Below are 243,793 nucleotides of genomic sequence, written 5' to 3'. Positions count from 1 at the left end.
GGAGCTTTTGGCTTCCATTAATCATTCTTTTGCATAGGGGAACAATGGCAATCCATTAATTGACATTCTATTAAAATGGCCAGAGAAAACACTTACCTTATGTGAACACTTCAGCTGCATACCAAAAAGGAGGAGTTCTCTAGAAACCAGCAGACCTGTGCTTTGGGTAGTGTGAGTTTTGGGGGGTTTGTAGCCAAAATATCCTAACCCAAGACAGGTGATCCCCAGGTGAAAGTGTTAATGTGAGTATTTAAAGAGCACCCCCTTTGAAGGTGCACTTAAACTATTGTCTGCAGGGGGATCTACTCACAGGTGCTTCACAGATGGTTTGGATCACTGCAATCATACCAGTTCCTCCTTCATTTCAGAAACGTGTTTGCATAAAGAGAATGTCCCAGAGGAAGAACTGCAGTTAGAATTTAGTAAGGAAAAAGGTATCAATCAGTCTCCGTAGCACCTTTTGATAACCCCAAGCCAGGACAGAGAATCAGGTCCACAGTTTCCTTGCAATTTATGCACATTATTTATCTTTATCCTAATGGTTCAGATTCCTTTCTTGAATCACTCCTTGAAACAGTGTTTTGCAATTCCAGTGTTCCATGCTCATCTTTGACTTCTACTATCTACTGCATTGCCCTCTGCCCTGTATTTCCTGAAAGACATAGAGCCAACATACTTATTCTGCATAAGTACACATTCTAGTCTGTTGCTGACAGAAAAGTCTTTCAATGAAGTATTGCAAGTTAAGAAGCCAATATATATTTTAAAAGAGAAAAGATTTTAAAAGATTCTTAGTGTCTAAATACTATTAAATTACATAATAAGAGAAACAGCTGGAGGAAAGGACAGGAAGTGGTGAAAAGATTTGCTAAAATCTTACCATGCTTTTGTTACTCACTAGCACATTAGATATGTTTATAAATTACATATGTCTGACTCGGGTCAGTACTTCCTATTGCTGAATATAAATTTAAACATCTAAGACTAGGCACAAATGGACTGCCATCCTCACTGTGTGTTTATTGCTTTATTGTGTAAACAGAAAGATTTCATAGCACTATTAAAAGTGATATGAAATGTGGTTATCGATTTTTTAGCAGAAATAAAGTGTGAGTATGAGATTGTTTTAATGAAACAGAACTATTCCAACTCTACCTGTACCTTAGCTGATGAGCTTAGCTGATGTTGTATAAGGGTCTAGACATTAATCAGGCTCATTGTTTATATAAGCTGGGAGTAGTTGCTCTGGATCAGATGGAAGATCCATCTGTCTGAGTGCACTGCCTTCAAGATGGGGTGACTGTAGGTGTCTGGGAACAATTGCAAGGAAAGCAGCAAGGATCTAGCAGTGCTTTCCCAGAATAATGTCCTAGTAATCACCATGCTCCCTGACTCAACTGTACTATTTCTGAATTTAAATTTGTCCTTAAGAGATTTCCCCCACACACAATTTTTTATAAACAAAAATCATTGGCCTCTTGTAGCAATACATTTGTTTGCTCTGTGGAGACCCTTTCTTCCACAATGTCCCTTTAGTTCTCTGTTATGAGAGAGAGGGAAATATCATTCCTCCTCTCTTTCCTCATGCATTTGTGATGTACAGATCTTAGGTAATGCTGAGGAAGGTCACAGGTGCTTCACACAAGGGCAGCTGCTGTTGCAACGTGGTTGTACAAAGCCTGCTGTAGTTGATTAGAACATATGGACTGGCAGTGCTGCTATGTTTAACTCTGGGAAAATTGCCCTAATGCAGCAAAATCTCTTAGAGAGGCTACATCCTTCTTTTTGCATAGTTCAGAATTAATGTTGGCATTGTCTGCACACACAGATCCTCACATCAGTCTAGCGAGTCCTAGTCAGGTATCAACCCCCCCCCCCCCAAAAAAAAAAACCAATGGTGCAAACAGAGACCTAAATAGTTTATCCCCTCCTGAGGCCACCATACTTTGTCAAAGTGGTCCCAGCCTACCAGCTGGAAACTGTTGATTACCAGGACTGATAAGGTAGAAATTGGCATTTTCTTTACCACAGTCTACAAAACAGAAAGTTTCATGCTATATGCCTACAAGATTTATTTGACATTTTCATCTATAAATACACGAGGTTTTCACCAGTAAAAGCAAAGGAATTTTCTCAGTGGTCATTGCCACTGCTTACATTTTGAACAAAAGAACATGTAGTATTGCATGTGAATAAGCAAACCTGTTCCTTCTCTAAGACCAAGCTCTCTTACTTGTTAAACAATGGCTTGCAGAGGACAACAAGGTAGCTGAAGGCCACACTGAATGCTACACTCTGGAAAGCTTGGGACACTGTAGAACTTAATTAGTTTTTTGAAGGCACCTTTTTTGAACATCATCATGTCTTCAGGCAGCCTGGAAAGAACTCTGGCATTTGCACGAGACTCCTTGTCAGCAGCTGCTGCTTTGGGGTTACATTGCTCAAGATTACCAGTCATTGGCACACTGGTGCAGCTAAGGGAACGTGCTGTCTTTTTCTTGCCTTGAACAGATAAATAACTGAATAAAAAAGAGGTTAACTTATGTTTGGTAACGTCTTGGACATCTTCTGGAAAACAGCTATCCAGAGGATGCCCTTGACCTTTCACCTGCTGACTAATCACACGTGTACTGGGACTCACTGATGACTTCTTGGGCTGGACTACTGTTTTTCTGGAAGGTGTTTTGTATTTCCCTCCATCTAAATAAAGCTGAGGAACATTACTAATGGCATCAGAACTAGGCTGAACTACTGTAGTGGGGATTCCTGTCCCATCACCAGAATTGATGCAGTGCAACCCATAATTCTGGCTAATGATTTGGGCTGCAGTGTGTTGAATGATGCTCCAGTCCTGCAGAATATCTTCCCTGGTTGTGAACTGAGAGGTTACGGTAAAGCGAATGATGAACTTGTCGTGGATGGTTGCTGGAATGAGGAAGAGCCTGCCAGAACTGCTTAGTTCTTTCAGGAGTTTTTCTGTCAGCCAGTTGGGACCCTGTTTTAAATATGAATAATAAAAAAACCACTATAGTTAGAATTCCCAGTGACATCCAAACATATCTAAGAATTCCAATCACAAATTCTTACACGGAAATTTATTCACAGTTTTTAATGTCTGGGGAGAGATAAGCTGTGGTCAGTTCATTCCAAAGAGACATGCAAAAGGACCAGTCTTTACCTTTAGGCGAAATACAACCAGTCCAAGATGCCTCTTGGCAGGAATTTCAAAGAGTGGATCACTTTTAACCAAGGATTCAAAGAATTTGGCTGTTTCAGTACCCTATAATTAATAGGAAAAAAAAAAGTTATATGTTGGTTTGTAACAAACCTACTGTAAGGCACTAAACTGGGTAGTTAAAAAGAATTCCTTTCCTTCCTAAAACACATTCCAATGCATGAATAAGAGCAAACAGAAAAATTACATCAAAGCTAAGAATTTTAAAGTCTGTCTCTATTTGCCCAAACCCTTGACAATGAACATGAGTAACTGGCATATACAGAGGGATTTTCTAGAGGGAGGTTTGAAAACAGAATCTGCCTTTTCATATTAGAGTCCTTTTGTGGCAACCATTGATCCACAAAGTGACCCCTTGTATTTACACTCCATCAGAGACATAAGCCTGTACATTTTCATAGTGATGGGTTCAGCTATTCATCACAGCCTGCCTCCCAGATAGGTGCCATTTGGCCTCAAAGAAAGCTTCTCCAGATTATTGCTCAGTGAACTGCAGAAGGCAGTGACTTACCAAGCCCCTTTCCATTGCCCAGTGCTGTCAACAAGGGGGACCAGAAATGTCTTGTCTACACAGCCAGTCTTTACAGATTATTTCAGGGTAAAACCAGCACACATTCAGTGTTCACATGCAAGCTTTGCGTGTGAGAGGATTTCTGTTACCCATCTCTGTGTCTCTGAGTTTACTAACCTCACCTACCAAGAACTGAACATAACACATTGGTAATTCACATACGTGTCGGACATGAGCTTGAAGCTTTTTGACCCCAAACGAACGAAGCACAAACCACAGCTTCAAAGAACGAAATCGACGACTCAGTGGAATTTGCCAGTGCTGTGAAAACACAACAGTGCCTCAGTGAGTGCAGAAACAACAGAAAGGAGAGTTCCCCTTCCACTGCTACATCTCTTGCTTCAAACTCAGGTCAGAAACCTCTGTTGAGAGGAATAGTGTTGTCTTACTGAAAATCTGCTAAGCCTAGGAAACAGCCATCAAAGAAACACTGTGTCCACATATTTTTCAATTATTTGCAAGAACAAGATTTTGGCCATTCCCCTTAATCTATGGCCTATCTATGCTTAGAATTTTAAATTAATTACCAGCTAATAACAACAACTTAGCATTTAAGAGCATGATCAATTTAAGATGTGGCCATTTACATTCTAGGACTCAGTGTTCACTTCAGCTCCTGTAATTTGCATATTTAAGTGCCATTCTGAACATTTTCCCAAATCAGCTATAAGCAGCAAGAGCTGATCCAGGGGTAGACAGTTCCAGACAAAGTAACATCTACTGCAAGGAAAAGGATGAGAAAACGTGTAAAGGAGTATTTCAGGGGAGCTGCACAATCACGTGTAGAATCCAATTTAACCACAAGAGGGACTCGGTACCCCTTTTTGGATCCCTCCTTCCACTCTCGTGAAAAGCACTATTGATTTCAAGAAAACAATTATCTTTTCAGGACTAGGGTGAGATCATAGCAGAAATAATTGGCAGTGAATATTCCTTTGTATTACTGTACTGAAACCTGCTGTAAGATGTATCTGAAGTGAAATGCCTCTTGGCTCTCCAATGAATACCTTAATCGAAAGAAAAAATGTAATTCATTCTCCTGCTGTTTCAGAGCATGCTGTTTCCATTGCTTACTCCTTTCTCTCTTTTATTACATACCAGAGAGACAAGAAATCCAGCCAAAATGGCATCAGTAGGAATTACTTCAGCAACACAAGGTACAGAAATGACCCTTTGCATTAGAAAGGCAAGGCTGGATCTCCATCTGTGTAAAAATCTTAAGTACTTCAATCTGAAAGCAATTTTATAATTAATCTTCACAACCAGGACTCACAGCAAAGTTTGACTATTTTCTCTGCATTAGGATGTCAGTATAATTTGGTTTATGTACCAAGACCAGCTATAAGATAAGCATACTCCGGAATGTGAGAGGAATTTCACACTCTGTTTGAACATTTTATAGGCAATAGAAAGTATCATCTTAAATAATAACTTACCATGAAGTCAATTGCAGCTCCTGAATTGGCATGTCTGAGGTAGACAGGGTTAACACTGAAGGTTTGATGTAACTTGTATTTATCTTTAACCCTATCAATTGTAGAAGGAACTAGAGTTAGCAAAATAAATGCAGAGAAAAACTTTGCAATTTGCATGCTATCCTTTTGGTGTTGTTTGTTCTTTGACTATACTCACCAAAATCCAGTGCAGTCAAAATGGACCATCATCCACTTCGAAGGATTAAAAGTAAAGGAATCTGCATATTCAATTCCATCCAAGAACAATCGAAATTCAGGACATACAAATGCTGTTCCTGCATATGCAGCATCGATATGAAGCCAGAGTCCCTCAGCATCACCTGTTGGAATTGAGATTGTTGTTATGGAAGGGACATAAGGAACCAAAGTGCATGCTTCAACTCTCCTCTCTGCAAACCAGGTGCAGTGTTCTGAAGGAGGCAGACAAGCAGTTGACAACCTAGTTTGATTCTAAAGGTGTGGATCCATAATGCCAAAATACAGGATAATGCTGAAACCAGGTGGACTGTGTAACAAAAGTCACTGTTCCATATTTCATGCAAGTGAATCTTTTTAACATTTGATTTCTCTCACCTGCCCTTTCACTAAGTGAAGTTCCCCAGTACCTCTCAGCTGCACAAAGCCAAAATAAAGACATAGTGGCAAGCAACATAGGACCCAGAAACAGAAGCCACAATCTGACCCATAAGAGAAAGCTCCTCAGGACTTCAGCAGCTACTGGTCAGAATTTATGCTGGAATAGAATTTGCAACCATGTCAAATTTCACTGTGAAACTGGTTGATCCAAAGGATGTCCTACCAGAATCTACCTTCAAAACTACTTTGCTAGATTAAATATTAATGTATCCATCCTACAACAGCACCACACATTCTGTATTTCCTGAATAACCACATGAAAGATTTATCAGTTGGCAAATTTCATCCATCTCAAATAGAATGTATTTTAGCATCCTAATCTAAATCTTACAGACATCACTGCAAAGTCTTTTACTGACTTCAGTGGTCCCTGAAACACGTCTGAAAAACTCAGCTCCCCTTTGTTTTGGCATGAAAAAGTCTCACACTGTCTTTTAGACACATTCACAGTTTAAAATCAGGAAAAAAAAGACACTTACAAACTGGACCCAGTTCTGAGAGATTGTCAAAAGCACAGACACCAGTTGTTCCCAAAGTTGCACAAACCTAAAAAAAAAACCCACCTGTTATAATGGATTTGTTTTCTTTTAATACATGGATGCAGCACTTTAAAAGTGGGCAGTTTATTGCAGACAGGCAAAACATTAAAATTTTTTATTTAATACAATAGAAATTCTTGTATCCATTTGAACCTTCACCTAATGTATTTTAACACAACGAGAAATTTTTCATATGTAATTTCATGTTGACATTAAGAATATAACACTATGTCAATACCCCCAACCAGAAAGTTGAACATACAAAGACTGGCACTAGGCCTTTCTTTCTGTCTTCTGCAATGGCTTTCTTCAAAGTTTCACCTCTGAGGGAAAAGTTCTCATCCACAGGCAGAAATTTTATCTTCACCAGAGAAATCAAGCCAGCCTTTTCTACAGAGGAATGTGCCTTTAAAATAAGAAAAACAGTAAGAACACAAGCTCTGAGGCTGAACAGCTCTGGCAATTTATGGCTTTATGAAAGACAGTGGTGGCAAGAAATACAGGGATAACGACCTTATTGTAATCCATATTAATACAACTCTGAAAGCATCTTTTTTGTGAGTAACTGTAAGAAACACTACACTGTAATTCCAAAGAATGCTTCATTTATTTGTGTACTGGTTTCTAAAATATAATAATAGGCATCCTCATCTTGTGTTTGGAGGGCCATTTATCAAAACTCAGCTCTTAAAGGAGCCTCTAGAAATGAATCAACCTCAGTTTATTCCTTCCTCCCTGCCATAAGAAGGTAAATCCCCTGAAGTGTGTTTACTTCTGGATAGAGCAAAACACCTGCAAGAGAAAGTCCCTTTAGTTATACTAAGAGAGAATCAGCATGAGTGTCTCTCTTATGGCAGTTTTCCCAAGGGAATGTAATTGTTCAGCTCAGGAGGCCAAGGACAGAACAGGTTTGCTGGCAGAGGCCAACAGTGGAGCCCACAACCAGGAGCAGCATTTAGGTAACAATACCTTGAGCATGCCTGTTTCTGAGGGGATAGAGGCTGGGAAGAAACACGAGCTGAAGCAGCATGAGATCAACACCTAGTTCCTGGAGTAAGGCTTTGTGAAAAACAGGAAGGAAGTGCAGAAATCAGTCATGTGAAACAAACCCTTGAGGACTGCCAAGACCCTAAAAACCTCGCCTCGCACTGATTTAGTTTCCCCATTTGCAGAAAGCAGCAGTAGAGGATCTGGTTCATGCTTGTAAGGCATTCCTGTGTTTTCCTCTTTGTACAGAAATGCAACTTCACATGGCATAGGCTGAGTGAGACAACAGAAGCAATTTGTTTTCCTTGTAATCAATCATAAGAACCTACTTGATCAGATGCATAAGCAATGAGGCGAGAATTGAGCGAGGACTCATCAGTGTCTGGCTCGGAAACCTTCATCTCCAGAATTTTGTTCTTCCTTGCTGCCAGCAGTGCAACCAAGGTTGATTCGCTCACAGTGCTCTGCAAAGACATTGCTCATTTACTGCAGCTGCTACTTCATTGCTGTTTTGCCAGGGATCTGCTGAAATCAGTGAAGTGCCCAGCTGCCCACTGGCTCTTTTATTCCTACTCCTGCTTTTCTCTGATGCAGCAGAGAGTCATTACCTGATGAGCAGCTCTCTGGGCCAGCAACACAAAACAAAGCCTTTTAACTGCTGTATATTTTAATGTGCAGCACCGAGTTCTGCAGAGTAAATAAATCACATTTTCCTTTTGTTCTACAGATCATTTCCCATAAAATTACAAACATGAGCAAAGCCCCTTATAACAAAGATGCAGCACTGATTCCAGGGAACTATTGCTTAGGCCTTCCAGAAGGCAGTAAAGGTTCAGGCCTTGATCTTGCACCTCTCAGAGACAAAAGCAGACAAGAGAAAAAGGAAAAGTAATTTCTTGTGTGGCTAAGGACTATGGCAGAAAGACATTGACAAGAATTCCTTCTCTAATTATCTAAGAATCACTTTAGTGCAAAATCTGGTGATGTCAAAGAGATTGGAGAAATGAAATCTGACTTTCATTTTTCCTTACAAAGACCACAAGAATACCTGCTGTTTGTTCATAACACAGCACCAAAGCAATAGCAGTTTCTATTCTATAATCTTCTACATTTAATACTAAAATTTGGGAAAATAATGCCAAATTGGGATTCAGACCCATACAGAAATTTTTGTTGGTTTTTCCTCTAGCAAAACTATCACCCAGAGAGAAATTCACTTGAAAACAAAACGCTGATGAGGCCATCTCTAATCTCCCCTACCTGTAATACTCCTCCACCCACACTGTCAGGATGGTGGTGCAGGAATTTATCTGGAAGGCCCAGCATTTTAGCCAACCAATCCATCACATTCATTTCCAGTTCTGTACAGGCTGGGCTGGAGGCCTAGAAAAAATTTAAAAAGGAGAATTAGGCTGTATTTCTCCCTGGGGGCTGATCCCTCATCCAGCTGAGAGCTCAGAGAGGCAATGAGCTCATCTGATACAGCTACGTGGAGACCACAACCATCAATCTCTTACAGGTTAGTGAGCTTCTTTCCTACACAGAGGCACACGTCTAAAAATCTGGGCAACTTTGCCACTGGGGAAAACACTGGCTTCAGAAACTACTGCAATGTGCAGAATCATAACCAAGTAGTGCTGTGTAGCTGCTGCAGGAGGATACAAAATATGCATATATTCTGGGCCAGGCCACCAAACAACTACTTTCAGAAGAGGAAAAATAGGAAATGGGTTCTCTCCAAGCAGCAGGAGAACTGGAATGGAGCCCAATCCAGCCCTGCAGTCATGGATGGTGGCTGCTCTACTGCCTACACTGCTTGTGTAACAGTCTTGGCACTGAGACTAGATGACAAGGAACAATGCTCACAGTGGGATATGCAAAGAATTCGAAACCAGACATTTCTAGTATATTTTCTTCGTTCACCTCTTACTACTAGGTAATGTTTGTACTTACATATTCTTTTGGGGTTTTTTTTTAAGTGACAATTTTCATTTATGCAAACAACATACAATTGATTAAAACAAACAATTGTATTTACTCAGAGAACAAGAAAGAATGACTATGACCTGCTCTAGCATATTACACATAGGAGAGAAATGTCTGAAAAAGCCCCAAAAAATTTACCCATGTGAATCCCAAGCAGTTAATTGCATCAGCCAACATATCTCCAAGGAGTGAAGGCCAGGAAGTTAGAGCTGGGAAGTAGGCATGCATGTGTGGACTTTGCCAGTGGACTACCTAGAACAGAATTATGTAGAAATCTGAAAATGTCACAAAACTCTGCATGAGATGTAGTGGTTAGTATCTGTTTGAAGTGAGGGAAAAGGATTACAGCAACGTAATACGTGCAACTATACATCAGCTAGCAGAAAACTGCCGAGATAATATCAACAGGAGAGCAGCACTAGCAGATGATAACATTGTGTCATTAATAGATAAATTGCAAATAACAGCAAAAGCATTTATCTGAATTAGACAGGCAAAGATTCTGAACAGGAAAGAATGTTGTGCCATGTTTGAAAGACCAAAGTCAGAAAGATTTATCAAAATATTTATCTTTATAAAGGGAATCCTTGCAACAAAGTTGCTCATTTTGTCAAACAACAGCTTGCCTTTAGATACACACAGCAGTTTACAACTATATAAACCCTTCTATACACCTGGAGGCGCTTGTGTGTGGGACACCAACATAAATCCATGGACTCTGATTGCCTCTCCTACCAGATGAAGTTTCTGCAAACATCTATTTAAAAATTTGAGAACACACTTTGAAAAAGCTTCTTACACAAAACATGTAATTTAGTAATATGAACTCCCTTAGCAGAATCTGCAGTATTTATGTACAAGAAGAAGTAGATCTTTACATTCAGAGTACAGGAAAAATCATGAAGTTGGGCAAGAGTTGTTTCACCTTGCTGTGCCCGAGTTTCCACACCTCTGAAATTGAGATTATACAGTTCAGCAGGTAGAGACATTGTGAAGTTAATGATTTTCTGACACTGGTGTATTTGTTTTCCTATAAGAAAATATGAGTTATATACAAAGTACTTTAAAAATACATTCACAATCTAACCCCTATAGTTAGGAACACAACTGTAGACATAACATCTACAAGATTTATTCTATATTTTTGGGTACTTTACTTATTTAGAAGAATGCTCTGCAGAACCTGTGCATTCCCAGGATTAAGTGTTCACCCCAGGTAGTAATGGCTTTGTCCTGTCATGATTATACTTTATTTCTTACCCCTGGCATAATAATCTTCTCTATATCTCCAAAGATGTTGTCCCAGCTGTCTGGGTCCATTGGGGCAGAATCTGGCAGCTGGGCTCTCATGTAACCTGGCTGGACGTCAGGAGTCACCCGTCTCTCTCTCACATTGCTCAGGTACTGGCAAATGTAATCCACCATCTCTTTCCCTGCAAGAGGCAAACCAGTGTTTTCAGTTTTAGTTACAGAAAAACTAACTAGCAGTACCAGCACTCCACAGAGTCAGTCCTTAGCATTGGACAGGGACTGCATTAGCACTGGAATATTGCTCCCAGCTCCTCCCTGCTACACCCTACTTGTCCCACCTAATAATGTAGGGACGGTTACTAAAACAGGCTCACAGGGCTTTTTTCAGTGTCATCACTGAATAGTTCAAATGCACCTTTAAAACACAATCATGGTAAAAGTACAGTTTGTTTGGTTACTGAAAGGTTAGATTTTCTTGGCTACAAATTAACTGAAACTGCATCTCACAGGAATTAAATTTTCATAATGTCCTACACTTCCTTGTCATTATGGCACACCCCCTTTTGCATCTTCTGAAATCAGCTGCATAGCTCCACACCTTTTCTCCACTTTTTGAGGCAATCTCCTCCAGCCCTAGAACCAAAACTGGCTCTCCATCTGCAGAACTGTCCAAGTATCACTGCAGTCTCAGGGTGTCAGCCAGGGAAGAGCCACTGTGCATAACCCCTTAGCACAAGTTTTTTCAGAATTACAGCTTTGCCACAGCATCTTAGATGTAAGACCAAAAAGGCTAAGTTACTCACAGACTCTAAATCCATTAATTTAAACTCAACTCTGGGACACATTTTTGCCTCAGCTGATCCAAGTCTCAAGGACAAGTGCACAAATAAAGAGTGTATAGCCCATCCTAATTTTGGGTACCACTTGCAGCCCTCCAACAGCTGATCTCCAGAAGCAAATGTTACCTATTTGCAAGAGCCAAGGATCACTCACCTCTCTGTCTGTACTCCTCAGGCTCCATACTGCTTCTTCAGAAATGCACCTCTTCAAACCTGGGCCACAACCTTTTGGGAGCTGTGGTCAGTTTGGTCTGCTGCCCTGCCAGCTGCTTCCCCCTTTATAGGTCCCTTTATCTCTCAGACTCGCGCATTCTGGAAAAGGTTTAACAAGCAGGTTATTGGTGAGTGTTTATCTAACTCCTCCCAGCTGAGGGTTTTACAATCTCCCATGTTCTCATCTGTGCTCTTTTGATGTGTAAGATAGTGTATCACTAAGAGGAGGTGCCTCTGCACTTTCCCATTTTTAATCAATCTTTCAGAAGTCTCCCAGTAATCCATGCCATGAATATAAGGCACATTAATATGAGACCTGTGGGAGAGAAAAAGCTCAAGAGCTTTCAAAACCAAATAAAAGCTAGCAGATGTTACGCCAGCACACCCAGCTACTGTGCTAGCAGTAGCCATTAAAACAAGGTACCAGCACAGAACAAGTTTGACACAGAAGACAGGGACTTTTCCTAAGAATTCTTTTGAGAACTCCTTTTTCCCCAAGAAAAGAGTATACCTACATCCCCACAAGTCTTCAGTCCGTATGCTGTCAGTCCCATGCTGCTAGAAGGAAAGGCTTTACAGTTATTGCCAGTTCCAGAATTACAATACGAAGCAGCAATGATCCTCTTTGTGGATTTCCTGCCCCTCAGATCAGAGCAGGTTACACTAAGCAGGGTGACGTTCCTCCATGGATATCACCCTAGACCACTGAGCTGGGAAAATGCATCTTTTCCCCTCACTGTGCTTGCTTTTTTCTCCCATATGATATGCATAAGCAATGGGATTTAGTCTTGTGCCTCCAGAATTCCTCCAAGTCCTCCACCTGAGTTGCTCTCAGTTTGAAAGAACAGCCTTATAGATTGCCTCTTGTTCCAGTTTTAGGACCTGAAAACACATCCTGACCTCTCTCTGGCAGCACAATCTTTGACACTACTCAATATTGAATTATCATCTTCACTTGCTCTACACTGCACCAGGCAGCCCTGGGAAAAAAAAGAGGTAGGACTTGTGGACTAAGCACCAGAAAGAGAAATTATTTCCCATACAATAATTCTTGCCTATTTTTGCCATGCCCTAGGCTCCTGCTTAGGGCTGGCCCTGCTGCAGACAGGATGCCAGGCTAGGCAGCCCCTCTGATAACCTGACAGCAGTTTTGCTGTTCTCACACAGCAGAGAACTGGATGCCAGAGCAGCTTTGATTCTCTGCCCCATGTGCTCTAATGCAGCACAGATACTTCCATAGTTCTAGAATGTTTTTATGTTGTTCTCACAGCACACTGTCTACAGAACACTGTGAAACCTTTCCTAGTTTCTGCTGCAATTAGATACTTGAGAAGGAAGTGTTTTATAGATATGAGAAAGATGCTCTGACACACACATCAAATTAAGGTATTGAAATAAAAAAACCCAAATTGATAAAAAGGCATTGAGAGAAGTGCAAAAACTACTATATGCATATTCATCTGTTTTATCTCATAGTGCTCTAGAAACATTAGGAAAAAAGCAACAAGCTGCCCACACACTTAATAGGAATTTAGGAACATCTCTTGGCTGTGCTGTAAGTGATCCCATAAAGGGGAACAAGATAAGAAGGGACATGCATCGAGCACAGGACCAACTCAAGAAGAGCCCAAAAGTTTCTCAAAAACTGTGCTTTTAGCTCATTACAAGTGATTAATATGCTAATATATATGGACATCTGTTCAAAGAAACAGATGGTAGCTAATTACATAAATGTTTTTAATTTGGAACAGCAAATAAGGAACACTATTTTTAACAATGTTTTCAGAGCTCAACTATACAATAAATATTTCATGTAACATATACCCTACACTTTAGCTCAAAGGTGACAGTTCCATTGGGTTGGTCTCTTGTTCTGTGCAGAGGAGAACAAACAGCAGGTCCTGTTCAGAACTAAAATAAAATAGGTGATAATGGATTACAGATAAATATTGCTGGTGATAAATAAGGTTTTCTTATAGTTATGCTGCACTCAGAAGGCTTTTGTTATGGACAAGGAGGAATGGAGTATTTGCTCACAGGAAACAGAACGAATGGAAAAGGCTCATTTCATTGTTTGCTACCAACATCTGCCGTCACAACCGTGGGAAACTCTCCACTTGGATGTGAACGTTACCACTATCACCACTCAGACTAACAGCACCACTCTTATCATTATTAAGAAATCACAGAGATTACACTGTTGTTAAGTTTGTGGGATGTGAGGACACAAACATTATTTTGATCACAGAATAATTAACTGGAGCAATGCTGAAGCAGCACATTTCCCTTGACTAACTGGTTCCTCAATCTGCTAGTGACATAATGGGTAGTTCCTGAAAAAATCCCTAAAATAGAGCAATTTCCAGTTAACCACTGCACAAGGTTTGCTTCAAGTCCTAGTTCCAGCATGATGATATCCTTGAAAACAATTCTTCTAAAACCCACCACCACAGAATTTTCATTTTTATCTTTTGATTATTTTTAGACCGAATTTGCCAATCAAAATCAAATTTGCCAAATATATAACAATACAAAGATACTTAGAATTTTTCCTAACTGCCAGGTATAAACCCAAGTCAAATTTTGACCTGTCTGACAAAGTTTTGTACAGTACAATGCAATTCTTTCCCCATTCCTCCCTCCTACCATTTAAGGCCATTCTATGCCCAAAACTGTTTCTTCATGTTTTTCCAGATGCCTAACACAGAACAGCTTTGACCTTCTCATTCACACACACAAACCAACTGAATTGATTCTACACTATACATATGTGGAAAAGATATTTAATTGTAAAATAGAAAAAGTAGGCCAGAGTACAGTTTTAAGGGTAATTCTTCCGTGTACAGTATAGATAAACCAGACTTTTTGCTTAAGTTTATATAAACAATTCCATAAAAGCAGTGAACATGGAACAACAAAGCAAAGCACAAAGAGTTTTATCTTACAAAAAACAGATCTGCACAGTAATTCAAAATTTAATGTAACACAGCACTGAACAATCTTAAGGCAGCTCAGTCTAAGCACAGGACTAGAAGCCAGGAACTCCTGAGATCCATTCCCAGGTGACCACAGGTTCACGTGGTGTTAAGCCAGTCAGTAACACTCCCTTGTGTTGCACTTATACCAGTTACAGAATTGAGACAATAACACTCACTTACCTGCCTCAGGCAGTGCAGTAAGGGTTCTTTAAAAGATTTTACAATGCTCTGAAGATGTAACGTGCCATATAAATTTTAAGCATAATAGATCACTGCACAGACACACACAAACACAGTATCACAGTGAGAACAATGATGCTGGGCAGGAAGAGCATCGCTACAACATAAAAAAATTACTTGTCCAATTGCGTAATTAAAATGCAGAAGTCCGTTGATAAAAAAGTATCACTGAAGTAATTTCAAGGCTATTGGGGAAGAGAGATCAACAGGGATATTCTAAAATAGCTACTGTTTGTGTTCCAGTGGAGACGTTCTTTTCCATTCATTACCGAACTTTACAATGTTCGTACAGAAAAATTGTAAGACACACAAAGTGAAGTTTCAACGCCTCCACTACCAAATTTTGCCTCTTAATATGTAAATTAAGATACTTTTTTTGTTGTTCTTAATTAAAAATTACATTCTTCCAAGAAATATACCATCCACAATAAAACTGGCTGCTAGCTTACTTCAAATGACCTATAGGCTAAACATTTTTCTCATAATTTTTCTCATCTTTGCTGAAAAATACCTATGCAAGATGTATGTGTAGAAATTATAAAAACATGCAGCATATGTACAAACTGAAAAGTTTAAAAAATATTAGCTTCATATACATGTAAATCTACTTGGATATATCTGAAATTAAATATAAAAATTTCACCACCTAAAATAAAAAAAAAAAAACCAAAAATGGTTTTCAGAGAATCTGAGATAACTACTTAAAGCTGTACAAAGATTTCCACCTGGAAATGTCTTATTCAGACTAGTTGAGTTGTTATCGTGTAGAAATAACTGTTAATTAATTTTGTCACATAATCAAATTCCATATTGTCAGCTTAAATCAACATCACCCTTAAAACTGTTCTGTTTTTCAGAAGTTAGATTCATACTAAAATCAAAAATTTCACAAAAACATTGGCTTTTCATGTTTCTGGATCCCTTCAAAAAGATTTATCAACTCATTTTGAAACTGTAAAAAAACCAACTATTTACAGTATTTAATTTTAAATACTTTTCACAATTTCTAAATTCAGAGTTTTTATGTTACAAGAAATTAATCAGAGCTCACGGCTTAAGTCCAGTTATCAACTTGTAGCATCTTCTCTATCATGAAATCCCATGGCTGTACCTATATAGTGTACAGTTCAAGATTGTACTGCAGGTTTTTGAAAGTAACAGGCTTTGCAGTGTGTTCATTTTTTATTAAACAGCTTCTTTATTAGTCTGGAGGCGGTTCATTGCCTCTAACTTCTGCCGATAGGCCTCTGCTTCTTGTTCCTTCTTTAGAAGCTGCTGACGGTATTTTTGTGCTTCTCTGTTTGCCTCATCCAGCTGTTTCTGAAGAGTTTCTCTTTCCTATTAGAAACAGAACCAGCAATACTTTGTCAAATAAGTATCAAATACAAGTTAAAATGGCAAATACTTTTCCTTTACATGCAGTTCAAGTGTTAGGGTATTGTGTAGAAACTGTTCAGTTCTTACTCGGGCAAACCTGTATGAATGCTGCTGTGCAAATTAGACCCCCATTATCACAGCAGCCAACTCCCCACATAGGGCTTGAAGTGTGGAGACAGTAAATCCCAGTCTATTGAGCTGCAAAGGTACCACACAAAAAAGAGCTAAATAAAGATATCACCAAAAAAGAGCTAAATAAAAAAAGTGGAAGCATGGTGATTAAATACTAACAGAATCTATTAACATTTCTCCAGTGATTCAATTCCTGTTGTAACTTTTAAAAACTGGAATCTAATCTAACAGACTTGTCCCTTGCTGTTGTATTTCTAATCAAACAGTAAAAATGACAAACTGTTACCTATCAGCCATCTGCACTGGAGAGTGTCAGCTGCCCACTGACCAAAGCATAGAGCTGACTATTTCTAAACAGTGATTGATACTCTGCAATCCAGAGGTCTAATTACATCCCCAAACACACCATATCTTTATGAATTAACAGGCAATTAGCCAGATAAGCTTTTTTTCCTTTTAGAAGGAGCAAGTAAAGAAATCCTTAAGTAACTGCAGAAATCCTGCATACAAGTATGTTGAGGATGGATAAAAAATGGTTTCCAAGGAAAATAATATGGGGAATGCCACTTCCTCTGAAGCTGCCTTAGGAACTATGGAGAACGTATTTCCATCTCCAGTGATGTAGGTACTGTCATTTTGTCTGATGTTGCTCTGAGCCCAATTGAAAAAGCAATTTGCTTGGGAAATAGTTGTGATCAAATACTCAATCAAATACCATTTCATCAAAGTGCATCATACTTTTATGAGTAAGGTAATATTGGATTTAAAATCATTCTTTCCACTGTAATTAGTACATAGGAACAGGAAGGAAGGTTGCCAGAAAAACAAGCCATCCCCCAGAAAAACAAAGCTTATCAAAAAACTGAGGTCCAGTGAAAACAAGTTGTCTTTTTACCATATTCCCATCCCAGCAGTTCAGTATCACATTCCCATTTAATACCTCTAACAGTTGTTAAAAGTTTCAGCCCCCCACACTCCCATAACAACATCCCTATTCTTCACCTCTGATGCATTCACATATTTTCATGGTCAGAAAAATACAAAATACTCTGCCCTCCCTTCTACTTGCTACTGTTCTCAGTACTTGTCACAGTCACATTTAGCAGTCACATCTCAGCTGAATGTGCTGAAATACAATGACAGAGGTGGTCAAATCATTGCTAACAGCAGCACCTGTACAGCAAAAACAACAGGTGAAGGAGATGTTATTAACACATTATAAGGAGACTAGCTAGAACACAGAACAAACTCCAGTAAGTGCAATTTGATTTTCCAAGGGGCTTTAAGAGCTGAAGACAGCAAGCTAGGGTTTGCTTCATTCAAAACATATGCTAATAAAATGAGAGCTCATCTGATTTTGCTTACTTATTTGAAAAGGAAGTTCAGCTTCCATCCCTGAAAATTTGGATTCTTGCTTTTAAGGCAACTTTATGAATGGTCAGCCCACATAGCAACTAGCCTGACAGATGCCAAATGAACAGCAGAGCCTACACCTCAGAGGATCTGAAACACACCAGTGATCCTCCAGCACTAGCCCAGCCAAAAAGTCCTATTTCCAAAAGTTCTCTCTGCAGTATGAGGGGAACAACAGCTTATGTAAAACAGCCTCATGAATTAGAGTGCTGGTGAACAGAGCTACAAGACAGTTCCCAGGGAATTAGTCAAAACAGCTGATCCTTCCACATGTGGAAAGCAGCCTTTCCTTTTTGAGGGCTGGGATATACTGAGCTGGGCATTATGCATCCCATGAATTAGTCTCATAAAAGCCATCAAAAACCTAATACTGGCAAGAAGCAAAGCTGCTCTATCTACTGGCCTGCAGAGAAATAAGAACCTCTGGTAGTTCACTGGCCAGAAGTCCTGTGCTGCACTACAAACAGCACAGGGCTATCACTGCTATGGAATGTGTGCAAAGATTTGGGGATGGAATCACTGCTGTGGAGTGTGTGCACACCACAAACATCTGGGGACGGAATCACTGCTGTGGAGTGGGGGCACGCTGCAAACATTTGGAGGTGGGGAGGTTCTCGGACCACATCTGAAGAATATTCCCCACGGAAGAGAGAACTAGAGCTGTGTACCCAAAAGCAGTACAGCACATTAAGCAAAAAAGGAAAAAACCCAAGTCTCCATGGCATGGCCAGAAGGTAAAACCAGTATCGACTAGACAGACTACCAATTCAAAGCCTGTAGATTAGGCCAGCAGCTAACAGGTGCAGTTTTTAGACTGTCACAGTCCCAACAAACAGAATGAGTTAAGGAACTGAAGCCAACTATTCTGTGTGACTAGGCAATGGAAAGAACCCAATGCTTCTGGAGGTGCAACACGTATCTACTGTGAACTCAATGGTCAAAATTCATTTCCTAACTTTGACATCTAGAATAGAGAGGACTCTATCTGATCTAGCAATTTCATCAAACCCAGAAAGTGTTCTTGGGACATTGGTTAGAACACAACCAGAAGCATTCTAAAGATCTGGAGTCCTTTTGTATCACCTCCCCAGGTAAAATTCAAATTAGAGGATTCTCAGTGCTCTAAAGAAATCTTCCATTTTGCCAGGGAATTTTTACATTACATTTAAGTTTTCTTAACAGTCTAACCACTGACAGTAAGAACACCTGTAACTAAAATAACCAACCACTCTTTTAAACAATACAAAGACTCAGGATATGAATCCATGAATATAATTAGTTTACAATTATTTTTTTTTTTTAAGTCTAATGAAATGATTGTCCTGGTTCTAATGCGTATCACCTTTCAAACATGCAACATGGAAAAAACAGTCAAATAAAGAATGAAAATAAAAATCACTACATGTTAATGAATTATGCATGAAAATGAAAAACAGAGTATCTGTGTGACAGGGTTTTTCTGCTGCCATGCCATGATTAAAATATCAAACTGCTTACGAAAACTGCTGTCACTCTTCAAAATGAGCTGAAATGTTTGAACTTAACATACCCAGAATAGAAAATTTAAAAACACCCCTTCAGCTTTAGTTGTTCCACAATACTTTCACAGAAAAGTTCGTCACCTCACCCGGATGGGAGGATTTTCAACTTAGAAAAACTTTCAAACTACAGTTAACTGTTCACACATTATGCATTTAAAACAGCTGAAAAAAGCATTCAGCCTTGAATCAACTCTTTGTAATAAAATAAAGGAATGAGTTAGCATGAAGCAGAGAAAACAAACAATAAAGGTTTTCTGTATTTCCATATTCTAAAATATTTTAAAAATATTTTAATGAGGGGAGGGGTCCCACTCTCTCCAATTTCAAATTATCTACCACTGTCTGTGATGAAGAAATTTGAAGTGAACCAACTTTATGTGCACTTCTTTAATGCCACTGCAACTGAAGTAAGGTAGCACCATACCCCTGTGAACCACAACAAGGCCCTAAAGTCAGCTGGCCTTCACACAGAGGCAGAGGTCTGCATGTGCATTTCCAGTTGTACAGGCAGGGACAAGAAACTCATCAAAACTTCCACTTGAAAGTAACAGATCAAGTAACTCATCCAAACCAACTTCTTTCGATATTTGAGAAATACGTTTAACATAGATAAATGAAACTGGTAATCCCCTTAAAAGAATTATTGGTATTGTTATATCAATTATCTGTAATTAGGAGCAGGTCAATTTATCCCTTAACCAATCTGGATTTTTTAAAAATTCATTTAACGGAATTACTAAAATACTTAAGGAAATGTAATTTCCTTTATGAATAATTCAGGCAGATTTTTAAAAGTGTGAACAAAAGAAATGCTTTTATTGTAACAGTCATACATTTTTAAAAATGCAGCAAGAAAATTTCAACTGTCAGGATAATCTGTAATGACCACAAAGCTGCAAAGGCTAAAAGTATTGGATGCAACAACTTAGGGACACAGAAAGTAAATGATGAGAGGTGGCAATTACTGTTATTAGACATGGATAACATATAGCACATACTGTACAACAAAAAGCATTCAATTACGCACAATTTCATAATATGAACAGAAGTTGGAGAATACAACCTTTGATAAATGAAATATCATGGAGTTGACAAAATGAGAACTTACAGTCTAGTCAAAGCAGACAGCAATTTTCATAAACTTTTGACCAAAACTGGTCAGCACAATTGAAGTAACAGGAAAAGGAATGAGATGGTTGACCTTTTGTGGCTAGCATAAAAAAAGCTACAATTTTGAACTGAACAGCTACATCTATCTGTCTTATGAAAAGGAAAGAGTTCTGAACATTTTCATGTCTTTTGCAGTATAGTTTTATAAAAACCAGATGGTGCAAAGTTGTGTAATAACAAACCACTTTGGAATTAAAAAAAAAGGCAGGGGACACCACACAGATAAAAATTAACAAATGCAGAATCTCACTGTTTCAAGCTTTCCATTAGCAGTTATCTAGATACCATGAATGGAAAGGAAACATTGCTAAAAATGATCTCACAATCAGGACAGGCACATGGCTGTAACAGAAAGTTGAGGGTACAGTGCTCTCATTCACTCCTAGCGGAAAGAGTCAAGCCACTCGATAACGTATCAGCACCCAGTTTTGAAAACCAGCTAGTGATCTTCAAGGAAAAACAAAAAAAATATGTTCTCATATATTTAAACAAGTGTCACTTTTACGTGCATGACCACAGGATCAAGCAAAGAGCCCTCCTATTTTCTTTTTACAACAACTTTGTAAAAGATGAATTTCACTTACAGGAGAGACTGAACAAGTTAAATGTTTCACACACTTCATTCTGTGGTAACACAGAAATTAACCTCCTGAACAACACAAAAACCACAACCAGATACTCAGTCCTGAACACTGTTTAACACAGATCATGTAATATACTCCTTACTTCTATTTCTGCAGACTCCACACGATTTTCAACAATCTCAATGCACTGTCTCTTCACTGGCGGTTCTTCACTTATCACAGTTTCTTCAGCAATGTCTGTTGCTGGAACTGTTAACACTGAAAATATATTTGTACACATAAATACATTTACTTCAAACAGTATTTGCACTATGTAAAACTACTATTATTTAAATAATTTTATTAACAGCAAAAAAATGCAGATACTTTTGCTTACGAAAACACATCTATATAATAAAGTGCACTATAAGTTCAGTGAACATCTACTAAAAACTTTAGTTGTTTGTATGCTGCTAAAGAATTTTAAAATTCGTTGTTATCAAGGTCTACAGTAACTAGCTCTGGAGTATCACTGCCATTTTTCACAGAGTAAACAGACATGGCAGAGAATTGCAGCAGAATTACCAGTCTGTCAACTCTAACTTCTGTAGCAAACCATCTATATAACATTTCTTAAAGACATACTAAATACAAATCTTGCTTTTGTTTTGATTAATACGCCTCAAGTAATTAAAAAATCCAGTAGTTATTAGCCATGAATAAGAAAAGCAGGGTTCTCAGTAAATTCATATTCTAATTCCTCACGCAGCCATCTGACAAATAAACGTGACTGTCACTTCAGTTACTATCTACACCCACTCACTCATAATGATAACTAGGTGTACTAGTTCAGGCAGACTGGGAACCAAATAATTTGCCTCCTGTGTACAACTCTTCAAGCTTCACACTGGAGTCTTCATGAAGAAACCAGAGAAGGAATCATTTTTATCTAAATAGCGGCGGAGCATCTTTAAAAGAAACCACCCAAAGCATACACATCACAAAATAGGATTTATCACACTAGCAACTTCTACGAAGTACATATGGCCCAAAAAACACCTGGTTCTGTCAGTGCTGCTCTAAAAGTTCAGGCATGTAAGACCTGACATTTATTCTGTGAAGAACATACTCCATGGGACTTGCACAGATTGCTTCATGCATTAGATTTCCAAACCCAAGCCTCACCTTCCCATAGTACTTCCAGCAAGGCAACAGTGTAAGAATTAGAAGGTGACTTTTGTTTTCCTTCATCTTCTAGTTTTTGTAACAAGTTTGCAAAACTCAAACTTACTGAAGGCAAAGCAAGTAGTTTTCACTTTTCTCTTAAATGTGCCATTTCTCCTCCATACAGTTGAGTAACTCTTCCATTCTCTCTCCTAAAGCAGAGGCTCAGCTGACATGTGTTAACACACTGAACTGCACAAGCTCCTGTCTGAGCCTTCTCTAGCATAAGAATTCATAGATGTACATGGAATTGTCCAAGCTATTTGCACCTAACGAGTCATTATTATTACTGCAACTGGAACAGTTTGTCAGGCTGGAATCATACAAGTGGGCACTCACCTTGCTGCCCATCTGGCATGGTCACAATGATGGGTTGCCCTATCCCACTGGTTGGAATGGAATGCAGGTTACCCAGCTGAATGCCATCCGTAACTATAGTAATAACCTGCTGACCTCCAGAACTGACCACTTGCTGAATGGCCCCATCCACAGATTCTGCAGTCACAACTTCTTCTGTGGCCACAACTATCAACAGATTAATAAAGAAATTAAGTTCATTTATAAATGAAGCTTTTATGATTTCAAATACATTTTGGTACAGCTGAGAAAAAATTTCTTCCATGACTTTCAAAACTTGAGCCCCCCAATAAATACTTTACTATATATTATATTTTAAATAGTCTTTCATCAGGCCAACATAAAGCACTCATATTTTGAAATATGGATGCAACACCATCCTTGCTCAATATAATAATATTGATATACACCACTCAAAATTGACACTTTGGGTTCGGTGTCAACAGCAATTAATTCAGCAAGAACAGGAGTTGCTTTTAAGAACACAAATAACTTTTACATTGTACACAAGCTGGACTAAATTACACTGACTGCAGAATAAAACAAAAATTAAACTTGAAATACTACCTTGAAACTACTTCTCAACCAATACCTTGCCAGCTGTACCTCAGGACCCAGGCAGATTTCTCTACTTAACATGGTCTTCAAGATGGTAACAGACTAAAGGACCCCTAGAGAATCTTAAAAATTTTGTCTGTACTACATGGGTACTTCAAACACAACTTTATTTCTTATACAAAGTATGAAACAAGACTAAATGGAAAGTTCTGCAGAGCTGACATTTTTACACCTTCGAAGAAGAAAGATAAAGCTTAAGAAGTAAAATAAACATTGTATGTATATAATTTTATAGGTAAAAGTGAAAATTCCACATTAATTATCCATTTAAAATTCTTGATTCAATAGTCAGTATAAAGCTGTGAACTCTCACAGTCCTGTATTGCTTCTACAAATGAAGGCAAGATAAGGAAAGCCTGCACTCAGAACTACAACGCATACCCCAGCTTGCAGTATCTACTGCAAATGGGGTCTTGTGCTACCACCCTTACTTTTTCAAAACAACAAGATGTGGAGACAAAGAGCACAAGATCATTGGTAGCACAATCAAAAAAATTCAACAACACTAGCTCTGTATTTTATTTTCAATTTGTCAGGGTAAAAGCAAACCCTTTGATTTGAATAACAGATATTAGAGTGCTCTCTATCTACAGAGATGAAATTAAAATCCTATAGATTGTGTTGTGATGTTCAAGATGAGAGAAGGTAGACAAAACTCTGAAGCTTTCATCTTTTAAGTTAATTACAATATAACATACACAGAAAAATCACTCTGTAGTTGAGATAATGACTGCAGACATTGTCTTCTGAAGATCTTTATGTTTAGATTAGTGTCCTATAACACTGCTTAAATATTCAGAGAGTGTTTATTCAGGAAACCAAAACAGCAACTCCCACATGAATAAATGGTGTTGTATTGAAGTTGATTTGGCTTCCAAGTACAGGCTCAGCAACAAGAAAGGGCACTGTCATAAAAAAGTCCAAATTGCAGGTGCCAACACTAGGTGCTGTGGCAAACAGCTCTGATCTTTCAGTGTCAAATTCAGTTTTGGGGTTTAGTTCTGGAAGGAAACATTGCTAGAACTTAATCAAACCTTGAAAGAAAAGAGGAGATTTTGTCTAAAAAGAAGCTACTCTATACAAAAGAAAAATAGCCCCATAAATATGGTCATTATTCCTTCCTTGTTCTCCTTCTGTACCTATACCCATAGAATCATTATTTTCCACACTACTTCATGTGCTGAAGGAAACTTGAAGTTACATCCTTTTAATTCATTTAATGAGTTTAAATGACTTGGCTTTCTAACCTGGTGTTTCCGAAGAATTAGACAATGGAGCTGATGCTTCTGCTAAAGCTGCCAACGTAGCTAATACTGATGTGGATGAATTTCCAAACTGTACAGCAGACACTCCTGTTTCATCTAGAAGGATGGAAAAAAAATTAGCTGATAAATTTAAAACCAGCAAAGTCCCTTTTTCTATTTTTATTGCACTGAAACTTTTAACACACACTTCATTTTCAGCAGCATTCTGCTGAGCCAAAGTGCTATTCTGACGTGATGTTTGTTAAGCAAATAGAACTTCTGGTAATTTATCCCTGTGAAGATTGTCGTTTTAGGTATGTACGTATTTACAACACACAAAAAACACTGATGAGGAATATGGTAACTATTCTTACCACTGTTTTTCCTCAAACCTTTTCACTAAATGGTGAAAATCAATTAAAGTACAAAATCCCAGTAGCTATCCTATAGGCATCTAAATACCTGTTCCATTGGATGTATTTGCAGAAGATACCAGACCTGTTAGGTTCACCACCCCTCCAGGTCCGATGATGAACTGCGGTGTTGCTGCGTGTATCGTCACAGTGTCCGGACTCTCGGGATTCGTATTGATTTGGTTCTGCATTGCAATCTGGGAGACAAAGGGAACAACATCATTCCCACTGCAGCTATAAAGAAGTTGGTGACCTTGTGTAAGAGCTAGAATTATTGCACACTGCACACAAACAGGGAGGGTCTCCCCCATTATACTCATGCAACACACATACATCATGTCCTATCTCCAAGTTCATAAACTATTTTTTTTGGTTGAAATCTAAAGACAGAAACTCTCTTGGAGTGAAAGAGTTTAACAACAAACCACTACTTCTCCCTACCATTTACTGAAAACAAAGAAGACAAGGCCCTTTTGCAGAGATGCAAGCTCACAGATCTAAAACAGATCTAAAACTGCTGGGGCAGATACATGTCATGAAAAGCTGCTCTGACAGCTTAGCAACTGCCATTAAATGTACGTGGCAGTCTTTTTGTCTTTCTATGAATTACTATTAACTTCTACTTACTATACCCTTTCTGCAATCAGGAGGGGGCTAAAGGAACAGATCCAAAGTTCAGACATTTAAAGACATAGGCAGGCAACAGATTTATACAGTGGCATAAAGATATTTTTCATTTGCTTTGCATTCCTTTCTCAATAAGACTTAACACTTAATATGCCTTTAACAGCACTATTGAACGATCAGCACACATTTCCACAGAATTATCTATTATAATCCCAATTACAGTCACTTCTCCAACAATTGAATCCTAGCTTTTCTAATCCTGGAAAAACTGGCATCTCTTCAGTTTGAACTCCAACTGTTAGGAAATTAACATCCATATATGAAGCTAACTGAACACTAACGTATAGTCAACATACAGTATCAGAGTAGGAAGTTAATTTTTCACACCTCTGTTGTGAAGAGTCCACCTACCTCTGTGCATTACATAAGTCAAATTTAAGAAAATAAAGGACACTTATCCTTAACTTTGTAGGTGGTGAAAATGTTCTTTGGCCAAGTTATGTTTACTAACATTAATCTCATTTCCATGTAATGAACTAGGCTGCAGTATTTCATTATCAATATATGGTGTCACAGCTGCTATATTAAAAGCTTAGTTTATGACGTATCATCAAGTACTTTGCTGTAAGTTCCCTTAATATGAGGAATTAAAGTTACCTGCAGTATTTCTGCAATGTCTTCATTTCCATTGTCTACTGCAATATCTAATGCCGTTTTGCAAAATTTACTCTGCGCATGAACATCTGCTCCATATTTTATCAAGAGTTCTACAACTTCTTGGTGGTGATGTTCAGTCGCCCAGTGAAGTGCAGTCATTTTGAGCATGTCCTTCGCATTGACATCAGCACCATGCTACAAACAAGATCATTGCATAAACTATGTCATCAGAAATATCTGAATTAAATAATGCTGGTCACAGAATGAAGCCCAAAATTGTCTTTCTCCATCGGGAATGGCCTGTTATCTTACATTTACTCATTTATTAAAAGTAATCCAATCTAACTACCAAATACTTTATTTACCTCAAAAGGATTAAAGATTCCCTAAAACACATCTTGCTTCTAAAATCTGTTACTAAACACAGTATCAAATTAGGGAGTATTCTTATTTTGAAACAGCAGTAAATAATTCACCTGAAATCATGATGATTTTAATGCTAAAATAAATTACAGTTCAATTGGAAAACAAAGCTCCCAATGCACTCAGTTTAACTATTCATGTAACTACAATGTTGGTTTCATGACTAAAAGCAAATTGCAAATATCTCATCATAAACCATTGCAATAACCTCAGTTCAGACTTGTTTCAGCAGTTCTTACCTTAAGTAAGACTTCTACTATGCTGGCATGGCCTTCTGATGCTGCCATATGTAACGGAGTTCGGTCCACTTTGGTTCTGGCATCCCGACTTACACCTGCTCGCAGCAACACTTCCGTGGTGGAGTAGTGTCCATACTGTGCTGCTAGATGAAGTGGAGATGTTCCCAACTGGAATGGAACACAAAACATGCAGTTCTAACAGATGTCAGTATGAAGCATTTCTTCTTACTCTGAAGCTACCAAATCCAGGTGTCAAGCCACCACTTCAAAACCATTTTCCCTTGCAAGGGAAAGAAGCTGTTGGGGCTTTTACAGAATATGAATGGGGGAGGGAAGTTTGTCATTGCTTTCTTTTTACTGTGTTTTTTCTGTCTTTTTGAAGTGTAACATTTCAAGGGGCCTAACCCCACTTTTAGCGTTGGTCAACAGGAACCTTTGGAAGTCAATTAAGTCCAATCTCCTGCTCAAAACAGAGTTAATTTGAAAGTTTGGTCACTAAGCAGATTAAGGCTCTTAAGAGCTTGTAAATGCCCTAGGAATTTTGGGTACCTGACCTCTCTCTACAACCTATTCAAAAATCAGCACCTCCAAAAAACAACTCAGTACCCCTGTATCAGGGAACTCTCAGCTGCACATATTAGATAGCTACGACTGTTTTCATAATTCAAACTTCCTACTATACTAAGTGCATAAACACAGTAACTAGGAGGATGATTGCTGCTTTTTCCCACTAACCAAAGTTCATCTTAAAAGTCACCAGAATGAGTTCATTCACAGTCTGTTACTAAAATCAGTAGGAGGTCATATGAAGAAACAATTTTAATTTTGAATCAAACATTAGATGATGTGACTGCAGAATTCCAAGAACTGTAATATAAATGCTTAATTGTAATAATACTATTTCTTTCTTTGGGTGAAAAAAGCAAGACAATTTACTTTCCCCACTGCAAAAGTTTTTTTTTTACCCAGTCTGTGGTAAAAGGCGCTCCATTTGCCATCAAAATGCGAACTTCATCATCTTGACCTGCTCGTGCAGCTTCTAAAAGTTTCTTTCCCAAATCTACTAGTGACATCTAGTGAAGGACATAAACGAATATAAAGACAAAATAATAACATTAATACTATTTTAAGTACATACATGTTGACTTACTATTATTATTATTATTATTGTTTCCAAACTACTCTGAAAAGTTCAAAAACTGGAGTTGGCATTTTAGCCATGAGAACAAGCTTTATTGATTACAATAAGCACTTTGATTTTAGAATTACTTTTGCCAGCCAAACAGAACTTATACCAGGGCAAAGATTTCAGTATTACAATACTGTAACCACAGCAGCTGAAAAGTTAAAACGAAATTTTAACTGAACTGGATGTACATTGCTTATAGCAGAAGGTGGTTTAAAAGCTCTCACCTGATACTGCAACCTTTGTCCAGCTTTTAAATGGTACTACATCATGGCTGCTGTCATACATCCCAAGGCATTACATCCACGTACGCAAAATGCCTACATGTACTTAGGAGGTACCACTACGTAAATGCCCTGAGATAGATATGAACAACACCTTTCTAACATCTTGTCCATCACTATTTTTGTTCAACCTGTACTGTAATTTCTGTATCCCCAGATGCAAAACTACACAATAAGCAAATTATTGTACTACATACAACAGATACATGAAATAGAATCTTTGCCTGAAAACAAATATTACTACCTGCTTTAACTGTCTACAGTTACTAAAAACATGTTAAGTGCAAAGTTTTGAGACATGACAGATACTAGCTGAAAAACCTTCACATTGTGATTGGATAATGTCCCTTTTACACCACAGTTCCATATAGCACTTACAATAATACACGTACACAATTCACACCTATCTGTTTCTGCTGCATCAAAGATTTCCTAGAAACACAACTTTTTAAACTCACCCCATTTCATACTTGCTATTAAATTTGTTTGGTAAAAAAAGTTACAACAAAACCATAACTTTCGCTACTAACCAAAAGATACTACTAACACTCTAGTATACCCATAGCTACATTTTCCAGTAAAAGGATGCTAAAAATGGAATTGCTTTCATCAGTTTAGTTTCCAGTCACAAATAAATTTAAGCCTGTATTACTAATAACAGCAGTTGTGAGGCCATGCAGCCAATGTCCTACACAAAGTAGAGAGTATATCAGTTCAGGAAAGAAATCCCATTAAACATACAAACCTATCACAAAAACAATATATTTAGACATTTCTGTGTCCCTGGCTCAACTGGCACATTGCCCAATAAACTAAAAACTATTGACTTTGGAAGAAACTAGAAAGGAGACCAAAATACTGCAAATGCAGTACTTGGCACGTATCAGTAGGGCCATGAACTAGAGCAATTACCTCTTTGTCTACAGAACTGACTGCAGGCAGCAACATCCCTGCCACCAAAATACTCCATGTATGTCCATTCTTCTAGTACACATGGAAATACTGATTTGTCTCCAGCTAGAAAAGGGAAGAGAAGCAGGAAGGTGGCAGGACAGGACAAATACTGACAATGGGAAAAGGAAGGAAAAAAGGAGCACAGTCAGACGCAGAGGAAGGGACAACTGCTGTCTCTCTTCCATAAAGAAAAGGAGCAAAAGAGAAAATCTAGGAAAGACCCTAAGGAATGGAACAAGAGAAAATCTGTCATACCTGTTAAAGAGAGACACTAGAAGTAACAACATAAAACATAAGATGAGACGGCATTTGGCAAGTGCAGCAGCGAAATGAAGGAATAGAGCACTCCCTTTAAACGGCTTTTTTTCCCCAGTGGGGATTGCAAGTTAAGGAGGAAAAGTACGCACACGGACACACATCTTTTTTCTGGTGGTCTAATACCACCACATCAAGGCCCTCAGAAGCAAAGGAAAGCTGGAATTTAATTCAAAATACTGCAGTTATAAACTAGCTCAGAAAGACAACGATCCATTTTCTTTATTTTTGTTTCAAACAGCAGTAGAGCAAAGGAACTAATAAAACCTTATTTTGTACTTGCAGAATAATTAAGGTTGAAGGGGACCTCTCAATGTCACCTAGTTCAATATCCCAGTCAGAGCTGGCCCAGGGCTCAGTCCTGTTGAGTTTTGAATGTCTCTCTATGGATGAACATCCCATCATTTCTTCAGCCTCATTCCAGTGTCCAACCACCCTCATGGAAGAGCTGCCTTTGGTGTATACCCATCTTCCTCCACTAACCAAAAAGACACTCATGATAACAAGCTCGTACTTGGTGTCTGCTAAAAAGGTGAATTAAAATAGTCTGTACCTTTAACCTATTCAGAACCCACTGACCACATCTATATATATATATATGCACACACTACTGAAATGAGCTGCAAGTTGTTATGAAAACCCTATGCAGCAAAAGTAAAGCCACGCTCCCCCAAAAAAATCAATTATGGTGACCTCAAAATACCAGTCTCACTCCCAGGAGGTGTTAGGGACAAACTTTAGATCAACACATTTTCAGAGCCTCCTTGAACTATTACTGTAAAGCACAGTCAGTGAAAGCACACCACTTCTCAATGCAAAACTGAACAGTTTTATACTACACTTGATAAAAAATGTTCTAATCAAGGAAAAAAATAACCTTTCATTACCGCATACTCCTTACATTAACCAACATTCTCTCAGCTGATATAAAGTGTCTGTAGTTTAAACAAGCACTAAGCCTCACACGAGTTGATATATGCCTCATAATGCAGAATTTTAACTTCAGTTAAAAGAGAAATGAATTAAGTTTCAGTTCTCATGGGGCACTTGGAAGCATGCTTGGGCCATCTAGTGGAAAAATGAAAAAAAACCAGCAAATTTACACTGTTCAACTAAAATAATAAAAATCCCATTATATGTCACTAATGCACTACCAGCAGCAAATGAAGAGGCCTTTCCAACAAAACTCATGCACGTTTAGTCACTTGTAACCAATGAATACCAGCACTCACAAAATTTCTCAAGAGTAGTCAACCCAAAGCTGAATCCCATCTGGCAGCCTATTCCAAGGACCAGTACTGTAAGAAACCCCTGAGTAACAAATACCATGCCCAACTTCCCCTCTACTCATCCACAGCACTGGGACACAGCAAGAAGGGTCTGCAGTGTCACAATCTCCCATCCCAGAAAACCTTTTCAGCTGCTCTCTTGAGATGACTCAGTAACACTACAATAGTGCAGTGATACTATCACAAGCAAGGTTCTCTATATGTAATACAATAATACATTCAAAAGTGAAACGAGATTGCTATTTCAAAGAGCACTCTGCTGCTACTCCACAGTGCTAAAATCAACTCTGCTGAACTGTGTTAGAGGGTTCTCTTCACTAACTGTGTCATTTCCATCAAGCTCTGCTAACATGACAGCTGTGTAACACTTCACATGAGGACTTTTTTGGAGAATAAAAACATCATTGGCTCTGAAATAAAGACTTGAGACTGTTGGAGTTATTCTTATGGCAATGTGATAATGTTTCAGACTTCTAAGAGCTCCTACACAATTGTGTGACTCTAGAGGGTTTCATCTACAACTGAGTAAATAGGGAAAAGCTTCTGCTGGATTTAGACTTCTCCTGACCTTCCACATTACTGCAATGTATTCCGCACAGTATCATTAGCCAGATGCCACAATTAACTGGTAATTCAAAATAACATCAAATTATTATTGCTATTTTACTTCTGTTCAAAAGAAAATCATACTACTTTTTTGCATCCATCTTAGATTTAGGTTTGTATACACTCTATAAAACTTTGAAGATCATAGTGTTACCAGAAGGGTATAGAATAGCACTCAACAGGCATTTAGGTGGAACTGTGTGTGAAACAGGCTCCATGGGAAGCAAGTGGAGCTAAAAACCCTGCAACTTGGGATGCCTGGGCTACCACACCACAGTCTACAGACAACAGAGCAGCAGAGTCTGCAGTCCAAACTAAAATTAGGTTTGGCTTAAAACGTTGCAGCATCTCTCAGACTGGTGTCCTGCCCCTAGGACCCTGCCCTGCTCCTCTTCTATCACTGCAGGGCTGAGCAGCAGTCGGTCAAGATCAACAGACACAAAACAGCTGTTGCAGAACATCTGCCAACATGGAGATCTCCCAGCCCAGTGTTTGTCCCAAGGCGCACCCCTCAGAGGGACATCCTTACGCTGGAGGAGCATGGACAGCAGCAGTGCAACTTACCCAAGGTAACCAAATCAATGTACGCCCTAGCTCTGATAAGGATCTGCAATCACAAAGCTCCATTAAAGGCTCATTGAACACTTTTCCCTACTCAAGTGACAGATGGCAGAATTGTACTTAGAAGATAGCTGAAGACCCATCATCTCTCACATCCACTACATCTGGAAAAAGAATGTCCTTTCAGAACGTCTTTTTCTTTCCACTGTTTAAGAAAAAACCAATTTAACCTGCTTCGCCAGACCTGACCTTCAGAAATGCTGCCACTCTTTCAACACCTCACAGAATTGTTAGAAATTCAAAATACCATTTCTAGCTAACTTTATGTGCCTGTTCATACCAAGGCCAACAATATTTTAAAGTACAGCATAGAGTAGTTAGCATCTCTTAAACACTTTGGTATCGTTTTATTGTACCTATCAATTAGCAGAGATTATAGCAACTTACATGGGAGAAACTCAGAAAGTTCCTGTCTGGTTTCCTACATCAATCAAACACCTTTTGACAATGACTTCACATGTGATACTTTGAATCTTAATATAAATATCACAGGCTTAGACTATCCACGTTTCTACTGTAAGAGTGAAAATTACACTAATATGTTAATTGCAGTCAGCTTTAATTCCAGTGCTTTCAGCTTTCCTCTGTGACTGTTGTATTTGTAATTAAATTCTCTCTTGTTTGTTTGAACAGCAACATGACCTTCACGTCAGACATGCATCAGATGAAAAATACCTGATCTGAGAAAAGCAAACATTGTTGAATAGCTTGGTGGCAAAGACAGCCAGGAGTGTTATTAATGCAGGTCTGTCCTCCTATTAGGTTCACACATTAATTTAAATAAGCACCAATCAACAATGAACTCAATTAAATAACAGAGAGTGTAGAAAAGCCTTTTCTTAAAAAGGAGAGCACAGATTTGGCCATTATCTGTAACACCTAAAGAGTGTTATTATGCAACAAGGGTGAACCACTGGCAGCGAGATTTGGACTGGCACTACCAACAAGCTACACAGTTTTCACAAATAAATTTGGCACTAGTAACCAAAAAGGGTAATTTATAGCAGCTGTGACTGACACGGAGAATCCAAGGGCTTGTGATGTAGCCTTTGAACTGTACCACAGCCTTAGGAGGCTGCCTCTGGTTAGTTAAACTTGAAAATACCATCAAATAAAAATCATCTGCCTCCTACCTACAGCATCCATTTTATCATAAGGAATCTTCCTCGACAGTTTCTGTCTGGCACATAGGCCTAAAAAAAAAAATCCAACTGAGAAACAAAGTGTTTTCAGCAAAGAAAGTGGGTCACAAACAAGAGTCTCTATCTAGTGTATGCTTATCTGCCACATATACTCTTAACCTTACTCACATGGCACACATGTTCTCTAACAAATATTTGTGTGCCTACAAATCTCAGCTAACTGCATAGTCTTACTAATAGTTCAGAAGTAACGAATAACTTAAAACAAAATAGGCCGAAGAACTACAGGATGTGCATTCAGAACTGAGGACATTTAACTCTACTATGAAGCATTTGCCGTTAAATCAAAGCTACCTTAGACAGCAGGTTAAACGAAAATACACAAATGCCTTAAGAGCTACCACAGACGACTTCCTACAGGGGATTTCACCAACACGCCACCAGTGTCCCACCAACGGAAACTACTTTGACTACTTGGGGAAAACAGAAAAAAAAAAAAAAACAACCGACAATGCGCACTAACACATCGTATCTCACTTTTATGCTCCCATCATACGCTTTATTGAAACTCCAAAGCAAGAGTTACAGACTCCGGGTGAGGGGCACTGCGGAGGGGAAACCGCTCCCTTCCCGCCCGAGCCGCCTCTCCCCAGGGCACCTTTGGCGCCAAGCTCGCGCACGCAGCCCCGCCGCCTCAGGGGCCCGGGCCGCGGCCCCCCTGGCACCCCCCCGGCCCACGCGGGGCCCGGGACCGTCCCCACGCGGCCCACCCCGCGCTGCCCGTCGGAGAAAGCCGCGGAACGAGCCGAGCCCCGCTCTGCCCCACAGCTCCCGGGTCCCTCGCCGGGCGCGTCGCGCTCGCCCGCGCCCCGCGGGCCGCCCAGGCCGCCGCTGCGGCCCTGCGCGCTGCCCGCGCCCCCCGCGCGGCGGGGTCCCCGGAAGGCCGGCCGGCCGCCCGCTCTCCCCGACAGGAAATCCTGGCTGGGCTGGGCGCTGCGGAGGGAGCCGCGGCGCCGGGTTCCGGGGGAAGTGGAATTATTTTTTACCAGCGAAGAGATCAACTTCCACATCCGGTAACAGGGCCCTATACAAAGGCGCAGACTGACCTGGAAAAGCTTGGCCGGCCGGGGGGGGGGAGTGAGGGAGAGACGGGGCGCGGGGACGGGCCCTTACCGTGCTGCCGGCCCGGCCGCCGCCGCCGCCGCACCGACCCGGGGCTCCGCAGGCCGAGAGCCCCACACGAGAGTCCGCGCCGCGCCCGGCGGAGGGACACGGCGGGCGGAGGGGAGTGGCGCGGCTCCGCGCGGCTCTGCCCCGCCGCGGGCGCGCGGGCGGGCGCGAGGCGGCGCGGGGCGCCCCGGGCGGGCCCGGAGGGGCGCCCGGCACTTACCATGGGCGCGGGAATTACCTTATTAACACAGACATCGAGGGAAAAGGGGCGCGCGGAGGGATACGGCCTCGCCGCCGCACAGCGCGCATGCGCGCCGCCGCGGGGAAAGGCGGGGAAGCGCGGGCTGGAGGGGCCCCGCCATGTTCCGTCCCGCTGCCCGTCCGCCGGGGGCAGGGCAGGCCCCGCGCTCTCGGCGGGCCCGGGGTGGCCTCCGTAGAGGCAGCTTATGGAATAAGAGCAGGGGTCGCTATCCCGGGTTACTCTGTGCCACAGGGTGGCGGGGCTTGCGTTTCCCGCCTCTTGGTTGCTGGGGCTCTGCTTGTGCTCCCAGGTGAGGATGCACTGTCTGAGCATGGACTTCGCTGCCTTGCCTGCCCGAGGCAGGGCTTTAGAGATAATCACGGCATCAGTTCGGTTGGAAAAGACCTCAGAGATCATAAGAGTCCAACCTGTGACCCAACACCACCGTGTCAACTTAGACCATGGCTTGGAGTGCCAGGTCCAGCCTTTCCTTCAACACCCCCAGGGACGGTGACAGCGCGTTCCAATGTCTAATCACCTTTTCTGTGAAGAAATTCTTAATGTCTAACCTAAGCCTTCCTGGCATAAGTCAAATGTATGTTCTCTTGTCCTTGCAATGGTTACCTGGGAGAAGGGGCCAACTCCCTCCCACCTGGCCACAACCTCGTCCCAGGGAGTTGTGAGGAGTGATCAAGTCACCCCTGAGCCTCCTCCAGGCTGAACACCCGCAGCTCCCTCAGCCACTCCTCAGAGGACTTGTGTTACAGGTCCCTCGCAGCTTCATTGCCCTTCTCTGGACCTGCTCCAGCCCCAAAATGTCCTTCTTGAATTAGGGGTCTGAGAACTAGGCTCAGTACTCAAGGTGTGGATCCACCAGTTGCAAATACAGGGGAAGCTACATTTTGGGATTATAGAGATCGAATTTGATGGGATGACAGCTCCAAAATAGTCTTCAGTCCTTGCTGCTCTTTCAGAGGGCTCTGGCCTTCAGTCCCAGGCTGGTACTGAACTTGACAGCCCAGGCCCTGGAACATTTTTCTCCCAGTTTTGTTTCAACAATGCAAAATGTTTGTGCTCACATTTCTCCCCATAGCTGTTCCAGGTCAAAAATCTCCTACCACTGTGAAGCATGGGTTTCATAATCATCATCCTTCAAGAAAACATACCAATGACAAAATTCCAGTCTGTTATTTTGGAGATTATAATATGCGCTAGATAATCAGAGGAATACCTGTAAGAACATTGTTTACAGAGCCATTCTTACTTGCCTTTGACCTACCTAATGCAGTTTTGTACAAAATACAAATAATGATATTCCACGGAGTAACCAGAAGGCGGCACGAGAGAACAAATCCAAACACCTCGGGGCTGCCACTTGTCACCCAGGGCACAGAAACCTTAAATCCAACCTTCATCACATTTCTCTTTCGTTGTTGGCAAGTGTATGTGTCTCTCAACAAGGATTTAGCTGGTTGTGTTATGGCTTTTCAATTACGCAGTAGCAGTAGACACAAAATGTTACAATGTCCTCACAGGCGTGTGGCAATAAACAGGAACACTTGGTGGTGTTAGCAGTGCTACAGAAAAGCCAAACTTTCCATATTAATGATAATCTTTCATAGAGGTGAAGAATGCAGTCTGCACTTAGTCCATTAGCACTGTATATCAGTTTTCATTATTATGAAATAATATACCTCATTATAGCCATATATATCATATATAGCCATTATTGTGTATTTTTTTTACAGGATTCACCAAAAGTACATGTAAGAGAGACATTGGATGGCTGATGTAGGCAAGTCAGTACACATTTCACATCTGTAAATTACCTGGTTTCTACTTCTATATTTTACCCCGCTTTAGCAGATGTACTCTTTTTTTTAGCTAAATAATCTAATACATTCTATTAAAAAGCACACCAATTCCTACTGTTTAAAAGTATTTTATTTATTTACTTATTTAATACTGCTACACAAGAACATATGTGCTGATAGGAAAATGTGTTCTAACCCGAGGCAACCACAGCATGTTATAACATAATCAACATAAAACATATTAGCATGTTTTAACAAGCTCTGGAGTGGGGTAAAGCTGATTGCACAGGCAGCTCCTCCCCGACACCTTTCTATATATGGCTGGGGTTTGCCCATACAAATAAGACCAAAGGTTGTATCACACAATTTTTTCATATAAGAGAAACAATAAAAGGGATTCTCTGAGTCCAGTTTGGAGAGCGGTGAGTATGAGCATCAACATCAATTTGTACACATCCCAGGCTCTGACTTCAGTGGACTTACCCCTTCCGTCTTGTCATTACTTTCTGGCATCGTCCACCCTGGCTAAAATACATGGAGCAGGTCTGAAAAAGGCACTTACAAGAGTGTGGTGTTACTAATATTCAGTTCAGCTTAAAGTTGTTGGAATCTGTTGACTTACTTTGGTATTAATCTCTCTGCACAATATAGAAGACGCAGCACTGTTCTCATTTCTCCCAGAACTTTTCACATGATCACTCACACACACTGCAGATTAGAGATGGAGGAATTGTTTGAGCCTTTCATGTGCCCAATACCACCCAACGGTACTGTACCACTAGGTGCTGTGATACAGTTCAGCTTCCTGGACAAGGAATCAGAACTATTTTGGAAGGCTACATGGAGATGGGCATCTTGATGTTTTCTAAACCTCCCTGTTTTCTACAGTGGCTGACGAAAACTGCTCCAGCTCACAAGACATTTCTATTGGCAAAATTGAGCACCGGGTTGAAATGTTGTAATTGAATCCCCTCACCCTCTGACACAGTTAGGGGACAGGCCAGGACTGTGGCAGCACAGAGCACCTCTCCTCCATTTGTGTAAGAGCTCTATGGCAGGACCGGTCTCTCCCCTTCTCCCAGCAGGATTACACCAGCATGTCCACACGTACCTGCTATCCCTGGGGAAACGAGGCTTGTAGTAACACCACAAGGTGCACATAAACAGTGTCATCAACAAAACACTTGGAGTGTCCCCTGCCAATCCACTTTTCTCTAGACAAAAAGTAGGATATTTTTAGAAGGAGAGGTGTCTCGCCTTCCCACACCAGATTGCACAGCGCAGCAGTGAGCCAGTTTAAGACCCCATACAAACGCTGGATGCCCTACACAACGCGACAGACCCCAGAGCCCGCTCTTAGTGGCCTGGCCTCGGTAACAAATCTCCCGGTCCCGAGACGAGGAGCCAGGCCCGGCGGGGCAGCAGCCCACGGAGGCCGGCAGCGCACGGCAGGGAACCTCGCGCTCCCCGGAGCGCTCTCCAGGGCTGGCGGGTGGTGTTGGGCCGAGGTGACCCGCCTCTCCCTCCCCTCACACCGCCCCAAGAGCCGTCCCAGCTCCGAGGCAGCTCCACGGCGGGTGTGGGTCTGCGCCCCCCGCCCGACCCAACGCGACCGCGCCGCACAGAGCTCGCAGGACAACGACAGAGCCAGAGCCAGAGCCAGAGCCAGAGCCAGAGCCAGAGCCAGAGCCAGAGCCAGAGCTTCCCCTGCGCCCCCGGGGCCCGAGCTGGCCCCGCGGCACGGATAGGGCCGTGACAGTCCCCGCCCCCGCGGGGAGCGGAGGCCCGGTAGGAGGGAGGGAAGCAGGGAGGGAGGGACGCCGCCGAGTTCCGCCCTAGCAGCCATGGCCGCGTAGCGTCTCCTCGGCAGCCGCGCTCGGACATGGGCCTGCCCTGGGCCGGCGGGCGGAGGCAGCGAGTCCCCGCGGCGGTGAGTGCGCGGCCGGGGCGGCTCTGGGCCGGCGGGGAGCGAGGCCTGCGGGGCAGGGGGTCTCCGGCAGTGGCGGGAGGGGCGGGCGCCCTTGCAGGGATCCCCGGGCCCAGCCCCGCCGTGCCGGGGGAGCGGCCCTCGAGGGGCTGCGGAGGACGGGGGAGCCGGTCTGGGCCGCGCAGGGAGAATCGGGCCTGGCCCGGCGGAGAGCCGGCGGTGTGACCTTGGGCGGCCCGCAGTCCCCCAGCCTTAGCTCGGCCAGGGTGAGGAGCGAGCGGGGCCGGGGGAGCCGCCGCCGAACCCGAGAGCGGCCGGAGAAAGATGGCAGGGAAGCGGCGCTTCCCAGAGTGCCGCACTCCTGCGGCCGGAGAGCTGCGGTGTCATGGAGACTGCCACAGCCCGGCCGGGCCGCCGCAGCGGTATTGACCGCCCGCTTAGAAACTTGAAGGAGTTTTCTGCCTCTCTGTCACCTCCCCGGCTTCTTATCACCTCTGCTGTTTGCCTACGCCTTGCAAATGTTCATTTATCTAAATAAGAAGTAGAACTCTTTGTATTTTTACATAGATAGAATAACTTTCAAACTTCCTACAGAAAATCCTGTGTATTTCTTTTTAAGAAACTTTATAGTGTCTTTCTTTCCCTTCAGTATCAGTTAAACTGTTGGATGGTTGTCTGCCAAAGGGTTTTCTCACTGTGTGGAGAGAGTCATTGCCAGGCTTGGCGGTGCAGGGTGGTGCAGGTTGCAGCAGGGTACGTGGCCGGAGAGAGACCCGTGATGTGTTACTGCCCTGGTGACTGGTGACAACCAGAAGAATGGTGAAAGTTTGGCTGCTCTCTGTGAGCGTAATGGGCTTGTTATGAGATGCCCCAATGCGTATAATCATCCTATGCACATTAGGTTACAGGACCAAGGCCTGTAGTATTAACAGTACTGGAGCCTGGAAGAGAGCTGGAGGACTCACAGAACTAAATATGCTGATTGATTGTGTAGTTCAGGTATCTTAAAATTCTCAGTCTCTACACTCACACTGATAATAAAACCAACTCTTGTGTACTAAGTGCAGACAGTAGAACTTAATTCTGAGAATACTGGTTAATTTAATGCTCATGAGAAATCCATTTCTCATTTTCTTAAGTGCTAGAGACAAAAATAAATGAATAATCTTTATTACATACCTGAATTGGTGATGCCCAGTACTTATGTCAGTATTTCACAATGTGTTAGTGTGTGCACTGCTTGGAATGTAACTGCTTCTGTGCATTGTTCTTGCTGTGGTCATTCCACTTAAAGCTTACTCATATCCTTAGTAAAACTGGCATGATAATTAGATGTTGAAAAACCTGTTACCAACAGGTATGTTTCCCTGTCAGGGTAAAGTTATCCATTCTAAGTGTGTCAAATGCCCATAAACATACAAGCATGACTTCACTTACATTTTTGGGATATTGGCCTGGTTTTCAGCACTCATAGGTATGAAAAAGGAGCCTGAGATAATACTTCAGCTGGGGGTAGAAAAAGTTCCAGATTTTGAGTTTGATCTTAATTTTTAAGAAAAAAGTTGACGAACCTGAAATAGGTTGTTTCTCATTCCTCATAGGGTTGATTAATAGTAGGTTTAGCTGTTACAACTTCTTCAGTCCCTTGTATTCGTGGTTTTATGATCCGGTTTTTATGTTGGCTAGTTCCAAACTGTATTTGTGCAACTTACTTTGCTGGATTCCTCCACTGAGACTAGGCCAGTTAGGAATCGAATATCTGCAGAAAATTGTGTTCAGATGGTAATATTTATTTATGAAGGATCTGATTTGGATTCTGAAATCACAGTCTTCCCAAAGCTTGCTCAAAGATGAAGGAAATAAACCATATTCATTTAAGGAGAAATTGAGGTAAAGCACGTCTTAAAATTTAGTAGAAGCTTAAGAAGTTTTAAGGGTCCTTATGAGCTAAGACTGAGCAGTCAACTGGCAGTCAACAATGGTCAGTCTGTAGTAACTAAAATCCAGTTAGGGGATTTTTGATGCATAAACCTGAAAGTGTTAGTTACAGATCCAAAGTTAAGATTCTGTGTAGAAGAATGAGTTAGAAACTGCAGCTGAAATCTCATGTCAACTTGTGACATATGCAGGGTGTATTTCGATTGTGTGGTTGAGAATTTGATTTTTTAAAAAATCTAGAAAATGTTATTCCTTATCCATTCTTGCTCATTTCACTGCAGCATATTGTATGAATTGTGGTGCTGTGGGAAGTCAAAGAGTAATACTTCATTCATCAGATACTTCAGTTAGAAGCTCATGTTTTTAAAAAAAGGTACAGAAATTTCTTTTAATCAGAAAACAGAAGTTCAGCAGTGAATTTGTGTGGCAGTTTAAAGACCTGCAGTTACAACTTAGTGACCGTAGGAAAACGTGGAAAGAATTTTTGTTTCAGGCCAAAGCTCAGAGCTGGCTTTTATTCTCTAGTTCTGCATTTGTATGGATGATGTTCCAGAAGATCTGCCCTTTTCAAGGTGTGTCAGCAACACTTGAGAAGTTACTGACATCATTAAATGGTTCATCTTCCACATAATCTTGGGGCTTTTTTTGCTCATATGCACACAGCCCTCTAATGCTGTGTGCATATCTTACTCACATTACGTATTTAGTTACAGTATTCTGTCAGAACACAACCAAATGCTGCCACTTAAGATTAAGAAAATACTGGTTACATAACAAACATTGAAGATATATTTGGAAAGGACTTAAAGCTTCAAAGGAAAGTCTATTTACAGTTCCACAGAGAAAAAAAAAAAGACAGGTAAAGACATGCTCTGAAGGTAGAATGAGACAAGCAATACTAAAATCTTAATAAGAGTGAAGCCTTTCTTTATGAGGTTGCAAAAAGTATGTCTTTGTTTTAGGCTAAAAGGCTTTTGTACTGGAAAGGTCTTCTTTGGGGCAGGGCGGTGTCTGTGTTTTGTTTCTACTGAATGCAGTTCTGATGAATTATCTGCCTTATTTTCAGCACCTAAGTATCTCTCTGAAAGTTAAAACTGAATATATGACACATTATATAGGAAAGACAGTGTTGTAAGATGAGTGGGGTATGGGATATGTTTTTAATTTTATGTATTAAAGATAGTATTTGAGAACTTTATTATTTACTTTATAGAATTATCTGGAAATGCATCTCCTAAAGGGATTTTTAACAAACTTTTCCGTTTTAAAAAGCTGATACCTAATTGGAAATTAGCAAGTACAGCATCTGTGTTCAAGCAGTAAGTTATTTTGCTAGATAATTGTTTAGTCTGACCTTGGCATACCAGACCTTAAACCAAAGGTTTGTGTTAACTTAGTATCTTTGTTTGATAACCAGTTCCTAGACCAACAACAGTTAAATTAATAGTAACTCTGTGCAGTAATAACTTCAAGGAGTACAACAGCTCTGAGCCTTGGGAAGGGATTCCATTCCCACTTTCGCTTCTCATTCTTGACTGCACATGCCAACTGCTGCCCTTGCACAAGCTGTGTAGCCTTTCTGCCTCTTCAGCAGCCTGAATTGGCTCAGTAAGAGGTTGGAGAAGTACCAGACCAGCATGAGAAAGGGGGAAGGAAATTGGGACCACCTCATTTGGTGTGGCAGTCAGCTACAGATGGATTTGGTTGGGTGAAACTGGTTTTTTTGGTCACACTTGTCATGCTGATCATCACCTTGAGAGTGAAAGGGAAATGCTCTACCTTCATCTTGTCAAAAGCCATGTGGTTTTTCTCTGCTAGGAAATAACCTTTTCCTTCGAAGGAGTCCCCCTTAATTTCTTCAGTATTGCTCACGTCTGAATGTCCCACCACTTGCTTATGAGGGAGCTCAGTTCCTCCCCTGCCACCCCCAAGGCTAAAATAGCTTACTGTGCACTAGATACGAAGAGCTTTTGTTAGGCTGTCTGCAGGAGACTTCACGGACTTCCCTATCTCAGATAACATGATGTAATAATCCCTTGTGACCAAACTCTGCTCAACTATTTCATGGCTACCTGCAGAGCACTTTCAAATGAAAGCACAAAGTCAATGCCACCAAGGAGTTGAAGACCTGTCCAAGAAATTTCAAGTTGACTTTAAATGGTAGCAGCCTTCCTGTTCTCAGCTTATCTCTTAGCAAGACATTAGAAGTAAATTTTCCAAGGGGTAGTGCGTATTTGCAGAGTACAGACAAGTCAGCTAATTTTTGATAGTATGCTTGTTGGCATTTCAGTAGAATAAATTTGCTGGATATGATGATTTGAGCATTCTTGAGTCAGCTTTTTTTTTCTTTATTCTTCTGTTAGCAACATATTGCTGGATGTTCTTGGTAAATTACCTAAAGTGATTTTAAATAATTCTGTCACTTTGGGAGGATTAATTTATACTGTTAATTGTTCAGACACTCTGTTTGCCAGCTCACATAAGGTGAGATAAGTTAGGTAATAAACCCACACAGGCAGCTATAACTACTGTATTAAAAGTAACTGGAATATAATTAGGCTTTTCCTACCCTTTTTTCCTCTTCCAGGAAAATATTGATAGAGACTTCTAAGAAGTTGTAACATCCCAGAAGGGACATAAGTAACAACATTAACATGCCTGCTGTGGCATCTGTACCTAAGGAGCTATATCTCTCTACTTCCTTGAAAGATCTCAACAAGAAGACAGAAGTAAAACCTGAAAAGACAAGTACAAAAAGGTATATATATGTTATAATTGATTTTGAATTAATGTTTAAAATATTAGTGGTTCCAGAACAAACTTGTTGTGGATCTAAATTTCCTCCATTATTTCTGCAAGATATAAAGTCTTCGACAGTCCTAGGTATGGATCTCAACTGTCACACTGGATATGCTTACTGCCTTCAGAAGGTCACTTGGCATACTGCCAAAACATGACTTAGAGCACAGTGCCCATGAAAATCCACATACTTTGAGGAAAGGCTACATAAATGCAAATCCGTAAAAATGATAAAGCCTTTAGCAAGTGTCTGAATGCTTTGCCTCTAGTATTTTTAGACAATCAATCATTCAATTTTTTCTTACTATGAATTACTTTTTCCTAGAAAAAAGAAGTTATTCTTAGAAGGGAACAGTACCTTTTTCCATATCTCACGATGGTATTTAATCATGGATGATTTTAAATAAGGCTGGTAAACAAACTAGCAAGGATAAACATTATGTGGAGGAACATGATTGCAATTCATATTTAATGAAAGCTTTACATTAAGGTGGTAAAATCAAATGCTTAATATATGGGTGAAGTCTGTAAAGACTTAAGATGGCATCTTGTAATGAAAAGGTGTTTGAGGACAAGTCAACAATCATGTGCTTTACTCCTCTTGGTTTCAGTTATGTGCAGAGTGCCCTTAAGATTTTCAAGGCAGCAGAGGAAAGCAGATTGGACGGAGATGAAGAAAAAGCTTACATCCTGTATATGAAATATGCAGCTGTCTATAACCTTATTAGAAAGAGACCTGATTTTAAGCAGCAACAGGTATAAAAGCTTTCTGACTAATCTCTTCTGCATTGGTCAAAGTATGAGAAGTAGAGAGAATTACACTAATACACATTCAGAGGATCACACTGGTATTAGGTGAACTGTCTCACGGTGCTATTTTTTCTTTCCTTTTTTTTGACAAGTCTGGTGTTAACTGTATTTTCAATTTTCTTTTAATGTATGAACTATATAAATTGTCAGATCTGTGAATATTTTTTCATGGAAAAGTATTCCCATAATTTTTCCCAGTCAGACTGTTTTGGTGAAGTTGCCTTGCCTAGTCTTTATTTATTAGTCCTATAAAACAATTTTACTTACAAACTCATGTTTGAAAGGAAAATACTTTGATTCAAACCAGTTCCTTTTGTTGGCATTAATATCATTATAATACCAACTCTCCATACATTAGTGACTCTTGACATGCATAGAAGTAGGCACTGTTAAACTATATATCTATGTGATGTGATGCTTGTCATTTTAGGATTATTTTCATTCAATTCTGGGACCTACAAATTTAAAAAAAGCTCTTGATGAAGCTGAAATTCTGTCAGACAGCCTTAAACTCAGGTATGTAATACAGTTGATGGCTAAGACATTGTTCCTTATACCTGGAGCCTGTACCTGTGCCAAGTGCAGGTGTTCATGCCATTTAGTAGTAAGCAGCTGCACTTGAGTAAACCATAGGTACCTGAAACTCTTAAAAGCTTAAATTTGTTCCCAGGAGTCTTTTACTGGAGATAATTTTCATTGCCACACACGCCAATAACTTGTCTCTTTATATATTGTGTGCTAATTCCTGGTAACTTTGGTTTATTGACAGTGTCTCCTAGTTTTGTTTATTGACTAATAAAAAGAAACCACAAGGTCTGAAGAGCAATTTCCTCCTCAACCTTTTAATCATAAGGTCATCTGAACCCAAATATATTAATGAATGTTCCTAATAATCAGATATGTTAAAAAGTCCTCCTAGTCTGGATGTAGTTTACACTAAGAAATGCCAGGTTTTGATTCTTTAGCCACACCTTTTCTCTGCCACTTGCATCCATGTATATGGAATGCACAGTTCTGCCACTGTGTAAATGAGCAGATGCTAATGGGCTTTTGGGTACCTGATTGACAGCTGTCAAGTTATGTCTTTGTGCCACAAGCCACGAAATTGTGTTGGTCAGAAGTTGTAAGGTAGGGTCTATCTTTAGGTGATATTTGGCACAGTACTTTTTACTTCCAGCCTTCTCTTCTTCTTGCATCCTTAATGACTCTTTCTCACTCTTTAACTCTCTCTGCAGCTGGGCACATTTCCCTTCACAAGTGTCATGTCCCACCCCACCCCTCCCAAGTATTCTTGTGAAAGCATATTTTATGCCCTCCAAAGTGCCAAATCTATAAAGTCAGTTTAGGTGAACCATGAGTGTAGTTACATGTGTGTAAAGAGGGACTTCACAAAGACGTCTCAGGATACTGTGTATGAAACAATCTTCAGATTTTCTTTCTTTAGGTGAGTCTTACAATTCAACAGAGCTACAAATTCACTCTAAGAGTAAACATTGATAGAATCAGAGAAACCCAAAACGTAGAGACTTGTTTAAATGGCTTATGTCTTTTTATGAAAGGAACAGAGTTTTGAAGTTGACACAGTAACTTTTAACTACTCTGGCAAAATGTGTACATATTCAAAGGTAATAGAAATGAAACATGACTCCTGTGTAACTACAGAAGTAGTTTCAAGGAAATTATCTGTATAATTTCTTCCCCAGGCAGTAGGTCAGCAAATAGTTTGAATGTTAATTGTTAACTAAAAGTGGAGCTGCTGAAACACCACTTGTATAGGGGCAAGAATACCTACATGAATGACCTGCTATGTGTTTCAGAAGTATAAATGAGAAATTGATGGGTAAATATTTCATATTGACCAAATCAAACTAAAATCTGAAATATGCTTTAGTGTCATTAATGCCAAGTGGGAACAAAATGCTCATTTCTAACTTACAACACCTTTGCCAAATCAAGAAGCCTGTTTAAAAAATAAAATTATAGGCATGCTGCCTCCTCCCTCTTAGTAGGCAATTAATGCAGTAGACTTGGAGGTGGAATTTGATTTAATGATCTAGTTTATTAACACAGTACTTTTGAACTGAAATGCAGCTGTATTGTCATTGGTATTTTAACCCTCATTACGCAACATCTGGTTAAACTGAGCACTTACTAACACAGCCCAGTCATCCAAATTGTTAGGTCAAACATTCTTTTTTTGTTTTATGGTACTTGTAACCCTTAAACTTCCCAGCTGTATTAAACAGAAGTGAATACTATACACACCTCCAGTGGGTGATCTAAAAAGAGTAGTCTGGAGATGACTGGCTTACAGTACCGTGATTGTCCTTCCAGTGGCAGAAGGCTGGGAGGGTAATTTTCAAGTCTGAGGCTTTATGAAAAGGACAGCTGTATGCAAAACCTCAGTCCCCCAAAACTCCTGAGTGTTCACAGTCCTTGCATTGGCTTCCCAGTAGGCCCAGTGTTTGAAACAAGCACCAGGCACACAGGTGAGCACATAATGGATTTATGGAGTCAACTTACATTCTGAAGGGGACTACTGTATAAATAGTTCTGATCCAACTTCTCAGAAAAAAGTAAATTTAGGTCACTGAGCTAACTTACTCCTCACTGGCTCCACTTCAAAACAAAGTAAAGTACCTGGGATGACTGCTGTAATATATTGGAGCTTACCTGTAAGTAACCAGTACCTACCCTATTCTTTGGAAAATGAAAAGCATTTAGAGATACCATAGCTAAGCATGACCTCAGGTTTAGAGAAAAAAATTAGCTTTACAATCAGTGGCTATGAAATAGGATTCAAACCAGGATTTAACAGTAAGAAAACCAACCCAAAAGTGGGAGAAATAAGACCATATAGTTAGGAAGCAAAACAGAGTTTGTTGGAATACAAAAACTGACAATACTTTTAACTTTCTAAATACGTCCTTTAAAATTTCTGCCTGAAGACTTAATGACTTTGATATTAGTAATCTAAGGTTAAGCAAAAACACAATATTGAAAAAAAGGCACTTTTTTTCCCCAACAGATATGAGGAAGCTGAAGTTCGGAAAAAACTTGAAGAGAGGGACAGACAAGAGCTGCAGAAAAAGCAAGAACCAAAAGATGATGGAAAGAGCTCAGCCAAAAACTCCTCAGAAAGTGCTGTGGATTCCAAAGGAAAAAGCCAAAGGGTAAGTGAAGATGCTTACAAACTCTCTAATTCAGTCTAAATGTGTAGTTTCAATCTAGAATTTGGTCTCCTCTAGTAGCTATTTCCAGTTCAGAATCAAGGTGGGGTTTTTTTGAATTAACTTACACTCTCTGTACCCCTTCTTTGACATTTCTTTGGAATATGTGAAGTCCTACCAGCCTCCAAGTGTTGTATAAGATAGACTGAACTTTATGGTAAAGTCAAATTCTGTTTTATGCTAGAATTATCATGTGCAAGAAACCCAAGGTAATGGTGATAAACTGATATTAAGAATAACATGTCTCCATTTTAGGAGAAGGTTGAGTTTTAGCAGTTGTGTGGAAACGCTTATTTCTCTACAAATACTTCAAGAATTTCTTCTTGTAGATGATGGTGTCCTAGGCTGTATTACTTTTTAAACTATTTTATGTCTAGGCAGGTGTACTAGTTTGAGAACAAACCAGTGGGAGGCACCAAGTCAGAATAACAATTTATTGGGGAAATTAAAGAAAAGGGGAAAAGAAAAAAAGAGAACAGTGGTTCAAACTGACAGAGTCAAGATAGAACCTGACTCCCTGTTGTAGCAGTCTGGTCGAATGTTGGCTGCAGTCCTCTGAAGCAGTGATCCTGTAGAAAAGGGGTCTGCTCTTCCTCAGGAGGTCCAGTGGTGGCTGTGTAGCTCCTGTCCTCTGGAAATCCAGTGGAAGGGTTGTCTCTGGTGTTCGATGGGATGCTTGGTTCCTCCCTCTGGGTGGAGCATCTCACAATGGGGTAATGAGTCATGAGGCCAAGTGTTGATTAGGCTCACTAACAGAAGATAGTCTGGAGGGGGTTATCTCTGAGTCATGCGGCAGGACAATGATGGGCCATTAACAGAAAGATAGTCTGGGGGGAGGAGGCAAGGAAACACTGCCCCACCTGATTTCAACAGCTCCTGAGGGTGGTAATAGAATACACTGCAACCCAGGACAGCAGGGCAGCAGCCTTGGTACTCTTCGAGTACATTTGTCAACACATCTTTAGCAGCAGCTCCCTTGTGCTGTGTTTCTTCCTGTGGGTTAACTGTCTGACCAGTTTCCTTCAGGCTCAGTGAGAGTCATTGTTGGCCAGCTTGGTTCTGAGTATTCCATATGAAACTTTTTTTTTTTCGCCTTATAACACAGATTAATGGTGAGACGAAGCATTCACTGGAAAGAAAGGATCAGTCTGATAGCCTGAGTGGTAAGAGATGAAATGCTCACACACATGTGAAAAAGGTTTCTGTATGCCCGTGCACTAATCACCTCACAGCTGCACTTCTTCTCAGGAGTTATTTCACTGTTAAAATAGTTTGAAATTCTAGTATCCTGCATTTCAGTTATAACAAATTAATCATTAATTAATTAAACTCTGTATTAAAGCCTTCATTACTTCTCATAAACTTAGAAGGCTGTAGTTAGTTTTTCAGCTGTTCAGTAACTAAAGTTGAACTAGCCCTGAAGTGGTCAGGTTAGAAAATAAAAACAGCTCTACAGCTCATATGCAAGGCTGAAGTATGACAGCTTACTCAATTAGATACGAAATTTTTCCTCTCCCCTCACAACCTTTTGCTTTTTGTTCTTGTAGTAAGTATGTGAAAATGTTCTTTAGAGTTCTTAAGAGGAACATCTGCAGCATGTAGTTCACAAATGCTTGCCTATATAGCTTTATTTAAATGAGACCACAATAAGTTAAACTTGTTTATCACTGAAATATTCAGTATTGTCTAATTTAACAGATCAGGTGCTGATCACTACAGCAGTGGGAGGAAAAGGTTGACACTGTTTATTCTGTAATGTCTCACCTCCATGACTTTGTGGGACTTCTTAGTTCTGTTTCATCTCTTTGCAGTCTTGATTGCACCAGTCAGATACCATAGCCATTCATAGCTATCTTCATTTATAATGTAGCTTCTTACCTGTAATTGCTTCTCTCTTTCAAGGAGCAGTCACACCTGAGAAACTGTTTGCAATGATGTCAGACAAAAATACTGAATTGCTTATAATGGATGCTCGAAGATTGAAGGATTATCAGGAATCCTGTATTCCAAAATCCATCAGCGTCCCAGAAGAAGCTATCCATCCTGGGTATGAAATGATGTTAAATGATACTGAAATATTTAATTTTCTAAAAAATTACATGCTTTTAAAGCTTGTACACCTAGTGTCAGAATCCCTGCTGTGTACCAGTGAGTGAGAGGTATCTGCACAGCTCTGTTCTTGCATGTACTGACTTCAAGACAATGCATATTTATTTTATCCAAGCACATAAACATCTATGGATTACATATTGTTGGACAAAATGTTACTTGTACATGAATCCTTAAATGCATGTTAATACATTTCAGAGATACCGCTAATCTGATTGAAGCTAGACTCCCAGAGGATTCTAGAGATCCATGGAAGAGGAGAGGACAGTTTCATTATGTTATACTGCTAGACTGGTTTAGTACTGCTGAAGACTTAAAGCTGGGAACAACTCTTCAGAGCCTGAAAGATGCACTTTTTAAGGTTGGCAATTTCGTATTTTAATTCATCAATTAATTCATCTTAGTAAATAAGGTCTTGAAGCACCTGTATTTACAAAGTATATGGAGGCCTTAATGGCTGGTTGAATTTTCAAAGCCTGCTTGTTTTGATAGCAGAAGTGTAGTTTGAAGTTTCACATTGTACTCTAGTAAAGTACCATTTATTAAATAGGTAAACAGCAGAATGATTCAACTCACCTCCTCAACAACCAGCTCATCAACTTAGAGTTCTTTGCTGACAAAGTTATTTGGGAAAGTACTTTTGAGTACCCTTTCCCAGAAACACTCACCCTCTGTCCTGTACTAGCAAAAGTAATTCCTTATCCCTCAGAGCTGACTGGCCACCTGCTCAGGCAGGCAAAGAAGGGCAGCTGCTTTGTAGTCCTATCAGCCAGGTCCTTCCTACAATGGAGGGGCTTCACTGAAGGAGGCTCCAGAAATATTTTGAGCATGGTTAACTTTTCTGCATGATTGAATATAACTTCTAGATAAACATTAATTTAAATTTGAGTTTCATCAGTGCAGGAAGCTTATAGACTCCACAGTGAGCAAATGTCCAACATTTTCAAGTCAGTCTCAGTATGGCTGTGTTGTCCCTCCTCTCTAATAGAGGTGGTTCTTGTGAAGGACTGCAAATCTTTGTTACCTTGGCATTCAGGACTGGGGTTTAGAGATAGCTCAGGCAGTTCTCCCTGTTTATTGCTTTACCAAATATTTTCTAAACCCTGTGTCTTGTTCATGTACTCATACTGAGGACATCAGGAGGAGGGCAGTCTGAAGCCTGAACTCTCAAGGGGTTTCAAAAAGTTAATATTGTGCTTTCTAAATCCCTAATTCCTCAGCAAACATACCAGATAAGAAACTGAAGCAAATATTGTAATAAAAATACTTTTCTGCATGGAGGATTGTTATATGAAGTAGCAGTAAGTGGTTCTTTCTGTACTGGAAATATTCACACCCTGTTGCAGGCAGAGCCAGGAACCCAACTGTGCTGGGCATTCTCCAAACACCAAGAGGATCCATATTTTTGCAACCTCTTTAATTCTTGTTTAAAAATCTCAAAAACAATCTCTCAATTTAATGACTACGCACAGAAATTTCAACAACACTTATTAAGCTGTAAAAGTTTCCTTTCTATTTTTAAAAATCAATTAACTTTAAACTTTTTTTTTCCATACAGTGGGAAAGTAAAACCATACTGCAGAATGAGCCTTTAATTCTAGAGGGAGGTTATGAAAACTGGCTCCTTTGTTTTCCCCAGTATACAACAAATGCTAGAGTAACTCCACCCCAACATGGCAGGACTGAAGCAGTGACTGTTTCTTGTAAGTATAAAGGATGACACCCCACCAAGCATTTGTAGTTACTGGATGAGTCCTTAATTCATTCAGGTGTTTTTAGGAAAGTCTTGCTCTGGCTAAAAACTAAATTTTGGGTTGGAATGTGGACGTATATTTTGCTTTTGTAGTTTTGTTTTGAGAACTCTCTTACAGTTCCCTCCCATTCTCTCCCTCCTGCAGTGGATTTTACATACCCATCTCTGGAAGAGCCAGCTCCTGTGCCACCTGTTGTTGCTGTAAAGCCATGTCCAACAGAAACAATTGAAAATGAAGAAATGGGAGATAATTTGGAAGAGAGATTAAAATCACTTAATAAACCAAACATACAGGATGCTGCTGTTCCCAAATCTGACAGTTCATTTGTAGTTAATCCAGTGTCGAGCACAAGAAGTATCCCTGAGGTAAGCTTTTTTTACCTGTTCCTTTTTTTCAGTTAGTATATGGTTAATCTGTTAGAGACCCACCACACCCAGAACTCCAAATCCACAAGCAAACATACTCGATACATTTGTTTAAGCCTTGTACACAAGTATATTAGTACAGAGACTATTGGTGGTCTGTGAAGTTGTGGTAACTGATCTACAGAATTCTATGAAACTAAATACACTTAACAGAATAGCAGAACTTCTCATTAATGTTTCTGCATGAGCACATGAGAAATTTAAGAACAGCAATTGATCATTAATTCAGAAAGTTTATAAGCAAGGTTTCTAGTTAAAGCACATGGGATGAAATACAGAGAGGACAGTTAAGCCATGGCTCATCTTGGTTATTCCACAGGTCTGATTTCCAGTCACTGTATCTTCCTTCAAGTAATTAAATATTTAGGTGCTTTGTCACTCTTGGCCCAGTAGTGAAAGTATAGGAATTTGTTTCTTCCTTTTATGTGAATAAAACTTTGTAAAGACACCTTTGTAGAGTTCTTACACTAAAATAATACTTTCCCTAGGAGACAAGTCTAAAAGCTCTCCACTTTTACTCTTCTAGATACAGCTTTTAATATAGATTTCATTCAAGAAACCCTTAAAGACCTTATTTCTGTTTGTCCCTGAATCAGATGAGCTTTTATTTCTTCAGACCATTCACTTCAGTATCAAAAACAACTTACTGTCCTAGATCTGAACATAAGCCATTCTTAAATACCCCTTCCCATCAAGCAGATCTGCCTTAAGCATGTGCTTTGTCACATGATTGAGAGAGCCAAGCCCAAATTAGGCTGCGTGATTGCCCTAAGATGTTCATCTTTGAAAGTTCGGAAATGAAAGGTTGTGGTAATCAGTGCATAATGCTGTCCTTACAGTTCTCCAGGGCTTGTTTATTAGTTCACATCTGGAATGAGTACCTAATTTTACTAATGAGCAGATTCAATGAAATTGAAACATCACTCTCTCTGGCAGAAGTCAACTGCGTATCATCTTTATTCTCTTATAAACCTCACTTAGGAAGAGCTTAGCTAAGGGAGCAGCAGTAGCTGTGGCAAATTGTTGTTCTACACTCTGTGTTCTGCCCCTGTGTTACAGGTGGATCGTACTAAAAAGCCTGCACTAAAAATCCTTGATGATAACAGAGCAAAGCCTCCAAGTACAATCAGTGACAGCCAGTCTGGTGAGAATGGAAGAATAGTTCCAGACCGCTCCACAAAGCCCGGGCGTGATGCAAGGAGTGCTCTGACAGAAGAAGAAAAAAGCCGGGTCCATGCGGAAACTGCTGCTTTGTTGGAGAAAAACAGGAGGGAAAAGGAACTGCGGGAGAGGCAACAACAGGAACAGAAAGAGAGGCTCAAGAGAGAAAAAGAGGAACAAGAACGAAAAGAAAAAGAAAAACAAGAACAAAAAGCAAAAGAAGAGCAGAAGGAAAAGGAACACAAAGAAAAGCTACAGCAATCCAAAGAGGACAGAGAGCAGAAGGAGAGGGATGAACAAATAAAAAGAGAACAGGAGGAAAAAGAACAAGAAAGAGCACACAGAGAAGCAGTAGAAGCAAAAAAGCAGAATAAAAATGAACCAGAAAACATTGGTGCAAAAAGGATTGAGTTTGACAAAATATCCATGGAAGAAAGAGAAAAGGGAACTCGAACACCAGAAACACAGAAACGGGCACTGGGTGATGCATCTCAGACCTTTGTGACTGTTCCAGGCAAGGTTAGTAAAAAAGAAAATAATTGTCAAATGTGAAGTAGTTATGCACTTAAATCATCCTGAATAGTCTAGATTTAATCTGGAAATTTGAAATACATAATTGGATGTTTATTTAGACCGTTTTTTACATAAAAGTAGAGGAGAGAGTTAAAACCAAGACACAAATAGATTTTTTTTTTTTTTTTTTCCAAGACAAGCTTGTTTCTTTCTTGTAGGTGGGCAGCATGAAATCCCCACAGGATAATAAAACTTCCCACTCACATGGAGCTAGAAGGGATGATGGTTCATAGACTGCAACCCTCTGTTTCAAAAATAGAAGCCTGGTGGTATTTTATCTCTTGTACCAGCTCGGTGCTGTGTGTGATGTTAGGGACACAATGGTGTCACAAGGGACCCTTTAGTGCCCCCAGCTGTAGCAAAGCTGACAGAACAGGATTTTGTAGCCTGGCACAGGAAGCAGAGCAACACCCTCATCTAGGATTTTTGCTGAAAATGGTCCAGTTCCAGATCTTGGGGGGAAGGGAGGAGTGTCACAGTTCTTTCTTTCCTCATTCTTGAAAAAAATTGCGAAATTTCTCAATGTACAAATCATCTGATCATAAAACAGGAGCTACTTGTGAAGCTGAGTTAACAACGGAACAGATGTCTTTAAAAGCACTTCTCAAGAACACACATTAGGATATTTTTCTCTGCTTTTCTAATTGCAGTTGTTATTTGATCAAATTCTGATGCCTGTTTAATCTAAATGCAAAAGAAAGCCAAAATAAATCTTCCTGTGCAAACTTAGCACAGTCATTCATGAGCTTTAGAGTGACAGAGCAACTTCAAATAATCCCAAAATGATGGCCTGTGATCAAATTCATGTTGGCTTCACTGTTTGCCTTTTCCATGGAGAGGTTTGACCAGTCAGGAGTAAAAGGCAAAAAAAGCCTGAAATTTAACAACAAATTGTAAACCCCACAACTTTTAGGGTGGAAAATAGTGTAGGTGAAACTTCAGCACTTTATTTCTGAACAAATTGCAATACAACATTCAGTTTCAAAAACTATTCCAGTGAATTGCCTATAGTATATAGAAAGAATAAAAACTTTTACCTGCTTTAACCACTTTGTTGTGGTACATGCATTTAACAACCAAAAAAGAAAGTATAACTCTGCTTTTTCAGCATTCTTTACTGACATGCCAGATGGAAATTGAAGCCTTCTCTCAAAATCTTTTGCAGCAAACGGGGGTTAAAGGACAACCAGACAGTGGAGCTCAAAAGCCAGGACCCCTTAGAGAGGATTCTGAACAAGATACTGAAACACTTAAAGTAAATACAAATGTATTGTATGTAGCCAAAATAATCAAGCACAGATGCTTTATGATTATTATGTTAAATTCCACCTCATTGCAATTTTTAAAGTCATCATCTTAAGAAAAGACTATGCCATGTTTACAGTGTTCATTTGCTTTTTTTGCATTTGTCATATTCATATGAAAAAATACTTGAACCTTTCATTAGAAGTCTTGATGTGATTCTGGTGGCAATAACCAGCATTCTCCATGCATTTGTCATCTCATGCCTACACCTTCAAGTGTTACTTTGAGAGGGGAAAAAAGCTCAGCCATATGTGTTTAACAGAAGCACATACTCCTATTATTTCCTGATTCTCCAGGGAAAAAAAAGTTTTGAGACTTTAATGAGACTGAATGGTTGGTTTGTTTTTTGGTTTTTTTCTGGAATGTGTCAACAAATGGGTTTTATTTAGATTGAGTGACAGAAAATACTAAATTACCATTACAATACATTGTATTTCTGTCTGTAATCAAGGATTTATTGTACTGTTTGCACTGGATCATCTAACTCCATAGAGAAGTCACAGGCAGCTTGTTGCTCTGCATAGGTAACTGTACATACCTTACTTTTCTCTTTGTTTATTAGTCCCAGCGGGAGCCATTAATGAGAGCACGAAGTGAGGAAATGGGAAGGATAGTCCCAGGGCTGCCTGCAGGTTGGGTAAAGGTAACTCCTCTTCTGATATGAAAATCAAATTGTCTTTTGTAGTTTTGTCCTGCATTTGTCCTGTGTCTTATTTCTAAGTTAGATCTTGTTTCATTATTTTTTTACTCCCCTTTAACTTTCACACAGTTACTTTCTGAATTTTAATATTATTTGTAATGAAACTAGGACAGTTCATCTGCTGTTCCTGGTATTAAGTAGCTGCTGTTTAATAGGCATTTCGGTGAAAGTGCTCCCTTCTACTAAATTTAATCCATTGAACATTGAGGCCAGTCACAACTGTTAACATCCCAATGTCTGAAAAACTCACTTGCTGTTCTCATAGTAATTTATAAATAGGTAAGTTAATGGATTTTCACCTGGGTTTGAAGCTATTTGGGTTTTTTTCCCCAAGTTCCTGGATGATATCACTGGAACCTATCGTTACTATCACTCGCCAACGAACACTGTTCAGATGTACCCACCAGAAATGGCTCCTTCGTCCACTCCTCCATCAACCCCTCCAACTCGGAAAGCCAAGCCAAAGGTGACTGTTGAACGGGAGAGAGAACACTCCAAGCTGAAGCGCTCCTACTCTTCCCCAGATATAACCCAAGCCATTCAGGAGGAAGAGAAGAAAAGAATTCCTGTCACTCCTGCAGTCAATCGTGACAATAAGTATGTTTGATAAGTTAGATCACAACTTGGGCAGTATGACAGCGCATAGGACTTTGTGTTTAACCATCTGAAATTCATTAATATTTCCTAAATGGGTTTGAAAGGATGCAAGAGTACTAGACTGAAATTTCATTGCTGAAAGTTCAATGTATAGAGCAGTTATCTTTGAGAAATCAATATAATAGTTATGTATTAGCAGGAATTTCAGAGGTCACAGTCTATTAATTGGATGACAGTTGCTTTAAGTTCTGTTATTGTATTAACATACTAAATGACTATCTTCTGACAGTGTGAAAAGCCAAGTTTTCAGATTTTAAACTGTATTCCTCATCTGTGAATTAAAGAAATAAAGGAAAAAAAAAAAACCCCATGAATCTCACAAGTGATGGTGCCTAAAACTCAGCCTCATCATAGACCAGTGTATATGGATTTCTCACTATTGCATTGGCTGGTTTTGAATACCCTAAATGATGGTATTTGGTGCCAGGATGGTCTCATCCCTGTGGGTGGTGGGGTGAGGTGGGGTGTCTGTTGGTTTATATGCACAACCTTGTCAAGTCTGAGACTCCTAAAAAATAATTTCTTGCTTATAGACCTGCCTGTTACACTAAAGCAGAAATTTCCAGACTCTCTGCATCGCAGATTCGGAATCTTAATCCTGTGTTTGGGGGATCAGGACCAGCTCTGACAGGACTTCGTAATCTAGGGAACACTTGCTACATGAATTCCATATTACAGTGTCTGTGCAATGCACCTCACCTGGCTGAGTATTTCAACAGGAACTTGTATCAAGCTGATATTAACAGGTAACAATCTCTCATCTGCCTTTATACTTGCCAATGCAAGAAGATCACTTAGTGGAGTGTTTGTTTTTTTAAGTAGGAGACAAATAGTAACTTTTAGGTGTCTTTACATTTTCAAAATTTATGTGGTCTACTAAATAGGTTTTACTGGACAATGATAGTTAAATTATGGTCACCACATTCATAAATACATGTGTACTAGAGTCTCCTAAAACCAAAATGAATATTCAAGCAGTTTACAAAACATGCTGAAAACAACTGTACCTTCCATCTTGAATATGGAATCAAACTGCAGTGCTGACATAGATGAAAATGTAACTCAGTCTAACAGCCAGTTTTCCTTAGTCTAAAGAAACTATTTTAGAATTGGGATCATGCCTTAAATTAAAAACATTTATATTAAAAACCAGTTACTTGAATGGCTCCAATTTTATTTTGTCTTTTATTATATAGGTCAAATTTCCTGGGGCATAAAGGTGAAGTGGCTGAAGAGTTTGGTGTAATAATGAAAGCTTTATGGGCAGGACAGTATAAATATATCAGTCCAAAAGACTTCAAAATTACAATTGGGAAGATTAATGACCAATTTGCAGGATATAGCCAACAGGACTCCCAGGAACTGCTTCTCTTTCTAATGGATGGCTTGCATGAAGACCTAAATAAAGTAAGCAATACACTTAAAACAAATTATATATGTCAGATGATCAAGAGAAATAAATTTTTAAAATGCCTTCTTATACCATAAGAAGATAACGTTATTGCAACCGTGTCTAGAAAGAAGTATGAGTATTCAGAATTAAGGTAGGAATTCAGTATGAAACAGTGTAAGGTACTGGAGGGAGTCACAGAAGAAGCCTCACTAGATAAGAACTGGATGGCTACACTGACATGTTTAAATACTCTTGCAAATATTCAATCTTACTCTTGCCTATAGATGAGACTTCTTATTTATATATATATGTTAATATATTGCTATGGTATTTAAATTTCTGCTATCCAGGCTGACAACAGGAAAAGATACAAGGAAGAAAATAATGATCATCTTGACGACTCAAGTGCAGCAGAAATAGCCTGGCACAAACACAAACAGCTCAACGAGTCCATTATTGTGGCACTCTTCCAAGGCCAGTTCAAATCCACCGTGCAGTGTCTGACGTGCCACAAGAGGTCCCGAACCTTCGAGGCTTTCATGTATCTGTCATTACCACTTGCCTCCTCCAGCAAATGTACTCTGCAGGTATGGGCAACTAGAGAGAAACAGCTCCTGGAGGGAAAACATTCCTCTGGCACTCCATTCTGATGCTGCTTCTGCTCACCCTCTGGTTGGAGGGGTTGGTCAATGTTCCGCTTAATTTACACTAACCCAAAACATGAACAGATCTGAATCTGCATTATATTTTAATTCTTCTAAAGAAATAGGTCATCCCTTAAAAGTTTTAAATTAGAAGCAGGATGGAGATACCATACCTGCAATAGCAGCATGTATATTACTTGTTTTGGTAGGTCACAATGTAAGTATTCTGTGGTTTTAAAATACTGTCTGTATATTTTGAAGGACTCTGATTAATATCTGCAGAAAAATTTGCTTCCACACATAGATTTAAGTCACTTTTCCTCATTTTTGTGAAATGTAGGATGCAGGTTAACTGATGCAGGTTAATAACCAAACAGAAAACAAACATTTTTGCTATACTTCCATAAACGCCTGCCATTCACAATCTCTGCATTTTGTTTTAGGAATGCCTTAGATTGTTCTCCAAAGAAGAAAAGCTCACTGATAACAACAGATTTTACTGTAGCCATTGCAAAACTCGAAGGGATTCTTCAAAAAAAATAGAAATTTGGAAATTACCACCTGTTCTTCTTGTGCACTTGAAACGGTAAGGAAATGGTGATTGGTGAATATTACTTAGGATGAAATGATCAGGCTTTGATGGAGCTGGATTGTTCCAGGGCCGTAGCTGACCATTTTTACTTGGAGAAAGTTACTGATACATTACCAGTTGTAATGTTGCAAGAGTTTTATTTTCATCTGATGCTTCTTTTATAAGGCTATAGTTCCCAAGGCACTTTTACAAGTGACCTCTTGTTATTTGTGCTAGGAGACACAGGGGCAAGCATTAACAAACTAGGGACTTTAGTTGAGATCACATCCTGGTCAAAACCAGGGAAAACACACATGCTTAATACTCTTAAATAGCTTGTGAACAACCCGTAACTTTTAATGATGCTTTTTAATTCTCTAGATTTTCCTATGATGGAAGATGGAAACAAAAGCTTCAAACTTCTGTAGATTTTCCATTGGAAACTCTTGACCTGTCACAGTATGTTATTGGTCCAAAGACTTCCTTGAAGAGATACAATCTGTTCTCAGTATCGGTGAGTAACCACGTCACATTTCAAAATGCAGCTGCACTTTATGCTAGGACTCAGGCTAGCCTGTGTGAGTCAGGTTTCCAGGCTGCATTCTAGTTGCAGACTAAGTTGTGTTGTAGAAAGAAGGATTGGTATCACGTTCTAGATTATTTCCCAACCAGGGAAGAAATGGCAGCTCTCGAGGCCACTAATTCTTGCCTTACGTCCACAGAATCATTACGGTGGGCTGGACGGGGGGCACTACACAGCCTACTGCAAAAATGCTTCAAAACAGCGCTGGTTTAAGTTTGATGACCATGAAGTGTCTGAGATCTCAGCATCCTCGGTGAAGTCCTCAGCTGCTTACATTCTCTTTTATACTTCCTATGAACAGCGAGCAGTGGATATGGCCACGTAAAGGAATGCGGGTTAAGGAAACTGGTTTTCTTTCTTCAGGAGCAAAGTAGGCCTGGGAATGCATATAAATATGCAAAACTACAGCAGACATAGTCACTTGGAGGTGTGGGAGGGCTGCAGCAGGGTGTCTGCCAGCAGGGCTCGCTGGGGCCCGTAGCAGTGCTTAACAATCAGAGACTGATGGGTAACGCTTGTGGTCATACTGCCATCTGTGAAACCATTTACAAGCATACTTGCATTACTGTTTATTTAAAAAAGAACTATATTTTTAGTCTGCTCCAAAATTAAATTCTAGCTTAGTCATCTGAAATCTATTAACAAGTAGTTTAAAGTGTCTTAAAATCCCAAGGCATATCTTGGTTTATTTTTTTCTTTCACTGTTAATGGCCTTTTCACATTTCTAACCTTAAGCTTGATTCTACTGTGAATACTCTAGAACGATGTAAACAGTTAGGAATGTAAGTGTACATATTGATTGCATACTTGCACATCAGAATTATGTATATAATAAAATGTTGTCCTTTTTGTGAGAATCTCTAAAACTCAGAGGATTGCGTTTATTTGCCAGCTCTAAGTAATTGCAACACTACTTAACAAAAAAGCAGAGCTGTATTATTTTTTCTGTTAGCTTTTGTCAATATTTGTGCACTTCAGAGTTATTCTAAACAAACAAGATTTTCCTTTTTAATTTTTTAATATAAATTTTCATGTACACATGCATTAAAAACCTTAATGAAGAAATTATTTAAAAATATATCCTGTTAAATGTATGTTTGGGTTTGGTTTTTCATTCTCAGCTTGTTATGTAATGATCAGGACTGTACATAATAACAGTCTGAATCATATTCACAGAGTTTCAAGTTTCTCCAGATGAAAAAAAAAATATATACTATTTTGCACAGAGCTGATTAGTTTAAAAATTTCTTCTAGTTGCATCTTAACGTTATTTCCCTGCTCTGGATTTGGGTTAGTTTTCTGTTTCTGATTAGTCTGGCATTCAAAAGTCTTACATCTTACATTCTGAGCTTTACCTATCTGTGTCTGTCTTGCTGATGGAATGAAGACCAATATTGATTGCTTTCCAGAAGCTTACAAGCTGCAAACAAGTATGAAGTGCTAGAGGAACAAAAATGACAGCAGTAGAACAATGCCTTTTTCTTTCTTATATATTAATGGTCACTCCATCCTCTGCTCTCTCCTGAAACACAGTTTGGTCTGGTTGTGTGCTTTCACTTTGGTATCCTTCTGTTAGTTCCTGAAAGGCAGCTTAGAACAACCTACTATACTTAACCAGCAGAAAAACAACAACTTCCACGTGAGTGCATCTGTATGCTCAACATGTGTGTTCCTTTGAGAGCTGCAAGGGGGTTGTCATGGAAAACAACCCTCGGCCCTTGTGCACATGGAGCAGACACCCATTCCTTCATGGCTTAGAGGCTGTAGCTGTCCTTTCTAGGAATCACTTCCTGAAAGACCACAACAGCTGATCAGTAGTGCACATGCTCTAGTTTATTGATGAACCAGGAGTTGGTTAATGCTGCTGGTGAATTCTAGTTGCTGCCCTACTCAGTGTTGGTTTTCAAGGACTAACAGAGTCTCAATAGCCTTGGGAGGTGTAGAAGAGGAGGTAAGCTGTGTCAGCCTGCACTGCAGAGTCTGGGATCTTGGTGACATGTGCATCATCAAAGCTGTACCAGTGTTTGGTGACTGAGTGCTTGCAGAAGGCCGTGTAGTGGCCATAATCCAGATCTCCAGCATGGTTCTGCAACAAACAACACAGTCTGTTAAAACCAGAGTCCTGTTCTGTCTCCTTACAGGCAAAGCTAGGAACTGGCAATCGTTTTATGTATGCACTTGGAAAAGATGGGAGAGAGGGTTCTAGCCCCTTTTGGCTTACAGCAGGGGATGTTAATTCAAATAAATTCTTTCAAACAGAGTAAATGGATGATGATTTTGCTTATTTATTTTGCAATTACATTTGCAACCCAACTATTAGCCCCGATACAGGTCACTATAAGAGGGCCCCACTTGTTGTGAGCCATGTCCTCATTTAAAAACAGGATTCATGCAGGATCAGCCTGTGAATTTATTCTGAGGAGGCATTACGTGCCAGGAGTGCATTCTTTTAAAATTGGGATGTTGGGGAAGAAGGGGAAATTACTTCTCTCTCCTTTAGTTACATACTGGTACTGGACTATGTCCATGGCAGGTAAAAAAAGGCATACAACAAAACACACATTAAAATACAAATCATACATGAAGTCCAAACCAACACAGGCTTCATCTGCTCTATGAGGCAGGGCATTCCCAATAAAAGCAGGAAAGGCAAAGCTTACCACTACAGCACACAAGCTGTACTCTGCTTTGTTGCAAGACACTGTGGAGTAGGGAGAGAGATCCAGATCCCTGAACGGGTAGCAGACAGTGGTTGAGAGTTTCCTTCTGTGCTTGTCCTGCCAGGCAAACCTGAAATGAAATTTTGAACGATTTTAAATGATTCTCAACTTCTGTTTTCATTGTGGTGGTTGCTTAACTGACTTTCCTAGGAGGAGGGAAAACCAACAACTGACTACCCAGCATTTGAAAGAAAGATCTCTATTAATGTTGTGTATTTCAGTAAACTGACAGGAAATGCACTAAACCCACATGAGATGTCCAGCAAGAAAAGCAAAGCTCTTGCTTCCTGATCCTTCAGTCAAAGCCTGAAGTCAAATCTTTGCATCACTCTCTCTCTGTCCTTAATATTTTGGACTAGACTGCAGTGCCATTGACAGCTCTTCTCTCATGCCAGACTCCATCCCTCTTCCCTCTGTAACTTTGAGTACATCACTGCACTTTTAAACATTTACAGTGTGGCCAAGAGCTGCAGCTGGGGACCATATGTCCTTTGAGAATGTTGAGAAAAGCAGATGCTGAATGGAAAATTAAATAATAACTTCAGATAACATAGTTCTGGGAAGCCAAATCACCCCAGAGTAGTTTTCTTTACAGGTGGAAAGTTAAGAAAAAAATTCTTTAGAATAAATTCAGCATCTGGCTATGTGTGGCTAGTGAAGTCTGCTAACCCAGGTGCTCCTTTGCAGATGCACCACTCTGTTTAAGCCTAATTTAGTAAAGGAATAAAACCAGAGTGTCTCAACTGCAGTAATGGCAAGCAAAACGTCACTCCTGCTCTTGGAACCCAAGCCACAAGTTCTCCCACTCGCCACAGGAGCTGATTCACAGGGATCATACAGGGACTGTATGAGCCACTGCACTGGGCTGTACTCAGTCACTGCTTGGTGGAGTTTTTCTTCCCTCTGGAGAGCAGATCCCAAGTATAGGGAGAAATTTGGTGGGCTGGTGTACACAGTAAGGCAGAACACTGTGCATGAGAATTCAGGAATGCAGCTTGCATGTTTGACAGCTGTATTTCTGTAAATGCCCATTTAGCTTTCAGGTATCTAAAGTACTAAACCCACTTATTTGCAGTGATTTGTTTCAGGCAAACACAAGTGACTGTCCTTCATGTCTCACATTACCCAGGAACTGACTATATCCTACCCCACTTAGACTATACCTCTTTAGGTGAAAAATAATGATCTGTGGTGCCTTGGTTATGGAGGCCTTTACTGTTGCATCTTGGTTGCCTCCACACCAGTAGCAGTGGATCTGGTTGTTCCGAGTCAGTGTGTCTGGCTGAAAAAAGCATTCCAGGCAGTCCTGTCAAAGGAGGAAAAAAACCCCACTTGATCAAACACATCTCCCTCCACCCCTGTAGGTGCTAAGCAAAGAGATGAATTTGCTGTAGGGAGAGGTCTCTTCAGAGCTCTCATTACAAATACATTTGCAAGACAAAGCAGCCAAGATTGGCTTCCTTTCTCCTCCCAAGGGGGGAAATACTTGGATAAATGAAAGAAACCCTCATGGCTGCTATTAAATGATACTAACATCCTTCATCCCTTGGCAACTTGTGAGCATTGCTCCTGTAACCTTACCAGCCTCCATGGTTCTGAGGGCAGTAAAGAAACCCCACTTCCCTAAGGACCAGATCCAAGACTGTGCATCAGTGCCCAGGAGACCAAAGTAACTAAACCCCTTTCCAATAACACCTATTAGTCTAAGCCACTACTCCCACATGGAGCAGAAACCAGCAGGAATGCATTGGCTGTTGTACCTGCAGAGAGCACACTGTGGTGGAAGGGATGGGCAGGGAGAGGACGGTGAAGCTCTCGGGTCTGTCAGCGAGGGCTTTGCATTTCAGACACCTGATACCGTAACTGAGCTGTCCCTCAAATAACTTTGTTATAATAGATGTGCCACTGCCACTCCCTGTGCTTGCTCCTGCATCAGAGCTGTGTCTTCCTTGGCTTGGCTATACAGAAGAAAAAAAAATTAACAAAATGTAGATAAGCAACTGTTTGAGAAGTGCTTTCACTGGGTTCTAATAGTTGCTGCCCACTGTCTGGGTAGGTTAGGAGTTAGTCTTTCCACAGAACTTGGCTCTAAAATGCTGTTACTTTACTTGATGTTTCATACATGCAGAGTATAATTGATTCCTTTTCTGAGAGAAATGCAACAAAATACAACAATTCAGACATTTGACAGCATTAATTGCTTGAAAAGCTCTTCATCAGGGGCTCTGGAGGGGAGAAGGACATGGGGGTATGGCAGACATGAAGTTTTCAGGCAGAGGAGAAAGTGGAACAACATTAAGTGTGGAAGGAGCAAGGAGAGGGAGAGGTTAGGACAGTGAAGCTACACACAGCATTGTCATTTAGGTTGGGGCTGCAATTTGATGGAGCATTAGACAAGAAGCAAATTAATAATTGTGTGTACATGGGTATGAAACAAAGGTAGAAAAGGACAGTTCTTAGCGGCCCCATCATGGAGTTTAGAAGAGGATGATAGGCAATTATTACATGGATGCAAATTATGAGATGCAGAGGAAACAGCTGCAGTTCCCAAAACACCACAGCTGGGCTCTTACCTCCTTGAAAGCCTCGTGGAGGTCATCCAGCACACAGATGAGAAACTCCTGCGCATCGTGCTGAGTCCTCCTGCTAAAAGCTGGGTACCGCTTCCCAAAGACAGAATGAAAAGCCTCAGGGGAAACATAGTCAAACTCTCCAAGCCACATATCGGATATCAAACAGCCAAAGGCAGTTGCAGACTCCCCAGTCTCCCTTGGAAAAAAGGGGAGAGTTTCAGGTGAAGTATGAAAAAATAGTGTCAAATAGGAGCACAACACAGAAACTTAGAAAACAGATGCAGGCACAGTGCAGCTCTGACAGCTGTCACTTGGCTTGAGGGACTCTGCAGATCCCAGAAAGTTGTAGGAATCATCATCAAGACAGCACTAATGGGTATTATCATCAAAATGGCAAAAAAATATCATGCTGAAGGACCCAGCAAGGAAACAAGCTGGGCTCTCAAAGGAGAAGGAAAGCAGCTGGTGGCCAATCTGACTGGAACTGCCTGGAGGGAGCTGACAGGTGCCTGCCTTGGACATCCCCATGGCAACACGTATCCTTTGGAAGGAAAATAGTGCCAAGCAGAAAAATCTCAGAGCTGTGAACAAACCAACTCACTCATGCAGGGCTGTGTTCCACCGTCCCGAGAGGAAATACTGCACGAGGGGGGTCAGGCTGCAGAGGCACTGCAGCACCGCGTTCATGTAGCACGTGTTCTCCAGGTTCTGCAGCCCCGTGAGCCCCGGGTGCTGGCTGCTCATATCCTCCAGCTGTTCCTTGGGGGAATACTTCCATCTCCATGCCATCCTTGCACCTACTACGAGAAAAATCTGCAACAGCGGAAATCTAAAATGCTACGGTTTCTTCTTTAAGAATTACATTCACATTTGTTTTTACCAGATCAATAGTGGTGAAAACTCTTCATCTTCTGCACTAAGCTCTTTCCCATATGGTGAGATACATCATTAAGAGGTATTATTTAAACACCTGAGTGTTTAGAGTTATTCCTAAAATTCCATTTACTCCATACATAATTACTCAAAAACTACAGTCACCTGTGAATAGCCATCCTTAAGCATTTTGCCCTAAAGGGTGCATATTACATTGTATTTCATTTCCTCGGGGCACAGTACTTACCTATTTTCTAAAGCCATAGGTTGCAGTTCAGATGCTACTATAAACAGGTTGCTCCTTAGATTTTTGCTATAAAATGCTACTTAATTCATGTTAAGAAAATTTCAGTAGGTTTGTTTTCTGGCTGCACCAGTCTGTCCTGGACCAAACTGTCCCCATCCCCAATCAGGCGGTCAAGAGGGTGAACACAGACCCTACACCACCCATATGTGCTCACTGATGTTGCTGGTCTCTTTTAGAGGTTGCTGTTCTTCTCTGAGGCAGGACAGAGAACTCTAAACCTGCAGCAACCTGTGTAGAGCAAAGATGAGCAGTGTTCCATCCTGTGTTCCATCCTGGCCCCTTGGCTGCTCCTGCCCCAGTCCCCTTGTGATGTCACTTGGTTACGTTGGGCAGGGGAACACACCTGGCTGGACCTGCCTCCATCTCCTTCCATGTGCCAGCCAGAACAGAAAACCTGGGGAAGAGAGGGCCACCCACCCATTCCACTGAGCAGAGAGCTTCAGCCCAACACACCTTTATCCATGTTTGCTCACACTTGTATTAGGATTTATTATTGCCATGCTCTGCTGGGAGGACAGGGATGACCGAGGGTGTTGACCATAAAAGGATGGAGCTACCTCAAACCATCATACTGAATTCGTTTCTTGGTGTTCTGAAGATTTTCCTGGGGGGGAAAAAAAAGGCATGGCAGACAAGTGGCTTTTAATTAGGTACATTAGTGGAGTTATCTCTGAATCCCATATGCCACTGAAGAGCAGCAGTTTTTCCCCTACTTAACAGGTAACTTAGGAAGTATCCACAGAAGAGGCCCATGAAATGATTTAAAAAACCCCCTAATCTTACTTGTTAAACTTCAAGCAAAGGATGTCTCCAGCACTCCTGGGACAGCTGTTGCTGCTATTAATCTCCCAAACTGGTTATCTGCAAACTGAGACACAAAAGCAACACCCTCCCCCCTGCCCCTACTCAAAATCTGCTCTAGTTTTGTAAATGGAACTGGATATGTTCATTCCCACTTTTTCCAGAACCTGAATCAAGACTTTGACTCACTATTTTAATGTAACACTCTACACAAATCCACATCAGTGCTACCAACTGCAAGCTCTGGGGCTGAGAATGAACTTCCCATTACTCTCACCACAAAGTGGATTACTTGCAAGGAATACTGTTAATTGTGAAAAGAAAGATTAAATCACCAGAACATTTTTCAGAGGCATTGTTGCATGTTAAAAAAATCCTATTTTTTTCCCAACTGGTCTTTTAGGAACATTCAATATGAACTGTTACTACCAAGTTTCCAGCTGTAGTCTTTTCCCCTCTCTAAATTCCCGCAGTGTTAAGAGTTATGGCATTAGTGTAAAAAAGAATTAAAGAATTAAAGTGTAGGAAGTCACTGTTGCAGGATTAAAAACCAAACCCCTCCTTTTCCAAATCAAAAGGCTGCTGAGCAGCAGCTGAAGAAAAACTCCCCAGTTGTGTGTTTTGGCACAATGCATTTGGGATTGGTTTTCTCTGAAATGTTTCACCACCTAAATATTGCAACAAAGCAGTCAACAATGCTGATTTTGGTGGATTAATTAAAAGTCTAAATTATGCAGCTTATTTATTTCCCTATATGAGAAATACTCTTTTAAATACTTTCCTAGTAGGAAAGTCACTGAAGCATTTCAGATTTTCACTAAAAAATAATTAGAGAAGGTTTGAATTATATTCCTGTATTTAAAAGCTAGGTTCTAAGAAGATATGCCAATACTTTAGTTCTTAGATAGTTACCAGAAGTTCCAGTGCTTCTGCTTTCCTCCTCTTTGGTAATCTAAAGGAAATTTAAAAGCTAAAGGATCACAACTCCTCCCTTTTTACAGAGCATTTCAAGACTGATGAGGTTTCAGTAGAGGAGTGACACTTGATGTGCTCAAACAAATTTAATTTCATGGAATAATCTTCATGTTCCTACTGCCCAACATCAGCAGGATGTGGCATTGTCCAAACAGAGTCAGGCTACTTTTTTTTCAAACCAACTTGTTTTTTCCCTTTGCCACCACACTTTTCCAATGCCTTCCCTGAAGGATACTTGACATTTATAATTTTTTCTGCAAGTATGGATCAGATCTCTTCTGAAAGTTACACATTTCTCCCCCCTCAGTTTAGACATATACTTCTCATGTAATTCTAGCTGTAAGTCACACAGAGTAAGCTACTGCTCATGCCAGGGAGATGTACAGAAATATGAACGGTGGTAACCACTCCAAGTCTTACAGGCATTTCCCAACCACATTTTCCCCTTTTGGTCTTGAAAAGCTTCAGGCCTGAGTCACTGCAAGACTGAGCAGAAGAAACACTCCCCATGATCACTCACACCCATCACAAGGTGGTCACATCTGTTTATTTTGCTAAGAAATGAGTCACAAGCAGAACCACTGAAGACCAATAACATGGCTAAAATTAACTGTGCGTAGTTAAGTATTTGTCAAGAAACAGAAAGCTTCCCAGTTTTCACTTAAAATTTTCTCAGTATGTTTTTCTTCTTTCATACACTGAATTTGGTCACATTTTCAAAACAGCAGAGGCTCCTCTAGAAATCTCTCTCCATCTGCAGAGCCAGTTACAGACTCGGTGCTGCTGTTATTTGGCATTAGAAAGGTGCAAGTACACCTCGAGTATCTGCCCATTCCCTCCCAGCAACAGGAGGAGATGCCATCAGGCATCTAAGAAGCAGCTCCTAATTAAACACTGTGAAGAGCTATTTTTGACTCATTAACTCATTAACCCCCTCACATGTGTTTGACAACTATGACAGTTTTCACTTTTTTACCTCCCTAGTTCCTGGTGTTGGCCAAAGTTGTGATACCTCAAAGGCAAACAACTGCCTTGATCCAGCACAGCAAATCCTACTTTTCTGCATAAAGAGTTACTTAAGTTCACCAGAATAACCTTTCAGACTGAGACGGAGAGCAGAAGTCTGTAAACAAGAATAAATTTATTTTAGATTCTTTAAAGATTTAATGATATACAAAATGTATACAGTATTATATCCTTATAACATTTTACCTTTCCCCATCAAACATAAAACACCATTTAAACAACTATTGTGTTCGTGCCTTAGGTCTGTATCTATAAGATACACTACTGAATAAAAAATTTATAGAGCTATATACTGCCCTTTTAATTAAAAATTACAAATTAGTACCTATGTAACAAAAAAAATCGCAGCATGAAACTTCAGTTGGACAACAGGTTCTTTTCTTGCTGAATGCTCAACAGTATTTGGGACAGTTAAATTACATTTTATTGGCATGAAGGTGCATTGCAATCTCCCGTACTTTACACAACGCTAATCCAACCCTAGTCTCTCATAAGTAAGTACCACAAATAACATAACATTAAAGATGTTTTCTACACAATTTTAAATACATTTACAAGTTATGTGTACATTCGGTTTCAATATACTCATTTTAGGAGATCTTTGGAAGGCAGAACTTCTGAAGCGGTCACTACGTACGTACGAGGGAAAGCACTTCCAACTTGTGTTCTTACAAGGCAACTTATTTGGACCAGCACAAACTAATTCTTCTATTAAATATGATTATACCAGTCTATCATGGCTTTGTTACTATTTGACAGTGACTTGATAAAATTGAAATGTGTAAAACAAGAAATTTCATTATGCACAATTCAGGCTCTATTTCACAAAACAAAAACAACCAAGCCCAGCTTTACAGTCATGAAGCTGATAGAATCCTGATTCAGGAGACTCTCTCTCTTTTGGAACAGATCAAGTTCCTACCTTCAACTTCAGTCTATTTGCATCCTATATACACCTCATTTGGCTCTGTCCTCTTCAAAAGGCCAGATTAAAAGACACCTGGTGAGAAAACATGAGTGGAACACTTCCGAAAACACTCTAAGAATACTCTGGCATTACAGAGGTAGGTGCTTTCTCCTGGTTTTGCTTATTGACAGTAAGACAAATGCCAAAAAGACAAATGCTTTACCTTAAAACATCAACTACCAAAATCCTTTTGGTGGAAGGCATATTTCCCACCACAGGACTACAGGAAGAAAATCCTCCACTAAACCAAAATAAAATAAAAAATAAAACTTTCTGCTTAAAAAGCCCCTTTAAAAACACATCTTAAATACTTGTCATCCACCTTTAGAATGATCAGCTGCCACGCTGCTCTGTAGATGGTTATCACAAGTCGTAAAATCCTCAGATTATGGACCAGCCAAAATTCCACTTATAAGACAGTAATCCTTGTTTTGACAAGTCTTTGTTTCCATTAAAGTGAAGGAAAGGTAAGTGACAACTTTGTGAGGTTCCATGAAGTTTGAACGAAGCCATGAGTTGGTCACATCATCAGAGCATCAACCGAATAGAATTGGCCGGATCGGAATCTTTGGTGCAGCTTCCAGGCTGAATTGTCAATTCAGGGGCATCGTCCTGAGGAAATATGATCTTGTCAGGTGTGTAATCATTCCTCTTCAGATCTGTACAAACAGAACAAAGTCACAATGATTACTATTTCTTGAGCTATTTGAGTCAAATTACAAAACTGCTGTTTATTACTTATTCCACTTTCACAGCATGCCTTGACTATTTCATTATGTTTCATACAACATCTCATGACATAGGTGTCTCAGGAGGAGGGATACAGCAGCTCTTACCAGGAAGTTTCAGTTTCCTGCAGCAGGAATTACAGTGGTGCTTTGCTCTGAAGTTTTTTATTGCATCCTCTCCCAAATTGGCCGGACCAAACACCATATCATATGACCTTAGAAATAAAGTGCACAAAAACATCACTTAAATGTGTTTTCTCTTTCCAGTGAAAATTTTATAATATTCAAGTCTTTCTTTACCCTTACCTTTTTTCCCCAGCTTTTATCACAGAGGGATCTGTCAAATTTTCACCAACACCTTCAGACAGCACATGAAGAAAAAGTTAAATCTGATACATTTCTGATTACATAAATACATTAATATTAAAAATCCTTGGAATCTTTAACTATGACTTCTCAGCTTCTCCAAGAATAAAAACAGAAAAAAACCCACAACAAACCCAACCCAAACTATATGTGATTCTCTACCCTTAAAAAATTGCTCCTAAACAAGCACTTGGTACTTCTCAGATTTCTTCCACCTATTTTTTGCACTTCCTATCTTGAGTTTTCACCCATGAGAAAAACCTCCTATACAGTTCTCACTGCCAGAATACCTGGCACAGAGTTCAGGATAAAACCAGCTTATCACATTGGTACTGCAAAAATGTGCCAAGAAATAGCATCTTTTTATGGCACATTTCATTAGGAAAAGATGTATATATATAAAATATTTATATTGTCCATGTTGCTGTAAGATTTAATACCACATCAGAGCAACAAAGCTGGTGAAGGGTCTGGAGAACAGGTCCTGTGAGGAGCATCTGAGGGAGCTGGGGGCATTCAGCCTGGAGAAAAGGAGGCTCAGGGGAGACCTTATCACTGTCTAGAACTACCTGAAGGGACCCTGTAGCCCAGTGGGGGATGGTCTCCAGCAATGGGACAAGGAAATGGCCTGAAGTTGCACCAGGGGAGGTTGAGATTGGATATGAGGTAAAATTTATTCACTGAAAAGGTTGCCAAGCACTGGAACAGCTGCCCAGGGAAGTGGTGTAGGCACCATCCCTGCAGGATTTGAAAGATGTTTCGGGGTGGCACCTGGGGACGTGGTGTGTGGTGGACTCGGCAGTGCTGGGTAAAGTTGGACTCGACGACTTTAGAAGTCCTTTCCAATCTATATCATTGTATGGTTAAATAAGAAAATCATAGATTCAAACTAACTAGAAGAAGAAGCACTAAATAATGCTTGTTATTTACTACAGGAATACAAATTCTTAGCAAAGTGCTATCAAAAGAAAAACCTGCATACACCTTGGCCCCAACCCCAGTTTCAAAGTCAGGGCATTACCTTGCAGATCTAGTACCAACAATTCTCCTCTTGTGTACTCGTATGTCCAGTGGCTGAAAGCCAGCATAACCTCCTCCAGCATGTTAGTTGGGATTATCTCATCACCATTATTGTTGTTATATTTTCTAAACTCTCCAGTCATGCACTCTTCAACTGCAAACCACTGGCCAGCAGAGTGGCAATATAACAGGAAAACTTCCAAGAACCTAGTAAAAAGCATACTTAATGAATATAATTCCAAAATAAATGACAGATCTATCATTACTGTTAGATTTTTATTTGATTTGCTAACAGTTTAAAGGTTTTTAAACCATTATACAAAGCCATTTAGATGATTACAGTATATTAGAATCAGTGCAGAAAGTATCAGTGGGAAATACTGCCAAGGACAAGTCTGCTTGCCACATTGACAGCAATATTCCAAATATCCACGTGTGAGTATCTTCATATATTTGATGCATCTGCCAGCAACCCTGTAGGCCTCCCCCTGAGCCAAAAGCATGCACCATAACAGCAGCTTAAACACACTCACCTTGGAGAGTATGGGATGGATTTGGGCTTCATCTGGTTGAATGCAAAGGTCAGCTTCTGTGCTGCTCTCTGCTGCTGGATTTCCTGTGAGTCAAACCCACACTCCATTAGCTGCATTACAGAACAGGGAACAGCAGAGAGCCAAGCAGGCAGTGGGAACAGTGTCTGTTCCCCCAAAACACGGCAACAGATTACTTGCTTTTTAAATGATGTCTGTATTTTAAGAGTTTGAGCTCTTTGATTAAATAACCCATCCTGGAGCAGAGTTTTTAACCCTTCTGCTCATACAGAATCCCAGAGTAACCATTTTTTTTCTACTCTAGTAAGTATATACTAGTTTACAGGTGGGAAAATGATTCCTGTTCAACATGTAATGCCTGTCCATGTTTAATAATTGACAAAGATAGAACTTACTCTCAAGCACAAGTGCAACACAGTGTCCTCCTTATAAATGCTTGACCAAGTATTCACAACTTCAGGAAGAAAAGACTTGATGATATAGAGATGTCCTGATTTCAGGATATCATATTCTGACCACGTGCAGACGACTTTGAGAGCTCGACGTAAACCTCCTCCCATCTCCTCTTTACTTAAAAATTCAATTTTAGCACAGAGTCCCAGTTGTGACCAGGAGGACATGCTGTTGTTCAGGATGCTGGGAGAACTTTCTTCAAGGCGATACACAGTGACTGGTTCACCTATGTGGCAGCACAAAAAGAGTTACTGAATTGGATTTTCCAAGTTTAATATTAAAAGCACTGAAAACCTATGATTTCTTACAACAAGCTGCAATATTAAGTCATTACAAACATCCTGAATTAACAAAAAATTTAAACTGCCCAGTAGGACAACCCCTCTCCAGCTTTTCACAGAGATGCAAAATTTGTCCTCCTATTTAGACCTATTAATGACACTGCTCAAACAGCACTAACACTGAACAAATGTTTGTTTACAGTTTATACAAGTGGAGACAACTTTAAGGGATCCTTCCAGAATAGTTTGTTATAAAACTGTTAGTACAATACTACCATCACTGTAACACCATTTCTGAGGACAACTATAATTAAATCTACATTTCATAATCAAGTGAGTTGTCCTAGAAAAGGTGTCATACTCACATATATTTCTGAGTGTTCTAAGACAGAGCCTAGACTTCTTTTAGTTCATTAAGACTTCAGTTTCACACTTGCTGTGAGAAACTGTAAACTCTGCTTTGATCCTTCTATATTAGAATGATCAAACCAAATTCCATATAAGGTTTGCTTTTCTCTTCTTCCCCAAAAGACCACAGTGAACCAGCAACAAGAAATACAGTTCTTACCTCTTGGAGGCACAGGAGTGAATGGAATGCTCTGTGATAATCTCATCAGGTTATTTCTTTCTACAGCTAGAGGAAAATTGCAGCATTTGTTGAAGTTTAAGGATTTAGAAGTGCCAATAAAAATACAAACATTAGTTCATAAGAGGGACTGACCTGAGTAATAGTAATTGATATCCATGATGGGCTTGAAAGGAGAAGCAATGCCTGAAAAGAGATTAAGGAGAAAAAGGAAGAAAAAAAGAGATATTCTTGCCACTAATTTATGTGCTAAAATACCACACACAAAGAACAACTGCCAAGTAACTACAGTTTGAAAAGGATCTGCTGTGCAGAAAATTAAATATTGCACTTAGGTCTTTAGTACCTCAGGGGAAAAAAATAAAAATTGTAGTGCTTAATGATATGTGGTTTATGAAAAATTAAAAAAAAAAAAAAAAATTCGCAGTATTGTGTGTCCATTAAATTCCAAATTACCATCAATTAAATACATTGTCATACAAGACCCAAGCAGTTGGTTATATACAAAAATCCCTCACCTTTACAGCAGAAAGAAAACTTACCATTCAATGCATCTTCTTCCGATGGCCTGTGAAATGCCACAAAAACAAGTCATCTTCAAAACTTACTTTGTATTCCCTGCTTTTGAAACACCATCCTAGGTCACCTTGTTAACCTCACAGTACCACTCTTATCCTCTTATCCTATTTTTCAAGGGCAGTACAGGTTTCTTAATTACAAAATAGTAATGGAAAGCTGTTAAGTAATCTCGTGTTTTTAGAGCTACACTTTAAATACCTCCAAGTCATGCACAACATTATGTAAAGTTTGCATCACAAGAGCTCGTTCCCACAGAGGTGCTTTAATTAAAACTTGTTCACAACAGCTTACCCTTCTGTTATCAGATAAATAAGGTAATGGCTTTAAGAGTTAACTCAGAGGGTAATTGTTAACAAGAGAAATGTCTGCACGATTTCAGAGGTGGTTACAGTTTGAAAGGTTGAGTAAAGACCTTTACCAGGAAAAGAGCTGCTCACCAAGTGTCAACACAGTCATTTTCATGTTTTGCCCTTCAACGTGTGACACCATTAATCTAAACAGAACCTGTCAAAGCACGGTGAGAGCTCAACATCACCCACCCATGAGCCCCTGCAGGCCTGGGAGCCAACCCAATCCTAGGCTGCATCCAAGAAGAGTGACCAGCAGGTTGAGGGGGGTGATTCTGCCCCTCTGCTCTGCTGTGAGAGACCCCAGCTGGAGCACTGTGTCCATCTCTGGGGCCCCCCAAGGCAGGAAGGACCTGTAGGAGAGGGCCCAGAGGAGGCCACAAAGATACTCCAAGGGCTGGAGCCCCTCTGTTCCAGAGACAGGCTGGGAGAGCCTTTCAACCCAAAATGTTCTGTGATGATCCCATGATTCGTGTGAACACATTTGGTCATTTATTAGGAAAAAAATTTCAAACTTGGTGGGGTTTTTTTTGCATTAAACGCAACTAAATACCACTATAGCCAAAGGCAACCAAAAAGAAAAACAGATCAAAATACAGAGTGATAAAATTGCTCCATTAGCAGAAAGCTTACTTACATTTGACTGCTATTTGAAGGTCTGCCTTGTAGCCAATCCTTTGAAACAAAGGAGAGGAAAAACAAAGAGGGCTTCAGCTAAGGAAAGCACATTATATTCAGCTGGAAGTGGGGTGGGTGGCAATGTGTTTTAAGCTCTTGCAGTACAGCCTGTTTATTGGAAATAAACCAGGCTGTACTGAACTGCAGTTGAATGGAGAGACCCAAATACAACCGAGAAATGGTAACTACAATTAGAAGAATAAATAAGGCTATATATTCACTACTGTTTCATGGATTATATAAATAATTCTTTTCCTTAAAAGAAAAGAATTTTGGTTTTTTCTACAAACAGAAAACAGCATGGATTTTCATAGTGAGAACATACACAACTTCTTCCCTTAGTGAAAACAGGTCTCCTGTTGCCTCCTAGAACAAGCAAGTCCACAAATCAGTATTATTCTTTATCTGTTTCTTCTCCTTTTTTTGTTCAGCTTCTAGTTCTGCTCAACAATGTCACAGAAGGTCGATACAAACCGTCAGTAAGGCTGCTTTAGAGTCGACTTGCTGAGTGTCTTCACTCGATGCTCTCCTGCTCTTGCTGTACACTGCAAATGAAGGAGATTTGTAACTGGATAAAGAATGGCACATGTCACTGTCACCTATTTCCTAACAGTGAACAAATAGACAGCTTTTATGAGATAGCTCTCATAAAAAAAGCCTGACCCATAACTATCTGATCTTTAAAAGGAGTTTGCAGTCCTAACTAGATCACGTTGGTTTTTACCACTCTGGCTGGCTGTGGCAAATACAAGGTAACAGAATTGAGCTGCCATGGCTAGAAGAACCACAAGAAGCAGGAGAAGATTCAAGTATGATCAAACATGAAAATATTTCCAGGTGATTTAAGCTTTTGTGTTTCCTTTGCATCTTCTTAGGATATCCATTAGCAAGGCAAGTTAGGGACAACATTAGGTCACCTGAACAGAGACCAGACTTACACTGCTCTGAGTGGGCTGTCAGAGGGTCAGTAAACCCACCACAAGAACTGGATTGTCGTAGACCACTGTCAGTTTGAAGACCCTACCAAAGAAAAAAAATTACATTTACCATCAGTCATTATCATTATTGCTTTCAACTACTACTCTTGGACCACAATCTGCCCAGTTTCTGCCCAGAATCCAGGATTCTTCAAAACTTCTGGATGTACTTCAAATACCTCACTGCACAGAAATGCACATGTTGAATGCATTAATTCAGTTAAAATGCTCTCCTCACAGCAGCCACCAGCTGTAACATTTTCAGGCACACATTAAGACTCCTGACCCACACCAAAAGAGTTCTTTGCAAGGGAATGTTGCAACAGGATACAACTACAGAAATGTCCATTACACTGGATCCCTACAAGCACCATGTTCAGCTCATCTGTCTCATCCCTTTGTTGGCTATCAATTCTCATACAAGAATGTGGCTCTGGCAGAAACTAAAGTTCAATTTAGTTAAACTAGAATTTAAGTTCCACTTAAAATAGGAACAAAACACAGTAAACCCTTGCCACATAAAAACGTACTGGTTATGAATGGAATTTCCTCACGGACATACTCCTTCATAGCAATTACACATTATTGGAATATATACTGAGGTGGTTAACTTTTGACAAAAAAGTATTTCTTTTGCAAAAAGGGAGAAAGGTCACAAACTAGGACTGTGCATAGAGTGACACAGGGCTAAAGCATTCCTCCCTACTCATCTATTAACTCCAATGGTTACCTGAATGAAATATAAAAATTCACTGTGCCCTGCTTTTGATTCCTAGATTTATAACAATTAGGAAGTTGTTACCACCCTTTTTCACCCTTCCCTCTTACAGAATACACCCCACACACCGAAACACATACACAGGCCTCTGTGTGTGTCCAAAATGTGTATCTAACGTGTGATTGTGTGCATGAAGAATATTTCTTTACATCCCTAAACACTAAAACTATTTAGACCTATGTCAAGGAAACATCCAGTTTACAGATAATGAGAGAAGAACAGAGACCCGTGTCTTTACTAAAGAATACTTTTAGTATCTGTCAAAAATAATGTCCCTAATAAATGGAAACTTTCTTTACATACTTGAAGTCTGGTTGTCTCTATACCCTCCAATATAGCTTTTTTGAAGTCTTCCTGTTGCTCCTATCAAAGAAACAAAGTAAATTGTTAACAATAACACCAAAAAATCTGTGTCAAAAATACACACAAAAAGCTTTTATCCTTATCAGAAGGAGTAACTGAGAACAGAAACCCTACAAATGGTCATAATGCAATTCTCAAGGTACATTCTCTCCTGAACGCACGATAACTGCAAACAGTAATTTGTATGTACTAATTCAACAGCTACATAGAGAAAACTAGTTCTCATATATATATATATATTCACACACATATATATACATATACACACACTATAGTACTTGGAAGGCAGGTTTGTTATGATTAATCACTTTCCATTTAGTCATTTTTATTATTCTTAAGGAAACAGAAATTACTCATTTTAGTTTATGACAAATTTATAAGAAAAGCTTTTTCTTCTCGGAAGCATACGGAACAATTTTTGTCCCTTTTGAAAATTATATGCACTGTCATCTTGCTCTATAAATTATAATGTAAATCACTCTAGCCTTCCCAAAGGCTGATCTTGAAATTTATGAGTGTAAAACGTTTAATTAAACACTAATTATGGGATACTTAATTTTATCTCAATTCACAGTTGTCGTCATCTTAACTTTCATAACTTCAGAGCTTGTTTATTATTTCATGAGTATCCTGTTATGGAGCAAGAGTACTTGATGGCAGTTAAGGTTACATGAGTCTTCACTGGATTTGTTTTTTTGTAGTCATGAAACAGATGCAAAGTGCAGTCTGCAAGGAATGTGTAAGTGTTTTGATTATATTTGGTCTTAGACTTTTTCCAAACGAACTGTGACATTACAGTTTAAAAGAAAGTGACCCCCATTAACATATCTGACAAAGCCTTTCATGCTCACCTCGATATCAACACTTCTTTCCTTCATTTTGCTGGCTGCCTCTTTGAACCGCTGGAGGTCCATGCTGTCTCTGTGACCTTTGACACAGTGAATTCAAAAAGAGTATTCAAAATCAAAGGCAACCTCCAGTGTTCTGACCATGCCAATAGTTTGCATCACCATAGCAAAGGGTTACAAACCACCTAAGGTCTGTGTGCCTGTTTGCACTAGGAAAGGCATTACAAACACACTAAAGTAAAGATCAGTGTAACAATATATTGATATGAGACTATTGCCTTGCCCGCACTGAGGTGTGGAGCACCACAATTCAAAAAGTAAAGCTAATGTTTTAAAACTTTACTCAAGCATATGCTCCTCACAGGAAAGGAACAAGGCCTGAATTACAGTACTTTTATGTATGCTTGACAAATGAAAGAGAAGTAGACAGTTTCCTGGAGGTAGCTTTTACAACATACCCTTCATCCTCCCAGCTGCAAGAAATACTTTTCAGAATTTTCCCAAGCATGTGGCTTTATAATGAACAAAAATCTATTTGGCTTCACAACTGAAACCTGCACGGTATCACAAGTGTTGTAAATTGTGGACAGTAAGAAGGAAGGGTATGTTCTAAATACTAGAGGTGTCAGAGGACCATATACAAAAAATCTGGCTCCAGTAAATAAGTATAGTTAGTATTCAAAGTTATTAGTGGTGAAGTACATTTAAAGATTAGATAAGAGCTGTACAATCACTGTCCATAATTTCTGTTTAGCCTTGCTTTCTTTTTTCAACCATGAGGCACTTGTAAACAAATAGTTAATGCAGGTAACTTCTTAGAAATCCAAGTTTCACAGCAGTAGAATAAACTCTTGTCTAGAGATTTAAATTTATACAACCTCAGCAAATCTCTGGAAAACACTGAGACATTCCTAAACAACTAGGGCAAGACAACCCCTCTCTGCAGGCAACCTGACAATTCCAGATTACAATCTTCTACTAAACACTAAGCATACTTAAAGCATTATCTATTTTACAGGGATCAGTTAGTAAACCCACACCTGTATTTTGCAATGAATCTGCCACTGTTTTACCATTCAAATATGTATGTAACTAACCAAAACCATCCACTTTTTTCCTATTAAGCAGAACTTGAGGGGAGGCAAAATGTTGTATTGAATTAAAGGACTTTGGAAGCTTCCAAAACGACTGCCCCAATATAGGTTAGCCTAGGCAACAGTGGGAGATCCCAGTTGTAACAGTGCTTAGAAATATAGTATAGGAGGAACCCTCAGCTTGACACAGATACCACAAAGATATTTGTCCAGGACTCCACCAGCCTGAGTAGTGTTCTGTAATTACGTCAAGAAATAGACAATATTTTTGATTTATGCAATCAGAAGGTAGGAGCTTTATAATGAGTCACAATAGGTTTGTTTACAGTGCCCATACCAAATTGTACAGCTGCTAATTGCCCAAAGCTGCTATACTCAACAACTGGATAATGTTTTTCAGAAAAATATTGTCTATGTGACAGAATTATGGAGAAATTATAATTTCAGTTAAAAAAAACATTCAAGCGACATAGGGAAATATTAGAGATGTTAAATGCAAAAAAAGCAGAGCAAAATGGTAGAATAAAGTCACCTGCAACCGGAATACACCCAAAATACCATACAATTCTTGGTAAGTCAAACCTTGTGGCTTAGATTTGGTCCACAGTTTATGAAGCAGTCCCATAAGGATGTTAGAACATAAATCTCGGGTTTGCAGTTCCATTGCATGGACATGCTGACTTTTGGAAAGTTCATCTTTAATATTCAATTTTCCACGTGAGCCGCAACAGTTGACTGTTGACATCAAGTCGCCCGTTGACAAAGAGAACTTCGTTTGGGGCTTGTTCTTCGCTAACTTGACAGGGGACTGGTGAGCACATTTGTCAACTCTGCAGCTGTAGTTATCATTAGTGTCACTCTCATCATGAATAAAACCACAATTAACGTATCCTCCATTTTCAACACAAGGTTGGGTGAAAGCAAGGCAAGCAGAGCCAGAAGCAAGAGGATAAGAGCAGCTAATAATGACTTCAGGACATTCAGAATCTACTTTGTTATACTTACCCACAAAAGCACCAAATTCTACATTATTATCTCCTTCTGTAGCCTTAGAGAAAACAGTCTCTTCATGCTTTGCTGAAGATTCCAGCTGACTTTTGCAACTGGGTCGAGATGGAGTGCTAACAAAAAACTTGGCTGTTGGGGATGTTACATGTGGCATGCTGTTGGATGAGTTGCCTAATTTTTTACTTTTACTAGTGGATTTTGAGATCTCTGCAGCCTGTATTCGTTGGCGAAGTTCTGGAGGGGAAACAGCATTTGAAAATAAGGCACTGCCTGAGGAACCTGCCTCTTGGAAGTTTTTTTCTTCCCTTCGGGGAGCCAGAGCCAACTCCTGACCAATTGTCTTATGCTGGACTTCTTTGTCATCTCGTATAGAAATGTTACAGAGTAAAGCGTTATTACCCTCAAGGCCTCCTTGTGGAAAAGAACCAAAGACATTTCCAATGCTGTGCTTCTTCCACACAGATGATCTGAGAGAGCCATCCTCAATGAGATTTTGTGCCAAATGTTTTGAAATGCTCAATTCCCGTGTGATTTCATTATGAACCTTGCTGGCTTCTGAAGCTTTCTGTGCAGTCAGTGTTTTCAGAGTATCCACAGTTAGAGCAGACAGATCCTGGAGGTGGCCAATCTGTGAATCTAAAGACTGCAATGACCTTTTAATGTAGTTGACACGATCACCAACTTCCTTTATCTGAATGCACATTTGTTCCACCCTAAGAAAAATCAAATTATGAAGTGGATATGAAAGGTATTTTTCTCAATACACAAAAGAAACATGATTATAACCCTTTCTGCCCATTTAATCAGGGGGGAAACCAACTCTGAAATGTCACAATGATATGATAGTATTGGACTGTTTTGTAGTACAACATTTGTACATACTTCTCAATCACAGAATGAAAACACTTATCAATAGAGAGCCTACAGCATTTTCTGAAATCTATCAGTTTCTTAAAACATCACAGGAAACTAAATAATACAATTGCCTCAATTTACTGAGTGCTTCTACAGACCAAGAAGCATCACATTACCAGTTTCTGCATAGCAATGGAAAGATACCATATAAAATTTGCATGAACACTTTAAGTTCTTAAGCTGCATTTCTCCTCCCTTAAACTACATTAAAAAAACCTGTAAAAGTTCTAATTCTCTATTCAGAAATTTTACTTGTAAATATTCTACCGTTCAAATGTGACTCGAATCCTCTCCTCACTTCCAGAATGAAATTTATCATCCTTTTCATTGAAATACATCTCAACACACAGCTCTTCAAAATCATGAAGTTTCTTCTGATCTTCTTCTGTCAGGAAGAGTTCTAAAGAGAGATCAACAGTTGAGATGACACATATGTAATGAAGTTGTACAGGTGCTGAAAACTAGCAGTCACAACTCTACAAAGGGTGTTAACAATAAAGAGACACAACAAAAACACCCAAACAAACCAAAATACCCCACCAGAGTGCCACCTAAGACCCTTCCCCTGTCATTGCAAAAAAGTTCTCAAGGTCAAAGACTGGCAATAAAATAAAATGAAAATAGTAATTCTGAGAGGATCTGTGTACAATTTTATCATTCCTTATGCTCCTACCCTTTAATCCCTTTATCTTTGAGGCAGAAGCTAGATTCCTTAGCTGGATTTTATTCTCTGTGGAATTCCCTGCCTTTTTTTTTTTTTTTTTTTAATTTCAAAGAAGTTTTACAGAAGGAAAAAAAAAACCTCTTCTCCATTAGCAGTAACGAGAAATCTAATCTGTTAGTTTGTATCATAAGTTAGCTTTACTGGAGATTTCTAGGGGCTGGCATTATACTCTTGAGAAAAGCACAGTGCTTTTCAAAAGAATTACCAATACTGAAAACACAGAAAATGAAGACTCACTTTGACTTTCTTCACAATACACATTATAACCAAGAACACGGCGCTTTTCTGACAGTTTGCTTTAACCATAGCAAAAACATTACTGCAATTTTTTGGGTAACTGTTCATACTTGGCCCATCTGAAGTCTTGTCTGTCTTCCTTCTTTTACATATACAGCAGAACAGGGAAGCCATGTGGCTAAGAATGATCAGTGGTGGAGGCAGAACAGGTTTTTCATGGTAGGCCATAATGAAATGATAGCGCTGATACTTCCACACAATGTTGGAAATTGCCTTGACTTGTAAATACACGTTGCTGAAAGGGAACAGAACAGTATTAACACATCAAGGTGGTTTTTGGGGTGGTGGGGAGTTGGTGCTGTTTGTTTGGTGGTTGTTGGATATTGTTTGCTTTTTTAACACTTTGATAACAATCTTGAATTCTGAAGCCAGTTAACTAAGAGACAAAAGCATGAACTTGTTTTCTGCTGCAAAATTATTTTTGTGGAAGTTGGAAACATGTTCAAGAGAACACCATGATCCAGAGCAAAGAGAGGGTTAAAAAAATTCTCCCATCAGGTAACATCTCAGTACCTTTACTCAGAAATAAATTACAGAGAGATCAAATTTCAAGTTTGCTGACCAAAAAAATTAATTATTTCTAACTAAACCCAGAATTTTGTATCACACCATGTTAATTCTGCAGTCTGCCTTCCTCAGTGTTTGTGAGCTCCTTATGCTCATAAATCAAACACTTGCAGAGAACTGTTTTAAAAGAGAACTTAGTACAATTGGACTCAATCAACTGGACAATGTTAAATGAATTTAGGAACAACAGTCAATATAAAGACAAAGAAACAATTCTGTTTGTTTTCTGACAAAGAAAAGTTACAAAATGCCTTCAAACTTCCTTGACCTTCTGATTCCCCTGACCTCACAGATGAGATGTGAGCCAGTCACATCAATCACTTCCCTAACATAGCCATGGGCTTGCAGTGAGAAGGAGACAAAGACCAGCCTTGGAAACTGAAAAAACTTTCAGGAAATGGGATTGCTTTTATCTGGCATCAGTTCTTATCTTGTCCTCTTATTGCAATGAAATAGAAACTTGTCAAATTATCAGCAGAAATTAACTATTATCTATATACTCACTTGAAAAATGCAATAAGGAGATTAACCATGATTATATACTGTACAAAGAGGTAGACAGCTTGAAGAAACGGGGTCAACCATGTTCCTGGGCCACAGAGATGAGCAACTTTTTCATCAGAATTATTTGCACATACTGTGTTGGGAAAAAAAGATACAGAGAAGACATGTACATCTTTTAGATCTCCCAGCAGTTATAGACAAACAGAAAAAAAAAAAAAGTCACTTAACAGTTTGCAACAACCAACTATCAAGCACTGGTTCTGCAATTCAAAATGTCTCCATGCATTTAGGAACATGGCAGAAAAACACCTGAGAATGTTTCTGGCTGATACTATGCTATAATTATATTACTGGCTTTTTTAAAAAAGCATACTACACCATCACAGCCAAAATTTTGTCATGATAGCTGTGGGGCAGTATTCCAAAATCTTGCTAGGAATAGCCTTGTAAGAAATTGTGCTTATGTAGTTTTCATTCTAAGCCAATCAAGTTTGATAAAAGAAAATGGAAAGTCAGGTCACATAGTTACAGAGCTGCAACCCACAAAAGGGAGAAAATCCAATGAATGGAATCAATGCCAACAGTACTGGGAATTTTGTAAGGTTTTGAGAAGACCTTATCAGAGTAAGTTTTCTCTTTACTTGCTTCATAATTGCAGTATCTTACCATCAATCTCATAGGCATAGACTTCACCAAAAATCATCCAGTATGGATGAAACACAATATCTCTAGCAAGAGTCCAAGAGGGTGCCTCATGAGGATACAGTATTGCCTTCCTGGGAACACCAAAACTAAGTAGTACAAGTGCCATAATCACCACAATGTAAAACATGTTGGCCACCTATCAACACAAAAAAGTCAGTTAATCCACATGGTCATAAGTATGATCTCACAACTTAAAAACTTTTACAGTGACAGTGTACACTTGAGAAATTCTATGTATTACATAAAGAAAAGAGTCCAGGACACAAATATTCACTCAGAAAATTCTGTCCAATAAAAAGCCCTGTAAAAAAACCCCAAAACTATTGGGTTTTTTTCCTGTCCTTTCTTACAGTGTATTTAGTATCCTTGGTCAAAGGCAACTGACCCTTTCAACTTGATACTATATGTACGCGAGGAGCAGCTGACAAAGAGAAACATTCCTTCCTAAATGTGCTCAGTAGCTGCACAAAAACCAGAGGTAGAGTTTTCCAAGGGCAGGAACACAGAACCTATGCCTCTTGCAAGAAATCAAAGTGAGAAATGAGCAACTTGGTGCCCTTGTTTTTAAGGTATGACAGGGCTCAGTTTTATAGGAACCATTTTATAGAGGGAAGAAACACAAAAGCTCCTTCCACATTCATATACACTGCTCTCAAGCCTTAAGATGCTTTTTAACATTTAGAATAGCTACTGACAGTAGAGCTAGGGTATTTAACTTGAAGTTTAAACAATTTTAATATTTTCTGTGTGAGATGCACATAGAGCACAATCTATTCCCAGTTTTCCATAGCACAAAACCATGAAGGTGGTTTAGGATGCAGAACAAGTTAAAAGTTTTGACCTAAAGAGCACAAAGGCTATAAATAGGACCTAAATGGGAGGCTGAATCAAGACAAAGCCTTCATCATATTCATTTAAGTCTCTGACATCTGAGAACAAAACAGGCCAGAGAAGGAAGATTTGCCATTTTCTTACATTTCTGTGACAGAGATAGCTCCATAAGGGAAGCCTTATGATCAGTGCTTGTTTTGGAACAGTCTAAGTTATATTCCAGCTAGCTAATTCTGCACACAAAGTTGCTATCCTATTACAGAAGGATAAGAAACTTTTTACTATTTAAAACTATGAGAGAAGTTGTAAATGGATGCAGTTGGGAAAAAAATCAGCAACAAACATAGTACTTACCATTTTCCCAATCATCATAACATAAGGGCCAGCCTGTTGATTTACAGCTAGAAAATCCAGTAATCGCACATACCAAAAAATTATATTGAGACAGTAAGTTATTCTTCCAGCAACAAAGACATAATTTTCTCTGTAAGTGTTTTCTCCAAAATTCCCCTTGGCTCCAAATCTTAATGCAAACCCAATAAAGAAAGTGACAATGGCAACTGTGTCACTGATGTTGAAGTAGTCACTGAACCACACTTTGATCTTCTGATTAATTTTCCCAGCCTCCGACATAAAAATCTGTAAAAGAAATGAAGGTCAGGACAGCTCGCATTTATTGCACAGGGACCAAGAGTGAAATACATGAATCACTAGTATTTTTATGCTTGCAAAAATAAAACAGGTTTAAGATAAAGGTATTGCATCACATACTCTGATGCTTGAAGTTTCTTAGGTTTTCTTGTTTATAGAATAGTTTAAAGCATACTGTTTTAACTGACAAAAAAAGGCTAAAATCTCAGACTGTTACAGGCATACCTCACGAATTTTCTCAATTGCTGATGTGAAAATGTAAGCAATAACAATCCACTCCTGAACAGATGGTAATTCTTCCATTTTTACAAGAACCACAAATGTGTAGAGCATGAGGAATCCTAAGTATGCCAACTAAAAAACCAAATAAAGCATATACATATAATTACTGAAGGATCCTTTACAGATGCACATGGAATCTTTTGATGTGGTATACAATAAAAGCTCCAAGTAGGATTACAGGACTATATTTACCCCTTTAAACAGACAAGTCATTATTTATAAGGAAATACAAACATTTTCATCTTAGAAAAGGAAAAATAGCTGTAATAAGCTATTTATTGTTAGAAAAGCTTTGCTCTTATTACAGCTATTTTCCTTCAGTACAAATTCTAGCATTTCTATTACAGTGATTGAAATGAAGCTGTGCATGAACACTTCAGACTAATAAATGGTTATAGAACTCCTGATAGCAAATGATGAGATTAATTACTCAGAACAGAATTTTAAAAAACCCAAATCACAGGGCACAGCACATGCATATGCAGTTTTATAAAATCAAGTATTTCACATTTCCAGCTTAGCAAGATAAGGGGTTTTCTGTCTGCTTTTTGGAAAGTGCTTAACATTGATTCAATCAGAGTTACATGTCGGGAAAAGAACCCAAAAACCTGTGCTACATTTCCAAATAAAATACACACTACACACAGAAAAAAACTCACCGTATTAAACCAAAACTTCACAATTGGAGCATGATAAAATGCATAAAACTTCTGTGTAATTGGGAGTCTTTTGGGTTTTGCTGGAGTCTCCATGTCATGCTTTTCGAAAGTACTGTCCAAGATCCTCACTTCTTTAAAAACCTCCTAAAATAAAAGGACTGTTAACTTCCCACACAAAAATACATGCTTTTTGGCACTCAATTTCACTTCTGCTTTGACTTAAAAATGTAAAAAGTGAGGAATACTGTTTTTAATGTCTCCCCCTGCCCCACCTTACCATTGGTATTTCATCTGCTGCAGTCTGGAAGTTGTTCTCACTGTCATCCATTGCCATTTGATGTGCATCTTGAGACTGAGGAATATGTGACATTTCAGCCTTGGTCTTATATTCCAGCAGCAGTATAGCAGGAGGGAGCAGAATACTCAGTATCACCTGGAAAAGATGAAGACTAAGTGTAAATAGTTCACAACTACATTGAAGCATCAGAACACATCAATACACAGAATAGCCTCAGAAAATTAATTATTTAAATTTCACTTGCTTGTTATTTAGGGAAAAAATGTAGAAAATAATTAGTTGTTATTACTTGTATATACACTTAAGAGCTTAGGATCACATATACAGAGTGTTTCCTGACTTGAAGACACAGGAAATGGGAAAAACCAACAAATTCCAAAATTCAAGGCTACTAGAAAGAATGTACTCCAAGCCTGAAGACAGAGACCTTCTCTGTGCACTCTGTTATTTAATCCAACCCCAGAAACTCTGGAACTGTGTATTGTTAAGGAGCATTTTAAAAGCATATATAAAGTTGTGGTTTGTGGAGGGAGAGGGGAATGGTGTATGTTTTGTTTGGGGCTTTTTTTTTTTTTTAACTTTATGGTAAAAAAATGAGCTAAGGTATAGATGAAGAGAGTAAGTGAAAGCTATTTACTGTAATTAGCCTGTTACAAAGCAAGCAAGAAAACAGTTAATCAGTTATAAAGAGGATTTTAGTAGGTCACAAGTTAAATGATGCTTGTAGGTATTTTGTAGGAAAGTTTTATTTCCTTATATTTCTAGCAACAATTAGGTTTTGGTACACCATCTCAAAGAAATATGCAACTCCCATTTTGGTTCAGTTGATCTACATCAATTATCTCTGTCTAGATCATAATTGATCTATAGCTACACCACACAAAGGGCACCACTGGAAAACCTGTCCCAGATTTGCCTACCCTTGTTTCGTTCTGTGCCCTGCTTTTACTCAGTTCCTCCAAAATAGGATATTCATAAAGCTTTTTTACATCAAGTCTTATGCTCTCCCTGTAAAAAGCCAAAATGCATGAAACTACAGTCTTACAACAGGTTTTCCATCTGTTAAGGTTTGTTACTACTATGTTTTTAGTAGTGGATTAGTATTCACATGATCTCTTTAAGCCTCTGATTAAAGGCTACTTGCCTGGTTTTTGCCTTCTATATTTCTGTACCTTATTTGAAAAGATAATAGAGTGTCAAAAGAAGAGTTTACAACAAATATTCCAGTTTTGATTATGTTACAGGAGACTGGTTTACAGGATTTATTAATAAAAGCTATAGTTGCGAAAGCTTTACACTAACAGCATTTAAACACACGCTTTCCTTCCCTTTAAACTCCACTGACCCTTTTCACACCAAGAAACTGCAACAGTGCTTACTTTGTACCATGAATTCTTCCTCATGTTCAGCCTTCCCATCCACATATCTGATAACAACATCTGTGTGCAGGTGTGTGCTACGAACGGCCGGAGCCTCGAGGACACTGCCAGCTTCAGACAAGTGGAGTTGCTCCAGTTTTTAAGTTCGTATGTCAGTAATTTCATTGCCATAGTTTCATCTTGTCGGAAGGACTGCTCTAACAGCTCAACTGCCAGCTGACCAAACTCGCTAAAATGAAGGAAAAAACCAACAAAGCAAAATATAGTAGCTATAGAAATGACCATGAGTTTAGTGTGAATTTTCTTGTACGAACAAATTCCCAACCTGCACAACTTGAAGGGACCATTATTTGTCCCTTCTGTACAGATACAGATTTGAATTTACAATTTACAAATATTAATTGAAGTTACAATTTGTAACTACAATATGTCAATCTGTGACTTTGGTTAAAAACATGCATGCTAAAACAGCTATTAGAACATGCACAGAGATTACACAGAAGAAAATGGCACATTGAGTCTCCTTCTAATTTGACTACAAATCAAGACTTCTAACAGCCCTCAAGAAAGAGCAATATCTATTATAAAGCTTCTACTACAGTCCCACTTAAAACTTTTTGCAAAACAGAATTGTCTCCAAGTGTGCTAACAGAACAATTTGTGCTTTTTTCAATAAGTAGCCCACTACTTTTATTGTGTATGCCAAGAAAATATTTTGAACAATTGGAATGTAATTTACTTGGAATACTGTTTCAGTTCTTCTGAAGTATCATCAACAAGGTCACTTTGTTTCGCCTCATATGCCATGGAGCGATACACTTTGCAAGCCACCAAAGCCTTGGCCATGGACTCCTCGCCGTGCTGCCAGAAGAAAAGGGCCATCTTCTGCCTCTTCATCAGCACTGCCCACAGCAACAGCTCATTCAGAGGATAAGCAAAACGTCTCGTTTCTGGATCATCTATGTCAACTATTTCATCTTTGGTTCTTTTCTTTTTTCCCTCTTCTGCACCAGTGTCAATCTTTAAAATAAAACCACAAAGTCACATTTCAAGTTGCTATACTTGGTCATTACGTAACTTGAAATAAAACGCTGAGTGATCCAATACCAAAAATTATAAAAATTAAAAAGAAAGAATTTTGAACACTTGAAAAGCAGCTGGAACTTTTGTTTAAAAACTTCAGTTGAGTCCAACTCATTTTAATAACTGTGAGACTGAATTAATTTGAATTATAGATCAAAGAAAAGCAGTAACTAACATACCTACAGACAAAACAAGAAACTCATGGAAACTGCTTGTAGTAGTAAAACATGGCCAAATCTTGCTCTGTCTACCAAGCCATGCAAGTCCCACCCTTATTACTAGAACTGTGTCAAAGATAAGCTGTTTGGTCCCTAACATAAAAGTTTATCCACAAGCCTACTATACAGAAAGAGAAACACCTTTTACAGAATCCTGTACAAAGGCTGCAGTTTAGAACCAAGTACAAAAGCAAAGTCGAAATTCCAGCTTTACCAAGGTCAGCGCAATTGCTGCTACTCACACTCCCGTGGCACTTGGATTTCCAGCAGGCTCCCCACTCTTAGGGTCTTGAAATAAACCCCACTGTGTTCCCCTCACCACCCCTACCTTTGGTTTGTATGGCTGTGCTGTTTTGATGAAATGATTATGGCGCATTTTTTCTTTCTTGTCTGCCCTGTTACCAAAAGACTCATGGCTTTTACACATCTGAGGAGTAGTACTTGAAGGATTTCGCCCAGATCTCTGCAAAAAGAAGAAGGGATTTGGTTACTGAAACACTGATGAAATTACACAACAGCACAACCAGAATTTTCACTGGATATTTAACATGGTTCCTTGTTTGTTTTCATTAGTTTTAAGAAGTCACTAAATAGGCAGTTACACTTGTTGGTTAGCATAGCTTGCACAAGAAGCTAAAATATCTGTATCCTAAGCCCTGGTGAATCTGCATCGGTAGTGTCCATTCTTCCCCTATGAGTAGGAGAAGAGGGAATCACAGAGAAGGAATTAGGATGTGCTAGAATAAGGCTGAGGAGAACAAAACCTGTTGTTTGCCCTCAATCCCAAGATGGTTCTCAGCTGCCCTCATAGCCCTTACTACTGTGTTTAAAAGAACCACTCCATTGCCAAGAAGAACAAACTAACATGCATTCAATTATTCTACAAAACACAGAGGTTTGGGGTTTTTTAACGGAGAAGAAATGTGCTGTTACCCAAGTGCACGTACCCGATTGTTCCCGCTGAGACTGTTGTAGATCGCTCTAAAGCGTTTCCTTGTATAGGTGCATCTGTAGGTTCCTCCCATCAGATATTCAATAACCAGTCCCACATCAATCAGGTTGATTTTATATCCTGGAGGAAGATTTCCCTAGGAATACAAAAGGCATTTTTACTTTTTCAAGGTATACTATTAAACTTGCTTAGAGCGTTTCTACATGTTTTATCACAGCTCTAAATAATAAAGAAGCCTTCCATGATAAAAAAACCCCTCCAACACAAAACCAAAAAAGCATCTGCATGCTCAACAGTTATTTTTAAAGAAAGACCAGGTTATGCCTTCTTTTCTATATGAACTCCCCTAACAGAACAGATACTCATTCCATTGATGGGGGAGACACTGGAGATTTTTTTGTCTATTGTTTTAACAGCCAGAATTACTCCACACTGGGAGCATCAGCTTTCAATGCCCCCAAGAAGGAAAGCAGTCAAAAAAAAGACGAAAGACAACATCCTTTGGGTTTAACATCTTTTAGGCAGTGGGACACCAAGCATACAACAGAAGTATTGCAAACTACCAAAATGTCTGCAGAGGTAGCTTAATACTTACAATAAAAATTAATTCATAAACTTCAGATCAAATTGATAATCAAATATAAGAAATTAACCAAACCCTTTGCTTGACAGATTTTTACATTGACAGCATACCTGTTTCACATCCCGAACCAGATGAAAGAGTGTTGGGTTAGTTGGGCCTTGTTTCTTTATAAAAAAACAGGAGAAAAATTTGGAACGAGAAATTAGTGTGCAACAGCAACACCATAAGACATGAATTTAAAACAGTAATTAAAAATATAGAAAGATAATTTGTTATATTTATTTATATTTTATTAACTTTTCAAGGAAGCTTCTTTATAGAGATATATTAACTAAAGAATTCATTCTCTTTTTTTTTTTACGTCAAAAGCAAATAATGAGACTGTTAACACAAACCTAAGCCATATTTGTGTACTACTCACATCAGCTAATTTTTGGTGGAAGGTTCTTTGTTCTGTCCTGTTGGATACTTAACTGATATCAAAATTACCTTGGAATTCTTAGATCAACACCTACAGCAACAAAATTTTTCTAAGTAATAATTATAACTATGCAGGTTAACAAATTAAACTCTTTTTAGAACTGTTACAACGTTAACTGCTACAGACAGAATCCATCCTATGAAGCCCTGTAGACCTCATATTCTGGGCACAATTTTCACCCACGTGACTTTCTCTCATTCTCTTCCCCACTGTGGTTTGCACACTTTGTGTGGTGTCCACAGCAGAGCTGCAATTCTCCCTTTCATGTCTATCCCTAGCACCAAACCCTGCTGACAGACAATTCTGGTGCTGCTGGGGCAGAGCACAGTATCCACTTCCCAACTCTAACCTCATGCACAGGAGCCTTCCCTACCAACACCCCACACCCTTCAGATTGCTGCACACAACCCAGGATACAACAGGCTGAGCAACTAAAAAACTGTTCTAAAAGCAGCTTAAAAAGCAATCATCTACTTACTGTGTTATAAAGTTCTTCCAGCCTGGGAATTGTAAGAAATTTGTGCATGCTTACTCCATTTTCAATCAGAAGTTTCACAAATGCAACTCTGTCCATCACAAGGGCATCCAACATAGCTTGTTCCAGGGAGCCAACCTACAATAAATAAACAACAAGGTAGAGCCTTGTAAAGGAGAGCTAGTAAAAAAGTGAACTTAGATACTCTATCAACCTCCTTCATTTACAGGGCTGTGAAAACCTTACATGCCTATAAAGATGTCACCCTTGGTTCAGAATATGCCCCCAACTTCACACAATTACAGGATGAGAGAATACTCTGGAGACTTGAACTGTTCCATAGGTATTGCCTCCTGAGACAGTACATGGCACTAAGGAGACATTTGGTTTAACACAGTTAAGCTGCTCTCATAGGTTGATATTGGATAAAACAAGAAGACACATAACATCCAAAGCACAATTTGCTTCAAAGATGTCAGAACCATCATGGCAATCAATAAGCCTTACACAGTATGTACTTCTGACTGCACACTCAATAAACTCAAGTTTTATTTTTACAGTAATATGGGAAAAAGGCAAGAGCCACCAGGTAGTTCTTGAACTCATTTTCAAACTACAAGAATCAGACATTTTGTCCCTCCCTCAAGAGACACTGCAGCGCTGCCAACAGAGCATTTTACTTGTTGCTCCTTAAGAACTTTCTAGGGCCATGCAACTGTAAAGAAGAGCATCTGACTAACAAGAATTCAGCTTCCACCTTCTGTAATGCATTTTCTCTGCTAGTTATTCAGAACAGTTAGCACATTTCTAAAATTTCTGGACCATTTGCAAATACATAATAGCAAAACAGCTGTATGGCTATGCAGTACACACAAATTACTGGCTCAAAATAAATGTGTCACTATTCCAAAGTTTCTCCCTACATAAGTCAAGATTCATTCTTTATAGAAAGATAATAAAATATAAATAAATGTAATAAATAAACTTCTTTACAGTAAATTGTGCTTCTCTCTATTAGGAATTATCATTCAGCTTAATCCAGACCATTACATACCAGCCATTGTTGCCCATAAACAAAAACGTGATTTTTGGCTATGTCAACTCTGTCCCATGCAAGTGTAAGAACAAGCTGGTCAAATGCAGATGCATTCGTGCCTTAAGAAGCAAACACAAGGAAGAAAATTTAAAATTAATTAGAATACAAGATAAAAAACATTCTTGCTTCCTAAAAAGGCCAAATCAAAAAAGCCGCTACAAAATTGTGCTGTATATTTCATCATTTATGTCACCTTATGGTATTATACAATGAGAACACACATACTTGTTTAAAAACTAAAGATTCCTACTGGTATTTTTATAAAAATCCATCATATAAACAATAGACAATAATAGCTGCAGGTTCCAAATGATCTTAAAAAATTAAGTCTCACCTTTTAACAATGCTGTAAGTATTGCAACATCAATGTCCTGATGTTCATCTGACCCAATATGAAAAACTGTAATCTGTTCAAAATGGCAAAATGGGGAAAACATATTTAAAAGTTATTTTCATGCAAAGGCGATTGGCAACAGTCTTTTAAATCTTTTTCAATTCCTAACATAAAAGACACCTTGTCTTCAATGCAACTTCAAACCTCTCTATGCTCAATTTAAACTTTTAGTGTGCATTCTGTTTTGTTTTCCTAAGTGGGAATCTTCAATTAATTTGAACTTCTTTTCCTCCTATGATTACAATTCACCGCTGTCTGTAACACAGAATCCTGTTTACCTCTCCAGTTCATTACAGATTATGAGATTAGCCTGCCAGCAAACATGGTTAGCTGAATAAGGTTATTTTACATCTCAGAACAGCACAATGTGATGTCCAAATGAGACACCAGTCCCTGAACTCAGGCTACATATAGCCTCTATAAAGTGATTTTGCTTTAAGCATGCAGTGATAGTATACCTTTATTAGTAGTCATAACTAAGAGATCCAAAAAAAGAAAAAAAGAATCATATATATCCACGAATGTATGCACCTTGCAAAGAAAATTTTATGGCAAGATCTACTTACAAGTTCTTTTTTTTTCATGCATTCCAGCAGTGTCTGAAACAAATGAACTGCTTCACTTTGACCAAAGTTAAATGTCTTTTTGATGGTTGAAATGATTTCGGGCTCAGCACCCTCAGGAACATTCCTGAAATTGAAACAAACAAACAGGAAAACAATTGTTTTAGATGAACAGTAAGAACAATAATACATTTAATTAGTTTCAACATGTCCATTCAAAGTTCTGCTATCTACAAGCTTATTACTGCTGCTGTGGCAAAACCTTGGGTAACCTTTAGAAAGAACTATAGATTACTTAATCTACAATTTTCTACTACTGCCTTCTAAAAGTAACTCAACTCTCTCTCTTCCTTCCCATATTGAGTTCTAAGATACTCTCAACCAAAAGATTTTAACACAAAATACTAAGCAGTCACTCCTCTGAGTAAGACCCATTTCTGATCTTACCCTGGACAAAGCTGTTTGGTTTACAGCTACATTAGATCCCTGCTTCACGAGGTTCTGAGGCAGCCCCTGCTACAGGGACCCAGTGTGCTTAAGGATTTATGCAAGGCTGACAACCAACTGGAAACCACCAAGTATTGCAGAGCCCAAGCACATCCCTTTCATTATTTGAAGATACCCTCAAAACAGCCCAGTGTTTTCTGCACCAAACAGAAAAAGCTCTTGTACAGATTCATGAAGTAATGGTCTCAAAATTCATCTATGGACGACAGACACACATGGATACCATGCATCTACACCTCCTGTTATTTATCTGGGTATGACAAGAACTGTCTGGACACAATCCTGTGCCGTGTGCTCTGGGATGACCCACTGTGGTCCCTTCCAACCTGACCCATTCTGTGGTTCTGTGACAGGCTGGCATTGCTGGGACTTACCCCCCCTCCTCTGTTTGCTTGTGAACATAGGCCAGGATGTCTGCAGCTCTACCAGTTCCTTCACACACGACCACGGGCACCGGAGGGCTCTCCTGAAGGAAGTCTAGAACTGTGAGGATGACATTGGGGCCACCTTCAAACACAAGTGCCACCACAGGCACACCTTGGCCGATTCCTGGAAAATTGCAAATAAATAATAAACCCCAGACAACACTGTAAGTGTGCAGTGAATGCTAAGGTCAGTTTTACATATTTAATAAATCAAGTTTGTCCTTTCTACTAATTCAAAATTAAAATGCTGCCTTCTAGACATTAACTGTTGGTAATGCACAGTTTCAAGCACTTTATATCCTGGGCTGGGACACAAGCACTGCCAAGCTGGTAAATACAACAGGACACAGACCACACAACAGAAGAGTTTCCTCACAGAAATATCCATGAACTAATGCAGAAAAATGAAGAATTTTTCTTTACAGACCTCCTCTTTTAACCTCGCCCAAACAGTTTTAAAAGGTGACAACAAATATACAGTTTGAACACGGATACATGGAAACCCTCTACTGATGGGAAATATTGCAAAAGAATTTCTGTGAGAGTCAAAATACATGTGTTGCTCCACAACTGGGAAAACACCAAACTGCAAACTGTGAAACTGCAAGTGAGTACTGTCAAAACCATTGATCAGTCAGACCAATAAGGTCTGACAACACACCAAGACCTGAAGTGACTTAATTTGCTTTATCAAAGTAAATAGACAACTTTATTGAGAAAGCATTCCTCTGTGGTCCCAGAGAAATCCTACATCTATCAGCAATAACTATGGTCCAGAGCAGCTGCTAAAATTTGCAATTTCAGACTTGAAACATAAACAGGAGATTTCATTTTTCTATTTTGCCATTCAGATGTTTCATGCAAACACCTTTTTCATTAAGCCATAGTAACAGCCCTCAGGCACCAGAATTACTTACTTGCATGGATCCGTTGCAAATTAATCGTTTTTTCCAGTTCTCTTCGCAGTTTAACTTCTGCTCCATACTTTCCAACTGTTCCATCATCCACCAGAATGAAATGGGAATGGAGGTTATTTAGGACGTTTAGTTTACTTAATGGATTTAACAAGGTCTGATATGGAGCAACCACCTAAGTGAAAGCACACAACAATGTCTTTTACTGGCAAAGATTCACACTTGTCTCTGTGAAACTTAACTAGACACAAGAACTGGTGGCTCAACATGAAGCAACGACACAAAAGGAAGTACTGACACATACAAGCATGCCTTGGATCAGGATACACCAACAGCTGCAGCTCTGAACTTTGTGCAGGGAAGCAGATAATTATATCACTAAAGGATGCTGTTCAGAAGGACAACAGAGAAAAGATCCTTTGAAAAGGTGTTTTTGGGGAAAATTTGTGACTTCTCTGGCAAACAGAAGCCACTGTTTGAAGCACTGAAGACTCCACATCAAAATTTTTCAACTTATCCTCTCTAAATGTGAATCCTCTGTAATACTTTAGAATTTTTGTTATTTGATTCAATAATATCAGTGGTGGGGGGGAAAGGATTAAATACTTGAGAACAAGCTCCTCCTGCAGCACATTTGCATTTTGCACCTTGTTTACAGTAATGATCTTGCATAAGTCACGGATGTCAGTATATCTTCATAGTAAAGCAAGTATTCCAATGATGCAAAGCAAGGGGAAAATGTGCTTGAGCAGATGTGTCAAAAGTAAATGAGGTACATCGTTATTTCACTTGGGTAATTCATCCTTACATCTCTTCCAACAAGGTCATTTCTGTTTTCAATCACTCCCCACGGAGCAATCCCAATAGTGCAAATCTTTCGAGATGATCTGGAAGCATGTTCTCTTAGAGCATCACCAACATGTTTTGCAACACCTGTTCGTGCATAAAAAGATTCCAGTGTATTGAATGCCACATCTTACTAAGAAATACAAATATTTATTTAGGTAACTGGACCTTTAACTGTTTTATTTACATAACTAGGCCTTTAAGGATCTGGGTACTTACTGACACATTACCAAAGAAAAAGCACCATGCTACATCTACTAGGAAGAAACAAAGTAATTTAACAAAACAAATATTAGCCTAGCAAGAACTGAAGAGTTTCCAGCACTTTACTGTACCTCTTTTAAATCACATTTCCTTTTCCTTGTTTCTAAAACAAAACCCAGAAAACAACCAAACAAACAAAACAAAGCCCAAAACCCAACCCCTCCATATGTTACTTCTCTTTGCAAGCTGAAATAGCAGCCCACTTTCAGATGCCCATGTTCAAAATGTATTCTTTTCATTTCACTTGACCAAACTCATGCAAATTTACTTTGTTTTAGGATGAAGCAATGCATCCATCCATTAAATCTTTTGGCTCTTATAAAACTGCAATCCAGTTAATCATGCACGTTCCTTGGTAGTTTCTTACCTGTGTTCACTCCTCCAGTTATAATCCAGGCTCCTGTGGTTACTGCTGCTTTGATAAGACCTTTGCCAAGCAACTGTTTGATGCGCGGGTGAAGTTCAAACTTCTGCATGCCCCCATGTACAGATATAACAAGCTTTGGCAAGTCCATCTGCCATTCTTTAAGCATAAGTTGCAGAATAGCTTCAGGCTTAGTGTCATATGACAATCTCACGTACTGCAGGCATAAGAACAGAGTTAAAAGCTTCAAGTGTGTAAAAAGAAGAACCAGGACGTATTTCAGGATGTATTATCCTACTCCTGGCTATGGAAAATGTAATTCACTTTCTCAAAACACAGCAGATGCAATAAATGAACAAGCTTCCTTTATATCCTCTATAGTCCAGGACAAGACAGTTTTGAAAGCAAGCTTTGGAAAGGAAACAACTACAGAAAGATCATGGTATTCCATTCTACTGGCACAGTGACCTAGAAACATGACTCTGTGAAAGCACTGGATGATCTCTAAATTAGATGAAATTCAGAAGTATCTATAAAAGCTCTGCCATCTACTGGGAGAGGCTTTCATGTCCCCTGCAAAGAGTTTTACAGTTGCTTGGTTTTCCTTTCCTGTTCCTGGTGGGAAGGAAACCCACATTTTTCAGTAGAAAATTTGATAACTGGCAGCTTTTTAACACTCCACGTTTAACAGCATAAGACTAAGTAGATGGTAGATCAGCTACGATGCTGCCACATCTTCAGTATGAGCTACTGCATAGAGGAGGGCACAGTAGGCAGAAATTGAACCCTTCTTGAATCAAATTCTAAATAACAAAACAACACTACTCCATTAAACTGGTTTGAGCAACCCCACCTGCACTCTGGAGAAGGAAGCAGAAATGAGTGTGGGCAGCCTGCTGTTTCTGTGCTCCTAGCAAAAGGCTCAAGCAATTTTAAGCTACACTAAGTACAAAGGAACCCATACACTGCTATTATGAACATGAAAGTGCTAAGGGCCATTCTCTCCACAGAGATGATCTGACCCGGAGCACTGGACTGTCCTTAGGGTTCTACCAGCTGCATAAAGAACACAGCTCCCTCACTCAAGCACTTCAGTTTGACCACAGGAGTCACACTGTACAAGAACTCCCTGTAGCCTGTAACTGCATAAGCTTTAAATAATTTCTACCACAACTAAAAATCTTTTACAAATGGAAATTAGAAAGAATTCAAACCACAACAAAAATGCTAGAAGAGAAGAGGGCAGTGATTTGTCACAACAGAGGTGTTAATATTTTCAGCCTTCAATTGCAGAAGCTAAATGAAGCATTCAGCACCAACATGGTGAGAGTAAGACGAAAAAGAAACAACAAAACATCATACATGCCTTAGCCCTGTAAGAATGAGAGCCACCTTGAAAGTTGATGACACCATAAGCATCAGTAGAGGTCTGTTCTGTGTGTTTTTCCACTGACCATTCTTCTATTTCCTGATTATAGTTTTCACCCAGCTTCACATCGGAGTATTTCATAGCCAGACTGGCAGTGAAACAAGCATGTTGTCTGACCAGGCGGCCACAGCAGCACCTGCACCCAGCCAGATCATCGAGAATGCTTCAGTAAATACTACTTTATGAGACAAAAGAACCTCCTTTATTGATTAAAAGGATAGATTACATTTCGAAAGCAAAGATTCTAGACATTAGATAAACCTCTTCTCCAGAGCAAGCCTTGTTGCCATAAACATTTACAGCAATAGTCAATTACAATACATATTATTATGCAAAATACTGAAGCTCACTAAGGCAGCAAGCTGGAGGCCGGGAGAAATTGCTTCTTTGAAGCCAAGTAATTCATATAACATTTATAAATCTGTGACCTACTTATTGCAGACAGTTCTTTAAACATTAGTTATATTTATTTTATATCTAACCTTTCACCAGTTGTCACTCATAATATTGATCAAAACTTTTTAAAACCCTATTATGAAAGCACTTATTTAATGAGAAAATACTCATAAATATTGTAATTACAAAGACCTTTTACCTGACAAGTTGCTGACAAATCTGACATCCTGGAAGGCATCTGTAAGAAATATTTAAAGATGTGACTAAACTTCACACATAATTCACACACAACAGTGAGTAATGCACCAACAGCAGCAGAGCATTCTTAGAAACTGAAGGACAAAACATGGTGGGAAAGTTGTAAAGGCCAGTGTAAACTACAAATTGGTTAAGCTGGAAGGGCAAGTGTTAAAGACCATTCTGTTCCTTGTTAAATGCTCTGGAAATTTTAACAGCTTCCTAATTACTTTGTTTGCATTTGCAAATTTTCCATGTGCTGCAATCGTGGCTATAAATTCTAAAAGCTTCTCATGTCACATGGTTTCAAGGAATGTGGTGAATTATTTACAATAATTTTAAAATTCTACAGGGCTTAGTTCCTTTCCTGTTTAAAAACAAAGTTCTTAAATGAAAAATAGTAACCTTCCCCAACGTAACTAAAGAGACTTTTAAGTGTTTTTTAAGGAAAAGAGTGAAATAGAAATTTCTGCAACCTCAGAAGAACAGGTTTCTCAGCTGCTCTCACATATATGAAGCTTACAAAAAAAAGGTGACCTGAAATCCGTAATTACAATAGTAAACATTTTGGGAAAACAAAACTGCCTTAAAAATACCAATTTTAAATCTATTTTCAATTTGACTTTATTTTAGCTCTGACACAAGTGTCATGATTATGCACATCAAACTCAATCATTGTAGGAACTGTTAAATTATACCTATAACACTTGGGGAAAGTCAACTAGATATACTGGAGTTATCACTGACTTGCCCGATTTCACACCTCTAATTTAAGACAAGGTAAAAACAGCATGTGAGATATGCAAAATATTCTTAGCCTCAGCCTCCCCTCTAGAAACATATTTCCCCATTTTTCAGCCTCATTTTTTTTCCTTTAAGAATTTAAGGATGAAAAAATTGTTACATACCACATGAAATCCGAACAGTTCTCATTTATCTGTTTTCCCTAGAAGCAAGTATTTCTTCAGTCCTTTTTTTGTAACTTTTTCCCCACCCCAATTCTTGGTCTTCTTTATTCTTCTACGAATTCTTCACCTCTTTTCCTACACTGTCAGGTTGATTTTCACACTTCACCCTACACTCACAATGATGTTATTTAAATTCCAGTAGAGGATAGCTCTATGAGACTGACTTCAGAAATCTTTTATTCAATCCCCCCCTTACTGTAAACAGATCACAGACATCAGCAGGAGGACTGCTAAGAAGCAGCAAAGGGAACAGGGGAACATTTTTTGGAGATTTCTGCAATGCCAAAGTACTTTCAGAAAAAGAAAAAAAAAGAATCCAATCTATTCAGTGACAATGTCCAGTCATGAAGGCACAAACCCAAGCCAGTACTTCATACAGAAACACAGCCCAACACTCTTCATAATGCTGACTTTTTCAATTTCAAAGAGCAGCAATGAGTTCTTGCATCATTTCTCATTTACCTGTGGGGGTCTTTTGAGCTCGGTATAATATACACACACTCCCTCTTCGTGAAAGTATTTTCTATCCAGGATTTCTGGGACTGAAAAACAAAAAATTTAATAGTATTATAAAATACGAATCACATACCTTTGCAAAGCAAAATGCTTTTTAAGGAAACAAGAGCTAGAATACGAGGGGTTTGCTGTCTCTCAAAAACTAAAACCATATATGACCTTATAAAAGCATCTCACACATCTCTCCAAAAGCTGAGACACCCAGAATCATTATGTAATCTATAAACAAATTGCTTAAAATCAGAAGTAATATTTTTCAAAGCTAACATTCAAATAGCAAAAATTTTAATATGTAAATCAAGATGTACCCAAAGAAACCCACAATTTACAGATACACTGCTACCCTATCTTGCTAAGAAAAAAAAAATCAAGTAAAAATATATAAAAATTATTTGCACTAAACTGAGATAACATTAATTTCATCTATTTCCCTCTTTAATGAAGTAAAATTTTTGTCTTGAGATGATGGGTACAGAAGCTTTCTAACACTGGCAATCTTTCTTAGTAGCAATAAATAGGTCAAAACCTTTGTTCTTCATCAAGAAACTTTTCATTTCAGTAAATAAGATTAATTGGCATCTCTGAACTGTGTTCTAAGGTTAAACTTGAAACATGAAATTAAGGATGTGCCTTACTTAAATGCTTACTATTCCAATCACTGGACATAATTTCATTTCAGTTGCTTTCAACAACCACGTTAACATTATCTTACATAATAATCTTAAGATTACTTGCTAAACAACATCATAATGCATAACATCTACGTCATGTTTCAGCAACACACTGGGAAAGGAATTCAGACAGGATTTTTAGCAATTAAAAACATGGAAAAATCTTGGAATGCTAATTTGCATCTTATGCAATACTAATTTAAATCCTTATTAAGATTACATTAAAATTACTTCATTGCTAACAGCAATGTACTTCATTGCTAACAGCAATTTACATTTTACCTTTAGAAAAGTTTGATAAATTTCACACTGTTTTATTTTACAACAAGGGGAAAAAAGACTGATGGATATTATTCACAGGTCTGTGGAAGCTATGAAGAAATTTGGAGGTTTGTTTTGTTGGTGTTTTTTAGATTATAAGAGAAGTTTCAGCGAAGATGGATGCATTTTGCACTCAATGCAACTTTGACATCAGTTTAAGATAATACAAAGAAATGATTAGAAGTAAGAATATACCAGCTAATTTTAATAAAGACCCCTGGAAAACTGCTCCTGAACTGCCCACCCTCTTTCAAAACATTTCCCAGACTCAGCAGCTCTTTCCCACACTATTCATCAAAACCACCTTCCAATATTTTGCTTAAGTGAACTTTGACTATTAATTTATCAAGACAGCAACAAACTGCTGCTCCAAATTCTGTCTTCATATTAAGACGGCCACCAGTCTCTTCCAAGGAGCAGGAAAAGTTGCAGAGTAAAGGGACTTCCAGAGACAGAAAGAAGGAGAAAAGATGTGCAATTCACAGCAAAGAATCATGGAAGGAAAAGCAAGACAAGAGAATGAGCACTCACACAGTGCATTTTACATTTAAACTAGTACTTTAAATACCTGGAATAAATTAAATAGCCACAGTCATAATTTGCTACTGTCCTACCTCCTTTCCCTACAGACAGGAATGAATGCTGTAGCAAAGGAGAAAGAAGGCCCAGTGAGGGAAAAGCAGGATATTAAACATTATATGCAAACGTTGTGTTATGGAGGATTCCATTACATTTATGGTGCTTTTCCCTCTTCTTTGTTTGTTGGCGTTTTTTTGGTGTGTTTTCCTTTCATTCTCCTTTGAAGCAGATCAAAGTGACTGACCCTTAAGAGGCTTGTGAAAGAGACCTCTTCCTCTGCTGTCCTCAAAATTCACCTCTAATCTTTTAGTAGCATCTCCTCAGTTTTTTGGTAAGAAAAGTGCACCATCTACCACAAGGGAGCTGAGTATTTCCTAGGACACCTGTGCCTTACAGGAGTTGGGCACAAAACAGCTCTCTCTCTTCTCTACCTTTATCAGATGATTAGCAGTGCTGTAAAAATAAACTTGACATGTGTATATGTACATTTATACATGTATCATACTAAATGCGTATTTTTACATATAGTAAGTGGTCCAAATTTTTAGCTCCTCACTAAGTTTTTTTTTTAAAGCACTATTAAGCTTCAGCCTTTGTGAGATGAATCCCAGTCCTGCAAGCTATTTTCTCTTGCCTGAATCCCCACTGTTTACATGGGTATTTTGGCATTTAATTTCTTAAAACTGAGCATTTACACTTTAACACTGCAGTAGTTGAAGCTTAACTCTGCAGATCCTCCAGAATATAAAAAGATACAGAAAAGTCATTTAATACTTAGATGTTTCAGCCAGCTGGCTAAAACCACACCTTGAAGCAAGAGATCACAGGCATAACACTCAAGATGTTAAAATCCAAAGAATATAAACCACAAGCAATTGCGTCAATTGCTCCACACAATATTGTTTTATTAAGTGGTGATCAAAGCTTGGGACAAGGAACACTGGCTCACAATGTGCAACGCCACTTTTCATAATAAACAGTTACAAAAAAAAGAAAAAAAAAGCCCCCAAAACAAATTAACTAACCATTCATTAATTTTTCTCTCAAAGAATGTAGTTGTAACCACTCATCAAGGATTTCCCTCTACTCTTCAGCCATGAAAATATTTTCAGTACAGCACTACTACATCCACGTTATTTATGTAGAAGAAGCTCTGTAATGCTATTAAAACATACTTGGAACTTCTCATTTGGTAGAATCAGACTCTCTGTAGAAGCATGCCTGCATGCTTATTAATCTTTACTGCAGGCGATTTTATACAGGATTTGCTAATTCTAGAGTCTTGTTTTGAGAGGGAAAAAGAAAAAAAAAGGAAAAAAAAAAAAGAAAATACAAACCAAGAAGAGAAGAGAACTGAGTGAAAGACACTTCCCATAAATGGGTAAAAATCACATTAAAAACGTAGGAAGTATTGCCTTCCATGTAAATAAGAACTATTATTACATAATGCTCCCGCGATGACCAGAAAAAGGAAGATGATATGAGGACACTGTTAAGTATAAATGAGTTGCAGCAATTACCTCTAAGAAATACTTCCTCATCAGCTGAAGATAAAGTTAAAATAGGAGATAAAGTCAGAAGTCAAAAATCAATGTGAGTTATCAGACTGTTTTAGAAAAATTGCCTACTCTTATTAAAGCTTTTTCATCATCGGAGCAGGATACACAACTCCACCTCCCAAACTCTGCTTCCAGCAACAGGCAGCTCCTGTTGCTCCCAGTGCTGTTTTCCCAGTGTATTTTTAGAAGATGCACTTTACACCATGGTTATGGGTAACATGGGTCAGGAGCCTTTTAGCAAAAAGCACAAGTAGTATCAACATAATAGAGAGCTACTTTTCAACTATTTACTTTCTTTCCTCTCAAAATGGCATCTTGTGGAAAAAACCCTTACTTTCCCATATTCTTTCCTGTGCATTCTCAATCTCTCAAGCGAAATAAAATTTAAGACTTACAAGAAAAATTTTAATACCATTTATATTACTCAAAAATTACCTTCACTTTTCCTTTCAGGTGAGCCTATGAAAATTTCACCACATTAAGACCTCTTAGCAGATAGTGCTGGCAGGATCTTATCTATACATATAATAATTCTTAACTTTTACCTTTTTTGGAAGGGGTGCAACAGTAACTACTAACTCCTCATCCCGAGGAGGCCAACAAGGCTTTTGCACAGACTTTAAGCTGTAGGTTTTATAGGATACCTCATTCTGGTTGTACATTTCTGAGCAGACAAAGTTCACTGTGTCTTTCAGTACTTCTGAAAGAACTTCAAGAAGCAGAAAGCACTTCACTTTGGTTCAATAACCTAGAAGAGAGATACTCACCCTGGGATCATGATTAAAGGAAATACTGTACACTATTTTAAATAAATATGTCCTCTCCCAACAGTTTCACCAATGCTGAAATAATTTTAATTGCTATTTGAAACAAAACTTACACAAGTACTTGCTGAACTACAAACTCAAGAGAACATGCCCAACACTATTTACAACTTCTGGAAGTATCTAAATGCCAAGATAATCCCATGGCCTTTTATAACAGGTGGAAGTTTTATCATAGCCATTTTAATATCAGCTGTGTTTGATTCAGCAGTAGCATTAACACTCCAAAGCTCTGATAACAGAGATTATTTAAATGCACCTGCTCAAGATTTATATGTTATCTTTACTGAAATTCATACTGGATAACTTCAGCAAGTCTGTTTGTAGAATGAAACTTTACCACAAACTATAATTTAAGGCTTTGCATATAGCAAGTGAAAAAAAAATTTTCAAAAAAAGAAACTATCACCAAAGTACAGTATGAGATCAGGTCTCAGAAATAAAAACCAACCACCTACCCACTCTCCCCCCTTCAGTTCATATGCTTATAAGAGCCTCTCATTCAACATATTTGAGTAAGAAGACAATTAAGTTCTAGCAATTGATGCACAACAGCACGGCAAAGCCTTATCAAGCTATTGTGAAATTTTCGAAGTTTATTCAACAAGCTTGGTCTGAATTATTTTCTCTGTAGAAAGTAAGCCTGCCTGCTTGGCAAGATCTCAAAATGACTTGCATGATTTTCAATTAACACAAATACGGCAGGTATAAATAATATTTGTAGCTTACAATCCTGAACTTCTTCATGCATAAAGGGATCCCTGTTTATTTTTTGTACTCTTTTGTGATACTGTATACTGTAGTAAGATCATAAGTTACAATATTGTAACAATATTTGTTACAAAACTAAAATTTAACTTTTCCCAACTGTATCGCCCTGGAGCCTGCAACAGTGCATACCAAGTTCTCCTGACAATTTTGTTTTTCTGTAAAGCTCCCCACTGAATCAGGAAACTGACCTGAATTAAAAAATAATTTGCCAAACTGTGACCTCTGTGGAGGGCTGATAATGGGGATTTCAGTTACTGATTGCATAGACTGAGCTTCAAATTTAGAAGTCGTATCACTTTCTACACCATCTCCCATTTCATCTTTCAAATCTCTGCTTACACCATATGGCAGTTCAACACATGCAATACTTTCTAAAGGAGAAGATCTGCCAATTTTATTTGTCCTTTATTTAAAAATTAATATAGACTCTATATTCTTTCTCCACTGCCTCAAATTTTCCAAAAAGTTCATTTTCCATTTGGACAGAAGTAAATACAGGAAAGCTTGAGCAAGCCTGAAAACAAGAAGACACAGTGGAAACTATGTGCAGCAGGAATAGTCGTGCTAGCACTGCCGCAGAGGAGTCCTATCTGTCTAGGTCACTTACAGTCAACAAGATAAATTTCAAAATATTTCTAAGAGACATTCTGTCCTAAGAATGTCCTTTAGCTTGTCTATTCAAGGAATTGTCCACTGACAATGCTCCCAGTTGAAGTTACTGCTTCTTATATAACTATACATACCACACACACTCTTTCTGTGACTTACCAGAGGATCTCTTATCTGAGAAACCCACTCCATTATCCAAACACGTGCTACACCATGGGACTGACCTGTGATCCCTGCCCAGACAACCAACCCTAGCCAAGCACTGGGCTCCTGCAGCTATAGCTGAAAGGCAGAAATTCCAGGCAAACCTCTATCTTACTGCTTTTATGCTCAATACATTGAATAAAGCTAAATAAACCGTGATAAATACAATATCCAATTGGGTTAATGCGTACCAAGTAGTTTAGAATTTACAAAGCTTCTTGTGTAGGAAGACAAACCATAAATAAAATGCACCAAATGAAAATTTTCATGTTTTAATAACATTACAGAGCCTCCTCTACTTAAATAGCTCATTGAAAAGATTTCCAGCAGGCACTTCAAACCCTTAAGGAAGAACCACACCCCAGGTAAAGCACCTGGACTTGTAACTGAATGACACTGAAAACCTGCACCCCAGGACGAGCTGAATAACTAAGCCATTGTGCATGGGGTGGAGAGCTAGCTGAAAGACAGTTATGCCTATCTACCAAAGAAAATACTTCAAATTTTGTATTAAAAATATTAGCAGAGCACAGCTCAGTTCCTCAAGAAACATTTATCATTTGAGGAAACTCTTCGAAACTTCAGCTAACTAAGCAAATAAGCAGATGGAAAGAAAAAAAAAAAAAGTTAGGTAGTTTGATGCCATATATTTGCTAACATTTGTTTTAAACTCTTGGCTCCAGCAAACCCCAGGCATTTAATTTACTTGCTTTCCCTTCAATTTAGTTACAGGCTTCTATAATTTCAGTTTGGGGGTTTTTGTTTTGTTTTACAAAAAGGGGGGGAGAAAACAAAGCATTTAGCCAGCTAGTATTATGAACTATATTTAAAAGACTGACACAGAATAACAGTGCTGTCTGTCCAGAGAACACAAAACACACACAGAGCACCTACAAAACTTGTTCCTGAATCAGCATCTACAGTATCAGTCAACCTCAATTTTTTGTACTAACTTCCATAGAAAATATGGGTAAGTGTAATACTCGAAAGAGGCTCAGATATTATCACAGTGCCAAAAGATATTTATGCAGTGCTTTAATGTATCCCTGTGAAGAATGTCACTCTAAATGAGAAGGACTGGGCTTTAATCTTAATTGTTGTTTAATCCACTATAAATGAAACATTTTTGCAATGATATTTTACCTGCTGCATCAGGATTACTTATTACTCTAGAACCGCTACCAGCTTCATCTACAAGAAAGAGGTGGTTTTTTTTGTTTTTTGGGGTTTTTCCCCCCCCCCAAATGCATTGGAGCATCTCTTGTCACAGAACGTGATGAGCTCAGACAGATAGACCCACCATGCACAAAAAGGTGTCTCTGCTGTGCTGAAGATCCTGTTCTGAACAGAACAGCTCACCAGGCTTCACTGGACTCCTAAGAAAGCAAACTGCTCCAGTTTTCTGGATTGAAAAACTTCTCTAGTGAAAATACTGCTACGGTCCTGAAAATAGACTGTTTGACAGAAAAAAAATTACTGGGTTTACTTTAAGTAAGAACTGTTGAAGCAGGGAAGGAAAGAGGGCAGTCAGAGAAAGCCTTCTGTCAGTTCTGCACATGGGAAGCAGATCTCAAGTGAGCCAGAGAGCAAAGATACGAATCTTCATCTCAATGGCTCCCTCAGTGCTGAAAACAAACCTTCAACAATCCTATTTTTTATTAAACAGTTCAGGAGATTTGCTCTGAACAGATTTCACAGCGATCCAGGTCTCTAACAGAGTAGCTATTGTTTCATCAAGTTCTTCTCTGACGTAATGAAGCCACCACAGAACTCCCTGAATCCACGTGCAGTTTTGGATGCAAAAAGTAATCAGGATTTGTCAAAAGGGATTTCTACAGCTCTCTCAAACTTGATGAAAATTATTCCAATCTGCTATTTGGAGAACAGGCTGTTTTCGTGAGAATTATTTCACCCTGCGATTATAAAGCATATAATTCACGTGTTCAGGGATTCTTTTCCTGCAGATGCATTTAATTAAGAATACTCTAAATTCACATACAGAATTTAGCTATGAAGTGGTGACTTTTAACCCCCATGCACCAGAATAAAACCCACAGACCTAATATTTTTGGTATATTTTTATTACATTTAATCTCAATCCACTTTACTCATATTGTTGGGAAAGTTACCTTCTAACTGCAATACAGGTCTTCCAGAGGGAAATTCAGAGCAAATGCAGCATACCTTAAAATAAATTTATTTATTTATTTAATAAGTGATGGTCCATGCTGTTCTGCAGTTACACCAGCCACCAAATTATTCCTCTTTTTTAGAGAGTATTAAATTTGAAAATGCATATACCATCCATACAAGGCATAAAATAAATATTAATACACACTTAGAAAATATTTCACAACTGATTCTACAGTATGAGATAGCTCAGGTCACCATGGAATGGACCATCAGTTGATTTCAGAAAACAGTCACACACTGGTGCAATTTCAAACTGGCTTTTTCTCAGCTGATATAACAATAAACACCTTCAAAGTTAAATGCCCAATTATAACAGATACAGTAATTAAACTTGCCAAAACCAGAGGCTCCCTGAGACTGTGTCAGCACAGCAGATGGCAAGCTGTTTCTGAACACGCCTTCAGAAAAGCCAAGGGAAAGCAAGGAGAGAAATGCATTTTAATTTTTATTTTCCAGCAACTTTCATTGACAGAATTTGGAATTTTGGTAGGAAAAAGAAAATACAGCAGAAGATAAACCAATTTCATTGCTGTGAGCTAAAGTAAATTGATTTCAGTCTTCCCAACTAATGAAATATCAAGCTCAAAAATTTTAGCCTTGCTAAGGAATCTATAACTTACTTCCTCTGAGCTCACGGACCAATCACATTTTGATGCATTCCATAAAGTATTTCAAAACATATACTGAAGTTATGACCTAGAAACAACAAACTACTGAGTTTTCAAAGGAGATGAAAATAATTCTTTATGCCCTAAAACTTAACATCATGGATGAAAGAAAAGGACAGAAAAGGAGTGTGTGGTTGTAACTACAAGAAATACAGCTACAGCTTTTCAGCCAACATTTTCACTCTTAATATTCACTCTGTTCAAATGAGATTAAAACAAAACAAAAACCAAAGAAGCACGGCAAAGTGCATAGGAATGTTTGCAAGCCTGTCATACAGTGCCTGCTTCTTTCTGATAGGGTCCCTCACTTCAAACCCACTTTTAATTTGGTTTATATGGGTCATTCAACATATCTCAAATCTTTTACATTTTTAAGCATCCAGCCTCCTTTCCCTTCCTTATCCACAGTGATACAACTGTACAGTCTCCATCCCCCTCACCTCTCTCAGCACCAGAGATCTAGCTGCAGTCTGCCATCGCTCTGACCTGACCAGATGCACATTGCCAGCCTACACTCCCTCTTAAATGGGACCAGCAGGAAGGTAGAGTCAGCATTCCTACTCACCAACACACACAGAATGATGCCAAGTCTTTTTACGTCGGTCAAAACATTTCTGTGGGTATGAAGGCTGCTGCCTCTCCCTGGTCCTTTCCACAGGGATGGATGGGACACACTGTGCTGGCTGCTGAAAGCCCTGCACTTCCTGGCTCACCACATCTACTCTACGTGAAAGTATTCGTTTGGTTCATACCTCACATTTCTGGCAAGTGCTGGGCTTACCTTGCACGTGCCACAGAGGGTGTACGAACAGGTAATCCTATAAACTCTGGATTTATTTTGGGAAGGAATGAGGCTTGGAACATGGTTTCAGCAGTAAAGCAACTCACACAGTCTGGATCCGGTTGCTGTCCTCCTCAAGCAACCTCCAGTCCCTTCCCCATTCACACAGGGAATATTAAGTCACAGATGCAAGAAAGGAGGCAGTGGTGGCCACTTCTGGAAATAAAGCAGTGGGAAAGGGCTCATGCAACCAGCCAAATAATTAATCCTGCCCTCAATTTGCTTCTGGTTTGTTCCCTGATGAAAAAACCTCAGCTCTGGCAGCCACTGTTCCTAGACAGCTTTACAGGCAGCAAACCCCCTCACCTCGTGCAAAGGATGTACTTCAGCGATATCTGAGCTGCAGATTTAAGGAAAGTCCTCCCTTTCTAGTCCATGAAGTGCATGAACATCTGATTAATTCAGTATGAGCTGAAGCACATTTCAACTACAAAAGCAAACTGGAAGGGTGGATGCTGTTTGTCCTGCTCTACCACTTTCTGAGCCTGTTCAATTTACAGATCTGACTTATTTTTCATGTCGTACAAAGAAAGACACTTCTCTAGCATCACAGGAAAGATTCTGGTGCCTCCTGACTTAAGTAGGCTATTATTAACTCACTAGAGCAATGGAAACTTGTTATCACTACAGGATTTTTGACATAGCTGGCCTCAGACAACTCACTGAATACATATTAAAAAAAAAAAAGGAATGCCATGTTAATTATGACAGATCAATAGTATTTCTCTGAATAGCATGGGTGAGAAGGAAGAGCAACAGAACATACTAGTGGGCACATGAAATAGGAGACAGCACCAGACCACTGCTAAGGATGATGAAATTTCACAGAACTTACGTTTGTTTAGGCACAGTCGTCTCTGGGAAAACAAATTTATTGTCATAATCTAAACTACTGAAACTAGGAAAGAGGTCCATCAGCAAACACACAACCAAAGACACACCTGAAACAGATCTGGAATTTTGGGTTCTTCCTGCCTGTACACACGTGCACACCAATGTGCCAGTATTTGCTAGGCACAGCAGGGGAAGCAAATGTTTTGGTCAACTTTTTACAGTGATCAGACTTCTTAGGAGATTAGAACAGGCTGGAGAAAGTAGGACGAGCTGGCATAAAAGCAAGCCAAAACAAGAATTTGCTATAGTTCACCTACTGTCAAATTACGAAGACTTAAGCATTTTTAAATACAGCTCATAACAAAGAGCTACTGGATTCAGTTACACTTCCACTGCCTGTCAAGACAAAGCAGCAGCTCTCCTCTCACAGCCAGCTCAGCCTGCAGCTGCTCAGTGCACAATGACTACAGCCCCACCTCGGGGTACAAGTAGCCTGACAGCATTCAAGAGACATCCATGTACCTAAACTCTTATCAGAAGATAAAGTCCCCCACTAAAACTATACAAGTGGTTTCTGTTTTCTACTCCAGAAAAGTGCAAAGAAACTTAACTGGGTTTATTAGAGAAAGGTGAAAGCAGCTAATTACTGTCTGAAATAATATACAATGTTTATTTAGGCACTTTTAAAAATTTCCACCCTCTGTTTTTGAGGGTTGTTTGAGCTTTTGACGCTTTCAGAGACTCTTCTATGTTAAATACCACAAGTCTAAATAATTACTCAGAAACTAAATATATTATTTTTAGAAATAAAGTACCCTTTTTTTTGGTTTGTTGGGGTTTTTTTTTCCCCAGGGTAGGGGAAACAACTAATTAAATGATTAAACAACTTCACATGGAAAATGTTTTCTATTTATGGTAATTTCTTCCAGCACACTAAATTCCAGTAAAACTCACTGATGCTGAGTATATGTGGCACAAAGGCCTGCCTAAGCTGAACTGGACTAATACCTGGGACAGGCTCCTCCCTGGCCTGCTGGAAAAAGAGTGAAGACAATCATTCTAGAGAAACAAAAGACATGAGCAGGGAGGTGGAGGTCCTGGCAAAGCCAAGAAACACAGGAGAAACATTTGCTTTGACAGATGCAATTCTTCAAATTATAAAGTGAGGGTGCAGTCGAAGACAAGCTGAGGAAGTTCCTACTCTGCCCTCCCACCCATTCTCCTGCTACTTCCCCCCCACCTGCAGTTGTGCACTCACCCTTTGGGGAGCTGATTGAGCTCCCTAAGCCAGCACATTACTTTTGGGGGGAAAAGAAAAAAAAGCAGGTAGCTTCAGTGTCAGAATGAACTGATTCAGATGCAAACTGGACGAAAACTAAGGCACAAGAAAGGATCCCATGGCCATGATCAGGCTGGCAACAAGGGAAGTAGGACATCCCCTTTGGTAGCAGAAAGATACTGGGTTGGCAGAAGAGCTGAGCTGATCTAAGCATATTGTCAAGGTACGTCAAAATAATCCCCAAAATCACACAGGCTCTAGGAACCCAGGGGAAGACTGAAGATCTGCCACACAAAAAGATTTTTTTTTTTTCATGCACATGTATCCTGATATTCAGGAAGGAAAGGAAGTTAAGACTATTTCTTTATTTCTCGGAGAGCTGCCAATGAAGCAAGAACATATTGCCTAAGGTCATGTTTTGGAGGGGCAGATGCCCTGCATTTAAGAATAGCACCCATTCTCATCTGGCATTGAAGATTTGTTCTAATTCATGGTATAATTAACATTCAACTAACTCCTAATACATTAATTACTAAAGATTTTTCTTGTCCTATATGCAAGATCTTTATACTTGTGTCAGAAAACCCCCAAAAACCCAGTAATGACACCCAAGAGGATAGTAAAAATGACTAACCTGATCTCAGCAGTGCTAATTGTTCTACATCCTCCTTGAAGGCAGGAAAGAGCTGCTCAGAATCTCCCTTGGTCTCCACTGAGCAAGCCTAGGGACTCACTGCCTAATTAGCTCCTGCAAAAGCCTCCCCCTCTCTGCAAAGTCTACCTGTATTCTTCAGATTGCCTGTGACCAGAAAACATCCTTCTACAACCCAAACCCAGGATTTCTTCTGAAGGCAGAAAAGCTCCACTCTTACACATTTCTACACCAGGAAGAAAGCACAGCCCAAAGCTTCCTGCATCACATTGTCCAGCAAAGTACTGTGATTATACCAGTACCAAATATTTCTCTTGTGGGCCAGAAAGCACCGAGCACAACCAGAGGATAAAGTCACACAATGACTCACTTGTTAGCAGCCTTCAGCACCACAGAATGCTCACCTGTAACACTAGCTGGCAGCCCAAACCAGGACAAGGATGATGAGTGTTTTCTGCCCTCTTTCCCTACATAAGCAACATAAAAAGGGCCACGCTGTTTCACTAAAGCATTTGAAATAATTACAGAGAATTTAAGGGCAAAGAGTCCCGGAGTTGCACACAGAGCAGTAAGATTGATATTGAAAACTGCATGCACACAAAGCATGGGTTTTCTACAGCTGAAAATTTAAAAAAAGATTTTTCTGCATAAGACTTTTATAAAAGAAACCAGGACTGAGACAGACCAATCGTTTAATGAGGCAAAGGCATAAATCCTCATCAAGAGCATTTCTGAAGTTGCACAAATTAGAAGGGCAAAGGTTATTTAAGTGGATATTTCTGTTTTTCAATGCCTCTGGCTGCAAAGCCAGTTGGTGCCAGTTTAAGAGGTAAAAGTCCATCCCAACCTCCACATCTGTGCTGAGTGCCCCTGGCTGAGGCCAGGTGAGTGCTCTCAGGGCTGTCTCCAGGGCCAGCCGGCAGCAAAACCACAAACACCTTCAGCAGCAGTTACGGGGTCAGTAAAGAAGAGCCTGTGAAATCCGGAACAATGAGCCTTTTCCAACTCATTCTGCACCCAGAGGCATTGCCACGCCAGACAGTGATAAGTTCCTAGACAGTTCTCTAGGATATTTGTCAGCTAAGGTATTGGTGATCCATTACTCTTTCCCTAGTGTGAGGTTACTAGCACGAGCAGGAGTTCCTTCAAGATGAATCTCTCTCCAACTTTTTGTCCAAAGATCACCTTCAGCCATGTACTCTTCTAATGCCTTCAGCTGAAGTTTTATTAAATTTGCTGTCTAACAGAATTCTGCAAACTACAGACAATAATGCAGCCAGGGAACACAGGACAAACTGGTAAGACTTCGACATTTAAAACATCATTAACTGCCCCTACTTGTGTAGATTAACTGATTTTTATAATTGAAGAGAAAGTTGATTAACAGTTCTGTAATTACACAACCGGTATTTTTAGGCTCCAATCATGTGTCATTTAAGCACATGCATAATTTAACCTATCCAGGTGACTGAAGTTATGCCTAAAGACTGCATGACCTGCAGCAGCACCAGGGACAGGCTTTGAAAGGAAACAGCTTTGTTAGACTGGCTCTAGCCACAAACCAGAATACAGCATTATGCTCACTCCACAAAGCCAATCTACAAGCAATGTTAACAGTGCTGTACAGCAGCATGACTGTCTTTGAACCTGTCCACATGGCTGCTGTATCTGGCAGATACATTAGCAGAATGCAACTTTGGTTTTTCCTAACTCAAAGAAACAAGTTGAGCTTCCTGAGAAAGTCAAACAAGAATGAGAACAGCACTAAAAAGCAAATATGCTGTATGTTAAGAACACTGAGAAAAGAAATCCAGCAATATTTTGTTACACTAGACAAGTTACCAGCAGTGAATCATTTGCCAACAGAAATAACCTGATGGGAGGGATCAAACTCATCTTCGTGCAGCTCAGTTCAGAGACAGACTGGAGCACAGCACACCTGGTAAAAACAAGTGATCTTGAATCTGTTAGCATGCATTCAGAAAAGCAGGTCAAGAAAAACATCCTCTGTGAACAAAAATTTAGATACAGGAGTGTTCAAGAATAGCTAACATGGGCTTGCAGTACAATTAGACAAGGTCTACAAAGCAATTTGGTTTATACTCTGAAGAGGCCATGGAACCTGACTTGTGCTGGCACAGCTCCATCCATGCCTGTGCACAAGGCTGTGAGACCCAGAAAACATTCATGTACCATGGGTGATACACAGAGTAACCAACACTTCCTAATGCAATAGCACAAACCAAATCTCAGGCACCTTAGAGCAGGATTCAAATTCAGCTTCATAGCTCCTGTCAAGTTTGGGGTGCCACAATCCCATTTTCCTAAGACTCTGCACATGATCCCAACCTATCTCATACCAGCACCAGCAATTATGCAGTCACGTGGAAGCCAAATCAGGGAAATGGCCAACAAAATAATCCGCCAAAAAAAAAAAAGGAAAGGAGGTGGCGAGAAGTTTATTCATTTCAGATCCCCAGGGACTGAGCATACAAGGAAACACAAAGGGACAGGTGAAAGGGTGACAGCCAGGGTCTAGAGGAGTTCAGACTGGATTACAACACACCTTTAAGAAGAGCTTTGGCAGATGTGGGAACAGCTAGCAAAGGGCTTGAACCCATAAACCTGAGGTTATTACCCTACAACATATCTCAAGCACTCCAGGTCAGTCAGAAAAGATATTGTCAATAAAACGAGTAACAGTGGGAAGAACTGGGCTGCTAAATAACACTAGCTCTAAGAGTGCCCCAAGTCTAGAAACTTTCAAGCAATTAGTGCTTGTGAAGTGAAATTTTCCTAACAAAGCATCTAGAAATTAGTTTGCAGAAGGCATAAATGTAGATTTACTTATTAAATTTAAACTCTCAGAGTCAAGTTTTTCAAGTCCACATTTCACAAAAACTGCAGCATTAGAGAAAAAAATCTAGCAGACATTTGGCTAAGAACCATCAGCCGGGGACATCTTGCAAAATTTGACCCAGCATAAGTCAGGGGACTACAAAGAGGTGACAAGAATCAGGCAGATAAGGTAAAGAAAATAAGTACCACTTTGGGTAGAGGTGTGTGAACAAAGCATGGAACAAAATCTGGGATTCAATTACAAAAACCATTGTGTGCTACGACTGACTGAGCTGTAACAGACACTTTCCCAGGCTTTGAGGATTACAGAATTATGAGGAAAGGCTGAACACCTAGATTAAACTAATTTAGAGCTGTAACTGAGAAAGTATTCTCAAGCAAGAATGCTTTAGTGTAACACAGCAAAAATATACTTCAGTAATCACCCAAAAGGTTGCCAGTAAAAAATAAACAAAATGAAAATCAGCAAACCAGAACTTAATTGCAATATGCCGATTCTCAAAAGTACAACTTCTTTCCTTTTTTTTTTTTAATGTCTGCTCTGTTTGGCAGTAAACAATTAAAGGCAGAATCCAATAGCACTGGGAGTCATCCAGACCAGGCTTTAGGACCCATAACTAGGAAACAAAAAGCTTGACAAGGCTCCTTGAAAGAGAGGTCCAGTGCTCTCCATATCAAACAGGCCTCAAATTCTCGCTGTTACAATTACTAGCAGTAAGTCTAGACGTTGGTAAGATCCACATGTGCATAATTTTCACAAACTATGAGCACACAACTACTCTCACTGAAATTGTGTATTGGCCTGGTGCATGCTCTTTGCAAAACACTCGATGTGCATTTAAACAAAATAAGCACTTTGTGTTGGACTGTTTATGATGTAAACTAGGGCTCTCCACTAACAGGCTGAAGATGAAGTCCCAATAAAGCTTGACAGAGGGTTTACAATAGCTGTTTCTGAAGTAGGATGATCTAAAAACATCCGTTGTCCAACTACACACAACAGAGTACTAACTTGATTACTGAATCAGCCTCTAAAATTCTGACTTTGCAGCTGTAGAAAAATCAACAGATATGGTACCACACAACTCTCATGCCGTCCTCCTTGAGCTGAGAACAAATGAAATAAAGATGGGACGACATACATTAACTCAGCAACTGCACATTTGCCATACACACAGAGTGTTCAAACATTTCAGAAAATGTGACAACAAAATGCATGGAATAGCTCGAGTTAGAAAGAGTTTGTACGAGTCTTCAGGAAAGAACTTATACTGCTCTTAATAATATAAAGATTAAATAAACTATGATGCAACTTCTAGGATTTTTATAAGAAATACAGAAGTTCCCATTGTTAAGGTCTAATCCACGCCTACCATTTCAGAAACATCTGAACTTTGCTTAAGTCAAGGGGAAAAAACCGTGTACCTTGTTAACCTTATTTAACGTGCTGTCAGTCTGGTACCATACTATAAATTCTCCTTGCCAACCAACCACATTTGTCTTACAGACTAATCCTGCAACATCCTTATACCACGTGCTGTCCAACCACTTGCCACAGTTAAATATTCTAGTCCTTTCATAAAGCAGCTTTTCGGAACTACCAGCACCACGATTAGCAACACAGTTATTTTACTCCCTGAATTCCCCATATGTTCAGGACATTTTCCACCCAATTTTTGGAAAGAAAAAAAAAATCCTATACAGTTCTTCTCTTGTTTTTTGTATTTCATTATCCCATCAGAAGTTCACTGGCCTTTCCTTCTTGGAAAGAACAGAGGAGTAAGAACTCTCCTCTGCTCACCTAACAGCAATTAAACAACCTGTGTGGCCCCTTCTTCTGTGCAAAATAATGGCTGGGGAGAAAAACAAACTCAGGTTGTTCTGTGGGTCCAGCAAACCTGGCAGTTAAAGAACGTGGCTCACACTCTACATGCTAAGCAAAATATAGGTGTAAAGGCTGAAAGAAACTCACCACTACTCAAGAAAAATAGCATTCCTTCCATCAGTGGAACAGCTGTGATGGAGACTGCTCTTGGAATCCCCGCTGCTGCTCAGGGCTGTGGTCCCACCCAGTTAGGATGCAGCTGGTCAGCTGTTTAATGACTGGCTGCTACCAAAAAGACAAGTCACCTCCTGCACATCCTCCCTCCCCTCCTGCACAGCAGCAGGCATGTGCAGCTAATCCTCTGCTGAGCCAGGCCGGGGAGCAAGGCTAGCCAACACTAAGGTTTTGGGGGTTTACTTTATCTGTTCTTTTGTTAGATTAGTTTTCTATTACTTGAAACACAAAACCACCTATAATTTAAGCATAAGAAAAGCCAAGCTTCCCATAATAAAAATAACAAAAACCAAGGATTAGGTAGATCACTTTCAGTGCTGGCTGTATCACGATACATGACACCATCACCTCCCCGTTCTCATTATGTGAGCAAAAGCAATGGGATTAAATTTAAAAAAAAAAAAAAAAAGACAATAACAAGACTGCAGAGACTACAATAGAGGAAAAAGAAGGCTTCAGGCCAGGGAACACAAAGAAAGTGTGCAACAAACGTTCAGGTTCTACCACAGGTCAAGTGGACTATGCTTTGTAGAACCAATGAAGCACATAGACCCATTTGTAAGGGACCACAGCTATTTGTCAGTGTCAGAGGTAAAAAGTGACATAGCTTTAATAATTACATAAGTATCTTATCCAAATACACACAGAGAATGAAATTATTCAGTAATGTATCTGCTGAAAAGTCAGTTGCTGAAACTTCAGCCACTGAAGGCAAAATGCACCAAGACAGAATTATTCACGGAAACCAGAAACATCACCCCGAAAACAAAACTTCAATTCTGAAAAACACACACATTGATTACACTTAAATTAAACTGACCTTACATTTAAAGGTCAGTTTGCCCTTTAAAAAGTGGGACAAAGTAACAGAACTAATGTTGCTTGTTTAAGAAATTGACATGGCATGTAAATATCGCAGCCAAAGTAGACACTGCTTAAAGAAATTTGGAATTCCAAAAGAAATAAATATCAGTTAAAAAAAAAGACAAAGACATATTTTTCAGGTTAAATATTTTGGCATCAGAAGTATCATTTCACATTGTCTATGTATTTCAAAGCTTTATAATATAGAAATCCATCCTCAAGTCTTTAAGGACTGCAAAATTCTATCATCTCCCTTCACACATGCTTTTTGACAAGTCATCTTAGAGGTTTATTTGCAATATTACTGATGTCAAATCACAAACCAATATAGCCAAACTATTGTGTCAGAGTCAGTTATTTAAGTTCAAAACAATATTGTTTTGTTCAGAAAACTCTCATCGGTCATGACTGTCCACGAGGACTGAATGGTTAACAGAAATGCACCTCATGAATGGGCCATGAAAGAGAAGCATGAAAAATGTGGGTGTTGGTCCAAAGTTTCCAGGAAAGGGAAGCACAGCAAGTGGCAAAGATAACGATGAGAAAAAGAGAGGACTTTGGATGCTGTGGTCTATCACCAGCAGAGCAGAGAAAACTGGGCTGATGTGGTAAGACAAAATGGTAATGCAGCAAGACTAGTTAGGCAGAGCCTCAAGGGACAAGAAAAGAAGTGAAAGTTTAAAACAATGGAGTAACTCTCTTCAAGATAATCCACGTGGGGAGATAGATGATCTGATACAGTATCTTTAAAAGTGAGAGATAACTGTCAAATGCAAGGTGATGTTTCAAGGTGCCTTTGTACAAGTGAACATTACCTTTCCACTGCTGAGCTCAAGCAAACACAAGAAGTATCAAAGTACAACATCAGGAAACTAAGGTACAAACAGTCCAAACCCAGCCTGAACAGCTCCACATGCACAAAGGTTTCCCCCCTTCCTGCCTTGAAATAGCAAAGTCAAGAATGGCCTCATACCAGAAGGTATGAAGGATGATCTAGCAGACACTTATCTCACCCACACAGACACATTTAAAAAAAAAAAGACTGAACAGCCGGAATTGCCACATTGAACAACTCACTCCTTAGAATAATTCCTGATTTAATGTTGGACACCATCCAGCAATTATTCAAAGCTGCTAAATAGTCATGGAGCAGCAGGGAAATTTTTAGCAAAATGAGCTTGCATAAAATGTCTTACATTCAACTCAACCAAAACACCTGTTTAACAGTGGTTTCAAAACATTCGATAAACACATAGCAAATATAAAACGCTGCAAACACTACACTGCCAGAAAGGCTGCTGAGTCTCGAATTTACAAAACTATGATGGTTAAAACCAATCTGTACATTTCTAGGCTATATCAGCACCAAAAAAACCCACCAGAGTTAAACTAAAAAAATGAAACAAAAACCCCCAAACCCCCAAAACTAAAACCAACACCAAAGCACTTCAGCTGAGAAGAGCAAGTACCACATAAGCGGCAGATGCCAAGCACTCTTTTAAGTCAGAATGGAAGGTTGCATTTTCAGCTTCTTCCTAGAGGAGTGCTGGATTCGCAGTTTCTAGAAAAACACAGCCCACATTTCTACACAATTCACAGATATACTCAGAAATGGAAGACTCATAGGCACGAATCCCCGTAGTTTTGAAGAAAATACCGTGAAATAAAACACTTTGTTTAAAATGAAAGCATCTGACTAGAAGTTCAAGCAGACTGTAGAAATCCATGTATTTAGATCTCACACTTATATTTCCAAAATTACTTGAAAGCACTTGATGCGATGAGTCACTCTAAATTCTGTAAATATTAATTAAGGAATAAACTTATATCGATAAAGAACCGTCTAATAGCCAGAATAAAGAGCTGGAATTGAAACCGTGTTTTCTTTGGAGACACTCATACATCCCTTTCTAAGCGTATATACGTTCCCTTACACATAACATGCAGAAACTGCAAAAATCAAACCGGTGTATAGATCAGAAGAGAGAACTGCTGCAGCCCAGAGAACTACACCGTCCACCGTGCGAATTCCGGTATTAGACCAAACCCCCATGACGGACGGAGGCAGCACCGGGAGCACGAACGGAGAGCTCGCGTTTCTGAGCCGTGCGGTGCCTCCGCCGCGGGACCCGGCGCTGCTCGGGACCGGCTGCGGGGCGGCGGCTGCCCCGGCCACCGTGCGAGGAGGGCGGCGGCGGGAGCCTCGCCCCGGCGGCGCGGGGCATTCCCGGCCGGCAGCGCCGGGAGGGCCGGGCCCGCGGGCGGGCGACGAGCGGGAGCCGGCACCGCGGAGCCCGAGCGTCCCCTCCGGCCCGGGGGCGCAGCCCGGCGGGGCCCGTCCTTGCCGCTGGCGGACGGGCAGCGCGGCGGCGGCAGGAGGCGGACCCGGCGGCTCGGGGCGGCCGGGACCCGCAGCAGCCGGCTGGGACAGGTCTGATCCGGCGGTCCCGTCCCTTCCCCCTCCCCGCCGGGCGCACCCGGTCCCGCCGCCGCGGCACCCCCGCACCCCGCGGCTCTCACCATTCTCCTCAGGGCCGGGCTGGGTCTCGACGCCGACTCTGGTTCTCCTCTCGCCGGGCAGCTCCTGCTCGTGGTTCGGCGTCGGCGGTGGCGGGGCCTGTCTCCATCTATCGGGGCTGGGCTCGGCGGCAGCGGAGGGCTGGGTGGGGAGCGGCCGGGCAAGGACGACGCTCCGGGGGCGAAGGGAGGCGCGGGACGCGGAGGACGGCGCTGGTTCGGCTCCGCACCGGGAACCAGGGCTGGCGGCAGTCTCGGCCCGGCGCCTCTTTCTCATAATTGTGCGACTCGGCCGGCGGAGAAGCCGCGGCGCTGCCGCGTCAGCGCGCACCGCCCCCGGGAGGAGGAGGGGGCTGTCGGGGCGGTGCTGCCCGCCCGGGTGCCCTCGGGGAGGGCCGGCCGGGGACGGGATGGGGTTTGTCGGCCTCTCCACATGGAGCGACGAGGCCCCAGCGGGGTCCCGAGATACCCTGAGAAGGTGGCAGTGGCTACAGGCGGGCGGGCGGGCGTGCCGCTCTGTGCTGCTGGTGATGTGAAGGCGGAGATGTTAAAAATGGAGCTTCCCCGGAGAGAAACCCGGCTGGCTGGGAAGGCGCGGTTCGGAGAGCGGCCCCGCACCTCCACAGAGGCATCGGCCGCGCTTCGGGCTGCACGGCGTCCCTGAGGGCACGGAGCGCGCCGCGGCTCCGCTCCCCGGCAGCGAGGGGCACCTCAGCCCGGGCACACCGGAGCCGGCTCCTGCCTGCGGACAGGGACCCGGCCGCACCCCCACACAGAGCAGGGAACAGCGTTAGTTCAGATTCGTTCACGCTTTTCTTGCCAGCCCTGCTCACACATGGCAGTGCCGCCATTAGCACCGCGTCGAAGGCAGCTTCTCACCGGCCCGAGCCGAACTGCAGGAGGAGAGCTCGTTTTGGAGGGAGAACGGAGGGTGCGTTTCTGCCACTTCAGTCAGCTCAGTTCCCAGTTTAGATTAGGAACTGCCCAGGGGAGGAAAACCTTGTCTTTTTTTGTCCCTGTATGCAATCTGCAAACTTGGAGAATCTACCACAAATGAAAAGCCTTATACAATAGTTTCTACTATATATGTCATTATATAGCTTTTGAAATGAACCCTGTGCTTGAGTAGAAAATATTTGTAAGGGAAGAAAGAGAGATTAAGTTTGGCTCAAATTATTTGTGTTCCTTACATTTAAAAAAATTAAAGAGATCCTAGAAAATTCTCCCATCTCTTTAAAATACCATGGCTATACAAGAGCAGTAATTATATATAAACTCAATGCAAACATTGAAAGTAACTTAAAAGCTTTGACTTTTCGTTGTCAGGCCTGATCATTTGTCAGCTGTTGTGAGTTGTTTATCACCTGTCTGCCCTTGCTGCAAAATACCATCATTAATGCCACAATGTTGGGCTGAGCAGACTTGTGCTTACACCTGAACCGTGGGCTTGTGCATCACAGGGTAACAGAGCCCACTCCAGTCATCAGACAGGCACGAGCAAAAATCAAACCAAGCAGTAACTTGCTGCAGCCAGTTTTGCTGCCTTTTATTTTTTTTTAAACAGAACTGTAGATAACAAGAAAAAAAAAAGTTCTTGCATTAACAGCCATTTAGCAGGGCAAGTCCAGCTGTAAATTCTGGTGTCAGAACATCTTTGCTGTGGACAATAGGTGCAAATTTGGGAAGACCCAGCAACTGAGGCATCCAGCTCGAATTAGGGTGTTGCAGGGAGTTCCTCAGCTGCAGGGGAGCTCCTAATGCCTGTTTTAAGTTAACTTCAGAAGAATTTGTGCTATCTTACATAGATATGAAAATCAGGCTCTTAGGACTCTCAATTTCCATAGAAAGGGAAAATTAGGCTTTTCCAGGAAAAACTTAAATGAGTTCTGATTACAAGATCACACACAAAGAGGCTCCATTCACTCTTTTACTGTGTAGAAGTCCCAAGCCTTCTGATCTGCCACTACTTGTTCCTGCCCAGATTCCCATGTGCTAGTTCTTGGCTTAGGGTGCAGGAACAGAAGGAGCAGTGGAAGCTGAGTAGAATTTTTTGGGAAATGGTTCAAGAATCTTCCGAAGTAGAGAAAATGGGGGATTTTTGAATTCTTTAGTTGACAACAGAAAGTATTTCTGAGAAATTACCTCATTCCTGCTTCCTCTCTCCCTCTTCTTCCCTTTCTAATTAATTTATCTAAAACTTATATCCCACATTAAGTTAATGAGTCAGTTCTTCTATGACTACATCCTTCACCTCATCTCACAGCAATATTTGGGCTATACTGATTTGATTCTCATGATTATCATGTTGGCCTCTAAGTTTCATATTTGTAAATCCAAGAGGTAGAAGCAGCAAGAAAATTGGGAAAAAAGTAGCTGAAGGCCAGCCTGGGCATGAATCTTCTCTGGTACAAGCTATTAGTTTAGGAGAACATGTGTAAGGTGAGGAATTTTCATGCCTTGTTTTCCTGTTGATCCTGCAAAACTGTAGAGATCAATATCAAACTGTTTGAGAGTTCAACTGTGATAAGCTCAGATGGAGAGAGCACATTCTTTCATGGGAACAGCTTGTGATGAAAATGAAAGGAAGATGAGTCATCAACATCCTCTGCCTCATGCTGTCTGGGGGAGCGTGAGCCTTCAGTGCTGTGGAGGCAGGACACAGCACCACAGTGAAATTCATCCCTGTGACCTGGCAGTGATGGCACACGGCCTAAGGAAGTCACTTTATATCCTCTTACTACCTTGATCAGCCATACAGACAGAACATGGCATGATTTGACCCTAAGCTAGCAGAGTTAGTAATTCACAAGGTGAATTCTTGTACATTCAGATGTTAAATCTTGTAAATCACTGTACAGTAGGATAAATATTTGCTACTTGTCATGCTAAGCATTACCTTTCAATCACACCAAAAGTCAACTCAAAATTCCTCTGCTATCTCCTTCCAAATCAACAGCTGTCAGCTGCAAATGACAAGGAAAAAATGAAGCATTATTTTATACCCAATGGCATTTAAGGACCTTTAACCTGAAGCAAGCTTCTGCAATCTCAGATTGAATATAACTGGTTTAAACAAAACTCCTTTTGTTATGCGGTTCCCATATCTCATTTTTATATCTCAAACCAAGCTATCAGTCTGTCCTTGACATGTTGAGTTTATTAGGTAATCATCTCTAGAACTAGTAAAGTTTGTGATGTCAACCCCACTAGGTTTTACATCCCATTAAACCAGCTGTAACTCGATCTCACTGTAAGTTCTAAACAATAAGGAACGTCTCTTAGGAAGCCCTTATCTCAATATTGCAATATCCACTAGCCAGGATGCTGCTGTTTGATTGCTCACCCTCACATGGATGAAATACTGACTCATGCATAGAAAAACACCACAGCATTCTTCTTGATGAGAAATTAAATGAGTTACCATTAAATGAAAGTAACCTGGTTTTGACTTTGTTTGACACTGTAAAAAGTTTTACCAGATATGTGCTGTTATTCTGCAGTTTTTCAAAATAATTGCTGGAGTTCAAGTAGTTAAATAAGTTGCAAATGCTAACTGATAAGGAGATCTAGTTAATGTCCCTCTGAAGGTCAAACAGATTCTGTGTAGAAAACATTTTTTTTGTCCCATAATGAAGTAATCTGTGGCAGGAAAAGAGTTAGTATTTGTTCACTTTTCATATTTTTGAAACAGGGGTGAATTCTTCCAAATGCCTTATTCTTTTTTTGGCCACAGGTTTGTACTTTTCCAATTTACCCAGGTAAATAATTTCTCCAGCTACAGCTGTAGTGGCAGCTCAGCAGTTTACATTCTAACTGCTACTCCTGAAAACTGAAGATAGCTTTTTTCCCATGTGGAAGTTTAAGATTTGTCAGTTAAGGCAAAAAACATACAATGACACAGGTTAATGGGATCTGTAAGTCCCCCCCATTTTTTGTGAAAGTTTTTCTAGTGCTGATGTTGCTGATTTTTTGTGAAAACAGTTGTCCAATACCTTTCCTACAATATACCAAATAACATTACAAACACACAACTTGGCAGCAATTCAGAATATACTGTTTCAGAATAGGATGAAGTACAAACAGCTAGGAGGAGGCTTCTTGCCATTGAAACTAGGGAAAATAAAATGTAGAAAATGTGTAACCTCACAATTTTTAAATTGTTTAGTAATTTTGGTTACTTTGGTAGTCTGTGGTACATCCCAGAGTCACACATCTTATGACGAGGTCCCAAAGCTTTAGTAATCTTTTTGCATTATAGCAAGATTCCTTAAAGGCAAAAAGTAGTTAGGCTAAGTAGTGTGTTAGCTTTAACAGCTGACAAGATATATTCCCTCAAAAGAAACAAGTGTAAAGAAAGAGGTCATAAAATCCAAGGTAAATTCAAGATATACCAGGAGAAGAATAATGAACAAAATATTAAATTTTGCATATTTAACAGTCATTAAACAAATTATCTCCTGTGACTAATTTATACTCCAATCTCACAGACAATGGATGTCTTTAAATTAAAGTAACAAAACCTCTCAGGTATTAAAATCAATGAAATAACATTGGCATCTTAGTGTGCCACACAGCCCCAGAGAGGGAAGATGGAGGTGGCATGGCTTTGGAGATAAGAGAGCTGATCTGCTATCACCTGAAGGCCACCAGTGCAGTTCAGCTCCTCTCTAACAACTCTGCATTTAGGTGTTAACTAAGGGCCAGGGCATAATGTCAGCCACTGACTTTGCAACACAGATGCAGGGAATGGTATGTGAGGCTTCTCAGTTTTTCAGTGCTTTGCTGGGAATGGCAAATCACCACTAACACTAGGAAAGGACTGTAGGGTGGCTTTCTGATGGCAGCACAAAGGGCCCAATGGCCAAACACACCAAGCTCAGAGTGCAAAACCAGTTACTCCAGTTCAACTTTGTGCTAGGAGTTGTCGCATCCAAATTAGGCAACTGAGAGTGTGGGTTTTCCAGTTTTAAAATTGGCATTAAAGATATTCTGTAGTAATAGGAAGGGATGTCAAGTTGATGAGGTAATTGAGCACATGCAATTCTGAATGTTCTTTTACATGCTCCATGAGTGCACAAAAAGACATACATTACCCAAACCCATCATCTAAAGTAGAATGTAAGCACATCCTGTATTTGGGAATATGATACCTTACTTCCTGCTCAGAAAACTGAGAGCTTAACCAACACAGGCCACAGACTTGCACAAAACTGCCAAGGGTGTGCCTCCACACATCTCTACTTAGATGTGCAAAATCAGTAGCTGCCAGGAACTGTATGGGTACATTTACAACATAATGGTGACCCTTTGCAAGATTTTATCAGTGCCTGCCTTTAAAAATATAACTAAAATGACTTTATCCCAGTTTTGTTCCTTTTGAACTTTCTCCTCCCATTAACTTTTTAGAATTTTTAAAGCTTGCCTGTGAAAATTGTTTCTGCTGCAATCTTTGAGCCCACAAATTCTTGTGTTTTCATGTGTTAGCAGCTGAGCAGATGGTCAGGCAGTGAGGTGATCCATGTGCAAGAAACAGATGTGCAGCATCTCCTTCCAGGACTGTGCTGCTTGAACCAGCAGGGAAAGCAACAGCAGCTGAAGGTACCTGAATTTTACCAACTAGAGAAAGTTCACAGTGCTCTGCTTCTTGGTGTTTTGGGGTTTTTTAAAATCCAGGGATAGGTAACTCATAATCAAAATGTAAAACTTTAGGTGACTCTATACAGGGGCAGGTCTTAATTGTCCAATTTGAAATTCTTATTTGACAGTGACCATGACAGAACTGTCACTTTGTCCTGTGGAAGCTTGCTCTTCCATTTCTTAGAGAAGGAGGTACCAGTGGGTGTGCATTTGCTCTTGGTTCCACTGTTACTATAATGTAAATTTACTTAATTTTGAAATCAGCTCCCACAGAAATGGTCATCTACTAGATAAATATCTGTTTGCTAATTTTCTGTAGTCAGGTGCTTTAAATCCATGAGGATGGATCAGTTCTCCAGCATAAGTTTCCATTACCTTTTGAAAGAAACATTTAATCAAAAGGAGACCACTGTTATTGTAGCTTTGACAGGGACACATCAGAACAAAGGTGGAAATTAAATTAACTGAGCTATTGTTGAACTTTTAAATGTACCAATCCTGTCGAATTTCCTTGTATTCCAAAGCGTGTCCAATACCCAAGTTTACATATTCTGGCAGCCTTTCTGCAAAATATGGGGAGAACCAGCATGAGCACATTTCAGCCTCTGATGGAACTGCAAAAACCCTTACACGTTTTGTTTGCAAATCTAAGCCTGGCAGTTATATCAACATGAATGCAACTCCAGAAAATCAGTGGGACCACAACACAGACAAGGATGTGCAGAAGATCAGCTTGTTTTAAGTTCCTGCTACTGGCAGCTGAGCTGGCGGGCACGATGGCTGTGTTTGTTTTCGTAGTCCAAAAGATTAAACCTCCACATTATTGGTCTCCATACTGGAACTGAGGAACATATTATTGTCCAAAATAAAGTAATCTGCAAAGACACTTCAAATCACGCTGGTACTGCTCCAAATAGAAAAGAGGAGGAAAGAAATGAGGTCCTATGTTCATGAGCAAGGAGAGAGAACAGAAACCAGACAGCAGAATACCCATGAGCACACCCCTAACAAAAAGCTGGAAGCTCTTTGATCTAAACACTTTCTTGGTTAAAAGGTCTTTGAGCTGCAAGCAAAAACCTATTCTCAGCTATTTGATGTCCTCAGTATTCAGGGAAACAGGATCTTGCACATTCTTTATCAATAAGAGGAATTCCAGAGATACCTGAGCCTCCACCATCAACCTCTCTCAAGAACACAAAACCTTGAACTTTGATTGCTCACTACTGACAAAAAGGGTAACAGTCTGAGTCGCCCTTCTTCTTTCCTCAAGAATTGTAGAGATAAAGCATTCACCCAGAATATGTGCTGTATGGGCTACTTGAAAACAAAACAGTGCTGTAACTTCTGAAAGCATTAGAAATCCAAAGACAATTTTTAAATATACTTAAATCTAACAGTTTGGTATAGGTAAATTATTCCAAATGGAAGAAAAAAAAAATCAAACCCATATTATGGTGATAAAATTTGAGTTCTTCCATGAAGAAAAAAACCTGCAGATTAGTGAAGCTGGAAAACAAGCAAAAAAACCCCACCTTCACAACCAGACCAGTAGAGGTGGAATGCTCCTCTGCAGGTTGCCTAGTTCCACCCCCCTGCTCAGAGCAGGCTGCCAGGCCTGTGGCCACTTGTATTTTGTCTGTCTCCAAGGATGGAGACTCTACCACCTCTGTGTGCAACCTGTGCCAGTGCTTGACCACACTCATAGGGAAAAGCTTATTCTTGTGTCTAAATGGAATTGTGTTGTAAAGACTGGACTGATCAAAACTGTTAAGCATCCCCTTCCTTATAAGAAACTGCCTCTTCTCACAATGTTGAGATTTACAGTTTTGCCAGTGTGCCAAACGGAACAGCCTTAATAATGGAATGCTTGGGGAACAGACAGTGAAAAACAAGTTTGCTGATTGCAGCTGTGTCTGTTCTTCTTAACTTCTACTTTTTAAAATAAGTAAATTCAAAGAGCATTTTGGAGAGTTTTGTCCCCATTAAGCAGTCCATTACTGTGACTCAAAGCTACTGGAACCTCCAGTGTACAAGCAGAAGAGACTTAAAATACCTCAAAACATGTTACATACAAAACACACCATCACAGGGCTGTAGGGATGTCTCAAGGATCACATATCAAGTGCACTCAGGTTCAGTGATTTTTTCTTTTTCCTTGCCAACATTTCCAACCCAGCCCAGGTTTCAAGTCTGAGGCTTGGCTGTTTCTTGCCCTCATGGCTAAGTACCTTCAGCTGAAGATGCCTCTACAGCACTACTTCCTGGCTGACTGCAGGGAGCTTGTTTCCACTGAGAAGTTTGCAGCTGCTAAGTTTCCAGCTCACTGTTTCTCTGGTGTACTTTCACCGAGCCTCAGCACTAACAGCTGTACAACAAGCATTTACTGAGCCAGACCAGGAAAACAGATGTAGCTCAATTCACTTCAGTTCCTCTCTCTGCATCCCAGGGGAAAAAAAAAAAAATAGAGAAAAGCAATGTACCAAACCCATCATACAGGTACTTACTAACAGAATGATACATTGAGAAAAACTGCAACTACATATTTATGGGGATGTATTATGGATTTTTAATTTACTTGGTATTATGAAGTGTTAACTGTTTTGCCATGAACAATCACAGTAAGAAAAGGATGAGTTAGAACAAATCAATTACCCAACTATTTTTTTCCAAGTAACATTTATTAATAACATTCTTAAGGTGATAACTTAAGAGTCACAAGGAAGGGGGCTGTTGTCAGTAAACATACAATGAAAAGGTAGTAAGATTTTTCCATTAAAGTATGACTAACAAGGCTTTTAACAGTGTTTAGCTCAACCAAATTTAATATTAAAAACATTCAAAATTCCTAGAAGTGTTGCAATCAGTTCTACTGAACTTACAAAACCTCATTTCAGTAGTCAATATTAACCTACTATTTATATAAAATTTTAAACTCCATTTGTAATTTTTGTAAACAAAGCACCTAAGCATTTGAAAGAAAAAAAAGTTAGTTTACATCCCACTAAACTGCAGCACGTGTGTGTGAAACCTCAGGCATGATCAGGCATGGAGCATTATTAGGCACAGAACAAGACAGAGCTTCCACAGCCAGCTGCTGAATACACTTATGTTGCCAAAGGTCTTTTTTATTTATACTAATTCCATTATCACTTACAGCTGAAAATTTAATAAATCCTCCATGTGGAAGATTTCAAAGAGACAAAGAAGTCATCTTACATAGGTTTGTGAAGCTTCTGAGGGCTTTCAATTGTACATGACTTTGAAAGAGTTATGACTTCTTTATCTGCTTCAGGAATTTTCAGAAACTTCTTCAAAACCACTGAACTTTGGCAGATACTGGGCTTGTCAAAGAGCACGACAACACATCAGAAGACACATTTTCAGTCTGCTATTAAAACATTGAGGTATGCTGTAACTTATTATGAAATGCCAGTTAAATAAAAAACTGCAGATGACTGAAGATGACTACTGCATTCTGAGGCTGTCAGTTCAAGCTCGAGTCAAGGGGGGGAACTACTAACATAAAAAACTGCTTGTAATTTCTGTTTTCTTAGGGAAGCTGCAAACAAGGTGAGGTATCTTACCCGTAACCACACTCAATCTGTGTGAATGGCTACAACTGAGAGATATCCAGGCTGTCGGTTTGTCTGCTCCTGACTCTTGCAAACAAAAGTTTCAACTTGATACAAATTACATAAATTTGCAGTAAGCCTTTGTTAACTGCCAATACAGATTTTCAATTGTCTTAATTAACATACTTCCAAAGCAAATCTGGCTAAACTAGATTTAATCAGGGTAAATTTTCCTGAGCCGACTTGCCCCAAACTGACTAGAAATGTCTAGAGGTGACCATCAAACAAAGGAGGCACTTGCAGGAGGCACTGCAGGAAAGCCTCCATTGCCACTGCCCAGCATGTGCTTACTCAGTTGTCTTCTCCAGGGTTCTTGAACTGTACTTGCTATAGGAATGACATTCATTTAAAGAATAGGAAAGATGTTTTAACGACTACCTGCCATTAGCACTAATTGAACTCAGTGGTCTCCCCTTGTAGCCTTCTCCAGTCTTCTTTGGTGTGAAGTGTTAGCATTACAGCTGTACAAATTTTCTATGCCTAATCCCCCTCAATTTGCAGTTTCCTGAAAAAAGAACAAGTGTCAAACGAACTCTTCTAAATGCAAACTAATGATTTAAACTATTTATCCTTTTCCAAGTCTTTAAAAGCAAAAACAAATTAAGATTAAACAAGTTAAACACATGCATTGGCCTTAAGCAACACAGGTACTACTAGCACTATTCAAACCTGTTTTGTCTATCAATTGCAAAAAATTTTCACAAATAGTTCAAAAAAAAGTATGGTGCAGATGCAAAAGGTAAAAAAAAAAATCTGTCCTGTCTTCCCCCATCCCTCTGAGCTGATCCAGAGCCAATGAAGACCACGAATACACACCTAGTCTCAACAGATGGGAGAACCAGGCCAGTGTTAACATTTTATCCCATCCCTTAAAATAGCATTTACTGAGCAGAAAACCTCTTGCCTTTTGCACCATCTTGTTTGTCAAATATTCCAGGAGCTGCATAGAAGTTTTCAGGACCATGTGTAAGTACCTTCCTTTTTTTATTATTTTTAAATGTTTGGAAATGTATATAATCCAAGGCTTAACACTCTTCAGAATTAAGGCATAAGCCAGTGATACAGTGAGGGGGTGGGGAGGAAGAGTTCACAACCCCACACTCATTTTGCCCTGTTATTTATTTTATGGCTAACAATGTACACAGACTTACACACTGTTTATTGAATCATTTGTAGTAATGGAACTATATATATAGTTTCCTTCTTCAGTTGCTATAGTTACATTACTATCCAACTTTGCATTCAAAATCTGCAAACAAATCCTACAAAGGATACTGTATTTTTTTTTCCCAAGGAAACTTCACTAGTCTTAATCAAAACTTTAAAAAAACATTTCACTCAAGCTGATATGGGCAAGCAACTTTTATAAAAATATACTGTATAGAAACACGGTTGGAAAATTGCATAGAAAATATCCTTTTATTTAAATCGAAATAAGGCACGGTTTTACTAGCTATGGTTTGGCTGTAAAAATGCAACTCTATTTTGATTACTTTCATGTTATTAACAGTATTTTCCATAAAAATATAGGTGCAGGAATAAAAAACCCTTTTACACAGAGTGGGAAACACTCTATTGTAAAATTTCACCAAATTTACTGTAATTCAGCTGGCAAAAATTCAAATGCTATTTTAAATCAGGATCCCAAATATTACTGTCCTCCAGGCTGTTCAGTGGCTGATGCTGTGCTTTCTTCATTTCCTGTGTAATCCAGGTGTTCCATCATCTAAAAGTAAAAAGGAAAAAAAGTGAAAAGAGATGGCTCTTTATAAAGAAATACTCCTTTCCCCCATTGATCTAAAGTATTTGTTAGCTAAGAGAAATATAATTAAACACGTGTTAGAGTGCATTTTAGCAGCATACATTTAGGAAGTCCTCTATAGATCAGGAAAGTATTTAAGCCAAATAATCAAAGCTCTATTAGCTAATGCTTTCCACTACAGAACGATTCTCCAACCAAGGACCCGAGTCCTCTACAAGGAAATAAACCTATGAGTCAGAAGTATCTCAATTATTAAATACAAGGAACAAAAAACAATTGGGGTTAAGCAAATTTTTCAAAGATATGGCTTGCAAAACTGGAAGTAGACTCTAGGATCTTACCTGACATTTACAGGTAGCAAGCAATAGCTTGAACAGAAAAGACTAACTTTCCTCTTTTCATGGCTGTAAATGCTACCTATGTTACAGTTAGTCAAAACTAACTGTATTGGTCACATTTCTTTGTAGATTTTCCTTTTATTTTAGAAAGGATAAAGGAAACAGAACTGTAAAGTCCTGCATCAGGAGAGAATCCAAACTTGATTATTACAGACTGATTATACTTTGCATTAATGTAACTGATTAGATTGCCTGAGTAACTCAAATCTGTAGTTGTCCTGAGTAAAAAGCAGCCTGTTACACTATCCACTGCCGCATTGCTGGAGGCAATGAGGGCTCTGGTTTTCCCCTTGAGACAAGGCATTGAATGAATTACAAAGGTAATACACGAGTTTGTTAGTGTAACAAACTGAGACCATCAGTTTAAGGGTTTCAGAATTGAGCATAATTAACAAGAGGCCAAGAACTGGACAGTTTAGGTAGCTGAGAGCCAGAGACAAAAGACACAGAAGTACAACTAATGCTGAAAAAACAGAATGTGCCAAGGAGCTCATATGCCCAGAGTGGCAGGATTATTAGGGCAAGGGATAATGCTTTAAGCATCTAAAGGTAGAAAACCCTACTTGTGTTCTTCCATAGTGGCATATCCTGCCATTCTTTCTGTGCAACAGCTGCTCACTGTGTGGGTTCTGATCTATGCTGGGCAGATTTCCACACAATTATTTTCTTGTCTTACTAGCACCTGCTGGAGAATCCTTGCCAGGACAAAGCCTGCTGTGTTGTACACACTTTAGTGTGGTATAATTTTATGTACAGGGCAAAGAGACAAGTTCCATTAACTTTTCTCTTCTCTAGTTATGACCCAGCTCTGTGCCATTCCTTCTTTTATGCCAACAGAATTGTTTCATTGCAAAGTACACAAACATACCTTATCAAAAGCACTTTTGCTTAAACAAGCTGTTTCACAGTCCAGCTACACCAATGTGCTGTGCAGTAAACCAAGATGACAGCTCCAAAAAACAAGTCAGTGGGATTTGGGTAAGGTTTACAAAAGCCCAATGGCCACAGCATCAATCTAAGACCAGAAAAGGTCGTTCACATCCCTCCCTTCATGTGCCAGAATCACAACAGTCAGAACTAAGGCAGGCACCAGTCTTGCCAATAGACCTTAGACCTGAGTTAGAGCAACAACACACACTCAGTCCAGCAGTGAACACCCAGCTCTTGAGCTAATGACAATCTTGCATTTATTTCAGTATATCCAGAATTTTCCTCTACACTGTGACCAAAAATCCACATCAAAAGTCACCAAAGCAAAACACTCCCTACAATTACAGAACTCAAGCCATCCTTTTGAATGAGGATTAAAGTATTTGTTTCCAGGATAAAAGAAGAACAACCTCCCCCCACAGTACCATATTACATCAAGTCATGCCATGTATCTTCCTTCAACCTAGGGAGGATCATGTAATAGCTGGCACAGAGAAAGTAATTTTGCTAAGCATTTTTGTACAATGTTTTCCTATTAAATTCACAAGGTGCTTCTAGAAATAAAAGTATTTGCAATAATTCAGTGTATTCCAAAGTCAAAGATTCTTCTATTAGTCCTACAACACTAAGCAGCAAAAAATGTACTTTTTTTGTACAAATGCTGGAGCTAGCACCTGTATTTAAATTTTAAAGTCTCTGCTTAATAATCAGATCTTAAAGTTAACTTTAAAACCAAATGCCTAGTAAAGCACTAAGGATGCTTCAGGGGGGTGCTTAAATAAATGTTTCAAGGCTAAAAATGCTACATCACCCCATTCCTAATCTTTCCTCCACACAGAAGGACAGCCCACAACGTAAAGCTGGGGACAACAGGTGCCTCTCTAAAAGTACGAGATGGCATTTAAGCAGCTTCCTCCACACGTGTATTTCCAGTGTGGATTCTCTCAGGACAAACCCTTCCTCAAAGTCTCAGCAGAAGCTGCAGGAACCTTTATGGCAACCAGGTGCAAGATGAAGGCACCTTGCTACAATCCTGGACAAAGCTGTTGTTTTAAACCAAGAAAGAGGCAAAGCAATCTGACTGTACATTGTGGAGAGCTCACAAATATTTTTGAAGTGGAAGAGATTTAGAAGCTTTGCTCTCACATCTGAATTTCTGACAGTTTTTAAGGGGGAGGTGTAGACATTTCTGTTTAACCTATCTACTAACATGGTGAACTATTAAAAACTAAAAGCACCAAACTTACCCCAAAAAAACCACTTCCACAGACCCAAACTAGAAATGGCAGTACAAATCTCTCTGTAAGAGTACACAGGTACCTATGCACACAGTTGCCTGCAAGATTCATGGCAATAATGCTGCATTCACAGAATTCTTAACAACTCACAGTTATGATGAATTTGCAAGTATCTAAAAATGTGATTATAAAACTTAGGGTACTAAATAGCAGGTGCATGCTGTGTAACATGGCAGTGACAAATCTGTCGATTTATTACTTCAAAGAAGATAAGAAGTGCTAAACACTTGGAACTGACAAACTCTAACAGGTTGCAAGACTACTCTATGTAGAGGACTTCAAAGTTGCATTAGGCTACTAGATTGTCCATGATGTTGCTAAAATTATTTCATAAATTGCACTGATACAAAAACCAGTGTTCTAAAATCAAATCAATAACTGGAAAATAAGTATGAAATTAGTTTATCGTGAAGGCATACATGAGGAGTATAAGCAATCTAGAAAACCTAGATAAACCTTTATTATACACTTCACAGGAACAATACTGCCAGTTAGGTGGCAGGAAAGTAAGTATGTTATTCTTCCAAGAAGTCTCTGCACTTCAGTGAATAGTTAAAATGTTTTTCTGTGCAGCAACTCATTACAGCTCAAGACTACACCATAAAAAAGCCACACAGAGCATAACTAGAATTTAAGACTGCATCATTACGCAGAAACAGAAATGACCTCAGCTATGAATTATGGGACCTCAGAGCTATCTTGGGGAGTCAAGCATTTGTCATACGTATAAAGTAGAAACTAAAAAACTGATTTTAACAAACCTATCCAAGAACTCGAGTGCACACAGCAGGACAGAAGAATTCTATGTTATAAAAATAGTCTGGCCATCTGCTTTTAATTTGCACTCATACCTTCCCACTTCCTAATACCATCTTTGGTTTATATCTAATTTCTTTATTACTAAGGCTTTTCAATGAGACTTAAATTGTTAAAGTACTCTTTTTTAGAAGAAAGGAGCTAATGAGAAAAGTACTTTTTATTTGAGAATTTAAGACACAGGCAGAGTTCACCATCTCAAATTGTCTTCATGGCAGACACCCTACGCTTTATAAAGAGATGTACAACTCCAGCAACTATAATTCAAGATTATATTTAAATGCTCAAATTCCACAAGGAGCTGAAATTTGAAAGCCTGCACTGCTCTCTGCAAATTGTGTGGACAGTGAAGATAAATACCAACAGTGTTAGCAGTCATGAGCTACTGCCAAGCAAGGTCAAACCTCGCTGCAGTCCAGACGTGGTGCAGCAGCAAGGCCACAAGAGCCGGTCCCAATCCCTGCTCCCCAGCACAGTGCAAGCAGTGCAGACAGGATGGGGTGAAGGACACTGTGGAGCAGGAGGGTGACAGAAGGGATGTAGACATGATTACTAAAGGCAAATTTGTAATGCTCAGTGTTGTAACAAAAGACAACAAAATTGTTGTTTAGGTCTAAGCAGGTTTTCCCATCAGTGCAGCGACACAAAAAAATCAGGTGAAGGGCTGCAATATAGGTAACAGAAGAGGAACTAACACTAACTGCAAATATTTGAAGACACTCCTAGGGATTTGGGAAGATAGAGAGTAGAGAAGCATACAAAGCCTGCCTTCAGGCTTAGGAATCATGGCTTCATTGCTACTTATGTTTTCCTTAACTCCTTTAAAAAAATAAAAAACGCAAAAGACCTAAGTGTGAATACAGATTTGTATCTTGTCTTCAGTTCTACCCTCTTCTATTGAGTTATTAATACAAAAATTAAGAAGTAGATGCAAAAAAGACTGAAAAGAAGAAGCAGAGGGGGAAAAAGAAGAAAAAAGAACTGTAAGATGATTAATAAAATTGCAGTAAAAGAAGGCCATAATCACACCTTGTAGCAAAGGCGTCCTGGAGGAGTCCAACACCTAAATAAAATTCATTCCATTATTAAAATCATATACAACAAAACCAACAAAAAAATCAGAAAAACCCAAAACTCCAAAAATGTAACTAATGGACTATTCTTAGAAGTTTAGTCACCTGATGCACTGTATATGCTCTTTTACCCCTATTCTTAGGACAATTTGCTCTAACAGCTCTGCAAGGGTTTTCTGTTCCCATGAGGGCAAAGGAAACCTCTCCACAAGTCTGGCCACCCTTGTCAATGGAGCAGCTCTGCCCAAGCCTGAATCACTGATGTTGCAAAAAATTGTCTTCTGACACCTTTCTGTATCTTTCCTTCTCAGAATGAGCACTGAAAACTGGAGATTTCAGCCCTGGGGCTGTGTGGGTTGGGGCTATTTGGGGTTTTGTTTGTTTACTTGGATTTTTTTGCATGTTTGTAAGTTCAGTAAGGACAGTTCAAAATACAGTTTTAGATAAGGAGGACAATATCCGAGAAAGATCAACCCTGCAGCATTTTGAGAGTGCAACTTGAATAACACTCTCTGAGAATAAAAAATTAATATAAAAATATTCTTCAGAAAGTTATAGAAAAATAGGAGTTAACAAAGTTACACAGAGGTCAACTACAGGCTCAACTACAGAGAAGTCTAACTCAGGGATGGTGGAGTGGGGGTTGAAATCAGCATTTTATATTGTGCTAGAAATGAAGTCACCTGACTCAAAACAAGTTCAAAACTACTCTGAGGTTCAGAGTCGTTTTAATCCTTCAAGAAACCAGTTGAAAGGACATGAAATAACTACTATGGCAACATAATTCTTTCAAGTATGAGTTTTGCTACAAGAAGTGCAAGAAATTTTTTGTCGCTAAGGAGACCTGCCAAATTTATTCAGGCCAATCTTACTCAGAACTCAAGTGAGGAAAATAAATTGCTAAGTGTTTTCCTCCCAACAAACCCAGAGCTACTGGGCTTCATAAATGTGACCTTGTTTATTTTAGAAGAGCTAAAAATCACTAATTTATATATAAATGCACAGTTAGGCAAATTCATTCTGACCTACAGAATAACATTTCTGTTCACTGCACCCATGAAAGGAGTTGATTTTGTAAACAGAAAGACAGGGTATTTAGTTAAAGCTGAAAATCTCCAGAGTAATTTCACACCTAAACCAAACTCCAGCTGAAGCAGGTGTAGAGTATTAGATCAACAAACAGTAGCATTTTGCTAGTAATACTATAGGAGCCAGTACCTGTAGCTTTACCTTTACAAGAATTACCCTCGACTTCCACTGACCCACTTAAACCTTCCAATCCAGAAGCTAAACAAGCAGGAGCTGCCTCTATTCACCATCAACTTGATACCCATTCTCCCCCAGAAGAGACTATCTCATCTCTGAGTTCAACATGCCCTAGGTACAGGTGATGGTGCCTCAATTCAAACAATACTGGACTTAGGTCTCAAGCAAAGCACAGAGTAATCTTGAGACTGGTCTGTATTATGATAAATGCCAGCTCTCAAGGGCTACTGGCACACCCAGTTACTACAGCAAGTCCCGTCAGGGAAAATGTGCACGTATCAACTGGTGGGATTTTAAGAACTGCAGTTCCTGGGTAGTGTTAGACACAACCAAAGGGGAAATAGATTATCCAAGGCAGTGTGCCCACAGTGTGTGCTGCGATAGGAAACAATTCTATAACCCAGCTATTTTGTTCCTGAATGCTCCATACAACCCTGATGATGTAGGCCATCAGTGATGCATGGAAAGTTTCTGAAGTTCTAGTTGATCACCCGTTTTTTTGAGCTGTCTCTAATACAGAACTGGTACAGTTTGGAGTCTGCATGCTTAGTTCAGTGACTCATGTTATACCACACCAAGATGATAGATGAGGAATGTTACAGCACAAGAAAACATTTCAAAGTGGATAGAACAAATTTCTTTTCCTCCCTGAGTACTGAACCAGCTATTTCATCTCCCTTGAGCTTTGTTCTGCCATATCAACTACAAGACTAAGATTTTCTAAGGGTAAAGACTATTTTTCCTTATTAGTTCCAAAAGATTACAGGAAAACTAGCAAAAACTGGATTGCAGGTGATATATCACCAAGTTCTCAGAGAAGCATATACTCAAAAGAATTAACAACAAAATACCCAAGGCATCCAGCCTACCTGGTAACTGCTTCCTTTCCAAAACTTCTTCATCTCTTTGCGCCTCCAGGCAACGAGGGAGCTCGTGATGAGTGTACATGGTACAAGGTAGAGAAGGGCAGGCTGCCCCATCTTCATCAATGCCAGAACAACAAAAGTCAGCACCATACCAACAGCATAAGCTATAAAAAGACATTCATACATACACAATTAAGAACAGGAGGATTTTTAGATTAAGTCAACCATTTAGTAAGACAGAATTTCTTTTTAAGCAATATTTTCTTTGTTAATATAACTGAAGAAGAGACACAACAGGTTGCTCTGTATTTGCAAGATTTCTCAAAGCAATTGACTACCATAAAGAATAGTCACCTTACATATAAGCAGGTACACTAAAAAGAGTTTATAAAGCGTTTCTTGACAACACTGAACCTTACCTGAAGAAAACCATCTAGTTTTGCCATTTTAAAAAAGCTACCATGAAGATCAACAATGCTGAAATATCACATGATTTACCTATTGTGCAGGAAATGTAGTATACAGAAGATGATCTTGTTTGAACATCAAATCTTCGACAATAGGCAACCAGAAGCCCTTGAAGGAAAAAAAAAATTTAAAAAGGAAAAGGATTAATGAAATGTTTAGTCATGATTTTTTCTCTCCCCAATTTTCCAAATGAAAACAGCATAAAAGAATTTATAGTAAGACTTCCCATTATTGTTTTATCTTCTTCCAATTATTTTTTCTGTAAAGGCAAGAATCAGTCTAAGAAATCCTATCTTAAGTCTAGAAAATCAAAACCATAACAGAAATATGAACCAAGCAAGCTTGGAATTAAAAGCTGAGGGTTTTAAGCAACCTAATTACATTGTGCTATTTTCAGCTTTCTAATACAGAAATGTAACCTATTTTTAATACTTTTCTTCAACAGGATTCTAATGCTCACTCTCAACATTCAGCAATTTCGCCTGCACATGCTCAATTAAAGTAATGTGCTCAAAACTCCAATTAGGGCCAAATTCAGCTCTTCTGAGAAAGATAGAAAAATTTGGCAATATTTTACATTACCTCACCTCTAATTACATAGTCTAGGATATGAAAATCCTAAGAAGTCACAAAATATTTGCTTTCTGTGGGATTTTGATGAAATTTAGTTAATTCTGACAGCTAGATTTGCCTATGAGACTTGCATTTACTCAATCCAGTACAACAGAAAATAGAAAACCTTTCACTATTTAAGTTTTCTGTAACATACTGAGCTTACTTCTTCTACTCTGGCTTCTGTTATATTCTGCATTGACTGATTAAGGCAAACTGCTGCATTCAGTTTAGTAATTACTCTGTGAATAAACTCTGCTGCAAGTCAGCTGAGAATAAAACCCAAAATATTTATTCATAAGTTACAGTTACCAAAAATATTTACTCACCTGGGACAATAATGTCTCCAAAACCCAACAATGAAAAGGGCAAGTCACAGAGTGTTGATGCAGAGTGTTCCAGTCTAGGCACTCTAATAACCACGGGTAACTGTAAAACATTATTTCAGAAGCCACATAAATCTCATCTAAAGCATTCCAGTGTTCTGGATTTTTTTGGTTGCTTAAATTAATAAACAGTTTAAATATAATTAATTTATTGTTAATGCAGAACTTCAAGATAGGTAGAACCTGAAGTAAAAACCAGAAACCAACATAGAAAGTAGATAAAGCTTAAGGCAACTGGTAAGCTGGAATTTCAGATTTACAAATAATGTGCACACATGAAAAAAAAAGTTAAAACAATATTTAACCATATAACGGGAGTAACAAATCTGGATTATTAACCTAACTATAGAATACTGATCAACGATATCCAGGGCCTAAAGAGAAATTTGGACAGTGAAGTTTTCCCCAAAAGAATAGTCTTTTCAGAGGAAATAATTTAAAAATCCAGTATCTGAAATACAATCCTTACTTTCTCATGGGGAGCTGAGCGTTCAGTAGGGACTTCCACCAAGTTTCCATCACTCTAGGATCAAACCCAAGTCAACAGGCATTTAATACTTATAAGAAAATAGCAGAAGCTGGCTATATTTTGTGAGAAAGTTATGCTGAAAAGCACACTATGAATTAGCTACACAGAGTCAGTACTTTAATGCTGCATGTTACAGTGACTGTTCATACCTTTTCACTGTTGCCAAAGGGACCAGCTGCAACTTCAACCATTATACTTGCCCCATTCTGAAATTGAAGTTATTTTTCAAAAGTTAGTGGTTTAATGCACCAAAACTTTCATACTACGTCTACAAAAACTGCTTGTACATCCACTTACAATTCAGGATTGGAAAAATCCTGAATATCAAAGGGAATGCCCCAGTATTGTACAGTATTATACAGTATTGTTTTGCAATAAAAACATGTAGTCCAGCCTAAAATAATGTTAAAAAAACCCCCAAACAACAAGTCCACTAGATGTAGCTGGAATTTTAGATAAAAACATGTCAGCTTTTTCTGCCGTGAGCTTTCTGCTTCAAAATAAAAGCAGGTTAACACTTGCACACAGTTCATACCACACTGCAAGTGATCACTGCAGAAAGTACTACAGCACATTCCAAAAAATGGGTGTTCAAAGTAAAAGAAGGAAAAAAAATGGAGGGCAGTAATTTCTCCTGATCACACTATCCCTCACACTAACTGGGGATGGTTTACTTTTGACCATGTGATTGCCATAAAAATTTAGGCCACTGTTGTCTTATATGGGGAAAAATGGAAATTAGCTTTTCCACCTTGAGACCATTGCAAACACTGACCTGGTAAACAAAAATACAGACCCAATGACCAGACATTTTTGTTCTTACAATAAATTCACAGACATACCTTTGTGATAAATGGTGTTATGAAGACAAAAAACACATCATATAGAAGGAGGAGGCCTAGAAGTATTACACAGGACTGGCAAAAAAAAGAAGAGAAGAAAATATTACTGTGGGTTTTCAAGTATCACACAGCTAGATTCTGGCACCATGTTTTTTAATCTGGCATAACATTTAGAACAGGATTAGTTTCTTTTAATAATTATTAAAAATTGTAAAATTTATGTTTTTTAATATATATTTCTTGCATGTTGAAAACCTACTTCCTGACAGTAAACTTACAGATTCAAGGCAGTAGAATACTACCTCAAGGTAAGCAACTTACAGTACCTTAAAGTTGGGCATTTTCAGTGTTTTAATGAAGTTTAGGCAGAAAGCAACTCCCAAAGTATCTTGCAAAATCCACGCCCACCTAAAAAAAAAACCCAAACCATTTGTACAGGTTGCTCAAACTACTGCTGAAATCTAGATTTTGCTGGAAATAGCAAGGACAATTTCTCAGCAAGCAAGAAATTAGTTTCTCAGATTTACTGTTACCAACACCACAGAAGTCCTAGTTTCAAGATGGTCAATTTACACCAGCCTCTGATCATAAATAGGTAACTGTCTGTGCTATCCCAGCTGTAATGGCTGGGATAGAGTTAATTTTCTTCACAACAGCTGGTAAGGGCTATGTTTTGGATTTGTGCTGGAAACAGCCTTGATAACACAGGGATGTTGTAGTTACTGCTGAGCAGAGCTATTCCCTATGCTATTCTGTACCTCTTCTGTGGCAATCGTTAGCAATCAAGCTAGTTCTTCCTCACCTTCATAGTTTTTTGTAACTTTAAATTACTACACAGTTCATTTGCATAGCTTTGTTCTCTATTACTCCCATGCTTGTTATGCTTCAAAATACTTTCATGATCTTTTTGAAATTGGCACTGGAGTTTAGAAGGATGCTTCGCTCCAGGATTAGTTGTATGCTGGGAAGTTCATTAACACCAATTATTCACCTTACTCTTAAGTGAGAATGCATCACTTACCTATCTTCATTTCGAAATACTGCCCAGACAACAGCTGCTGCTATGCAGAATACAGCAAGAAAAATAAGCCTCACTTCAATGGTTTTGTTGCAACATGTAACCCTAAAAGAAATGAATTAAATTAAAAGAAAGCCTGCAACAGCCAAGACACATGCCTGTGCTATCATGGGTTCTTAAGATGACAAGGTGTTCTCAATCCAGGAGTTTCTTCTTCTTGCAACTGCAGCACCAATCCCTTTCTGGGCTGCACTAAAAACAAGCCAAGAGGGGCTTGGACAGCCTGTCCTCATTCTAGCAAAGATATCCAGGGAAGGCAGCAAGCAGATGAGCTTGTTTAATCCACTTCTGTCATGTAACAATTATACCAACTGAGCTATGTCAGTGAGGCACAGACATCTCATAATTGCACAAAATGGTACTGCTGAGAAAAAGCAATTTTAAGAAACATAATACAAGATTAAAAATTAAGTAACTATGTATTGCAAAATTGTGAGCCACTATCCATTTCTACCACTTACTCAATTTCCTGTGACAGTTCTTGATCTGATAACTGACAGAAGTAATGCTTCTCCTGTAGCTTACACAAAACCTCTTTTCTACCTGATTACTACCTTTGATGGGCTACTAAATCACCTGACAGGAATATCCTGCACTAAGTAACATGCAAACCACATGACTGACATACTTCCAAGTTCATAAGCATTGTTCTTTTTGGGGAAAAAGAACTACTGGTTGCATTAAATATTCAGTGAAAAAGTGAAAATGCAGGGGAGGAAAACAGGGACACTCCCATACTCCCCAATAGGTGCAGGATATTTAACTCAGAGTGGTAAGAAGCACCCATCTGTGCACTGGTAACTCACCACCCACGTGAGGACTGTAACCACGACCTCCTAACACAGATGACATGAGCAATGTGTTGTCTACACTGAAAGTTAAAACTTGGCAGGTACAGTACAGGTCAAAAAGAAGGAAAAACCCCTCTACTGCCTATAGCACAGTACTTGCTCCAAATAGGATCAAATGTGCAGGATCCTCCCTTTACAGAGTTCCTTGATAAACAAAATAAGCACATGTGACAGACAACCAGAATTCTGTAAAACCAAGCTCAGCCAGCCAAGCAGAGCCTTTCAAATTTGATTACCGAATGCTTTCAAAAAAAGGCAATGCAGCAAATCTCCTGCAACTATTGTAACTTGATTATGCTACAGATACCTTTAATATTTAATAAAGCAGCTTGTAATTTTCTTTTGTAACTATCCCACACACTAAAACCATACAGGAAACAATTTGTCAGACTGTTCCCATATTTTCATGCTGCCTTGAGTAACAACCAGAAAATACCCAGAGGAAAGTTTCTATTTTTAATAAGTGAAAGGTGCACAATACCTGCACTGCCCAATTGGGATTTCTCCTATTAATGCTGCAAGACAGTTGTACAGACTCATCGCAGATGCCAGGCAGAAGACTGATATTATAACATATACTAAATAAAACCAATGAAGATGGGAATCAGCAACAAAAAAATAGCAAACAGGAAACAAACACAGTAACATACATTTGGTATTTTGGGTTCAGGAGGTGTCTGGATCTGGCACTGGGTGTGATGTGGTTTAAAGGTTACAGTGACAGTACTGAGTGGACAGTTGGACTGGATGATCTTGAATGTCCCTTTCAACCTTGAGGATTCTATGATTCCATGATATAAACTGTTAACAGTTACAGCAGTGCTCAACAGCCACTGGAGACCACAGTCAGTTAATTATAGAAAATGCTGATTTCTGAGTGTTTCTGCCATGAGGAAGTTCTCATCAAGCAAAAACTTGACTCAGAGGTATCAGAATTGCTTTCTAGCCAGGTCCTCACTACCAAAAAACTAAAACCAAACACCAAACCCCAACTAGCAAAAAATGTTCTCATCAAGCAAACTCTAAACACTACTAGGTTGTCACTGCCATCCTCCCAAGAACGTTGACATAAATAATATATTTTTTTTGCTCATCATTAGTCACCTCTCTTCCACATGACTTCATTCAGAGGAAGCACTGCCAAGGCAGTCTTTGTAAGATAGCTGAAGAAACCTCTCCTTTAAGTAGCAACTGCATTCTTTCAACCCTCAAATCATGCATGGAGAGAACAATTTAAAAAGTTACATTCATTTTAGTTTAGAAATCTAGCTTTTTAGACTTCAACACTTAATAAGATCATGCAGAAAAGTAAGTCAAATGAGATTATTCATTGTTTCTTACCTAACCATTTGTAGAAGAAATAAAGTAAGACCAGCATGACACAACAGATGACAACAAACAAGATAACTGTTACAGGGGTGAAAGTAACATTTTCTTCCTTCTTCCGTCGGGTTTCTCTCTCCCCGGGACTCGCTACTGCTTTCAGATTCTCACTGTTTTAAGAAACAACAAACACATTTACCTCAGATGACAGATTATGAAAATGTTTTACTAGGACCAGAATTGTTGGTTATGGAACATTTAGACAAGGTTTCAGTTTAGTCCTTCATACTATTGTTAGACTTAAAACCACAGAAAATGGTATGGTTATAGTTTGAGATTCTCTCCATTTTTTAATGGAGATATGCACCTCTAACCTAGCACCAATCACAAGGAAAAGATTCTTAATTGCACTCCTTTCCAATGGTGTGGTAATTGCCAACTTTAAGGGAGCACCACGAACCAAACCCCTGATCCATGTGAAAAAAAGTAGTACTATACTCTTAAACTGCTTTTCAGGATGCACACACTGAGCTCTATTAGTGCATCACCTCTGACTACAAAATTTTTTGGGCTAAACGTAGACAATCTGATACATATGTCTACAATAAATCAAAATTGTGGGTATTGCACACTTAAAACCTCAACTAGACATTAAGTGTCTGCAAAAGCCATGCATGTTAACAGAATGAAGCTAGCTAAGTACTAGTTCTTTCACCCTTACACCTCATAGAGTGAAAGAGAGGTGGTATAATTGGGGATTTTCACTGGGAATTGGATTTCTGTGCATACATACTCCATTTTTATGCCTCACCATGCAAAATAAGGAGACTTAAATTGCTGTGGTCGTTCTTTGAGCAGATAGCCCTTCTACTCTTTAGTACAGACCTAGTGCAAATTGCCCATCAGATAGTGTGCTCCTGAGGAATCCCAGGACCTACCTACAAAACTCTGAATTCAGCACTGAAACAGCCACCTTCAAAAGAGAATAACCCACAGGAGCAAGGCACCTTGTTAGATGAATCACCTTCTCAGAAAACAGGTTTTGAATAAGCAGCTTTTTAAAAAAAATAAGCTCACCCTAGATTTATGAAAGAGTGCTCAACTAGTTTAATAAATTACATCTAGGTATTTTTAATATGGGAGACAGCACCACATTTTGTTATTTTAGCATTCAGTGCAGCCACACCCTGCAGCACTGCCGGGTGAAAAAGAAGCATAATCAGATCCAACCTTCAAAAAAAGAAACGTACACACCTCCCCTCCTTCTACTTCTTTAATCTCTTTAAAATAGCTAGATTCGCATAACTGTGGGAAAAAGGAAGCTGCTGTTATCACAGACAATCCTCTCCTTGTTGTTCTGGGGAGCAAAGCACCAGAACACCACTGAGACCCTGAAGGTACCAAGAAACACTGGCCCATTTAGCATACACAGACACCCAAGAAATACTGCAGAATAATGCCATGCTCTCAAAGGCAGCTACAGCCAGTTTTAGAGAATTATGATGCCAGTTACTGAGTGTTCGGTAATTTGTCAAAATGTTAACTCATGCCTCCTCCCAAGAGCTGCATTATCCCTCAGGGACTTTTACAATTTATGCTCAAGGTTCCTCAAAGACCTATGGTGATTTTTCAGAGGTTACAGTGCATTTCATGGCAAAGAAGCTAATTGCACTTAGATCTTCTAATTTTTTAACTACCAACCTAAAAGAAAATAATATCCCACTGATCATAGTGACAGTTTTCACAAGCTTTGCAGTCCCTGTAATTTAAGCAGTTCCATTTAACAAACTTACAGTTCTGCTACTCCGCTCCAGTAGCCTCCCAGTGCCACTGTAAACACAGCAATTAGGAAGATGACAACCATACTGTAATCAAACTCTGGCAAAGGTGGTGAATACAGAGTCACATTAACTTCATTTCCAAGCACCTGAAATACAACAGGCACGTTGGTTCACAAGGAGAACAAAGAAATTATGTTGCTTATTTTCCAACTAGATGTACATCATGATTTCCTACTCTTAACCTACACAATGCTGAGAGGAAGTTTTCAACTTACTGCACAAGACATGTCATATGTTTGCCAAGAAGCAATGCTTTCCATGCTACCTTTCAGGATGGTCAGGTTTGGAAACAAACCTATTACTACTGCTGTGTAAATACAGAGATAGCACAAGAGAAAATGGTACTCCCTTGCATTCTTTCCACACTTCTGAGAAGTTGTGCCTCTAACCCAAATGCCTCCCCAAAATATACCAAGTGCTGTCAAAGACATCTGCTCTGCAGGAAAGCACATCTAACTCAATCAGCCTGAAACACAGAATCACAGTACCAGCAGAAGTCTACCTCTAGCTCTCAAACCCACAAAACTCCCAGTTCAGATACAGACATGAGGCTTCAGACAGAATGCAGTGACAGCTCAAGGTGGCAGAAAGTTATTTACCAACAGCTTCACAGAAACATGATTTGAGATGGATTCAAATGAAAACAATTTCACACTATTTAAAAAATTTAAGACCTAAGGAAAAAAAACAAGCAGCTGAAGTACACAGAAGAAAATGGGAGAGAACACTGAGATGTAACTGGTACTGAATTGCACAAAAATCTTGAAAGCAAAACCAAGGTGCTTCCATTTGACTGAAAGGAGAGATTTAAAAAACAAAAAAGGGATGATAATTTGACAGGAAATGGCAAGTAGTGGGGAAGACAAGTTTGCTGTTGCAGTCAAACTAAGTCCAGACATCTAAAATAATTGTGCAGTGAGAACAGACTTCAGAGATGCAGAAAAGAACCCCAGATTTGTTTACAGTCTGCATGTGAGATAAAAGCAGGAGAGAGAAGAACATGACAGACAGGTTTGGCTTCAGAAAGATCAAACTGGCAGTAGAAAGACTGAATGGGAAGCCCAGTAGTAGAGTGGAATACAGTGGCCACATATGAAGAAAGCTGACTCATTTCAGCATCTGAATTTCTAATTACAGATAATAACCTTCCTGCAGGCTAAAGAAGTCAGAATCATTCTTTTTGCCTGAAGTTATGGAAGTTCAAAAACAAGGAATAAAATTAAGTTCTAGTGAAACATTGCAGTTGTATGAAGTGGAACATAACATTAAAGGGAAAAAACCCTATTCAAATCACAGCACCCTCTATGTAAAAAAAAAAAAAAACCCCAAACCAAAAAAATGCCAAAAACCCCAAGAGGCTTATACATTTTTAATATTCAGTTCCAACAGATCTTAATCCAGTTTTTCCTTTAAGTTTCATAAATCTTACAAAGTATGATTCACGTTAGCATCTAAAGCAATTGTTTCCTTTTGTTCCTATTGTTCCTCTCGTCACTAAAAACTTTGTAAGTCTCAACTTCCACCACAGGGAGCACTAGAATGAAACAGCCTGCATCAGGTAAAAACTCTGCAAGAGAGCTGTCCACTGACTAGAAGGTTAGTAAGTCTCTGCTATTGCTATCAAGACTCTTAACAGACCTGGCTCTAAGGGTCAAGGCTCACAGAGATGAAGTCTTGACAAGAAAAAAGAATGCTTATGCAAACTAGTCCCTCAGACTTGTGTGGTCTCTCTCTTCTAAATAAAAGGAGAAACTGGAAGCTTTAAAGAGAGTTAAACCAGAAATGCAATTGTAGTAGGAAGTGTACAATGGCTGTTGGATTCTATGCATAGAATATCATTCAAAATAACAGCTGCCAGCAACATGACAGGAGGCTTTGGCAAAAAACTATAGCAGAACTAGGAAAGATCACTTGTAGTCTAGGCTGTGTCCCTCACTACTTTTATGAAGGCAGTCTCATTAAAAGACAAAAATGAATTCTTTGATTCAGCAGCAGTGTGAGCCATCACCTGGCACACCAATTTAGAGCAGAGGTGCTTTGGTGAGTTACTACAGCTGTACAGAAGTGATTCTACATGACACCACTCCTGGGCAATAAAGTGGTGCAGAGAAGATTCAGAACCATTTAGAGTCCTAACTTGCCCTAGTTCCCTTTCATGTTAGTAGGGCATCCTAAAACCACTCAGCTAAGCAAACAACACTTATCTGACTTGAAGAAACAAATCTGAAGACAGAGGACAACCTGAACCCAACCACAGTACTTATCAAGGCTGCGGCAGTCAGCACAAACCTTCAGTCATGTCAGTGCTCAGCAAGTACCTATCTTTAATCACAACAGTAAACAACCAGAGTCCTACAAATCTAGGCAGTTTCAGTTTGCATACTTACCTAAGACAACCTCCCATGGCAGCTCTGAAGATTAAGAGCAGAAATGGTGAAGTGAGCTTGCAAATTCAACTCAAGAAGCTAGCCTCTGCTATCCACAGAAAAACATGTGCAATTCAACTCCTGCTTAGCAAAACTATTCAACACTAAATTAAAACCCCAAAACAATATAATAACAACAGAAAAAGCCACACTGAAGAAAAGATACTGTTTTCCTTAAAACCTGTGCAATATTCTGTTATCCTAATGTTACATGCCAAGGAAAAGAAACTCCAAATCCTCCCAAAACAAACTGCCCTGCTTATAAAGTGTAGGAGATACCACAACTGCCACATTTTAGTAACATGCATTTGGCATCTCTCCACGAACTCACCAGCAGAAACTCAAACCACACTGCCTAACCACTCTGTAGCTGATGCTGTCACACTGTGTAGAGGGAGCTCATCATCTGCCAAAGGCAAAAAAACTCTCAGTTTTTCCTCAAGATCCAACCTGCTCAGGTGCTGCTTGCCTGAAAGCTCTGGTGCCAGTAGCTACAAGCTCAGCTGTTGTAGCTTCTGCACTAAAGGAACAATCCTCTCAGGCTACAGCTCTTCAGGAACGTCAGGCACCTGCAACTGTACCCAAGTCTACTGGAAGACAGCTTATCTTGTTCAGCAGAAAGACTTCTAAGGCTCCCCATCTCCAGTTAGGTATTGTTTCCCATTCTGTGTTCTAATCAATCAATTGTTCTCTCTTGTTCACCTGATTAGGAAGACCAGTACTTCCACAACTAAATGTCCATCCTCTCCTAGAACTGAAAGCAGTATCTAAGCACATTCAAATCAGGCAGACATCCAGACCTGACCTGAAATTAATTTATTTGGTCAAATATTTAAGTTTATACAACCATAACATGCTGAAGTTCTGTTACTTACCAGCTGCATATCTACTATGTCATTATATCTTATAAGAGCAACAGGAAGAGTCACATCTTCAAAATCAGTCTTGTTATCTGAAATAGCAGACTAAAAGAGAAAGTGTAAGTGATAAGTATGTTGAGCCTATTTACAAAGTAGGTTAAATCCCTAAAAGCAGATTATCCTTTCAATTTCAGTGTATTTGTAGGAAGGTAAAAGCCAAAAAGCTCATTCATCACCCTTTGCAAAAGGTCAATAAAGACAGATGTACTTAAATCAAACCAGATGATACTACCAACACATCTGGATTCATACAGCTCTTGTGCTTTTATGTAATATTTCAAGGAATAATCAAAACTGTTTTTAATTTCTACACTTCTAAAACAAGATTAACTTTCTGTGATAATCACACAAATTCATAAATTGTACATATTGGTACATACACGTTGCAGCTGCAATAGAGAACAAAAAAGCAATGAGATCTCACAATACCTTTTTTATTTCCAATTTTGGATTACATTTTCCTAGTTTATTTTCATCACAAATGTTTAAAACAGTATCAGCTAAGTTTACATGGAGTTCAGAATGCACTAACATTAAGGAAAGATAAAGACAAGTATTTGCATCAGAAACACGTTTGAAGGTACAAAGGACATTTAAAAATCCAGCAGATGTAACCCAGCACTGCACAGCCCCACCAGCACAGCTCTGTGGGGAGGACAAATGGCTCTGCTGGGATCCCACACACGGTCAGGGTCCTCTGCTTGTGGGGCTGCTCTCAGCTAACCCTGCACAGGACCAAATAGACAAGACTATTTCACTACACAAGAAAACTCTGTGTTGTAACTCACCAGCCTAGATTTACTGGCAATCAACAGCATTTTAGCACCCAAACTTTGTGCAATTCTTGCTTTTTCCAAGAAAGTGCAGTTTCCTCTCATCACTACAACTGCTTTGTCTTTCATTACACCAGAAGGAACTTCAGATGAATTGCAGAGGACTGTAGAAGTCAGGTTTTCCAGAGTTCTGAAAGTCTGCAGAGCAAGAGGGAGAAAAGGAATTAAAGTGATTAAAGCAGAAAAATTTATATTACAAACAAATTAATCTAGATGACTCCATTACTATGCTCTTTAACTTGAGATTTGCCAGAAAGAGGTGTAACAGAAAAGAATGATTAATTCAGGAATATAAAATCACAGCAGCAGTTTCTGCAGCCTGCAATACTAAGGGACATTGAGAGCAGGATAGAGCAGAAGTAATCTGGATATTTCTAAGTGCATCTTCACAGCAGTTTGTATTATAATTTAATCATAAGAAACTGATTAGACAGGAAAATCACTGCTTGTAGTTCAGGGGAATCCAGTGTACACTCTGTGATATTTCCAAGCCTTACAAGCCAAAAGAGCACTGATGGATATGACATAATCAGAGGTCCAACGTATTATGCTTGTTCAAAACCAGCTGTTCAGTCTAATAATGTATTACTTAGATCATCATCTCCTTATTTCAAAGTTTAATTTCATATGGACAATTATCTTGAAATTATTGTCACTTTTCTTTAGTTGCTCAAGGCATCCCAGTGGCCAAAGTGGCTCAGCAAAGATGGCTGGGGCAGACAAATGATTTTTACTGTGTTTTACATTGAGTTAGTCTGCAAATGAACAGAAGGAAAGACAGAGTGCCTTGATCAATCCCAAACACAAAGTATTTCCTGTTTCTAAAAATGCCTAAGGAGCATTTATTTCTGCCTCACACCAACAGTCAGAAAATACAGCATGATGGTACATTTCAGATAATCTCCTATTACACCATGTGTTATCAAGACAATTAAATGCTACATCAAACTGATGTATGGAAATTTTTTAAAAGTTTCAGAATTTTACCAATTTTTGTAAACAAATAAACAGAACTTTAATTCCCAAATATAAAACTTAGACTTAAGGATAACATCTGAAGAAAAAAAATTTAACAGGATAAAATGAATACATAAGTACATTTACAACTGATTCTAAGCATACAGAGAGTATTCCTTTTGTAAACTCTAGAAGCCAACTCTCTAAACGATAGAAATGTCCATTATAGATTTTTTTTTTTGAGTGGTTTGGGGGGGAAGGGGACAACATGACCCAAAAAGGCAAATATTCAGTGTAGCACCTATTAAATCCAAAATGTTGAAGGCCAGTTATAGTTAAACCAAATTCATACTGCATTCTGGTTTTCTTGGAAAGTATGACTACAAGCTACTTACAGCATTGTCCAAGGTTTTTGGAAGAGATACCCAATTAGAATTGTAAATGATGCAGTAATCCTTAGTTACTGGAGACACTCCACCTCCAGAGGCGTGCAGGATCCCCTCATCAGCAGCCACCTGCAACAGATCAGGGTGTTCTGAGTTAAACCGAGATCAGAATATCAGTTATACAGACATTCTTTTAAAAAGCTTAAGAGAAAGAACTGTTAAGAGAAAAGGAATTTACTCAATTATTTTACATAATGACTGATTCCATGAGAGATGGGGAGCTTGAGAGCAGGTTGGAAAACTAGTAATAAGCTAGTTACTATATAATGCTGCTTATCCTCTTTGCAAATAAAGTGTATTTATGACATGTACAGTTCATGTCACCAAGCAGAATACCAGCACAAAACCTATGCAAAGGATTTCAGATTCTCTATCTTGAGCCTTCCAAAAAGTGTAACATTTTACATGCAAAACAATTAGAACAGTACCTGGAAAAGAGATTAAAATCTTTGCCTCCTTGCAGACTCTAGAATTTTCCCTACTAATAAAGTAGGGGATTATATGTATTATGTATGTATGTATCATGTGACAATTACCAAAATATTTTTGGTCAAGTAACTGTAAACACAAAGAGACCAACTAGTGTACTTTAAGAAGAATTTGTGTAGTTAAGAAAATACTGGTGTTTCTTAAGATTAGACTCCCTCACATAATATGATTCCTGTTATTTAAAAATACAGCTGAATTCTAAAACTTCTCATGAAGTTAGAAATAATACTTCTCCCCAAGCATTAATAAAGATCAGGTATCTAAGTGGATAAATGAACAGACTAAAGATAAGATGCAGCTACAGCTATAAAGCAGTGAAAACAAACAAACATTATTTGCATCTCAAAGAAGTGTAACCGTAAAAAAACTGGAAGATGATCTTTTTCAACTGTTTGTCTTGAAACTGACCTCAATAGCAAGAAGCATCACCAGATTAAGAAAACATTAAATCCTGCTCTAAATTCCAGATTTGTATAAAAACCCACTAACATATTAAGCTAGAAGTAGGCATGGGTATGGGGGAGAAGCCCAAATAGTTGTCAGATACACAACGAGCAGTGCTAGAGAGGCATTTCTCCTCAAGCTAGAAGATCTGTATTCTACAGCAGGGGAGAACTGGAGAGAAAATAAAAGCATGTGACGATATTGTTTCAGAGGTTTATGTCTGCCTGGTTTGAATAGCAAAAAACCTTCTTCAGAGGAATCCATTATATTGGCCACAGCGCATGAACATCTGCTGGGAGAACTGTGTCAAAGGGCCTGAGCACATTAACTGTTTAACACAGAACAGTTCTTCAGCTGTCAGCTAAAATAAATTGTTCCGTGATTTATGATCAGCACAAAAATGATCAAGCTTCCCTCTTAAGTGCACTCACCCAGAAGTACAAAGTAATGGTGAATTAAAAGCAGTAACTACCTCCAACAGGTGCAAACCCCAGAGGTTTACATCCATTAAAAGCTCTTTCTGCTTCATCAAGTAGAATAATAAGTGTTTTCTGGGTTCCAGGAAATCAAGTGTTAATGCTACACAAGCATGAATCTACCTAGAAGGAGTGATTACTTGCTTATTTGATATGCATGTTTTGTTTGGCAAGCTTCCCTTCTCTGGAGATTAACCAGGGAACACAATTCATCCTCATGAGGTGGAGGGAGGCAGGACCTGAGCATGACGTGTGCCCACACCTAGTCATTGCTAAGCTCTAAAGACAGCATTTAGAAGTTAAAAATTAAAAGAAACACTACATGATGCGCCTCACTTGGACCATCCCCACGGAAATCCTGTTGCTTCCACCTAAAGTCCTGCTACTTTCTAATGGCTTCAGTATCCTTCTTTCACAACAGACAAGGGCTACCGGTTTGGGTAGGTGGCCTTGCAGTCAGCTGAACTGAACAAATCCTGCTCTCACTACACATACAAAGCTAGCATTTCTCACCAAGCACATCTTCCATCTTGTTACTTAAGAACAAGACTAAGTGTGTGGTCACAAAAACATCTCTTGAAAAGATTAACCTGCTTCCCTAGGCTGACTTGCTCTGGCATAAAAGCATTCCCACACGGAGAAGAGGCATAACAGCTGCCCTTACCTAAAGGAGCATCACCATCTCCTTTCTCTTCAGGTTCAGACAATTCCCAATGGCCCCTCACCTCCAAACAAATTCCTTCCTGTTTTTGACAGGTAGTTCTCTCATCGTATTTCCTTCCCTTACAACCTTTAAATTTTTGTTGTATAATTCCTTATCCTTGATAGAGAAGAAGTCTCATTCTGTCTCTTAATCCTTAATTTTCCAAACGTGTCCCTGTACCTGCAGGGATATAAGCTTGGCCTGACTGCTGAGCTTTGGAGTGTGTCAGTAACCCCACCATGTAGAATACAGGAAATCAGATGAACCAGTAGACACAGAGACCAAACCAAGCATATATTTTACAACATCCATCACAATTAGTACCTAGATAAGACATACAGAAACTCAAAGGTACAGACTAGGGAGATGGTAGTCTGTACATAGCAAGTGACAACATAAAACCCACAGAAACGTAAAAAGGCAGGGAAAAAAATAGCCATGAATAGAACCACCATCATTTTGTTGTTCTGCCAGTGGCCGTGTGACACACACAGACTGGCCCTTCTCCCTCTCTCCAGGCACTGTGACTCAGGGGAACAGGAGCCCATGCTCAGAGCAGCAGTGGTCCTTCCCCAGTCCCAACTCCCCAAGCTGTTAATGCCAAGAGACTGCTCCTGAGGCAGAATGACCTGGGTCCAGTGCTCACCACTGCTACAACTGCATCTGTAGAGCAAAGAAGGAGGCAGGACACAGGGCCTGGAGTCTTATAGGAGGCCAGAAACCTCTTCCCTTGTCAGCAGCGGCAAACCACTAGGTTAAGGAGCAAAGCCACTCTTCAGAAAAGCCCAGCACACCAGTAACAGCTATGTGGGATTCAGGAAAAGCAAGGGAGACAAGTTACTTCCCCCACAGGCATTCTCAAGGTACTAACAGACTGTGCTGTGCACCTGTTGCTGAGCAGATCCAATGGTGACTTCCTACATAGGAAAGAAGTATTCTGCATCCTGTCTTACCAAAACAAGATAAAAACTTCGTTAAAATTAGGTAAATAAAAAAACTCAACAACAAAACAATTTCGTGGAACAGCATTTAATGCATATATGTCCTTTGTACTGCCTAAGCAGGTTACAGAGATTTCTGACTTCCCCATTTCACTACTCCATTTGGAGTAGTGTGGCCTGCCAGATTTCCAACAATGTACACCTGTGGAGAGGGAGAATATGTGCCATACCGAAACCAAAACGGCACTGAAGATGAACAAGACAAAAATCAGGACACATACACACACTAGGAGCTTCCCCATTCCCCGCATCCAAATTTAAACACGTCTAGAAACACCAGGTTTATCCACGCCGGCACCCGTGAGATTTGTTATCTCAGCTCCCAGGGAGTGACCGGAGCTGGCCCGGCCTGAGCTCCCCGGGCCCGGTGGGGGGAACCGAGACGCCTCGCCCGAGGCGCGCCCAGGAGGCCCAAATCCCCCGGGCCACACTGCAGCCCAACCCGCCCCGGGGCGCCCGGAGGCAGGCGGAGCCCAGCGCAGCCCAGCCGCGGGAGACGGGAGCTGCGCGGGCCCTGCCCGCCGCGGCCGGGGAGCTCCCGGGAACGTGTCCGGGGGATGAGGCGGGCAGAGGGAGCCGCTCGGCCGGCAGCGGAAGGAAGCGGCGGGCGGCCCCATCCGCCGGGGCGGCCCCGAGTGGCGCCGCTCGGCCCCGGCCGGCGCGGCAGCGCGGCCCCGCGTCCTTACCAGCGGGAGCAGCAGGGCCCACAGCGCGGCCCACAGCAGCCCGGCCGCCCCCATCGTCCTCCGCCGGCTGCTCGGGAAGGGGCCTCGCTGGGCTCGGGCTCCGCACGCCCCCGCGGAGCCTTTCACCGGCTCCCGGCGCGGCACCACTTCCTCTTCCGTGTGCCGCGGCCGCCGCCGCCGCCGCTGGCCCGGTCCCGGCGGGGCGGCGCTGGGGGAGCCGGGCGGGCGTCGGGCTGCGCGTCCCCGCCCCCGGGTGTCTTTGTGCCTCGGTGTCTCTGTTGTTTCGCTGCGGTTCGCGGGGGTCGGTGGCTGCCAGCGTATATCGGGGTGTCCGCGCAGCAGCTCCCAGTGTTTTTGGTACTGACGGGCTCACTGAAACGCCTCAGTGCCCTTACAAGTAAAAGGAAGCGGCCGCGTTTGCCCCACTCTCCCGAAACAAAGCAATCCGAGTGTTTCATCTCGGTCCAGCTCTCGCAGAGCCATGGGAGAGAGGTGTGGTGAGGATAGCAGGATGTCGTACGTGAGAGCAACAAGTACAAGACACAGCAGTGTGACCTATAACACAAGGTGGAGGAAGTTGCGTTGTTTGCTCTTAAAAAAAAAAAAAAGACAAGTGCATTTCAGAGATGTCTTCCAGGCTTCGAAAGTATTAAAAGGGCTGTGATGCATCAGATGTAAGAACCAGCGAGGATTTGTGGGAAGGAGATGGGATGAAACAGCTCCGTGATTTACCAGCAAAGGAAGTTGTGCAACATCTTTTTTTTCGCTGGAGGTTTTCCAGCACTGGTTCCGCGGTCCCCCCCCCCGCCCCTTCCCGGCGCCTGCCGAAGGGCCAACGCGCACAGGGAAGCGGAAGGGGTGAAGATAAGATTGTGTTGGGAAAAGAAGGGAGTGTGGCCATGACTGAGACGGCGGAGGCGTGAGGAAGAGGGAGACACAAGAGGATGAGAGTTTAGCTCCACTTCAGCATCAGTAAATCAAAGCCTTAAGGGGGTAACTCAGTCTGAGTTGCTCACAAACTAAGTATTTATTAGTTATTACTGCTGAGGAAGGAGATTCCTGCACGCATGGTTTTTCTCTCTTTGTGCATTTAAGGACAAAGGCATACAGAACATCTACAGGGAACATTCCCCACTGCACTATGTCAAATTGTCAGGAAGCTGTTCTGTTGCTGTAAAAATCTGAGTAACGTTTACATACCTGTACATAAGTAGTGTTTTGATCAATACCGATATTTTGATGGTAACAGACAGGCTTTTTATTTGGCGCAGTGATGATCTGCAATTCATCATTATATCAGCAACAGAACAGGCTTATGCATCTTGTAGAATTGCTGAGCTGCAAAAGTGTGTCTAACAATTTCATGTGCTTAAACAGTTAACCAGATAATGGCACACTCTTACACAACTAATAATTCAGATTCTATGCAGAACTGGTATTTAAAAAAAACAACAGGCTAGTACGTTGTCCATCTGTGTGTTTCTATTTTGGTGCTGTTGTCAGAGTAACCATGACACTTTACGCCAACTACTATCTCTTCTTCTAAGTCTAACAAGATCTGGATGACAAACGAATACTGATTTACTTCAATAAATCTGCCAGTTTTGTGATCTCTAATGAGCTGTGGGTATGTACATTACACTGTATTTCGGGCATGGAAGAAGTGTTTCATTTGAATTGCAAGTGCGTAGCTGCTCCCAGGATCAGAATCCATGGCGGCCTGTCCTGTCCTGCCACATACAAATCCTTCTCCTTGTGTTCCCCAGGAAAACACAGCAATTTTTATTCTGTCGGCAGCTGGAAATAAAAAAAAAATCCAAAAAATCTTCTATTCCAGGGCTGTTCTCCTAATTCTAACATTGCATTAAGTGCTAATTTATGTTTTTTCATAATGATCAGCCTCTTGGCTTTTCAGTAAACTTATCCCAACCTATCTGCCTTTTTCTGTTCCTTTCCCTGTATCTCCTTATGCAATCAAATTTACTCTTAAGCTTGAGTTATTGTTTAATTCTGTTAATTTTGCATAAAATGCCATAAACAGAAGATAGTTCCTTCCTGGGTAGGCAGATGTGGAAGGGTGGCTACCAGTATTAGGTATTTTAGAGAAACATTGCTTAATTTTTAAAGGACTAAGATTAATAGCAACTGGACTCTGTTTATCAAAGAGTTGTGTCACACAAAAATCAGAACAGGGGGGATTTGGGGTTCATTGATCAATACACAAACTTCAACAGGATGAAGGAATTTTTAAAATATGTTAATTTCTAAGAACTAAGAAAGAACACTGACCCAAATACTGCACATATTTCTAAGAAATTTAGTAGGCAGTAGAGTAATAGGGCAGAATAAAGCAGGTGATGAGGAAAAGGAAATAGCTTAACCAAAAAATATTTTACTCTATCCTATAAATTCTTTCAGTGCTTCATATTTTCACAGCTTTTTGGCTGGAGTCTGGAACAAAAGAGCAAAATAACACTGTGAAACCTCTTGATTAAATGGGTACAGGAAATGTTGTTGCTGAAACCTGCTGTCTCTGTGAGACAGGCACACGTGGCAGCGACAGGGACATGTGCAACAGCCTGATGGACCTGTTTCTCCTGGCAAGAGAGCGATCCAAAACATAGAAAGGACAGCATTTAAGAATTATTTATTAATACAAGCACATGTTTAGCAACTTCTCCCCATGTACCAACAGCCTTATCTGAACACCAGTAAATAGTAATTTCTGCAAGGAAGAGATACCCTAGTTCACTGAATATTATAAAGCAGAGAGAATAACTAATTTAAATGCATTTTCAAGGTAATGTTTAAACTAGTTGAAAGAAACTGGTGAAAGCCTTACTCATACACCATTATGCAGCAAGGCCCCATTAGCATGCATTAATGAAGCACTGTAAACCTTACTTTTGAATTACATTGTTAAGATTGTATCACACCCTCAAAGGAATTGAGTCAGGTTTTAATATTCCCTGGTGGTAGAGACTGCAAGGGTAAATGTGGGTGACTGCATTTAAAAGGGTATTTCACCATTAATCTGCAGCTTCAGCTCATGTTGAGTCTAACTTGCATGTATTACATCCATTTTTTAGAAATAGATTTCCGACTAGAGTAAGTGCCATTGTAAGTAAGTGCCCTGTCTTGCCAGATCTATGAATCCTTAATTAGACACAGCTCACTAATTACTGGTTATTAGGACAGTCTTCATTCACCTTTAGACTCGGGTAAGTTATGTAAAATGTACACATATTTCTTAAGCACCAGCAAGATCAGATGCATATAAATACACTATTATATAAAAATAAAAATAATTCTGTAACCACTTTTTCTAGCTCTTTGATGAAGAAATATGAAATTAATTAGTCATCCACTTGTACAGGCCAATGTCAGCTTTAAAAGCACATCAAATTCTCTCCCAGTGATTTAAATGTAGATTTTAAGTCCATTTTTAAAATTTTCAGTAAGCCAGAGTAATCACACTAATTTCAGTCTAAAAGAACAGTTTATTTCCTTACACATTACTTAAGATGAAGGTCTAAATATATACATATATATTAAAGCAGTAAAAGACATAATTCAACTTCTTCTTTTGCCCCTGAATTAGGGTGGGCCCTTAATAATAATAGCCCTGGTTTTGTTCAGTTTGGATTCATATGCAAATATCAGAGAAAACTTAAAATTTGTTAGAATATTCTTCCCATTTACATTGTTTTAATAACAACAAAAAATTAAATAGGTTCACTGAATAAAGTAGTTTCAATACAGTTTTGTGGCCTTGATTTCATGAGTGATTTATTGTAGAGGCCTCAACAGACACCTCAAAGCTGTCGTTCTTGTCCAGCTGTTACTACTCTCTTAGATTAAAACTGGGTTAAGAGAACTTCCATTTGAATGAAGGTTTTGGGTATCATTTTAGGATATTGGTCATGTTAACAGGATGCACATAAACAGGATGTATGGAACAAGTGACAACCACAAGGTGTTCAGTAGCCATAATGCAAACCTTGATAAGCTGGGTTTAGGCAGTGCAGACCAGGCCATGTGTGCCCTGTACACCCCACTCTCCCTGAAAGGGCACAGGTTTTACTTAGGAGCTTGCTCATCTCTAAGTTCCCAAGTGACGACAGCAGTTGTAGTTCAGTGTCAAGCACCTCAAGTTGGGAGCTTTTTTGGCACAAGAACACATACTAGTAACATCCCTGTTTACTCAAAGTGCTTCCACTATTTTGTTTCGTCTTTCCATTCTCTACATAACAGCAGGAGAAAAAGTATTAATGGAATTTTGGTGTAGCCATGGTGAGCTTCTGGCATCTCAGCCTGCAGAGAGTCCAGCAAACTATCACCCAAACTTCCTCAGGCACAAGGAAGTCTCATGACCTTTCACTCCAACCTGTCCATATCCTCCCCAATACCTGGAATCTGAATATCAGATGGATCTAGTTAGTTTCCCTGAAGTTTTGCTGTGCAGTGGACCAAAGGCAGATACCCTTTTACTACTGCTATTTTGTATAAATGCTAGATTTTATTTGGTTTGTGTTCCTTTGGGTGCAGCCAGCCTTGGCATTTAGAACATCTGCAGCCTCATATATAGCAGAGGAAAAAAAGAGAAAAAGCCCTCTTGTCTTCCAAACATATATGTGACATCAGTCTGCAACTGCTGAAACCACAGCAACATTTTTGGGTGGCTCTGTACTTTCTGAAAACAGCTTTGTAAGCCACTGTAGGAAGAGGATGCTACCATTCATTAAAGTTATATTGGCAATCTATGTCTCAAAGTCCCAGCTTAGTCATGCATTAAAGTCCCTGATTTCCTCCATATACCAATTATGTACATATTATGGCTATTTTCCAACTGGTATCAAAGCTGCCTTGTGCACTGCAGATAAGAAACGTCAACATGAGCATGCTCTGCTCCCTGCTCCTTCCTCATAAATGTACACCACATTGTCTCTCCATGCCTAAATCTCCCTCACTTCCATACCTCATTTTTTCATCAGCCTGTTAGCCTCTTCAACACCTTCCCCGCAGTAGGAAGAGCTAAGCAATATCAAGGGGGCTTTATGCTTTCACACAGCAAAGTACAAAACTGGCTCAGAGCTGTGTGGGATCACAAGTAACTCCACAGCTTAAGGCTCAGCTGAGGAAACAACTGTCCAACAGGCCAGTTCTTAGAGAGGACCTCTTCTGTACAGGATGAGAAACCTTTTACACATACACTGTAACCACATGAATATTAGCAGGAAAACTACTGATACAAGTACCTTGGGCCTTCTGTGTCAGACAAATTACTGTGTGTGAAGGAAGGACAGTTTATCTGCAGAAGTCCAGGCACCAGCAGTTTACAGCATCTCTTTAGGCACTCAGGACTTCAACTTTATAGGTAAGCAGCTAAAATTTTGAATTTCAAGCATTAACCACAAAGTATCTGGAAGCCTTACAGGAACCCACTCCCCAGAGAATATCTTAACACCACTGTAAAACAGCACTGGTTTCTTCCTGTAGTTCCACAGAGATTATGAAAGGCAGACAAGATCATTCTTCTCTTCAGCTGTTTGGTTTTCAGAGCAGTGTCACAGTGCTGACAGTAAAGTAAATCCAGACATGGTCAGGAGCAGCCATTTAATCATCTTTCACTGACAGATTGGAGTTTCTTTTTTCAGTGTTACCATATATAGTAACATATAATGAATTTCATGAACATGGAATTTAACACTGTTGAATGGTGGTTATTCTTGCTGCCATAGTAACATTAAGGGCATTTATTAATCTCTTAACAGTTTTTGTCTATACAGAGTGGAAGCTACAAGAGCACCTGGTAGTCCAATATGGCAAGAGCATACAAAGGAATAGTACCACATGTGTGGGTTGCAAGTTATCATATTACAGGCTAAATTGGAGCATAGCATTGACACCCCATAACTGGTGTAAAGCTGCTCTGCAGGAGGTGAAAAGACATACTAGGTCATGAAAAAGACAAATACCTTTTCTATATACTGACTACAGTTTTATGCAGCATTATGGGACAGTCAGTAATGCCTAGCAGGAACATCAAGGGATAAGACAGCCAGAGTTGAAAATACCTCCCCATCCCGGATTTTTGTTTTTCAAGGAAGTAAACAGTGCTGACACTCTGCCAGACTATATAAAAAACAGTTGATCCTGCCCTGCTTGCAAGTTATTTTACTTCTGATTAAAAAAGAAACCATAAAATGGCATCAAGTTGGAGCAGTAATGTTTCTTGGTTGTTTTGATGTAAGGTCTTCACAGCCTACAATGTAGATTAAAAGTTTGATCAATTGGTATTGTTTCTGGTTTTATTTCAGTCAAGTTCAAAAAACCACCAAACCACCAAACCCCACAATGGAGTAAGAGCTTGCATAGAACAGAGAAAACTTGATGTAAAACTATGCTCTCTAGTGGAGAAATTTCATTCTGTGCAATAAAAGTTCAAGCCATGCTGATCCATCTACTTAACCAACAGGTTTTCAGTGCAGAGAAAATATCAAGATTTCCCACAATATGAAAAGAGTGCAAGTGCCCAGTTCAACATATTTATTATAACTAAAATAGGCTCATACTGAGTTACATGACAGATTACAGGTACATAAGGTTTCTAAATATAGAACAAAAACTACCTAAGCCCTAGGACATGTGTTTATGTTTGTTAGATTTTTAAAAGTAATGACACTTTCAATGTAATAGCAAAACATTTCCTTTTAATGATGTTGCACTCTATTGTGGTCCTATATAATACTACATAGTCTGATGAAAATAGGTTAGTTTTATACCAGATAGTGCTACTTGGTTTACATAATCAAAACTAGGATTTTTTCTCCAAATAAATGTTTAATAACAAATTCTCTGTTGATTTATTTTTAGAGAGACAAACTGAAATGATCACCAACCCCTTTATTTCTAGTTACACCACTAATTTAAAATCTACTGAGTGGTCCTTCAAGAAACTCTAACTTCTGTTCAATGTCTTTTCTTACAGTGTTAACAAAACAACCCATTTTCTTCATGACAACTGCCCTATCACAATTCTTCCTAGGCAGGTATAGATGACTGAATGAATTAACTCAGTATAATAGCAGATGAATTAGAATCTATTCTTTCAAACAACTTGGTCACTTTATGCTTCCTCTAAAGTATACAGGATTTAGTTTCTTTAAACTCTGTATCTTAACAAGGCTGTTAGAATATATCTGAAGTTAGAAGACAGAAATATAAAAGACTTGAAAAAGTGTACAGTTAACGATGCTAATTTTAAAATATATTAAAATTTGGCGTGCATTCTAATTCAAGAGTAAGGATCTAGCAAGACATGGGTATTAGATTTCTTTTATGTGGTTACAGAATGTTATGATCAGCTGTTGACTGTTACAGAAAGTAGTACTCCCTCTTCCTTTTTGGCCCTAAAAGATAAAACATGGGGGAGGGGAAAAGCTGTTTTTTCGAACATATGCAGAAACACAGAGCTACCTTTCAAGTTTTAGTTTCCTGGTATACTCAGAAAAAGCAGCCTAACAATTCAGCAAAGCCAGCAACCTAGATTTAAGAAATATCACAAGCTACCAACAGAATAATACAAATTAAAAGATTTGCAGCTATAAGTTTCTTTAAATGGAAATAAGTTCATAACTGATCTTCTGCCTAGAGCAAAGGAAGAGTTTGCTGACTTCCAGCATAACTTGTGCTGATATGGCAGCAATTTAAACATTTGTATTTAGTAAATCCCATGAGAGCAAGCAGATTTCCTAAGTTTCTACAGTGGTAGTCATACAGAATTTTGAGTTGGGGAACAATTGTCAGTGATTGGGTAAAAGAAAAACCTAGTTCTGCTTCAGCAGTTTTGTCATATCACTTAATAGAAAGATGAATAAGAACTAAGTAATAAACTGTAGTTTGAGTATGTCTAAATATTTATGGCTATTTATTTAAATATTTATGAAGTGCTGGAACTCTGCAAAATTCTGTTTCCATTTAATATTCTCCTGCAACTTTTCACAATATTCTTTAAATGTGTGTCCTTCACATGGCCGTATCACTTACACCACATGCAAGAAAAAATTTATTTCGTATAAAAACAGACAATCTTGAAATGAAGGAGCCAGAAAGACAAGCAAGATATCCCTTGAAGTTCTGTGTGGTTACTGTTACAGAGAGGTAACAAAGAGAGAGCTCTTAAGTATGTTTAGTTTAAAATTCAGTGGTAGGCATGCAAAACTAGCACACAGTTGTGAGCATCTTGTAGCACCGCTGGAAGTTAACTGGTAGGTGAAATTAGCTGTGTTGTAGTAATAGCTGCCAGTCACAGCAGTGTGTGTGCATGGATGGGAGGCAGCCCAGTCACTTAGGGATACATCTCTTATTCTAAGTCTCATTTGAGAGTCAGAATGTTTGCAAAAGCTCCATTTTTAGATACAAAAGTGTTATTTTGGCAAGGCAGAAGTTTCACTGTGTTTCGCAGACTCAGCTAGCTATCTTATATTAGAGTTCATTCACCATCAAAAGACATTAAAAAAATACCAAAGATTTATGCATTAGGTTGTAATGTATCTAAAAAACAGGTCCAAAGTTATCTGACAGCCACAAGATCGTACTTAGCAACTCAGTTTAGCCCATGTAAGAAGTGAAAACATGCGATACCTTCCAATTAAATCACCTCTGCATTTCCTGAGAGGAGAAAAAGACAGATGCCAAAATCCCAGACAATTCATACTGACTTCCAATCCCATCTTACATGGCAGATTTGAGAGGTTTTTGGGACAGAGCTAGGAAGTCATCCACAGTGACGAATTACAGTTGCTACTACAACACTACCATGACAGACCATTTTAAGGATAATTTAAAATAACTCCTTCAGAAGATATAGTGCAAAGAACATCAAAGCTTGTACTGACCTATTTCTAATTCAGGTACTCTCCCTACTCCATGATAACAAGGTTTTAGAGAATATGAAAGCACAGTCCAGGGGGTCCTCATAGGACAGAACAGATTTCAGCCTTCTCTCAGTTTCCTATATTTCAACAGTTGCAGAAGTGCCATTTGTGTAGCCACCTTTAGACTTCATGTGGTCCTGAATTGATACAGCCTAGGAAAAAAAGCTTATTAGGACATGCATCTTATAAATTCTGGTTGCCAGAGCAATTAGTAAAAGCTTCAATTTGAAAAGGCAGGCGGGTCATATGTTTACAGTGCTGAGTCCCAACTGTAGTAGGGAGAAATAACAACCAAATCCAGGACTGTTAAATACTATTTTAAGTCAGCATTTGAGATACATTTTGCTATACAAAATCCACTTATTCTTACATCACTCACCCTGGCACAGCTTTGACTTTAAGGTGATCAGGTTCTAGTATCAAGTGCATCCATAGAATCTCATCATGTGAAAGATAGGTTCTCATCATGTGTAAAGATACTGAGGAGATGAGCACTTCCTGCTCAGTGTATCTCCCACACTATCTCATGTTTACAAACCAAAAGTTCTGGTCTGATGCTATTCTACTGATTAAACAAAAAAAAAAAATCAGATTTTTCTCTCTCTTACAGTTAGCTAGTATTTCATTAGCTCCCTGCTCTACAGGTTACTGAGGGGAGATTTGTGCTTTTCCCAGAGGTGCACACTTACTGAGGAATAGTCACCACTCATCTCTCTGGCCCCGACGTGCGCCGTGTGTACGAAGTTCATTGGCTCTCCTATCATATTCCGGTCCAGTCTCCGACGCCTCTTCTATGAGACAAAAAGATATCTTAGGTCTCTATTCAGAAAACATCAGCAGCTTTCAGCCAGAAACAAGTAGCCAAGATAAAAATAGATAGCCAGTACTGACCCGTAATGACACCTCATGGCAACAGGGCTGAAGTTTCAGACTGTTTGCAGTAAGACATGATGAAAGTCACTTTTATTACTGCTAATTGAATTTTAGCAAAAGCTTTCTTTAATGTTGGAAAGTCAGGGCCTGAAAACTGCAAACAGTCATACAGTCTAAGTTTCTGGCAAAGCACACACAGTTCAAACATAGTTTAACAGGACTGGTTTTAGCTTTTGCATTACTTTGCCCAAACTAATCAAAACAACAGGAAAACGAAAGCATTTCCCATGTAATTGAAAGACAAAATTTCAAATCTGATAAAGGGTGGCAGTTGTGCATCCACCTACCGGCGGGGGCTGTTCACCATTGCACCAGTTAAAACAAACCAGGAACTCAGTCATTTTATTTCTCAGTAGGTAATAGGTCTTGTGTAATTATTTCTCTGGGAGTTCAAGCAGTACAAGGACCAAGATGCAGTTCCTAGAGTGAGCTTAGAAAGGAATTGCTTGTGCAGGTTCACTGGTAGAGATCACAGAATGCATCTTATAAGTATACCTGCAAAGAGATTATTATTTAAATTCATATTAAAATATATCAATGTTTTATAAGAGTTATTGAGCAATAGGCAGTTCATAAGACTAAACCAAGACCATTACATTTTTAAACATATCTGTAGAGTAGAGAAGCATCAATTTAAAATTAATTCATGTTCATGTCAGAAATCAGGGTTAAGAACTCTCCATATTTACTCACAGAGAGTAGTGTAAGTTCTTTATAGAAATGTAATAAAAACAATGCTAGAATTAAGTCAAGTCTTGTTGAACAGTCCATGATCTGGTTGCAAGCAGAGCTAACCAATACTTATGAATTATTTACCGTTTTGCAAGAAACCAGCTTTGAACAGATTGACCTTTTAAGATTTACAAACTGAGGCAAAAGAAAGTTTCGGCCTTACATATGATACAGTTACTCTTCTTAGATATGGAAAAGCTCAAAGCAAAGAGCCTTCTACAACTCCAAATAGCCCTTAAAAGAGAAGAGAAAAGCCGTGCATACCAGCAAGAGAAAGCATTCATCAGAGCTTAGAGCTTCCCAGAATGTATAAAAATATTAACATAGCAATCCTGAACTGGAGACACAACCAGGAAACTCACTAAGTGCCCTGAAGCCAGGACACAGCCCAGCTTTTAGTAGTTACTGACTTTTTTTTAGTAAACGTATCTTCCTTCAAATCAAATCATGGGTTATAGAGTAGACTTTAAAATCAACTTTTTCATACCCCAGATCATTAAAACAATATTACAACATGTTCATTTAAAGGAAGTTTTGTTACTTTAATAAAGCTTGCAGCTTAACAGAAGGTATAGTTTCATCAATTCAGTCTTCCTGAAACCCCACTAAACCTTTCACAACCAACCAGCAGAAGCTTCCTCCTTCATGGGCATTTCTTATGTAGTCCCACAATTATGTAATTAGCACATCTATTTCTTTCATCTTTGTGGTTTTCTAACATTTCATCACGTCTCACTTCAAGCAGATTTCTTAAAATTTCTGCCATTTATCTTTCAAAGCATTTGTTATGTCTGCCCCTTTGTTTTAGGTAGCCTATAGGATACATTTCTGCAGAATGTGTCTTACGCTACTCCAGTTTATCCTAAGTGGTTTTAACACAACTCGTTCTCTGCCTCAATTATCATTTTTCACCTCATGCTCTCACAATGGTCTTTATCACCACCAGAAGGGACAGTGGTCCACACAACCATAAAAACATGCAGAAGTCAAAGCTTTTGCCAGCACCTCACATTAGTTGCAGATTTTTTGGGTTTGTTGCATGTTAATGAGACCCCATCAAAGATAAGATTTTCTTTAAAATCATGAAGTGCGTCACCCCCCAGAGATCCCCTGTTTTGAAAGCAGACTGACTGAGACACCATGCCCATCCCAAAGCAACAGCTGAACGCCTACCGTCCTCCTGCCGCACCCCCATTTGTCCATCTCCCTCCGTGGGGCTCCGCGCGTACCTCGGTGCTGCTCCCGGAGAGTCCTGACGGGATGGTGTGTCCTCATTCAGGCGCTGGCACACACCCAGCTCCCGTCTTGGCAGCTTCAGCACATTTACGGTTCATATTCCTGGGTTATAATTAATCCTGTTGGCTAAGCAAGAACGCTCCGCTGCGCTCCCGTGCCCTGCGGCGGCTCCTCCGCTCCGGGAGGTGCTGCACAAGGCTCGTGTGCGCTTCACGCGTCCCTACAGGTGTCAGAAACGCAGAGCGGAGGCCAAAAATAGAGCCCTGCTTTGGCGTCAGATTTGTGCAGCCGTGCAGTTTTCTCAGCACTCTCCATGCAGCCTGTGGCTCACTTCCACCCCTGCGGCAGCTCTGCAGGTGTCCTGCTGGCACACAGCGTGCTGAACGCCTTCCTGTTGTCTTTCACATCAGAACGCTTCTTTTCCTCTGCATGACTCAGAGAATCATCCCCCAGGACAGGAATGTTTGTGCCAGGGCATGGGACACCACCTTGCTCCCAGACACTCAAGGTTTCCACACTAACTGGAAAAATTTTAAAAACATCTTAACGTTTTCAGGCTCACCCAGGACAAGTAAAAGCCAACAAGAATCCCCAAACCAAGGAGAAAACAACATTTTGTCACAGTTGGCACGCAGACCAGAACGGGACAATATCCTGTTGTTCTTTCTCTCTGTTTTTCACCATGGCAGCAGTATCATCGAGGCGAGGAGACAAAGGGCCTGGGAATGGCTAGCACTCGCAGACACGGATGCTGGATGCGCTGGCAGGATGCACAGCCCTGCTGGACCCCGGGGCCTTAAAGTGCCCCAGAGATTTGTGAATGTTGAGATAAACTTCCCTGAGTGTAGCAATCTACCACTGCTATGAATTAAAAGGTATTCAAAAATCTTCTTGTATTTTACTTACAAACTATCAAGGGAAAATATTTGCTTGAATCAAACCAAAAGAATTCTCTTTGCATAGATAAGAGACGGATGATAATAGTGATAAATAACATCACTAAACATATTTATTCTTCCCAGCTGGCCTTTAGACTCAAGGTCAGATCATGCAAAATCCTTGGCTCGAGCTGTTAGTGCAGACAACGAGGGTAGAGTTAGTGTGTATTGTCACACATTGGGCCCAGGCTGCCATCCCCCTGCCCCGAATCAGCGTTAAACCAGGATTACTGCCGGGCCCACTTGTTGTCATTTTTATTCCAGCTCTGTCAATACTGAGTTCATGCAAGAAGCAGTGTATTTCAGCCTAAATGCCTTGCTAAAAGCCACCGTACTTCTAATTTGTTCATTATCCCTCCTTTGCTCATTTGACATCAACATCACATTAAAATCCTCAAGCGCTTGTATGTTTATATATTTGAATGACAAGCTGTGGCAAAAGACAGCAAAACTTGTATTTCAAGTATTAGTTTTGAGCATGAAACTTGAAGAGTACATCTTGCTTGGTAAAAGGTGAAGAGTACAAAACAATTACCAAGAATTTGGAAGAACCTTGGAGCCAAGCAGCTAAAATCCTGCTGTGGAGTGAGCTTAGCTGTTTGCAAGTAGCATCCTGATTTTACCAGTGTATGTACAGATTACAGTCTGAGTTTGGGATGCATTCCTCAAACTACATAATGATGCTGTTATGTAGCATAAATGTATATATTGGTCTGCCATCCTGGAGCTTCACAGAAAGCTGAGAATAGGGTTTTACTTGAGCTCTTCAATAATCTAGGTGTGTAGGATTTTTAACCTAAGAAATTGGGGTGTGGGTGTGACTATGAGGACATCCTTCTTTCCAAAGCTAAGTAGAGAGACATATTTAAAAAATGACTCTTCAAAACCAAACCAACCAAACAATACCCCCCCCACACACACACACATAAAAACCCCCCAAACCACAAAGGCAGCTCTTCTATTTCAAAGTAAAAATGAGCTAAATTACCTTAATCTCAAAAGGAAAATAAAAATGTATTTCCAAATAAGCGTCCATTCCCCCTCAAAAACGAAAAAAAGTCAAGAGACTAAATTATGTGTTCTGTTTGGAAGTTAAAAACAACTGCAAAAGGAATCAACTGAGGTTTGCTTGCAGTCTTACCAGAAAAGAAAAATAGTAAGAATAATGAAAAGCAAGCGAATGGTTGGCAACACACCCACCACTGATAATGTAAGCACATTGAATGGATTAACTGGCTTGTAAATTACAAAACTAAGTGTTACTAAAAAAAAGCTATGATCATAAATTTGATCATAGCTATGATCAAAGCTATGTTCATCATAAAATCATCATTTTACTATCATAAAATGATAATAAAAGCCTTAACAAGAAAAGACAGAATTCCTCAGGCATGGTTGATGAGCAAACACGACTGCCAAGGAAAAGCATATGATGGAAGCAGGAAAAGCAGGGAAGTGCCCTCATTTAGAGAGGGCTCCAGAAGAGAATCGCTCCGTGCCGAGCCGCCCCGGGGCCGCGCCGTGACCTTGCCCACAGCGCTGCTCGCGGGGCCGGGGACAGCGGCAGGGGGCGCACTGCGCACCGCGCGCGCGCGCGGCCTTCCCTCAGGAGCCTCGCGCGCCTTCGCGGGGAGCCATGGCCGGTCGCGGCCCCAGCGCAGCTCCTCACTCCAGAACCGGGCCGGTGTCCGGAGCGGGACCCAGCCGAGCCGCCGGTAGGCCCGAGCGCCCGACACTGCCGCAGCTCCGCCCTCGCGGGGCCGGAGGGAAGCGCGAGGCCCCGCGCTGCGCCGCCAGAGCCGCCAGGGGGCGCCAAACTCCCACATTTGCTCCCCCGCCCCCCCCGGCGCGGAGGCCCTCGGGCGCCCCCCAGCGGCCACGCTGTAACACGGCCGGGCGTGAGTGAGCGCGCGCCGGCCAATCATCGCGAGCCGCTTGCGTCACGCCGCTTCCTATTGGCTGCGTGTCGGAGGCGGCCGCCCAATGGGCGCGGCGGCGCGCGAGGGGAAGGCGCGCGCGCGCAAGCACCGCCCCTCTCTGCGGAGCGCGCGGCGCGGCGCGGACCGGCCCTGCTGCTGCTCTGAGCGACCATGGCGCTGCCCAGCAGTTGACGTTTGGCTTCTCCCCTCTCCACCTTCTCCTCTTTCTCCGGCCCCTTCCTTCCCCCTGCCCGGGTCCCGGCTCAGGCACATAGACGGCCGGTACCGGAGACACCGGGTCCCCCCCCCCGCCCCTCAGAAACAGGCAGTAGGAGTCGGGCCGGGCGGCCGCCGGACACACCATGAACATCATCATCGGCATCGGCGGGTGAGAGCCGGGACCGGGCGGGGGAAGCGGCTCGGGGTGCGGGACGGGCTCGGGTCTCTCATCCCGGCCCCTCCCGGTGCCGCAGTGGGGGTGGGGGGGGTGGACACGGCCCCCACGTGGCGCTTCCCGACGGCCGCGCTCTCGCCGCAGGGTCACCAACGGCGGCAAGACCACGCTGACCCGCCGGCTGATGCGGGCCCTGCCCAACTGCAGCGTGGTGCACCAGGATGACTTCTTCAAGGTGAGCGGGCCCGCCGGCCCCTGCCGGCCGCGGGAGGGCGCGGGGTGACCCCCGCGGGCGTCCGCCCGCGCTGCTGGCGCGCTGCCCGCGGCTCCTGCGCCGCCCTGCCCGCGGCTCCTGCGCCGCCCTGCCCGCGGCTCCTGCGCTGCCCTGCCCGCGGCTCCTGCGCTGCCCTGCCCGCGGCTCCTGCGCTGCCTGGCGGGGCCGTGCGCCTGCCGGATAAGTCTGCGCTGCAGAGGGTCCCCATGGCTTTCCGTGGAGCGCTGTGCTCGTGTCCGTGGGAAGATAGAGGAGCAGGCGGCTTTATCTGAGCCTCGTACTGCTGGTTTATCTGCATGCAAAGGAACCTGGTGGAGGGTTAAGATTCCCCTTCGTAGCTTCAGGGTTTGCATCTTGAATCTTGCTTTGAAAGGGGTATTAAGCTTCTCTGTAGCTGTTCTGACCACGCAGGTGTTTTTTTTTTTTCTTGTTACTGTTTCAGCCCCAAGATGAAATAGAAGTTGAAGATGGGTTTAAACAGTATGATGGTAAGCCTCTGTTAGTGTTATCAAAGCATAACTCAAAAACTTAAAGAGTATTTTGATTCTTTAAGTGACCTGTTTTGTACTGACTGTATTATTAGATTATATTCAATTACTTCTTAATAATTGTTGTCTGTTTTGTCTTAGTGATTAGTGCATTAGACATGGAAGCTATGATGAGTACCATAAATGCTTGGATAAAAAACCCAGTCAAGTTTGAACGTTCTCATGGGATCAACAACACACTGGATACCCAGATCTTGGAAGATAAGGAGGGAGGAGATGAAACAGTCCACATTCTTATTGTTGAAGGCTTCCTGCTTTACACTTACAGGTAATCAATTATGCCTTCATACATTTTGATTTTTACATTATTTTATGTGATGGGCAAGCCTCCAGGGGAATAAAACTACCTGTTCTAAACCAGGAATTAGCAGCTGGCATTAACTACAGCCAAGTTTAGGTGTCACAAGTCTAAAGGTTACCCTAAGTACAGGAAATGGGTATAGTTGTACTTTTCTGGGTTTTGCTACTAATTAGTTGAGGTGTAACCAACACGTGTCTCTTTCAGGCCACTGATAGATGTGTTCCACCATCGGTACTTCCTTTCCATTCCATATGAAGAGTGTAAAAGGAGAAGAAGGTAAGTCTGAGTTCCCTTGCTAGCCAAATAACATCTTACTCCATTCAAGACTTGGTTTCTCTGAAGATTTTAGATGAGAAGGAATAAAGGGAAATGTAGCTGCTGTGTTAGGAGACTGTAGCTTCCTTCTGACCTAAAATTTCCTACCAAACTATTGTGTTGTGTATGTAATGCTCAGTTTCTGCACAGACCTTTTACTAGGCTTTCTCCCCTGCTGGTTTTCCAATTACAGACTTCCCAGATCTCACACTACTTGAGGTTTTACATTTGGCTGTATGTTTGCACACATACAGTGTTCTTACTGCAAATGAAAAGTATTAATGTTACATTTCAAGAGGAATAAGCAGACAGCTATTTTACCCAGAGTTCTGCTAAAGCTTTTAAGAGCTTATTCATCACTATTTAGATCAGTCGGTCTTAGGAACTCTCTTTGCATTTTGAACACTTTGGGCCTGCACATCAAATTTCAACTTATTTGCATAACTTGATGCTTGCAGCTCTTGCTAACTACTAACTTTTGATAAGCTCAGAAACCAAACTGGAATCAATGGGCTCAGGCTAATGTGTAGAGAAACCCAGTGAAGGAGCTGTTATTTCCCTGAACTGTTACTTGACTACTTGTGAGTAACAATACCTTCCCTAATTTACAGTTCAAGGAGTTACACTGTACCAGATCCACCTGGATTGTTTGACGGCCACGTTTGGCCTATGTATGTAAAGCACAGGAAGATAATGGAAGAACTTGGAGTTGATGTGGGTAAGTCTTTAATGACAAAAGCACTTTGAGATTGCATTTCAAACCTGTGCAATACATACTGGTTAGATGCATGAGAGGAGTGAATGAAGCAGGTGGAGGGACTACATTTCTCTGATACCAGTTGGGTGCATGCTTTTTAAATTAGGATCTGACTACCTTAGAGAGACATTCTATTATTGCTCTCTTATTTTGCTTTCTTTTAAGTGCATTTGAATGGGACAAAATCAAAGGAGGAGCTGTTTAATGATGTGTATGGGCAGATCCAGAATAAGATTGAAGAACTACTTAACACCCAGGTATATGTTCATGTTTGTACTTAAAATTCAAAGGCAACCCTTTTAAAGCCTGTGTTGAAAAAGCATGAAGCTGTAACTTGAAATATGTTCACATTTATCTTTCTATTTAGAAATAAGCTGCTGCTGCTGATTCTTTCAAGTGAAGATGATTCCCGTTTGCTCCACGCTGTCTACCTGACTGCCTCTAAAGTTCCAGCTTCTGTGAAGACTCAACTCTTAAATTCAACTTTGTTCAACCTTTCCCTTGAAAACTGAGTTCTATATGGTCATAATTAAAAAGCACTTCCCCCTTGTCTGTGATTTCAGTCTAGTATGTGTTCTCAGGTGATTCTTTTTGTGATGTTCTTAGTGTCACAGGTTAAAAGATTATAGTGGAACTGATGTGCAGTGGCACAACTATCCTAGGAGAGAGTGTGTATCCATATACACAGACATTGCTTTGACTTCTTTCCTTTCACAACTCTGCTTGCATTCCTGTAATAATTAGGCAGCAGGTATGCTCAGAAACTAGGATTAATGCTCTTCAAAAATGAGAGTACAACAGGAGAGTTGTCAGGCCATTTTACTAGCATTGAATCACTGTTAAATCCAGTGCATGCACTGATCTTGGATGCAGACAATTCACTTTAGGGTCAGGAAGAAAATTTTACATAACAGCTTTAGAAGTATTGATTGTTATAGCAATTCCTGTAGTAACCTGTAGGGTAAGGCAAGTTGAGACTCCTGGGTAAACACAGGAGCAGTTTAATGCCTCAGTTTACACAGAAGAGCAGGGAAAGAGCACTATGAAGGCTTAATCCACAGTAGGAGGAAAGGGAATTAGTGACAAAAGCTTGATTTAAAAAAAAATTAAATGTCTGCCAGGTATTCCAAGAGGGAAGATATGTACTGATCCAGTGTGAGAACAGTCCATGTCTTTGGAAGGTTATAACCAACACTGAGAAGCAGCAGTTACTTCAAGCCCAGATGCATGAGCTTCCTGAAAGGAGCTGGTCCTCCCCAGTATCCCCTGGAAGAAGAGAAAGTTCTTTCACAAACTACCGAAGTAGGGCTTAGGGAAAGTTAAGGGTTAAGTTAATACTGTTAAGAGATGAGTGTTAGGGGGTTGTTTTGATCACAACTAAGGATGGACTTTGCTTCTATTCTGGCAAGGAACTAAATCAGAACAGGTGTCTACACCTGATTGTTTTTCTTCAATACTTACTTAAGTAGTGCATTCCAATAGAGTAGAGGCATCATATCAGCTTTCATGTGGTACATGGTTACTCTCTCCTTACTCTGATCAATGGGAAAGGTCTCCAAAGGCTGAGCATTGTAGTCAAACTCTGCCAGAATCACCTTGTTGTAGCCTGTTACTAGGGGGCAGGAAGTGTATCCATCATACTGCAATGAAAAATACCACTTTTCATTATTCTGATCAAAGCCTAAATGCTGAGATTTTACAAGGCATGGTTAAAATTCACGTTTCCAAACAACTTCCTAGGAGACTTCCGTATTTACAGTGTAAATACCAGTGAAGTTGGAAGGCTGCTAGACCTGTTATGGTTTAATGACCATAATACCAAGCCATTCCATTTCAAATGTAGATCTGCTTAACACCATTGCTTAAATTAGACCTAACCTAGAACAATAGGGCATAACGTCGTTAATTGTTGGTTATTGTAACTAATGGAACAGGTGACCAGAAGATATGGATGAGAGCTGGTGTTTACTTTAACAGGCAAACTATCTTTAATCTAGTGAGAATTTCCAGAGAAATGCAGGAGAAGCCATGTGTAAATTGAAAGTAAAAGCTCAAGGACAAATTTGAACATATTTATAGGCTTAACACAGTGTAGTACAAAAGCTTCTGTTTAACTCTTTAAAAGACCATGTCCTATACAGGAGAAGCAAGTTTGCAAGAGTTTTTCTGGAACAGGGATTACCTTAACAGTGTAAATAAGTCACTTGTACTGATGAAAAACCCAGACTAATCAGCATTTAACCTCTCAGCTCAGAAGTAAGGGAATCAAATAGATAATACTTTTAATGGCAGCATCAAGAGCATGAACTGTGCAATTCCATTGCTCCTCTGACATGCAGCTTGTAGCCATTTAGTACCACAGCGGCGGAGGCAAAGCCTTTCCTGCCTTCCGCTTCACACGCTCAGCTGCTTGCAAGACTTCCTGTGTAAGAAGGGAGAAAACATTCAAGAGAATTTCTCCCTAAGACAAGAACTCTAAGTACCTTTTTAACTGGCAACTGGTTCTTCATTACCAGAGATATGGTTTTATCAAGGACTCCAGACTGTGCAGCTAAATAAGAAAGAAAAAGACGTGTACTAAGACTTTGTTTCAGGCAGCAATTGTCATTAGTAAAGCAAACAGTAGTAGGCAGGCATTTTGGTGGACAATTCAGCTGCAATTGAATTTGCATGTAAGTTTACTGTCCCAGATTAAAAAAAAATGGACTAATGCTTTGGCCTCACTGTTTTGAACATGCTAAAGCTTAATGAAACTTGAGCTGGTATTTTTAGCCTATGCCCATTCTCCTATGACAAACTATACTTGCTCAGTCTTATCAAACATGAGATTCTGGCACACTGAAGTTCTGTTTCATTTCGAGTACTGTAACTGTAGACCCATTCACTGAAGTAGTTGACTACTCCACTCTTACATTACATCAATAACATACTGTATACCCTGAGGTTTTTCCTACTCTTTTATTTGCCTTTTATTGGTTGTGAGACCATACACTTAAAAGTGTTTTAATTGTGGAATCTGTGGCTACAAGGGCAGAACATGTGATTTTTCGATAGTGACACATGCATGAGGAGCTAAGATAAAGGAGAAAGGTTCATTACTGAATGATGTTGTAATACAAGAATACTTCGTTCATTTTATGACATTCCGTGAACACAAAAAATAGAATTAGTTCAGCTGTGAGGTATCTGGAACAGAACTCTTGGGTTAGTGGCATTGACATGGTCTGTAGCTAGCTGGTCAGCCCATGAGACTGGTCTTTTTGAGAGCTCAAAACTGAAATCATGACCTCAGGAGTAGCAAACTAACAAAAAGCTTAATGTGACTCCACTCTTGTCATTTACACACACAAACATACACATGCAACTTTACCTACAGCTGCAGCAGTTTTTGATGTTGGAAGGTTGGTGCAGTCTCCAATACCAAAGATATTAGGATACTTTTTATGTTGTAGAGTTTCCTTATCTACATCCACCCAGCCGCTTTGATCTGAGACAGGACTGTTGATGAGTACAGCAGGTGGCCCCATTGGGGGTGTGACATGAAGCATTTCATACTAAACAGAAAGAAAAGGCACTCAGTGGTTAGTTCATCACAGCAAACTCTATCTGTTGGTATAAGGCAATAAGTACAGTGTGGAGAGAGGGTTTCTTGGGTTTGTGTCTGTTTGGTTTTTTAAACACAAGTATATAGAATGAAAATCTGTTCTCAAATTTCAAGTGCATCCTTTAATTAACATGGACCTTACCAAGCAACTCCATTTGGAAGCAATTTGCCTTCCTCCATACACACCTGAGACATTCCCATGGCATACTGGACTCCAGGCATAATTTATGAGAGATTTTTTCTTCTCTCCACCTTGGTTTCAAAATTTTTAATACTCTGCTAAAGTTAGAGATAGTACTCTAAGGGGGTAGGAACAATACACAACGAAGCAGACTATGTTATTACAATGTAGAAGTTATTTTGCAGTACACAAGGAAAAGAAGTAGAATGAAATGAGGGGTCTGAAAGCTCCTGACCTGATAAACTTCAGTCACTCCAGGTTTGTCCAAGTTTTCAAACACAGCTTCTTGCTTGTCTGCCCGAACTTCTATGAGGTTGCGCTTATAGTTAACAGCAATGTTCCTCTCCTTTATTACTTCAAGCAGTGCATCAGCATACTTCTTAACACCAAAAATCACACCAAGGGAAGTGTTGAACATGATGTTTGCTTTGGAACGTCTTCCTGTCTGCAGGAGGAGAGCCAATTAGCCTTTTCTATTAAGAAACTGTGACAAGCTAGAAGAGACAAAAGAACTATGCTGCACTACTAAAGAGCTGACAGAACTATTCATGCAGGTCAATTGTTAATGAATATTTAATTAATATTTCACACCATGTTAGAAGGTAGACCCCTTTCAGCATGAGGTACTGAAGATACCACACAAATGACTTATGAGAAGAGGTGGCTGCAAGGCACTGAGGAACTGCTTGAAGCAGTTTAGTGTTATAAAGCTTTCTGAAACCTTCATTTCTATGCATAATTCAGGTACTCACCCAGTAGGTAGCTCATGAAACTTAAACATATATGAAGCCTGACACTTCCACCTGAAGTTGTCTTTTGCTTCCACTAAGCTTGCTTTAACAGCCTGGCTAAGACTCCTCCTGATGCTGAGACAATGTGCCCCAAGGAGCAAGCATAGCCACTTCTCAGACTAGTAGAAAGACAAATGGCAACAACTATTAAGTACTTAAAGTAACAAGAATTACTTACTTCCAGCCAGTGTTATTTTGGTGCACCACGTGAAGTTATAAATTAGGCTGATAACAGCTGTATCTGCACTCACCAGAAGCAGTTTAAGCAGTTCTTTCAGTATGGATTCTGAATTCTACAAGTTTCTCTGGTATTAAATATATGCTAAATATTTATGTACAATCCATTACCTGCATTCCTTATACATTAAAAATAGAAAAACCAACTCTGTCACTTTAATAATCCTGAGTCACAGCACTCTCATGTGGTTTATATTCATTTTAAAGATAATTTGAAACCTTTAGAACAAGCTTCCAACTGTGAGAACAAGCACGGGCAGAGAGGGTAAAATACTTACTTTTCTCAAGTAGGCGTCTGACAAATACATGATCTTCTGAGGAGCCCCTGCACACTTCACTGGAGTATTTGGAAAAGTGAAGATTGCATTTCCTTCCTTAAAATCTTGTAAAGCTTTCCATGTTTTCTCTACTGTCTGGGCTGAATAATTGGAACCTATTTTAGGGTGATTAAAACCTTCAGGCAAGCCTTTGATCTAGGAAAAGAGAAATTAAGGTTTCAAGTACAGATGGCAAAAGTTTTGTCATCATTGACAAGTATTAAATATAGACTGAGAAATAGCTATATAAGAAGTTTCTACCAGAAAGAAAGCCCATACTTACTTGGTAGTTGGTGTTTTTAAAAATAGGCCTAGCAATAAAACAGGTATTTCCTTTAGAATTTAGTAGATGATTTAGTAGATGTAACATTTAGTGAAATTACTTTGGTCTGCAACATCTGAGCATAAGTCTTCAGTGCAGACCCAGACCCAAGTTTTTGTAAACTGAAATTCAGAGTAAGAATTTATAAAGTCACTGCCACATCATCACAAGTAAAAATCATGTAAAAAAAAAAACCAAACCAACCAACCATTTACGAAATGTTTACATAATTATTACATAACAATTACAAAATGTTTACATAAACGAAAATTTATAAGCTGAAGGAAACTTTTCAGTTGCAGACACCTATATTTGCCTAGGGTTACTTTGTTTTACTAAACTGTATCCAGCTATTATTTCCCTGCTACTCCTATTATGAGCTGAGCATCTGCTTGTGAGGAAGGAAGTTGTACCCATTTCAAAATTATGGATTGCAGAAATTCCGTGAGAAAGTGGGAGTCATGTTACACATGCTGCAATGTGTTTGGGATGTTCCAGTCTGCACCAGGAGTAGGCTCTTGCTAAAGAAAAAACATCCCTTTTTTAAAAGTGTCCACTTTTGGTTTAGAGGTACTATGAGTTTTCATTACAGAGTGTGATTAACTGTATTACATGCCTTCTGCTAGTGAACACTGAATTTACTTTTATCAGCTTGTGCTGGAGCAATACATGTGAAGACGGAGAGGAGGGTCACTGAACATGCTGCAACTCTTCCTTCCACCGACCCAATCGCCAGAATCTGTGTGTGACTGTAGTTAACTGAGACCAGCTCTTGCTTTACACACATCTTGAAAGCTTTTCAAAGAGATACTTAAGTATATTGTCAGGTACTACATCATATTCAGATCAGGATAAAACCACGAGGGTCAAATTGCTCAGACATCTTGCCTTTGCATTTTCCTCCTCCTACACATCACTGTGGTCATTCTTGCACCAACATTTACCTCTGAGTGCCACCGTGTGAAGTGTTCAGGGAAGGGAAGGGCCCCAGGGCCTATTTAAACACAAGCCTGGTGACTCAGCTGGCTCCTTTTGAAGTGCACTCTTTAAGAAAGGTGAGGGTAGGTCAAATTAATTCTGCAGGACAGATTTTACCTACTGCTGTGTGTTTCTCATTCTCATTACGTTAGAGATGCTTCAGACTACAGTCAGCATACCTTATTATCTCATTATTACAGGCTGCCTTAAAGTTCTAGATTTAACTTGCTGCCCCATCTGCTGATACTGCCACAGAGATGCAACAAAGTTGTCAGAAAAGACTTTCCCAAGGGTAATTTGGGTTAGGAGTAAAGTCATTTGTCTTCTAGCTCTTTAATTCATGCATTGTTCAATACCTTGTAGTAAAAACAATACTGAAAAGCCATTTACTTTAATGAATGCACGTGATGCTATTAAAACTGGTATAAATGTGATTACTGTAAAACAAATACCTTTTCATAATGCAGACTAATTCCAAGGGCAATTATCAGATACTTGTAAGATACCTGTTGTGTAAGGAAAAAAAAGTATTTTAGACAAAGAAACCAAAGCATTACCTCAAAGTAAATTTCAGTTATCTGACAGGGTCACAAGGGAAGGAGATATAGGGAGCATTAGTAACATAAGTTAAGCTCTAAGAATTCTAGTTAAAATGCTAACTGCATTATGAGTTACACACACAACCTTTGCTATACACGGACCCAGGTATCTGGAGCAAAATATTCTCTCTTTTCTGTTCAGTTCACTATAAACAGGGCAAAGGCTTATGATAATTGTATTTTGAGTTGATGTTATTCTAACTTAGCTATCTACTGCAATTTTTATTAGAAAAATATTTTAGGATCAAGTATTTCTAAGTTTTATTTCCTGGCCTCCTAGATGGTGGAGTCTTGCTCAATAGGCAGTTCTAGGGGGATCTGCAGGAAGTAGACAGCTCATGAAATAAAATAAAAAACTTTTTTTTCCTTTTTTTTTTTTACATTATTACCTTGATATCATTCTCCAGCCAGACACAGTTCTTATCTGGATCCAATGCTGTAACTTGAGATTTGATCCACTCAACACCTTTAGGCATTACACTTCCTGTTGGACGTCCAGAAACTGCCAGCTGCTTTGCACCACCACCAACCAGGGTCCACAGTGGCTGATAGTAATGAGTCTGAAATAAAAGGTTCAAATGGACATTTCAAAACTGTTTAAAGGGACTTAAAGATGAAGGCACATCACTCCAAATGGGAGCAATGTACTCTTAACATTGTATTATTCTTAACAAAATAAGCTGTATAAATAACCAAGATTTTTCCACGACAAAGCCGCAGGGATGCATAAATCTCATGGATAAGCAAATGTCATGCAAAACCTTTTGAAAGATGGTTAGCTGGCTTACTTTCCACAGCTAAAAACATGTGGGGCTGGAGAGGGATGAGAATCAGACCCATCTGGTCACATGTAAAATGCTTACTCTTTACAGTGCTTTACAGCAGAGGGAGACTCACCTTACTTGGCTCAACAACAGCCACATTTGCTGCCCCCACTTTCCTCTTCATCCGAGCACTCATGGCAATTCCACCAGCACCTCCACCCAACACAAGTACTTCATAATAATCCTTGGCAGCACACCTGGCTGCTGTGTGTAAGCCAAAGGAGCTCATCTTCTGCATTCCTGGTTTCAGCAACCACACACCAGGACGGAGACAGAAGCAGGACGACACTGCTCCAAGTGCTGACATCTTTCATTAAGTGGGAAGCTAGGAGATAAGGAAAGGCACCAGCAACAATTACAGGAGGCAGAATTTATATTTATTTAAATGCCTGGGTTAGTCTTCAAGGCAAAAATTATAATATTAAATCCTGGAGTTATCAGGCAAGAATTACAGCTTTTGTACTGGTACTTACAGACCAGAGTTTCAAAATTACACCAGAAACCTCAAATATTTTCAAGAAAATCTTCCAATGCCAGCTTCAAAAATTCTCCACAACACTAGATGTAGTTGTGCAACTCATTCTGAACCTTTCTGTGCTATCTTGACATCCCTCATGTCCGTGTCCCCTGCATTCTTTATAATGGCCCATTATTAATGCTTACAGTTACAATTTGGGACAGAGACGGAAAAATCTCAGAGGCATCCAGTGTAAAACAAATGTTAATAATTTTTACAGAAGGTTTCCAAGATGCAGACATTTTCTTTTCATCCTCTCCCCATTCAGAACAAAACACCCAACTCCAGAATAAGTTAGTTTCACTTTAGAAGGAGGCTGTTTATCATCTGTGCAGGCAGCTACTTAAAAATATGGACCTCCATTCATAAATCTCTTTTTCCTTTCACTCTATTTGTTTGCATGTTTTTAGAATAAGTCTGTTCAATACTGAGGAAAATGCACTTTAAAAAAATCACAGTTAAGACTGAGCAGGAGAGCTCAGCACCTCAGTATTTCAAGTAGAGCTTAGAACAAGCACTTAAGCGAAGCACGGCGGTTCATGCAGAGGCACTCAGGACAACTGCAGTTTCTTCCTCTCCGGGGCACCTACCAGATGCTTAGCTCCGCAGACTGCCCACTTCATCGAACCAGTTTGTTGAAGGAAGTTGGAATAAATGAAGTTAGAAAAGTCCTACCGGCAAGAAGTACAGATCATTGCAACTATTCCTTAAACAGCTGGCCGCAGATCAGCAGCTTAAGCATTCCACCCATGCACGTGTGCGAGCTCGGCGGGCGGTGCCCCAGCCGGCTCCAGAGCCAGCGAGCCCCTCAGCGCCGGTCTCAGCAGCCGCAGGGGACCCCGAGGCCGCCGCTGCTGCACCCGCCGGGGCCAAGGGACCCGGCCCTGCAGGGGGAGCAGGGCCACGACCCCGGCCGCGCTGGGCGAGGCCGCTGCGGCCCGCGGGCTCCCCCCCGGCACGGCGCTCCCGCCGCCTCCCTGCTCGGCCCAGCCCGGCACCTCCGCTCCCTCACGGCAGGACGGACCCCGGGCCCCGCTCCCGGCTCCGCACTCACCCGCTCGCTGTGCCGAGCAGGGGCGGAGAAGGATCGCGCCGCCGGCCCGAGTGCGATCGGCGCCGGGCCCCGGGAGTGGCGGGGCGGAGCTCGAGGCTCCGGGTGCTGCCCGGCCGCGGGCAAAGGCCGCCGTCCGGCCGGGAGGGCCGGGCTGGGTGTGGAGCCCCCGCGAGGGGCTGAGCCCGGCGCTCCGCTCCGGGCACGTACCGATCGCACCTACAGCTCCACACCCCGTTCTTCCCAAAGTTTTGAAACTCCAGTCCTAAACCTGGCGCCCTGCCAATCCCGGATCGAAACCCTGCTGCGCATTCGGCTGGAGGCAGCCTGGAGTCCCAGCTAGACAGGCGCAGCACAGGTCGCTCGCATAGGGCTGGCCTACATCAGAATCATGAGCACTACAGTGCCTGTGATGGAGTGACCACTGATACTTCAATATCTGAACTTTCTCAGGTTACCTGTAAGCAGCAGCCCTAAACCATCATCTAGTGACCCTTTTCTATAGACAGAAAAACCAGCAAAACAATTAAGCTTAATAAAATAACACCAAAACTCTTACTAGATAGATAATTAATAATAAATGAGCTCTGATGGAGTGCATTCCCCAGTGATAGGCAAAGGCTCTCTTTTCAAAGCTGCTGAACACCCAGTGTCTGGGTTTTACTGGACAGAAAATGTACTGAAAGAAGACACAATAAGTATCTTTAAACTGTGACACAGAAATTAGACATCTTTGTTAATACAAGAAATTTCTCTAAAGAGAAAAAAGGGCTAGGGTTTATGGTTACGTCCTTTAAAATATTCAAACTGCCAATTTTTATAATTTTTATGAGTTTCTCAACTTCCTGTTTCCACCTGCTTTGGTATAATCAGAGTGCAGCCTTTTTTCCACATCTTCTTTTGTCCTAAGAGGTTGATCCTCACCTCTGTTCATGTGAAAATTGTTGGGCTGTTTTTTTAACATATATTTTTAGGATTGTCTTTAAATATTGCAGTATTGTCTTTACGCTCCCATGCGTATTTCCCCACAGACTGCTTACAGAGATAGCCTGCAATTTGAATTTAAAAAATCACTCAAATGAATTCCATACTTCAGAAACATCTCACAAACCGAACATGAAGAAACTCCTCACCTGTAGCACAGAGGCCTCCAGCAGCTGCAGGGAGCGCTGCCTAAACCTTTCCAAAGTCCAGGCAGGATGAGAGGGTGGGAGCTGCTGTGTGAGGGCTGGGCACACACTACCTAATCCTAAGCCTACACTACCACATTTATCTACTCAATAAGTAACTTTTTATGAAAGCAAGCATGACTAAGTGTACACAGCAATAGAATTGCTCACTCTAGCTGAGCATGTTGATGCAAGCACACATTTTTAGATGTCAGTATCGTTAAATTCATCCAATGCAGCTTTTACTTTTATGCATTAAGACTTACAAGAGTATTTGATAGAACATCCTGTGGAGCTACTGAATTGTACTTTTCACCAAAGTAATTTAAGAACACATTAATGGAAGTTATGTAAACTGAACAAACTTCATCCTATATATTTTTATTAATTTCCCCCCTTTAGTACAGAAAGGTCATTTAGTAAAATTAGGTCCTTATTCATAGAAAACCCAGATCTTACCATACTTTTGAAGGAAAAGTTAATCAATCACATTTTTCTGTATGTGTATGTGATTCCTCAGGCAAGTACTGTCAGCTTTTATTCCTTTGATTGGAAATTATTCCAAATGCTGAAATGTACCAAATTTCAAAAGCATAAATTTATATGAATTTCTTAGAATTCTCTAGTTTTAATTAAAAATAACCATGATTTTTTGAAACAAAACAAAACCCCATAAAACCACAGTTCTTTGGAAAAAAACAAACGGTTCTTGACAGAGAGACAGAATATGGCTTGACACAGTAAACTGGATTCTACATGAGGGCATACAAATCAAGAAATATCAAAGGAATTCAATCCTGATTTGGATACTGAGGCATCTAGTTTCATGTTATAGTTTAATGAGAACAGTTTTAATTCCCAGAATCTGATTGTGAAATTACATTACAAAATAAAATACTTAGACAACATTTAGTTATGTACATTCTGCTCCAAAAAATGGACTGTGGAAATTCTTTACATTTCTCTTAGAAATACATACAAACCACAGCAGAGACCAACAGTCCACTGGCAATTAATAGACATGAGTCAACTTCAGGGAAAAATACCTGTGGAAAGTCTCAATCTAATACTGCTTCAGTAACAGAATTTCAGTGTCTGTTCAGACTACTTTAAGTAGTTTGTTCTTCTTGCCCCAAAACATTATCCCAGTTTACCTTGCATGATGGCTGGGTACTTGTTAGAGTACATCTTTCACAGAAACAGATGCCAAATATTAAGAACAGGACATTAGGAGTTCAGAAAATTACAATACAGAAAGTCCAGGCAGGTGTACACTGTGTGAGTAATCTAAAACAGAAGAAAAAGTAAAATTGACTGTGCCCCTGTGATACCTTCCTATACATATTTTATGGAAAACTTTACATAGCTTACCCTTTATCTTACTTCAAAACACACCATTTACATTATTACTTGAAAAGAAACACAGATATATAATAACTAGTTTGTTAGACTGAAGGAACAAATAATTTAAAGCTCTTTTACCAGTCTAGACAACTTGTACATTCATTTGAATGTGAGTTCACACCAAGTGCTGCAAGATAGGAATTACATTCAGAGAAATGGGTATCAACCTCCATTCCAAATTTATCATCAGTACACACTAATGATCATCAATTTGGGTGAGGACAAACTAACAAAAAAATCTCTTATATAGTCCCGAAGTGCAAATGATTAATTTGTTAAGGAAAAGACATTAAATGCAGTAGTTTTCCTACAGGTAGCTGAATTTCACATGAAGTGGAAATTTTTTAGTTTTGGTTATGTTTTATTTTGTCACACAAGACGAAGAAACTACAACTTCTAATCCCACAAAAATATGCTTAGACCACACAAGTCTTCCTAATAAACCATTACAGAAGCAACAGTTTCCTGGTTTGACCTAAATGTTTGTGGAAGCACAAATTCATTAATCTTTGCATTGTGCACAAATCAATTTTGACAATCTTTAGTGTTCTGCTTCCCCCCTGCCAATCATTTCAGTTGGGAACTTACTCAGAAGTTACTTTAAAGCTGTTCTTAACTTACTTGATGACAAAAAACCTAAGATTGCTGCAATGAAGTGAATTTTAGGCAAATACACTGGTATTTTCTTCAGTTCATTAGAGATGGATCAAACTAAGGCTGCACAAGAAATCAGTATTTATGATCAAAGACAGATCCCAACTGCCTGAAACAAAGCAGTTTCAGTGAAAATGCAACCACTGAAGTCTGGTGATGAGAACTGAACTTTAAGAAGTATTCTGCATTTTGTCTGAAAAACATGTGCTAGTCATCAAATATCTCTCAGAATTTCACACACCAAAAGAACAGATGGAAACAAAAATTGATAGGTACTTAAAACTATGATGCCCAGTTCTCCCATATACATATATATATATAAAAATTAACTTACATTATAATAATATCAAACTGCATAGCATTACAAAGGAAGGCAACTTGAATGGCCGAAGTGAAAAAATGTGAGAATTACCAACTCTATTATTACCATTCTGGAATTTTTAATACCACAGAGTAGACTGTTGCTAGCAACAGCTATAGCCCAATTTAAGCAAAGTCTGCCTTAATTCCAGTGAATGCAGAAATCATTCATTCAGATAAGTTGTTGCATGCTCTGCTTTCAGGTCCTCTTTGCAGGTTTTGCTGTTAACTGTTTCTCTCTTTCAAGTTCCTTCTCACGTTGCTGCTCTCGTTCCAACTCCTCCTTCTGCCTCTTTTGTTGCAGCTTAAGTGCTCTTTTCTAAACAGAAAAGACAAGGAAATAATTTTAAGTTTTATAGATATATTCAAGTTGGTGCAATAAACAAAATCCCTCCCATTCTCCCTCTCTCCAACACACCCTCCTTATGACTGAATGTAGCATAAACTGTTCATGTTGGCTTCATCCCTCCCACTTTCAGCTTACTGTTCAGAAATGGCAAGTTTGTGATCTACACTGGGAAAAAACACACTGGAATCCCTTCAGGCTCACTAAAAGTCACCCTTTGGGTACACTTGACAAGGTTCTTAGCATGCAATTTACTGCCTCTAAGAAAAAATTCTCTTGTTGAACACACTGAAGGATTAACCTTGCCAGAATGTAACCAGAGACTGTCGATACAGCATGATGCCACTGAACTTATGCCACTGTTAATTAAAAATTAATTATGCCACTGTACATTAAATAGGAGAAATTCTTACATTTGTCACAATCTAGTTTCCATTGAAAAGAAACTGAAACAACAAAGAGAACTACTTGGAATGGAGTGGATTAAGCAACAGAACAAGGCATGATTCTTACACCATCTAAACATGAAGATGACACTGAAAATTAGGAGCAGTTCAGATGTGTAAGTTGCTTGAGCACCATTATGAGCAAATGAAAGTTTAAAAACATACACGGCTTGGAGCTACTGAAAACATCCTTTTAAGATAAAATTCTATTTTAATCAGAATTTTCAGCATGCATCCAAAATAAAAGTTGGAAGTCAATAATACAGAAGTAAATATATGTATTGGAAAGTAAAAATATTTATCCCACTCACTTTTAACTTTGATGTCTTCTCGTGCAGCATCATCATTTCATTTCTAATATTCACTAACTTGTTGTGATAGTGTTTAGCTTCTGAAAACTTAAAAACCATAACTGTTAAAGCAGTGACTGTTAAGTTAGAATAGTTGTTTTATAAAGCTACACAGCAAAATAGCAATCAAAAACATAGTGATTACCAGAACAGTTTGATAATGGAACAAACATGTTCAAGTTTATATATAAAATTTGCACATTACATATACCAATATAGAAAATTACTACATCTCAGCAGTTGTACCCAGTAATCTATTGGGTTAAGATTCACAAAACAGAACAAAAATATTACCACTTTATGCACCATATATGAGTGTTTCATGCACCCTTCCTGCTAGTCTGGGGAAGTGCACAGAGCCCATGCTGGGCCCCAATCCTACTGAAAAAATGTGTACATTTGCTCTGGCTACTGGCTTTGAACAGCCAGTCTCACTAATGCTGCCTGACTGAGCCACTGCCCTTCCTATTTGAGGGAAATATGCTGGTTCCCACCCTCTCCAGCAGTTTGTCCCTAATATCTGAACTGGTTTTCTTTCTGTAGGTCATTAAGGACAAGGAAAAGACACAAGCTGCTACTAATGCTTCAGCAAGAAAATCTGTGCTAATCTAGAGTTTAAAAGGCATTACTGGTACTTACCAAAGCATTAATATCAAGAATGGAGTTACACTCTTTGAATTTTGAAATCTCTTGTTCTAATGTTTCTAGCAAGACCACTTGGTTCTGTCTAAAACAAAAAAAAGATGCATAAACCCAAAGTGAAGCACCGCTTATGCTTTTCAACCAGTCCTTTAAATAGACTTAATCAAAACAGTAACAATATACACTTCCCAGTACCAGATTCCTCTTATGCATTGCCAGGTGATTTCAATAAAAAAATGAGTAAATTATTTTAGAAAAATCCAAGCTACTGTTTGTTGCACAAATTCAGCTGGCATCATACAGCATGGATATCCAGCATGAATATCCCTAGACTCTGAAGAGGCACTCTCCAGGCTGCAGTGGTTGAATGAAAGAAAGAACAATTAGCTCTTGACTTTCTACTTGGGTGACTCTGTGTCATGATGCAAGACTATGTTATTTCTGTACAGAACTTGTGTAGATTCCTGGTGATTATTAAGGATCTCCATCCCACACAGATCAGCTCAAGTCTTTCCAGGCAAAGGCTGTCCTTGGCAGCAGCATAACCACATCATGTGTGGTGAAACCCAAACCACAGTAACCCTGCAAAACCTGAGATGGATCTGTGTAAAGCTCTTTCCAGTACCTCCGTATCCGTGGCAGATCTGGTCTGCATTTGAAATCAACTACTCTCAGTTATCAGTGAGGAATCAGTGTACAAAACTCTTATCTGTTTAGCTCCTTACTTGTATTTTTCAAGTGTTTTGCAATACAGTTTAGAGACCGAACAACAAACAATATATCTCACTACAAGCTGCCCTGAATAAAAACTATGTCTCCAGGCAAAATAAATCCAGCTTTTAGCACAATTTTCCATTGCAGAAGTGAATAAGCATTTAAGAAATCTACATGTCTTCTGCTCTGCCTGGCTTAGGGGACTTTAGTCTTCTAGTGTTACACATTCTTCAGCCAAAGTGCTCACAGGCTACACTGCAGCTTATACACCTGCTGGTACTCCCACAGATCACTGAATTATTCAGGCTGCTCTAGTCAGGATACAGAAATGCTGATAAACTATATTCCACTTAAAGGGAGCTGGCACATTATACTGAAAAAAGTAGCAAAACAAAGCATGCGTGGATATGAAGATGGTTTCAAAAATCTGCTTACGTAAGTTCCTGCAGTGCTAATTTCGATCGCTGAAGATCAGGCAGATAGTGGGAGATCAATCCTTCAGTTAGCTGCTCCACAGCTTTCTCATCTATTAAAGGCAGATCTTCTACAACTCCTTCATCTGGAGATGCATCACTGGGACCTACACCAAAGAACAGCAAGGATGAATGTGACAGCTCAGCACACACTTCAAGTTTCACCTAGAGCAACTGTATTTTCCTTTTCAAAAATTGAAAGCATTAAAACACTGACGTTAAAATTCTCTGCACTTTTTCAACTAAACTGGGATTTCATTTTCCTCCTCTTCTTTATTCCTGTCTTACTCCCAGGCCTGTATCACAAGCTTCTTGGTAAACCCTTTTAAAAATGGGCAACATCAGTGTTCTGACTATGTATCAAGAGCACCTAAACATTAACAGCCCCCAACCTTTGCTTTCAAGGTCTGAGAACAAACTAGGCTATGAAAGGTCTTCACCTGTCACTCAAAACAACACGGGCTCACTGAAACACCTCATGCTCAACTCCGAGAGTTTGCAGGAGTTGGTTCACAGCTACTCTTAAAGTTTCGTATGGGCGCGCAATGATTATTTTTTGCCTGCAGTGCTCGTGGAAGACGAAGCCCTTTAACCCCCAGGCCCCCCGCACCGGAGAGAACGCTGCCGGGGGCAGCACTTCGCCTCCGAGGGAGCGCGGCCGCAGCACCGGGGGGTAGCGGAGCCTCCCGGCGGGCGCCCTGCTCTGACCGGGGCCGGCGGCGGCCGCAGCCTCTCCTCGGGCCTCCCGCACCCGCGTCCCGCCCGGCCCGGCCCGGCCGCCCCTCACGCACCCAGCGAGCGCCCGGGGTCGCCCGCGGTCGCCGCCTCCTTCCCCACCGGCCGCTCCGTGCCGCTCATCGCTGCCGCTCCCGGCGCCCTCCGGCGAGGCGAGGCAAGGCAAGGCAAGGCAAGGCAAGGCAGGGCAGGGTAGGGTAGGGTAGCGTAGGGTAGGGCCGCCCAAGCCCGCGGCAGGCGGCTCCGGCTGCCCTCAGCGAGCGGGGCGGCCCGGCGCCCCCCGCCCCGCGCCCCGCCGCCGCCGCACCATAGAGCCGCCGCCGCCGCCGCCTCCGGGACTGGGCCGCGCCGGGCGCGGAAGTGACGCGCAAGTGACGCAGGTGGCGCTGAGTGACGATGAGACGGGACCGACACCGGGGCCGCGCCTTCCCTCCGCTCCTTCCCTGCGCTCCCCGGGGCCGCCTGGCCCGTCCGGGACCGTCGGAGGCCGCCTGGCCTCGGGAGCAGCCGCTGGGGCCGGGGCCGAGCCTCGGTGTGCGCGGTTCCGGCTGGGCGGAGACCCCGCTGGGGTGCAGGGGCCTGACAATGGCACCGTCCCAGCGTGCCGGGGAGAGCGGCTGCCAGGCGGGAGCAGCACAGCGCAGCCCCGTGAGCTCTGCTGCCGCAGCAGAAAACAACTAAAATCACTGCAGGTGCCCTTTCCTAGGGACGTCTTTGCTCATCTGTTTAATAGGTTTGTATTTTATTGTCCAGAAACCATGCAGACTATAGACTACTCGTAGCTTTTGTTTCTTAGGAAATGAATAACTAGCTTTTGTGTGTGGGTCTGTCTCTGCATCTCCCCCAACAGTCTGCAAGAGCAATAACTTCACACAGAATCACAGAGCAGAGATGGAAGGGACCCAGAGGGATCATTAAGTCTAGCTCTTAAGTGAATGGCCATACAGGGATCAAACCGCCGCCTCGGTGTTACCAGCACCTTGCTCTAACCAACTTGCAAGTATATATATTATTTAATGAAAAATCACTTTTAAATCGCATGGTAGGATTTATATTTTTTCCCTCTTTTACCTATAAAGTTCTTTTCAAGAAATGCAGGTACAACTATAGAAGGAAACTAACGAAGCACCACTCAACGTTTTTTTAATGCAGTATTTTAATATATTCCTAAATATTCAAGATTAAATTAAATTCAGACAGTCCCCCTAATGCTCTTCGGAAACAGACCAAGGCAAAACAATGGGCTTTTGAGATAATCTGTCAACCTCAAAACTAACATTTTTAACAGCAAGATTGTTGCAAATTCATTTGCATTTTTCTTCATATGCATATTCGAATTAACTATTGATCACAATTATGTTACTATTCCATCATCAGATTAAAAACTCACCCATTTTTCTTTTTCTGTTCTTTTAAAGAAGCAACAGCAGGAAGTTGTTAATTAACTTGAACAGACTCAACTCAAATTCTTAATTACAACTGGTTAGCAATTTTACTTAAAAGTTTCTTCTGGTAGGGGGGAAAAACCACAACTTTTGTTGAAAGTTTCACTGGGAAAGACTTCTCAGCTTCCAGATGGAATTTCTAGTAAGAACAAGTGAGATAATGACTCTGAAATAGTCTCACTTGAGATGTGGGAGTTTTAGATTTGTGCTCCTGCTTTGCCTGTTCCAGGCCTTCCCACGCCTTGCAGAAATAGACTAAGGATTGGAATAGAAAGCTGGTATCTGGTTTTCTAGACAAATTAAAATTTAACTATTTGTCAACCCAAATGCTCCAAAAAAGAGATTGATGGAAAACTTTTCTTGTTCCTTTTCTTCTGCAAAATGTCCTCTGTTTCACAGTAACTATTTCCCAAGTGCCTATGTATGTAATACTGTTAACACCAAATAATCGTATTTCATTTTCATTTTATGTTGTAGCAACTGTGTTCAGAAGCCTTTAATGCAACACTGTCACACATTTTGGATTTTATTGTTGCAACTGATTTAAGCAGTTATATTGTAACCGTGCCCCAGCCTAGAGATCTGAGTTAACTTGTATAGCAAATAGGATGTTTTAAACCATCAGCTTTGGAAGTGCCACATGACTTCAGGGATGACAACATGAAAAGGAAATACTTCACATTAATAGGTAACCTCTTAAAGACTCTCCGTCCTCATTAAGTAAATGAGACTATAGAAAGAGTAGAGCCTTGGCTGCCACAATAAAGAAATGGAGTGTAGCAGGCTGGTACAAAAGGTTCTGTTCAACAGAGGCTCATCTTACCAATGTATGAACTGGTTCTTGACTCGACAACACTTCAGATCTGGTCTTAATTATTCAGTTAAAGGTGAGCTGGCAAACCTCAGTGCACTGGTTTAGTGTGTTAGTCCTCCCAGCTACTACCCTTCCTCAGTGCTGAAAGTTTCTGTTCCTGTAGAAGCAGTAAAGCTCCAGTGCAAAGCCCCAGCATTTTAAGACAGTTTTAAAAGCAGTTGTTTTGGTGGCTCCTGGAACCTGGCTGCTCATCTCTGTGTGTCCTAGCTTGTGCTGGTGCAAGTGGCAAAACTCTTGAAACACAGAGTTAAATCGCCCAAAGAGAAACATTAAAAATGGATTAACTGGAACACAGCTGGGAGGACTTTTCTAGGCAGCAAAGCTGGCTTAACTGGTTCCCAGCCTTGGCTGCTCATTCTGACTCCCACACTGTTCAGTGCCCCCTCAGTTTGACAACTGTCATATTGATGTCTAAGCGAGTTGAGATCACGGAAGCAGTCTCAGTTACACGAACAAATATATCCAAACCCCTTCCAATATGCATTGTTTCATTCTGGCCCATTTCAGGGACTCAGTTCATTGTCTGGTCCCTGAACAATTGTGCTGATAATGCTGCCAGGGGAATTATGAGGTGCGTGAAAGGGCAGGAGATGGCACCACTTTAGCCACTTGAGGAAGAATAACTTGAGATTACATGCTCAGGAAAACAGTCACATTGTAAAGTGACAAGGGAGCTCAAAGCGTCATACTGTCTATTTTTGGGCATCATTAAGAGAATAACAATAAGCAACCTCCACCCAAGGCCAGTTCCAAGAAGGGGCTCACTCCACGTTCTGCAGCACCGCCCTGATGCCTGCCAGAATCTGCTATCAGCCCTTACCAGAAAAGGAGTGCTCGTCTCCAAAATCCTGCACTTCTATACAACTCTCCAGTCTTCACTTGGTAACTTCCTTCAACCAAGTCAAAAAAACAAGATATGTACTTTCTCTCTGACAGGCATCATTTCCCAGAAATATTTATGGCTTCGGGAACTGACTGAATACAGTAATAGAATTTGGCCATAGGTACAAACAGCTGCTGAGCACATGTCGGCTGCAAATCAGGAGAAAATTTCTAGTACTCAGACCAATGAGGAGCGGGAATAACCTCTCAGAAAAATTAATAAAAGCAAAAATCTAATTACTCTTAAGTTATAGCACAGTTATGAAAGGAATTATACATCAGCAGGGTCCCTGAGGTTTGTTTCTCCTTACATCCTTTAAGGAATGTTCAGAAAGGCATATGAAACTTCCTATAAGCTTGCCTTAATGGAGCTATTGAAACGGTGTAAAGAGCTGTGCAGTGACAGAGAAAGAGAAAAGCAACACAATGCAAACTTCTGCCTTTCAAAATCTGAAGCCAGAGCACGGAACTATGCAGTTCAGGCTTCCAGCGTACATGGAAACAGCCTCGTCTGTCACAGACCACCATACCTGCATTGTATGGCTTTGGCAGTTCTCAGTCTCTACCTCGCGTGGCATTTACCCACTCAACACAAGCGCACGGAGGAACGGGAACAGCCCCTCAGGCCACCCCGAGGGACGCGCGGGAGCCGCCGCCGCCCCGAGCGGGCCCCGCCGCCCCCGAGCCCCGCACCGCGATCCCCTCGCTCCGCGGGCAGCGCGGGCGCGGCGGGGCTCGAACCCGCGTTCGTCCCGCGCGGGCGGCGCAGGCGCGGTGCCGGCGGGGTCCGCGGGCGCGCAGGGGACGCGGGTCCCGCCCGCCGCTGCCGCCGCCGTGCGCGGGGCGGCCCCGGGAGCGCGCAGGGGTTGCGGGGGCGGCGCGGTGGCCGCCCGCGGCGGTGCGCGGAGCGGAGGGATGTGACGCGCATGGCGGCGGCGGCGTTCCCCCTGCGCCGGCAGGGAGGCGGCCCCGCGCCCGGCGCCGCCTGCCCGGCCGCGGCGTGACCGGGGCTGCGCCGGCTGAGCGCTGCGCGGAGTGACCGGAGCTCCGGCGGTGACAGCGCCTCGCGGCGCGGTGCCCGGCGCGGAGGCGGCGCTGTGGGCCGGCGGTGCCGGGGCGCTCCGCGCCGGAGCCCCGCGCCGCGTTCCGTCCGGCCTGCGCAGGGCCCGGCGGGGCGATGTAGGGGACATGCCCTGACGGGACGACGAGCGGTCGGGGCGCCGCCTGCGAGGGAACAGCTGCGCCGGCGGAGCCGCGCTCGGGCTGCTCGGGGGTCGGCCGCGCCCCGCGAGGCCCCCGAGCGCCGCCGCTATGGCTGGGGCCGGGCTCTGGACGAGCATCAAGTCCCTGCTAGGCAGGAACGAAGACCCCCTGTTCCTGAACGACTCCAGTGCCTTTGACTTCTCGGACGAGGTGGGAGACGAGGACTTCCCCAGGTTTAACAAGCTGCGCGTGGTGGTGGCGGACGACGGCTCGGAGGCGGCCCCGGACACGCCGGTGAACGGGGCGTCCCCGGGGCTGGCGTCCGACGATGAGTCCTTGCTGGACCGGGACATCGCCCTGCGCAGCGCCCGGGCCAGCCGGCCGGACCCCTGCAGCGGCTGCAGCAGCCGGCGGGAGCGCTCCAAGCAGAGGAAGGTGAAGAAGCGGCTGACGCTCGCTGCCCTTCTCTACCTCCTCTTCATGACGGGGGAGCTCATAGGTGAGTCGGGGGCCTTCTGTGCCGTCCCTCCGGCATGGTGCCTCACAGCTCGTCACCCTGCTCCGGCCGTGGCTTTGAAAAGGTATTTGCTGAGAGAAACCATCAGTCCACTAGAGAAACCACAGAGATGAGCTGCACGTGCAGAGAGTGAGAGGGAATAAAGTCCACCTGTATTTTCCATGAAAGAATTTGGAACTTCTCTTTCCTGAATCTCTTACCAATCCCCCGAAGTGGTATTAAATCTGCATATTTTTCTTTGTCTAATGGCTTTTTATTTGTCCTTTTAAGTTTTTAAGGTGTTTTTAACAAAGGAGAAGTGGCATGAACAATTTCAGTCACAGCATTGTTTGATCACTGCCCTAAAATCTTGCTGTGTTTGCAACAAGAGAAAAAGAGGGTATTAGAGTTTCAAATGTGACATTACCATAAGAACAAAACTAATATTGGGGGGGTATTTGTCCTTATTCACCAGATACAGCAATACACATGTTACTTAGAACTGAAAAGACAAGTCCTGAGCTATCAACAGCAATCCAGTGAAAAAGTCACTCTCTTGAGAACTTCTTGATGTCCTGCTGTGCTCTGGACTAGCATGTGCTCCATCCAGACATAAATCATATGAGCACAGTCAATTAAAGTGATATTTCAACCCTTTCTGCTACAACGTGTAAGAATACCGAGTAGTTGCATTAAATTATTTGTAGTTTTTGATAGTATTTGCAGAAGTATAGTGGGGTTTTACCTGAAAATGAGTTCCTATATAAAGATCTGATTGTTGGTCAGAAGAATGAACCTATTGCTCAAGTTCAGCTTTTATTGCTCCCTCCTAATGACCATGCAGGATGAGGAGACCTGTGCATTATACACCAGTCTGTACTGAACAACTGTGATTTATCTAATAAGCTATAGCAGCATAGACTTGAAATAAAATGAGTGTCCCTGAGATGCATAGATTAGCTGTTAAATGTTATGACTTGGCCATTGTCTAATCATTTTTACAAAGTTCAGTATTTATCTTTTAATCTCATTTCCTGTGTCCTGTTACTGTTTGTTTTTTGGATACATCCATGCCATGCAGTGCAAGTGTCTGCTGGGTGTGACTCAGCCTCCTGAAAAATGCTTAAACGCTCTCATCCACTGTCCCCTGATTTGGAGTTGTGGGGAGCACTACACAGTGCCACTACATTGATGTGTATGTTGAGCCAGGTCTCTCCATTGCAATTAATTGCTTTTAAATTTCTTTATTTTCAACATTCAAGTCTGAATCAGAGCTAATCAGATTAATTACTTGCCATAATTCAAACATGAAAAAAAATCAAATCATAAAAACTTTCTGGAAGTGAAGAACAGTAGCATGGGACCCACATCCTCCTCCTGACTTCTGCAAATTAAGTCAATTGAGTGCTCGTGTGAAGTGAGCTTGAGCTCATGCTCTTGGATGCTTTTGCTAGGACAGCTGTGAATTGTGTCTTTAAGACAAATTTGTGCACGATGAATAGGAAGCAAAATGATTGCTAGAGGATAAATAATGCAGTTTGTCCCACAGACGCAGGGGAAGAAAACCCCTAGAATGAATGTTCCATTTGTCAGAGAAAGACCAGACTATTGACTGTGTCTGCCCCAGTTTTATTTGGGGCCTTATTTCAGGAACATGGGTTAATAGAAAAAAAGTGGGTTTGCCCTTCAGCATGTCTCAGTGTGTGGCTGGTCATTAATAACATTGCCACAGTACATCAGCTTATTATGGCTAAGGCACTATGTGTCAAACTGGTTGTGGGGATTTGGCTGAACGCCTCCATTTGCCCCCTGGCTCCATGTTTTGTTCTCTGGCTGAGATTTTAGTTCAGCATGAACTCAGGTAAATTTGATAAGCAATAGTGTTGTATTTTAGGCTTAGACATCCTTTAACACGAGAGTGATGTTAACTGATTGTGTTCCTATCAGAGTTCTGATGTACACTGAATTTAGTTCATCTGAAGGGCCTCTTACTGAATAATGTCCAAGCTGTTGGCAGGTTGATGCTCCAGTCACTGGGAGTGTTTCTACTGGGGCTTTGGATCTGATTCATGCAGTTGTAGACATCTCCATAGCTAGTGCAGGGATAGCTCTAGAAATAATAGATGTTGAGAGTAGAAATACTCTCTCATCACTGTCACATCATCTATTGTTCTTCCCATACAGTCAGGACTTGTGCAGGCTGAATTTGTCTGTACAGAGTGTTAGTGCTGTACTGTGGCTCGTCCTCCTCGGGTCTGGGTGTGCTGCTTCCAGCCATATTTCGTTCTTTGGGCATAGAATCAGAGAGCATTGAGGGCCAGACCCATAAAATATTCAGGCATCCATCTTCCACAGAGGATAATCAGAGGGTTTGGATATCTCTGTACTTCTGTGGATCTCGACCTGAGTGACTTGTCATAGGGCAAGTAATCATCAGCAGAAGAGTAATTAGAGATATAGCCCCCAAGTCCTGGGTCAGTGCCCCACCTGCTTAATTTACTTCACTCCAGCCCTGTACTATGTTCTCTTTGGTTGGTTTCAAATTTCCAAACTTTATGAATTGATCTGAAGCTCAGGTATTTGGGAAACTCTGATCATATAGGACATTTAAACTGACTTCCTTCTATGATCTTTGACAGATTTGAGTTTATGAGGAAAAGGCAGTAGACTCTTTCAGACAATTTTTTCACTAAAAGTCTTTCTGCTGTCTGTTACCAATGTCAAGATGAAGGAAATCTTGTTTCAGCAGCTTTTTTCATGAAATCTTGATTGGCATATTTTTTCCAAACCCATTACCCCAGCCTATCTCAGTGTTTGCTGTTTAGTTTGATGAACAGCCAGATAACAATTTACACTTTGGGGAAACCATTGTGCATCAAGAAATGAAAAACACACTGCAAGTCCTAATTAGCTTTTCTGACAGGGTTTTGATGTCTTCAGCTATGTTTAGAGATTTCTAATTGATCATCCATGAGGAGAACTGCTGTCCTTCACGGGTCACTGAAAACAGTGGTGAGCCATCAAGCTGTCTATTTGTAAAGGTTATAGATGTCTTTTTTTCCAAGTTGCCAATTGTATTTAAACATCCCCTAGGCAGTACCTTTAACCGAGCGATGAACCGATACCTTTAGAAACAGAGAACCTTTGATTTCAGAACTCCATAAATGGCGATTATGTTTCTTAATCCACATGCTGCACTATGTTTAGCTTCAGTACCTGAATTCCTTCCTTATAATTTTATTTTGAAAGTCTTCAAAAGTGAGAGGCTAGCTGAAGTGGTATTGACTCTTCTTGGACTGAAGTGATTCTCAAGATTAATGCATATGAATCAACATATATACTATAGATAATGATATGTATAAACTGCTGAACTAAATGTCCTTGGATATAAATTATTGTTTCTTCTCTGTTGACTATAAAAGAGGCTGAGTTGCACTTTTCTAAGTGATTTTTTTTTTAAATTATGGGAGAACAAAAATTAATTCAGAAAGGAAAGGCGTAACTCATTTTACTTAAAAAGCCGCTGAATTGCTAAATCTTAAAAACTCATTGTTTTTGAGCTGTGATGGCCTTTTGGAGAATTTCAGCCTCAGAAGAATTTGACATAGAAAGTTCTGAACAATTGAAGAAAGGGACTGGAGGAAAGGAGCTGTTTGAAATGTAGTGCATTTGGTAGTTACCCACAGCACAAATAGTACTGCAGTACCAACTGTGCTCCGTGTTTGGCTGGGGAGGAAAGAGTAGCTCTGTCTGCAGGTGTGTACATAAGAACACCCACAGCCACACACACAGGTTTTATGACTAGTCTTAAAAGCAATCAGGCAGTTGTGAATTCCCCTTTGCTATTTCTTCTGGTCAGCCTCTTCTCTAAGACAATTTTAACTGTATACGAAGATTTCTTTATTTGAAATGTTAGTTGGAGCCTGAAGCCTGCCAAATGGCACACCAGCTGCACACTTTGCTCAGTACAATTTACAGGCTGCACGACAATCTCAAGGTAAAAAGAGAAACCAAATCATAGCTGAGCTGACACTGAAGATGTGATCTTTTCTGAGATAATGGGCTTACCTTCAAGCATATGGAAGACAACACAGCCTTGTCCTTGATTCCCCTTTGTATAAGGGATACTTAAGCAAGAGGTGTGCTGTTTAAATCTCTCACCCATCCAATAGTAGCACTAGCAGTTGAATTGGAACAAAGATATTCACCTTTGATCTCAGGTTATTTGTCTCAATGCAGCTCATAATTACAAGAAAAAATTATGGTAATAACAAAGAAAAATGCTGTACAACTGAAAGTCATTGTCTGCAATAGATATTGGCAGAACGTACATGCTTCTTCCAGGACAGGGAATAATTAAGGTTAAAAGATAACGTAATAAAAATAAAAAGGGGACAGGGTAAATTGCCTGGTCATTGAATCTTTGGACTTCTGTTCCTGTTCTGTAACGTCAGAATGTTTAACAGATGTAGTTTAAGAAAAGAATCAGTTGATTAAACACATGTGCAGTAATATGTAGAGAAAAGATACAAAACTGTTTTGGACCTGATCTTGCAAATATTATGATGCAAGTAGTCTCTGTTAGAATTACAGGAGTGAATCCTTTCTATGTTACTCTTAATAGAAAGCACACTTGACTGCACTTCTAACTATGGTGGCTTTAAGTTATAGCAAGGCATTTTTCTTGTAATGGCAAAACCTCCTCATGTTTAGTGAGTATGAGAAGGGCTCTCATGTACTTACTGCACTATTCTGAAAAGAAATAACTGTAAGCTATGCAAGAAGATATTACGGAAAATAATTTAAAGTGTCATGTGTCCTGACTTTTCCAATTGTGTTTTCAGGTGGCTATGTTGCTAACAGTCTAGCAATTATGACAGATGCACTTCACATGCTAACTGACCTTAGTGGTATTATTTTGACCCTCCTCGCTCTCTGGCTGTCTGCAAAATCTCCGACAAAGAGGTTCACTTTTGGATTTCATCGCTTAGGTATGTAGATAGCAGATTTTGCTATTAAAGAGTATTTTAAGCAACAACTGTAAAGAGCACCTAATTCTAGAAGAATAGGTAGCTAGAAAGAAAGTAGCAACAAACCTAAGAGTTGCTTTAACTGACTCTTAATGTCCTTTCTGGCCATCGTGGATACACTGCTTAGCTTGTATTCCCACAAGTGAATAGACTGAAAAAACCAACAACTTGGCCAAAAGTTTGATGGCAGAATTTCATTCACTGGGAGCAGGGCAAGTCTCTCCATCTCTGTCAACTAGGACTTAGCAGAGTCAGAGTTAAATCCTGAATGCTTGATTCACCTTCCATCTTGAAGAGGGAGGCTGGGGAATGGAATTCATGATGACATTGTTGGTGCAGGAGCTGTGCATGGCAGCCCATTGTTGTTCACAACAGATTATTGCCAGTACCCAGGATTTACAAAATCTTGTTGACTTCAGCAGAATTGTGATACTGGTAAAAGGTCCTATTCAATGTGAAAAATTACATTTTAATCCCCTACTGAGAAGTTATGTAGAACATATTATTAGAGAGCTCTGCCCTGCCAGAAGTCGTATAAATCAGTATTCCTTTTGCATTCCCCGAACTACAGAAAGCTGAGGTCAAAATTTCCCATGGTTTGCAAAATACAGCAAGTTACTTAACCAGTTTAGGTGTCTGTAAAAAGAAGTATAAACAGAATTATGGACTAACCCTTGGAAGAATATTTTCAGGATTTCTTACTTCATGTTTGGAAATGTAATGATGATAAAGGGTGTTTTCATGTGGTTGCTAACTGGATATAATAATTCATAATATGCAGCTGCAGGTCTGTAGACATTTTAGCAAAAGCTTCAAAGTTTCTTTTTCATGAAATAGATAATTTCTAGTGTCACAGTTTTCTACCTGTTTTCTATGACACTCTACAGCATACATTTTCCAAGGAATTTCAATCTTGTGTAGTCACTATTTGCAATTCTTATTTTTGCTGCTAGAACAGCAGTAGAATTCAACAACTCCATCACTCTTTGTCATTTGTCATCAGTTAGTCACTAGTGCATGAATGCATAACTCTGTACACTAGCTAAGCTCTCTGGGGCTCTAGCAAGAAAGCAGTAGCAATGCCAGCATTTCCCATTACAAACTTTTCTTTCATTAAGTTTTAATTTTGTGATAGGAGCTCCCCTGATACTGAAACCTGACCTTGCAGGCATGCCCCTGGCATTTGCTCATACTCTCCAGAAGGATGTTTGTTAGCATTTATACATGCTTTAACCCTATTTCAAAATCATTTGGGTAGTTTCTATGTCTTTGTAACTTTTCTAAAACCAAATAGCATATACATTGAACATGCCATGGCCTAGATTAAAACAGGGGTGTATCTTAAGAAGAATAAAAGGAACTTGCTTAACCATTAAAATCTTGCTCAGTCCTGTAAATTTTCTCTGACTTTGCAATTAATGTGAAAGAAGAAATCCCTGAGGATTCCTGCCACCTCATTTTCTATATATTTTTTCTTTCCATTTTACTGCCAAGAAAAATACTAGTCAGACTGGTCCAGTGGTGGTCCATGGGCCAGATGTGGCCCATAAAATTAGTCTGTACTGCCCTTCTCCCTAGGAGAGAAGCTTCTCAGTTCTGCAACACTTGCTCCTTTTCTGCTCCCAGTGTCAGTAGGTGGTCAAGGACTAGAACAGGTTGTGGAGTGTCCTCAGTTGGAAATACATGAAATTCACCTGGAAGCAGCCCTGAGCCACCTGCTGTAGTTGATCCTCCTTTGAGCAGGACTACACAATTTCCAGGGTTCCTTTTTACTTCAGCCATCCTGCATGAGTAGCAGCAGTGCAGCTCTCTGGAGGAGGAGGAGGAGAGCCTGGGGCTGGGGAGAAGAGTTTCCGTGCTGCACTAGGGAAGAGGAAGTGGGTAAAGGCCTTGCCAGGGACCCCCAAAATGCAGATGGGATGGTTCAAAATTACTACACACAGTCTTTTTAAAAATCACATTTGTGAAATTTATTTGCCTGATTTTAGGCACCCAGTCTGAATGCTGTGGCCTGAGGGCCCAGTTTCACACATCAGTGAGTGCTGGCAATGGAACAAAGCAGTTTCTAGGGTATATCCTCATTGTAACACGTTTTTCCAAGTAACCTATATGTAAGAAGCTTGTCAGCAAATAATACCAGTTCAAGAATAGCTTAAATTTCACAAGAGAGATGCTAAAACATGTCGGGATGTTAAAAATAGGGTACAGATTGGGCATCTGTCAGAAAAAGATGTGGAGCATTTTTTTAAAGCTGGGAATACGTGCAAGAACTGTCTCATCACTGACCTGCTTTGCATTAAGTTTTAAATTAATCCATACATTCGGTAGGCATGAAAATGTTCTAAAGAACAATGTTTCTGGTACTCATTATTTTCGTTTTAGAATGATGAATTTTCAAACTTGTTCCCATAAACATTGCTTTGTAAAAGCAACAGACCTGTTAGTTATCTAGTTGAATTCCAGAAAGAAGTTAGTGCTAATTTTCATTTATTTGAATTCTCCTTGCATACATAATATATAAGTTCCATCTTCAGTTTTATTCCATTTTCAGTGGTGAAAAGGAAGCTGACAGATTTAAGAATGGGTTAGAAAAGTGAAGACAAAATAATGGAAATTGCAGTCATGTTGAAAAAGAATTAAATTCTTGAAGCCAAAAATAGTTCAGTTTCACCACCAAGTGCAGATACCTCCTTTTCAGCAAGACACTGAGCAGATTTAAGCATAGATATGGAACCTGGCACTTTTCCATTGCTGCAGAGACAATGTCAGTAATGACAGAATCAGACAGTCCACTGAAACAGTGCACAGTTCATTTCACAAGAAGTGAAAGATCTCAGCCAGATTTACAATGCTGACATGACAGTGACTGTGGAAGAAACTGCAAGGAAAACACTGGTTTCCATTGCAGATAACATGGGTTTAGATTGTAAAAGCACACTGTATTGTTTCTCTGGTAAATGCTAATATGCTATGGCTTGACAAGTTTTTAAAAAAGCATTCTGGAAAACCTTCTAAGCAATGTATTGTGTATTTTTAAGGCCATTGCCAGCTTCGTAAAGATCACTTCCATTTGCATGGATATTTCCAGAATTTTCAAGTTGCTCTGAAATCATCTCAGATTGTGACAGTTCCCTTTCAGAGCCTTGTTACTGCCTGGTAATGCTGTTCCTCATCCAGGCATTGACACACAACCCAGCAGCTGAATGCGTTGGTGTGAGTGTCTTCTCCCATAATGATGCTAATAATTCAGTGTATGGATCAAGTGATTTTGGTGATATTAAAATGCTGATATAACTGCATAGGGTTTTTTTCTGTAATACTCAATAAATAAAACTAAAACACTTCTGAGTTAGAAATGACAACTGTAGTAACCAAAGTTGTACTGCATGCTGACAGATTCAAAGCAGAGGGAGAACAGAGGCAATTCTCAGACGAGTGTTCTTAGAGCTATGGTATAGCCAAGGGCAGAACTTTGCCCTTACTGGGGAGGAAATCAGGGCAATGTGTGGAACTAGGGGGAAGAACAACCATTACAATTCCAAGTAAATTAATTCCACCTCTGAGTTTGCAGAGGAAGGCTGAGATCCCAGTGATCCATCTGGCAAGTGACAGTAATGAGCATTATGCATAATGATTACAGATTACTCAGGCATGGCTGCAGATTTACATGCAATACAATGGAGTGAGCATTAAGGTTTTCCCAGTGCTTTTTGTAAAGCCCTGTATTAACTTGCTTATAACTGGGACAGTCATTAACTGGGCTAATGTTTTCTCTGTCAGCTGTATTGCTTTTATTTTGTTACATTTCAGCTGCTGCACAGCAATAGTTTTAAGAATATGAAGCTAGAGGGTAAAAGTAAGTTTATGATAAAAGCAATCAAGTGGACCATTTGGAAGTACCTATTTTCTTTATGGTAGGACCTTAAACTTTTGTTTCTCTTATTGTGGGTGGACTGGTGATGTTTGAGATCACCTGTCCTCCTCACCCCTGGACAGGGCCTTTGCTTGCGACTTCTCAGGCAAATGTTCTGGGTTGTGTGAAGAAGTCAGGATCATCACCTGTGCAGAAGTTTTCAGAGAAAACATAATTTGAGGTATACACTGATGACAGGGACATGTGAAGGAGTAGATTAGAACAAACTCCATTGGTTAATCCTATTTTACAAGTTTTATTTGCCACACAACTTGTTTGTTTATATTAGGTATAATATGCATAAAGTAGTTAAAACAAGGCCCTGTCCACATTCTAATTTGGAAATAAAAATGGATCTGAGACACATTTTTATAATGTTTTTTCCTTTCTGTTTGCAGAAGTACTGTCAGCCATCATTAGTGTACTGCTGGTCTATATCCTTATGGCATTCCTCTTGTATGAGGCTGTTCAGAGAACTATCCATATGGACTATGAAATAAATGGTGATATAATGCTCATCACAGCAGCCGTCGGTGTTGCAGTTAACTTAATGTAAGATCTCTCTCTCCATTAACACTCACAAATGTATTTCTGAATAAGCTGCTAATTCATTCATGGCCTGTAACTTCCTCTTGGGATGTAATTTTGCTGGACCTCTGAATTTTCATAAATAAGACAAGAAATTACACTGAATACTACTTTTTCAATTACTTGGTTTAAAATGAAAAACACCAACAAATCCTCCCTAAAGCCTGTTTCTTGAAGCATTTTTCTTCTTCCACTTTCAGAATGGGGTTTTTGCTGAATCAATCTGGCCACCTTCACTCCCACTCCCATTCCCACCCTCACTCTCACGTACCTCAGCCGAATTCTCCAAACACAGCCCAGGGCAGCAGCCATGGACACAGCAGCCTGGCCGTGAGAGCAGCGTTTGTCCATGCCCTGGGGGACCTGGTACAGAGCATCGGGGTGCTCGTAGCTGCCTACATCATCCGCTTTAAGGTAAGGAGGGGCCTCTTCTGGAGGCACGGGGCAATTCTTGGCATTGCAGCTCCGGTGATTAAAGTAAAAAGGGGCCTGGTTTTATAAGTTATTTAAAATATCTGTGGTATTTTATGATAAGCTTCATACATTCATGCAAAATAAGCAAAACGGTTTCTATTACATATTTTCTAACCAAGCAAAAAAAAATTATTCATAAAATTTGGAACTAGAAGTAACTGTGTTTTCTGAGTCACATTTGTGTAAGGGAGCTTGTTTTCATACATCCTTTGACATTGTGAAATTTCCCTTGCAGCCAGAATACAAGATTGCTGATCCTATATGTACATATGTATTTTCCATACTGGTGGTTTTTACAACAATTCGAATTCTGTGTGACACAGGAGTTATTATTCTGGAAGGTAAGATCTGTGCCCAGTCTGAAGTACCTTACATGCCAAATACCAGTGAGCATTGGCCCTTTCTTGATATCATGATCACCATCTCTAACTGGGTTGTGCCTGGAGATCTGTCTGTATTGGTGCTGCTTTAGTCTGGTGGTTCTTTATGGTTCCTCTAAATTGCAGCAGTCTTTAGGTGTCTGACTTGGCCAGAACAACACAAGTCCTATGTCTGCACACTCTTTACCATCAGGAGATGGGGAAGTGAAATGTACAGAACTTTCCTGTGTGTCTGCAGTGACTCTCAGCTAAATCAAGTGAACATTTGCCCAGACTCAGTTCTACACTCTCACTTTAATTACTTGTACAGTTAAAATGAATGTGAATGCAGGTAAAAGGAGGAAGCAAGCTTAGCTAAATGGCTGGACACGTGGTTCATGCCTGTCCTGTCTTCCCCTTTCCACAACTGCATTACTTTGAATTACTTGTGTGTATCTGCTGTTCCCATAGGGGAAGCTGCAAGTTAAGAGTGGTGTAAAAAGCAGAAAAAAGGGAAGAAAAAGCTGAACATAGGCTGAAGGATCTTATCTCTTGTGACATAGAAGGAAACATGTCAGCAACATCCTCTGCTTTATCATAGCTTACATGCCAACTATTACTGCTTGATCTAGTACTATTACTTTATGAAAGTAAAGATGTTAGGGCTGGGAGAAAAATCCTAGGTTTTAACTGCACATTCTTAACTGTTTCACGTGAATTATCATGGACTTTACTTTTATTACGTTATGAAGTTAAATCAGAAACCTCAGAATCTTCAGTCAAGTGCTTTTGCTGTCACTTAAGTTTAAAAAAAAAAAAAATCAAACAAAGTGGAAGTTCACTGAGAAGGTAAAAATGATGAAATTCACTGAAGAACCCTCCAAGGCAATAGATTTAGCTGAAGAAAATAGATAAGACAAACTAATGAAGTATCAGATTCCAGATGTTTTGAGTTGTAGCTGTTTGCATAGGTATCCCAGTTGTCATAAAAATCTCTAAATTAATGATGTCATTAAAAGTGATGATACATGGGCTTTATGCATGCTAGGGAACTTTGCCAACTCAAATTCAGGATCTCCAGAGAATGGACTTGTGTTTGTACTGGAAAGTGCTTCTGCAACATCAAGGCCCTTGAAGCTGTATCAACATTTAGTATTAACTTAAGCTTCCTCATTATACTAAGAATGCTAAATTAAAAAATTAAATAGCTATCCAACACAAGCAATGAGATTCCAGCTTTTAATATAGATTTATAAGGCAGAATGGAAGCCCATCACAAGTACCATGTAGATACGAGAATTTAAGTCCATTTTTCCTGGGAAAAAGAAAGCTGTACAAATACCAGACAGTTAGCTAGTTATTTATCAGCTAAATAAATTTTGATGGTCTCCACTAGAAGGAAAATTTTGTTTCATATGAGACAATCCTAGACACTGAACTTTCAAAAGAGGTAGTATGGAACTAACATAATTTAAGAGACAGTAAGGCAGCAGGTTCAGAGAAGTCATGCAAAAAGTCTGAAGAAATTTGAGAAGCAAGTGGCTGGACTCCTCATAGTATATATAAAGAAACTCCATAAAACTAGAAAATAAGCAATAAAAGCTACTATAGAATCAAAACTACTCAGAAAGAGTTTGTTCAGTACTTGTATTAGTTTTTGAGCCATGTTGATCATCTAAAATTTTGATTTTGCCCTTTGTACAGATAAAGGGCTGGTGATGGTTAAGTTACAGAGGTGCTGTTGAAAATACCTAAAGGACTTGATCTCTGATTTGCAGAGATGACACACTGTAAGACACAGTCCTCTGTGGTGACCACTGCACATGGATTACTGTAGCCTGAACATGATACCAGGTACCTGAAGAGAAGTTTCAGGAGACAGGCCCTAGCATTTTATTTTTTAACAGATTTTGGCCTTAGAGTCTGGCCTAAGCAGTTACTGGGGGCTAGAAGCTGCAGTAAAGTTGTCAACAAAATTACATAATTGCAAAGGATCTAACGTTGGCTGTTGCCAGAGAGTGGATTCTGGACAGGACAGATTCCAGTTGTGACAGCACTGCAATTCCTGTACAACTTCTGTATCCATACTGGACTTTACAGGTCCATTTCCATATTATTTTCTGTTGATAACATGGAAGTTACAAATCACTTCCAACAGCACAAATTCTATTTTTTTTTGACATTGAGATCTGTCACGACATTTTAAAGGCTACTGAAACTTTGCAGAAGACAGAATTAATTTTATCTCATGTTTGGCATCACAGGAGTTCCAAGGCACTTAAACGTGGATCGCATCAAGGAAGACTTGATGAAAATTGAAGATGTTTATTCTATAGAAGATTTAAATGTTTGGTCTCTCACTGCAGGAAAAACAACTGCCATAGTCCACTTGCAACTAGGTAAGATGCTGGATTGCATAATTCTAAATTATATCCAAGTGTAGGATAAACCCTGCCACTTCCTCTTCATATTATTATTTAAGTTGAACCAAGAAATATCATTCTGGGGAAAGAAAATCTACTAACTCTGGTTTTGTACAGCAAGGAATAGAATACCTTGGCCCACAAACACATGGTGTAAATGAAAATTGTGCAAATAAAATAGATTCATACCAAAATACCCAATGCAGATTCTTTGGGTAGGGGAAAAAAAAGCAACACAAAATTTCTCCTCAGAAATTTTCTCACATGTTTAGGGAAAGAAAGGGTGAAGTTTTAATATGGATCAACCTAACATATGAAAAAGAAATGTTTTGCCAAAACATGTGCTGATTCAGACATCTAACAATACTACGAATATATCTTAGTACGAATATCAGTTTTTAGTAAGAAAGCTCAGGTTTTTGGGGGAAAGTGTCAGACACACAGAGAGTTCTGTCAAGAGAGGTGTAAAATAATAAAGAGAGTTATAATAAAGAGGTCACACAGTGACCACAAGAACAATACTAAATTAATAAACAAGTGGAGCAAAAATTATTCTCATCGGTGACACTGTGAGAAGTTTGAGAACATTTGGATTGCCCAGGTTTCTTACAGAGTGAATTTATTAATTATTTTCTTAATTTTCCAGTTCCTGGTAGTTCATCTAAATGGGAAGATGTTCAGTCCAAGGCCCGACAACTGCTGCTGAACACGTTTGGAATGTACAAGTGCTCTGTCCAGCTTCAGAGTTACAAACAAGAAATGAGCAAAACCTGTGCGAGTTGTCAGAGTTCCAGTGCCTAATTTCATATGTTTTGGGAACTGCTGCCTTATTCTTTACCTTATGTAGTCAAAGACTGAGAGCAATAAATGCAAAATGAAAATTATCCAATAGTAACCATTAATATGTGGATTTTTCCATGGGACATGCAGCAGGGAGAACTGGTGCTGCAAAAAGTGCAGTGGTTGCCCTACAGAACATGTATTTCACTCTCTCCCTTGTACTGGTTTATTCAATTTATTATGATTTTGCGACAAAGCTGGTTTTGGATTATTGTTTACAAACTGGAACATGGCTCTGCAGATACCTCACAAATTACAGTCAAACATTGTCCTTTAATCATTATGTACCACAAAGTACCTGCACTCCAAACAGAGCATCAAGTATTCAGTATTTCATTCAAAAGTCTGTAATGCTGATCATACCAGGGTTGCACAATATATCACGATCCCCAAATTCATTATTCAGTATTTTTACAATAGTAATTTTCATACAGCATCTCAAACTATTAACACATACATTAAGTTGAATTCTTGTGGAAACTCTCTTCAGAGATACTGCAAAATACAGAATTTACTGTACCCAGACCAGAAAGTTAGCTTTAATCTGGGCATTCAGAGATCCAGATAGGAAGATCCTGGCCCAGACTTCTGGTATTTAACTAGAGACTCAACACTGGACCCAAAGTGTTTTAAGTGATCAGTTATCATTAATGTATTTTAGAATAGGATTTATACATTAGAAACAGGTTATTTATTTTACAAAGTTTTGACTTGTAAGATGAATTTTATTATTAATAATCTTGAATGTCTAAACCATCATTTGATTCACGTTAAAAGGCCAGTTGATTAGCATGCATTCTAATTGTAATTAATAAATGTCCCGTAATTGATCATTTTTCCATGATTGTTTTGTTTTAAAAGTAAAATGATAGATGTTTGACATGGAAATACTCTCAAATGCCATCTACAGAGATGGGCATCTAACAGGAAAGTGGGGAGCAGAAGTTATAGAGATGCACAATTCCATCCATCACAATCTCTGACCTTTTCATCTTTGCTTTGAGCACAGCATGGCAGCATCCTGATAGGAATGCCACTGCAATAGCAGTTCCCACTACTTAGCTTATGAATAAAGCAAGATCCAAGCAAGCTCAGTAACCTAACGGTGTTGGACAACAATATCATAACAACCTACAGTGGCAGAAAGGGCCTTTTGTATTTACAGAGAGGAGGCAACCTGAAAAGACTGTGTGTTCATCTGGACAGCTCAGACTCCATGAAGTGGAACTGTCTGGCCTCATTGTGGAACCCCTGTATTTTGAATGTACACAAGATAATAAATCTTGACACTAATGTATCATACACCTACAAGCTCAGATTTAATCTGCTTCTGAAGTCATTGACATTGAAGAAGTTAAGGGCAGCAAAAATACGACCTACAAAGTTCAGAATATGAGAAGAACTTGGCTTCAAATATTTTTTGCTTATTCTGTACTTTCATCTTTATGCAGAACTTCCACTAATATGAAAAGTAGTTCTCTGTGTGCATCAGAAAGGAAAATTTTTGCCCGGTTAAGGTTATTGTGATACTCAGCTGTGAATACTTCAGCTATTGTCTGTTTTAGAATTTTCATCAGGCTGATTTGTATCTGCATTTGGCGGTAACAATCTTGGCTTCTTCCTTTTTTGGAGGTAGGGGTCACATGATGAATTTTTATTGATGAAAACTGACAGCACATTGTGAATTTGGACAAAGTGCACATAACACTGGACTGTGTTTGTATCTGTTTGGGCAAGAAACGGGAACACCCGTGTACAGCATGGGAGCACGTGCAGCTCAAAAGCAGCACCGCGCTCGGGAAGGTGATGCTGCAATACAAACACTCTCATTAATTAAGCCATATCACAGTTCGTGAAAAATGTGCATCCCATCCTTACAAACTTACTGGCAAAACCACCCCAAACCACAAACAATAGGTATTTTGCACATACTACTGCTCAAATGGGTTTTAATTAAATTGGGGTTTACAGTCGATGTAATTAGATGTTGAAGTACAGTAGACATGTATTGTATTTGCAGTTTTTTAATAATTTACTATACATTTGTTTAATTGAAAAAAAAAGGTGTGTTGCTTTATTGTGGGTTTTATCAAATCAATTATTAAACTTCACATTGTCTTATAAAATATTTATTTGTATTTCTCTATCTCATCATCTTTGAATTGTTACAGCAATCTGATTCGTAGGGCAGCTGTGTTTTGAAATGTCTGAACACTCAACTTTAACTCAGTTTGCAGATGCTACACATAGAATTAAGTCTCTGCCTTTAGTCAGAACAATTTAAGACTTGTGATTTCACACGCAACAATTGCACTTTAGAAAATATAAGCTGACAAAGTATGGTGAAGGATCACCATAAAGCAACTGGCAAAACATTCCTGAAACCCTACGTACACCCTTGAGGGGCCCTTGTTACCAAGGTCTGTAGACTGGAAGTTCAGAGAAAAGGCAACAGAAGATGAAATGAGAATAAAGAAGAAAACAATCAGTAAGTTTTTATAGATACTTCAAGATAATTTTCAGTATCAGCTTAGAGAAAAGGGGCATTATTATAAATAAGGTCTCGTGTCTTTCCAAACCAGATTATTTCATGTGGCTAAGATAGTTTACACACTCGTACAGTATTCTTTTCCTTCTAACAAATCCTCTGCTTGAAATGAAAATGCATATACTTGACAGGACTTCTTTCTCAGCAAAAGACTTGAAAGATCTGAGCAGGCTTCCACAACTAGTATCCCTGTTTTCCAGAGCTGTGCTGGAATGCTCTTGCTGACTGAACAGATGAAATCCCGAGAAAATTCTGCCACTTCTGAAAGTCCACATTGGGAGAAGGTTTTTCCTTTCTAAATCTGTGATTGTCACCCATCCTTTTCTGAAGCACAGATACAGTTTTGATGATAACCTACTCATATGAGTCAATAAAACATTTTCATATGAGTAGACTGCAAACCCCCACATCCCACTCTTTCTTCCTGAAGTGTTCTTATCCTAAGAAGAAAATTATCAGAAACATATTTTGTTTCTGAATGTTTTCCTTGCTCAATTATGTGTTTTGGTCTTTGTTTTTAATTGTGTTGCTATTTTGTCTTTTCAATACCAGCAGCATTTCTTTCTTCACTAGCAGAATTACCATTTAAAATGCCATACTTGAATCTGGTCTTCAATTATGTTACTACTGTACGTATCTGCTACTTCTTGCAGAATCACTCCCAAGTGGCAGAATGACTCAGAAAAGCAGTAGGCTGGCATTTAAAAGTAATTTTCTGACACAGAACCAAAAAACCCAAAAGACACCCATCAAGTAATGAGTGGCAAGAATTTTGTTCAGGTATTTTGGTGGGATCTCATAAGGACACTGCACTGCACTGCACAGGGCAGGGCTGTTAAAGCATCATTTCTCTCTACAAATAACTACAAGAGTGTAATAAACAAAGATGGGTAGTTGGGTAAAAGACACGGTACATACTGCAGCAGCTTCCTAGTCCAATAAACTAATCCACTGCCAGAGCACAAGTTCCCTTGGGATCTCAAGCACAGGGGACAATCCCCTGGAAATATCCAGCTCATTTCCCTCTATCCATCCAAACTGGCATTGCCAGGGTCTTTTTTCTTGCTGGTTGCTCCAAGCACATTCAGTTTTTGCAGGAGTTAGCACAGCAGTGGCATGTTTTACCAGCTCTTTGCATTGTGCCACTGCTCTCAGCTTCCCTCTCTGTTTTCTTGCCATATTCTGTCCTCTCCACAGGCTTGCCCTTGCCTGGTCATTTCCTCTTTGATTGATAGATTTTAAAAAAAGCCTTCAGCCACCAAGTTGCTAATTCATAGGAAAGACCTGATCTAAAAGCCTCTATATTCCCTTTCTACCATATAAAAAAAGATAAATGTCCTCCACATTCTCCACCCTTAATTCCCTTTCCAGTTTTACCCCATCCTCCCCTCTGTAACAAATTGTGCTGGGTACTGGCAGTCTCTGTGCTCTGGAGCTTGCAAATCCTGCTCTGTTCTACTCTTCTTATTCCATTTTCCACAGCTGAATGCCCTAGGAAGGACCCTACGTGCTCCTTCATTCTCTGAAATACCTGACACAACTTTAGAAACTACTAGAATAAATATGGATCCTTTCCATTTACTGCTCTGCAGCCTCCACAGCAATCTGCTCTTCAAACACATGTATAGCTGCCTTCTATGTGTACAGCTGTAAAATGATGGTATCCTCATAATTATATTTGGTCTTTTGAGTATTTTTGCACTTTTATCTCTACTTTCCTTTTCTCCATTGTTTTTTCTCAGTATCACACAGTTTGAAAGCGACCGGTACTAAATATGCAGTACAAAATAACTGCTTTTATTACAGCTATGAAGATTTACACCTTTTATGGCATCAATTTGTGTAGGGGAAAAAAGCCATTTCATAAGTTAAAGTATAATTTCATCCTTAAGATGACTGCTTCATGATTGCCTTATTATTATAGATGGTAAAAAGATAAGTTGGTTCTCCAGGACCATTATCAGCCAGTACATGAGGGTACGTGAAACCAGTCAGTGCTGTCTGTCCAGAGTGTGTTTTGCATTGTTTTATATAGTAAACTAAGTACTGATGTACACAGGATTTTTAGTTCAGCTGATGAATAAATAAAAGGACCCAGATGGCAAGCAGACTAAAAATTTGCTTTTATCATAGGTGCATTAAGAGCATCCAAGTCCCTGCAATCTTCCTATTTCTTTTTCCCAAAGCACACACAAAGAAATTATTTAATAAACCCCTAAATAAACTGATGAAATGTGAACTAGTAAAACCAGTTACCTTAGTCTAGTATCTGGCCTTTTAAATTCAAAACAGAATTTTTGAGAAAAACACCGTAAACAAACATTTTCATAGCTAAGATGATGATCCATAGTTCAATGTAGCATACAAATATTCTGCCTTTTTTTTTACTGATTTCTCGTTTCCAAGCCCCCTGTGGGAACAAGCCTGACACACCTGTACAGACAAGGACTCCCCTCACCTGGGAGCCTTCCAGGCCGTTCCCGACTTCTCCAGACGATGGCGCACCGTTCCCAGCGTTAACAAACAGCTGTGCGCTGGGGAGGGCCAGGGGGACTTGCCGCGGGCAAGGGAATATAATTTGTTACACATTCTAGAAATGTCTTATTAGTAAGTAAAGAAACAGCAAAAACACTCCAAAACACCACCCAACCTAAAATACGCCCCCACCAAACCTTCTTATTTTTTTTCCTGAAAATAGCAGGGGGGGATTTAACGTTATCATGGATGCAATAAGGAAAAGCACATACCCAGCACAGATTGGCTCATCTATTACCGGGAAGGAGTTTAGATACTTCTTGAAGGCATATACGGGTAAATACCATAAAATACATGCTCCAGTGCCTTCCTCCAGTTAGAAACATCTAATAAAAAAATCATATGAGTAGAAATTAGTTGAGGCTACAGATATCTAATTAGAACAGATTAAATGCAAACAAGGTAAGTTATCAAGCAAGCCCTTTGTTTCTATGAAAACAAGTATTCCTTCTTTGGGGTGCTGAATTCATGTTTCCAAGACAACAGATGCTGCCATCTGAAGCATTGCTGACTCTGCTTTTTTTGTGAAGAATCAGAGGACACTTTCAATCAAAAACATAAACTGAGGGAAAAAATTTGTTTTAAAGTAAGCAGGTACAATTATAAATGTCAAATATTGTTATGTTTACACACTGCAATTGCTAGTACAGTGGTGGTTTTGGATTTAGTTGAACAGACTTCAGAGAGAGAAAATTCAGATGACAGGGGCTGATGAACTCAGAACCACAACTTCCTTCCAGTAAAGTCTTCTTTCATTTCTTCAAGCTATTAAGCAATTCTGTATTTTCTAAGCTTTTGCACACACCTTAAACTGGAAACAGAAATTACCCAACCAGTTACACACTGGTTTCTTTCTTTCTATTTGCTTTAAATATAACCTAGATGGACTCAGTGAGGATGGTTTTCAAGCAACCTAGCTTCCTCAACTTGCCACAGAGCGAAGTTCAAGTCATAGAATAGAAAATTCAAAGGAAAGTAACTCTCTGCTTATCAAAAGTTAAAGGTTCATGGGTAGTTAGCTGTAAATGAAGATATCTTTTAGATATGCTCACTTGTGAATAGCTATGCAGGCTATCTCGTTACGTTAACTCTATTAATAAAGTGTCTTTGTAAAGCAGCAATGAAAGCAGAATATTTTTCTTCCACAGACTTACTACATTTGAGATTCTCTGAGGAGAGGATCAAGAGAAGAGGCAATTCCTAATTTTATCTGTCAGAGCTAGAAGGAAGCTGCTCATGGAGGTGGAGTAATAACAAAATTAAATCTCAATAATTAGCCCACCACCTGCTATGGCTAAGTAGAGGTATTCATACTGCAGGGTTGTTTGCCCGGATTATTTTTTTTTTTTTAATTTTTTTTTTTATTTTTTAAGAGTTCATATCTTGTTTATGATACAAGGTGTGTTCGTGTGCAAAAAAAGGAAGGAGGGGAGAAAACATAAAGCCAGATCATGTGGGTTCTGCAGATAGCAACTGGGAAACATTAGACTCCATTACATTACCATGCAACCAAGTATGACTCATTCTGTATCTGTGGTGGTCCAACACCAATTTCCTTTACAGACTGCAGCATTAATTGATCTGTTGTGCAGTTCAGCTTAGTTCAACTAAGACATCAGATGGTTTTACAGTCATTTTTCTCTTAAACAAGGTATGTTTTACCTGTCTAGCTTATACCACAAACTTTCATTACTGCATGAAAAAAAGAAAATTGGAGTGTTGCCCCCATCTCCCTTCTTTGTTGGGTTGCCATACTTTATCTGTTTAGTGAAGAAGAAAAAAGCTCAGTAAGTAAAGAACTTATCTTAGTTTTTGCTTGTTTAAAACTGATTACACTTTTCTTCAACAAATGTATTGCAGCTACAGCAATACCCCTGTGCTGTACTATTCCTTAAGGAATGCATGTTACACCTGTGGCACTGCCAGCCACACAACTGTGAGGATTTCTAGAAGCAGATAGGAAGGTTCTTTTTGGTTCTTTATTGAGGGAATCCATCTATGACTTTGATGGTAATTTTTGTTTACCGTAGAGGGTGTACACCTATGCCCTTTACACCTACTGAGAAGTGACACTCTCAACAGTATATGCTCAAACACAGACTTCCTTGTAACACCCTGTTTTGTGTAGTGCGAAAGCTTCCTCTTTGAACTAATACAAATACAAATACAGGAGCTTGAGCAGAGACATGCCCAGTTCTTAAATGTTTTAACTTTTCTTAAGAGAGAATTTTCAAAAAACATGTATTAGTACATAAACACAACCACTACAATTTTTACTGTATTAATTCCATGCCTCCCTGAAATCAGTATAAAAACATTCACCTAACTTCAAACTAATGTTTTTTCATCTACTTTGTAGAACATGCTATTGTAACACTGGAAATATGACCACAAGTTTGGCAATGACCAGAACTGCAAATCATTATGACTAGGATTGTGCTGCAGATTTCTGCTTTTGTGAGTGAGGTGGATACTGCAGTCTTGAAGACAAATTAAATTTTTCTGACGATAACGTTTCATTCAAAGCATTTCCCAAGAAGAAAACTAAACACAGTAATGGCAGCATAATGCTAACATATTTAATAATGCTAACAGCACAGGCAGCATAGTGCTAAGTGTCTTCAAAAATACTTAGGCTTTACTGAATTTTAGAAGTCACCTCAGAAGGCAAAGATGTATCATTAAATGAAACCGTTTTAACAGCTTCAATAAAACCCCACCTTTCCATTTGTTTTAATGCAGTGAATATGTGATTTATCAGCAGTGGATGACTTTGCTTTTCTTTGGCAAACTGATAAGATTTTTCTGTTACTATCAGAGATCAGGACTTTTTGCATTTACTTCCTTGTTTGTGCAGCAGCAGCATCAGATAAAGGATGGTGTTTATTAGTTACCTGCCTACTGGAAATACATTTAATTCAATTAAAGAACTGACACCCAAAAGGAGATCAAGAATGTGATAGTTTTGCAAAGCTTGAACTAATTTATTTATATGCAAGAAGTTTTTCAGACTTGTGTGGCTTTCTGACCTCTCAGCTAATACACAACCTTGCAACAAAAAATTCACATAGGATACAATACTGAAACAGGAAGGGAAAGAACTCCAGTTTTCACTAACACTGTGCTGTTGACAGTCTCTGTTATAATCTAGCGGGGAGGTAAATGTTCCTCATTTACACCTCACACCATGCACCAGTACTTTCTGAAGATAAAATACAGCTCTGTGCAAAAGGCTGATGCAGCCCTCGAGCCCACAGTCCACCTCTGGTGCCAAATACTGTACAAATGAGTAAAATGATACAAAATGGCTTGAAAAGCAAAGACTTCTACAGAACTGTAACTGTGAAGTGGGATGCAGGCAGCTCTACCTTGTGACTGCATGCTTTCATGATTTAGGCAATGCTGACAGGATTGCTACAGAGCTCTGGTCCCCAGAGTCTATTTTTGGTGCTGTATTCTAATGACTTATCCTCCAGAGTCTGTAGATTCTCAGTTTACCATCCTCTGGTAACAGCAATGTCTGTGCAGAATTCCCATGCCCTTCAGCAGGGAGTTCAGATTATAAAATCAACGGCTGTGATAAAAGTTCCAAGTCCAAGAGCTATCATCTCCCTCCCCCACTTCAGCAACACTTGGGGTCAGTGAAGTCAGCAAATCTGCCTGAGTGAGCGCTAAGGGAGTTTGAACTTACAGAAACTATGTCTTCTAATTACTCAGAAAATACACAAATGAAAAAAAGCAGTTTCTGCCTGGACTGGCACTATCAGTCTGCCACACTACAGGAATCACGATGATTTATAGTGCTTAGGATTAAAAACTGCCGGACCACTTCAAGTTTGGAGTTACACAACGCGAACAAATTATTTTACCATTTACCTGCAAAGAAACAACCAGATGAACAGAATTTCAGTTACAGAACAGCCCTTACTCACAACAAAAGATATCTGGACAAAAGTGGGTGAGCAAGAACCTCCCATAATACTATTAGCAGATATGGCCTTTATTTTTCTGCAGCAGCATAATTTAGAGAGAGCTTTCAGTGGAATGGACCCTACATACCAACATAGCGTTAATTTGTCAACAAATTAAAAGAAAAACTGCAAATGTTTTTATGTGAGTCTACTGAAAGATAATGCATGCTTATGTCTATGGCCCAAATTTGTGTTTCATTTTTTTGAAAAATGGAAAGACAATTTTTAAGTACTTTGTTATTTATGCATATAATGAAAATATAGAGATTTCTTCTTGAAATGTTTACAGTCTATGTATCCTTATTGTTATTAGTAAGGCTCCTCTTTTTTTCCCCCATGATGCATTTATTACAATCCATCAGCATAAATAAAGCAAAGCAGAAGAGGAAAGAGGGAGAAGGAAAGCAAACATTACAAGCAGGGCCTTCTCTGGTTAATTTCTTAGTTTAAACCACCAGCCTAACTATATTTTGATCTACTCATTAGACGTGTAACTTTCTAGAACACAGTGCAGGTACACCAATAAACAGTAGTAATAGTAGAAATAAATTAGGCCAAGAAAAATCTAAGTTTTTCTGATGTGTTTTGTTTTGATGGGTGAGACAGAAAGAGATTTGGCAAGAAGAAAATATGTGCCAACAAGTGAAAAAAGAAATGAGTCTCAATAGAAAACAGGGAGGAGGATGTGAGTGGCAGCAAGCAAGTCATACCACAGTCTAGAAATATTCTATATCAAATATTTCAAGTTGAAGTGATTTTTCTACTGCTTGACAGCCAATAAAAGTGGAAGCACATCTATCTGAATTTTAACAGATGTTCACAAGTACTTTTTAAACCTATGGAAAGAAGGTCACAAAAGTGACTTGCTTTATCTTAAAAATGTTGCATGATGAAGCCTAAATTATTTATACAGACCTTTTAGGAAACATTACACACTGTCAAATCTTGGCCATGAGCAGCAGAAATGGTACTGCCAGCCAGGACAGGAGCACGCCTGCCAGCCCAGCACCCCAGCCTGGCTGTCACTGCTGCTGCTGCACAGCCCAGCCTGTTCATGGGGCTCCACACACAGAGCCACCAGCCAGGACAGCCCAGACACCTCCAGGGATTCCGGACACAGCCTGTGCAGTGTCACAACCCCCGAATGGAGGCCACGGAGCTGGCCTGATGCACCAGGCCAAACTTTGGAAGTCTTAAACAACGTGAAAACCAACACCAAACCAAACCCTTTTTCATGCCCCCATTGCTAAGAGACGAGGGTTTATTTAAATTAATTTGGTAACCTGGCAGTGAAGGCCAATACTGGCCTATATCCTGAGACCCAGACAAACGGTCTCCTGGGCTCCCAACCAGGGCCCTGCCACCCCCACTGTTACACCTTGTTCACATGGCTCTCAGTCCCCACACAGGCACTGTGGTGATGCTGCAGGACAGCTCTCACTCTTTAGGGTGAAATTTGTCCCAGGCCCTGGGCACCCCATGCTGTGAGGGGCCCTCACACATCCTAGGTGAGCCCCGAAGAAGGGCAGCGCCTCTCCAGTAATTTCTCTGGTCAGAATGTATGCACAACAAAATTATCTGAAAGTAAAAGATAATGAAACCAAATCCCTTGTTCATCTGGGCAAGGTCCAGCATAAATAGGGTTGGTACAGCCGTGGTGAGGGTGTGTGATCTTTGGTCAGGGCGAGGTGCGCGGGCGAATGTGCTTTGGACGCGGTGTCAGCTCACGGCCTTGCAGGTGCCATTACTGTGATGGCTACTTCCCGATGGAGAGAGCTTTGGGCAAACAAGCTGCCTGCACCCTGTTCACATCAGCACCTGAAGGGCAACACTCACCATGTCCAACCACAGTGCCCAAGGCTGGGCCAGCAGTATTGCTTTTATTTCTATTTCAGTTACACTTTTTATGGGATTTCATTGTCTGTGTGCTCCCGTATTGCAGGGATGTCTGAACAGCAAAGGCTTCAGACAGCAAATGAAAACTGTGCCATGTTTGTTTAATCTGAAAGCTTTTTTGGGAAGTGTCCAACACCAAATATTGGCTGGATTCAGTGAATCATTCCCATTACTCTTGTTTGTTTTCCACAGCTAGTCCTAGGTTCAATCACCCTCTGTAGTGAGGCAGACAACTGCAAGATGAACCACTTCCTTCAACAGTTGCATCAGGCCCCTCTGTAAGTTACTATTTTTGCAGAAAGCTCGCACACCAGTGAAATAACCAGAGAGTTCAGAACTACACTAATAGCACCTTGTGGCAGAGAAATGCAGGGGGTCAGAAGGAGAAATGCTGATACTGGGGCTATCACATGCAAAGAAACCAAAAAATTCAACACAGCTCTCTGATAACCACACCACCACAAGACCTGCAATTTTAAGGCCTTGAAGCACTATTGTAATACCAAAACTAGTACTTCATTGTATGTACACTGCAAAAAGCAACCTTCTAGTCTTCTGTTCTTCCAGAAAGCTATTTACAAATAGACGACTTAGGAAAAGTTAGAAAAGCATGGCCATAGATTCTAATGATGCATTTCTAATAGTGATTATAACTACTAAAACACATTTCTAATGGTTTCTAACCTATATTTAAACTTGAACAAGCTAGTGAGCATTTTTATTAAACTTTGTAGGTAATATGAAATTCAGAAGTGATATAGTTCCATGGAAACGTACAATTAGAATGAGCAAAGATAGTCACTGTTAACAAAAAAAAAAAGCCAAAACCAACCAGAAAATCCAAACCAAAACCAAGATCAGAGTGGAGTAGGAGACAAATGCGGAGAAACAAGAAAGTTGTTGAATTGTTTCAATACCCTCTAAATTGTTCATGGAATAAAAACTCATGGGTTTGCATAGCACAGATCAGGGAAGTCTTACCGTTCTCATAAACATCAGCTCATAAAATTCAGCCAATTGAATCTTTACTGTTTGTGGAATAAGGAAATAATGTGTATATTGTTTTATAGATTTATATTGAGAAGCTGAGCAGGGAGATGCAGTAATTGCCCTTGGTGTACTCTACTTTTAAACAAAAGTCCTCTTCTCTGCAAGAGACAGATGCACTGTCTGCGATGACACAGAGATCACACAAACCCCCAAGAACTTTAACAATATTCATAACCTTCTTGAATTGCAGAAAAATATTTTGATTTCTTACATTGTGTGAAAATCGTCCCCCAAAAAATCTATATTAATAAAGAAAAACAGAAGAGCTAACAAAGCAAAACAGTTTATTACCAGAGCTGTTATGCTTCAGGACAGGATAAGAGAAACAACAACCTGTGACTGATAGCAATCACACTGCTTACTGTGCTACTGGAAACATCATTGAAATGTGGCTAAATACAAAAATTAACTAAAAATTACTTACACTTATTTCCTCAATGTTGACAGATACTTAGGTCACAGTATTTGCAGACCAAACAAGTGACTTACTGAAGAACAAACTCATTAAATTAATGCACCAACTCAGAGCACAGCACTTTGTTTTAGGTATAGTCCAGCAGAAATATGGAAATACAGAGAAATATTTTAAAATGTTTTCTGTTTTAAAATCCTTAAAGCTTGTATTCCTCAGAGCACTGTATTTTTGTGGTTCTATGCTATCCAATCTTCTTGGAATGCCATTCCTTAAAATGAAAGCTAAGGACTTATTCTGAAGACTAGTAGTTACTCTCACTCTAAAACATAAATGCTGACTCATCCTTACTTGATAAACAAATATTTATGCAACATTTAAACTATTTTTTTTTCCTCGGTGGAAGAAAACATAAAGCTTCTGAAGCCAAACTATCTGAGAATTCAGGAGACAGCTTTTCTAACTTAAGCTTGTCATTGCTGCAGCAGAGTAACCTAAAGCACTTGACTATTACTCATTTAAGGGGACTTTTTCCAATTAGCAGTTGTTTCACTTTTGCTTTCTTCCTCACAGAAAGTAATATGAATTCTGAACATCCATCGTAAAGGAAACTGTGGAATAGATTGGGAAACTGCTCAGAAGAGGGCACATCCAGAAAATATCTACAAAAGGACTGTTCTGCCATTGGATGCATTTATTATCTCATTAATTTACTGGGAGTCTGCCTATTACATTCTTTCCCTGGCCAATCCACAAGCAACACACAGAAACTTAAAGAGGAATTGTCTCTTCATAGAATCATTTCTAATTTCAATCTATTAGTTTTTATTTGATAGATATTCCTAACAGCATGTAAAAATCTTTAAATTGAAAAAAATATTGTTAACTGTGCAGTACCTTGGAGCTCACACTCAACCAACCTCGCACAAAAAGAAGAAATTAACACTATGTCGTTTTGGATAATGCAAGTTTTCTAATTCTAGTAACTTAAAAAAAAATTAATAATGAGCAATATTTAAATACAACAGAAATTACCTTATTTTCATTTCCCTTCTAGCCATGCTTAACTCTTAGGTTTTTAGGTTCTAAATCTGCAGTCTCAAATCCACCCTTAAATAACCTCACGGACTCCTCAGTGGGTAAGTTTCAGCATTTGAAGCAGAACATTAGTTTTGACTTAAACTGTCACCACATCTAATACAGACAAGGAATGCAAGGGTACTTTATGAACACATATGCTGCCATACAAAGACATACTCTGGCTATGACTTTGCTCTCTATATAGCATTGAAACACCAGGAATCCCAATTTAGAAAGGCTTTTGGGCAATTTACATGAAATGTATAAATTTAGAATTTATTTTACGAAAAATGAATAAAATGAGAAAACAAATGTATTTTGAAACAAACCCTGAAATTCTACAAAAACTGTGAAGGCTTTTTCAATCCATAACCACCATCTGAATATTCAACAATTTACATTAAATGCCTATTAAAAATTAATATTTTGAGTCAGATTTTTGGACTATTTGGATGCTGTATGCCAGCTTCTAAAGCAACATGAAACTCCTCATCCAGAGTCCAAAAAAATGTAGGGAGACCCTAAAAATGTAGCAGAAGCATTTCCGCACACTGATTTCAGTAGTCAAGTTTGTGCAGAAGTGATTCCACTAGATTCATAGGGTACCTTTTTGAGGCAACAGAAACTTCTCACTTCGTAAGCTTTTTGACCTTTTCCAGCTCTTCTATAGGCTGCCACTTCTGATTGATTGTTACCAGCTGGAAGAAATGGAAAATATGAAAGTTAGCAAAATCTCAGTGAGCATTTACTCCACTCCCACATCCCCCCGTATCATACATCATCTTATTGATGAAGAAGTTCTAGTGGTTTTATATTTTCCTATCAGAAATGTGCAACTGATAAGATAATAACTTGTTGAACAAAATCACTTGGATATTAATTAAGTAATAATGCCAATTTTATTTTTCCTTATCCTAGCTGCTCTATTAAATTATGATATTTTTCCTTCAGGCTGCAGTACTCAAACATTCTTACTCAATTCTGTAATTCAGGAACAAGGTAAGGGTAAACAGCACTTCCTCTATGCTCCAAATTTCCACTGTTATCAATGGAATTGAGTAAATGGATGTTTGGGGTGGGAATGGACATAGGACAGCAACCAGAAGTTCGGCATAAATTCAAGATCAGACCTACAGTGTAACAGCTGAATCCTATCATTAGGTAATACAGTGAAGACATAAAGTAATGAATTAAGTATTTGTTTCTACTTTTAACTAGATATACATCGGCTTTACACTTGTTTCCTCATTCATATTTTGCTAGTTCTTCGACATTTAAAAGAAGTGATTCATTATGTTGGAAATTTATGCTATTTATAAATATATTATACATAAAAATTACCTTCTGAGGCTTGGCAGGATCAATAGTCTCCCATGGTTCTGGGCTGCCAATCTTGTGAATGCTTTAAAAGGAGATAAAACAGGTATTATGTTTTAAGGTGTGTCCTTGCATATATTTTCATATGAGCAGCCTATGGTCAATAGAGCTATTCACTTAAGCAAGGAGTTCCCTAAAACACAAGTTCACAGGTTTGGGTACTCTGTTTTGAAATCTGGGTAGGAATCAGCGTGGCTTGCTTTGTTTGCAGTTTCCAAAGCACCAAGCAAGCCAGCACTGTTCACATATCATTGTGAGGGAAGCAAGCTGAAAAATCAAAACTGAATAAAGACACAAAGTAAGGGGACTTTTACCCTGACAGTTAAAATGCCTATTCCAGTCACTTTAAAATAAATAAATAAACTCCCCAAAGCTTGAGGAGTACAGGATTTGGCTCCAATTATTAGCCAAGCCATTGGAATACTATCTTAATACTATCAAATGCTGTTCTTTATATACAACCCAATAGCCTGGTTGTAAAATATGTGCATCTCATCTACCTATGTGATTATACGAAATTCTTGATTAGAACATTTAAAACTTCTAATACCTAAATCAAAGAAAAAATATAACTATTAAATCAAAAGTTAAGAAATAACTTGGACTACCCTCCAAATTAATTAATTTCTTCACTATTTAGAATCTGCAGATACTTCAGTCCTTACCAATACTCTGGAACATGCACCTGGCTTACTTTTTTTTATGGTGTAAAACATGATGGTCAGATACTCGGTTGAATGAAAAAAGGTTAGGGTAAGCTCTAAGCAGAAAGTTTTTGCTTACATGACATCAGATTTGCGGAATAGGGAATGGACACAAAAAGAGAACGCCCCAACTGCTGCGAAGGTAATTATTCCAGCCAGGGGAATGAGCTGAAAGATAAAATAGAGAAAAGAGCTGAACTTATGTCCTGGTTACAGACCCACGAGCAGGGTGAGCAAGGGTTACACAGAACTAAGGAGGAGATTACCTGTTCATGTACATTACCTCTGTATTACTCTTTACAGCACCTCACTTTTAATACGTGAATTTCACTTTTACCTCTATATCACCCTTCTCCACACCTCACTTTTAATGCATGAACCTTACGCGGGTCCCATTTCCTCGGGAAATCAAGTGGCAGCCACGGTGCAGCTGCCCGAGCCCTCCGCATCCCTCCCGGCAGGCGGGTACCACAGCCCCGACCCCTCGGGCAAACTTACTTCTCTGTTGGTTTTAAGCGTGTGCAAGATGCCCCTGTTCATCCTGGCGGCGGCTGCGGACCGGCACAAGCGTCGGCTCTCAGCGCTCCCCGAGTGCCCAGGAGGCTGCGGGCGGTGCCGGTGCCGGTGCCGGTGCCGGGCCCGCCCCGCGCTCCTTGAGCCCCGCGGCGCTGAGGGGCACGGGGCAGAGCGCCCCCCAGCGGCCGCCGTGGAGCGGCGCCCCCCGCCCGGCAGCGCCCCCGCGCGGCCCGCAGGTGCCACAGGGAGCGGCCGGGAGAGCGGGACGCGGCCCGTGCCCTTCCCGCCGCCAAACCCTCTCTCTCCGTGACTGCAGCGCTCAAATCTGCCTTCTCCATTTCTCCTTTGTCGTCTTGTCTTTCCCCTTCTTAAATCAGCTGCCCAAAAAGGGTATCTAGGCAAACGCCCAAGTGAGGACACAGCCTGCCTCTTCCAGAGCTCGCAGAGTGACCAAAGAGCAGCCCAGCGTCACCACGTCCCCTTGTGCTGCAGCAGCAGCTCAACCCAGGCCCAGGTTCCCATCACTTTATTGTGTTCCACAGCTCCTATCACTTCCCAATATCCCTGAGAAAAACTCCTACCACTGGCAGGCTGGAGGTGACAGCAGGCGACTCCTGTCCATCTATTTCTCCCCTTCTCTCTTAGCCACAGGAAAGCAGTGAGAGGGAGGAGAGGCCGCCTTCCCTGCATGTGCTGCTCGCTCCCTGCAGCAAGGAACAGACGTGCCAGAGCACAGCGAGCTCTGCTGGTTCTTCTAGGGACCAAGTGTGGAAGTTAAGCAGCAGCATCTTTGAGGGCAAAGGAGCTGGTAGCATTTTACTGTAACAACTTTCAGGTCCAGCAATTCTAATGCAAGCTCTCAAACACTGGAAAGCAAAACAGAGTTTTCACACTTTTTTATCAGCACTGCTGCTGAGAAACCTTTGCGTATTTGGGAAGTTCACGAGCACTGACTATTTGTTGCCACCAAAAAAGTGACAGAATGGTCCTTTCTATAAAATGGTGATGAAAGCCACCAAGCTATAGGGCAGTTGTTTCTATCTGAACCCTTTTCTAGGTTACAATGGCTTCTACTACTGCCTTTTGCCCTCCTCAGTCACCTTGAACTTCTTTTTGTGATCCATCTCACTATAAACCACACTCAGCACAGTCCCTAGTGTGCCTGTTAAGAGAAAGAAATATTTGCCAGTGGGTTTATAACTTCTGAACCCCAGCTAAAATAAGAAACTATCTTTGACAGTGGTGTATTCTGTTCACAAGCATTTTCACTGGGAAAAGATAATAAAAAATAATAAAAACCTTCCTACTCTTTTAAGTTAAAATGCACACTTACATACGTGTAATACCAATTCCCTTAGATCTGGGTATTTTAGAAGGTGACCAACAAAAATGTATTGACAAAGAATGGTTGGGTGGGGAAAATAATTCTGCAGAAACTGTCATTAAGCAAACTCTTTTTTTTCTAAAGAAGAAATTATTATAGTTCGAGTTGATTACACACTTGTTACCTGCTTACTCAATTCACATGTTTGTACAGTAAGCAGTAACTAATCTAAAATTACTCCCAAAAGCCCTGACTTCCAAACCTACACCAAGGAGTTAAGCTCTGACAACCTTTTCACTGCCACTGGAATCTTCTTGTAAGAAAGTAAGCCTGTAGATAGGCACATAAAAAACACCTTACATTATATAGAATAGGGCTTACTTCCTCCTATTTAATTTCCTGAAAGCTTTTCTATTTCTTAAATATTTGCTGTCTTTTGGAGACGTCACAACACATTTTAAATTTTCTTAATATGCCATTTTTGTACTTAAAAGTAGGAAATCTACATTCACACTAAGCTGTTCCACAGTTTTATCTAAGTATCTCAATGACTTGTTTCATCAGATGTAAACCTACCCAAAGCAAACAAGATTTTCATTTATTATTCATTATTGAAATTGCAGAACTTTTCACAAGTGAAACTTTACTGTATTTCAAACACTCTGAAAACTATGGTAAGTACAGTATTAAAAAGCAGGAAAGATGCAAACCTTTTCAAAATTTTTGTAATATATTTAAAAATACTTATGCCACTCCTTTTTAGATTCAAGAGACTAATTCTTGATTAGAGAATTTTTCATAAAATTCCAAGTCTTTTATGCTTAAAGATGGTTTTACAGTCTTCAACGATTTCACAAAATGTTCCTGTTTGACAGCAGTTGCTTCAAGTCCATTCTCTTGCAATGCCAACAAAGCAGCCTTTAAAAGAAAAAAAAAAACAACTTAAAGTCCCTATCATGTTTTGAATTGCAAAGAACACTCTAAGTATTCTAAAATATTTTACAAGGAACAAAGTATTAAAGCATCTGAAAACAGCATTGTGTAACTTAACAACAGATAAAGATCCAAGTAAGGTTACCATAACTTTTTAATTCTCTTTTTCTGTCTGGATTAAACAATACATCCTTTATCACTTATATATTTGGATTTTCTTACTAGTCTTCTGTCTTTTATACAGCTCAACGCAAATTCCGGATTTTTCTTCTCATTTTTTTCCTCTCTAGCCTTGACAGTATCTGCTAATTTCAGCTTGCAGGAGTAAGAATACAATTCAACTAGATCTGAGTATGGATTAGAGAGGGCTACATGAAATAAAGGGTAGTACAGTTCCTTAACTTCTAGTAAATTATCACAGACAGACTTTATTCTTATTTGGCTTTTTTTATTTAAAGAATGAACCCTTGTTCAGTTCTTCTGTTTCAAAGATTTTCTTTGTATTTTCAATGCAAACTGTGAAAGAACCTGTACTACAGATGGCTTGGTAACATCTATGAGTTAGCTCTTTTTTTTTCAAAGTTGTTATTTAGAGTCTATTTCACAGATGAACCAGGAGTATGTCTTACCTCCTTGCACAGATTTTCAATATCAGCTCCAGAGAAGAGGTCTGTTAGGACTGCCACATCTTGTAAGGACACATCGGTATCTAATGGAATTTTTTCAGTGCAGATTTTCAAAATGGAAAGTCTTCCCTGTAAATTGGTGCACATTGTATAAGAAAACAAAACCAAACAAAACAAAAATTAAGTTTTCTCTAAAGCAGTACCAAATTTGAAATTAGAACCACGGAAAATCCAGGAGAGTACCAAAACCACCTGGTTTTAGTGGAAGAATAAAATGCTGTCAATGGAGATAATGCTCGTCTGGTTGTCTCATATACTTAAGGTCTGATATTCACAGTTACTCCTTACTACATGAAAACACAGCATTTTAGACAGAACAGGCCTGATTTGACATGGTTTGGGTCAGCTCTTTCTGTGAAGCTCAGGACAAGTAGCTACACTACCCTTGGAAAAAGGGCACAAAAATTATTTGAAGCAAGGGCAGACAACTTATTTTGGTATTTCCTGAACTGTAGCTTTATTTTGTAAATACGTATTTTCTCTTTTCCATATGCAATACTATAACTACCTACACCAGTTAAAATGCTATTGGTGCTTAAAATACAAATATCTTTATTCCTTTTAAAATTTCTTCATTGTACCTTGAATTTGGTGACTGATCTCTAGTGAAAAACCCATCAATTGTTAAATATGTTACAGGAATCTACCCCCTTTGCTCTTAAAGTATGGTGGCAATGAGTATCTTCCCCTTTTAAGCCACATATGGATGTGTAATACCTTCAGATCTGGAGGTGGAATATAGATCATCTTGTCCAGCCTTCCAGGACGGAGTAAGGCATCATCCAACAGATCTGGTCTATTAGTTGCAGCAACTACCATGAAATCTTTGTTTAAAGCTTCCTGAAACTCCAGCTGAGTAAGAGATCAGATAAACAAATTAGTGCAGCATGGTTGAGACAGGTAATATCTGAAGATATTAGTTAACTACCAATGAGAACAGGGGAAGGGCAAAAAGGTCATGTAATTTTTCATGTAGTTTTTTTCCCTTCAATATTAGTATTTTATCTTTCCTGAGGTAAAAAAATGCCTTGGTCCAAGGCAGATGACATGACAAAGAAGAAATTACTATCTGCCCTGGCAATAAATCAAGATTTTTCTTTGACCAGATTGTAAGAAAGTACTTTTACATGCAAAAAATTCAGTATCCTACAATTCTGGAACTGTTTTCTTTCATTATTCTCCCAAAGAGTATCATAAGAAGAAGAAATTTATATCCAAAATAGCTAAATATTACATGTAGTGAACCATTCACTGACAAGTGAAGGTACAACTTTTTGTTTAAGTAAGTAACTGATCACAACTGTGCTGCTTTTGTATGCATTATGTGTGAGAAAGAACTGCAAATGAAGTAGGGGAAGTATTTATAAAAAGTAAGCTCAGGGAGAAACTTGTTTTAAGAATAAAAATCGCACACTCAATCTAAAAAATTACTTTAGTGCCAAGAAAAGGATTTTGGTGACAGAAGATGAACCCCAACCAGTAATGCTCATTAGCCTGTGTGGGTATTTTGTCCAAACAAGGTCTCATTGAGGAACAGTGTATGTAAAAACAGTCAGCAGCCTAGATACAGTATTTTCTAAAATCTAGTAATTATGACAGAGTAAAAGAGCTTCTTGCATGTTTTTGAGGATTTTAAATTTAAAATGTGAATGCCAACAACTAAAATTTTCGAAACAACTGGACAGCATTTCTCATTCTTCCTGTACAGAAAAGGGAGCATAAATACCTTTCTTTCCTCGTCCCTTTGCTCTTGGCACTGAGCCTCAAGCTGTAGCTTGCCTCCTCTTCTTTCTGTAACCTTCAGCCCAACCCCATCCAATTCATTGAGAAGAACAGAAAGAACCCGCTCTGAGACACCATGGCCAGCTCTGCCCTGTGCCCGAGATCCCAAGATAGAATCAATCTCATCTAGGAATATTATTGCTGGAGGATTTGCTCTTGCTTGGCGAAAAACCTTTGAACAAATGTTAATAAAGTAAAACATTAATGCCTGCATTCTGTCAGGTAAGGTGAAAAAAAATCCCACTTACATATACTCTGTATTTTACCTAATTTTAAAGGTACATTTGTAATGATTCTTAAGAGCTGTTCTGGCTAACATTTACTATTGGCAAATTCTGCTTCGTATTTACATTCTTAAATGAACTGAAAACAAAAGGGCAGAAATAGTTTCAAAGTTTAACATGGTATAATTTCAGGGATAGAATCTCACTTTTTATAATCAGATGAGAGCTCTATCATCTTTTCAACAACAAAATTTAGGTCTAACTAATACTTTACAAAAATCAAGCAAAAATAAACTACAGACCTTATACAAATAAAAAACTGTACCTGAGACAAAATCTTCTCTGAATCTCCAACGTAAGGTGAGAACAGGTCAGCACCACTTACAGAGAGAAAGGAACAGTGACAACTCGTGGCCACAGCCTTCACCAGCGTGGTTTTGGCACACCCAGATGGCCCATAGAGAAGAATACCCTTGGGATGAGACAGGCCCATCCTGGCAAATGCCTCAGGAAATTTCATGGGCCACTCAATACTCTGTTGATACATAAAAAAGGCATAAAATTCTCAGTAACAAGTGATCAATAAAACTGCCAAGTCCATAATTTCCTCTCCTTGATACAAACATTAACTGGAAATCAGAGAATACTGATTTAGTCTTTCTTCATATAATGACCCCTGCTTAAAGTTTCCATGTGAAACAGAACTAAAAGCAATCCTGAAGAGGTAATACCCAAGTGCCATCCCTGGACAGATATTCAGGAACAGACAAATTATCTGGCTGCAAGTTAGGTCTTTTCCAGCTACTAAAAACATGCATATTTTCCCATGATATTACTATGCTTGGTGGTGGTATCTTGTGACTGCAAGATTTCTAACTCAAACATTGCAATAACTTCATGTAATGTTTAAAATACACTGCTAATTAGGTAATTGGCAAGAGAATTAATTTTCATAATGCAGCATGCAGAATACCGTGAAGCACACATTTATTAGAAATTAGCTGTTTTCCTAAATTCATTTAATACATTACCTGTTTTAACTTTAATTTCACATCTTCAAGACCACCAATTTGCTCCCAAGTCACAGGATTACACTCTGTTAGTCCAACTGCACTTCGAAAAGAGGATGGTTGAATTTTTTTAAAAGCTTCTTGGAAGTCTCCCATGTTAATCATGGTTTCAGTTTCAGCTGAATCCTGAAAAAAGCCCAGATAGAGCATATTAACAATATTTTAATGTCATTCTTAAATGCTGCATTAATACGCAAAACATTTCACGTAAGGCTAAATACAACTAAGAAGGAAGCCAATTCCTGATCTAATGAGCTTAGACACTGCAGGCACAAAAATCCAGAACAGAAATTAATGTTTCAGAGAAAACTACTACTCCCTAAATTATAGCTGCATCAGATAGCGATCTGCTAAATCAAATAGCTGCTTCTGGGGTTAACACACATCAAATCCTACAATCTTCTGAATAAAAATTCAAAAATTGCCAAATTCACTTTCACCACACACTGAAGAATGTAACACATTTTATCTCAAACAGGCTAGTAAATGCCACTATTAAACCACAGATGCATTAACAGAACTAAGGTGAGAACTGAAAGGACTAGCAAACATAACATTTATATTTAGAATATGCTTGGTGTGAGCCTTCAACTTATTGAGCTTTTCAAGTAAAGCTGAGTATAAACGAGGAAAGGGTAGTAGGAGTATTACTGACATTGTTCTCGACTGATTTGCAACCATACCAAAGAGCTGTGGGACACAGCCTGCATAGCAGCTTCTCTGCAGAGTGCTGTAAGGTCAGCTCCCACATACCCAGTTGTCATTTCTGCCAGCTTAGCCAAATCAACCTCTGCAGAAATGGGCATATCAGATGTAAGCAACTGCAGGATGGATCTTCTCTGTGTAACTGTTGGGGTCCCAATAATAACCTAAACCAAACAGAAGAAACAAAAGTTTTAAACAGATAATTTGCTATATTCATTTATTTTATAGACCTAGGCAAGCAATTTTGTCTCTGCTTTATATTGCCTACTGAAAATTTCTATATACTTATATCCCAACCAAAGAGTTTTACAGGAAACCTATTACCAGCACTATACAAAGGACAAGTATTTAAAATACCATTTACTTTTCAAGTGAACAGTGTTTGCATAAACAGTTGTTCATAAGACACTGTCAGACAGTGTTTATCAAGTCCCGTAACACTGAAATAATAATTCCCTTACATCACAAGCACTAAATTAGATTAATATGATAGGAAAAAATAAAACAGATAAACATTCATGCATGATTGCAAACCTGGTAAAGCATCATTATAAAAATATATCTCAACAATCTATAAATCCTGGAAAATAACAAAAATTATAATTATGAAAGCATTAAAGAACTTGATTAAGCTGGAGACCTAGGAGTGGGTTTAGACAGAAAAATAAACAATACAAGCACAAGCACTGTGTGCTGTATAACTGCCTATGTTTCTCTTCTTTGGACTACCAGGCTAATGGCAGTTTTCCAGAGTAGACCCAACCTCTGTTACTGAAGCCTGAATAGAAGTTTTGACACAAGAGGTGACTTGTTCTCTGTCACAATAAACCTTTAAGGAGAGATGTATAAATCTTCTGTGTAGGATTTAAATGGAAAAAATCCAATCCTGTAAAGCTAAGCATCTGTAAGCAAATAACCCCCCTCGAGATCAGGTCAATTCAGTGTCTTTATGACAAACAAGCATAAAGACTCTCCCCGTCCATTTTCAAGTATATGGAGCTCTCAGTGTCCTGAGTAAAAAAACCCCAACACAAACTTACCCAAGTTGCAGCAAAGTAAAGACAGAAACAAGACACCCATCTCAAACCTGTGGAATCCCACAATGAAACATGACTACAATAAGGAAAGAGAAATGTGAGTGTATGAGGAACAGGATTTATTTACCTCTCGGTCAAATCTGCCAGGTCTTCTCAGTGCAGGCTCTAAGGCATCAGGCCTGTTTGTTGCTGCCACAATGACCATTTTACCCTCACTCCCTACACCATCCAGCAGTGTCAGCAACTGAGCAACAATACGATCTTCAGGAGCATTGTTGGAACTTCCTCGCTTTGGGCATAAAGAATCAATCTCATCAAAAAAGAGAATGGTTGGGCCCTCGTTTGACATCTCTCTGCCCTTTTCAAAGACTCTTCGCAGATTCTCTTCACCTTCTCCTGGTCTTGAACCATGGAGGGCTGGGCCACTGATGCCAATCAGATACGCACCCAGCTCTTTTGCTACTGCCTTTACCATAAGAGTTTTCCCTACACCTGGGGGCCCTATTAATAGCACTCCATTAGGGACAGAAAGACCCAGCTTCTTCAAAGTTTTTGGAAAGCGGAAAGGCAGATCAATCATTTCTTTCAAAGACTTCCCCACATCATCTAGTCCTGCAATGGAAGTTTTTGCAGTGTCTTCTGACAGATGTCTGTACCATTCTAAAGTGATCAACTCCTTAATTTTTATGCTTGTTTGGGCAGTTATCAATCCAGCTTCCTCCTCCAAAAGGTCCGCAGACAGTATTTCAATATACGCCACGGGATTTTCGGGACTTGGGGCAACAGTAACAACACAATGCAGCGAAACATACACGTTTCTTAGCAGCTCTCTGATCGTCTCCTGCAACACCGCTCTGGGAGTCGACTTTTTCAGCGCGGCGCTCTTGAGGACCGCTCTCACAGTGGCTTTCCGCAGCTGCCGGTGCGGCAGCAGCTGCAGCCGGCCCACGCTCAGCGAGAGGCCGCGCAGGTCCCGCGCCGTCAGCCCCGCGCTGCTGCACGTCAGGTCGGCCTGCAGGTACCCGTCCGCCAGGTCGTGCCGGGGCCACGCCGTGCACACACAGCACCCGCCGGGCACGGAGATCCTCAGCGGGGCGCCGATCCTGGCTCCCAGGAAGGAGAGTGCGGCAGGTCCCAACCGGCACCGCTGGGTGCCCTCATCTCCCGGCTCCAGCGGGAGCAGCTTTAAGGCTGCCGCCTCCATCGCTGCTTCCACGAGAGAGGGCAGCAGCCCCCCACCCCCGGCTCTGCGCGGGCCCGTCCGGCTCCTTACTCACCGCGCCTCGCCGTCCCGCAGAGCCGCCGCTCCGCCACCGCCCGGCATTCCCGACCCGCGGCGGGCGGGACGCGACCCCCGGGCTGGAGGGGCCGGGGCGGAGCCGCTCGCGCGCTGACGGGCGGCCCCGCGCATGCGCCACAGCGGAGCACGCGCGCTGGGCGCCGCCTCGGCTGCCGCGGGCTCGCGGAGTTCATTCGGTAGGAACGGAGCTCTGAGATCATCTACAGCCCGTGTCCCAACGCCACCGTGTCAGCCTGACCGTGGCACTAAGGGTGACGTCCAGTCTGTCCGTAAACACCGTCAGGAACGGTGACTCTTGGGCAGGTAATCCCAATGTCTAATCACGCTTCCTGTGAATAAATTTTTCCTAATGTTCAACCTAAGCCTCCCCTGGTGCAGCTTGAGGCTGTGTCCTCTCTTCGTGTCACTTGTTGTCTGGGAGAAGAGGCCAAGCCCCACCTGGCTACAGCCGCCTTTCAGGGAGTTGTGGAGAATGATAAGGCCTGAGCCTCCTTTTCTCCAGGCTGAACACCCGCAGCTCCCTCGGCTGCTCCTCACAGGACTTGTGCTCCAGGCCCTTCACCATCTAAGCTGCCCTTCTCTGGACCTGCTCCAGTCTCTCAATGTCCTTCCTGAACTGAGGGGCCCAGAACTGCCCATAGTACTTGATGTCCGCCACCTCCCTCACACCCTGCCTCAGCCACCACCCTGGGCCTTCCCTTTTGAAAGGTTGTCAAAGCAATGCCTGTGAGGTGAATGCTGTGTACTGGAGGTTTCTTCTATCCTCATCCGACAGACGAAATGCATGGAGTAAAAAACTTAATTGCCATCTGGCTTGTTCTCCACAGAGCTGGTCATGGCAGGGCTTGTTTGCCACCCTCATTTCTTTGTCCTCTTTTTGTGTCCTCAGTGCCACCTACTTGTTTGGTGCATCTTAAACATGTTCCCGAATGTTGGGCTTCCCCATTCCCATGTTCCTGTCTGTGCTTCCCTTGGCTCAGGGTAGTACCTCTGTCTCCAGTGGTCAGGATTGAGTCAGGTGTGGTTGCTGGTTAAAAAACCATGTGTGGAGCCCCACGACTAACTTGAGAAGCTGCTGGTACAAGTAATTAAGACACAGAATATTTGTTCGACATTTGGTAAAACTGTTTAGTATGTTGCTCTGACAAATGCTTAGTCAGCATTTAAGAAAGGTTTTGGTCCACCACCTTCTTCGATTGTGCCATGAATAAAAACCTTCCAGGATGTCTGCCAGCATTGTGGGCTACAAGATAAAATTTAGCGTGTGCATAGTTTTATTCTTGCAAGTAGCTTTGTTTTAAATAAAGTCACACATGCTCTGAATACACACAGACTTTGAGGCCACAGACATACAAGAACTGGGATCTCAAATGCATGATGGCAGCCAGACACAGCTGTATTCACAGAAAACCCAGAGAAAGTGGTTTACAGCACAACTACAATCTGTCCTGCCTTGTATTCTGAAGGCCTCAGAAGGGGCAGCGTAAGAAAACCTTTTTGATGGTGTCCTGTTAATCACATTCCTTACTGAGCCAAGGCTGTACACAAAATATTTCAGTAAGCCATATGAATAAAAGCAGGCAGTGCTAAGAGAACCAGCTCCTAATAATTCTAAATGCTGAATAGGAACTCACAAGAATGTCATAGGGCTGCACAGTGTGAAAACCAGCAAGCCTTCTCTTTAAGCCTAATTATGTGCAAAAGGGCCTGTAATACATTTCCTTTCAATTCATGACCAGATTTTCTCATTTCAGTGTTTATTTTCTATTCCTCTACTGAATCTTAACTTTCATAGCACGGTTTTGTACTACACATGTATGCAAATGTTTCTGTGGAATATGCTTCTATGGAATATGTACTTACCAGGTATTTGGTGTAGGACATACTAATGTCTGTCCCGAGAATGTACAGACAATAGATGAGAAGAAGCTTTCATTCCAAGCAGGCGAATGTATTTTCAAGCCAATGTCTTCTAAACACATTCTCTTGTTTTATTTCTTTCTGTCAAAGGCTCTCATAAACACGAGTGCCCTCAAGTGCGTACTCGATTCAACAAAAAACATCCTCTGCTTAAAATGGCAGATTTGTGTTTCAGAGTTTCAAACTGTAAGTGGTAGAGCCTCTGCTTGGTTTCAGAAAGCTGTGTTTAGGAAAGAAAAGTATGGAAAATGGAATATTTGCAATGAGCTCTGTGGTTTATCTTCATATATATAGTGGGTCCTTCTGACAGGCTTATTGTATCATCTGGAAAATCTGATTTCTTATGAGAAGGAAAACACCTGCAAATCTAATCTTAAGTAATAAAGTAACAAAAGTTGGTGTCCAACAGAAAAACTTTGCTATTGTTGCTTGATGAGCACATTTCAGTCAATTTTAACTTAAACTTCTTGAAATTTTTGCTGTAGTTTATTGCTGTAATACTGATTATTTTACTTTAAGCCACTGATAGTTCAGTTCTTAGTATAGTGAAGTCCCCCAAAAACCAATATGTCCTACTGAAAGTGCACACGACTGGCTTTTCTTGAACAAACTGTTGGATCACATATATATTATTTATATATTTTAATAGAAAATTTTGCTGAGTGACATGGCTCTGGTTTCAAATGCATCCTTTTTAGTAGCCATGCTCCTGAATATTTTACAGACCCCAAAATTTAGGGACAAAGTGACAAAAAATACTCAACCAAGAATCTAGTTTAAATTGACCAAAAAAAAAAAAAAAAGTAATGTCTTAAACAGTTTTCTCACCATTCACTAGATGGCAGCTGATCTTCAAGAATGGCTGTATTTCTCCTTTCAGATCTGATAATTTGGAGAGAGTAGTCATCAGTTCTTGGAGAAATTGTCCAGCATTGTCTTCAGTCCATTTCTAATATGAAACTGAAAAACCAGCACAGTGAATATTCACATAATTTTCAGCTTCATTACTTTTTCTTGTTGGGCTTGTTGCTCTCTATTTCTGGGGAAGAATTTTTTTTTTTTTTGGTCATATTTAGTGGGCCAGATTAACTTTTTTTAAAGGACAACATACAATTATTAAAGGTTCTAAAAAGAAAGGACAATATTTTGTTGTTTTTTTTTTTTAATATATGTATTGGGTTTTGATGGACTAATGTTCAAAATTCCCAATTATTATAACTCATGAAATAAAATAATTGTGTCTTGTTACAATAATTCCCAGCACACAAAGTAAATAAGATATTAAGCTGTATTTTTTTCGGTAGGTTTTACCCTATCTATTATTGGAATGGAAATTTTTATTTTAAATTGACAAATGAACTGTGTTTTTAACATAGTCCTATTTCATGGTAGATGGATTTGAAGATGAGGTCTGATTGTTTTTTGATCAAATAAGGATAGTTCAAAGTGAGTAGCTGGCATGTATATGCTTTAGGGCAGGATTTTAGTATTTTTGGGGGTTCTTTGACTAGGTATAAGTGCTGTATTACACTTAGGCTAGATATTGCACATTTCAAACACCAGGCTTTATTATAACAAAACTTCATAAATAAATAGTAAAGACATGCTTAGAAAAGGAGTGGAAAGAGTTTTTGCATGTCTGCATGTCTTTCTGGGAGGGCCACCCTCAATGTGTTTACTTAATTTTCCAGTGAACATCCAGTCTTGTATCTTTCCATGGAAGAAGTTCCCATTACTGTTAGGAATTTTGGATGGGCAAGGCATATGGGGTTTGGCCCGTGCCTTACTGTGTGGAAAGTCTCTGCCTGCTGGCAAAAGCTATGGTGAAATGACTGCACCTTAGGTAGATACCAGAGATGCTGCATCTCTGCTGGAAGTCATTGCCACCACAGTAGATGCATCAGGAAAAATGTGTGCCTGCACCTGGAGCCTTCCAGTGGACACTCACTTGTCTTAAGTTGCCAAGGAAAGGATTTTATTCTTCGAGGCTACATTTCTTTGGGAGTGACTGGAGTCCCAACTACACATTCCCTTTCTCTTGAAACTTTGGGGTGAAAGCTTTTCAAAGAGGGGAAAATGGACAGCTGCAGATAGTTTAACAAGATACATTTTTCAATTTGTCAGTATTTGTCTTTAGCACCTTTTGATTACTGCTTAGAGATGCTTGGTTATAAGTTTCAGCATAATATATAATCCAGTGGTTCGCTAAATCTTCTTTTGGATGTGCAATAGTGAGATCCTTGTGTGGTGTTCAGTATAGGAATGAGAGTAGATTGCTGAGAATTAAAGAAGGACCATACAAACGTGAGGGGCTTAGCAGCAAAATGGCAGATAAAATTCAGTATACAGGTATGAGAACCAAGGGGAACAAAGGGAGAGCAATCAAAGGGAAGCGTCACTTTTAGAGCATCAGGATAGATGATTCCATGGAAATAGCTCAGTGCTCCATGTCAAAAAGCAAATGAAATGTTAGTGTGAATTTAAAAAGGAACAGAGAACAGAGCAAAATCTTTCTCTGTCCTGTTGTTTTGGTGGTACCCCCGTACTTCAGATATTGTGTGTACTTCAGCTCTCCTGTCCTCAAACTGAAGCTAGGTGTTCAGTAGATCTGTTTTCCCACCTAGAACTTCACTTGGAAAATGTTTAATATTTTTTTTTTACACTTCCCTTCCTCCACACCACAGCTACGTGTTGTACTTTTTTCTCTCCTTTCCTCCAATGCAGATAAGTAGATTTTCTTTTTTATCTTTTTCAGGATTTGTGATAGGCCATACTGCTTTCTTCAGAACAACTATTGTCATTTCTTCACACAGTCACAGAGTATTCATGTTAGACTATAAGCCAGACTGATTTTTAGAGCAGGAATGTATATGTCATTGAATCTTAACTTAAAAACTCCATCAAGAGCAGGTAATTTACAATTTTTATTGATAAGAGTCAATAAAAGACTTTAATTTACAAACAAATATTTTCCATATAGAGGTAGCACAAAGACTAAATACTAAATCAGCAGATAATTAAGACTAATTGAGAATAAGATGTATGCGAAGCACTTGTGTTACCCTGGCTAGCATCACCTGCACTCAGGCTGTTATTTTTTTCAGGTACTTGTTTTGCTCACTCCACTTGGCTTTGACTCCTAATAATTGTTTTTTATAGTTAGGTTCAATGCCCTTATTCAAAGTATTTTTGTGAAATTTGAAATCTCTTCTCTTTGGAGACTGTAAAATTAGGTAAATGGATTAGCAATTAATCCATTTGTGTTATCATGGGAAACAATCAGCTTTTAGGAGGGAGCTCAGTGTTTAATTATGTTAGAAAGTCTTCGGTGCTCTTGTTTTTGCTTCCTTTTGTTTCATTGTTTTTGTTCCCAAGCCCTTTCAGGACTCAGAGTGCGCTGATGGGCCTTTATTACCCTGACTGCATTTACCTGGGTTCCCCACCCACACCTCTGCGCATGAGCCCAAGCTCTATTAAGGCTCAGGCTTGAGTTTTTGTTTGAGGATGGCTTGAGGTGTGGGTTTGTGCCTTCGGAGCCATCTCTGGAGTTTCTGATTTGTGTATGGACCTGGTCTCATTAGCACAGGTTTGTCTGATGGCCTGGGCTTGGGCATTATTCCTAGGCCTATATTGCCTATATTAGGAATATAGGCCTATATTGCTTGGCAAGGCTGTGCCTTGCCATCATTCTTATCAACTTTGGTTGCTGGTTTTTGTCTGTTACAGAGCTGCTGCTCCTTGCTGTTCTCCAGGTCTGTTTTGTAGCATTGCTGGTGTGTTAATGGTATGTAGCTAGTAGAGCAGTTGATAGCATGGAGCAACGTGTATGTTGGAACTTTTCTTTGCAGATGGGGACTTTCTTGTTTGGGAGCTGTTTCCTTGTAAGGTTTTGTATTTTACTTGCCTGCTGTCCAAGTTCTCAGTAGGCTACTGTCAGTTGGTGTGGGTGTCTGAAACTATTAGAATTTTTGAGTAATTACCACATACTGTCATCTCCTGTAACGTATTGTTGTGGAGTCCTGCTTGCATACCTTTAGTCACAGTTTAATTATCTAATGGAATGTGGAATATTTATTTGGTTTTAAAAATACAGAAATAAGCACATTCTAAAAAGTACTCATGATGAAAGGTTATTATTACTATTTTTGGAGATACCCTGAAACTTGTGTCATTTCCCTAGTGTAGAGTCCTTGCAAAGCATGTTAATATTTGTCATAGCAATTCTTCAGTCTTTTATTTATTCTTTTATACAAAGGTTGAGAGAAAGTACAAGAAACAAAGCTTTAATATAATATTTCTTTACTGGGAAGTTTTGTTATGGAAGGGGCATAGCTAGCAATTGCAGCTAGATGGTAATTTTGATTAAATAGGATGGAACTATTCTTCACCTGTTACCTATTGTGGAGAGGTCTATGAGCACCTCCAGTTTTCTGAGACATCTGAGGTCTTACTATTATCTGAGAAAGGCTGGTTAAGTTGGTGAAATCTGACTTCAACTTAGTACCAGTTATTTGACAGAGATCTACCCCATGCAGTGGTAAGTCTTGAATTCTGTTAAACTGTTGTGTTCTCAACCGAGTGTAATGTATTTGTTTTTTCTGCTATAAAAATTGTGTTTCAGGCATCAAATGCACTGTGGTATTAATAGAAGTCATCTGTGCTCTTTGAGAGGAACAAAGTAGACAGGGACTAAGACAGCAAAAAAAGGTTAGGAAAATCCTGGAATAGGTTCCATGAGGGCAGTCTAAAGTAGGAAAGACAGTAGGAAGGGAAAAGCAGGGATTCTTAGAATAAAACCCTGCAGTTTCTGTGTCCTTACAGTGATGCATGCATTCCTTAGGGAAATGTGAAATGATTCTACAGGTATTTTTGAGTCGTTTTATGTGAAAAACGAGCTTCGCTCTTTGTAGAATTTGAAGGAAAGTTTCAGAAAAGGGACAATTAGGAGACAACAGCACAAAGGGCGTTACGGCCGGGTGCTTCGGCAGAGAGCCAAAGGCGCACCTTCCCATCCAAAAGATCGTCTTTAAAAGTACAGCGCTCATTTCGTATTCGTCACCGGCATGCATCATTCATTCATTCTTTGGAGTTGCTGAGTATCATCTTATCAGTCTTATCTTTTTCCTTGCCTCATTTCGTCTGGTTTCGGGTTCTTCTGATAAGATTTTCCAGGAATGTAAAGACCCTCCCCAAACTGAGCACCCAAACTGCAGCCATTCTACAGCATTACGTTACAGAACCGAGGCAAAGCTTTTTTTCACACTAAGGAACATGAAAAAACCAACATCACAATCCATTCATAACAATTCTGGAACACGCGAAAAGCCAACATCACGATCCCACAGATAACAGAGGGATCGGCCGGAGGGAGCCGCGGTGCTGCGGTCCTGGCCGCGCAGTGATCCGCAGGAGGGACTATTTGTGATGCGGTCCTGCTCGCGGAGGGATCAGCGCTGATTCCGCTCCAACCGCGGCGCTGGCAAAAACGAGCTTCGCTCTTTGTAGAATGTGAAGGAAAGTTTCAGAAAAGGGACAATCAGGAGACAACAGCACAAAGGGCGTTACGGCCGGGTGCTTCGGCAGAGAGCCAAAGGCGCACCTTCCCATCCAAAGGATCGCTTTTAAAAGTACAGCGCTTGTTTCGTATTCTGTCGGGGTCTCCACCCCCGCCACGGAGCCCTGAGGGCAGGCACGGGGTTTCCCTGCCCCTGGGCAGCCTCGTGCCCCGTTGGTTGATTTGTGTTCCCTGCGCGGGCAGGGACCCTCGGCCCGGACTGTGAGGGCTCCTCGGCAGAGCCCCGGCCTTGGCTGGGGAAAGAAACATCTCTGAAACATCTACCGAGAATCTGTCCATAGATATTTCCTTTCCACGGGCCTCCTGGTTTGATACATGGTGTTACAGAATCCGCACTGGAACAGTATTCGTCACCGGTCTGATCTTTCTGATGTGAGGCTGTTCTGACTGAACAAAGGGAGTAGGAATGATTTCTACGCTGTCGGAAGAGTTCCATACCTCAGAAAATATTACAATGCAAAATAGTTCACAGAATGAAGTCTTTCTTGTAACATACTGACTTTCAGGTGCTGCTGGTTAAATAATGTCACCCAAATGCTGTAATGAATAAAAATGGAAGAAAACCATAGCAAGAATTTTCAGTGACTGACTTCCTTGGCTTCTGACTGTAGAAGCTGGAAGATGTTTATTTTTTTTCTTCTAACAAGAAGAGATTGAAGATTCCCACAGAAATAATGACCGAGTCATATTTCCAGATTCCTAGGTGTGGTACAAAATTCTTTAGGCTGGGCCTGAATGGAAAAATATTCAATTATTGCTCCTGCTGCTCCATATTGAATGTATCGTTTCCCATTTCTTCTCTTTCAGAGGGTATCAAGAATGCTGGGTCCTTAGTGCTTGGGTTATGTTGCTTCAAATAAATTCCCTGTTCCCTTAGCTCGTGGTGTGGAAGCTGAATTGAATTTCTCAGCTACCAAAGAAATGGAAGTAAATGTTTAGGTTTGTAAATCAACATTATCAGTGGATATAGGAAATCTATTGAAGGCATTGGGGATAACATGATGTCCGTGTGTTTGGAGAGGCATATTTTCAAGAACAAATGAGCTATGAATAATTTGGAGGCATTGATGACTGTAAGACATGAAGCTTGCAATGCTTTTAAATTTACATCAGTATTCAGGTGTTACCAAGAGCCAGCCCTGTTCTTTTGTAAGACCTGTAGCAGTGTATTACTTGGAAAATTTGCTGTGAGGATTTCTTTTTCCTAAGAAGGAAGTATTCTTTTCCTTTAATTTTTCCTGGTGGAAGAATTACAAACTCATCCTGTTTATAATGAGCTCAACTTAGTGCTGTGATGCAGATGTCATAATTAGACTTTGATCTTAACTTAAGTAGCTTTTTTCACTCGAGTAACAAAGCAGTATTCTACTGATGGTGTCTGTTTTGCGACCTTGCCTTAGGAGCTGGCTGACTAAATGTGTGCAAGAGATGATTGGATTGAGATACCTACATTGTTGTTTTAAAATGTCAACCTATGCATTCATGTAGGCATCGAGTTAGCAGAACTGCCAAAGGGGAAGGCTACAAGTATTTGCAATAGAAATACCTTTTTCTGCAAAGGTTTAAACCTCTGTGACTTGAGCAGTGAATAGTCCCATTGCAGTATCAAGTCAGAAGCTTAAGAATGCTCTTCCAAATTCATGTTACATGGATCATTGACAGCAAAAACATGTACTACTTGTGCAAATACAACTAGAGACTGATTTGTGTTTCAACCTATCAAGCCAACAACTTGACCTTAGGCATAGTTTGTTACATCACCCAAACTGATGGGGCAGCTTGAAAAGCACCATGAACATCAGTAGCCTGAAGGAAATCTTGTTTTTCCAGAATCTTTTTCCAAAGGAGGTTCTTGTCAAGTATAATTTCATTGTAATTGAAAATGATGATTAAAATTGGTGAAAGATAAAAGTGAAACATTAAAAAATAATAAAGTCACTTGTCAAATTGAATCTTGTTAATGGTGAACAGCTGTTTGTGACTGTGGTGAATGTAGGTCTCTGAAGCAATATCAGTGGAATAATTAACCTGTTGAGGCTGGTGGGGCTGCATCCAGTCACAGCAGATTGAATTATGACTTCAAATGTCTTTGTTGTATTTGATGGTTAGCAGAGTATGAATATTTTTCTTTCTAAAATGAAGTTGGCTAAAATTTAGTTTTTTTTCACAAAGGCATAGCTTGAAAAGCAGAACTATTGAAATTGTCCATGCATCAATAAAACCATCTTTGCTATCTATCTTGAATAAAACTGGTTCTTAATTTGGAATTTCTTGTTGGCCTGCATTTTGAAGAAGGAAACTATACAACATCTCAATAAATCTCGAAGGAAACTTTTAATTTTTTTTCCCCCTTTTGGCAGTTCTAAAATATCAGAACTTCTGAAATAAATTAGAAATGAAACTTAGCTTTTCCATGAATCGCATTTTAGGGTCCAGAACAGTCATCTGCTGAAGCAAGTTGGTATCATCACTTATAGCTGAGTAAACTGTTAGTAATTTTTAGTGTAAGTGTCCAGGAAGTATCCTTAAAGCATGTTAACTCATGTGAATTGTGACTAGGGAATTAACCTCATGAGACACATGTAATGGTTCTCTCCCACAGATCTAAAAGACTGAAAGTGACTGCTGATTAAATCTATCTAAAGATGAATTCTTTCTCAAGACTAATTCTTTCACTCTGAATGTTCTAAGTAGATCTGGTTCTCGAGCAAAGGCTTTAATAAAACTAAAGATTCTATTTCTGTTTTTCCAATTTGT

The 243,793-nt window shown here is 40.1% G+C and overlaps 13 protein-coding genes across 28 annotated transcripts; 3 read left to right on the top strand and 10 right to left on the bottom strand.

The window, feature by feature from the left end:
- Positions 1 to 2,236: 2,236 nt before the first annotated feature.
- On the bottom strand, positions 2,237 to 11,891 carry HDC (histidine decarboxylase; the record flags this gene model as incomplete). Of its 2 annotated transcripts, XM_082290475.1 has the most annotated exons (12): positions 11,674 to 11,891; positions 10,690 to 10,862; positions 9,568 to 9,681; positions 8,704 to 8,826; positions 7,773 to 7,907; positions 6,719 to 6,862; positions 6,397 to 6,463; positions 5,439 to 5,601; positions 5,243 to 5,333; positions 3,969 to 4,067; positions 3,179 to 3,280; positions 2,237 to 2,995 (listed from the first exon to the last, which is right to left on the bottom strand). In XM_082290475.1, the coding sequence occupies exons 1-12, from the start codon at positions 11,699 to 11,701 to the stop codon at positions 2,237 to 2,239; spliced, it is 1,998 nt and encodes a 665-aa protein (XP_082146601.1). In that variant the 5' UTR covers positions 11,702 to 11,891. The 2 variants fall into 2 exon arrangements, with proteins under 2 accessions (XP_082146601.1, XP_082146602.1); XM_082290476.1 differs by lacking the exon at positions 3,969 to 4,067.
- A 2,621-nt stretch (positions 11,892 to 14,512) lies between these two features.
- Positions 14,513 to 34,606, bottom strand: GABPB1 (GA binding protein transcription factor subunit beta 1). Of its 4 annotated transcripts, none has more exons than XM_082290428.1 (9): positions 34,519 to 34,606; positions 27,914 to 28,021; positions 26,949 to 27,116; positions 26,287 to 26,481; positions 25,052 to 25,199; positions 24,593 to 24,706; positions 22,710 to 22,895; positions 21,310 to 21,425; positions 14,513 to 16,288 (listed from the first exon to the last, which is right to left on the bottom strand). In XM_082290428.1, exons 2-9 carry the CDS (start codon positions 28,019 to 28,021, stop codon positions 16,136 to 16,138), a joined length of 1,188 nt encoding a protein of 395 aa, XP_082146554.1. In that variant the 5' UTR covers positions 34,519 to 34,606; the 3' UTR covers positions 14,513 to 16,135. The 4 variants fall into 4 exon arrangements, with proteins under 4 accessions (XP_082146554.1, XP_082146552.1, XP_082146553.1 ...); XM_082290426.1 differs by lacking the exon at positions 34,519 to 34,606 and adding an exon at positions 29,331 to 30,144; XM_082290427.1 differs by lacking the exon at positions 34,519 to 34,606 and adding an exon at positions 29,331 to 30,144 and having other exon boundaries at positions 25,088 to 25,199.
- Positions 34,607 to 38,388: 3,782 nt separating this feature from the next.
- Positions 38,389 to 60,992, top strand: USP8 (ubiquitin specific peptidase 8). Of its 2 annotated transcripts, XM_082290667.1 has the most exons (19): positions 38,389 to 38,500; positions 43,023 to 43,193; positions 43,846 to 43,990; positions 44,475 to 44,560; positions 47,073 to 47,217; positions 48,380 to 48,437; positions 49,177 to 49,321; positions 49,582 to 49,744; positions 50,942 to 51,086; positions 51,282 to 51,502; positions 52,622 to 53,242; positions 55,164 to 55,244; positions 55,636 to 55,898; positions 56,492 to 56,704; positions 57,155 to 57,365; positions 57,702 to 57,938; positions 58,439 to 58,581; positions 58,948 to 59,080; positions 59,289 to 60,992. In XM_082290667.1, the coding sequence occupies exons 2-19, from the start codon at positions 43,090 to 43,092 to the stop codon at positions 59,472 to 59,474; spliced, it is 3,300 nt and encodes a 1,099-aa protein (XP_082146793.1). In that variant the 5' UTR covers positions 38,389 to 38,500; positions 43,023 to 43,089; the 3' UTR covers positions 59,475 to 60,992. The 2 variants fall into 2 exon arrangements, with proteins under 2 accessions (XP_082146793.1, XP_082146794.1); XM_082290668.1 differs by lacking the exons at positions 43,846 to 43,990; positions 44,475 to 44,560.
- Positions 60,993 to 61,070: 78 nt separating this feature from the next.
- On the bottom strand, positions 61,071 to 66,220 carry USP50 (ubiquitin specific peptidase 50; the record flags this gene model as incomplete). The annotated part of the gene is made up of 7 exons (XM_082290669.1): positions 66,076 to 66,220; positions 65,044 to 65,255; positions 64,443 to 64,638; positions 63,630 to 63,827; positions 63,033 to 63,175; positions 61,810 to 61,939; positions 61,071 to 61,235 (listed from the first exon to the last, which is right to left on the bottom strand). Exons 2-7 carry the CDS (start codon positions 65,229 to 65,231, stop codon positions 61,071 to 61,073), a joined length of 1,020 nt encoding a protein of 339 aa, XP_082146795.1. The 5' UTR covers positions 65,232 to 65,255; positions 66,076 to 66,220.
- A 2,302-nt stretch (positions 66,221 to 68,522) lies between these two features.
- On the bottom strand, positions 68,523 to 121,131 carry TRPM7 (transient receptor potential cation channel subfamily M member 7). Of its 2 annotated transcripts, none has more exons than XM_082290733.1 (40): positions 120,879 to 121,131; positions 100,518 to 100,597; positions 99,050 to 99,088; positions 98,392 to 98,590; positions 97,029 to 97,242; positions 96,360 to 96,484; positions 95,555 to 95,726; positions 94,587 to 94,761; positions 93,709 to 93,832; positions 93,083 to 93,155; positions 92,707 to 92,807; positions 91,656 to 91,790; positions 90,807 to 90,860; positions 90,109 to 90,249; positions 89,490 to 89,624; positions 88,600 to 88,880; positions 87,861 to 88,089; positions 86,461 to 86,616; positions 86,184 to 86,327; positions 85,468 to 85,596; positions 84,946 to 85,230; positions 83,722 to 83,896; positions 83,056 to 83,188; positions 82,035 to 82,219; positions 81,231 to 81,363; positions 79,623 to 80,761; positions 77,950 to 78,026; positions 77,039 to 77,098; positions 75,919 to 76,000; positions 75,455 to 75,525; positions 74,940 to 74,977; positions 73,919 to 73,944; positions 73,512 to 73,562; positions 73,359 to 73,424; positions 72,452 to 72,735; positions 72,039 to 72,121; positions 71,507 to 71,712; positions 70,426 to 70,477; positions 70,228 to 70,334; positions 68,523 to 70,050 (listed from the first exon to the last, which is right to left on the bottom strand). In XM_082290733.1, the coding sequence occupies exons 1-40, from the start codon at positions 120,879 to 120,881 to the stop codon at positions 69,920 to 69,922; spliced, it is 6,093 nt and encodes a 2,030-aa protein (XP_082146859.1). In that variant the 5' UTR covers positions 120,882 to 121,131; the 3' UTR covers positions 68,523 to 69,919. The 2 variants fall into 2 exon arrangements, with proteins under 2 accessions (XP_082146859.1, XP_082146860.1); XM_082290734.1 differs by having other exon boundaries at positions 80,046 to 80,761.
- Positions 121,132 to 129,183: 8,052 nt separating this feature from the next.
- SPPL2A (signal peptide peptidase like 2A) lies at positions 129,184 to 156,160 on the bottom strand. 4 transcript variants are annotated; one of them, XM_082291118.1, is made up of 17 exons: positions 155,865 to 156,160; positions 152,015 to 152,134; positions 150,618 to 150,800; positions 149,785 to 149,874; positions 146,436 to 146,569; positions 144,661 to 144,812; positions 143,801 to 143,897; positions 142,412 to 142,513; positions 141,717 to 141,798; positions 141,391 to 141,465; positions 140,698 to 140,754; positions 140,489 to 140,542; positions 139,963 to 140,062; positions 139,052 to 139,129; positions 138,557 to 138,717; positions 136,378 to 136,411; positions 129,184 to 131,870 (listed from the first exon to the last, which is right to left on the bottom strand). In XM_082291118.1, the coding sequence occupies exons 1-17, from the start codon at positions 155,916 to 155,918 to the stop codon at positions 131,839 to 131,841; spliced, it is 1,605 nt and encodes a 534-aa protein (XP_082147244.1). In that variant the 5' UTR covers positions 155,919 to 156,160; the 3' UTR covers positions 129,184 to 131,838. The 4 variants fall into 4 exon arrangements, with proteins under 4 accessions (XP_082147244.1, XP_082147243.1, XP_082147242.1 ...); XM_082291117.1 differs by lacking the exon at positions 136,378 to 136,411 and having other exon boundaries at positions 129,186 to 131,870; positions 155,865 to 156,151; XM_082291116.1 differs by lacking the exon at positions 140,489 to 140,542 and having other exon boundaries at positions 129,186 to 131,870; positions 155,865 to 156,149.
- Positions 156,161 to 162,403: 6,243 nt separating this feature from the next.
- Positions 162,404 to 167,888, bottom strand: LOC309578183 (CDC42 small effector protein 2-B-like). Of its 2 annotated transcripts, none has more exons than XM_082290605.1 (4): positions 167,642 to 167,888; positions 166,024 to 166,231; positions 165,493 to 165,594; positions 162,404 to 164,955 (listed from the first exon to the last, which is right to left on the bottom strand). In XM_082290605.1, exons 2-4 carry the CDS (start codon positions 166,075 to 166,077, stop codon positions 164,881 to 164,883), a joined length of 231 nt encoding a protein of 76 aa, XP_082146731.1. In that variant the 5' UTR covers positions 166,078 to 166,231; positions 167,642 to 167,888; the 3' UTR covers positions 162,404 to 164,880. The 2 variants fall into 2 exon arrangements, with proteins under 2 accessions (XP_082146731.1, XP_082146732.1); XM_082290606.1 differs by having other exon boundaries at positions 167,698 to 167,888.
- A 2,781-nt stretch (positions 167,889 to 170,669) lies between these two features.
- Positions 170,670 to 173,707, top strand: LOC309578362 (nicotinamide riboside kinase 2-like). The gene is made up of 8 exons (XM_082290948.1): positions 170,670 to 170,949; positions 171,100 to 171,190; positions 171,672 to 171,717; positions 171,859 to 172,045; positions 172,283 to 172,354; positions 173,005 to 173,111; positions 173,316 to 173,407; positions 173,518 to 173,707. The coding sequence occupies exons 1-8, from the start codon at positions 170,924 to 170,926 to the stop codon at positions 173,521 to 173,523; spliced, it is 627 nt and encodes a 208-aa protein (XP_082147074.1). The 5' UTR covers positions 170,670 to 170,923; the 3' UTR covers positions 173,524 to 173,707.
- Positions 173,708 to 173,959: 252 nt separating this feature from the next.
- SQOR (sulfide quinone oxidoreductase) lies at positions 173,960 to 184,906 on the bottom strand. Of its 5 annotated transcripts, XM_082290546.1 has the most exons (12): positions 184,895 to 184,906; positions 184,200 to 184,308; positions 182,111 to 182,137; positions 181,077 to 181,328; positions 180,569 to 180,739; positions 180,033 to 180,086; positions 178,242 to 178,436; positions 177,171 to 177,380; positions 176,521 to 176,704; positions 175,634 to 175,701; positions 174,612 to 174,790; positions 173,960 to 174,416 (listed from the first exon to the last, which is right to left on the bottom strand). In XM_082290546.1, the coding sequence occupies exons 4-12, from the start codon at positions 181,308 to 181,310 to the stop codon at positions 174,359 to 174,361; spliced, it is 1,353 nt and encodes a 450-aa protein (XP_082146672.1). In that variant the 5' UTR covers positions 181,311 to 181,328; positions 182,111 to 182,137; positions 184,200 to 184,308; positions 184,895 to 184,906; the 3' UTR covers positions 173,960 to 174,358. The 5 variants fall into 5 exon arrangements, with proteins under 5 accessions (XP_082146672.1, XP_082146673.1, XP_082146671.1 ...); XM_082290547.1 differs by lacking the exons at positions 184,200 to 184,308; positions 184,895 to 184,906 and adding an exon at positions 182,575 to 182,692; XM_082290545.1 differs by lacking the exons at positions 184,200 to 184,308; positions 184,895 to 184,906 and adding an exon at positions 182,575 to 182,660 and having other exon boundaries at positions 182,111 to 182,191.
- On the bottom strand, positions 184,315 to 190,166 carry BLOC1S6 (biogenesis of lysosomal organelles complex 1 subunit 6). The gene is made up of 5 exons (XM_082290928.1): positions 189,921 to 190,166; positions 189,092 to 189,236; positions 187,940 to 188,027; positions 187,262 to 187,348; positions 184,315 to 186,477 (listed from the first exon to the last, which is right to left on the bottom strand). The coding sequence occupies exons 1-5, from the start codon at positions 189,985 to 189,987 to the stop codon at positions 186,358 to 186,360; spliced, it is 507 nt and encodes a 168-aa protein (XP_082147054.1). The 5' UTR covers positions 189,988 to 190,166; the 3' UTR covers positions 184,315 to 186,357.
- Positions 190,167 to 194,018: 3,852 nt separating this feature from the next.
- SLC30A4 (solute carrier family 30 member 4) lies at positions 194,019 to 209,222 on the top strand. 2 transcript variants are annotated; one of them, XM_082290587.1, is made up of 7 exons: positions 194,023 to 194,767; positions 199,609 to 199,755; positions 204,106 to 204,259; positions 204,496 to 204,709; positions 205,005 to 205,110; positions 207,393 to 207,527; positions 208,198 to 209,222. In XM_082290587.1, the coding sequence occupies exons 1-7, from the start codon at positions 194,377 to 194,379 to the stop codon at positions 208,350 to 208,352; spliced, it is 1,302 nt and encodes a 433-aa protein (XP_082146713.1). In that variant the 5' UTR covers positions 194,023 to 194,376; the 3' UTR covers positions 208,353 to 209,222. The 2 variants fall into 2 exon arrangements, with proteins under 2 accessions (XP_082146714.1, XP_082146713.1); XM_082290588.1 differs by lacking the exon at positions 199,609 to 199,755 and having other exon boundaries at positions 194,019 to 194,767.
- Positions 209,223 to 220,716: 11,494 nt separating this feature from the next.
- Positions 220,717 to 224,594, bottom strand: LOC309578030 (normal mucosa of esophagus-specific gene 1 protein). Its single transcript, XM_082290358.1, has 4 exons — positions 224,463 to 224,594; positions 224,044 to 224,132; positions 223,225 to 223,285; positions 220,717 to 222,581 (listed from the first exon to the last, which is right to left on the bottom strand). Exons 1-4 carry the CDS (start codon positions 224,502 to 224,504, stop codon positions 222,513 to 222,515), a joined length of 261 nt encoding a protein of 86 aa, XP_082146484.1. The 5' UTR covers positions 224,505 to 224,594; the 3' UTR covers positions 220,717 to 222,512.
- A 1,931-nt stretch (positions 224,595 to 226,525) lies between these two features.
- On the bottom strand, positions 226,526 to 233,445 carry AFG2B (AFG2 AAA ATPase homolog B; the record flags this gene model as incomplete). Its single annotated transcript, XM_082291095.1, has 8 exons — positions 226,526 to 226,722; positions 227,367 to 227,492; positions 228,141 to 228,275; positions 229,150 to 229,377; positions 229,755 to 229,964; positions 230,461 to 230,625; positions 231,183 to 231,368; positions 232,369 to 233,445. 8 exons carry the CDS (start codon positions 233,443 to 233,445, stop codon positions 226,570 to 226,572), a joined length of 2,280 nt encoding a protein of 759 aa, XP_082147221.1. The 3' UTR covers positions 226,526 to 226,569.
- Between the last annotated feature and the right edge of the window lie 10,348 nt (positions 233,446 to 243,793).

Source organism: Coloeus monedula (assembly GCF_965178545.1).
Source record: "Coloeus monedula genome assembly, chromosome: 14".
Lineage (NCBI taxonomy): Eukaryota > Metazoa > Chordata > Aves > Passeriformes > Corvidae > Coloeus > Coloeus monedula.
Note: the sequence above shows the minus strand (reverse complement) of the source record. Positions and strands in the feature narration are given on the sequence as shown.

Bases quoted from the DNA above. Each gene is read 5' to 3' on its own strand.
- LOC309578030 (XM_082290358.1), bottom strand. From the start codon at position 224,504: ATGAACAGGGGCATCTTGCACACGCTTAAAACCAACAGAGAA. The intron at 223,286-224,043 runs GTAAGCAAAAAC...CTCCTTTTAAAG, and splicing joins TTCCGCAAATCTGATGTCAT to CATTCACAAGATTGGCAGCC. The intron at 222,582-223,224 runs GTAATTTTTATG...CATTTCTTCCAG, and splicing joins ATCCTGCCAAGCCTCAGAAG to CTGGTAACAATCAATCAGAA.
- TRPM7 (XM_082290733.1), bottom strand. The intron at 99,089-100,517 runs GTAAATGAGAAA...TATTTCTTACAG, and splicing joins AGCTCAAAAGACCCCCACAG to ATGCCTTCCAGGATGTCAGA. The intron at 88,881-89,489 runs GTAGGGGTGGTG...TTTATTTTAAAG, and splicing joins CACAGCCATACAAACCAAAG to ATTGACACTGGTGCAGAAGA.
- LOC309578362 (XM_082290948.1), top strand. From the start codon at position 170,924: ATGAACATCATCATCGGCATCGGCGG. The intron at 170,950-171,099 runs GTGAGAGCCGGG...CTCTCGCCGCAG, and splicing joins ATCATCATCGGCATCGGCGG to GGTCACCAACGGCGGCAAGA. The intron at 171,191-171,671 runs GTGAGCGGGCCC...TTACTGTTTCAG, and splicing joins ACCAGGATGACTTCTTCAAG to CCCCAAGATGAAATAGAAGT.
- GABPB1 (XM_082290426.1), bottom strand. From the start codon at position 29,366: ATGTTGCTGCCTGCAGTCAGTTCTGTAGACAAAGAG. The intron at 22,896-24,592 runs GTTAGAAAGCCA...ATCTGTTGATAG, and splicing joins TAATTCTTCGGAAACACCAG to TTGTGGCCACAGAAGAAGTT. The intron at 16,289-21,309 runs GTAAGGAGTATA...TGTTTCTAATAG, and splicing joins TGGAGTCTGCAGAAATAGAA to GAAAGAGAAACTCTTCAGAA.
- USP8 (XM_082290667.1), top strand. From the start codon at position 43,090: ATGCCTGCTGTGGCATCTGTACCTAAGGAGCTATATCTCTCTACTTCC. The intron at 55,245-55,635 runs GTAACTCCTCTT...TTTTTCCCCAAG, and splicing joins TGCCTGCAGGTTGGGTAAAG to TTCCTGGATGATATCACTGG. The intron at 55,899-56,491 runs GTATGTTTGATA...TCTTGCTTATAG, and splicing joins GCAGTCAATCGTGACAATAA to ACCTGCCTGTTACACTAAAG.
- SQOR (XM_082290546.1), bottom strand. From the start codon at position 181,310: ATGTCAGCACTTGGAGCAGTGTCGTCCTGCTTCTGTCTCCGTCCTGGT. The intron at 180,740-181,076 runs GTGAGTCTCCCT...CTTTTATTTCAG, and splicing joins CTGTTGTTGAGCCAAGTAAG to ACTCATTACTATCAGCCACT. The intron at 176,705-177,170 runs GTCAGGAGCTTT...CTTTCTGTTTAG, and splicing joins GAGTGACTGAAGTTTATCAG to TATGAAATGCTTCATGTCAC.
- LOC309578183 (XM_082290605.1), bottom strand. From the start codon at position 166,077: ATGACTGAGTTCCTGGTTTGTTTTAACTGGTGCAATGGTGAACAGCCC. The intron at 165,595-166,023 runs GTAGGTGGATGC...TTTGTCTCATAG, and splicing joins ATGGTGAACAGCCCCCGCCG to AAGAGGCGTCGGAGACTGGA. The intron at 164,956-165,492 runs GTAAGTGTGCAC...TTTTTTTCCTAG, and splicing joins TGAGTGGTGACTATTCCTCA to GCTGTATCAATTCAGGACCA.
- BLOC1S6 (XM_082290928.1), bottom strand. From the start codon at position 189,987: ATGAGCGGCACGGAGCGGCCGGTGGGGAAGGAGGCGGCGACCGCGGGC. The intron at 187,349-187,939 runs GTAAGTACCAGT...ATGGTTTTTAAG, and splicing joins TTCTTGATATTAATGCTTTG to TTTTCAGAAGCTAAACACTA. The intron at 186,478-187,261 runs GTGAGTGGGATA...TTTTCTGTTTAG, and splicing joins AGAAGACATCAAAGTTAAAA to AAAAGAGCACTTAAGCTGCA.
- SPPL2A (XM_082291117.1), bottom strand. From the start codon at position 155,918: ATGGGGGCGGCCGGGCTGCTGTGGGCCGCGCTGTGGGCCCTGCTGCTC. The intron at 149,875-150,617 runs GTGAGTTACAAC...TTTCTCTTTTAG, and splicing joins TTGCCAGTAAATCTAGGCTG to TCTGCTATTTCAGATAACAA. The intron at 146,570-149,784 runs GTAAGTAACAGA...GTTGTATTTCAG, and splicing joins ACATAGTAGATATGCAGCTG to GTGCTTGGAAATGAAGTTAA.
- SLC30A4 (XM_082290587.1), top strand. From the start codon at position 194,377: ATGGCTGGGGCCGGGCTCTGGACGAGCATCAAGTCCCTGCTAGGCAGG. The intron at 194,768-199,608 runs GTGAGTCGGGGG...TTGTGTTTTCAG, and splicing joins CATGACGGGGGAGCTCATAG to GTGGCTATGTTGCTAACAGT. The intron at 199,756-204,105 runs GTATGTAGATAG...TTCTGTTTGCAG, and splicing joins TTTTGGATTTCATCGCTTAG to AAGTACTGTCAGCCATCATT.